The 288,358-nt window shown below is 40.2% G+C and overlaps 2 protein-coding genes across 6 annotated transcripts; both read right to left on the reverse strand.

The window, feature by feature from the left end:
- Positions 1-27,546: 27,546 nt before the first annotated feature.
- LOC124797887 (methylglutaconyl-CoA hydratase, mitochondrial) lies at positions 27,547-31,375 on the reverse strand. The gene has a single exon (XM_047260986.1). The coding sequence runs from the start codon at positions 31,192-31,194 to the stop codon at positions 30,307-30,309; it is 888 nt and encodes a 295-aa protein (XP_047116942.1). The 5' UTR covers positions 31,195-31,375; the 3' UTR covers positions 27,547-30,306.
- Positions 31,376-56,487: 25,112 nt separating this feature from the next.
- LOC124799239 (UPF0415 protein C7orf25 homolog) lies at positions 56,488-236,939 on the reverse strand. Of its 5 annotated transcripts, none has more exons than XM_047262780.1 (9): positions 236,856-236,895; positions 189,175-189,274; positions 180,551-180,788; positions 132,695-132,789; positions 115,438-115,655; positions 115,102-115,265; positions 108,039-108,304; positions 56,920-56,992; positions 56,489-56,751 (listed from the first exon to the last, which is right to left on the reverse strand). In XM_047262780.1, exons 3-9 carry the CDS (start codon positions 180,762-180,764, stop codon positions 56,738-56,740), a joined length of 1,044 nt encoding a protein of 347 aa, XP_047118736.1. In that variant the 5' UTR covers positions 180,765-180,788; positions 189,175-189,274; positions 236,856-236,895; the 3' UTR covers positions 56,489-56,737. The 5 variants fall into 5 exon arrangements, with proteins under 5 accessions (XP_047118740.1, XP_047118736.1, XP_047118737.1 ...); XM_047262781.1 differs by lacking the exon at positions 236,856-236,895 and adding an exon at positions 236,693-236,711; XM_047262784.1 differs by lacking the exons at positions 189,175-189,274; positions 236,856-236,895 and adding an exon at positions 205,200-205,221 and having other exon boundaries at positions 56,488-56,751.
- Positions 236,940-288,358: the final 51,419 nt, after the last annotated feature.

The raw sequence follows: 288,358 nt of genomic DNA on the forward strand, positions 1-288,358 counted from the left end.
CTCCGGACACTGCGAGAGGGCTGTACAAGCAATGATCACACGCACGGCACAGCGGACACACCAGGAACCGTGGTGTTGGCCGTCGAATGGCGCTAGCTGCGCAGCATTTCTGCACCGCCGCCGTCAGTGTCAGCCAGTTTGCCGTGGCATACGGAGCTCCATCGCAGTCTTTAACACTGGTAGCATGCCGCGACAGCGTGGACGTGAACCGTATGTGCAGTTGACGGACTTTGAGCGAGGGCGTATAGTGGGCATGCGGGAGGCCGGGTGGACGTACCGCCGAATTGCTCAACACGTGGGGCGTGAGGTCTCCACAGTACATCGATGTTGTCGCCAGTGGTCGGCCGAAGGTGCACGTGCCCGTCGACCTGGGACCGGACCGCAGCGACACACGGATGCACGCCAAGACCGTAGGATCCTACGCAGTGCCGTAGGGGACCTCACCGCCACTTCCCAGCAAATTAGGGACACTGTTGCTCCTGGGGTATCGGCGAGGACCATTCCCAACCGTCTCCATGAAGCTGGGCTACGGTCCCGCACACCGTTAGGCCGTCTTCCGCTCACGCCCCAACATCGTGCAGCCCGCCTCCAGTGGTGTCGCGACAGGCGTGAATGGAGGGACGAATGGAGACGTGTCGTCTTCAGCGATGAGAGTCGCTTCTGCCTTGGTGCCAATGATGGTCGTATGCGTGTTTGGCGCCGTGCAGGTGAGCACCACAATCAGGACTGCATACGACCGAGGCACACAGGGCCAACACCCGGCATCATAGTGTGGGGAGCGATCTCCTACACTGGCCGTACACCACTGGTGATCGTCGAGGGGACACTGAATAGTGCACGGTACATCCAAACCGTCATCGAACCCATCGTTCTACCATTCCTAGACCGGCAAGGGAACTTGCTGTTCCAACAGGACAATGGACGTCCGCATGTATCCCGTGCCACCCAACGTGCTCTAGAAGGTGTAAGTCAACTACCCTGGCCAGCAAGATCTCCGGATCTGTCCCCCATTGAGCATGTTTGGGACTGGATGAAGCGTCGTCTCACGCGGTCTGCACGTCCAGCATGAACGCTGGTCCAACTGAGGCGCCAGGTGGAAGTGGCATGGCAAGCCATTCCACAGGACTACATCCAGCATCTCTACGATCGTCTCCATGGGAGAATAGCAGCCTGCATTGCTGCGAAAGGTGGATATACACTGTACTAGTGCCGACATTGTGCATGCTCTGTTGCCTGTGTCTATGTGCCTGTGGTTCTGTCAGTGTGATCATGTGATGTATCTGACCCCAGGAATGTGTCAATAAAGTTTCCCCTTCCTGGGGCAATGAATTCAAGGTGTTCTTATTTCAATTTCCAGGAGTGTATCTTTCTGCTTGGTTTAGTTGTCTTTTGTACTTTGGTAATCATTGTTGCCACAACTGTGTCATGGTCACTGATGCCAGTTTTTATGTGGTCATCCTCGAAGTGGCATCATCGAAGTGGTCAGGTGAAGTACATGGTAGAGGGTACTTCCATTGTCTTAGTCATTAAGGGTTCCCCCCTTTCCATTCATGAATGGGGTGTGGAAAGGATGGTTGCTTAAACATCTCTGTGCATGCTCCAGTTAGCCTAATCTCCACTTCATGTTCCCTATATGGGGTGTCATAGTATATTCTGTGACGTGTCGTATTGTGTTTACATAGGGTATTGCATAGTAGTTTCAATCATCTTTCAGTATGTTTCAAATGCAAATGAAAGTTAAAGTTACTGTCACTAATCATTTCATTAAAACTGATATTATTTCCAGAAAACCACATTAATACTCAAACACAATTATGACACCAATAACATTCTGAAACAATGTTAATATTTTTAAGTATTTGTAGGGAGAAAGCACAAAAGATTTGCATAAATTACTTCTACATGTATCAGAGCAATAAATTTCAGTAGAGTATTAATCAATGAAGTTCACAAGGATTTCACTTAGAAATGAATTCATTTGTATGTAAAGGTGTTAACATTCACTTTGGAAACGCCCTGTTTTTTTTAATTAATGTTTCGTGATCGTTGTGGTGACGAATACGTTAAGTTGAACATACTCAGCATCATATGTCCAGTATGGCCATTGTTTTTACAAACAAGTAAAGAAATTTTGTCATTAAACCTTTACTTTAAGCCTTGGATAGAGGCTGAATGAATTTTTTCATAGTAAGTAGGCTTGAAGAGCCATACTTGACACAATAAGTTAGGCCAATAGCAATGGTGGAAACAACAGATGATTGAATCTACATAAAACTATCTTAAATATCTCAGATGAGGGCACTAAATTACAAATAAAAGAAGTTTTTTATAATTAACAAGTATTCTACTGAATTCTGAACACAGTTAAGTAAATAATTCACACAATTATTGTTAACAAACCTGTATTTTAATGAGAGCTATTACAATCATGTCCGTCTAAGCCGGTGGTAACCTTAAGAGATCGAGAGCCAGTTTTTTTGCTAAACAAAAGAAGGAAAGAATAGTAATTATTAATGGTTTTTGTACTCGGGACCAGAGATCACACAGTCATATGTAATTGTTCATCAGTGTCACTGATCACCTTCTATCACTTGCTTCACATGATTTCTTCCATTTTCTACAGTAAAAACTACTGTAAAGCTATTGTTAATTGTATATTTAATGTTCAGACCTATTCCGATGTAAGCGGTCAATTGTGAATAAACTCAATACTGAAAGTACTTACAGTTTATCACACAGAACAAAAATTATTCTATCGGTTTATCAGTAAATCCTAAACAGGAGGTAGTATAATTCCTAGATTCATCACGTAAAGCAGGTTCTTGAAATTTTGTAAGCAGAATTTCTTGGAATAGTTTCTATCTATATTCAAACATCTGCCAGTTAAGTTTTTTCAACATCACTGTGACTCATTAATATTGTGGGTGCAGGATACTACATTTTTGCACCTTAAAGTAAGTTGTCAATCTTTGTGCCAATTTGAAATTTTATCAAGATCCAACAATACGAGTAATAGTGCAAATTTTTTCAGACAGTACTTCATTACAGACATCTGCTTAATCTGTGAAAAGTCTGAGGTTTCTATTAATAGTGTCTGCTAGGTCATTAATATGGCCCAAACAGCAATGGTCCCAACATACTTTCTTGGTGCACACCTGAAATTACTTCTACATTGCCAATGATTCTCCACCGAGATAACATGCTGTACCTTTCCTAGCAAGAAATCTGCAATCCAGTTACAAATTTCACTTGATACCCTATACCAGGGTCAGCTACGACAAGCACAATGTGCTGCTCACATGTGGTCCAAAGCTCAGCCTATCTCAGTCATATTTGGTATGTCTTGGCTTTGCTTGGCCCTTCTTGGTATAACGTGACATTTCTTTTAGCAATACAGTGTGACATTTTCTTTCAGCATTTGGTGTGGCTTATTTTAGTTCGCACAACTTTCTTCAGTTCAGCAGAACTGTGATGTAAGCACTGTTCATTCTTTGCTATTTGTTTGAGGTAAAGGAAGTTTACAGGCCCAATGCCTGTTTGTGCAAAAAGAGACTGTCTGGCAGTCTATCATCACTGTCCTTTAAAAATGAATGAGAATCACAGAGGAGAAGGATGGGAACTCTCAACATCTATTATGAAGTCACATACTTGACAGGTACTACAAATTTGCTATGAAATGCCATTTCCACCCCATAGAGAAAGAATTTAAAAATTTAGTTGAGACAAAAGAGCTAAAAATTATAATGATCAGCATATGATCTGTATGGGATTCATTGCTCCATACATCAAGAAACACTTTGTATTAAATATGCAGGCATTTCCCAGATCTCATTGGCACTAAAGAAAACTTGAATTTTGAACAATCCATTGTGGTATTGAAAGAATTACAGGAATAGCTTTTCAAAAAGTCTGAGGACACTACCAATCTTACATCTGTCTTCGAGACTTTTTCCATTTCAGTTGAAAGTGCCTTTATGCATCTGCAGATGGAAATGGTCAATCTGCAAAGTAATGTACATTTAAGACAAATTATTTTACATTAAAACTGGCTGGGAGTTCTATGTTGTTATTCTTGGTAATAGTTTTCACGTTTCCCTAATGAGGCCACAGACATGATATCAATGTTTCGATCAACAAATGTGTATGAAAGGCTCTTTTTTCTTTTCTTTCCCCCCCCCCCCCCCCCCCTCCTTAATCTTCAAACTAAGTAAGTCATGATTATGTGGCAACCTGGGTGAAAGAAATCTGTGAATTGCCTGTGTCTGTTCATATGCTGATAGGGTGAGCCAGATATAAATTTTATGATGACTTCAGGGTGCCTAAAAAAGAAAAAAAACACTTAAAGTTTGTTTTGTTTGTGACCTATGTTGTTGAGAAATATGAAACAAAACTGAATGCTGCATTCAACACTTTCATAGTCCCCCCTTCTCCCCTCAGACAACATGGTGTGGTAAACGGGAAAGTGTGCACTCAGGCAAGAGAGACTGGCATGCATGCACAAGCACCGCATGCAAGCTGAATTCTTGGCCATCCCTGTCCCACATGATCGTGCTTTTGATAATAAGCATAGGTGTGGTTCTGAGTCAAACACTTTTTGGAAGTCAAGGAATACTGCATCTACCTGACTACCTTGATCCATGGCTTTCAGGACGTCATGTGAGAAAAGTACAAGCTGGGTTTCCCACATTTTTGGAATCCATGTTGGTTATTCTGTTTGAAGCAGCTCATTGCAATTGAGCTCAAGAATATGTTCTAAGACTGTACACTGTATGCATGTCAGAGATATTTGATAGTAGTTTTGTGCACTGCTTCTGCTAATGTCTTACACGTGGTACATCACTGACCTTTTAGTTATCATCCGTATGGCACACGACTAAGAAGGCGCAGCCTAGGTTGTCACAGAATCTTCAAAGTCTCTGGTTCAACCCTTCCACTCAGCTCAGAATCAGGTGCTGATGATCAATGCTGCAGACAATGGTCTAGATTGCTGAAACTCCATAAGCAAGGTTGGTCTTCTCAATCCTCTTTGCCATTCACTGGAAAGATACAGGTATGACTTTGGAGCCCAGATGACAGGTACTGTTCATTCCATGTGTGACATTCTGCACTTGGTTGCACCTCTTTCCATCATTAGCTGCTAGAATAGCCTATTCAACATGCTGAATGAGGCCTCCAGGCATACTCACAGAGTTCATGAGTGATCTCTCACATTCTTAAAAGATGCCATTACTTTTCATACGTTTGAACTGCTGACAATCAACCGACCCTACCCTTTTGTGTTTGCCTCCCTCCAACAATGGAAGCAGCAGGCTTCCCTATAGGTGAAGTGTGTTGCACTGCCAAACTGTATCTAGTCACCAGAAAAGCCATTTTACTCGAACATAATACATGTTCCAAAATTCTACAACTGATCAACGTTAGAGATATAGATCTATAGTTCTGCACATCTGTTCAACGTCCCTTCTTGAAAATGGGGATGACCTGTGACCTTTTCCAATCCTTTGGAATGCTATGATCTTCTAGAGACCTAAGGTACACCGCTACAAGAAGGGGGGCAAGTTCCTTCGCGTACTCTATCTAAAATCGGACTGAATCCCATCAGGTCCAGTGGCCTTTCCTCTTTTGAACAATTTTAATTGTTTTTCTATCCCTCTGTCATCTATTTCAATATCTAACATTTTGTCATCTGTGTGACAATCTAGAGAAGGAACTACAGTGCAGTCTTCCTCTGTGAAACAGCTTTGGAAAACGACATTTAGTATTTCGGCCTTTAGTCTGTCATCCTCTGTTTCAGTACCATTTTGGTCACAGAGTGTCCGGAAATTTTGTTTTGATCCACCTACTGCTTTGACATAAGACCAAAATTTCTTAGGATTTTCTGCCAAGTCAGTACATAGAACTTTACTTTCCAATTCATTAAACGCCTCTCGCATAGCCTTCCTCACACTACATTTCGCTTCGTGTAATTTTTGTTTGTCTGCAAGGCTTTGGCTAGTTTATGTTTGCTGTGAAGATCCCCACAGTCGTTTAATGAACAAAGTAAGAGCATATGGACTATCAGACCAATTGCGTGATTGGATTGAAGAGCTCCTAGATAACAGAACACAGCATGTCATTCTCAGTGGAGAAAGTCTTCCGAAGTAAGAGTGATTTTGGGCGTGCCGAAGGGGAGTGTCATAGGACCGTTGCTATTCACAATATACATTAATGACCTTATGGATAACATCAGAAGTTCACTGAGGCTTTCTGCGGATGATGCTGCAGTATATCGAGAGGTTGTAACAATGGAAAATTGTACTGAAATGCAGGAAGATCTGCAATGAATTGACGCATGGTGCAGGGAATGGCAATTGAATCTCAATGTAGACAAGTGTAATGTGCTGCGAATACACAGAAAGAAAGATCCTTTATCATCTAGCTACAATATAGCAGGGCAGCAACTGGAAGCAGTTAATTCCATAAATTATCTGGGAGTAGGCATTAGGAGTGATTTAAAGTGGAATGATCATATAAAGTTGATCGTCGGTAAAGCAGATGCCAGACTGAGATTCATTGGAAGAATCCTAAGGAAATGCAATCTGAAAACAAAGGAAGAAGGTTACAGTACACTTGTTAGCCCACTGCTTGAATACTGCTCACCAGTGTGAGATCCGTACCAGATAGGGTTGATGGAAGAGATAGAGAAGATCCAGCGGAGAGCAGCGTTCTTCATTACAGGATCATTTAGTAATCTCGAAAGCATTACAGAAATGATAGATAAACTCCAGTGGAAGACTCTGCAGGAGAGATGGTCAGTAGCTCGGAACGGGCTTTTGTTGAAGTTTCGAGAACATACCTTCACCGAGGAGTCAAGCAGTATATTGCTCCCTCCTACATATGTCTCGCGAAGAGCCCATGAGGATAAAATCAGAGAGATTAGAGCCCACACAGAGGCATACCGACAATCTTCCTTTCCATGAACAATACGAGACTGGAATAGAAGGGAGAATCGATAGAGGTACTCAAAGTACCCTCCGCCACACACTGTCAGGTGGCTTGCGGAGTATGGATGTAGATGTAGATGTAGAATGTAAATTTCAGTGGACGACAGTGCCACAGACCTGTTGGTTAGGTGGATGGGTGTAGTACCCTGAGTTCCCTGCCTCCACTGTACAGGGCTCCTAGACAAGTCATTCACAAGCTAGTTGGCAAATGGTGACTAGGCCTGTACTTCCTAGAGAGAAGACAGTTGTATACGGGACAGGAGAGTACCTGAGATGCATTTCATGTCTGCTATACATGGATTAATTTTACTGATTCTCTGAAGCCAACTTTGAAACAAAACTTCTGCTTTCAAGGTTATGGTCTCTAACAAACTTGAAAATAGAAGAAATTTGCAACAAATGCAGACAAATTATATTGACAAACTAAATGGAACATGACATCACAGTCATAATGTGTGCACAACACACTGTAACACCAAAGTAGTCAGCTTCATTAGGGCTATGTTTATGTTTTGATTATGAACTTCAAACTCTGACAAAGAACAAACTGGTCAACAAGCAGCTAAAAAAGTGGAAATATTTCATTAGTTACATAATTACCTACATTGCAATTAATGAGCAATGTTTCCCAAGTGAGATATTGCTGCTGAAATTAATAGGATGCAAAACAATAATGACTAACCATAAATTTACTACAATATATATACCATAAAGTGGGGTGACTTTGAACAGCAATGTTGTGTTTTTTAAAAATAAATGCTGCACTCTAGTGTGTAAATATGGAACTAAGGCCAGAGTCGTTAAATATTGCCAATAATTGATACATTCAGATGACATGACAGTCGATACGAAATAACATTGTATAACAACGCCAGAAAATAAAATAATTTTCTGGAAATGTAAGTTCCTCCACAACTGCAAAAACATTTGCCCATTATTAGAAGCATTTTTGAGTTTAGAATTTGAAACGAGTTTTTATGGGCAAGGTTAACACTTCAATGAACATTTACAGAAAGCATAAAATGTTAAATTTGTTCTTTGGTGACATAACAAAATAAAATATGAAGGTTTGTCTTTCAAGGAGTGTCTTTGAACAGCGCATTCCCTGTTCTTTGACACATCAGCTCCATGGAAAACATGTTTTAGTGAAGTTTCCTTCAAAGAAAAGTGTAAAATAGTGTTGGACATGTTGTCACTGATGATGAAATTACACTTCTGAGGAAATGGCATTCCAAGGTGGAATCAGATGAAGTTTTTTTTGTGTTGCCTAATGTTCCCGATATGTAAGATTTTGAGAAAGATGACATTTGTAGGATTCTACCTGATTCTTCATTTTGAGTTTAAATTTGATGTCTATGACATCTGCTAGAGTGGACACCCTTTCATGGCAACTTCCTTTCCTGTAGAGTGTTTACAGATGTAGTTCTTTAAAATGTGATAACTTTTTTCATTTCTTTTATTAAAGTCATACAGACTGTTTTGAAAAGATATGTTTTTAAATAAGTTATTTCATAACTAGTTCAGCACCCATTTCCATTATTAGCAAAATTAATCCATAATCATACAAACAGTTTCAGGTGAATAAATAAAACTCATAAAAAATACTCAATTTTTTCTAAATAAATGACTTTCAAAACTATATTTATATACAAAATAGCATGCTGTTTCATATGATAGGTGTGCCATTTAACAGTAATTGACATGACTCCTACAGAATAGGTAAATGTTTCCATGTTCAAAGTGACCACAACCCAGGGGGTGAAATTGAACAGTGAAAACTTTTTAAAAAATAAACTAGGCATGGGGGATAAAAATGTATAATCTGCTTCATCGTATTCAGCAACACCTCTTGCAAATTCCCAAAAAGTTTCATGTCAATATCTTCAGAAGTTTTGGTTTAAATTACAAAAATGAATTTAAAATGTTCAAAGTCACCCCACTTTACAGTATACAGTAGTAGTAGTTTATTCATCCAGAGACAATTTACATTGCATGGATTTCGTCAAAAAAATACATAGTATATATATACACACATATAGGGTGAACAATAATATACAAAATACAGATGTGCATAGTAGACTACGTAACATCAGACCACAATGAAATAGCATGTACAACTTTGATTGTTTACATTGATGTATGAGAAAGACTTTTTACATGGAATACACAGTTGATATTTAGATATAACACATACAATTCTAGCACTTTTGTACATATTTCCGAAAATTCTCAAAACTATAATTTTATTTACATAAATATACAATAAAATTAGAAGGAATGATTTCCATATGAAGATACTGGTTCAAAATTTGTTTGATGCACAAATGTAGATTAGCTACAAATGATGATATAGTATGAATTATTTGCAGCTGCCACAGTAGAAGTTTATTGTATCATAACATACAATTTGAAGCCATTGACTTAAAGTACAGGAGACTCATAAAAACACAAATACTGGTTTACAATTTTCCTTATGATACCTGACACTGGTTTGATGCAGCTCTCCATGCTACCCTATCCTGTGCAAGCTTCTTCATCTCCCAGTACCTACTGCAATCTACATCCTTCTGAATCTACTTAGTGTATTCATCTCTTGGTCTCCCTCTATGATTTTTACCCCCCATGCTGCCCTCCAATACAAAATTGGTGAGCCCTTGATGCCTCAGAACATGTCCTACCAACCAATCTCTTATTCTTGTCAACTTGTGCCACAAATTCCTCTTCTCCCCAATTCTATTCAATACTTCCTCATTAGCTATGTGATTTACCCATCTAATCTTCAGCATTGTTCTGTAGCACCACATTTCCAAAGCTTTTATACTCTTCTTGTCCAAACTATTTATTGTCCACGTTTCACTTCCATACATGGCTTCGCTCCATACAAATACTTTCAGAAACGACTTCCTGACACTTAAATCTATACTCGATGTTAACAAATTTCTCTTCTTCAGAAACGCTATCCTTGCCATTGACAGTCTACATCTTATATCCTCTCTACTTTGACCATCATCAGTTATTTTGCTCCCCAAATAGCAAAACTCCTTTACTACTTTAAGTGCCTCATTTCCTAATTTAATTCCCTCAGCATCACCCGACTTAATTCAACTACATTCCACTATCCTCATTTTGCTTTTGTTGATGTTCATCTTATATCCTCCTTTCAAGACACTGTCCATTCCGTTCAACTGCTCTTCCAAGTCCTTTGCTGTCTCTGACAGAATTACAATGTCATCGGCGAACCTCGAAGTTTTTATTTCTTCTCCAACGATTTTAATTCCTACTCTGAATTTTTCTTTTGTTTCCTTTACTGCTTGCTCAATATACAGATTGAATAACATCGGGGAGAGGCTACAGCCCTGTCTCACTTCCTTCCCAACCACTGCTTCCCTTTCATACCCCTCAACTCTTTATAACTGCCATCTGGTTTGTGTACAAATTGTAAATAGCCTTTCACTCCCTGTGTTTTACCCCTGCCACCTTCAGAATTTGAAAGATAGTGCTCCAGTCAACATTGTCAAAACCTTTCTCTAAGTATTCAAATGCTAGGAACATAGGTTTGCTTTTCCTTAATCTTTCTTCTAAGATAAGTCGTAAGGTCAGTATTGCCTCACGTGTTCCAATATTTCTACGGAATCCAAACTGATCTTCCCCGAGGTTGGCCACTACCAGTTTTTCCATTCGTCTGTAAAGAATTCGCGTTAGTATTTTGCAGCTGTGACTTATTAAACTGATTGCTTGGTAATTTTCACATCTGTCAACACCTGCTTTCTTTGGGATTGGAATTATTATATTCTTCTTGAAGTCTGAGGGTACTTCGCCTGCCTCATAGATCTTCCTCACCAGATGGTAGAGTTTTGTCAGGACTGGCTCTCCCAAGGCCGTCAGTAGTTCTAATGGAATGTTGTCTACTCCCAGGGCCTTGTTTCGGCTCAGGTCTTTCAGTGCTCTGTCATACTCTTCACGCAGTATCGTATCTCCCATTTCATCTTCATCTGCATTCTCTTCCATTTCTATAATATTGTCCTCAAGTACATCGCCCTTGTATAGACCCTGTATATACTCCTTCCACCTTTCTGCTTTCCCTTCTTTGCTTAGAACTGGGTTTTCATCAAAGCTCTTGATATTCATGCAAGTGGTTCTCCTTTCTCCAAAGGTCTCTTTAATTTTCCTGTAGGCAGTATCTATCTTACCCCTAGTGAGATAAGACTCTACATCCTTACATTTGTCCTCTAGCCATCCCTGCTTAGCCATTTTGCACTTCCTGCCAATATCATTTTTGAGTCGTTTGTATTCCTTTTTGCCTACTTCATTTACTGCATTTTTATATTTTCTCCTATCTTCAATTAAATTCAATATTTCTTCTGTTACCCAAGGGTTTCTACTAGCCCTCGTCTTTTTAACTATTTGATCCTCAGCTGCCTTCACTAGTTCATCCCTCAAAGCTACCCATTCTTCTTCTACTGTATTTCTTTCCCCCATTCCTGTCATGTGTTCCCTTATGCTCTCCCTGAAACTCTGTAAAACCTCTGGTTCTTTCAGTTTATTCAGGTTCCATCTCCTTAAATTCCCACCTTTTTGCAGTTTCTTCAGTTTTAGACTACAGTTCATAACCAATAGATTGTGGTCAGAGTCCACATTTGCCCCTGGAAATGTCTTACAATTTAAAACCTGGTTCCTAAATCTCTATCTCACCATTATATAATCTATCTGATAGCTTCTAATATATCCAGGCTGCTTCCATGTATACAACCTTCTTTTATGATTCTTGAACCAAGTGTTAACTATTATTAAGTTATGTTCTGTGCTAAATTCTACCAGGTGGCTTCCTCTTTCATTTCTTCCCTCAATCCATATTCACCTACTATGTTTCCTTCTCTCCATTTTCCTACTATCGAATTCCAGTCACCCATGACTATTAAATTTTCATCTGCCTTCACTATTGAATAATTTCTTTTATCTCATCATAGATTTCATCAATTTCTTCGTCATCTGTGGAGCTAGTTGGCATATAAACTTGTACTACTGTGGTAGGCGTGGGCTTCATATCTATCTTGGCCACAATAATACGTTCACTATGCTGTTTGCAGTAGCTTACCCACACTCCTATTTTTTTATTCATTATTAAACCTACTCCTGCATTACCCCTATTTGATTTTGTATTTATAACCCTGTATTCACCTGACCAAAGGTCTTGTTCCTCCTGCCACCGAACTTCACTAATTCCCACTATATCTAACTTTAACCTATCCATTTCCCTTTTTAAATTTTCTAACCTACCTGCCCAATTAAGGGATCTGACATTCCATGCTCCGATCCGTAGAACGACGGTTTTCTTTCTCCTGATAACGATGTCCTCCTGAGTAGTCCCCGCCCAGAGATCTGAATGTGGGACTATTTCACCTCCGGAATATTTTACCCAAGAGGACGCCATCATCATTTAATCATACAGTAAAGCTGCATGCCCTCGGGAAAAATTACGGCTGTAGTTTCCCCTTGCTTTCAGCCGTTCACAGTACCAGCACAGCAAGGCCGTTTTGGTTAGTCATACAAGGCCAGATCAGTCAATCATCCAGACTGTTTGCCCTGCAACTACTGAAAAGGCTGCTGCCCCTCTTCAGTAACCACACGTTTGTCTGGCCTCTCAACAGATACCCCTCCGTTGTGGTTGCACCTACGGTACGTCCATCTGTATCGCTGAGGCACGCAAGTCTCCCCACCAACAGCAAGGTCCATGGTTCATATACTAGTAATATAATAAATGATGATGATGATGTGGTCTCAAACTCCGAGGAGCGTAGGGGACGATGCAGGAGACCCGCACCGCCTACTAGGCAAGGTCCTAGTGGAGGTGGTTTGCCATTGCCCTCCTCCGACCAGAATGGTGATGAATGATGATGATGATGATGATGATGATGATGATGAAGAAGAAGACGACACCTAGTCATCTCGAGGCAGGGATAATCCCTGACCCCGCAGGAATCAAACCTGGGACTCCGTACGCGGGAAGTGAGAATGCAACCGCAAGACCACGAGCTGCGGGCAATGAAGAGTATTAATAGTATTAAATAATTACTTAATTAAGCAGTTAATAAGTTTTCTTCAAAAGTAGCAAATTTTTATGATTAATAGCCCTAAGTACTTGCTCTGTTCTTCTCAAATTTTCAGGTTGTCATTTATGAATGCCTCTACTGAATAGTAACATTTCTGCCCTGGTTTCTCATATACGGATTTATTCAGTGTTTCTAAATTTATGCTGAGCAGTTCTCTTCCTTTCATTTTGTTATAAATTTTCATACCCATATAATGTAGAGTTTGAGCATAAATTTTTAAATGGTGAGTGGGCAGCATAAAATTATTTTGATTCCTGGTGTTGTAATCATATTGAAAATGATTTGCTATAAATAAATCAGGGTTACTGAACAAAGATAATCAGGTGTTATATGTATAGTGAGGGATCACTTAATATTCTGACAAGGCGTGGGTGACAAGATTTTCTTCGCCCTACATTGTGCACATTTCTAATGATGGTTTTCTGAAATTTTAGTATTCGACACATATGGTTTGAGTTACCCCAGAATACAATTCCATACCTTATTACTGACTCGAAGTAGCGGTGATATACTACTTTTTTATGCCCATACTGGTAACATTGTACAATATTCTCATTGCAAATGCTAGGCGATTTAATTTATTTGCAAAGTACTGGATACGTGATCCTCATGATAGATTTTTATCTAGTATCATTCCTAGGAATTTCGCACAGCTGGCTTCCTGCAAATCCTGGTTTCTGTGACTGACCTGAGTATCATTTACTTTTGCTTGTTTTATTTTATACTGCACTAACTGAGTCTTTTCCATGTTTAATTTTAGCCCGTTTAAATCAAAGCAAGTATCTAATTTTTTTCTAAATTATTTAATACAGTTTGTGGAATTTGATCAGCACTGTTACTTTCAATGGTAAAAGATGTGTCATCTGCAAATAAGACTGAGTGACACTCAGTATTAAGTGGCAGATCATTTATGTCAAACAAAAACAGAATGGGGCCTAAGACAGAACCTTGGGGGTACTCCATGTGAAATGGTTTTCCATTTTGAAGTGTAAGTTCCTCTCTCTGATGTTATAACCACTCTTTGTCTTCGGTTGGTTAGATAGGACTTAAACTATTCTAATATCGTGCCCCTAATTCCATACTTGGCCAGTTTACAGAGTAGGAAGGAGTGATTCACACTATCAAAGGCATTTGATAGGTCACAAAAAATTCTTGTGGCATGCAGTGAGTTTTCTAGAGGTGAGCTAATTTTATCAACAAAATTATTTATAGCAGATACTGTGGTTTTGCCTTTTTGAAACCCATACTGATTTTTTGAGATTATTTTAAATTTTTCCATGAAATTTTGAATTTGTATGGTGACTACCTTTTCAAATATTTTTGATAGTGATGGAAGAAGAGAGACTGGGTGATAGTTTCCCATATGTTCTTGTGTGCCTTTTTTGAATAGTGGCTTAACTATTGTGTACTTCAGCGTGTCTGGGAAATAACCTTCTTCAAGGGACTTGTTAACTATTGTAGCTAGTGGCCGCACAATTATTTTAGAGACTGTTTCTAACACTTTCGTTGGTATCCCATCCCATCCTGCTGATGTTTTACTTTTCAGTGATAGTATCACATTTTCTACATCTTTTACAGTAGTTTCAGTAAATGTACTGAAAAATTCACCGTCAAATTGCTCACTGTTGAAGAAATTTACCTTGTCTGGGTACTCTGCAACACTGACGTTAGATTTGTTTACATTTATAAAGAAATATTAAATAAATCAGAAATTTGAGCAGGATTTACAATAGTTTTATCTTCTATCTTGATTTCAGAAATATCATGGCCTCTACCTGTGGTGCCTGTTTCAGCTTTGATCACTGACCATAATGCCTTTGATTTGTTTTCACTATCCAATATAAATCAATTATTTGCCAGTTGTTTGGCTGCCTTTACAACTTTTTTAAAAATATTTTTGTACTCTTTTACATAGGCAATAAAATCAGGACTTTTGTTGCATTTTAGTTCCCTATTAGCCATTTTTTTCTTGCACTCGAGATTTTTATTCCTTCAGTAATCCACTTTTCTTTATTTACTACTTTTTTATGATGTACAGTAAGGCGGAAAGTTTCATTAAAAACGTGTAGGAAGTTTTCCAAGAAAGTTGCAAAATATTTAGAGCATGAAATACTATGATCTATAGCCACTCCACCTTATTTAGTCTATGATAGAATAAGTTCATATTTTCTTTGCTGAACTGGCGTTAGTTGTAGATTTTTTTTAGTAAGGATCTATTGTTTTTGGTAACTCTATAAACAAAGCGCAATGATCAGAAAGTCCTAAATCTACACAAAACTTATTTGCCTCATTATAAGTGTAATTGGTTAAAATTTTATCTATACATGTTGCAGACATTTCTTTTACTTGAGTAAATTCAGTGGAATTTGTGCTGAAACCTGATACTTGAATCATATCAATGAATTTTGTTGAGTTATTGGCTTCACTGGCTAGATCTACGTTGAAATCAGCAGTTATTATGACTCTTTTCTTAGTTTCTTTTTGAAGTTTTTGCAATAGACACTGGAATTTCAACAAAAAATGTTTCGTTATTTCTGCGCCTGGAATTCTATGCACAGATAAAATTACAATATTTTGCCCTAACTCTACGCAGCAACTTTCAAACATACATTCTTCATTCAGGGAATCAAAATCAAGTCTAGCTCCGTATTCCATTGATCTTTCCCCAATTATGCACGATCCTCCTCGAGTTAAACTACTCCTACAAAAGCTGCTGGCAACATAAAAATGATCAAGGTTATTTAAGATTTTGAAAAGAAATGAAATGATTGTATGGCATTATTGGGTGGGAGGCCCCATTCGGGGGAGTTCAGCCTCCATTTTGCAAGTCCTTTTTAGTTGACGCCACTTTGGCGACTTGCGAGTCAATAATGATTAAGGACACACAACACCCAGTACCCTGCCAGGAACTGAACCCACACCCCCTGCGTGGTAGGCGGTAACGCTAAGGAGGCGGACTTAAGATTTTGATACTACCCTTTGTAAGCCGGTGTTTGAAAATACACAATGCTTGACTTTTAATACAGTCAGTAAATGAGTCTTGATAAAGCTGGTAAATGATAGTGGGGTAACACCACAAATAGCATAATTAAACAGCACATAAAATATTATATTCAAAAATTATTATTATATCTTGGTCAAAGTTAGAGTTTTTTACTTGTTAAGGAAACTTGGCTATATGTCAGACTCATTAAAGCTATACTTTGATTAAATCTGTGACTATTTAAATTTGTACTTCAAAAATTGGATGCACATTGTGATGTCTAGCTTAAACTTACATCAGCATGAAAGGCAATTAATCAGTTATATCACACCTGGATAACACCTCTGCAATTATAAATTTATCTACTAGTGTCAAGAATCATTTGCAGAGAATTAGTCTATACTGTTGTGCTCCACCTTTCCTCATATAAAGTATTAAAAGAACAACTAAAATTATTATTATTATTATTATTTAGCAGCTGGTTTACCCCCTGCCATTCTCCACACTCTAGGTATATTGAACTGTTCCAGTAATAACTCATTATAGTGCCAGGGCATGTCTAGCTAGAAACCAGGCAAGTTAGTATGGGGTACAGTCTGTCCCTATTATGAATATTTGGGATGGAATTTCCAGTTCCAGCATATACCTTAAAGTCAAGGGAGACTTCCCAAAAACCTTGATCAGAACCAAGAGATGGGAACAAATTTTAATTTAATTTAATTAGTATGTGTAATTATACTAATTTAAATGTAGACACAATAAATTCAGTTGCTTGTTCGACATGTGCAGTGTACCTAAGGCATTGCTGATTGCAGCAGACAATATTGACAAACTGCTATATTGTAGCACAGGCTACATGCAAACAGCTACAAAAACAAATGAAAATTTCTGAAATGCAACATTGAATTTACAGAATCATTCAAAACTGAATCCATGTGATGAATGTTTCTAACTGCACATGAGACAGAGAGGACCACATGCTACCCAGACCCAGGGAGGCAGCAGCCAAGAGCCGTTAAATGAGACAAAGAAGACATCTGCCATCACTGGGACCTTAGCATCTAGCAGCTGTTTGAAGTATATGTCTACATAGGCACTCAGTGAACCACAGTTGACTAATAGACAGAGGGTACTTAGCAATGTTACATATTAGTGTCTCTTCCCCATTCTAGTCACCTACGGAGCATGGGAAGAATGCCTGCTTAAATGCCAGTTGTAATTTGTCTAATTTTGTCTTCACAGTGCCTATGAGAGTGACATGTAGATGGCTCTTTATTCATCAATATCATAATTCTTGAAATTTTATAAGTCAGCCTTTGTGGGATAGTTTGAGTTTATTTTCAGTAGTCTGCCAATTTAAAATTTTTAAGATTCCTGTGACGTTCCCATGTGAGTCAAACAAACCTGTAACTATTTGTGATGTCCTTGTGTGTGTACATTCAGTATCCCCTGTTAGACCTATTTAGTATAGGCCCCCACATACCTGAGCAATATTCTAAGAAGAGACACGTGAACAGTTTGTTAGCAGTCTCGTTTGTATAGACTGCCTAAATTTTTTCCACCTGTCTTACCTATAACTGAGCCTATGTGATTATTCCCTTTCATATCCCTGCAAATTATTATATCCAGGTGTTGACTGATTCTAACAAGAAATAGTTTACATTGTAGTCATAGATAACTACACATTTTGGTTATTTTATGAATAAAATAATTTAAATATTTAATGGAAAATCTCATATAAAGATGTGAAACAAATACTAACAAAGAGAGAGAGGGGCTGGCCAGTACTTACCTCAGCTCAGTACAGCTGATAGATACACAAAACAGAACAGAAAATTTACGTTCCTAGCTTTTGGAACTTTGTTCCTTCATCAGGGAGGAGAGAGGGGAAAGAAAGGGAAGAAGGGAAAGTGGATTCAGTTACTCACAACCCACGTTATGAAACAACAGGGAAAGGAAAACAGGGAGGGTAGCAAGGATGGAGGCATGGTTGTCAGAGGGAAGCCAAAGATATTCTACTGTAAGTACTGTGCCAGCTTCAAACCAAAGAGGATGCATACAGAAGTAAAGAGGTATATAGTATAAACATAAACACAACTATGTTGGATGAAAAGATGCGTGAATGGCTAAAGAGGAAAGGGAAAGAGGAGAAGACTGAAGAGTAAATGGGAGTGAGTTTGTTTAACGTAGGTTCAGTCCAGGGGGATGGCGGGTTTGAAAGGATGTGTTGGAGTGCAAGTTCCCATCTCCGTAGGTCAGAGGGACTGGGTATGATCTGAATTTTCACCAACCGCAGGGCAGTCTTTTCATCTAAAGGATATCTGGTACATTATGATTAACAGAGAATATAGCTCAGTTGCAAATTCTGCACAGAATATTATGGTGATTCCATCAGGCATTATAACCTTGTTTAGTTTCAGCTGTTTATCAAAACTACTGCCACTAACGTCTGTATTACTCACATCTGCAGTGGTACAGCCCTCCTGGATTCTCCTTTGTAAATGATCATTTAAAAAAAGATTTCACTTCTTTTTCTTTGCAGCCCACAATTTCAGTTCCTGTGTCATCTATGTGTGGTTGGATTCTAAATTCGGTTTCCTTTACAACCTTCACATATGATCAGAATTTCTTTCAGTATTGCGAGAGGTCTTTTGATGATTTTGGTTGGTAGAATTTAAGACTTCACACATAGCCTCTCTAAAAGACAAACATATATTTATTTTTCTCTCTCTCTACCTATCTCAAGACCTATACTTGTTTTACACCTGTTTTTCAGTAGTAGTTGTTTCTTTATAGACTGTATACCTTGGATGGTGAAATAATCCATCTAATCCCTGCCCCCCCCCCCCCCCCGCCCCCCAAAAAAGAGAAGTGTTCTACTAGGTACTACGTATCTATTCAGTGCTCTGTCTATTCTTTTCCTAAACGTAAGCCACAGTTCTTCCAGATTTTCATTGCTAAAGCTAAAGGTTTTAAGTTCTTTCTTGAAATGTGATACTACTGGCTCTTTATCTACTTGACTGGACATGCTGACCTTTCTATTGGTTTTAGTTGCCCTTGTGCTTCGTTAATTAGTGTTACAACTAGCTCATGATCACTTTTAACATTTTCAATGAGGACATCCTCAATGGGCTTTGTTGCCATTAAATCAAATATATTTTCATCATTGTGATTTGTTCTGTGTATGTGTTAATAATAATAATAATAATAATAATAAATAATAATAATAATAATGCATATCCAGTACATGTGAAATTCAAAAACAGCTGCTCAGTGCTTACCTTCAGAAGCCACAACAGCTCAGTAACCCTAATAAAAACGCCCAAAGGTTCATCAGTGACCTTCCCATCTCACATCCACCACACAGGATGTTTCTTTTCTTGACAGTACCATTCAGAATTACAGGTTTCTCTTACATGGATGAGAATGAATGTTGTGGGTGGGTAGGAGTTGACAAAGGTCATTCAGAACCCAGCCTGATAAGAGTCAATTTAGAATGAAGAAAAACAGAGGAGAAAATGAAGGGGAAATGGCTGAATATTCGAGTTTGCCGGGAAATATGCCCTGTGTCGCTGACAATATATCTCGAGGGTGGTCCTATCGAGCCAGCCTAAAATTTAACATTCCACAAGTTATATTATGAACTACACACAAAATGCATTTCATTATTAAGCTGTTCAAATTTATGCAACTGTATAGTATGACATGGCTATTTTGGGAGGAGACTACAGTGATCTAACGAGAAACATGGAGATATGCATACATAATGTCAACATATGTGTGAAGTTCATCATCATCAGACTGGGATAACCACAATAACGACAAGACCTAATTATTTTTACAATCACTTCAGAAACATAATTTTTGAAACAAGTGCTGCTTGATGGTGAGCAGTCTGCCAGAGACTTGCATCTGCCTTGAGTTGTTTATTTGATTAACTTTAGTGCCTGCTGCCACTACCCAAGTAATCATTGAACTTGACAGCCAGTGATTTCAAAGTGTTATCATTTCTGCCAAAGCTGTTGTTCCAGACCCCAGTTTATTCATCACACTGTTTTCATTTGTTCCTTGTTTAATTAAGCTCTGGATTATTTAAGCATTACTCACAGTGTTTCATAGAACATCTCAAACACTGTTCATATGACAATGTATTTACAATGTGCAGTCATATATAGGAAGGGAGCCTACCTCATTTTGGAAAGAGCCAAAGAATATTATTACTGATCAATAACCAATGACGAAGAAATTGATGAAATGTATGATGAGATAAAAGAAATTATTCAGGTAGTGAAGGGAGACAAAAATTTAATAGTCATGGGTGACTGGAATTCAAGAGTAAGAAAAGGGAGAGAAGGAAACATAGTAAGTGAATATGGATTGGGGGAAGAAATGAAAGAGGAAGCAGTCTGGTAGAATTTTGCGCAGAGCATAACTTAATCATAGCTAACACTTGGTTCAAGAATCACGAAAGAAGGTTGTATACATGGAAGAACCCTGGAGATACTAAAAGGTATCAGATAGATTATATAATGGTAAGACAGAGATTTAGGAACCAAGTTTTAAATTGTAAGACATTTGCAGGGGCAGATGTGGACTCTGACCACAATCTATTGGTTATGAACTGTAGATTAAAACTGAAGAAACTGCAAAAAGGTGGGAATTTAAGGAGATGGGACCTGAATAAACTGAAAGAACCAGAGGTTGTACAGAGTTTCAGGGAGAGCATAAGGGAACACATGACAGGAATGGGGGAAAGAAATACAGTAGAAAAAGAATGGGTAGCTTTGTAGAAACCCTTGGGTAACAGAAGAAATATTGAATTTAATTGATGAAAGGAGAAAATATAAAAATGCAGTAAATGAAGTAGGCAAAAAGGAATACAAACAACTCAAAAATGATATTGACAGGAAGTGCAAAATGGCTAAGCAGGGATGGCTACAGGACAAATGCAAGGATGTAGAGGCTTATCTCACTAGGGGTAAGATAGATACTACCTACAGGAAAATTAGAGAGACCTTCGGAGAAAGGAGAACCACTTGCATGAAGATCAAGAGCTTTGATGGAAACCCAGTTCTAAGCAAAGAAGGGAAAGCAGAAAGGTGGAAGGAGTATATAGAGGGTCTATACAAGGGCGATGTACTTGAGAACAATATTATGGAAATGGAAGAGGATGTAGATGAAGATGAAATGGGAGATATGATATCGCGTGAAGAGTCTGACAGAGCACTGAAAGGCCTGAGCCGAAACAAGGCCTCCAGAGTAGACAACATTCCATTAGAACTACTGACAGCCTTGGGAGAGCCAGTCCTGACAAAACTCTACCATCTGGTGAGCAAGATGTATGACACACGCGAAATACCCTCACACTTCAAGAAGAATATAATAATCCCAATCCCAAAGGAAGCAGGTGTTGACAGATGTGAAAATTACCGAACTACCAGTTTAATAAGTCACAGCTGCAAAATACTAACGCGAATTCTTTACAGATGAATGGAAAAACTGATAGAAGCTGACCTCGGGGAAGTTCAGTTTGGATTCCGTAGAAATATTGGAACACGTGAGGCAATACTGACCCTACGACTTATCTTAGATGAAAGATTAAGGAAAGGCAAACCTATGTTTCTAGCATTTGTAGACTTACAGAAAGCTTTTGACAATGTTGATTGGAATACTGTCTTTCAAATTCTGAAGGTGGCAGGGGTAAAATACAGAGAGCAAAAGGCTATTTACAATTTGTACAGAAAGCAGATGGCAGTTATAAGAGTCCAGGGGTATGAAAGGGAAGCAGTGGTTGGGAAGGGAGTGAGACAGGGTTGTAGCCTATCCCCGATGTTATTCAACCTGTATATTGACCAAGCAATAAAGGAAACAAAAGGAAAGTTTGGAGTGGGTATTAAAATCCATGGAGAAGAAATAAAAACTTTGAGGTTCGCCGATGACATTGTAATTCTGTCAGGGACAGCAAAGGACTTGGAAGAGCGGTTGAACGGAATGGACAGTGTCTTGAAAGGAGGATATAAGATGAACATCAACAAAAGCAAAACGAGGATAATGGAATGTAGTCTAATTAAATCAGGTGATGCTGAGAGAGTTAGATTAGGAAATGAGACACTTAAAGTAGTAAAGGAGTTTTGCTATTTGGGGAGCAAAATAACTGATGATGGTCGAAGTAGAGAGGATATAAAATGTAGACTGGCAATGGCAATGAAAGCATTTCTGAAGAAGAGAAATTTGTTAACATCGAGTATAGAATTAAGTGTCAGGAAGTCGTTTCTGAAATTGTATGTATGGAGTGTAGCCATGTATGGAAGTGAAACATGGACGATAACTAGTTTGGACAAGAAGAGAATAGAAGCTTTCGAAATGTGGTGCTACAGAAGAATGCTGAAGATTAGATGGGTAGATCACATAAATAATGAGGAGGTAATGAATAGGATTGGGGAGAAGAGGAGTTTGTGGCACAGCTTGACTAGAAGAAGGGACCGGTTATTAGGACATGTTCTGAGGCATCAAGGGATCACCAATTTAGTATTGGAGGGCAGCGTGGAGGGTAAGAATCGTAGAGGGAGACCAAGAGATGAATACACTAAGCAGATTCAGAAGGATGTAGGCTGCAGTAGGTACTGGGAGATGATGAAGCTTGCACAGGATAGGGCAGCATGGAGAGCTGCATCAAACCAGTCTCAGGACTGAAGACCGCAACAACAACAACCAAAAGAATAAAATACCAACATCAATCAGTAGACAGAGTAGAATGTTGTTAAGTCTTTGTGTGGCATGTAGTCAGGAAAAAATGGATAAATCATATTTCAATTCACTGTTATAAAGTGATCATGTTTAGGCAGTTCTACCACAAAAATAATTATTACTTCTGGGCATATAATAATCAGAAAGTGAATGTATCTCACGATTTCTATCTCTTCTCATCAGATAGGTTACTATTTTCTGAGTAATTTGACCAATTCAATGTAAGGAGGAGAAAATAAATGCGAATTGACTTTGGGGTACCTACCTATGCACAACCTAGGGATTTGTTTCAAGCTCCACACAACATTAATCGTATGATTAAATCAATTATTAAAGAACAAGCAGTAAGAGAAAAACTGTAGCATTAACACACATGACTAGACTAGAAGGAAAACCTTTCTATAGAAATCAAAATAGTAATTTCTACCACAAAATCGAACTGTATAATAAAGCACACAAATAAATGAAACATAACTTAAGCCAACATAAAGGCAGTTAAATTTTACCTTTCAAATTAAACACACTACATGGTAAAGATTTACTTAAGCAACACACAGATGGTAGAAACGCTATTAAAAGTTTGTAAAAATTAAAAGATTTTTATCATTTCACAATACACACAGAGCATGGTGCATGTTACTGAAAAACTGTATGCCCAAAATGTTTTACAGAAAATTGTAACCACTTTTTATCTTCCTGAGTTCAACATTTTCATTGCAGAGGTATGCTGGCCCATTGTTTCAGACAGATAAATGGAAATGCACAAAGAATGCACTGAAGAGGCAAGGATGTCATGTTCCTTGTGACAGCAGACAGACCTATGGGTAGCAAGTCCAGTGCACACAGTGACTTATAATGAGAAGGAAATAGTGTGACACTACTTTTGGGATTATCTAGAACTGTATTTAATTATGTGTCAGCAATTTTGCAAACTTTTACTTGTGTTTTGTTATTGTATTAAGCTGACATATCTAATATCACCGTAAAATCCTGAATAAGAAACTGACTACATTTTTCAATACTACATGTACTGTTCCCTGCTAAAGAAAGCCAATAATTTTTTAATAATTCATCAATGGAAATTAGATACACTGTAGACACTAGTAATGTAAGAGTAGTTTGAAGTTCTCTCATCTCACCAATATCTCACATAAATTATTGTACCTACGCAATTACTGTGAAAATGGTACCTTTCACAAGTTTGTAATAAACATGATTAACATAAAAATATAACAAGCTGAAAGTGGCACTGAAAATTAAAATATTTTAATAATAGAAAAATATAAGAACCTGACAATCTCATTGCAGATAAAATGTTTTGAAATTGTGCAGAGGGTACAAAATTATGGATAAAGAGTTATCCTTATCTTCACTAGAGGAACAGTTGTTTCAGAGTTGTCTAAAAATATGGAAAATCTTCTGAACTATCTAAATAGTCAGGCAAAATACATAAATATAATGTTAATTTCAAAGACATCAGTAAAAAAGGGCAGAAACTTTTTAACCTACTAAAAACATACAATATGGACATGTATGTAAAAGATACCTCCAGATATGGCAGCAAAAGTGAAAATACTATTGACCAAATATTGATGACAAATCAAAATGTGGCCTAAAATCTGAGGTATTGTATACTGCTTTCTCTGACCATCAAGGGTTAAATTGACTCTACAGAAATCCCACGACCAAAGTGACAACAAGAGATATATAGAGAGAAGAGTAATTAATGATGACAGCATTGGGGTCTTTAATCTAATGTTAAAAAATATAAACTGGTACATGGAAAGCAATAGTTCTGTAGATATAAAATTCCACAAGTTCTTATCAAATTATAAATACTGCTATGATATTTCATTTCCTCTGAAGAGAATGAAAATGAACAAAAAATTAAATTCATGGATCACAAATGAAATCAAAGAGTCATCAGAAAGTCTCAAAATGCTATATATGCATGCAAAGCAAAATACTATCTTGAAACCAAACATAAAGTGTTATAGGAAAAAGCACAGGGAAGCTATAGCTGCTACAAAAAGGAAGCAAAATGATTCATATATCAGAAAGGGTAACAACAAAATGAAATCTATGTGGAACGTTATTAATAACCATACAGGCAAACATGAAAATGCAGTAATAAAATCACCATAAAACGCAGAAATGAAATTGTTGATGATCCAGTTCTAATAGCTAATATATTTAATGATCATTATATTAACATAGCCCACAACCTGATCACCACTAAATATAATATAAAGACAAAGGTAATATCTCCAAAAAATGAATGGACAATGTACCTATATCCCATAACACACAAAGAAGTACAAATGGCTACCAGCAAACTAAAGAGTAAAATGAGCTGTGGATTTGATGGTATCCCTGACAAAATTATTACATACAGTACTCATATTGTTGTCTCTCAACTTGCGGACATAATCAATGACACCTTTGAAACTGGTTTGTTTCCAAGTAAACTTAAGCAGACAACAGTAATACCAGTTTATAAAAGTGGTGACAAGTTTCACATTAAATATTTCAGATCACTATCATTGTTATCTGTATTTTCGAAAATAATTGAAAAAATAATGTATGACAGATTGCTAGGCTTCCAAAACAATGCACAGAAAGGTTTCAGAAAAAGGCAAATCTACACAAACGGCTCTCTTCAGTTTCCTAAAACTAGTTTAAAAAGCCACTGCGGACAAGGAACTGATCTGTGGGTTGTTTTTGGACCTTTTTGAAGAATTTGATGTTATAAATCTTAATCTATTGCTGTTAAAACTGTATAATTATGGTGTCCTATTTCCTATGAGTGGTTCAAGTCATATTTAACTGATAGGAAACAAAGAGTACAAATTTCTCAGGATGGAAATGTGTACCATTCTGAATATAGAGTGTTAATTATGGGATGCCCCAGGGCTTGGTATTGGGATCACTGTTATTCTTGATTTTTTATTAATGACCTATCACAACAGTTTTCAACAGCTGATACCATTTTATTTGCTGATGACACCAACTATATTATAAAAGGGAAGAATGATTAAGAAATGTGGCAAAAAATCAACAAAACAGCAGAAGTTGCAGAAAAATGGTTTAAAGATAACTGTCTAGTTGTCAATCACAAGAAAACTCTGTGGATGAATTTCAACTACATAAAGAACAAAAATAGGACCAATGTAAAATTCACATTGCCAAATAGCCAAATTCAGCAACAAAAAATTAAACAAGTACTGTTACATAAGAGGGGTTAAAGATTGCTGCAATACCGAAACAGTGTTAAGTTCATAGTCTACTGAAGTATGGTATAGTGTTCTGGAGAAATACCTCTTTTGCAAAGCAGTCTTTTAAGCTCCAAGGGAAAGCTGTAAGATTAATAAGTGATGTTGCTTACAGAGCACCATGTAGACGTACCTTTAAGGAATTAGAAATCATACCCTTACCATCTATATTTATATTTGAAAGCATCTGCTTCATTAAAAACCATCAAGTTTCAGCTTTGAATAGTGAGATCCTCAATGATCAAACAAGGAACAGGGATGATTATTATAGGGATGTGCACAGAAAATCAATATATCAGAACAGTGCTGTTTACAAACCAAAAATTCTGTACAGTGCATTTCCAGATTGCATAAAAAAAAACAAACATTAATACATTCAAAAAAGAACTGAAAAATTTACTAATAAACAACAGTTCTCAGGATTAATGAATAACAGGAATTTTGCTCCAATCTGTAGGTCTGCTTCGTAACTCTCAAAACAAAAATTCATAATTACCAACCATTCCTAGATAAAACCAAACTTCTTTCATCCATATATGTATCTAATTACGCATCTAGCTTTTGTGTCATATGTTATTATGCCTAGTTAACTAAAGCACTGGTACTAAATAGTTTCAGTAAAATCAACCAATGGGTTTTGCTAGTTTTTATTCTATCTGTATGTAAGTGTATAATTTTATAATCAAATTACACAGAATAATGTTTTTGTTATAAAGATGTGTTAATAGCAATGATAAGATTTTGTACACGATGTAAATATGTAATATTTTATACTGTTTTGTACTTTACAAGTCCAATATCATGAATGTGATAATACGGGCGATAAATAAATAAATAAACTAAATTGTATTGTGCGAGAAGAGCATCACTAGTCTGTATACCAATTCACAATATATAGCAATTTCACAGAAAAAAGCAACTTTAATGACCTGCTGTTCACCCTGTACGAGACCAACTGTAACAAGAGCCGAGCATGACAAATAGTCAAGTGAGGACACATGTATTCTGTTTTTTTTAATAAAACAGATTTAATGAAATGTTGCAAATTTCAAGAGTAGAATGTAACAGCTGAAACACAGTTACTCCTAAAAATGGTTTCTCACTTACCTACTTTTTAGGATTGTTGACTAGGGCATAAGATCAATTCTCCCCATTTCCCGCAAATTCTCTTCTGTGTGTATAGTTGCCTTGGATGCGAAGAATAATTTAATATTAATTCTATACACAATAATAACTAGCATCCTGTTGCTAACTATGCTCACCTCATGTCGGGACACTGGTGTAAAAACAAGGTGTCTTCATACATCTCAGTAAGAAACAGTTCCTGTAAATCATAACCTCACTGTTTGACAGAATGAGCTTGTTGGAAAATGGCATATAACATATGGTTTCATTTTTATTTATTAACCTTGAGTTTGATTTGACTAGGTATTCAAGAATAACAATTGCCATTGCTAAAAAAATAAATTTATTCAAAATTTAAAATAGGCTATACTGAACACAGTTTCGTATAAAAGATTAATATACATACATAGTTTCATGAAGCTTAAAAACCATTTAAATGCACCTCAGATCACCAACTGTGTTTTTACACACTTCGTACTTAACACAAACAATGAAAAAGTTTTACACTGATATGATTTTCAGCACTTAATTTTATATTTTATAATATAATTCACGTAATCACTACAAAAATTGGTTTATCAAACAAATGCAAAAAATAGATCATAACACTTCGTCAACAGTTTCCGAAGACCAGCAATTGCTACACCCTCATTGGTAATGCTCATTCACTTTGGATGTAATATTCGATGTGAAATATTTAACGAATTCCGTGAGCAAATGTCAACAGCCTCAGGCAATCAGCAATTACTATATTTTACAAAATGAAAACTGATACTAACTTTAGATACAAACAATTAGATGAAATGAGTGCCAGAAATTGGTAATGTTTATCAGACCATACTTAGCTTCTAGTTTTTAGTAAGTATGTACTAAATCCATGAATTATTGTTATTTTATCAATTCTGGATAATATTCTGTATTCTGACTTTTTCCTGTATTTTGTACTGGTACATTCTGATTGATTTGGTTATACCACCTCACTCTATAAATTGTATCCTTCAAAATAATTGCCAAGTTTTCACTAACTAAATAACAGTGAGAACTAATCAATCGATACAGTATTTAATTTCACATTAACAAACTGCACAGAGCAGCTAACTGTATTAAATATAAAACTATAAAAGTTGCTTTATTTTACAATATACAAAAATGAGCAGATAACCAGAAAATGGAAAGCAGTCTCCACTGTGTGCACTTCCTTGAAACAAAAAATACAAGTCAACTACACTGTCAAAGGAGACCCCTGACTGACAAAAAATATTCCAAACAGTGGCTTTTAAACAATTCCAAATAGACAGTTTTGCTATTTTTATTGACCTCACATTAACAGCCTGCAGCTCTCAGACTAAGTATTCAATACAAAATACTTTTAACCAAAAGTTCATGAAAAGTTTTAATATACCAAAAGTAGCACAATATGGATGTTACAACGAAGTTTACTACTCATTAATTGGTAGCCTCAATGGGTGACAATATGGCATATACAAATAAAGTTCTCCACTTATATGGTCACTTGGCGAAATGCGTGAAGTGTCAGCAGTGCGTGGAAATCCTGACACTGCACTGAGTCTCTGCTTCTCAAACCAAGGACAAGTGTGTGTGGCAATGTTTACAGTGGGTTTCAGTATTGGTTATTTAGTATGGTGGTGGTAGGGGGAGGGCGGGGGGGGGCTGGCTGGTATCATTGTTTTCCTTCGAGCTTTATAAGTCAAGTGAAATATTTGGTTCCAGATTTCTCGGACATTTTTGTCTGGTTTATTCTCGAGGTTTTCATATTTGTTGTTTTTCGGTATTGTTGTTTTGGAATATTGACATTATTATGGTATATTTACCTTGTCCCTGCCCAAGACCCTATACTTTCACTCCATTAGTTTCATTTTATTGTTGAAGTGAAATATTTCGCATGTTTATATCTTTGTTTGTGGGTGTATCTAGACTTTATGTTTGCCGTATTGTATATACTGGGACAAGGGGTGTCTGCCATCTTGACGACGTCATGGGTCAAAGCAGACAGGTGGAATCAGACACTTCTGTATTGGCTCTGTCTCCACTCAAGATTCAATAACAGCATCTCTAACAGCGATGTGGGGAAAAAACCTATCAAGTTGCACAACAGTTCACAGCCCATGTTAAACTGTAACTCTCCTATAACAGGGAGATAAGCCTGTTGAAAGATGACAGGAAAGCAAAGGCACGTCAACTCCATAGAACCGTCCCTAATATAGCACCACCATGCTCAAATCAACCTTCAGGTCAACACCAGATCCAGAATCTTTCATTAAAATGACAATATCCAATGAAGGCCCTAATGCCTGGCTCAACTACATAATTTGGACTAGTGGAATTATATCCCACTTAATAATGTACTACATCACAGTATATAAATAGCTGATGGTGGACTGTGTAAACTTACATAAATACTTTGTTTTAAATACATAAATACAAGAACTGATTGATATAAAATAAGGGACAGCAGCGTTCTTTCTGTTCAAAGTAATTACTTTCTTGTACCTAACATAAAAAAGGAAACTAGAATGAATTCTCGGAGTTATCAGTATGAGTAAATTACAATTTAAAGAAATATTAGTTGTGGAAGCGCATCTATGGCGTAAGCTAGATTGGAAATGCGAGTTTGTGAACTGGCAAAACCAATGTTTTTGAATAAAAAATAATTGTTTCTGAGAAAAGTGATTTGAAGGACTAAGAAAAGGAAGGCAAGTACACTGAGACAATGCTTATAGTGAGTACACTGAGACAATGCTTATAGTGAACACAGTGCACACTTCAGGATTTTTTTCTGTTACCTCACAAACAAGAATTCCAAATTAAAAAATGCAGTAACAATAACAGATTGTGATTAAAGGAACTACTAACAGCTTTACCCGAAAACCTGAAACCATTTTACACGAAGCTGTTTCAAACAAGCTTTACATATTTCATGAAATAGTTCTCATCTGCAGTCAGTCACTATGTAATTGTAACATGAAACTGAACTATGTCCTTTAATCTCCAAGTGGTTTGTAGTTCTTTTCGTTCTACAAATGACGAAGGGCTAAATAAGGATTTCTTCTTTCAATAATTCTATCTTAGCTGCCAGTAAATTTTGGAGGTCGTTTTTCTCTAAATGCTGCAAGTCCCTCAATTCTGTCTTTGGTTGATATAACCTGAGCATAGCAAGCTTCCTCAATGGTATAACCTGTGTTGATGTCTACGTCCATTGATTTATTAATTGCCTTTTTTGCCATCCTAATGCCAACCGGCGCATTAGGAAGTATACTTCTAGCAACTGCTAGTGACTTTTGATAGGCAGCATCGTTGTGTTCATTCTGTTCCACAACGTAGTTCACAATGCCTCTCTCATAAGCTTCAACACCACTGATAGTTCGGGCGGTGAAAATTAATTCCTTTGCAAAAGCAGGGCCAACGAGGCGAGGTAACTTCTGTGTTCCTCCTGCACCCGGAAGGATGCCAACTTTTGTCTCCACTAGCCCCATTTTGCACGTATTCGACGCAACTATAATGTCACAGCCTAAAGCCATCTCAAATCCTCCGCCAACAGCAAGACCATCAAGAGCTGCTATTACCGGCATCGGTAAACTTTCTGTAGATTTCACAATAAACCTAAGCCGATTAACAAATGGCAATACTTCATCTTCTTTCATTTCCAATCTTTCCTTAAGATCAGCACCAGCACAAAACACACCAGGCACCAAACTTCTTAATATTACTACACGAGCATCATCGAGATGTTTTAAATTCTCCAGTAAATCTGTTAGTTCCGAGACTATTGTCTTTCCTAACGCATTTCTTGCTTTCGGCCTGTTCAATCCAAGAACTATTATTCCGCTGTCATTTCCTTTTAATGAATCTACACAAACTTCACTTAATTTCGCTGATTTTAAAGCAGATGAATATGTTCTAACACTCAAGCTGCATTTAATCAAGTGTCTAATTAACGTTTTAGGTACAAGCATTGTAGCGTAGTTGTGGCTTTCACAGTGCACAACTTAAATCGCTAGCACGGCACACACACAACACACACTGTATGTTTCAGTGAGAACTGCGAACGCATTGATGAATAGGACCCTTCCTTTACAACGCGACGTAATCAGTAATTCAAGGACGTTAGAATAACCTCCTTGCACATAATCACACACAGTCGATATCAACAATCAAAAGATGAAAACATCCGTTTTGGTGCATGGCGGAGATGACGAAAGATGAATTGTGGCGGCACATTTAAATGTTCACCATGATCTTAGGTTTACAGGAACATTTAAAAAAAAAAAAAAACTTAGAGATGAGAAAATAAACAGATTTTGACACTCGGCCAGTTTCAAGAAACAATGATCGTCTTGCTTTTGTAAGGGGACTAGAAAAGTGGCTGGATGCATTGCAGTATAAGTTTTGGACCGACGTTGTTTTTCGTTTACATATTTACATTTTTTTACATATTGTCATTGTTGTTGCTGTGACTATTACTTTCATCAAAATCGTAAGTCAAACCGTCTTGAGTCACTAATTGTGATTTTATTACAATGCACGATGAATTTAGAGCCCTGGGGGCTTATCTGCAGGTGACTGACAGCAGTTTAAAACATTTATTTTTTAATACAATGGCGTAATAATAATAGTAGTAGTAGTAGTAGTAGTAGTAGCAACAGCAGCAGTAGTAGTGTAGTAATAGCAGTAGTAGAATTAGAAGAAGAAGAAGAAGAAGAGTGGAGATACTGGTATGTAGAAATTACATAGGATAGTAAATCGGCAGTAAAATATTTGACGGTTTTAGGATGCGTTATAACGCCAAAGAAATGTGAATAAGATTCAAGTTACAAAAAAAGACTCAGAATGAAGGCAGGGTTCTACCTTTCAAAGAGTTAGAATGCCATGTAATAGTAAAAGAAAGGTAACTAATTTGCCCAGTTTTCCTTCTAATATGCTTCCAATAAATTATAGAAAAATTTGTTCACAGGTTAGTTACAGATAAAAATGCAAATGCTTTACTCACCTTTGAGCATCTTTACAAGCAATCAGTCTCATCAAAATTAAAAAAATAGTAATAATAGTAATAACAATAACAGAAAAAAAATTGCAAATGTCATTAAGTACAAGAAAAATGAAAGATATATACACTGCATGTTTAAGTAAAAGGCACAAACAAATAATTACATAATAGAGCAATTACATGATAAATTTGTTACATAGTTAAGAGAATGGCAAGTATAATAAATAGTTAAACAAGTAAATGATGATAAGCATATAGGTCAGCGATGTAACGACCTCAGCAAACACAATGTACTATACAAAAACCAATTAGGCTTCCTCAGGTAATATCAAGTGAACATGCCATATCCTCATTTACCAACAAAATCTTAGAATCCATTAACATGTGATATGTCCAAAAACTTCAACCACATTCAGCTGTGTCAAGATGTTCTTGCTTGGCTAGTTTATCATTTTGCCTATAGATCATATTTTTGTATTTTGCTTTGTTATTCAGTAGGCCTAATGCGATTAAATAAAGCGATCACCAAGAATAAAAAGCATACGTTGCACAGTAACGGCAAAGAGCATATATAACAGCAAAAGCATAGATTCTCATTTCCAACATAGACATATCATTTGCCAGTTTTATATAGATAAACAAATTTATTAGAAATTTGTCACTGATATATACACACAACTTTTTGTAATAATAATGTTAACAGACAGTTAATAGCAATGCACTGTGATGATAAATGCTAATAACCTGCATTGATTTATGCAACACTTTTGCATACATAAGGAAAGTCTACAAATTATATGCTTTTGTCCTACTGCAGAAAATACTAATCATTTATACAAACTGAAAACTAATGTTTTAGATCATGTATGTTAGCCTTACTGCAGAAAATATTTAGACATTTATACATAGTGAAAATTTATGTTAATCATATTTGCACCAATACACTTAATCTATACATTCATTTCTGTATTTTCAGCACTACACTTTGTTTTTCTTTTTCCTTCTTGTGGGAAATTTGTTTCCACATGAAAAGTGGAATACTTAACTCCATTCCTAATTTTAAAATCACATAACTTGTGTTATGGATTTGTCTGCGACCAGATCCTGAGAGGAGGTGTTTCTTCAGTTTCCTTTTGAAGGCGCTAATTTCCTTTACACTCTTTGTGCTATGAGGCAGTCGTCATAAAATAGGCGTCATGCATTTGTAGGGTACCTATTAGTCACCCTCAATCTTTTCCTGCATATGTGGTAACGTCTCCAGTTCATGTTGTGGTCATAAAACTCTTTATATAGAAATGCTCAACAATTTACCATTAAAAGAAAAACTTAGTACAGATAATATTTTAAATTAATTGAATTTGTTTTTTGCACTATCCCTGTAGTATTAGTTTTGCTACACACCCGATGGCTTTCTTTCGAAGTTTTAAAATCCTCCGGAATGCGTACATCTGTTGCTTCTCTGCATATTGGTATACTGTACTATATGTGTGAAAAGGATAGTTGCTGCTCACCATATAGTGGAGATGCTGAGTCACAGACAGGCACAACAAAATGACTGTCGGAAAGTGAGAGTGCGCACAACCAGGTCTTTTGTCAAAAATAGACAAAAAACACACACACGAGACCACAGTCTCTGGCAACTGAAGACTGCGAGCAGCAGAGCACATGACGGGTGAGGCAACCATGTACTGAGGTAAGGAGAAGGCTGGAGAGGGAAGGGGGAGGGATAGCAGAGTAGGGGTTGAGGATCACAAAGTGCTGCTTGTGGGAGTGAACAGGTGGAGAGAGGATAGGGCAGCTAGGTACAGTCAGTTGGGTAGATGGTGGTCGGGGGGGGGGGGATTTCGGAAAAGGAGCGAAGTAAAAAAACTGGGTGCATTAGAGGAATAGAGGGCTGTGTAGTGCTGGAATGAGAACAGAGAAGGGGCTAGACTGTCACTCACTACTTCCCGAAGTCCCACCATCCCCTTGTCCATCCTTACCTCTCCTATTCACAACCCCTTGCCTCACGGTTCTTATGCCTGTAATAGCCTAGATGCAAGACCTGTCCCATACATCCCCCCACCACCACCTACTCTAGTCCAGTCATAAACATCATCAAAGGCAAGGCTAACTGTGAAACTAGTCATCTGATCTACAAGCTAAGCTGCAACCATTGTGCTGCATTCTATGTGAGTATGAAAACCAGTAAACTGTCTGTCCACATGAATGGCCACTGACAAACTGTGGCCAAGAAACAGTTGGACCACCCTATTGCTAAGCACACCACCCAACACGATGTTCTTCATTTCAGTAACTACTTCGCAGTGGCATCTGGATCTTTCCCACCAACACCAACTTTTCTAAATTGTGCAGGTTGCTCCTTGTCCCACCATGCCAACCACTATAAGTCAAGCAGCATTTATGTACCAAATAGTTTTGAGACTTCGGTTTTACATATCTTATGGAAAAGAATGACCATGAGAGCAGTTGTTTTCTATTTTTTGTGACAATGATTTATATCAGCTGGTCTACCTCATGTATCGTTATATCCAAGTGGTTTATAAATGTTAGTCTACATTCAGATCCGATGTTGGCACCTTTAGTGTATTGAAACCGGTTATCCAGTAAACAGTATTTAAGCGATCTTGGCTTTGGAATTATTTCTACAACAGAGTGATCGCCCCACTACACACAATGTGTTCATTGCTAGTTTGTAACCAGAACTTACAATCAAACTACATATGTGATCCTAAGAGTATTTACTGCTTTGTAACTAGACATTTGAAATTTGTACTGCATTGTTGTTATATTCAGTTCTTAAGCATACAGTCACATTTTTTGACAAATGAATATTATAATGAAACATGCAAGAAAAAGAAAGTTTTGAACCACCTTCATGGCTTCCATATTTCATGTGTTTTTTAAGATATTAGAAAACTTTCTATTGATAATTGTTTTCAACCACAGGAAATTGCTATGTACAACCACCGGAGTAACGGAGGTAAAAGTAAACCAGTACTGTTAAATAGCTTTGACTGTACTTTAAATAACCAATGCAGTTTGTTTGACTGTACTTTAAATAAACAATGCAGTTTGTGTACACAGTTATCTGGCAACATTCATTGAAAGAGTCATTTCAAGCAAGATCATCCTTGTACAGCCACTTATATAGTAGAAAAGGTTAGCACGGAAAGTTACCTGCCAAATTGGTGACCTCCACAGCAGCATAATTCATTTCTTCAGCCACTATAGTGAGATACAAAACACTGAAGATCAGCTTCTCAGCGGTCACTGGCTGCCAAAAACATCAGATGGTGACTACTATCTATAAATTACTGCTCACAGGTACGCCAAAGAGAATGCAATACAACTACACATTACCATTTTGGAGGCAACTGAGAAGGCTTTGTTGGCCCAGACAATAGCCAATGGTCTCCACATGATCAATTTAGCCTCTAGGAATGCATACAAACAACAGTACAATCCCTCCAGCTCCATGATGCACAGAGAGGGTAGGCAAATGAGCCTTGAATGTAATTGGATCAGTGGTATATGAAGTCTTCACGGGTTGTCAGCCAAGTAGCGTTGTCGTCTCGTAGCAACGTTTGAATGGAATGCGTCTCCATCATCTTCAGGCGAAGTGTCGGGATATCGTCAGTCGCAGGCTGATAGCTCTGCTCAACTGCTCTCTGCATCCCGCCGCCGACCAATCACATGCCTGTGGAATTGCCCGATGCGCCTGGAGTGGCCCGCGGTGGGGGAGGGAGGGGGGGCTGTTCATGTTCCGGGGTCCATCTCTGTCTGCTCCGTCTGTGGCCCTCAGTGGAACAGAACATTCTTCTCTGATTTTCCTGATTGCAGGTTCTCAGGCTGCGCTGAGATGGTAGCCACTGTCACGGATGATTAGGTTGTCGTGTAACCGTATTTCTATGGGCTCTTTCATTATTGTGTCCCAAAATCCGTTTGTACTGCATATTTTCTTTGTGTCCTCGAAATCAAAGTTGTGCTTCTCGTCAATACTATGTTCTGCTGAGGCAGATTTGTTGGCCTGACCCAAGCGTACATGCCTGATGTGTTCATTGAGGTGCTGTGAGATGCAACACTGCGTCTGTCCTACATATTGCATCCCACATTCGCATATGATCTTGTACACACCAGGTGCTGTCAGACCTAGTGGATCCTTGGTTGAACTGAGAAGGTCTTTGATTTTTCCCGCTGCGCGGGAAACAGTCTTCACTTCATGTCTCTAGATAATTCTCGCGATCTTGGCCATTGGAGGACCTGCATATGACAAGAACACACAACCCATTGCTTTGTCTTCATCCAGTCTCTCTTCTCTCGTCTTGTGGTCGGAATTCAGAGCTCTCCTTATTTGTGTCTCACTATATCCATTTTTCTTGAAGGTGTCCTTGAGGTGTTGCAGTTCTCCTGGCAAACTTGCCTTGTCGCAGATGGACCTGACACTGTGCACTAAGGTGTTGAGTACAGAATTGCGTTGCGCAGGGTGGTGGCAGCTGTTGGCATTAATATAGAGGTCCGTGTGTGTTTTCTTTCTGTACACTGTGTGCCCCAGCATGCCGTCCATGTTTCTTGATCAGGATATCCAGAAAGGGTAGGCTTCTGCCGTGTTGACCACAAGCGACATGCCTCTGGCTTCCTGGCCACTCCTCCACAACCACAGTGCTAGAACCCAGAAGATATTTATCATTCGTAATGGAGTCAGTGACTTCCCTCCACCCTACAAGGTGTCAGCTCACCTTGGAATGCTGCTGACCTGTGCCCTGTGGCCACATTACTAGCGCCAGAGCAGTGCCGCCATGCCCACATGTGTGGGAAGGGAGAAAAAGTGCCATGAATTTCAAATACAGCACACTTAATAAACAAAACAAGAACTAAAATTTGCCTCCACTGAGGCATCAATCAAAACAATTTACAGATAATACCACATCCAGAAAGAACTTTGGGGTTTGATGAAAATCATTTAAACGCATTAATTTCAAGAATTTTATTCACCATAGATCATTTTACAATGATATTGGCTTCGTAATACAAGATGTACTAGTACATACAGAATAACAAAATAAACTTCTGTCCATACATTATAAATACATTTGAAGCATGGCAGTGTACCAAATTACAAAGGATAGCTTTTAAAAGCTAACGCAACAAGCTATCTTATAATCTAATATAATAAGGTATTTTATTGTTTATAGTATAAACTTTGTAATTACACACGATTAACCACAGCACAAAATAATATGTTTAACTACAGACAACTTTTAAATGCTTATATTCTCCTCAGGCATCTCAAAGAATTCTTTAATGTCATAGAATGGATGATCTGACAGCCAGCTGTACCACTTAATTTTAAAAGAATTTGTATCCATAGACTGAACATGAATTGGCAGTTTATTGAACAATGACCCACGCCGGTGTACCTAAGAACTCGCAAATGTGATGAACTGTGATCATCCCAACATAATGCAACATTTTCATGCAATGAGAAAGGTTCAAAAATCAGGTATCTGAGAACCGCATGCTCTAAACCAAAACCACAAAAATGGATGGTCGTTTGTGCATTTGTTATCAGTTGGCTCATGAACAACATTAACCATTCCCTGAGTTCTTCATGTGCTACCAAGGGCATGTGATGACATCACCAGGTTAGTAACATTGCAACACCTAACCAAACATCCAATATGAGTAAATTTTCCCACACAAACATCAGTGTAGTATTGATTCAAATGCTTTAAAAAAATTAAGAAGCACTGAATCAATTTGGTTACCTCTGCACAAGGAGTGGAGGAGATTATTTAAGTTCATATGGTTTGTATTTTTTGAATCTGTGATAGGTATTCATGATAGAAGAGGGAGAAAGGAATGTTAGGGTTTGTGTCTAATTTACATAGATGTTGCCTTCATTCACCTGGAGAATGTGCCTTTGCCTGTTATACTTGCCTGTAGTGGCTTCGAGGAATCACAGAAAATGTAAATCAGAATTATATGATAGTAATTTGTATCCTACTGCTCCTGGAAAAATAGGCTTAGGAAGCACATTCGGTTTGGTGCAGACCATTATGTTTGAAGTCAGAATAAGTTTTAAAATTTTGTTACATTCAGTATTGAGTGAAGTAGAGCACTAGTTTTGTAAGTTAGTTTTACTGCCCTCTATTGTTGGTTGGTGTCACTTATTGCTTTCTTCAAATTATTGGGAAAAATTCTCTCATAGTGTGACTGCATTAAATTAAGTTTGAAAATGGGCCTACTTCACTTGTCAATTCCTTAAGAAGCTGGTTGGAATTCCCTGTGAGGTATTAGAGTTCTGTTTTGTAAGCTGTTTATCTACACCACAAGTACTGATATTTCATCTTTGGAGTGTACAAGAACTAATATACACTCCTGGAAATTGAAATAAGAACACCGTGAATTCATTGTCCCAGGAAGGGGAAACTTTATTGACACATTCCTGGGGTCAGATACATCACATGATCACACTGACAGAACCACAGGCACATAGACACAGGCAACAGAGCATGCACAATGTCGGCACTAGTACAGTGTATATCCACCTTTCGCAGCAATGCAGGCTGCTATTCTCCCATGGAGACGATCGTAGAGATGCTGGATGTAGTCCTGTGGAACGGCTTGCCATGCCATTTCCACCTGGCGCCTCAGTTGGACCAGCGTTCGTGCTGGACGTGCAGACCGCGTGAGACGACGCTTCATCCAGTCCCAAACATGCTCAATGGGGGACAGATCCGGAGATCTTGCTGGCCAGGGTAGTTGACTTACACCTTCTAGAGCACGTTGGGTGGCACGGGATACATGCGGACGTGCATTGTCCTGTTGGAACAGCAAGTTCCCTTGCCGGTCTAGGAATGGTAGAACGATGGGTTCGATGATGGTTTGGATGTACCGTGCACTATTCAGTGTCCCCTCAATGATCACCAGTGGTGTACGGCCAGTGTAGGAGATCGCTCCCCACACCATGACGCCGGGTGTTGGCCCTGTGTGCCTCGGTCGTATGCAGTCCTGATTGTGGCGCTCACCTGCACGGCGCCAAACACGCATACGACCATCATTGGCACCAAAGCAGAAGCGACTCTCATCGCTGAAGACGACACGTCTCCATTCGTCCCTCCATTCACGCCTGTTGCGACACCACTGGAGGCGGGCTGCACGATGTTGGGGCGTGAGTGGAAGACGGCCTAACGGTGTACGGTACCGTAGCCCAGCTTCATGGAGACGGTTGCGAATGGTCCTCGCCGATACGCCAGGAGCAACAGGGTCCCTAATTTGCTGGTAAGTGGCGGTGCGGTCCCCTACAGCACTGCGTAGGATCCTACGGTCTTGGCGTGCATCCGTGCGTCGCTGCGGTCCGGTCCCAGGTCGACGGGCATGTGCACCTTCCGCCGACCACTGGCGACAACATCGATGTACTGTGGAGACCTCACGCCCCACGTGTTGAGCAATTCGGCGGTACGTCCACCCGGCCTCCCGCATGCCCACTATACGCCCTCGCTCAAAGTCCGTCAACTGCACATATGGTTCACGTCCACGCTGTCGCGGCACGCTACCAGTGTTAAAGACTGCGATGGAGCTCCGTATGCCATGGCAAACTGGCTGACACTGACGGCGGTGGTGCACAAATGCTGCGCAGCTAGTGCCATTCGACGGCCAACACCGCGGTTCCTGGTGTGTCCGCTGTGCCGTGCGTGTGATCATTGCTTGTACAGCCCTCTCGCAGTGTCCGGAGCAAGTATGGTGGGTCTGACACACCGGTGTCAATGTGTTCTTTTTTCCATTTCCAGGAGTGTAGTTAAATTAAATCAGATGATCCAGAGGGAATTAGATTAGGAAATGAGGTACGAAGAATAGCAGACAAGGTTGGCTATTTTGGCAGCAAAATTATTGACAGTGGCCAAAGTACAGAGGATATAATGCACACTGGCAACAGCAATAAAAATGTTTCTCAAAAAGAGAAATATTTTAACAGTCAGCGTAAATTTAATTATTTTTCTCACAGGCTCGAATGTAGCCTTATGAGGAAGTGAAACATGGATGATAAAAAGTAAAGATAAGATTAGTAGCTTTTGAAATATGTCACAGTACAAGAAGGCTGAAAATTAGATGGGTAGATTGCACAACTAATGAATAAGTACTGAAATGAATCAACAAAAGAACTTGACTACAAGAAGGGATCAGTTGATAAATAGCATTGTGACGCATGGAAAAATAGTTAATCTGGTAACAGAGGGCAGTGCGGATAATAAAATTTGTAGAGAGAGTAGGTTTGGTTAGAGTAAGCAGGCTCGAGTTGATATAGGTTGTGATAGTTATGCAGAGCTAAAGAGGCTTAGTGTGGAGAGCTGCATCAAAGTAGTCTTTGGACTGAAGATCACAACAATAACAAAAAAAGGAACACTTGTAGATGGAATTCAGAAATTCATCTGTTATGTATTTCTTTCTGTGTGCAATCTACAACTGTCTGGATACTAAAATTTGCCCCACTGGTAGCCTTAACATACATAAAAAAACTTGTTGCAATGAGTAAATCCCGCATATTATTATGCTATACAGGCCATGGAATGCTTTGTGGGTTGCTCTTCAGATATCCAGAATTAATGTGTTTGCCTGAAATTATGTTGTTTCTTAGCACCTGTTGTCCAATACAACTTTGAATCAAATACAAACAATACTCTTGGCCCTGTGTGTGCATTATTGGCATGTTACAGTTCCCACTCCCAGTGTTGGGTGGGGATGTGTGTGTGTGTGTGTGTGTGTGTGTGTGTGTGTGTGTGTGTGTGTGTGTGTGTGTGTGGAGGGGGGGGGGGGGCAGCAGTTGAATGGGGTTGCTCACTTCTGCACTTCCGTCATTAGTCTTTATCATGATATCTGATAAAGAGTGCCTTATTGTCAGTTTTACAAAGTTCATGTTAACTTTGCTGTATTGAATTTTTCACATGTATTCCAACCAGTTTCAGTTTTCAATTAATATACAGCCAAACGCAAAGAATTCACAACTTTTACATTTCATATATCATACTACAGATGAATGCCATACTACAGGGCATATTATGATACAAATTAATAGTTATCAGTGAAATATTATAACTCATTCAGCGTAGATACGGATGTGTAATAAACGTGCAAAATTCAATATAGCAAAGGTAACATGCATTACCTAAAATATATTCATGCGGTAGTCTTTTGCCTAAAAAAGTTTGCATTATTATCAAATTTTATGCATGAGTTGGATTAAAAAGCCAGAATCCTCAGGAAATTGACTGAACAGTTCAAAGAAAAGACACTTTCAAGATCTCAATATTACTCAACTGATATTTGTCAAATGTGTTTCAATAAACAGTTGAGAAACACCGATGATGTGACTTACCGAACGAAAGTGCTGGCAGGTCGATAGACACACAAACATACACACAAAATTCAAGCTTTCGCAACAAACTGTTGCCTCATCAGGAAAGAGGGAAGGAGAGGGAAAGACGAAAGGATGTGAGTTTTAAGGGAGAGGGTAAGGAGTCATTCCAATCCCAGGAGTGGAAAGACTTACCTTAGGGGGAAAAAAGGAAAAAAGGACAGGTATACACTCACACACACACACATATCCATCCGCACATACACAGACACAAGCAGACATTTGTAAAGGCAAACTCTTTGCCTTTACAAATGTCTGCTTGTGTCTGTGTATGTGCGGATGGATATGTGTGTGTGTGCGAGTGTATACCTGTCCTTTTTTCCCCCCTAAGGTAAGTCTTTCCACTCCTGGGATTGGAATGACTCCTTACCCTCTCCCTTAAAACCCACATCCTTTCGTCTTTCCCTCTCCTTCCCTCTTTCCTGATGAGGCAACAGTTTGTTGCGAAAGCTTGAATTTTGTGTGTATGTTTGTGTTTGTTTGTGTGTCTATCGACCTGCCAGCACTTTCGTTTGGTAAGTCACATCATCTGTGTTTTTAGATTTATTTTTCCCACGTGGAATGTTTCCCTCTATTATATTCAATAAACAGTTGTTAATACAAGGACAAATCAGAATGTCTTTTCCCTTACATACAGGTAATTAGAAATACATTTACTATTTTACATACCTTACACTACACCGAGGTGACAGAATTCATGGAATAGCAATATGCACATATACAGGTGGTTGCAGTAACGCGTATACAAGGTATTAAAGGGCAGTGCATTGGTGAAGCTGTCGTCACACTCAGGTGATTCATGTGAAACAGTTTCTGACAAGATTATGGCAGCACAACGGGAATTAACAGACTTTGAATGTGGAATGGTAGTTAGAACTACATGCATGAGACTTTCTATTATGGAAAAATGTTAGGGAATTCAATATTCCAAGATCCAAAGTGTCAAGAATATGCCAGGAATACCAAATTTTAGGCAATACCTCTCACCAGACTGCAGTGGCCAATGGCCTTCACTTGACAACTGGAAAACCATGGCCTGCACAGATGAGTCCTGAATTCAGTTGGTAAGAGCTGATGGTAGGGGTTGAGTGTGGTACAGACATCGTGAAGCCATGGACCCAAGTTGTCAACAAGGCACTGTGAAAGCTGATGGTGGCTCTCCAAAATGGTGTGGGCTGTGTTTACATGGAATGGACTGTGTACTCTGGTTCAACTGAACTGATCATTGAGTAGAGATGTTTATGTTCAGCTACTGGGGACCATTGGCAGCCATCGATGAACTTCATGTTCCCAAAAAAAGATGAAATTTTTATGGATGACAATATCACCAGGCCACAATTGTTTGTGACTGGTTTGAAGAGAATTCTGGACAATTGGAGCGAATTATTTGGCCACCCAGTCCGCCCAGCATGAGAGGAAATAGAGGGGTCAGTTTGTGCATAAAATCCTACACCAGCAATACTTTCACAATTATTGGTGGCTATTCGCAGTTATGGATGGCTATGCAGGCGGCATGGCTCAATATTTCTGCAGGGGAATTCCAACGACTTGAGGAGTCTATGCCACATTTAGCTGCTGCACTACCCCTGGCAAAAGGAGGTCTGACACAATATTAGGAGGTATCCTATCACTTTTGTCATCTCACTGTATTTTTCCACATAGACCACACACCAGTTCAGATATTTGTCCCATTGCAGCACTAAATTTGTGATGCCTCTGTGGTAGAATTTGTCCAGCTGACTCTGGAACCACCATCAGATGACTGTCTTGGCTTCATCATTGCAAGTGGATCAATGTCTTGCAAATAAACTCTTCAATGGACCACAAATATGGAAATCATTAGTGCTAGGGTGCAGAGTGTATGTTGGGTGGCCTAGACTCTCTCGGAACTTGTTGATGGTTCTGACTGCCACATGTGGCATAGCATTGTTGCAGAGGATAGCCATATTGTCAACATTGAGAATCTCTCGGCATATCTTCCTGATGGCAGGCTGCTGATGTGACAGTGTGGAACAATAACTGTCAGCATTGACAGCTGCACCTAGTGGCATGAAATCCAGCAAGAGCGGCCCAAGGTGATCCCAGGAGACCGTTAACATCACTTTCCCAACAGTTGGCATTGAACAGAATTTTTGTTTGTCACATGTGAAAACTGGATGTTTCCTCAATGTGCACTGCTGCTTCGATGCAATGTGAAATCCAGCACCCATGTTTCACTGCCAATGACAGTGCAGTCCAGGAAACTGTCACCATCCTTGGAGTATCATTGCAGATGATGATTAATTGAAGCAGTCATTCACTTTCCTTTCATCATGTCAGCCAACAGCTTAGGCATCCACTGGCATGAAATCTTTTGGTATACTAAGTAACTGTGAACAGTGTCATAAACACTCCTGTACAAAATCCTGAGCTCCTGGGAAATGTTTTTGAGGTCCACGTGACACACTGTTTTCACCGTTTCTGATGTAAGGAAATATTATTATTATTATTATTTCTTTCACGTTATGTCTGGTTAAAAATGGAAAGTGATGCGGACCTTTATCAAGTGTGACTTCCTTTTAACTGTACAGTACATGTTACATTGCATTTAGGAACTTTCGGGTAATTGAACATGTATCAATAATTACAGATTTCTGTAGTTGTATATATATGTTTGGATGTAGCTGTTTTGTGTTGATGTACTGGTGGATATTGTGTGGTATGACTCCTGTAGTTGATAGTATGATTGGTATAATGTCAACTTTATCCTGATGCCACATGTCCTTGACTTCCTCAGCCAGTTGGATGTAGTTTTCAATTTTTTTGCCTGTTATCTTCTGTATATTTGTTGTATTGGGTATGGATATTTCGATTAGTTGTATTAATTTCTTCTTTTTATTGGTGAGTATGATGTCAGGTTTGTTATGTGATGTTGTTTTATCTGTTATAATGGTTCTGTTCCAGTATAATTTGTATTCATCATTCTGCAGTACATTTTGTGGTGCATACTTGTATGTATGTATGTATTATTATTATTATTAAGCATCAGATTGAGAAGGGGAAGCAACATATACTTGTGTGGCTCCCTTTCCTGTTTAGAAAGTGCCGCGTTCCATTGTGGAACAGCGAGGCTTTGTGCCAGCGATGTACAATATGAGAAGTGAAGTTTGCTAAGAAATTCCCGGAAGTCACTCGCACTGAAAATGTACCTAAGGTCCAGTTTACAACAGAGTTTAAAGAATATTACAAGGGGAGGGAATAAAATTAGTATGTTAACGTTGGCCTCGACTGTTCTGTCCATATAGTGACACGTCAGACACAGTTGGCTCTGTGAAAAAACCTTAGCATATAGAAAGTAAATGATTAAGGTTGTCCAGCAACTAAAGTAAACATAAATTTAGAGTAATTGACACTATAACTGCGAGCTGGGATTTGAACCACATACAACATGTTAACACTTACGTCAATAACAATGACAGAGCCTGAGTGGTTTGTTATGCCCATAAAAGTTTATAAATCACATAGAAATGTCCATTCACTAACCATTCTGTGTTTCTCACACATACTAGTCTCACATGCAACAAAATGCAACATGCAACAAAATAACAGTATTTCTCAATAGATTTAAAACAAATTACAAATCTTATAATGACACCTATATAAGTGATATCATGCGTTGCATCCATGCAGGAAATGTTGTCATCAGTCAGCAATGAACACAACCTTTCCGAATGGTCATTGTCATCCAAGTCTTCATGGTCTTTTGCAAACTCACAACACCACCACCACCACCTCACAGTTCTCAAAGTGATACACTTTTCTCCATACGTGGGCTGCAAATTTTGATGGATGTCCGTCCCTTGCTTAATGGAAAACACATCACACATTGTTGCTCATACACAGTGGATTTGTGAAGCACAACTACCATCTTCAACAACTGACAGCAGTGCCATGCCATGGAGCTACCAACAGTTAAGGCTGGGCCATTCCGGGAAAGGTCCACTGCTGGTAATGGATATTTTGACTTTGCATTTAAAGCCATAATTCAGCTACAGAAAAATAGGGGTAAAGACTACCTGATTCACCACTTCATTTACCTTTGAATAATTACACTGTGCTGTGAATTTGAAATTTGTGGCATCTTGTTCTTGCTTCCCAACCAACTGACTGTGACAGTGCTGCTCTGGCACTAGTAATGTGGCCAGAGGGCATGGTCAGTGGCATTTGAGACACAGGTAGTGCTGCTACAAAGTAGGCTGGTGCAGTGTGGGATGGAGGAAAGTCAGTCAGCTGCTCTACTCTGAATGACTGACATATCCTGGAGGCAAGTGCCATGGATGCAATGGTGCAGCAGGGAAGCCTAGGCACATCACTGGTAGTCAGTGCAGGGCACAGCTGAGCTCATAATGACAGTTGAGGTGGATGGTGGAAGAGGGCTGGGGATAGAGGTGTTAGACAGTGGAGTAAGAACTGCATCAACAAATACTAGAGCTTCCACCGAGCCTGTGGTACTAACAACTGATAAGTCTGAGGGCAGCACCAGGACTCATTTGGGTTGTCGGTTTGACTCATTATGGATGGCTGTCGCATCCTAAGGCATCACAGTGGTTCATGATTGGAGCTGCATCTACGTTATGGAGATGATGGAGAAAGAGAGGGTTGGTGGCCAGCAGCCAAGATGGAATCAGCTTTGAAAAATCAGCATTGATGCAGAGCTCAGCTGAGCAGTTGTGGACATGCTGTACATGTACAGTTTCATACTGTGAAAATACAACCTGTCTAGTAAGTAGGTGATAGGTCATTTGTACGTGGTAGCAGCAAATAAATAAATCCAATCAAGAGAGCGGTCAATGTCTTTCCCCAGTGTCGAGAGAGGATGGCAGCCCCACCAAGACAAGCTGAGGAGTATTTTTGTTAATACTGTAAATGAGAAGAAGTAGAAGTGTGCTTTAATGTCCTGCAGTGATTCCTAATTAGTCAACAAGTAGTCAAATTCAGAGTTGCATATGGTGAATACTGTGTATAGTGAAGTAGATTGTACATGCATTTTGAGTGAGGCAGTTCATTACAGTTACTATCTTACACAGCAAAGCTGTGAGGGCAGAATTGTCTGTTTTTATTGTGATTCTTTATATGCCATTGACATGTGTTAATGTTTGTCAAAATGAGAGTTCTGTGCATTATTTGTTTATTGCACTGAGGGCATAATTCACATTGTATCTACTAGGGTGGTCCATACGCTTGTAGCATTCTTCTATTAGTTTGGTACACACAATATATACACATAACAGAGACTTTAGTATTCTCTTTCCCTATTTACAGCAGTCTGAAAGTGCTGGGGTAACTTTTCAGTTCCACGACTGTAAAAATCATGTGGTTTTGAGGTGAAGAACTTGTACCATGTTGGGAGCATATTTTCATTGTGAATGGAAATTCCTTGAAGGTGGTTCAGTAGAGAGTGGAAAAGGTGAAAATCTGAGGGCACAAGATCAATCATGTGAATAAGGTGGGTGCAGATGACTTCCCAACACAATGCCTGTATAGTGTATTTTTTTTGTCAGTCTTGCAGAATGCAGGCAGGTGTCGTCATGGGGTAGCATCAATTCACGCAGTCTTCCTGGTCCTTGTTCTTGGACTGCATCTGCAAGACTTCTCACTTGTTGACAATAAATGTTAGTATTGATGGTTACATTTCTGGGAAGCAATTCGTAGCACACCATATCCTTACATTTTCCACCAGATGCATAACATTTATCTTTTATGAATGTGTGCAGTGTTTGTATGGGGATTTCTGCTTTGTTTGGGCACACCCATTTTGTTCTTTCCCTTATGTTAGTGTAAAGATATCATTTGTCATCACCAGTCATGATAAAGGACAGGAATGGTTAATGTTGTTCACGAGCCAATTGATAACGAGCAAGCAGAAATGTGCAAACGGCCATCCACTGATTTTTGTGGTTTTGGTTTAGAGTATGTGGTACTCAGATAGCTGATTTTTGAACCTTTCTCATTGCATGAAAATGTTGCATTATGTTGGGATGATCACAGTTCATCACATTTGCGAGTTCTTAGGTACACCGGTGTGGGTCATTGTTGATTAAAGCGTTTAAATGATCTTCATCAAACCCCAAAGTTCTTTCTGGATGTGGAGAGTCATTACTGTCAAAACAATCCTCCTTAAAATAAGAAAACAACTTTCTTGCCATTCTCTGTCCAGTGGCATCCAGAAAGTAGTTGCAGATAGGGCAATGCAAAAATTGGTTGATCTGCTCCCTGTTGTAAATAGCAAGTAAAGGAGCCATTTTAGGATTACGTTGACATGGTACACACTATTGCACATGCATTCTGTCTCCTGGAGACAGAAGCCAAAGTGGTAGTTAATATCATGGAGGGGTTGGAGCAATGTGATCATTTGCATGTGATGTTCACTCAGCCCCCTCGTACATTCAAAGACCTAGAGGAATTAGCATATCAAATTGAAGGACTCAAGTATGTGGACCATTGGTAGGGCAGTGAACAGCAAGTAAATATCCGAAATGGAGGAAATGTGTTGTGGGACCGAGTCACGAAACATCATGATTTTTTTCTGTGTTGCTGTATGACATTTAGGTGGGATTGCCCTACCCAAGGCAATAGAAGGAGCTAATAAAAATTGTGGGTTTTCTGGGGCCAAGTGTGCTAGAGTAGCATTTGCATATTCAGTGGGCCGCTATTCAGTGTTTTTGTGCCATTGTTGCATCAGCATGATTGCTTTAGGCTCTATAGTGTGTTTGTTGTGTGGGCATGGTTTGGCTGTATGGCTGGTTGTGGCACTAAGTTACAAGGGTGTGCCAGACACAACATCTTGCCTTTAGCACATATTATCTGTAAATTGTTTTGATTGATGCCTCAGTGGAGGCATATTTTACTTCTTGTTTTGTTTATGAAGTGTGCTGTATTTGAAATTCATGGCACTTTTTCTCCCTTCCCACACATGTGGGCATGGCGGCACTGCTCTGGCGCTAGTAGTTTGGCCACTGGGCATGGGTCAGTGGCATTTGAGCCGCTGTTAGCATCATTCCAAAGTGAGTTGATGCCATGTGGGGTGGAGGGAAGTCACTGACTCCATTACAAATGATAAATATCTTCTGGAGTCTAGCACTGTGGCTGTGGAGTGGTGGCCAGGAAGCCAGAGGCATGTTGCTGGTGGTCAACACGGTGCATGGACAAGCTGGCAGTGATGGCCGAGGTTGTTGATGGAAAATGGCAGGGCCTGGAGGTGTCGGATAGTGAATCAGGAAATTGAATGATGACTACTAGAGCATGGGTCAGGCCTGGGTGGGTCAGTGGTCTGATTAGTTTTGGATGGGAATGGCAAGCCTAAAGCATAGCAGCTGCTGGCCATGGTTGAAGCTATGAGGAGGGTGCATAGTGAATGGAGAGAGAGAGAGAGAGAGAGAGAGAGAGAGAGAGAGAGAGAGAGAGAGAGAAGGCTGGTGGCCAGCGGCCAAGACAGAGTCAGTCAGGACCTGGCATGCTGTGGAGCTGGGTAATTTTAAGAACAAACAGGTGCCACACATTGTAGCTGGATGTTTATGGACATCATCGATCAGGAGGGCAGATAATGTCTTATCCCAGTGGTAAAAGAGAACAGCAACCCCAGTGAGATACGCACAAGAGAAGCTTTGTTAATACCATAGTGGCAGAGCACTAGAAGTGTGCTTTAGTGGTTTGCAGTGATTCTTTATTAGTCAGCAAGTAGTCAAATTCAAATCTGTGTATAGCAAGTAAAATGAAAGAAGGAAGGAACATTAGGCTTTTAGTGTCCTGTCAACATTGATGTCATTACAGGCATAGCACAAGCTTGGAATGTTCAAGATTCAGGAAAGAAATTGGCTGTGCCCTTTTTTAAAGGAACGATACTGGCATTTGTATGGAGCAATTTAGGGAAATCATGGAAAACCTATATTTAGATGGCCAGACACAGATTCCAACCATCATCCTTTCGAATGGGAGTCCTGTGTGCTAAACTGCACCACTTTGTACAGTTGCAAGTACTGTGTTCAGTGAAGGAGGCTGTATTTGTGCTTTGATTGTGATAGTTCATTACTCCTACTATATTACACAGTAAAGCCACACAGAATACAGCCATACAGAATAGTCGGTCCTGTATGGTGTTTCTGTATACGCTGCTGGCATATGTTAACGTTTCTCAGAATGAGAGTTCTGTGCATAATTTGTTTGTCATGCTGAGGGTGTAATCCATATAGTATATACCTATAGGTGACAGAATTTCTAATGATTACTGTTGTTCGGAGATAGGTAGATGCGTAGCCTGGCTGATTGCATAGTGTTGACTATTTGGTGAAGCTGCTGGTTAGTGGACATAGATGTTATTCTGATTTTATTCGTTTATTCTACTATACTGAGCTGGTGGCCAACTGTAATGTCTACGAGCCGAGAGTGAGAATATTGTATTCTGTATTGGTTGTTCTTGTTTGGTGCCCCCTTTATGTCTCACTAGGGCTGTAACCAACATTGAGTCTTTTTATGATATTGTTTAAAGAGTCTTTACTTTATTCTGTGGTTATTTGATGCTCAATTAGTACAAGCATTACCTGTGGGCAATATACCATTGAGTTGTCATTATTGTTTTATATTCTGCTCTTGTAATTTGTTTGAGGGAGATATGTCAATTTTAATAAATGTTTCTAATCAAAACAAGCCCACTGGCACAACCTCCAGTCTTAACACCACTCCAATCAAACACTGTGCTACACATTGTATTTAAGAGAAAACAAGAGGATATACTTGTTAGCCACACAAAAGGAAACATGTAGATAGCTGAGAGACATGCTAGTGGAAAGCAGAAGCTGAATATATGACTTAAACATATTGAATAAAATGAATATTTTATATTTTATGAGTGTATTAAGCCATATGTGAGGAAAAAATACAGTGGAAACTCTAGAGATATTGTGTAATTTACCTTTGTACTCTTGGTACCATCCGTGTAATTATGTATTGCCTAATATTGTGTGTGTGTGTGTGTGTGTGTGTGTGTGTGTGTGTGTGTGTGTGTGTGTGTGTGAGAGAGAGAGAGAGAGAGAGAGAGAGAGAGAGAGAGAGAGAGAGAGAGAGAGAGGGGGGGGGCAGATTAGTTCTACAACAAAATTCAATCATAATGCCTTATTTAGAAACCACCTGCCATGGTATCAATGGAAAAATACAATTTCATCACCCAGATTCAGCCCACAAAAAACACAGCAAGTAACTGAACTCTGCCTGGAACAAATACAATCCAGAAGCCAAAGGAATTCTCGCCTGCCCCACAAAGAAAAAAAAAGCATCCTCTTCAAATGTTCCATAAAAACCTCACTTCTGGCACCACTCACCAGCTCTTTCCCCAAAATATCACCAAAACCTCAAATATAACCCAGATGAGCCCTGCGTTGTCTTTGATCTGCAGGCAGACTATGCCATCATCATCTTTTCTGAAACACAGAGCATGTAGTAACAGGACTCTGACACGTTTGTAAGCCACAATGTATAAAACTGTTCACAATGACCTCTTTTTTCTATCCATGTTGTTGTTGTTGTGGTCTTCAGTCCTGAGACTGGTTTGATGCAGCTCTCCATGCTACTCTATCCTGTGCAAGCTTTTTCATCTCCCAGTACCTACTGCAACCTACATCCTTCTGAATCTGCTTAGTGTATTCATCTCTTGGTCTCCCTCTACGATTTTTACCCTCCACGCTGCCCTCCAATACTAAATTGGTGATCCCTTGATGCCTCAGAACATGTCCTACCAACCGATCCCTTCTTCTGGTCAAGTTGTGCCACAAACTTCTCTTCTCCCCAATCCTATTCAATACTTCCTCATTAGTTATGTGATCTACCCATCTAATCTTCAGCATTCTTCTGTAGCACCACATTTCAAAAGCTTCTATTCTCTTCTTGTCCAAACTAGTTATCGTCCATGTTTCACTTCCATACATGGCGACACTCCATACGAATACTTTCAAAAATGACTTCCTGACACTTAAATCAATACTGGATGTTAACAAATTTCTCTTCTTCAGAAACGCTTTCCTTGCCATTACCAGCCTACATTTTATATCCTCTCTACTTCGACCATCATCAGTTATTTTGCTCCCCAAATAGCAAAACTCCTTTACTACTTTAAGTGCCTCATTTCCTAATCTAATTCCCTCAGCATCACCCGACTTAATTAGACTACATTCCATTATCCTTGTTTTGCTTTTGTTGATGTTCATCTTATATCCTCCTTTCAAGACACTGTCCATTCCATTCAACTGCTCTTCCAAGTCCTTTGCTGTCTCTGACAGAATTACAATGTCATCGGCGAACCTCAAAGTTTTTATTTCTTCTCCATGAATTTTAATACGTACTCCAAATTTTTCTTTTGTTTCCTTTACTGCTTGCTCAATATACAGATTGAACAACATCGGGGAGAGGCTACAACCCTGTCTTACTCCCTTCCCAACCACTGCTTCCCTTTCATGTCCCTCGACTCTTATAACTGCCATCTGGTTTCTGTACAAATTGTAAATAGCCTTTCGCTCCCTGTATTTTACCCCTGCCACCTTTAGAATTTGAAAGAGAGTATTCCAGTCAACATTGTCAAAAGCTTTCTCTAAGTCTACAAATGCTAGAAACGTAGGTTTGCCTTTCCTTAATCTTTCTTCTAAGATAAGTCGTAAGGTCAGTATTGCCTCATGTGTTCCAGTGTTTCTACGGAATCCAAACTGATCTTCCCCGAGGTTGGCTTCTACTAGTTTTTCCATTTGTCTGTAAAGAATTCATGTTAGTATTTTGCAGCTGTGACTTATTAAGCTGATAGTTCGGTAATTTTCACATCTGTCAACACCTGCTTTCTTTGGGATTGGGATTATTATATTCTTCTTGAAGTCTGAGGGTATTTCACCTGTTTCATACATCTTGCTCACCAGATGGTAGAGTTTTGTCAGGACTGGCTCTCCCACGGCCGTCAGTAGTTTCAAATGGAATATTGTCTACTCCGGGGGCCTTGTTTCGACTCAGGTCTTTCAGTGCTCTGTCAAACTCTTCACGCAGTATCATATCCCCCATTTTATCTTCATCTACATCCTCTTCCATTTCCATAATATTGTCCTCAAGTACATCACCCTTGTATAGACCCTCTATATACTCCTTCCACCTTTCTGCTTTCGCTTCTTTGCTTAGAACTGGGTTTCCATCTGAGCTCTTGATATTCATACAAGTCGTTCTCTTATCTCCAAAGGTCTCTTTAATTTTCCTGTAGGCGGTATCTATCTTACCCCTAGTGAGATAGGCCTCTACATCCTTACATTTGTCCTCTAGCCATCCCTGCTTAGCCATTTTGCACTTCCTGTCGATCTCATTTTTGAGACGTTTGTATTCCTTTTTGCCTGTTTCACTTACTGCATTTTTATATTTTCTCCTTTCATCAGTTAAATTCAATATTTCTTCTGTTACCCAAGGATTTCTACTAGCCCTCGTCTTTTTACCTATTTGATCCTCTGCTGCCTTCACTACTTCATCCCTCAAAGCTACCCATTCTTCTTCTACTGTATTTATTTCCCCCATTCCTGTCAATTGCTCCCTTATGCTCTCCCTGAATCTCTGTACAACCTCTGGTTCTTTTAGTTTATCCAGGTCCCATCTCCTTAAATTCCCACCTTTTTGCAGTGTCTTCAGTTTTAATCTACAGGTCATAACCAATAGATTGTGGTCAGAGTGCACATCTGCCCCTGGAAATGTCTTACAATTTATAACCTATCTGATACCTTTTAGTATCTCCAGGGTTCTTCCATGTATACAACCTTCTTTCATGATTCTTAAACCAAGTGTTAGTTATGATTATGTTGTGCTCTGTGCAAAATTCTACCAGACAGCTTCCTCTTTCATTTCTTTCCCCCAATCCATATTCACCTACTATGTTTCCTTCTCTCCCTTTTCCTACACTCGAATTCCAGTCACCCATGACTATTAAATTTTCGTCTCCCTTCACAATCTGAATAATTTCTTTTATTTCATCATACATTTCTTCAATTTCTTCGTCATGTGCAGAGCTAGTTGGCATATAAACTTGTACTACTGTAGTAGGTGTGGGCTTCATATCTATCTTGGCCACAATAATGTGTTCACTATGCTGTTTGTAGTAGCTTACCCGCATTCCTATTCATTATTAAACCTACTCCTGCATTACCCCTATTTGATTTTGTGTTTATAACCCTGTAGTCACCTGACCAGAAGTCTTGTTCCTCCTGCCACCGAACTTCACTAATTCCCACTATATCTAACTTCAACCTATCCATTTCCCTTTTTAAATTTTCTAACCTACCTGCCCGATTAAGGGATCTGACATTCCACGCTCCGATCCGTAGAACGCCAGTTTTCTTTCTCCTGATAACGACATCCTCTTGAGTAGTCCCCGCCCGGAGATCCGAATGGGGGACTATTTTACCTCCGGAATATTTTACCCAAGAGGACGCCATCATCATGTAATCATACAGTAAAGCTGCATGCCCTCGGGAAAAATTACGGCTGTAGTTTCCCCTTGCTTTCAGCCGTTCGCAGTACCAGCATAGCAAGGCCGTTTTGGTTATTGTTACAAGGCCAGATCAGTCAATCATCCAGACTGTTGCCCTTGCAACTACTGAAAAGGCTGCTGCCCCTCTTCAGGAACCACACGTTTGTCTGGCCTCTCAACAGATACCCCTCCGTTGTGGTTGCACCTACGGTACGGCTATCTGTATCGCTGAGGCACGCAAGCCTCCCCACCAACGGCACGGTCCATGGTTCATGGGGAGGGTCTATCCATGTAGAGCAGCAGAAAATCCATATATCGTTAGGCTCCTCACAAGTTCCCACAACTGGCTCTATAATACTTCTTACTCCTCATCCTACTACCTAAAAAAACACAAAGAAGTCATTCTGGAGGTCCCATTGTACAAGGTTTCCGAGTGCTAACGAATACATTTCACTTATCGGTTGTGGTGGACCAGCACTCCTGATTCGTCTTACATGTGTTACACAAATAACTTCATGGAACATTTTAAATCTTTCTGACCTCTCTCACGCCTGGAAACTTCCTTTTCACTATTGATGCAACTTTGCTCTCCACCAACATTCCACACTTATTTCAACACCAAATGGAAAGAAATCTGAAAACCACATTCATTGTTGCACTGGCAAACTTCATCTGTACCCAAAACTGCTTCACTTTCTAAGGCCAGAATTACAAACACATTATGGAAATGGCAATGGTAACCAAGATGGCAACATTTCACAGTTTCCATGGGTCACATGGTCTAGGCATTCCTTATTTGTCAGAAGCTGTACAAGGTTTCAGAGTGCTAACGAATACATTTCACTTATCGGTCATGGTGGACCAGCCCTCCTGATTCGTCTCGGTCTGGACTCATGGAGAAGAGTGACTCCTCTACTTCCTACAAAAGCTTAATTCATTTGCCTTAGTTTAATTAACCTGACCTTTCTCCAAAGCCAAAGCTAGCTTCCTATACACTGACCATCTTACTGAGACACACATCCAACCATAGCCTATACTGTCTAGGAGTGTAATTGTTATATCAGACAAGATGTTTCTGTTGTTGTTGTCTTCAGTCCTGAGACTGGTTTGATGCAGCTCTCCATGCTACTCTATCCTGTGCAAGCTTCTTCATCTCCCAGTACCTACTGCAACCTACATCCTTCTGAATCTGCTTAGTGTATTCATCTCTTGGTCTCCCTCTACGATTTTTACCCTCCACACTACCCTCCAATACTAAATTGGTGATCCCTTGATGCCTCAGAACATGTCCTACCAACTGATCCCTTCTTCTAGTCAAGTTGTGCCACAAACTCCTCTTCTCCCCAATTCTGTTCAATACCTCCTCATTAGTTATGTGATCTACCCATCTAATCTTCAGCATTATTCTGTAGCACCACATTTCGAAAGCTTCTATTCTCTTCTTGTCCAAACTATTTATCGTCCATGTTTCACTTCCATATGTGGCTACACTCGATAAAAATACTTTCAGAAACGACTTCCTGACACTTAATTCTATACTCGAAGTTAACAAATTTCTCTTCTTCAGAAACACTTTACTTGCCATTGCCAGTCTACATTTTATATCCTCTCTACTTTGACCATCATCAGTTATTTTGCTCTGCAGATAGCAAAACTCCTTTACTACTTTAAGTGTCTCATTTCCTAATCTAATTCCTAGTTTTGCTTTTGTTGATGTTCATCTTATATCCTCCTTTCCAGACACTGTCCATTCCGTTCAACTGCTCTTCCAAGTCCTTTGCTGTCTCTGACATAATTACAATGTCATCAGCGAACCTCAAAGTTTTTATTTCTTCTCTATGGATTTTAATACCAACTCCGAATTTTTCTTTTGTTTCCTTTACTGCTTGCTCAATATACAGATTGAATAACATCGGGGATAGGCTACAACCCTGTCTCACTCCCTTCCCAACCACTACTTCCCTTTCATGCCCCTCGACTCTTATAAATGCCATCGGGTTTCTGTACAAATTGTAAATAGCCTTTCGCTCCCTGTATTTTACCCCTGCCACCTTCAGAATTTGAAAGAGAGTATTCCAGTCATCGGACAAGATATAAGTTTGAAAGTTGAAATACATGTGTTGAATGTTATAAAACATACAAATGACTATCTTCTCTATGTGTGTAGAGTGCACAATAATTCACACGTGAGTCATTTATGTAGACCAAATAAATGGAATATTGAGATCATGTAAACATAAATCTACAATAAAGTAATGCACTGAGATGATAAACTTCCTCTTTTATTACATAGCAGACTAACAGAAAATACAACCCACTTTCAGAAGTGGGTGTTTTTGACAATCAGTAAACAACAGGTACAAGAAAAGTTCCTCAAAACATAAAAAAAAAAAAATGTTAATGCAGTGTAAATGCATATCACAGACGGAAATATACGCCAATCGTATATAGTTATAGCTCTAAGGCAATATTATTAAATATGAAAATACCAAAAAACTCTAACAACTGTCAAAAATAGACTGACATATTCAGTGAGGTCTCTTCACATACCAATTATCTTGCTTTCCTTTGTACGGAAGAAAATTAGGTCTTGCTGCCTGAAAGCAAAGGAAAGTATCAAAAATCAGCTTGTAATAAATAATAATCATTACTCCAAATTATCAGTTTTTATTCACAAACTTCAAATGAATGGAAACTGAATCTCTTTGCTCTTCTTGAATAGTCATGTTCAGCATTATATAAAAAGAAAATATCAGCTTACTTACGTGATATAATTTTTTTTTTCATATTTTCAGTTAGTGCCCTGGGTTGATGCAGAAACACAGCAAATCTAATACCCTGTAAGATATTTTAAAGAGTCATGTATCATCCTTTACAGTCTAATGGTAAACAGTATACAAGTGAGAACACATAAAGTTGGATTATAATAATTATTGACCAGTGAACTAAACAAATAAAGAATTTACAAACGCTGATCTACATGACGACCCCATTTGCAAAACAAGACATGGCGGCTCAAAAGGAACAGCAGAGAGAGCTTTAGTTTTGTATAATAATTATTTGTCAATTTCATAATAAACACACTGATTGAATCTGAAAATATAAACAGCCACAGTCCCACGGAAGTATTAGTTCTTTCCAAAGGCATTAACTTTTTCCCACTACCATATTCAGTCATGCTGGGGTTATTAAAGACCTCCTCTCCTTCAGCAAGTACTTATAGTGGAAACGTTTGGAAAACCACTAACCCTACCAATAAGATTCAATCAAAAACCAATATGAAAGCCTGCCTGATTTAATTTAGTGCTCCATCTAAGTATTATACACTCCACTGCCCCTCCAACTCACCTCTGTTAACTTTCCAGATTTCCTGACCTCAAATTTTGCCTCACCATCATTCTCCGAATCCTTCAACATGGAAACCAACCTCACATCTGCTGGTAGAACTGCGATCCACCACCTAAAAAAATTGCTCCAGACCTTATAAACATACCTGCTGACAAAGTCTCCACCACTATGATTATGAACAGTAGGCATTATTTGGCACCAGCTGTCAGATACAGCCACCTACAAGTCACACCACAGTGACCTCATTCCAGATATACAGCAAGATTTCCAGTCCCTCCTCAAATCCACAGGTCCAGCCAAGAAACCCTCCACTCACACACTCTCTCTCTCTCTCTCTCTCTCTCTTCACCCCTCTCTCTCTTTCCACCCCCCCCCCCTTTCTCCTCCTCACCACAACCACTCCCCACACTCCTACCTGTTCCCTAAAGTACATAAACATAACCACTGAGAATGCTCCATTGTGCTTGGTTACGGCACCTCGCCCCCTATCCCCCAGGGAGAATCTCTGCCCTTGTGGACCAACACCTTCATCCTATTACCATTAACCTACTCTCCTACATAAAAGAGATCAACCATTTCCTCTACCAGTTATCCACAATTCCTGTTCCTTTACCAACCAATGCCCTACCTGTCACTGTCAATATCAGCTCCCTCTACACTAACACCCCGTTGCCACTGTTGAACACCGACTTTTCCAATACCTGACTGACTCTAAACCTACAACCACCTTCCTGGTCACCATGAGCAACTATATGCCCAGCTACAGTTACTTCTCCTTTGAAGGCATCAACTACAAACAAATCTTAGGTACAACAATGGGTACCATTTTACGCTAACCAGTTCATGGGCCATGTCCAGGAATTTTTCCTCACAATGCGGTATCCCAAATCCCTCACCTGAATCAGATTAATTGATGACACCTATCTAATTCCTCCAGAATCTAAGCACCTTCTCCCCTTTCTCTTCAACTGGTCTTCCCCAGCCCAACAAGCCACCTTCGATATTGACCGCCATCTCAAGGATGGCCACATCAGTACCTCCACCTCCATCTACATCAAAGCTACCAATCACCAACAATACCTCCACTTTAAAAGTTGCTACCCATTTCACACCAAGAAGTCTCTTCCATAGAGCCTAGTCATCTGTAGTCAGTGCACCTGCAGTGATGAACTATTCCTCTCCATGTATGCTGAGGATCTCACTGAGTTTATCACAGTCCAAAATTGCCCTCCCCAACTTGTCCAGAAACAGAGTTCCCTTGCCTTGTCTCCCCTCTCATCTACCATTCCTCACATACCCACTATCCAGAGCCACAAAGGAGCACCTATCTTGTGACTTAGTACCATCCAGGGCTGGAGCAACTAAATCACATTCTCTGCCATAGTTTCTACTATCTCGCATTGTGCCCTGAAATGAGAAATATCCTCCTCACACCTCTCACAATGGTATTCAGTCACACAACCAACTTACACAGTATCCTTGTCTGTCCCTACTCCACACCTGCTTCCAACCCTTTGCCTTGTGGCACATATCCTTGTAATAGACCTGGATGCAAGACCTGTCCCATACATCCTCCCACTGCCTGCTACTACAGTCCTGGGGCCAGCTGTGAAAGTAGCCGTGTGATCTACGAAATTAGCTGCCTCCAACAGGGCACACTCTGTGTGTCTGCATGAATGGTCACTGCCAAACTGTGGCCAAGAGGCAACTGTATCATACAGTCACTGAGAATACACCAAATGCTATGTGCTTCACTTTCATGATTGCTTTATAGCCTGTGCCTTCTGGATTCTTCCCACCACCACCAGTTTCCCTGAACTGCATAGGTGCGAACATACTGTGCAACATATCCTTCGTTCTTGTAGCCCCCCTGGTCTCAGCTTTCACCCGTCTTTGACCTCCAACTCCCTATTGCCATCCTTTCTCCTACACTGCTACTACATTCACCTACTATCCCACCAACAAACCTGCATAGTCCTTTCCCTTCTCTGCTTCTCTTCTCTCTCCTTTTAAGGTGTTAACACACATAAGAAATCACACAATTTTGGAAACTTTAAAAATTAATAACTCAAATATGAAATGCACAAAAATTTTTAATTTTCAGTTCTACCTTAGTTTAAAGGGCAGACTAAAATGACAAAAAATTACATAATCCTGAATTCAAGGTTGAAATTTATTTTTTATTGGTTGATTTCACATGGAGTGACCCCCTGTAAATTACCTGAAAACACCAATATGCACAGATTGCTACTAAGATTTGAAAAGACTCAATAATATAATTCTTTACTTCCAACAGAACTCCACTGTTTACTCAAATAATCTGTTCAAACAATAGACTACAACAAGCAGATAGTGTTCAGTTATTGAGAATACACAGAGGCTACAATCTTGAATAGACTAATACATTAAGTGAAAGAAAAATCAAACCAAGAAAACCATAGATGCCACAAGAAATATAGAAACATACATGTAAAGAAAACTGGTTTAAGACAATAGAATAATTAATGCGAAGGAAAAAATTCACTGCTTCTCCTCCTACACTAATAAGCTTCTGTTTTTATCTATTAAATTATCATTTGAAGTGTTTATGCAACTTTCCTTATTTCAGAGACCACTATACCATTCTATATACTCAAACAGTTAAAAATATGATTAATATGAAAATTTAGTGTTCACTGGAATTTAATTCCAGAATCCAAATACTCTGAACAGTTACAGGAGGAGTCACTAACAATGTACATCATTGCTTTGTTTTTGAATGTCTGGGGATTTCCAATTTTCTGCCTGATGCCCAGCAACAACCTGTTACATACTTTTGCAGTAGAGTACAAAAGTCAATTCTGAACACTAAAAAGTGAAGCATAGTCTGAGTGGAAAATATTTTCACATGTAGGAATGTGGTTGTGAATTTCACAGTTCAGGGTACATTCACTCATATCTCAAATGTATTGATACATATATATAACAATCCAATGTCTTTGAAGAGATTTCTGCACAGTGTTTCACTATCAACTGCATGCAACATGCTTACTGCACAGTTCTGTAGAACATTATTTAGAACTTGATTGCATTGTCCCAGAAGATTTTATTACAGGAAATCCTCAAGTGAATGTATGCAAAGTATGCCAGCAATTCTATCTCAGGTCAACATCGAGAGGGACTTATGAGCACACAGCACACAGAACTGGGCTCTTTGGTTAACTTATCCACATGCTAATGCCACTTCAATTTATTATCCATCTGGGCGTCTAGGAATGTCACACACTTAGTTTCATCTAGTGTGTGCCCACTGACTTCTTCTTATGGTATCTATGGGTTCTGTTCTAGGCCCTCTGCTCTCCTTAGTTTTTATTAATGATTTTCCTAACCATCTAACAAGAGCAGAATCAGTACTTTTCGCAGATGATATGAGCCTTTTTATTAAGGCAGTTAGTGAAGCTGACCTATAAGAAAAAATAGCTTCAACTATGAATGAGGCAGCTGAATGGTTCAAGGACAATTACCTAATTATAAATGACAAAAAAACACTTGGATGAACTTTAGGCACATAAGGAACAAAGTAAAAAATAACATAAGAGTAGAGATTGGGAAATGTCTGATAGAACAAACTTCTTTTACAAAATTTTTAGGTGTATGGCTGGACAATAACTTGAGATTGGAAAAACATGTTGAACTATTGAATAAAAAAAACTTAGTAACTACTGTTATACATTAAGAAAACTGCAATTTTGAAACAGTACTATGTGCCTACTACTCTTACATCTAAGATATGGTATTATATTTTGGGGGAATACAGGTTTCGCAAAAAGTTGTTTTAAGCTCCAAAAGAGAGCTATTCGTATTCTGAAGGGTGTTACCTATAGAGATCCATGTAGAGGACCCTTTAAGGAGTTGAAAATTTTGACCCTCCCTAGTGTATTCATCTATGAATCAGTATGTTTCCTAAAGTCAAATCAAGAATTCTCTTCTCTAAACAGTGAAGTACACGACTATCAGACCAGAAACAGGCACGATTTTCCATAGAAACATACATTCAAAATCCCTGTACCAAAACAGTGTGATGTATCTACACAAAATAATGTTCAATGCCTTACCAAAAGAAATAAAAAGCATACAAAACTTACATGTATTTAAAAAAGAGTTAAAGAGGCTACTATTGGGTCAGAGTTTCTATAACGTTGATGAATTTCTTTGCTATCTAAACAGATAGTGCTCATCTTTTGATTTTTCTGCATAATCCTCCTTTTTTTCCAACTGGCATGTAAGTAGAAGACAAAATATGTGAAGTTTAATTTAGAAAAATATTAAAGTGTAATTGCGAAAATATTATTCCCCGTAATGGATTTTTCTTTGTACAAACCTTGTACATTTTTTTTTCTCATCTTTCATGTAAAAAGAAGACAAAATATGTAAAGTGCAACTAACAAAATGTTATTTCCCTTAATTGATAAAAATATAAATCATGCACACTCTCTCTCTCTCTCTCTCTCTCTCTCTCTCTTTCTTTCTTTCTATATGCCAATTCCTATATCATGTATATGATAAAATGGATGATAATAAATTGAATTGAAATGAATAATTTTTGTTTGGCATTGCTTAATATGAGTCATTGTAATATTATGGATTGAGATATTTTCATAAGTCCTTATGTAACCTGAGGATAAAATATGCAACATTCAGTTTGTGTAGTTGTGATCGGTATGGATGTGATTGTACCCTTTATTACTACACTTGGGTCATGAAAAACACAATTTTTGAAGAGTTCTTCTTTGTTTCAGAAAAATCATTTATGTTGATCAAGAAAAATCATGTATGTTGATGAAGAACAGAAGCAGGGTGTAATGGGAATCTGTGTCTCCAAATTCAATGGAAATTAGTATCAACAGGTTAAGTAGAGCATGGTGTCAATAAGCATTGTAAACACAATTAATCAAGCATTGTGGACTGGGAATTGTAAAGTCTCAACACACGATTGACAGCTGCAGAAGTGTGATAAAACTGTGCCACATTTGAACATACTAATAACCAGATTTATTTTTTCAAAAATAATAATTTACAAATTATGTCTATTAATATTAGGAATTTGATTTAAAATTCTGTTTATTGTTGTCTAAGGATGCTGGATTGTCATAATACATGTGGACACCAGTGTTATTATTGAAAAGTATAGTTGTGAGTTAGTTGGTAGAAAGCTGTAGTGGACAGTAGGTTAAACTGCAATGTGGTACTGAAATAATTTTAAGGAAAGTCGATGGTCAGTATTGCGGAAATACCCAGATCATGTAATATTAGCTGGGGGTGACTTTAACCTACTGCCTGAAACATCTACGGATTCAATGCAGGTGTTACGGACAGGCAGTCTTGTGAAGTACTTTCCAAAAGCTGTCTGGAACAACTGGCTACACAACCCACATGTAATGTAAATATTTTTGACCTTGTAGTTACGAAGAGGCCTGATGGTATCGACAGTGTCAGTATAGAAACATTACAAGTGATCATAATGTCATCATAGCAACAATGGTTACCAAGTTAATAAATACACCAAGATGGCTAAGAGTGTGTTTATGCTAGAAGAAGCAGAGAAGCAGTCGTTAGCATCCCACTTAGAGAATGAATGAACACCATTTAGCTCCAGTATGACAAACATAAAGGGATTATGGGTGAAGTTGAACTTGACTGTAAATCGTGCCATGGAGACATATGTGCCAAGTAAGGATGGCAAGTATCCTCCAGGGTTTAATAACAAAATTCAAAAAATGCTGCGGAAACCAAATTCGAAAAATGCTGAGGAATCAGATACTGTTGCACTCTCGATTCGAAAAAGAGTGCACAAATGTTGATAGGCAAAAGCTAGTAGAAATTCATGCATCCATAAGAAGAGCAATGCATGAAGCATACAGCAACTTCCACCTTTATATCTTAATGAAAGATCTTGCTGAGAACACAAGAAAATACTGATCATACATAAACTCAAACATAGTGTCATTTGACTGTCATAGACTCCTGCATGGAGGACGTAAAATTGGGATATATACACTCCTGGAAATTGAAATAAGAACACCGTGAATTCATTGTCCCAGGAAGGGGAAACTTTATTGACACATTCCTGAGGTCAGATACATCACATGATCACACTGACAGAACCACAGGCACATAGACACAGGCAACAGAGCATGCACAATTTCGGCACTAGTACAGTGTACATCCACCTTTCGCAGCAATGCAGGCTGCTATTCTCCCATGGAGACGATTGTAGAGATGCTGGATGTAGTCCTGTGGAACGGCTTGCCATGCCATTTCCACCTGGCACCTCAGTTGGACCAGCGTTCATGCTGGACGTGCAGACCGCGTGAGACGACGCTTCATCCAGTCCCAAACATGCTCAATGGGGGACAGATCCGGAGATCTTGCTGGCCAGGGTAGTTGACTTACACCTTCTAGAGCACGTTGGGTAGCACGGGATACATGCGGACGTGCATTGTCCTGTTGGAACAGCAAGTTCCCTTGCCGGTCTAGGAGTGGTAGAACGATGGGTTCGATGACGGTTTGGATGTACCGTGCACTATTCAGTGTCCTCTAGACGATCACCAGTGGTGTACGGCCAGTGTAGGAGATCGCTCCCCACACCATGATGCCGGGTTTGGCCCTGTGTGCCTCGGTCGTATGCAGTCCTGATTGTGGCGCTCACCTGCACGGCGCCAAACACGCATACGACCATCATTGGCACCAAGGCAGAAGCGACTCTCATCGCTGAAGACGACACGTCTCCATTCGTCCCTCCATTCATGCCTGTCGCGACACCACTGGAGGCGGGCTGCACGATGTTGGGGCGTGAGCGGAAGACGGCCTAACGGTGTGCGGGACCGTAGCCCAGCTTCATGGAGACGGTTGCGAATGGTCCTCGCCGATACCCCAGGAGCAACAGTGTCCCTAATTTGCTGGGAAGTGGCGGTGCGGTCCCCTACGGCACTGCGTAGGATCCTATGGTCTTGGCGTGCATCCGTGCGTCGCTGCGGTCCGGTCCCAGGTCGACGGGCACGTGCACCTTCCGCCGACCACTGGCGACAACATCGATGTACTGTGGAGACCTCACGCCCCACGTGTTGAGCAATTCGGCGGTACGTCCACCCGGCCTCCCGCATGCCCACTATACGCCCTCGCTCAAAGTCCGTCAACTGCACATACGGTTCACGTCCACGCTGTCGCGGCATGCTACCAGTGTTAAAGACTGCGATGGAGCTCCGTATGCCACGGCAAACTGGCTGACACTGACGGCGGCGGTGCACAAATGCTGCGCAGCTAGCGCCATTCGACGGCCAACACCGCTGTTCCTGGTGTGTCCGCTGTGCCGTGCGTGTGATCATTGCTTGTACAGCCCTCTCGCAGTGTCCGGAGCAAGTATGGTGGGTCTGACACACCGGTGTCAATGTGTTCTTTTTTCCATTTCCAGGAGTGTAACATGGAAAAGCAACTGAAGGAGTTGAAGTCAAGTAAGTCACCAGGTCCAGATGTAATCACAATTCGATTGTACGGGGAGTACTTTGCAGCATTGATCCCTTACTTAGCCTGCATTTATCACGACTGTCTCACCCAGTGAAATCTTCAAAGTAAAAAAAAAAAAAAAAAAAAAAAATTCATATGACTCATGTATATAAGAAAGGTAAAAGAATTGATCCACGTAATTACAGACCAAGACCCTAAACATCGGTTTGCTGCAGAATTCTTGAACAAATTCTGAGTTCCAATGTAATAAATTTCCCTTTGAGACAGAAAAACCTCTGCCTACAAATTAGGACAGATTTGGAAAGCATCACTCGTGTGACACTCAGCTTGCCATTTTCTCACGTGATATCTTCCAAACCATGGATGGAGGGCAACAGGCACATTCCGTATTTCTAGATTTCCAGAAAACATTTGACGTAGTTCCCCCATTGCAGATTGATGACGAAGGACCGAATATACGGCTTACCCCCCAGATATGGGATTGGTTTGAAGAATCTTTAAGTAATACACTCCTGGAAATGGAAAAAAGAACACATTGACACCGGTGTGTCAGACCCACCATACTTGCTCCGGACACTGCGGGAGGGCTGTACAAGCAATGATCACACGCACGGCACAGCGGACACACCAGGAACCGCGGTGTTGGCCGTCGAATGGCGCTAGCTGCGCAGCATTTGTGCACCGCCGCCGTTAGTGTCAGCCAGTTTGCCGTGGCATACGGAGCTCCATCGCAGTCTTTAACACTGGTAGCATGCCGCGACAACGTGGACGTGAACCGTATGTGCAGTTGACGGACTTTGAGCGAGGGCGTATAGTGGGCATGCGGGAGGCCAGGTGGACGTACCGCCGAATTGCTCAACACGTGGGGCGTGAGGTCTCCACAGTACATCGATGTTGTCGCCGGTGGTCGGCGGAAGGTGCACGTGCCCGTCGACCTGGGACCGGACCGCAGCGACGCACGGATGCGCGCCAAGACCGTAGGATCCTACGCAGTGCCGTAGGGGACCGCACCGCCACTTCCCAGCAAATTAGGGACACTGTTGCTCCTGGGGTATCGGCGAGGACCATTCGCAACCGTCTCCATGAAGCTGGGCAACGGTCCCGCACACCGTTAGGCCGTCTTCCGCTCACGCCCCCAACATCATGCAGCCCGCCTCCAGTGGTGTCGCGACAGGCGTGAATGGAGGGACGAATGGAGACGTGTCGTCTTCAGCGATGAGAGCCGCTTCTGCCTTGGTGCCAATGATGGTCGTATGCGTGTTTGGCGCCGTGCAGGTGAGCGCCACAATCAGGACTGCATAAGACCGAGGCACACAGGGCCAACACCCGGCATCATGGTGTGGGGAGCGATCTCCTACACTGGCCGTACACCACTGGTGATCGTCGAGGGGACACTGAATAGTGCACGGTACATCCAAACCGTCATCGAATCCATCGTTCTACCATTCCTAGACCGGCAAGGGAACGTGCTGTTCCAACAGGACAATGCACGTCCGCATGTATCCCGTGCCACCCAACGTGCTCTAGAAGGTGTAAGTCAACTACCGTGGCCAGCAAGATCTCCGGATCTGTCCCCCATTGAGCATGTTTGGGACTGGATGAAGCGTCGTCTCACGCGGTCTGCACGTCCAGCACGAACGCTGGTCCAACTGAGGCGCCAGGTGGAAATGGCATGGCAAGCCGTTCCACAGGACTACATCCAGCATCTCTACGATCGTCTCCATGGGAGAATAGCAGCCTGCATTGCTGCAAAAGGTGGATATACACTGTACTAGTGCCGACATTGTGCATGCTCTGTTGCCTGTGTCTATGTGCCTGTGGTTCTGTCAGTGTGATCATGTGATGTATCTGACCCCAGGAATGTGTCAATAAAGTTTCCCCTTCCTGGGACAATGAATTCACGGTGTTCTTATTTCAATTTCCAGGAGTGTAGAACTGAGAACAAGGTCCTCAATGGCGAGTGTTCATCAGAGGTAAGAGTATCATCAGGAGTGGCCCAGAAAGTGTAATAGGACCACTTTTATTCTCTATATACGTAAATGACCTTACAGACAGGGTGAGCAGCAGTTTACCCTAATGACGCTGTTGTGTATAGGAATTTGGTGTTGTTGAATGACTGGAATATACAAGATAACTTAGACAAAATTTCTAGTTGGTGTGATGAATGACAGCTTGCTCTAAGATTCAAATGTAGCATCAGTAGAGTGCAGCTTGGTACAGTCACTTTGATTAAATACTTAGGTGTAATGTTGCAAAGCAATACGAAATGGAATGAGCAAATCAGGTTGGTAGTAGGGAAGGCGACTGCTCAATTTCGTTTTATTGGGAGAATTCTGGGAAAGTGTATCTCATCCATAAAGGAGATGGCATATAGAACACTTGTGCAACTCATTCTTGAGCACAGTTCAAGTGTTTGGGATACCCACCAGGTCAGATTAATATCCAGAAACAGCTTGTAGGATGAGGGTAGAGCCAACAAATTAGGGTGAAGTGTTGAAAGTGATACAAAGCTTGAAACCCAAAATGTCAATTGGCATAGATGAGGTGCCTGTGTCAATCATAACAAGGACAGCACCACAAATTGCAAAGCCCTTTGCACACATAGCCAATTCAGTGAAGGAGCCTTTCCAGAAAGGCTGAAAATTTCAAAAGTGAAGCCATTATTTAAAAACGGCGACAAGTATAAGGTAGAAAACTATCGCCCAATATCTCTCCTCCTAGCATTTTCAAAAATATTAGAAAAACTGATGAAGCACCGAATCAACACATATCTAAATGACCACAATTTACTTAACAGAAATCAGAATGGCTTCCAAGCACGTAAAAATACCGAAACAGCAGTAATGTGCTACACTGAACAAATAATCAAAAATCTAGAAAAAGATTATAGTGTAGTAGGAGTAAATTCAGACCTCTCCAAAGCTTTTGACACTGTGAACCAGGACATTCTCTTAGAAAAATTGAAATCGTTATGTATACATGGGATAGGAAAAATCTGGTTTGAATCATACCTAAAAAACAGAACACAGGTTGTAGGACTGACATCAACTTACTCCAACCACAAAATAAATTCAGTATCAGAGGCAAAAAATGTAGAAATAGGAGTACCACAAGGCAGCATCCTAGGGCCCATATTGTTTCTTGTCTATATAAATGATTTTCACACCTCAGATGATGCAGCCAAAGCAATAATATTTGCAGATGATACTATTGTGATAATAAGTGCACCAAAGCAATTGCTACCAACAACTGCTGATAAAGTACTAAATTACATCCACTCTGGGCTCAATGCAAACAGGTTGACATTGAATGTAAATAAAACAAATTATATGCAGTTTGGAATAAGGTGTCAAAATGTAAATCTCGATCTGGTGTGGGGTGACAAAGCCTTAGACAGAGTGACATCCACAAAATTGCTGGGGATTCATGTGGATGAAAACTTAAATTTTAATGACCACGTAATAAAACTTGCACAGAAACTTAATTCAGCCTGTTTTGCTCTCAGAATTATTGCAAATGTTTGTACCTCAGAGGGTGCCAGAATGGCATATTTTGGCTATTTATCAATCTCTTGCCACATACGGAATAATATTTTGGGGTTCCACAACAGGGCGCCTAAAACAAATTTTTTTGTTGCAGAAGAGGGCCATCCGAATAATAACTCACAGTCATCCACAGACGCACTGCAAACCCATATTCAAAAAGCTTAGAATACTTACTATACCATCATTATACATATACAAATGTGTACTGTATGTCAGGAACCACATTGCAAATTTTCAGACAAATGCCGACTTTCATAACTACAATACCCGTAATAGTGCAGCACTCCATACTCAGCGAACAAAAAGAACGAACACACAAAGGCATGTGAGCCATATCGGTGCAAAACTGTACAACGCACTGCCAGTCAACATCAGGCAGTTAGAAGATGATAACAAATTTAAAACAGAATTTAAAAAATTTCTAGTAGAACAATGTTTTTATTGTGTAAATGACTATGTAGATCAATAAATTTTTTTCTGATGATATTTATAAGGGCAAAATGGAAAATACTCAATATGTACCTAATCATTCATAACCTAATCATTCATTACATTTACATACTTAAAGGACAGCTGTTGTGTGATGTAAATATATACTTAAGCAGTGTTGTGTATATAAGGACTTGCCGTTTAGGGAGGACAAAACTAAAGCCTTACGAAAAACAGACTATTCATTTAAAATAACAAGCAGGGATGTATATAGGCTATATTACTTTCATTGTATTATTATTAACCTCTTTGTATTATTTTGTTTTGTACTCTTTTACATATATATTGTTTGTGTCCATTTCTTTGAAATGGCTTGACAACATTCATACAATATTTATTGTCAACGGATGGATAAATAAAATAAAATAAAATTAGAAGAATACACTGAAGCAAGCCAGAGGCAGGCTGCTAGATTTCTTAGCAGCAAGTTCGATCAGCATGCATGTATTACAGAGATGCTTTGTGAACTCAAATGGGAATCCATAATGAAACTTTCACTCTGCAGCGGACTGTACACTAATGTGAAACTTCCTGGCAGATTAAAACTGTGTGCCAGACCAAGACTCGAACTCCGGAGCTTTGCCTTTTGCAGGCAAGTGCTCTACTATCTTAACTACCCAAGCACAACTCACAACCAGTCTTCACAGCTTCAATTCCACCAGTACCTCGTCTCCTACCTTCTAAACTTCACACAAGCTCTCCTCCTTGGGTAGCTCAGATGGTAGAGCACTTGCCCGCGAATGGCAAAGGTACCGAGTTCAAGTCTCGGTCTGGCACACAGTTTTTAATCTGCCAGGAAGTTTCAAATGGGTATCATTGGAGGGAAGATGTTGCTATTTCTGCAAGGCACTATTGCACAAATTTAGAGAACTGGGATTTTGCGGCCAACTGCACTATGACTCTACTACCACCAATGTGCATTTTGTGTAAAGACTATGAAGATGAGATGTGATGTGAGAAATTAGGTCTCATACGGAGGCTTTTCGACAGATATTTTTCCCTTGCTCTATTTGCAAGTGGAACAGGTGAGGAAACGACTAGTAGTGGTTCAAGGTACCCTCTGCCTCGCAATGTAAAGTGGTTGGTAGAATAAATTAGTCTGACTGGACAAAAAATACTGTAGACATGGGTACTAAAGACTGATGATGGAATATTTAATTGGTCTTATAAAATGAAGTAACTGAATGTTTAAAATCAGTGGAGACTGTGAAACTGTAACAATTACTTGCCATTTAAAAATACTGAACAGACATGTAGCAGCCAGTGTCTGCGGTTAAATATTCACTTGGGTGATGAAAAATCAAGCATGTGTTTCAGATATGTACAACTGAGTTTTCAATTGTTCTGTTTAGTTCCAGAACATTTTAAAGCTGGCCATTCTGATGTGCACTTTATTAACAATATGAGTTGTAGTTTAGTAGTTATTTATGATGCCTTATGTTCAAATGCATAGACTTTTGATTTAATTTTAAAAAATTGTATGATGCCATATGTTCAAATGCATAGACTTTTGATCTAATTTTAAAAAATTGTGTACAAAAATAATTTCATTTTATTACCTGATATAGTGAGGGTGAAGAGAGACAATCTCAATTACATTTTTATGTACAATTTTTTTGAATTATTTAAAGACTTTGGATATTCCTGAATGGAATAATACATAAAAATAAAGGAGAAACAATTCCTCACACATAGCTAACTGATTTGTGGCACGGTGAATAACACAACAGTAAACACAATTTACACTAGCTTTTGAGCTCTTGCTCTTTCTCTAGCAAAAGTACATATATTCACACTTCCGTGGCTGTCTCTCACCATGGCTTAGGGTGTGTACATTTGGGTGACTGTGTGGTAGTGTGTGTGAATTTGTGTATTTTTGCTAGGGAAAGAGCAAGAGCTCAAAAGCTAGTGTGAATACAGTTTTCTGTTGCATGTTTCTATGTTCCACATATCAGTCAGCTATAAAAAAGTGGTTGCATTTCCTTTATTTTATGTATTTAAAAACTTTTTTCTGTCTAGATCACAAGTAAATAACAATAATAAGACAACTAGATTTGATTGAAAAACCAACCATCTTCAGATCTGAAAAGAATAAGTAAACATGAAACTCAGTGAAAGCTTTTTACATTGATAGCTTTGATGGGAAATTTATCTAACTGTATGTGATAAAACACAGAATGTGGGTAACAGGGCGCATTCCCATAAAAAATATTAAAATGAACATTTGTGTACCATTGTGGAATCCCATAAACGATATATGTTCATTAAAAATGGATCATTTCAACAGAAGTAGAACAAAGTGCCTCTAAACATATAAAAGTAAGGAAACAAATTTGACATGACTTGGAACAAACTGAAGAGTGCAGTTGCATCCTGTGGGGTGAGTGGTGGTGGTGGTGGTGGTGGTGGTGGTGGTGGTGGTAGTGGTGACGGTCCATGAGCATAGTGGAAACAGTGCTGACAGTAAAGAATGCTCTATTCAACTTCGGTATGTGCTTTGCCATAGCTCAGTGAGGCAAAACACACCTCACTCTGTTGAATCTGGCTAGCACTGATGTATGGGGTGGCTTCTGCCCAGGTGAAAGAAGGTTGTGTAGGCACCCTGCATTGCCCATAGATGGCTAGTGGCCTCTGCAAAGACAGGGCCACGATGTCAGCAGCATGCTACTTCTCCATTGGCAATGGCACTTGGAGTGACCCCTCAGCCCCACATACATTCCCATGGTGGCAGGTAAAGACTGCAGTACATAGGATTTGAACTGCTGCCCTCTAGCAGGAGTTGGCCAGCAGCTGGTGCTGAGAGCTAAGTCCCATTGGGAACTCAGTACTGGCAGCAGCAGGCACAGCTGGCAGGTTGGTGGTACTGTGGCACTAAGTCCTGTGAGGAACTCCCCACTGGCAGCAACAGCCAGAACCTGGTCTCAAACTCATGGCCACTGCTAGTGATGCCCAATCGTGTTGCTGTCTAATGCAGCCCTGGCATCATGGTGGTGCTGCTGCAGTGAAGTGCTTCTCTCAAAACACAGGCATATTTATTTTGTTCCAAGGTACATTATTTCACTAAAACCTGGCACCTAGTCACTTTGCCCATAACAAGATACTTGCCTTGGTGTGGTAACATTGATCCAACTGCTACAGTTATTACCGCTATGTGGTGCAGTTTTCCACTGAGCATGGATAGACTCGTCTTGCAACCTTCTTCTGTACATGTTATTCTGACACCCAAGTCATTACGCTGCAGCAAATAGCCTACAGCTGCTAAAATGACACTTCATGGCATCTTTCTCACCACTTTCGCTAAAATACTTATTTACTTTACTTAGTACTTTGCTAAAAGCATGGATAGCAACACCACACTGCCACCTCCCACCCCACCCCCCCTCCTCCCCGCTCCACTGAGAAGCCTCAGACCCTTGCTTCAGCCCAGTTCCCTATTGAAATTACCTTCACCCTTAATCTGTACTAGATTGCATTTTTTTTTACTACTATACAATTACTTTACTAATCTTCAACTTCATAAATCTAGGATTCATCCCTTACTCATGGAATAAAGTCTACGGGAATCTGAATTACCCTGGATCGGATTTCTGCAGGACTCATCGTTTCAGATATACAAAAAGTAAGCAGAGTAAAATCAGAGTCACTATGGCACTATGAACTGCAACACTGAAGATCATGGTTACCTGATGTCTACGATCTACAATCTACATACTGTTCCACATGCTGCAACAACTGCTCTACAGTGGCTATTATTTTAGTGAATGTCCCAGGCCTGGTTTCCAGGTGTCATTTTGGAGAGTAAGTTTTGTCTGGATGACCTCTCTCGAGGTTCATCTTGCTAATGCAGTTTTAGGTGCATCACAATCATCAGAGTAACCTCAGTTATTGTAGCTGGTAAATGGAATGTGGGCTCCATGATATCAGAGGTAGCCCCGTTGATCAACAATCCACTGCCTTGAAATTCCAAAAATTTTGCTCCCATGAGTTTTCCTTGTTCACAGCAACCCGAAAATACCTCCTCCGACCTCCTTATCTTGTTCAGCAATTCCCAGATGTTAAATACTAAACCCAGTGACTATCTGTGGCTGGATAATACTGGAAAATAGAACTCCTTCATTCATCCAGGCTAACCTAAGTAGTCTTCTAAATTCATGGTGTAATACATCCTGGCACAACTAAGGCAAAGATTTTCAAACCACAATTTCCTGGCTTTGTGGGCACATAAAATCTGCTTATGTTCTGAAGGTGCAGTTCCAACAAAGCATTTCTAATTTCTCATTCAACATAACATATTCACTGACAGAGAAATGTTTCTTACATTTACTCACAAACTGGTAAAGAATGTCTCTAAATGGAGCCAATTTTTCTGCTACTTTTCTGGCTGCTCTAGTATCTTGGTCACCAAAATGATGACAAAGCAAAAATAACTGGAATGCTTGGAGGGACATAGTGGTCCAAAAAATCTTCATCCTAGTTCCATCAGATGCACCAAGGTGTTCCAAGTTCAGTCTTATTGCCTTGTATGTCCCTTCTAAAGACAGGAGCCCTATTACACCCATTATTTGGTGCTTCCTTGTAGGGTTTAGTACAAGCAAAACAATTTGCTCAATAATGTCAGGAAATATAAAGAGACTGAAATACTGTAATGGTGTAGCACTGTTTGGCATCACCAACAACACCTAGAAGATGGGTAATAATGTTGTGCAACTTCATTCAAACATTTGGTCATGGGAAATCCTTTCTCTGATTAGTATGTCCTCCTTTTTGCAGATAATAACAATCTCTGACCTCATCTTCATCGTTTCCTTCTTCTTCCTGCTCTGTCTGTGTGACACAATCACTGATGATAACATCATCCTTTTCACCCATCATCAGAATCAACTGGCAACAAATCAAGTATGTGATCAATCGATGCTTGCAGTTTGCCCCTTCTAGCTCATAACAATCCATGTATAACAATACTTGCTATTATATATAAAAACAAAGATGAGGTGACTTACCGAACGAAAGCGCTGGCAGGTCGATAGACACACAAACAAACACAAACATACACACAAAATTCAAGCTTTCGCAACAAACTGTTGCCTCATCAGGAAAGAGGGAAGGAGAGGGGAAGACGAAAGGAAGTGGGTTTTAAGGGAGAGGGTAAGGAGTCATTCCAATCCCGGGAGTGGAAAGACTTACCTTAGGGGGAAAAAGGACAGGTACACACTCGCACACACGCACGTATCCATCCACACATACAGACACAAGCAGACTGGAATGACTCCTTACCCTCTCCCTTAAAACCCACTTCCTTTCGTCTTCCCCTCTCCTTCCCTCTTTCCTGATGAGGCAACAGTTTGTTGCGAAAGCTTGAATTTTGTGTGTATGTTTGTGTTTGTTTGTGTGTCTATCGACCTGCCAGCGCTTTCGTTCGGTAAGTCACCTCATCTTTGTTTTTATATATAATTTTTCCCACGTGGAATGTTTCCCTCTATTATATTAATTCTTGCTATTAAGTATACAATCAAATATCATGTATATTATGCTAAGTATGCATAAAAATTCAATGAAATAAATATCTTGACTTTTCTTTCTTATGGGACAAGAGTAGTCTGTTGGGCTTTCACAAACCTCAGCATGCTTAAACTCGCTTCAACAGCATATCACAAGGTGCTATTCACATATAAAGTTACAAAAACACACTTGTACTACCCTTCTGACATCTGGTAGCAGCTACCTGGAACCACAAAACAGTGTGACATTCTATCTAGCAATTAACTATAGAAATTCATCATAAGGGGTATCTTCTGTTGATTTGATCTATTGTTTGTGAAGATATCCTGTTCATGAGATTCCACTGTGGTACACAAATGTTCATTTCATATATTTTTGATGGAATGCTTCCTAAAATTCAGATGTTGTGTTTTATCTGATTCACAAATGATTACACTAATTTCTCACTAAACTGGTTATATTCTATCTCTTTACTGAAACAATGTGATATAATTTTTTTGTAATACCATCAATGTAAAAAATACTTGTCATTTATAGCAATTTTCTGCTTGCTTACTCCTTTCAGATCTGAAGATGACTGACTATTTTTTTCCCCAGCCAAAACAGTTATCTTACTATTGTTATGTAATTGCAATGGAGGCTGTAAAAGTTTTTAAATAATTTCTAAATATTTTTATTTATATGAAATAGTTCCAAGTTTCTTGGGCGAAGGCATGACAGGCTGTGACTTTTTCTTTTTTTTTCCTTTTCCTTTATCACTCATTATCTCCATCATCTGTGAGTGTTCTGTGAATTGAAATTGTACCTAGAGGAGAAGAAGATGGTATCTGTACACCAAGTAAGGCATCTCCATAGTATCTATTTTGATAGAAAATGTAACAGTGACTGAAAATGATCTCACAGGACTGAAGCCAAAGATCATTATCTGTCATTACAGTGGGAGAACTATAGCAGACTTAATACAAACTCTAGAGACAATTAATCCTTCGATTTCGATTTTATTCACGTGTCCTCAAAACAGTGTCATGTACACTTACGAATTTTTTCTTTTCTATGGAACTGATTTCTCTAGTAAAAATTTGACTCGGGTATGATATTGTTTTAAAGTTCTCAGCTACACAAGCACATAATAAGTATAGTGTTTAATTTTGAGTTTTATAACTGTGTTATACGGGTATGATGGATACAAATGAATTTCACTGTTATCCTTTTTGTTTTTCGTAAAAGTGATAGACAGCCTGGCAGCATTATTTAGATATGCCATAATCTACAGCAATGAACATATCAATTTATGTGCCTCATGAAAATACTGGAGGTCACAGGGATTGTACAGAAACTGCTCCAGTTGCAAGGAATGCTTCTGGGAACAGTTGTGCAAGCAGTCTTTTACCAAAATATTCAGATGCAGACCATGTCCTCTGTGGTGAGACATTGGGGGGGGGGGGGGGGGGGCTGACACATCTTTCACACCCATGTGTGATAGCTCCATTCAATTGATTGTCCCCTGCAACTCAACATTTACACACCCAAAAGCAAATTTTATCCAAGGCTTCTTGCATCACTCAAAGAGCGACAATAACATTACCGTGTGGAGCAGCCTCTAAAATGTGCCCCATGTCATCTTCAATTATCTTTTATGCTAAGGTCTTTCCACAAATATCTTACATCACAGGTGTCTTTGCTGAGCAAGACACTTGAATTAAAGATACTAGTTACTTGGTATTCATGGCACAGAGATTTGTGCACTACATAGTCCTTATATTCCCCTCCACTGACTTATATCTAGCAGAAACCTCTTGCTGATCTTTTTAATTCCCTGACTACTTGCACTTTTTTCTCTTTCTCCTAAGCCTGTTCCTGAACTCCTAGACTAAAGACAGCAGATTTGCAACATCTCTTAAACCTCTTGCCTGAGCTGAAAGTATTGCCCACAATCCATTCATCTCATCTATCCTCAATCTTACTGCTGTCAATTGTAGCTTTCAACTGTTCTATTCCTGCCTGTACTAGTGACAGGTCAGCTTTGAATTTTAAGGTTAATAGTTCCTCCTCCAGAAGCATGGATCAACAGGCACATATACTACATGCATGCTATAAAACTCTCCAAGAATGAAGCAATAAATAAAACAGTGAGGTGAATTATACTGAATTCCTAGAAACTAGCTGTGCATGATACTTAAAAACAGTGCCATAAAGTTAAATAATTATTTCTTCACCCTGCAGCCAAAATTGTACCTGCTAATAAAGTGCCAGATGTAAGATGCATTAAATTTACTGTGGTAGCCATGGTTACTCCACCGATAGGCTTAGTTTCGAAACTCCTAATGAAATTTTTAAAAAGTAATTATATCCCTAAGAAGTGGCAGTTCTCCTGTATATGACAATATTTCTAACAGAGTATTAAAATTCTTTATTGACTTGCATGAGTATCCTTGAATTACCTTTTTAATCAATTAAAAGTTCAGGACACAGTTCCAGCAGACTAAAACAGAGATAACAGAAGCATCTACTTAAAGCATCTCACTTCTTCAAGCTCCTTTTCATTATTCATTATAAGGTGTCCTTCTATAAAGTATACACTCAACTTTAATATTGTAACTTGTCATTTGTTGTCCTTGCTTTTAAACAGGATTCTCTACAAAGGAAACACTGAAGTGCTGTCACAGCTAAACAAGGAAAACTATCCTGTTGGTATATTGTGTGACTTTGCCAACACCTTTAAGATTTTGGACCATAAAATTCTACTTGGAAAACTAAAACTTAATGGCATCTGTCATGCATGGGTTGATTCTTAACTTCATAACAGAAAACAAAATGTTATACTGACAAACTGCATGACAGGAACAAAACCAAACTCATAATAGAGGAACATAAAAATGCGGACACTCACAGTATTCATTGTTGGACACTCCTGTTCCTAACCTACACAAATGATGATTTAATGACTTCAAATGACTTATCACAAACTGTAACACTGGCTGAGGACACCAACATACTAATTAGGTCTGAAACTCAAACATACTTGAAGCATGTCAGATGATAGCTGTAAACACTGTATTCCTTATTATCCAGTTGGATGCCAAACTACGACAGAATCAACGGACAGAGGAACCAATCAAGAAAATAAATTTGGTATGTTTTTTTTTTTTTTTTTTTTTTTTTTTTTTTTTTTTTTTTTTTTTTTTTTTTTAAGTACCTCTGATTGTGTTGACTTGAAGACTTAGCTGCCAGCTTATTGTGAACACTTTCACTTCCTGCTGTCTTACAGAATTGTATTCTGGAGCAATACAGCTAAAGCGAATATAGCATCCATTCAGCAAATGCAAGTAGTAAGAATTTTAAGTAGGTAATTGCTTATCTTGCCAATGCCTCTTCCAAGCTCTTGGGCTTTTTAAATTTATTTCCCAGTACAATGATTCTTAGCAATAATACTAAACCTAGTTTCAGTTCAATTGTGGTTTACACAGTTTTAACACCAGAATGATCTAAGAGGACAAAATTATCAAATTTACACAGAACTGGAACTTCATAGACTTTTCAAAAACACATTTTGCCTAGACATGATTGTGAAAATTGTAGGCTTCCTGTATAGGCCTTATTGTGGATGCATAAGTTAATATTCTGCTTGCTATACCGGTTTCCCTACACTCTCTTTATTCTCTTCAAATAGAAAATGTGTAACAGTCTCTGTTTTAACAATATTCTTTGAATGGCACTGTTAAACTAAGTAGGATTTTATTGTCTTTTATGACCTTTCTTGGTTGGTATATTTATTTCTCTAAAGTACAATTCATGATGGGTTTACACTGTGACCCCAACTGTATGTTTGTCTGACCTGAGAAAAAAAGAAAGAAGATTAGTGTTTAACCTCTCATCAACAACAAGATCATTAATGGCAGAGTACAAACTCAGATTAGGGAAGGACGAGCAAGGAAATCAGCAACGCCATTTCAAAAGTGCCATTCTGGCTTTTGCCTTAAGCAATTTAGGGAAATCAAGGGAAACCTAAACCTGAATGGTCAGACATGCATTTGAGCTGCCCTCCAAATGTGAGTCCAGCCGGTGTGCTAACCACTGTACCAAGTCACTCTGTTTGTCCGATTTGAACCAAATGTTCTCAATTCATCATTAACATCTAATGTTAATGGTTGTCTACATCTTTTATCAAAAACAAATACTCTCTGTCTTGTAGATAAACTTATCACCTTGAGTAAACATCATCATTATAACAGCCCTGCAGCCAGGTGACTAGCACGAGTTTTGATGTTCTCGTAAAGATAAGTCATTTTAGACCATAACAACATTTAGTTTGTTAATCATTATATGGTAAGTGGGTGTATTAGTGTGCTTTTTAAGTGTACCGTTAAAAGTTTCATTTTTCTTATGTAATATATCAGAAAACACGAAAAGATCGTACAGTCGGGTTATAGTAATATTTTCTTTTTACATTTTGCCACAGCAGATATATAGAATTTTGTTTAATTGTTCTTTGCTCTCTCCAGCAATTTAACTGTAGCGTACCTCTTCATTATTTAACTCACATTTCCAGAAAGTAGTATAAAATTTAAGCTGCTGTTTCAGAATTTTTTTTTTACATACAGTTGTGTACAGGACAAATTTGTGGAATCATATTTTCATGTTTATCTGAATTTAACTGACTTATTCTTAATAAACTATTACGTTTATCATGAGTGAAAGTGCTTGACTTGCTGTTGAATTGTTAGGTCGGGGCTTTGGTGTGACGGGTGCTGTAGTTTTTTCCATGTGGGTAACTGTGGTGGCGTGGCAGTAGGGGAAGTAAATGAGACTTATCAGCAGTTTTGTAGGATATGTAGTAGAGATAGGAAGATACTAGAACAAGAGGGGAAAATTGCTGCCCTTCAGGCTGAGTTAGACAAGGCCACGGGAGATCTTGACGGATTAAGGAGGATAAGAGTAAAGAGAGGTGGGAAGTGGCAACAGACAACAGTATGAACAGGCCTAGAACTTTGTCCCGACCGTTTCGTGGTGAATGTGGAAAATAGATTTGAGCTGTTAGAAGCTGTGAGCCTCAAGCAGTTGCAGGTGTAGACAGGGCACAACAAACTTCCAGCAGCAAACTGAAAAGTAAGAATGTAGGGAAATCAGTAAAGAGAAAGGAAGAGGTGTTGGCCAACTTTTGCAGTATAAACTAGGATCAGAATACCAGGTCATCAATTTTTTTAAACCTCCTACTGGTCTGGAGCAGGTGACAGAGGATTTAGGATCACTTTGCAAAGATTTCACTAAGGAAGACACTGTGATTATAGTGGGTGGAGGTAATAGTATTGACAGAGATCCTGGGTACAGAGTGTGACGTTGCAAAGATTGCATCAGCATCAAAGCGTTCTAGTGTTGAGTTTGTATCTGTTGTTGGGTGCCATGACCAACCTCATTTGAACTCTTCTGCCAAGAGAGTTAATTTGGAGTTGGAACGGCTGCTTATGTTGGGTGTAGGGTCACACATTGGTGTGGTTCCTGTTGATTCTCTTAATAGGTGGGATTATACTAGGCACGGCCTTCACCTCAACTGGAAAGGGAAGGGTAAATTGGCTGGGAAAGTAGCAGGTAAGTTAAAGGGGGGAGGCACTGTCATAAGTGATAAAATACCAGTGGTTACAGGGTTCAGAAAAGACCCTTTTTTATGGTAGGGAGAACAGAAAGAGTAGTTGTCACTGTCATAAGTGATAAAATACCAGTGGTTACAGGGTTCAGAAAAGACCCTTTTTCATGGTAGGGAGAACAGAAAGAAACCAAGTTTTAAGAGAGGTTAGGATTGAGACAAACCTTCAGTTTGAGAAAGAAACCAAAAAACATAACTCTAGCTTATTACATCAGCATATACAGCTGTTGGTTAACAATTTTCAACAATCAGCAGAAATTTCAACTCTACCCAATTTTAACTCAGCCAAAGTGAAATGTCAACTATCTTTATTGCATCAAAATATTAGGACAGAGAAATAAAATTAATGAATTAATTATCTGCATAGATAAATTAGAGTCCTCAAACCCAGCTGACATAACCTGCCTCTCTGAACATCATGTGACCACTGTTATAGAACTTTTAACTGTTACAGGATTTAGGTTATCATCTCACTTTTGAAGAGCAGAAATGGAGAAATGAGGAGTTGCCGCATTCATCAGGAACTGTCATAAATTTAAGAACATACATATTCATAAATTTTGCCTAGAACAGCATATGGAAGCATGTACAACAGAAGAATAATTTCATAAAAAATCCTTCGTAATATGAAGTGTATATCGAACATCTGCAGATAACTTTAATCTGTCCATAAACCACCTCGAAGCTGTACTGGCCCAGTTAACAACAAAAAACAAAGAAATAGTAGTTGCTGGTGACTTCAATGTAGATTTCCTTAAAGACTCTCCCAATAAGAACTTATCTGACTTAAGAACACTATCATTCAACTTAATTCCCACTGTAAAGCTCCCAACTAGGGTAGCCAATTGCTCACAGCCAGCCATTGATAATATCTTGATAGAAAAGTCCAATGAGAAATATTATATTACAGAACCAAACAATGGAAAATCCAGGATGGAATGTAACAATACCAGAGAAAGAAAGTTGCTACTCACAATATAGTGGAGATGCTGAGTCGCGATAGGCACAACAAAAAGATTCACACAATTAAAGTCTTTGCCCATTAAGGTCTTTGTCAGCAGTACACACACACACACACACACACACACACACACGTAAACGCAACTTGCACACACACCTGCAGTCTCAGAGAGCTGAAACCACAATGCGAACAGCAGCACCAGTGCATGATGGGAGTGGCGACTGGGTGGGGATAAGGAGGAGGCTGTAGCAGGGAGGGAGAGGGATAGTATGGTGGATGCGACGGACAGTGAAGTGTTGCAGTTTAGACGGAGGGCAGGAGAGAAGGTGCAGAGAGGGGAGGGGGGAAGTAGCGGATAGGAGAGAAATAAAAGAAATAAAAATAAATTGAAAGACTGGGTGTGGCGGTGAAATGACGGCCGTGTAGTGCTGGAATGGGAACAGGGAGGAGGCTGGATGGGTGAGGACAGTGACTAACGAAGGTTGAGGCCAGGAGGGTTACGGGAACGTAGGATGTACTGCAGGGAAAGTTTTCACCTGCGCAATTCAGAAAAGCTGGTGTTGGTGGAAAGGATCCATGTGGCACAGGCTGTGAAGCAGTCATTGAGATGAGCAACAGGGTGGTCCACTTGTTTTTTGGCGACAGTATGTCGGTGGCCATTCATGCGGACAGACAGCTTGTTGGTTGTCATGCCTACATAGAACGCAGCACAGAGGTTGCAGCTTAGCTAGTAAATCACATGACTGTTTTCACAGGTAGCCCTGCCTTTGATGGGATAGGCATGATGTTAGTGACCGGACTGGAGTAGGTGGTGATAGGAGGATGTATGGGACAGGTCTTTCATCTAGGTCTCTAGCAGGAGTATGAGCCATGAGCTAAGGAATTGGGAGCAGGGGTTGTGTAAGGATGGTGGTGGTTGTTGGGATGTTTAAGGGGGACTAAACAGCGAAGGTCATCAGTCCCCCATTCCAAAATCAGGCGAGCCGAAAATCTACGGAGCAGATAAAAACCAAAGGGGGAGGAGACGTCCCCCCAGGCGCTAAAAGAACACAAATGCAGCAAGAAACACTACAGACAAGAACAGGACAGAGGAACACCAGACAGAAAGAAACAGAAGAAAGGAGGATGGCCGGAGACTGGTTGACTGACCATGAGAAAAAAAGGGAAAGAGTCAACCATCTGATGGCACACCAGAACAGCAACAGACACAAGGACAAAAGACACAGAAAGGGAAAGGCGCAGGACCTCCCAAAATCGAACCATAAAAACGACTACTACGGATAAAATGTAAAACATTGTCAGCCATGGAGGCATCGTCGGATAAAACCAAAGCCAAAGTGCCCGGGAGATTAAAAGATTGCCGGAGTGTGCACAGTCGAGGACACTCCAGCAAAATGTGGCCGACCGTCAGCCGGGACCCACACCGACACAAGGGGGGATCCTCCTGACGCAACAGATGGCCGTGTGTCAGGTATGTATGGCCGATGCGCAGCCGACACAGGACCACCGAGTCCCTGCGAGAAGCCCGCAGGGAGGAACGCCACACATCGGTCGTCCCCTTGACAGCCCGCAGTTTATTCGGGGCTGTCATGCCACGCCACTCAGCAGCCCACATCCCAATCAGCTTACGGTGCAACACCGTCTGCTGGTCGCGAGCTGTAAGGCCGACCTCCAAAGCCGGGGCGTCGATCGCCCCTTTGGCCAGCCTTTCTACACGTTCGTTCCCTGGGATGCCAACATGACCGGGCGTCCAAACCAAGACCACCGAACGACCAGAACGGGCAATGGCGGAAACAGTCTCCTGAATGGAGGACACCAGAGGAGAGGAGGGATAGCAGCGGTCGATGGCCTGAAGGCTGCTCAGGGAGTCACTGCAGATCACGACGGACCTACCTGAGCAGAAACGCATATGCTCAAGAGCGCGCAATATGGCCACCAGCTCTGCAGTAAAAATACTGCAGCCAGCCGGCAAGGAGCGCTGCTCAACATGAGCAGCATGAGCAAAAGAGTAGGCAGTGCGACCATCAACCAGGGAACCATCAGTGTAGACAGTCTCACAGTCCGAAAATGAGGCGAGGAGAGCAAGAAAACGGCGACGGAGGGCCACAGGCGGAACCGAGTCCTTGGGTCCCTGTGCCAAGTCCAGACGGACGGACGGCCGGGACAAACACCAGGGAGGCGTAGGTGCACGGACCCGGAAGGGAGGCGGAAGAGGGAATGAACCCAATTCCGACAGCAGGGACTGAACGCGGACAGCGACGGAAAGCCCAGACCTAGGTCGCCGTTCGGGCAGATGGAGGACCATGGCAGGGAAAAGCAGGCGACGATTGGGATGGCCTGGCGAGCAATGCACGTGGACAGCATAGTCGGCGAGCAGTCGATGGCGGCGAATCCGCAGCGGGGGAACCCCGGCCTCCACCAGTAGACTATCCACGGGGCTCGTACGAAAAGCGCCAGTTGCAAGCCGAACCCCACAGTGGTGTATGGGGTCTAACAACTTCAACACTGAGGGTGACGCAGACCCATAGGCCAGGCTCCCATAATCAAGCCGGGACTGCACAAGGGCTCTGTACAATCGCAGCAGCGTGCAGCGATCTGCACCCCAAGACGTGTGGCTAAGGCAGCGGAGGGCGTTGAGGTGCCGCCAGCATTTTTGCTTCAGCTGAGTAACATGAGGAACCCATGTGAGCCGAGCATCAAACACAAGTCCCAAGAAGCGGCAAGTGTCCACCACGTCAAGCAGGTGGCCGTCGAGGTAAAGTTCAGGATGAGGGTGGACCGTCCGACGCCTGCAGAAGTGCATAACTCGAGTCTTGGCTGCAGAGAACTGAAAACCGTGAGTCAGAGCCCATGATGCTGCCTTCCGAACGGCTACCTGCAGCCTGCGTTCGGCGACTCCCATAGTCGTGTAGCTAAATGAGATGCAGAAGTCGTCGGCATACAAAGAAGGAGACACCGACGACCCCACGGCTGCAGCCTGACCATTAATGGCCACTAGAAATAAGGACACACTCAACACCGAGCCCTGTGGGACCCCATTTTCCTGTGTATAAGAAGAACTAGAGGCGGCACCGACTTGCACCCGGAAAGAGCGGTGCAATAGAAAGGTTTGAAGAAAAGCCGGGAGCCGACCACGAAGACCCCACCCATACAACGTGGCGAGGATGTGATGCCACCATGTGGTGTCATACGCCTTCCGCATATCGAAAAATACAGCAACGAGATGCTGACGTCGGGCAAAAGCCGTACGGACAGCAGATTCCAGCCGCACCAAATTGTCCACTGCAGACCGGCCCCGACGGAAGCCACCCTGGGATGGAGCGAGGAGACCGCGCGACTCAAGGACCCAACACAAACGCCGCCCCACCATACGTTCGAGCAATTTGCACAAAACGTTGGTGAGGGTAATGGGACGATAGCTGTCCACCGCCAGTGGGTCCGCACCGGGCTTCAAGATGGGGACAATAACACCCTCTCGCCATTGCGACGGGAACACGCCTCCGCTCCAAATGCGGTTAAATACCGCGAGAATGTGTCTCTGGCAGTCCCTGGAGAGATGCTTCAGCATCTGCGCGTGGATGCAGTCTGGGCCTGGTGCTGTATCAGGGCAATCGGCGAGGGCAGCGAGGAATTCCCTCTCGCTGAAAGGAGCATTGTATTTTTCAGAATGACGCGTGTGGAATGAGAACGGCGTCCGCTCGGCTCGCTCCTTTAGAGAGCGAAAGGCGGGGGGATAGGATGCAGTCGCAGAGCTCTGAGCAAAGTGCGCGGCAAGCCGTTCAGCAATGGCGGCAGCGTCCGTGCAGACAGCGCCGTCCAAGGAGAGCCCAGGGACACCCATAGGGGTCTGGTATCCATAAATCCGCCGGATCCGGGACCACACGAGTGAGGGGGAGACATGGGAGCCCAAGGATGAGACATACCTCTCCCAGCACTCCTGCTTACGCCGTGCAATAAGACGACGGGCCAAGGCACGGAGCCTCTTAAAGGCGATGAGGGTCTCGAGAGACGGGTGCCGCCTATGCCGCTGGAGAGCCCGCCGACGGTCGCGAACAGCCTCAGCAATCTCCGGCGACCACCAGGGTACAGCCTTCCTCCGAGGGAGGCCAGAAGATCGGGGGATGGCAGCCTCGGCCGCTGAAATGATGGATGTGGTTAAAACACGGACCACCTCGTCAATGTCACCCTGTGGGGGAGACTCAATGGCAGCAGCAGAAGTAAAAGCCGGCCAGTCTGCCCTGTGGAGAGCCCAGCGGGGCAGGCGCCCAGAAGAACGACTCTGGGGTAGTGACAAATAGATGGGAAAATGGTCACTACCGCACAGGTCAGGGTGCACCCTCCAGTGGAGGGATGGGACAAGTCCGGGGCTGCAAAGAGAGAGATCGATGGCCGAGAACGAGCCATGGGCAACACTGAAATGCTTGGGAGCACCGGTGTTCAAGAGGCTAAGGTCGAGCTGAGCCAACAAATGCTCCACGGCCCGACCGCGGTCATCAGAGACAGTCCCACCCCATAGAGGGTTGTGGGCATTGAAATCGCCCAGAAGCAGCAACGGTGGCGGGAGTTGAGCCAGCAGCGCAGCCAAGACATGTCGGGGGAGCTCCCCATCCGGAGGAATGTAAACAGAGCAAATAGTAATAGCAGGCGAGAGCGCAACCCTGGCAGCAACTGCCTCTAAAGGCGTCTGAAGGAGTACTGGCGAGCTACAGACAGAGTGGTGAACAAAGAGGCAAACCCCACCTGACACTCGTTGACAGGCAGCACGGTTCTTATAGTATCCCCGATAACCACGAAGGGTGGGGGTCCGCAGCGCAGGAAACCAAGTTTCCTGCAGAGCAATGCAGAGAACAGGGGATCACGCAGAAGCATTCGGAGCTCAGGCAGGTGGCGGAAATAACCGCCGCAGTTCCATTGGAGAATGGAAGCAGGAAGGGACTGGGAGGGCGTGAATGCGACTAAGAGGCAGACAGCGCTTCAGAGCCAACTGCCGCCACCGGGGGAGAGTCAGCTGAGTCCATAGGAGAGGCCCCCAAGGGTTCCGTGAGGGCGAGATCCGCGGCAGAGGCGAGGATCTCCACCTCATCCACGGAGCCAGGACTATGGACAGCAGGCGGTGCTGAAACCGCCGGAACATCCTTCTTCTTGGACACATGCCGTTCCTTCTTCTCACGTCGGCCCTTAGGGTGAGAGGGCTGGGAGAGCTTCTCTGAAGGAGCGTCGGAGGCTGACGACGACGCAGAAGCCCTACGACCAGCAGGTGGCGGAATCTTCAGCCACTGGCTGACATCTGGCTGGGAAGGAGAAGAAACGGAGGAAGGGAGAGCCCCGAGGGACCCCTTCCGCGAGAGAGGAACCGGCGGAGGCAACGCCGCCAGAGAAGGAGGGGGAGGAATCGAGCCTCCCTGTTGTGGAGCAGATGTCACTTCCGAAGTAAGCTTGGGGGGAGCGACAGAAGAGGGTTTGCCCCCAACTGCTAAGGGGGCAATAGAGGAAGGCTTGCCCCCAGGCACGAAGGGGGCGGACAGAGATACATGGCCCCGAGGGCCCACTGAAGGCAGCACAGATGAAGCGACAACCGTCGCTCGCGTGGGCGACGATAACGTGGCTGCAGCATAAGATGTTCGAAGGGAAGCAGGATACAACCTTTCATATTTCTGTTTAGCCTCTCGATAAGTAAGCCGGTCCAGGGTCTTAAATTCCATTATCTTCCGCTCCTTATGAAGAACGGGGCAATCCGGCGAGCATGGAGAGTGGTGCTCCCCACAGTTGACACATACAGGCGGGGGCGCACATAGAGAATCGGGATGAGAGGGGCGTCCGCAATCTCGACATGTAGCGCTGGATGGGCAACGGGAGGACATATGCCCAAACTTCCAGCACTGGAAGCACCGCATTGGGGGAGGGACGTATGGCTTCACGTCGCAACGGTAAACCATTACCTTGACCTTCTCGGGCAAGACATCACCCTCGAAGGCCAAGATAAAGGCACCGGTGGCCACCCTGTTTGTCTTGGGTCCTCGATGGACACGACGGACAAAATGCACACCACGTCGTTCCAAGTCGGCTCTCAGCTCGTCATCGGATTGTAACAAGAGGTCACGATGGTAAATAATCCCCTGGACCATATTTAAGCTACTGTGGGGAGTGACGGTAACAGGGACGTCACCCAGCTTATCACACAAGAGCAACGCTCGTGACTGGGCTGGGGAGGACGTCTTGAGGAGGATGGACCCATTCCTCATTTTTGACAACCCTGCCACTTCCCCAAACTTATCCTCCAGGTGTTCCACAAAAAACATAGGCTTCGTCGGAAGAAAGGCGTCACCATCAGTCCTGCTGCAGACAAGGTATTGCGGTACATAAGGCTCCCGCTTGGCACTAGATCGGCGTCCCTCCCATGGCGCAGCCAACGAGGGGAATGTCTGAGGGTCATATTGCGCAGCATCGAAGTCGACTCTACCTCGCTTAGAGACGCTGGTGGCCGTGCGACCACCAGCTTGGTGTGATTTATTGCGCTTCATTGCGCCACATCCGCCCAGATGCCACCTACTCCGAACGAGGGCTCTCCCCAAGGGCGCCACCCAGCCAAAGCAACGGGTACCTGGCCGATATCCCGTTGCCCGGAGTCCCCGTGCCCCAGACAAGATGGGCACATACTCCTTGGCATGCATGGGGAGGAAACAGCTCTGGCATCTGTAGTGCGATCCCTGCGTGGTCAGGGGGCTACCACCAAGAGGGTACATGACGACGCCACCGCAACGGACTGGCTACCGTGCTGGATTTTAGGTGTTTAAAGGGTCCACAGTTGTCGTAGGCGCTAAGAAGAAGAGTGCGCACAAGGCGAGAAGGAGACAACCCAGAAGATGTTGGGCGTAGTCCCCTCCACACGACAATAGGTAACATGCAAGATGGTGGAGCATGATGGACCAATACAAAAACACCACGTAAGGTGTCCTTCCCCAAATGGCACGCACTGACGACGGAAATTTGGAAGAAAAAAGGAGGTCAAACCCAAGAGGGGACCATCACAGAAGGCCGAAACGTTTGAGACTCCTTTTAGTCGCCTCTTACGACAGGCAGGAATACCGCGGGCCTATTCTTACCCCCGAACCCGCAGGGGGGGTGTAAGGATGGGCGAGTATATTGTGTAGGTTCGGTGGACGGTGGAATATCACGGTAGGAGGGATGGGAAGGATAGTAGGCAGGACATTTCTCATTTCAGGGTACGATGAGAGGTAATTGAAACCCTGGCAGAGAATGTAATTCAGTTGCTCCAGTCCCGGATGGTACCGAGTTATGAGGGGAATGCTCCTTTGTGGCCGCACTGTGGGACTTTGGGAGGTGGTGGGAGACTGGGAAGATAAGGCACGGGAGATTTGTTTTTGTACAAGGATGGGAGGATAATTACGGTCAGTGAAGGCTTCAGTGAGACTCTTGGTATATTTTGAGAGGGACTGCTCGTCACTGCAGAAGCGACGACCTCAGGTGGCTAGGCTGTACAGAAGGGACTTCTTGGTATGGAATGGGTGGCAATTGTCAAAGTGGAGATATTGCTGGTGGTTATTAGGTTTGATATGGACAGAGGTACTGAGGTGAAGGTCAACATCTAGAAAGGTGCCTTGTTGGGTTGAGTAGGACCATGTGAAGAAAATGGGGGAGAAGTTGTTGAGGTTCTGGAGGAATGTGAATAAGGTGTCCTCGCCTTCAATCCAGATAGCAAAGATGTCATCAATGAATCTGAACCAGGTGAGGGGTCTAGGATTCTGGGTTTTTAAGAAGAATTCCTCTAGATGGCCCATGGATAGGTTAGCATAGGATGGTGCTATGTGGGTGCCCAAAGCCATACTGCGGGTTTGTTTGTAGGCAATGCCTTCAAAAAGGCCATTGGCATTAGGAATGTTAGTGTACAGGGAGGTGGCATCAATAGAAACGAGCAGGTCACCATGTGGTAAAGGGACAGGAACTGTGGAGAGTCAGTCGAGGAAATGGTTGGTATCTTTTATGTAGGAGTATAGGTTCCGGGTAATAGGTTGAAGGTGTTGGTCTACAAGAGCAGAGATTCTCTCAGTGGGGGCACAGCAACCGGCCACAATGGGGCGTCCTGGGTGGTTAGGTTTATGGACTTCAGGAAGGATGTGGAAGGTGGGAGTGCTGGTAGTGGTAGGGGTAAGTAGAGAGATGGACTCTGGGGACAGGTTCTGGGATGGGCCTAAGGATTTGAGTAGTGACTGGAGATCTTGCTGGATTACTGGAATGGGATCACTGTGGCATGGTTTGTAGGTGGAAGTATCTGACAGCTGACGGAGTCCTTCTACCACATAATCCTTGCGGTTCAAAACAACGGCGGTGGAGCTTTTGTCAGCAGGTAGGATTATAAGGTCGGGATCTGTTTTTAGATGGAGGAGTGCGGTTCTTTCTGCAGATGTAAGATTAGTTTGCATGTTGAGGGATTTGGGGAATGATGTTGAGGCACGGTTTGAGGTTAAAAAATTCTGGAAAGTTAACAGGGGGTGGTTTGCAGGCATTGGGGGTGGATCACAGTTGGGTGGAGGAGTGAACTGAGGTAGGCAAGGTTCAATATTGGTCTTTGGTTGAGTCTGATTGGTCGGGTTGGTGGTGAAAAAGTGTTTCCACTGTAGGGACCGGGAGAAGGTGAGAAGGTCTTTAACTAGTCCTGCATGGCTGAATTTAGGAGTGGGACAAAAGGTGAGGCCTTTGGAAAGGACTGATATTTCTGTGGGACTAAGGCTTCTGGTGGAAAGGTTCATAACTGTGTTGCAGGTCTGCTTAGGTTCTGGGTTCTGTGTGGTGGTGGAAGGGAGTTTTGGAGGGTGGGGTAAGTGTAGTAGGTTGGCGAGACAAGATTTGTCAGCTATGAGGGGGCATGGGGGAGGTTTGGAGGTTGTTTTAGAAGTGGTGGACAGTGGTACTCCGAGGCGGGAGTAGGAAGTGAGCAGGACGGAAAGCTTTTTGAGGTGGCGTTGTGCATGTTGCTCAAGTTTCTGCAGGGCAAGAGTTTCAGTGTGAGTTATGGGTTCCAGGAATTTGGGATTACAAAGCAGGAGAATTTTGCGGATGGAGAGTAGGTACTGCAAGGAGGATTGGGCTTGGTTGATATGGTTTTGCAGGACTATGTTGGTGAGGGCTAAGGATTGGTGGAATCTCAAACAGTTGGAGGTCACTGTGGAAGGAGGGGTGGCAACCAGAGATGGGTAATTTGATGGTAAAGCCATTAGGGGGGATTTCATGAGCCAAGCAACAACGCAGGAACAGTGTGTGGGACTGGGATCTGGCTAGGGATAAGGAAACTTTTCTGTATTGACGCAGGTGGAAGGAGCAAGGATCCATGTTGGTGCAAAAAATGTGAAAAATTATGTAAGAAAGTAGAATTATGTCCAAAAAAAGGTTACTCAAAATTACACCCAAATACGTGTGAAAAGTACAAAATGGATACACAAGGGTGGGGGGGGGGGGGGGGGGGAAGCCGAGATGAAATCTGAGGAAGACGACGATAGTGGAAGGCGAAAACTCACTAAAATTGGCGAGAAGTCACAAGGGTCAAAGTAGAGAATAACTAAACAATAATAAATATATGTACGTGTATATTACTGTGGGTAGCAGGTTTGAGGGTGGACAAGCGTAAGGGGGAGGGCAGATGTAACTGGATGAGGTGGATTTAGTGGGTGCGAACAGGCATAGAAAGGGTAAAGTATGGGGGGGGGGGGGGCGGAGGTTCGTAGTTAGAGATGTAATATCGTGTGGCACCGGAAAAGTGCGGGAGATAACACACAAAAATAGTGTGAACCTTTTTGTTGTGCCTATCACGACTCAGCATTTCCACTATATGGTGAGTAGCAACTTTCCTTCTCTGGTATTGTTATATTACAAAACCAATAGTCAATGACTTCTCAGACCATGACACGCAATTCCTTCCGTTAAATGTTAATACAGAACAGGATATAAAATCTGTTAAATCTGAACTCAAGAGGGTAATCAATAAGCCAAAAATTGATTTTTTAGGACATTCCTCAGAGACATTCACTGTTAGTGATGTTTACAGTGCCCATGGCATGAATGAAAAATATAAAACTTTTGCTAATAAAGTGTTAGCTTATTTGAACACTGTTTTCCACCAAAACTAACCAAGGTTAGAGCAAAGTCTACAAAGAAGACATGGATCACTCAAGGAATAGAGGTATCTTGTAAAACAGTTCTGATGTTGACGTTATAGCACATTATAAGAAATACTGCAAAACATTAAAGACTGTAATAAGGACATCAAAGCAAATATATTACAAGGAAAAGATAGTCATACCAGATAACAAAATAAAGATAATATGGGATATAGTGAAAGAAGAGACTGGTAGAACCAGACACGAGGAGGGGCAAATAGCATTAAGAGTAAATGATACATTGGTGACAGATGTGTATAGTGTTGCAGAACTTTCTAACAAACATTTTATAACTGTTACTGAAAAGATGGTGTTGTCAGGTTCTGTAGATGGTGCCATGGGATACATCAGACCAGACATTTCAAGTAACTTTCACAATATGAATTTGACCCTCACTACCCCAGCAGAAGTAATGTCCATCATAAAATCTTCAAATCAAAAACATCTAGTGGGTATGATGAAATATCAAAGTTAATTAAAGAATGTGATTCTGAGTTAAGTAACATATTAAGCTATCTGTGTAACCAGTCATTTATCAGTGGAATATTTCCTAAATGGTTGAAATATGCTGAAGTTAAGCCACTGTTTAAGAAGGGAGATAAAGAAATAGCATCAAATTTCTGTCCAATTTCATTTTGCCAACATTCTCAAAAATTTTAGAAAAGGTAACGTACAATCGGCTTTATAACAATCTTATCACAAATAACATACTGTCAAAGTTGCAGTTCAGATTTCTAAAGGGTTCTGATATTGAGAAGGCTATCTACATTGTACTTAATTCATTAGACAAAAATATTGCAGGCAACTGGTATATTTTGTGATCTGTCAAAGTCATTTGAATGTGTAAATCACAATATCCTTTTAAGTAAATTACAATAATATGCTGTAATAGGAAATGCTGCAAAATTGTTCAAATCTTATATCTCTGGAAGGAAACAAAGGGTGTTGTTAGAGAAGAGACATGTATTAAGCTATCAGGCATCATCCAACTGGGAACTAATTACATGTGGGGTCCCACAAGGTTCCAATAGCAAATCAAATCAAGTGTAGTCTTAGAAAGATCAGCTAATGAAATATTTGTGGACATTAATCACTGGTTCCTAGCCAATTCTTTGTCACTGTTCACAGCTTGAAAGGGGTGTCCCATGAGGATCTGCCCAACATATGATGACAAGCAGATAGAAGAAGTGGACAGTGTTAAATTCTTGGGATTACAGCTTGATAATAAATTCAGCTGGGAGGAGTGCACCACAGAACTACTGAAGCGTCTAAACAAATTTCTATTCGCAATGCAAATTCTGTCAGACATAGTGGGTATAAAAATGACAAAGCTGGCATACACTGCTTACTTTCACTCCATAATGTCATATGGGATTATATTTTTGGGTAATTCATCAAGCCTAGCTGAAGTTTTCCAGGCACAAAAACGTACAATAAGAGTTATATGTGGCATGAACTCAAGAACATCCTGCAGAGGCCTGTTTAGGGAAGTACGGATACTAACTACTGCTTCCCGATATATTTATTCCTTAATGAAATTTGCCATTTAAAATATATCACTTTTCAAACCAACACCTCTGTTCATGGAATCAATACTGGAAATAAAAAAAATCTTCACAAGGATTTAAAGTCACTTACTCTTGTACAAAAAGGTGTGCATTATTCAGGAACACACATTTTCAATAACCTGTCAGCAGCCATAAAAAGCTTAACAACTAATGAAATTCAGTTTAAGAGAAGCATAAAGGATTTATTAGTGGCCAACTCCATTGATAAATTTCTCAGTAGAACCAACTGATTTTTGTGTGTGTGTGTGTGTGTGTGTGTGTGTGTGTGTGTGTGTGTGTGTGTAAAGTACAATCTAAGTTCTGCACCATTTCAGTGCAGTAATGTGTTCATTGTATTGTAGAAGTTCTATCATATGTTTATTAGCTTATAAATAAAAAAAACTTTTTTTAAAATTTAAATTCAGTGCATTAATGTGATCTTAGTAAATGAGTGTTGTAAAATGATCTTTTCATTTAGGATTCATTTAAAGAAAATGACGATCATTCCATTTGGGACCTGTGGAAGGTACATTAGCTTATTTGTTTTAGTTGTAAATATTTGTCATGTATTATTGTTTTTCTGACATGTTCTACATCCTGGAGGACCTCCTCACTACAGATCAATTGGAATGAAAGTTAATCTAATCTGATTTAATGTAACAGCATGGTGCTCTCACCATGTAGCGGAGATGCTGAGTCACAGATAGCCACAACAAAAAGACTATCAAACAAGGCTTCCAGGCAAACAGAATTATGCAGTCTTTTTGTTGTGACTATCTGTGACTCTGCTATGTGGTGAGTAGCAACTATTTTTTCATAATATTGTCATTATTCCATCCTGGAGTTTCCATTGTTTGATGGTGCTATTAGTAAGACAAGGTCTGTTTACGGTAGGTGTTCTAAAATATCTCTCTTGTGCATAAGCTATTGGATTAATTGTGTAATAACTATCAGATAATACATTGAGTATTATTTCACAAGACTGTTTTTCTCTGGTAGTGTGTGCATTACAGTAAGTTGATACTGGGGAAATTAAGGTATTTCCATGCTACTGAATTTAGGTTGTCTCTGAATGGCTCTTCGGCTGATATGTCTGAACTTGTTGGGTGACAGAAGCACCTTACTGTTCCTCAGTCTCAGTAGCGTGACACCAACAGTTAATTGGCGGTACAGCAAACATGGCTTCTTACTCAAAAAATTTACATTAACTGATTGACAATATTCCATGTATGCCTTGAATTAACTCCAAATTTACCCAAGCAGTGACAGAATCCTCAGAGAACAGCACATTTAGAGGTGACCAAAAAGAGTATACATCATGGTGAGACCATGAACCTAAGTATTTATTGGATGACTTCAAAAAGTTATGAAGTGGAGAGACCACCACAAAACTCAATAATTCTTGTAGGGAGTACGGAAAGAAAAGTAGGGAAAAAGCTCAAAAGATTTAGATCTTATCAACATGTATACTCTGTGAGTGACTGTACGGTGCACCACAGAGTATACTCCATATCAATATTGTTGATTTTTTTAAAATTTTATTTCCTCTTCCATTAACTTGTTGAACGTGGGAAAAATGACTGCCTATGTGCCTCTGTACATGGCAAAATCTCTCTTATCTTATTTTAATGATCACTATGCAAGATATACTCTGGTGGGTGCAAATGTTCACAAAGTCATCTACAAATACAGGTTCTCTAAATGTACCGAATGTGGTTTTGCAAAAATAACCATCTTTCTTATGAAAATATCCATTTAGGTACACCAGTGATTTCTGTTAAATCTAAGTCTGCCATTCATCTACCCTTATTCTGATTTTATAGGACTGTTCCATTTCATATCACTTCTTAGTATTACCCTTAAAAACTTGCACAATGCAATGGGTGCACGAAGTCCATCACTAATCTTGGCCGGCCGCGGTGGTCTAGCGGTTCTAGGCACGCAGTCCGGAACCGCGCGACTGCTACGGTCGCAGGTTCGAATCCTGCCTCGGGCATGGATGTGTGTGATGCCCTTAGGTTAGTTAGGTTTAAGTAGTTCTAAGTTCTAGGGGACTGATGACCTCAGATGTTAAGTCCCATAGTGCTCAGAGCCAACTAATCTTGTAATCAGATATTAGCAAGTTCTCTCTTTTCATTATAAGTATTATTTTACATTTATCCATATTGAAAGTGGGATGCCATTTATTACACCAAGTGGAAATTTTGTCCAACTCTTTCTGCACCTCCTTACCATTCCTTAATGATAGTGCTTTCATGTACACAATGACATAGTCATTGAACCGTTTTGTAGCCCAATATATGGGTCTCAGGTCTGCCCCCAGATCATATATTGTAACTTCCATAATATGTCTTGGCATCATCAAGTGGCATCATGTGGTGGCTGCTGATTACTGCTAGTAAGTAGCAACTGCCAATGTCCACATTGCCATGGTCTTCTTATGGATGTCTCCTTCGAAAGCTACATGTTATAAGCTTTCCCCCATAATTCTAACTAAACTGACTGGGTTCCTAAGGATTTGTTATCAGACTTTTAAGGCAGAGACTTACATCAGACCATGACCGATAATGGAAAGTAAACTGCAGAGATCTGTGTGAGTTGTGTCTGTAATTATCTACCATAATATTAACCAAAACTGATGGTTGGTTTCTTAGAGGTGATGTTCTTTCACATGGAAACATGCCTAACTTCACTCTAAAAAGCCACAGACTGTTTTAAGTTCTTATTTCAGTTAGCTACATCCCTCAATGTCCTATTAAATACTTTCCACTTTAATGTTGCATGTTCCTGTTTCGCAGCTCTTTCAATAGATGTACGCCCGACCGACTCCACCTCGCTACTGCCGACATGTGCACGCTACTGACTTGCATTGCCGGCATGATACAACAACGTTCTGTCCACCAGAAAAGGTGTAAAATGACAAAGTTCTAGAGGCTAAGGTTCACCAACTAGTGCTTGCTGGTAAGTCGCTCGTTGGCACTGAAATCTATCACAGTATCCTTGCATCCACATCCTTAAGTGTTTTGCAAAATGCAAATTTTGATAAAAAAAATAGAAACCCCATGAAACTTTCAAATGCTTCATCTAGATCAAAGAACAACACTAAACAACAAAACAATCTACCAATGCCTGTGGCTTTTCTACATTTTTCAATAAGACAACACTCCAACTCAATCACACCCTAAAGGGGTAAAGGAATTTACAAATTTGACTTCGAATGATTTAGATTACTTATATTCTTATGTGAACACAAGTATCAAAATGGTTTCATAAAGAAGAAAGAATCAAGCAATTTTGAAGCACAGATATCACAAAAACTGTACACATGGCTAATGTATAAAATAGTGTAACATTCTGTAAAACTCAGAAAATGTCTAGCAGCATGTAAAGAAAATAAAGAAAATGTGTGTTTGTGTATTTATTTTCAATTACATATGTTCATCATTTGAAAGTATAAATTGTGCTAAGAATTTTCTGTACAGACACACACACTTGCAGTACGTCAAGTTTAAATAGGAAAAGTTTTGTAAAGTATTGTTCCTCATCAGATCTAAAGTTTGTGTGTTGCCACCTCCAGTCCTCTCAATTTTCTTCATATATTACTTCCTATACCCCTGGCTGCATCTGCTGTTTAGGTGGGCAAAAGCCTGCTCTGAAGCTGTTATTGCATCTGTTGTGAGCCCTGCCACAACCTTGGAAATTTTCCCATTGGTAACTGTACCTGTCTTGTTGCTGTCCATTATGCCACTCTTTGTTCTGTCTATTGTTGCCGCACCACTGCTATGCTGATCATTCACCTCTGTATTCATGATTTGGGTATCTCCGGTCCTCGTTATTTTTGTTACAATTGTGATTTTCCCATTGCACTGTTCCTTTCTGTAGAATTTACTCTACAAAAGTATCTATGTTGTTATTGTTAGAGCAACTGTATTTACTAATGTTTATAGCTCCATCTTGACCTCAGCACTATCTGCTTCATTGTTCTCACTATCTTTGGTTGTTCTTTCTTTTATGATTTTTACCTCTTTATTTCTATTAAGAAGCTTCGACTTTTCTTCTCATTGTCTGTCACTTCATTTCACTTATTTTTGCATCTGTCAATCTATTCTCCATATCCTATCCCAGTTTGAGGTTCTAAGATCAGCTCCTGCATGATTTCTTTCATCTCATTCTTCAAGTTGTTTATTTCTTTCAAGCCTGAGGTCAAATTACCCATTGGTTGCGTAGTGTTTTCCTCCATCATTCTCGTTAGTGTCACTAAGAGTGTCTTCACATTTTTCAGCTACAGTACCCTATGTATTGGTGTGGGTATCTGTTCTGTATTATTGTTTTCCACTCCTACTGTGTCGCACATTACACAAGACTCAGTTTTCCAGGTTCCTGACTTTTTCACAATTCCTAAATTTGCAATCTCTTTTTCCGTGAGTACAATTATTTCTATTCCCAGTTTTTATAACTTCAAATTCCTTTCATTACCTGTCTCAATATTTTTCTTTATGACTTCTGCTACTGTAACATCATTACACTGTTTCTCACGTCCCGAGATAGTGCATTTGTTTTTCACAACACAAGTGCAAAATACACCTCAACTTTAGTTCAGCAATGCTTACAACAGCAATGCCATATGCAACAAACTATGCCAGTAAAGCTTTTGGGACACACACACATTTTTCTGCTTGAGGACACAGATCACTGCACTGACATCGACTATGTATTGTCATGTACCACTGTAATCCATCTTTTTTCTAAACGATGATGATGTTTGCTGTTTCATTTACATGATGCTTCTCCCTCACATATCAGAAACCACTGTTGCATGTGGACATGGTATGTTCTCTACTGTTGCCTTTCATAGTTCAGTACACTTACTTTTCATAGTTATTGAACCCAAAGACTGCTTCATGGCAGAATACGCATGTGGAAGCTCTCCCTGAGCAATATTAAATGAAAATACTGTGGATCCTAAGGATTTTGGCTATCGGATTTTTTAAGGCAGAGACCTAAGAACAGATAATGGAAACTAAATTGCAACCTATCTGTGTATGTCATGTCTTTAAATATCTACCATAATATTAATTATAAATGATGGCTAGGTTCTTCTGGAATAAAAGATGACATTCTTTCATGCAGATTATTAAACTTCCAACAACAGAATCATGCTGAACACCTTTTCACTCATTCATGTTGAGGAAGCTGACAAATCCAAAAAATTGTTCACTCAGAAAAGTCGCAAATTGCTTTATGTTCTTATTTAAGTTAACTATGTCCCTCCATACCTTATTACACACTTCCCATTTTAATTTCACATATTCCTTTTCCTGGTTCTTTCAATAGATATTCACAAGACCAACTCCACGTGGATACTGCTAATATGTGTTCACTACTGATTAGCATTGTAAAAACAACATGATAATGTCCTGTATAAATGGCAGAATCATTCATAAAGATTGAAATCCTTTATTTTACAGATCAGTTTCGGTCACTGTGTGACCATCTTCAGTGCAAACTATTTGAACCTTGTAGGCCCACTGTATGTTGGATTGGCAACTGCAAAAAAAGAATATATACAGGGACTGGAAAAAAAAATAAGGAAACACCACAAGAAATGAATGCTCAAATAAATACAGATGCCAACCAATCCTGCAGTTTGTAGTGTTGTATTTGACTAGGAAAGGCACCTGTGCAATGCCCTTAATATGTTGCCAGTGACAGTCATGGTCAGAACAATGTTTCTCTCTCTCTCTCTCTCTCTCTCTCTCTCTCTCTCTCTCTCTCTCTCTCCCACATTCATATCAGTATCCTCACAGATCCCTGACCTAAGTAATTCTCAGGTGCATAACAATACCTTGTACAGAGCACACCTGAAAAAAACTGAGTTGCGCATGCACCGTTTTCAGAGGAGGCCTCCATAAGACATTACCAGCAGTAACCAACGACCTGACAGTGTCAAGCAGTTATCTCAAAGAAATTACATGAGATTTACAAAATGTGATCTGCTGATGGACTGAGAGCCATTTAATGAAAAAAATACACTGATTTATGTATACAAAAAACATTACATGTCATACTCTGCTGTCTTTGGGGGCACACCTGATATTGCTTTCAATTCTGCACAATATTTGGTGTCCACTATTGTGTAGTATTTCTCAAGCCAATCACTATTTGTCAAGATAATCCATATGATCACATCTTCATTAGTAGGTGACACTGTGGTACAGTACCAAACACCTTTCGAAAAATGCCGAAGATGGTATCTGGTTGTTGACCTGCCATTTATTGTCTGCAAGATGTCATGTATGAATAAAACAAGCTGCCTCCCACATGAATGGTTTTTCCTGAATCCAAGCAGATTCTTTGAGAACAGCTTGTTTTCCTGCAGAGACATCAGAATGTTTGAACTAAAAATATGCTCTAGAATCCTGCAACCACCGGAAATCAGAGATATTGGTCCATAAATCAGTACATCTGATCTTTTACCCTTTTTGTATACAGAAGTGACATGCATTCATTTCTACTTACAAGAGACTATTTGCTCTGGAAATTCTCACTAAATATGAGTTAAGAAGCAAGCTAATTCCATGTACAATGTAACTGCCTTATTTGTTTTAGGTAGTCTTAGTTTCGATACCTGATGTACTAATATCAGTATCTCTCTTTTGTCACTCTAAGCAGTGATCAAACATTGGTAATCTCCTGTTGTGTGAATATACATGGTCTGGACAAAAATAATGAAACACAGCAAGACAAAAGTGACATGCATTTATTTCTAGATACAAGGGATTGTTTGCTCTGCAAGCTCTGAATAAATAAGAGTTAAGAAATGAGCTAATTGCATGTACAATCTAACTGCTTTATTTGTTTTAAGTAGTCTTAGCTGTTTTTCAATACCTGGTGTACTAATATCAGTATCTCTTTTTTGTCAGTCTGTGCAATAGTCAAAACATTGGTAGTATGCTGTTGCTTGAATATACAGGGGCTGGAGAAAAATAAGGAAACAACACAAGAAATGAATGCTGAAATAAATACAGATGCTAACCAATCCTGCAGTTTGCAGTGTTGTATTTGACTACAAAAGGCACCTGTGCAATGCCCATAATATGCTGCAAGTGACAGTCATGGTCAGAACAATGTTTTGTATCGTTATAAGTGCATTATGTTGGAGCTAAGTAATGCATATGTGATGAATTGTTGGTGCTCATATGGTGAGTGCTTCTGTAACAGAGGTAGTCAAAGTGTTTGGCGTTTCAAGAGGCACGGTGTCGAGGATTTATACTCCAAACAGGAAAAGCAGAAAAACATCATCCACTAATGCACAACTTAGATGAAAGTGTATGCTGTGTGGTCATAATAAACAGACATTGAAGAGGAGTGTGATGAAATATATGAGGGAAACAATGAGTCCAGTGTATTTTACTCCCTTCAAGTAAGATAAATGTATTCTTTGCCATGTTAAAGACTATCTCCAAGAGCCAGGTGTATCACATTCCACAAAATTGTGGTATGTCTTACAGGGGGCACAGTTGAGCAAAGGCGCTAGGAACATCAGTGCCACACTTGACTAAAACAACCAAATCAGCTGTGATCAAACACTGCCTTGAATATAACCATGAAATGAAATAATTAAGGAATCTATCAAAATAAAGATGTAAGAAAATCTACTAAACAGGGACAGAGGCTTCAATTTAAAAACACTTGGGGTCTGGCATTTAAATTTATTTATTTTTGTTTTTAAATCTCGCCGGCCATCACATCCACAACAGATGAAAAACACTGACAAAATTTATTTCATAGAATATCAGTGCAAACTCTGAAAAATAAAAGAGCATCAAAGGGCATAGTGGATGTCAGGAATTGAACTCATCTATAAATAACAGTACAAAACAAAACAATATTTCACAGTCTGGTTGGGGTCCAAACAACACGTATCTAGAACAGCAAAACTTGTAGCACCTGAAGAAGATGGCTGGATCAGTCATCAAGATATTGTGCGTAAAATGAAAACAACTCGGTAGAACACCTGAAAGCAAACCATTAATGTATTGGTCCAAGAAATCTTGAGAGATCACATTTTCTTCATCAGTTTCCTTTTAGTCTCTTTTGTAGTGTTAATCTAGTAATCTCACTCAGTATTTGCAACATCCTCCAAATGGTACCATTAGATTAGGGTGGGTCTTCGCTTGCTTTTACTACTTAACTGGAAATGTCCTTATGCACATTCAAGTAGGAAGGCTCGGACATTTAGACTTTTTACTTCTTGTGATGCTACTGCTCACAACTAATTGAGAGCCTCTAAAGATCTTGCAAATAAGATCTCTACACATCTAATAAAGCAGGCATTATTTCAAGCCAAGAAAAGTAATGTTAAGTTCTTAGACCTACTCAGTACCTTTGTCCTAAACACAGAACCCAGCAAAAAAAAAATAAAAAAAATCTGCAGGTTTCATATAAACTTGCCTGAGTTCCTAGTACATAACAACACAGCAACACAGAAACTAATTTTAGCTTTTTTAATGTAGACTTGTATACAGGAAAACTTCTGTTAAAATTCTCAAAAGCATCAAGTCAGCTGTAATTACAAAGGCAGACTGTAGCATCATAACATCATCACCCAATATCCCAAGAGAGTACCAGACTGTAAACAGCTGGAACACGCAATTTTTTTATGGATCCAGGACATCACAAATAGTTTGACGTCATCAGCACAAGCTGTGTTTTGACCTAACAGAAGTTTCTGGGACTGGGCACTGCTGCTAACCATGCATATATAAAGAGGATCTGAAAACTGTTGTTGCTCAATCTATTTGTGGGACCTATTCTTGAGATGTCAAGTAACAATTTTCAATGTGCATACAGTCCTGCAATATCATACCAGAGCAGAAATTTCAAGAAGTGTGTAAGTGAATTAATGAATAGTCTAACCAAATTCTAAGAACATTTAACCACACTCAAAACTCAGTCCCAACATTGTTAGAACAGAAATGTGCTGTTTTCATCTATCAAATTATTTGGCAGCTCATCAGATGAGGCCAAGTTTTGTGCCAGTTGGAGCAATTAGATTCCAAAGTACATCAAAGTCAGATAAACAACTAACAACAACCAGTCATTATTTAACATTTATTTATATGTATTTGCCTAAAAATAAGTTTTCTGCTACCAGTCAAGATTTTCCTTTATTTATATTTTTGTTGACACATTTTGGTAAATGATTCCCATTTTCAGGTATATTTTCCATGTGGTTTTCCATTTATTCATGATTTTTCAGTGTGTGGTGTGCTGCACAGTTGCACTGCGTTTAAGTTTTATTGTGGTCCACTTGTGAAGAAGCTCACACATTTTAAATATCACACACAGTTTTCTGTGCACAGTACACACTGAAACGTTTGTTATTTTCAGTGTGTACTGTGCAAAGAAAATTGTGTGTGTTGTTTAATGTGTGTGAGCTTCTGTGCAAGTGAACTACAGGAATACTTCAATACAACAGAAAAATGCAGTACCTCACACTTTGAAGACATGATGAATATATGGCCTAGCAGGCCGAAAACACACTTGAAAGTGGGAATCATTTCCTTAGACACATCACGCAAAATGCAAAAAAAAGAAAATCATTACTAGTAGCAGAAAAGTTATTTATAAATAAACCCATTGTTATATGGTCATAGTCTTTCAAAAACCATTTCTAATGGATCAAAACAGCCTGTGATAAATAGTGACTGAAATTATGGTGGTTCTTTGATACAGTAAATCATGAAAAAATCATTAAGAAAATAGCATATATAATCTAATTAACTTTTCATACTTATATAACACTTATATAACACTGCTGTTGCAAGTTAAGCTCATCATAAAGCTTGGAATAATATCTTGTACTTAGAATAGCTTCCCTTGCTCTTGTTCTCTTTGCTACAGAATGCTATGCACTAGTACAGCTGTGAAGTGTTCATAACAGCCACAGTGAAGTGCAACAAAATGCTACAAGGAGCGCAATCACTGGGATTATTCAGTGTCGCATCAGGTGGCTTTGGAAACAAACATTCACAGCCCTGACAGGCCCATTGATACCAACCGACTGTCATGTCATCCTCTACCAATGGCGTCATTGGATTCAGTATAGAGGGGTGTGCGGTCAGGACACTGCTCTCCCGGCCGTTATCAGTTTTTGTGATCTGGAGCCACTACTGCTTGGACAAGTAGCTCTTCAATTGGCCTCACTAGACTGCGTGCACCCTGTTCCACTCCTCTCACCGAAGAAAAATCCACACTAGTACCAGGAATCAAACATGGATCTTTCATATGGCACTCAACCGTGCTGAGCATTCAACTACAGAGGTGGATATCAAGTGGCTTCCGGTGCAGTAAAATTCTGATGTTGAATGAGTTTCAGGGCATGCACAACAAATTTATCCATCCTTGGGTAGAACTTCAAGTCCCACAACCAAAGTAGCTGAAGCCAGTAGGACTAGTAAATGAGGAAGTTGTATGATTGTTACAAGATGGTTTTCAGCACAAGGAGGACTGAGACAAAAGCTCAGTATTGGTCCTCACAATTAGTGACTGAGGAAATTGTGAACCCATGTGGGCCTCTGCTGCACTGTCTATGAATGGTAAATGTGCATCAAGCACAAATATGGCCTCCAAGAGAAGCATCTGTAGGACTAGAGCTGTGCAGACAAGGAACTATTTTGTGGAGAACTACCTAAAAAGAAAAATCTTCAATGGTCTTCAAACATTCTATGCAGATCGTGATCCTGCATTTCTCTGGATCAAATCCTGTAACAGCTCCTAATAATTGAAGGCAGTGGTTGTTGTCTTAGGTCTGACAGTATGTAATTTTGTGATTTAGCACCACTGTCAGATGACACTTGCACATGTAATGAGTACAATGACGATGACAACAATGATTATGATGATGATGAAACTGTCATGTCCTGATGCTGCCTTTACCACTTTTATATCAGAGTGCTCTTGACATGTTCTTTCTACCACTACATCCCATGAAGAGCTCAGTTGAAAACTGCTATCCCAGTTGACAAGATCATCATTCACCCGTACCTCCACTACCTCTTTGATGATCAAGTACCAAAACCCATTCAATTGGCTTACGCTTGTGTCCATATCACCTTCATTGAGGCTGTACTTTGCCACTCCAGATTTGTCCATTTGGCTGAAGTGAATGCGTCTCACATGTTCTAAGCTGTGCTGTGAAACATGCCATTGTGTTTAGCAGATATACTGCTTGCCATATTCGCAAGTGATGCTGTAGACTCGAGGTGTCCATGGTCTTAGCTTGTCTTTCATTGAGCCAAGTATATTTTTTATTTTAGCCAAAGAGCAGAAAATGATTTTAATGTTGTTCTCTAGTATCCTGGCAATATTGGCCATGGAAAACCTAGCATATGGAAGGAACACCAGATGCCTTATGTCTTCATCCAGATTGTATTCTTTCCTATTCTTCTTGCTCAGCTGGAAAGCGCATCTCATCTGTGTCTCCGAGTAGTCATTCTTGCCGAAGGTTTCCCTTAGATGCTGTAACTTGCCAAACACTTCCCTTAGATGCCACAACTCAGTGGGTAGATTCTCCATGTCACAAGTTTCTCATGCTCTATGCATCATGGTGGTGAGCACAAATTTGTGTTCTGCTGGATGGTGGTGGCTGTTGGCATTTGGATACAGGTCCATGTGTGTCTTTTTTCTAGTCACAGAATGTCCTAGCACACCATAAGTTTTCTTGCTTATCAGAATGTCAGGCAAAGGCAGGCATCTGTTTTCTTCTGTCTCCCTCATGAAATTTATATTGTGTATGCTGTTGAGGTTGTCAACAAACTTGTGCAGGGTTTCTCTGCCATGCAATCACACCATGAATGTTTTGTCCGTGTATCAAAGGAATGCCTTTGGTTTCAGACACATGGCTTTGAGAGCCATTTCCTCAAAGTGTTCGTGTAGAGGTTTGCAATGCCTGGTGGAACAGGGGATCCCATAGGGACTCTGTCTCACTGCTGGTAGAACTTTCCACCACATTGGAAGTAAGTGTTAGTGAGCTCACAGTGCAGAACAGTTCCACACTTTCCAGAATGAAATATCACTCTGCTGATGAGTGTGCACTGATATGAAACTTCCTAGCAGATCAAAACTGTGTACTGAATCGAGACTCAAATTTGGGATCTTAGCCTTTCAAGAGCAAGTGCTCTACCATGTGAGCAACCCAAGCATGACTCACGACATGTTGTCATAGCTGTACTTCCGCCAGCACCTCATCTCCTACCTTGCGAACTTCACAGAAGCTCTCCTGCAAAAGTTGGACTAGCACATCTGGAAGAAAGGACAGTGCCCTTGCCCATGAAAGGCAAAGATCTCGAGTTCAAGCCACAGAGTGGCACACAGTTTTCATCTGCCAGGAAGTTTCAGTTCCACAGTGTCTTCCTCAACATGGCCCCCTCGTAACATCAGGGAATCCTCTAGCAGTACCTGTGTGAAGAGAGACATGATGCTGAAACTGACCAGGAGGTCACCATTGTCCAGATGTACCCCTGAAGCACCTTTACAAACTAAATTGAATATTTTGATAGGGTGTGTGCAATGAGTCACAAGAGGCTTTAGTAATTGTGGCAGGTGTTTAGCTATTCCATAGGCTGGTAAATGCAGTGTGTCCACTTATGGACACAATGGAACTCCCTTCTTGTGCATCTTTGGTAGGCCTTACAGCTGTGGTGGTAGCACTGCTTGGGGTACAGCCTTTTGACCGTATCCTTGTCCGCTCCAGAGTTGTTCAGGGGTAAGATGGTCTTCCTAGTCACAGCTGGTGCAGGATCCTTTCCTACTGACTTGTAAGCAAGGTCTTGTAATAGCATCTTCATCTCCTGCCCATAGTCAACTGAACATAGCAGCACTGTCGCATTTCCTTTGTCAGCTCCTCTTCATCTTCTCAGAGGTTGTGTATTGCCCTGAGTTATGCCAAGGAGATGTTAGTTTTTGGAATTTTTGTTTTGTCAGGGACCCTTAGGTCTCCCCTATCACTTCTTCAATGATCTCAGAGGGAAGAGCCTGAATGGTTTGCTCGACATTGCTGAGGATCTCCTGTTTAGGTAAAGTGCTTGAAACCGGTGAAAAATTTAATCCTTTTGATAGCAAGGACATGGTCACCTTTTCCAGTTCTTTTCCAGCAAACTGATGATGGTCCTCAAATCCTTGGTGTCAATATTCTGCATGTGTGCCCCTGGAAGTCAATGGAACTTCTTGTGTTGTTTCAAGGTAGCTTTGAACTTGCAGAGTTCATTGGATGCAAAGGTCTTACTATCTACCTACCCCCACATGCAGGGCAGGAGACTGGATGCCAGTCACAAGTGGTATGGGATTAAAGTACGTCCAATTTCACCAACATATGGGATAGGTAAACACCTGGCACAGTTACTAAAATCTCTCCTGTGTCACTGCACACATCATGTCAAAAACTCAACTGAGGGTGTGAAAGTGCTTCAGGGGATACGTCTGGACAAGAGTGACCTGCTGGTAAGTTTCCACATCACATCTCTCTTCACATGGGTACCACTAGAGGATTCCTTGACATTACTAGGGAGCCACTTTGACAAAGACACTGTGGAGTTCCACCACACACCCACCACCACCTACTTCCAGTTAGACACAGTGACTATGGTCTCACCCTTGTGCCAGGCATTGCAAACCTGTATATGGAACACTTCAAGAAAATGGCTCCCAAAACCATGTGTCTGAAACCAAAGGCATTGTACTGACACGTGGATGACACATTCGTGATGCGGCCACATGGTGAAGAAAACCTGCAGGCATTTCTTGATCATCTCAACAGCATACATGACAGTATGGAGCTCACAATTAACGTAGAAGAAATATCCTAATAAGGAAGAAAGCTGATGGCATGCTGGGACATTCTGTTCATAGAAATAAGACACACATGGACCTGTACCTAAATGCCAGTAGCTGCCACCATCCAGCACATTGCAAATCTGTGCTCACCGTCCTGGTGCACAGAGAATGAAAGATATGTGACAAGGAGAGTCTACCCATCAAGTTGCAGCATCTGAGTGAAACCTTTCACAAGAATGGCTACTTGGAGAACAGACATGATACACCCTCCAGCTGAGCAAGAAGAATAAGATGATCCAGAAGAAGACATTGAGCGGCTGGTGTTCCTTCTGTATGCTGGGCTGCCCACAGCCAAGATTTCCAAGATACTGGAGAAGAACAGCATTAAAACCATTTTCTAATCTTTGGCCAAAATAAAAATGTGAAATAGCTTGACTCAATGTTAGACAACTAGGACCATGGGCACTTGGAGTCTACAGCATGAGTTGTGAATATGGCAACGAATATATTGGCCAGACACAACGGTGTATTTCACAGTGCCACTCAGAACATGTGGAAGCATTCACCTCGCCCAAACTGATTAATCTGTAGTGGCAGAGCACAGCCTCAAGGAAGGTCATATATTTGAACAGACAGATGTATTGTGCTGATTGAACAGGTTCTGGGACTTGATTATCAAAGAAGCAGTGGAGATACGGGTCCATAATGACCTTGTCAACTGGGATGGTGGTTTACAGCTGAGCTCTGCATGTGATGTAGTGCTAGCAAGCATGTGATTGGCTCAGGTATTACAGATGAGGCAGAGGAGCCTATGGTCCAGGGTCTACAAAGACGCAAACTGATCATGAATCTGACACTTTGCCTGAAGAGGATGAGTTGGAAACTTGTTGAAACATTCCTACAAAATGAAGCTTTGACCTGGCTATAACCCACGAAGACTTCACCATTGAAATTTTTTTGTAAAGACCTTCTTTCCCATATTTAATGAAAACATCAAAGGTGGAGCCATCAGTGACGTAGAACACTCAGTACTGAAAGAACATTTATTACTGACACCAGCGAGCAACAAGAACAGAACTGACTTCTGGGACAGATTAACACAGCTATTTACACAAACATAAAATATTGCAGAATGCTGGTTTTTATATAAACATTGAGTATTCCACAATATACAAACATAAGATATTTCAAGAACATTCCAATAATTTTGGCTTTGACATGGCAATAGGCAGCACTGCAACCAGTGATGCTAACCACTATGCCTCATTTTGTGCAGCAAAGCTCATAGCAATATGATACATTAGTTGTTCACAGGCACTAAGATTAGTAATATAATTAATCACCTTATTGAGTGATGCTCTACAAAATCCTTCATTTGCTGTTACTGTTACTGATCTCATAGCATGCCCTGTTGCAAAAACTATAAGTGATCGTTTCTTAATTTTTCCACCTAATTTAATATTTTCAAATTCTTGTGAAAGTATATCATTAACAACCAAAACCATCTCCATGAACTGTGATGCAGATTTCTTCTCACTTTCACCACCAACTGTATCAATGATGGATGAGAAGCTTTCATATGCACTTTGACAGCATATCAACTGTTTCCCTGGAACCACAAATGACCAATAATGAGGAAAATGCAAGAAAAAAAGAAAGATTGACAAATCAAAATTTTGCAGACAAGATTGTGCAATGCACACATGTCATAAGAATGGAATCTAATTATTCTCTATAACACCAACTGGTTAAATCAGTAAAGCTCCAAATCTGTAAGAAACACATTGACACATTATCTTCCAAATATTGTGGCCAAGATAGACACGAAGCCCACACCTACTACAATAGTACAAGTTTATATGCCAACTAGCTCTGCAGATGATGAAGAAATTGATGAAATGTATGATGAGATAAAAGAAATTATTCAGGTAGTGAAGGGAGACGAAAATTTAATAGTCATGGGTGACTGGAATTCAAGAGTACGAAAAGGAAGAGAAGGAAACGTAGTAGGTGAATATGGATTGGGGGAAAGAAATGAAAGAGGAAGCTGTCTGGTAGAATTTTGCACAGAGCATAACTTAATCATAGCTAACACTTGGTTCAAGAATCAAAAAAGAAGGTTGTACACATGGAAGAATCCTGGAGATACTAGAAGGTATCAGATAGATTATATAATGGTAAAACAGAGATTTAGGAACCAGGCATTAAATTGTAAGACATTTCCAGGGGCAGATGTGGACTCTGACCACAATCTATTGGTTATGAACTGTAGATTAAAACTGAAGAAACTGCAAAAAGGTGGGAATTTAAGGAGATGGGATCTGGATAAACTGAAAGAACCAGAGGTTGTACAGAGTTTCAGGGAGAGAATAAGGGAACAATTGTCATGAATGGAGGAATGAAATACAGTAGAAGAAGAATAGGTAGCTCTGAGGGATGAAGTAGTGAAGGCAGCAGAGGATCAAGTAGGTAAAAAGACAAGGGCCAGTAGAAATCCTTGAGTAACATAAGAAATATTGAATTTAATTGATGAAAGGAGGAAATATAAAAATACAGTAAATGAAGCAGGCAAAAAGGAATACAAACATCTCAAAAATGAGATCGACAGGAAGTGCAAAATGGCTAAGCAGGGATGGCTAGAGGACAAATGTAAGGATGTAGAGTCTTATCTCACTAGGGCTAAGATAGATACTGCCTACAGGAAAATTGAAGAGACCTTTGGAGAAAAGAGAACCACTTGTATGAATATCAAGAGCTCAGATGGAAACCCAGTTCTAAGCAAAGAAGGGAAAGCAGAAAGATGGAAGGAGTATATAGAGGGTCTATACAAGGGCGATGTACTTGAGGACAATATTCTGGAACTGGAAGAGGTTGTAGGTGAAGATGAAATGGGAGATACGACACTGTGTGAACAGTTTGACAGAGCACTGAAAGACCTGAGTTGAAACCAGACCCCGGACATAGACAACATTCCATTAGAACTACTGACGGCCTTAGGAGAACCAGTCCTGACAGAACTCTACCATCTGGTGAGCAAGATGTATGAGACAGTCGAAATACCCTCAGACTTCAAGAAGAATATATTAATTCCAATCCCAAAGAAAACAGGTGTTGACAGATGTGAAAATTACCGAACTATCTGTTTAATAAGTCACATTCTTTACAGATGAATGGAAAAACTGGTAGAAGCCGACCTCGGAAAAGATCAGTTTGGATTCCGTAGAAATATTGGAACATGTGAGACAATATTGACTCTACGACTTATCTTAGAAGAAACATTAAGGAAAGGAAAACCTTAGACTTAGAGATAGCTTTTGACGATGTTGACTGGAATACGCTCTTTCAAATTCTAAAGGTAGCAGGGGTAAAATACAGGGAGTGAAAGGTTATTTATAATTTGTAGAGATAGCAGATGGCAGTTATAAGAGTCGAGGGACATGAAAGAGAAGCAGCGGTTGGGAAGGGAGTGAGACAGGGTTGTAGCCTCTCCCTGATGCTATTCAATCTGTATATTGAGCAAGCAGTAAAGGAAACAAAAGAAAAATTCAGAGTAGGTATTAAAATCCATGGAGAAGAAATAAAAACTTTGAGGTTCGCCGATGACATTGTAATTCTATCAGAGACAGCAAAGGTCTTGGAAGAGCAGTTGAACGGAATGGACAGTGCCTCTTGAAAGGAGGATATAAGATGAACATCAACAAAAGCAAAACGAGGATAATGGAATGTAGTCGAATTAAATCGGGTGATGCTGAGGGAGTTAGATTACGAAATGAGACACTTAAAGTAGTAAAGGAGTTTTGCTATTTGGGGAGCAAAATAACTGTGATGGTCGAAGTAGAGAGGATATAAAATGTAGACTGGCAATGGCAAGAAAAGTGTTTCTGAAGAAGAAAAATTTGTTAAGATCGAGTATAGATTTAAGTGTCAGGAAGTCATTTTTGAAAGTATTTGTATGGAGTGTAGCCATGTATGGAAGTGAAACATGGACGATAAATAGTTTGGACAAGAAAAGAATAGTAGCTTTCGAAATGTGGTGCTACAGAAGAATGCTGAAGATTAGATGGGTAGATCACATAACTAATGAGGAGGTATTGAATAGAATTGGGGAGAAGAGGAGTTTGTGGCACAACTTGACTAGAAGAAGGGACCAGTTGGTAGGACATGTTCTGAGGCATCAAGGGATCACAAATTTAGCATTGGAGGGCAGTATGGAGGGTAAAAATCGTACAGGGAGACCAAGAGATGAATACACTAAGCAGATTCAGAAGGACGTAGGTTGCAGTAAGACTGGGAGATGAAGAAGCTTGCACGGGATAGGTAGCATGGAGAGCTGCAACAAACCAGTCTCAGGACTGAAGACCACAACAGCAACACAATCTTCCAAATGTCTTAAAGTATATGTCTGGGGTGAAGAATTGTATTAAAGAAAAACAAGGACAATAAAAGATACATACAAGCAGGAAACAGAAGTTTTCAAAATGGGCTGTTACAGAAGAACACCAAAAATTGTGTGTGTATATATGATAACTAATGAAGAGGTAATGAATCAAATGGGAGAAGAAGACATTTATGAATTATGGGCCAACTGCACTAAAATAAGGAATAAGTTGATAGAATACATCGTTAGGCACCAAGGAATAGTAACTTTTGTAATAGAGGGAAGTGTGGGGAGTAAAAACCAGAGAAGTGGACCGAGGCTTAACTACAGTAAACAGATCCGAGTAAATGTAGGCTGCAGAAGTTATGCGGTGGTTAAAAGGCTTACTAGTGTGGATAACTGCATCAAACCAGTCTTCAGTCTGAAAGCTACAAAAATAACATTTTCCAAATGACACACTTGTGGCGGTTATCGACCGCAAGAGTCGACCGCCTCATCTTCGAGAATGAACTTCATTGAAAACTGTTGATCTCAGTGTGTTACGAACTCTGTATTCGAGTGGATGTGTTTGTACCGACATGATTAAAATAAAGTTAATTCATTATAAACGAGTGAATACTTAATGTTGGGTTCGATATAACCGTATGTAACATCTCAATCCTCATACTGGTGACCCCGACGCTCACGAACGCTGCTTACGATGCCAGAAATGTGTACTGGAACATCGCCATGGACAAACAATGCAGCAACCCTTTGTCGGATTTCTACGTCCATCGATTTCGTATCGCGCTGCATCTGGATGCAGTGTACAGGAAGTGTAAATGGTGTGTAAATTCCCAACTCTTGTGTGAATCGTGCTTTTTGGTAACTTTCGTCACCTTCTCACACATCAACAATGCGACTGAGGCGCACACGTCATCCGTCGAAACCCACTCAACGTGTCGGTAATTTCACTTCCGGACAGTGCAGTGCTCCTTTGCCGATTAATTTGGACAATTTTGACTTGCTTTTGTGTAATGAATTAACTTTGTGCAGTGCTTCGACATCGGACAATCATGCCAAACAATGGACTGCAACAAACGGGGACTATGTTGCAAATCCCAGTTTGCACGAACTCTGAGCTACGGCTAAATCGCATGCCTGGTCAAATTCACAAACGCCCGTCACAGCTACCGTGTCTTCCGCGTCGCATGCAAATTCGTTCGACCCAGTTTCCGCACAGCCCGTCTTCCAGAGTTTGAATGTTCGCGCCAACTTTTCTGCCGCTTCTCCGCACTTGTCCCTCATTTGTAGCATTCAACTACCAGCATTACTCTCGGACCAACTTCCAATGTGGTTCATGGCCACGGAGTATATATTCTCCTCTTACGGCATCACCGACGAAAGTGAAAAATACCTCATACTCTTCAGGCACCTAAAGGACTATCATTATATAATTATGGACATTACCTGTGACAATTTGAGTGACAAGTACACCAGAGCGAAAGCCGCTTTAATTCAGCGCCTGTCACCAACATCACAGGAACAATTTCATCAAGGGCATCCTACCGATCAATGACAATGCACCAATTACATCGATGACAATGCCGGCTGTTTCTCAGTTCAACATTGCACGTGCCATGCCTCCCTCTACACAGCACCCGAGCTGCACCAACTCTGCTCGACCGCTACCGACAGCGACGTCACGGCCGCCGCCTGCTGGCTCACTGACCTTGACACAGTCAAAACAAACAGCTGCGCGACATACGATTCCGCCACAGCTTCCGCACCTACATCTTGTCAACAACTCGCTGACACTACGCATGCTTACTGCCCGGCCGTTCACTACTCGATCGCACCCGCAACTTGTTCACCCACCCCAGAAGACGATTTCAGTCGTATCAATGCTTCATACAGCAGTGAACGTGTTCTCACTCTGCCGCCGCTAGGTACTGAGTTTCACATTCGCGATCGCACACACGATCTCTCCTACTCAAACTGTTACGTCACTACTGTGCTGCTGACCTTGTCTTGTATACCAGGTTACCCTTTGCTAGAGACAGATTCTGATTTCGACTGTATCTTACTCAGTGATACACAGCAGACTGCTTCATGACAAACATTTTCACCTGAACAACTGCGACAGCTATGGGAGCAAATTGCGACATACAACTTGTTGGTACAAGATCAGTTACACATGCTGCAGCCGACACCGACCGAGCACGACATGCAATGAGATGCATTTTCGCCTGAACGTTTGCGACAGCTACGTGAGCAAATTGCGACATACAACTTGTTGGTGCAAGATCAGTTACACATGCTGCAGCCGACACCGACCGAGCACGACATGCAACGAGATGCTCCTGTCATTGTTCCGCCTCCGACTGCTGACAATCGTTCGCCGTTACTACCAGCTACAACTAGAACCCTGACAATCATGCTACGTGGATCTATGTCCCAGATGTCACAACTGTCATAACCACACCGCCTCAAGTGGAAATTCTACGTTACTGATGTGATACAAGCAACTTATTTACGCCGCTGCCACCTTTCCTTGGTAGTTCCAGACACTTCGTTTCTGTACCTCCGCAATGTACGACCAACACATCTGCCATTTCTGCTTCGACGAGTGAGCATCTTTCTGCTCCAACACATGACTGTGCAGCAGTTTCGCGCGAGTAGCTTGCAGCCTTACGACTCGACCGCAGTGCTGACAGCGACAGCACACACGCAGCTCCAGTTCCATTGAACTGTGTCCGCCTTTCCGCCATGGACCAGTAGTTCATCCGCCGATTCGACTTCTTTATGTTCACATTACGTCTCATCACCTTCCTTCTCCGACCATGGTTTCGCTGACCACGTCCGCCTTCCACCATCTCTCACCGTCGTCATGCCTCATGCACATGGCTCATGGCCACGCCCCCCAACCTTCGATCACGGCTGTTTCGCACATCAAAACACTGACACTGTCAACTCCGCTTGGAACATCCTGCCATCTACTGCTGTAACACACTCACTGTCCACGGACTCCGAGGTGACGCTTCCGTCTACACCGAAGTCATCCACCGCCAAGGTCAGTCATGTGTAGCTTGCTGTTTTCTCCTCTGCTGCAACATCAAGCACCTCTATAACTCTATCATTACTGCGAGTGTTCCTCATCCGGCATCTCTTACGCAACCTGTTAAGCCACAGCATGCTTGCTCCTTTATGTCATACGGCCAATATTAAACTGTTACCGGACACGCTGCAATTACCGCGGCACTCACCGGCAAATACTTTGGCAATACATCGCATCACATCTTCGACGCACTCTGCGCCTTTGATCGGATCAAAACCCCACTGCCCCGCATGGCCTTAGCACGACGATGTTCTCCCCACCGACACGCCGCTGCCTTCTGCTTCCACCGTGCCATCACCAGCATGGCACGGTCAAACTGTGGATGCCTTCCGCGCCTCCTTCCCTCCACTGGTCGTGCCTACCAAGACATCGAGGAACGGTCCGATCGCACCTTGCACTAGCACCTGCCACGACACGATCGGTCACGTGCACCTGCTTCATCGGCCGGGTGCACACACACCTCTCATCATCTTTACCGTGCTCCGCACTACCGATGGGGGCTCTGTGGCAGTTATCGACTGCAAGAGTCGACTGTCTCATCTTTGAGAACAAACTTCTTTGAAAACTGTTGATCTCGGTGTGTTCCGAACTCTGTATTCGAGCGGATGTGTTCATATCGACATGATCAAAGTAAAGTTAATTCATTACGAACGAGCGAATACTTAATGTTGGGTTCGATATTACCGTACGTAACATCTCGATTCCCATACACTAAATATTTTCATTATTCCTTAACTTAATACTAAAAGGTTAATATATGTTGTGGTGGTGATCAAAAGTGTATGCCTACAATGAGAGTAAAATAAAAACTGAAGAAGTAAATACGCAGCATAAAGCATGACGCAGAATGTCATATCATAGCAGTTACATTAAAAATACATGTATCCATACATTCAACTACTACACATTAGTATACAATAATAGCACTCACCAACAAACAGTTTGTCCAGAAGAGGTTTCAATGGTTCTTTCCTTTCCTGCTCAGCTTGATAATTAATACAAGGATCATCAAAATCAAAGTAACATCCTCCATTGGTTAAATCAGACACATAAGCAAGTAAAGTTGTTACATCAAGATTCAGGCACTGAATATCACTGAAATAAAAACAGTTTTTGAGTCCATGAAACAGAAACAACTTGCATGTCCCTAATTTTTATAATGTAATATAATAATGCAATGCAACAGAAATTGTATGTGTAGGAAATGACAGCCTATTAGCAACAACTGCTATGCGTAGTTAATTCATTTCATTTTTGTTTAATATACCTGACATGTGCTAGCAAACCATTTTTGTTTTCCTTTAATGAACTGCAGCTGAAAACTGTTGTGTTATGCTGATTCTGATTTTCTAGAGTTCCTTTAGATTCATCTTTATTTTTTTCAGACCAGTCAGATTCATTTCCTATACTCCTAACTGTAACACCAAGGTCAGTAAGGCACTTCACAGTTTCTTCATCCACACCACGTGTAAACACAAAAACAACCTGTAAATATGTCCATCATTATTCATTTGATTTTTTTAAAAATAGGCTTAATAACATGGTAAGAAGCACAACTATAAATATTTTGTTTAAATGTGGAGATGTGTGGAATATTCATTTTGCCAAATTAATTCTTGCAAATAAACCTACAATATAAAAAGGTTCTACTTCTCGTGTAGCAGTATGCATACACTTTAACACGATGTAACCTTTAACATGATGTAACTAGAATAGTTGCATTTGTAATCAGCTGTTCCTTTGTCTTGTGAGCTTCTAGTTCCACTATGTTCTTCCTTGTCTTTCCTGAAAGTTCTCACATCTGAGGTCTCCAGCCCTTGTTAGCTGTCATTTCTCAGTTAATTTTTCTCCTGTGCTGTCCTGTTGTGTCCCCTTGGCACATCATCGAGGGTAAATTTTCTATCTAATTTTTGGATTAATTGTTGAATAGCTCTTTTTTCTACAAATTATCACCCTTTAAAAAGATTAAGAACCATCAAGTTTCAAAAGTCTGCACAATTTATGTTTTCCCTTTCGTTCAAGAACATAGTTTCTGCTCTCAGGTAAGTCACTTTCTTTTATATATATAACTGTTTTTAATGACTGTAACCTTGACCAACACTTTAATGGCCACACTACTCAAATATCACCACTCTATCATGCAGGAATAAACAATAAAATAATGACCTCATTGACTGAATCATCTTAACACACAGGATATGATGTGGAAACTCCAAGTCAGAATGACAACAATATAAGGAAAAAATAGACCGCTACTTACTATAAAGATGACGCATTAAGTTGCAGCCTCTGCACACATGACCTGTACATGACGTGAACTTGCTTGTCTGAATGAAAGTGTATGCATTTCCTTTTGTGAAAAAGGCTTTGGCCAAACGCTACTGTGTTAGTGTCTTTTCATTGTGCCTGTTTGCAACTTCATCTATCGATAATAGAGAATACTTAAGAGTGTTTAAAGTTTACATGGAATTTTTACCAGACACGCATCGTTATGAAGATTTCTGAGGTGTGAAGCCAGGTGATAATGACTTATTGGTGCTATGTTTCAGCAACATACCTCATCACCAACATCAGGTACATCCTAATTGTAGATTGAACCTTTCATCTTTAAATGTGTTGTCTTCTCTCTTCCTTACACATGGCACAATACTGACACTGTTTCCATGTCTTTTGTGTGGTACACTTACTGGTACAATGTTGCAGGTGCTCTGTGCATAACAGGGATGGCGGTTACACTTGAAACAACTGGTTTCCAGTAATATTAATTTTTTCCACACCAGTTTAACCTGACTGTTAAAACTGCTCAAAATAACTGGTTTGTGAAATAATCAATTTCCAGTTTTTTATTCCCATTGTTTCCTATAATAAATGTAGAAATCTTGAACGAAGATTGAAAAATTTTTACTCTCAGTTTCAAGATACTACCAAAAAATCACCAATATTCTCCTATTGATTCTAATTTTTTGAAACTCTGCTGAAAAATGATGTAATCGGGGGTCATACCACCATTTGCGCATCATGAGTAGTCAAAACTGAGCAATGAAAACTGAGGTTGAAGAACTTGTATTTTTCGTGTTAATTTTTCCATTTTCAAGGGCTACAAGCAGAAAAAGGCATATTATGTAGTCACAGGCAGCGGATCAGCTACTTTCTGTTTTTATTGTATACTAATAATGAATTGAAGCAAGTTTTTAATTTATTGCTGTCACCACGGCTGAAATGATCCTGGCAGTGGGAGAGAAATTTGCAGAAAGAGTACACTGACTGATATGGGCAATATGGAGCATAGAAGAACTGCCCGAAAAATGGAAAACAGCTCTGATTTGTCCAATACATAAGAAGGGCGACAAACTGAAATGTGCCAACTATTGAGGAATCCCCCTGCTTAATGTCTACTAAAGATCCTGCCCAATTGCCTCATACATAGAATTCAGCCAGTGGCAGAATCAGTGATTGGAGAGTACCGGGGAGATTTCTGGCCAAGGCGATCAACAGTAGATCACATCTTCAGTCTCCAGCATCTCACTGAGAAACTGTGTGATATGGTAAATATTTGCATATTTTATTCATTAATTTTAAGAGGGTCTGTGATTGTATATATTGCAAGAGCATGCTCAGCTGTTTGAGGGAGTTTGGCATGGCAGAGAAACTCATCAATCTGATAAAGATCTGTCTGGATGAAACACGTGCAAAGGTGCAGATGGGAAATCGCGTAACTGAGAAATTTGAAATTGTGACAGGACTCAGGCAAGGAGATGGTTTGTCCCCTATCCTGTTCAACTTCGCCCTCAAGAAGATTGTATGCGAGGCCTTTCAAGAGAACAAAGGGATTGGAATTGAAGGAAAGAGACTAGCATACTTAGCCTATGCAGATGACATCTGTTTAATCTCTAGGTCTGAAGAGGAGTTGGAGACAATGACCAGCACACTAAAGAAGGCTGCCAGCAATTTTGGGCTAAACATAAATGAAGCCAAGCAGAGTACCTCGCTATGATGCATTGTCAGACTGCTGGTCATCTACAATCACTGCAGGTGGGAGACCTGTGCTACAAAAGAGTGCATGAATTTAAATACCTAAGGGCACTTTTCAGTGAGAACTTGTCATGTGAAGCAGAGATCAATGTGAGAATACAAGCAGGAAAGCGATCTTACCACAGCCTAGCACAACTGCTTCGGTGCAGGTCTCTCTCCAGACAGTTCAAGATTCGACTATACAAAACCCTGATCCAACCTGTTGTTCTATATGGCTGGGAGACATGGGGTATCCAGAAACAGGACTTCCATAAGCTCCTCAATATTGAGAGAAAAGTGCTTCGGAAGATCTTTGGTCCGGTTCTGGATGCAGACACAGGGGAATGGGGGATCAGACACAACCAAGAGCTTGAGGAACTATACCAGCAGCCCAACATAGCAGGAACTGTCAAAGCCAAACGAATGCAGTGGCCCGGCCATGTGGCTTGGATGGAAGATCACAGATAGCCTCAGAAGCTCCTGGCTTTCACACCTACAGGAAAGAGACCACCAGGGAGATCCAAGAAGCATTGGAGGGATGGCCTCCACAAAGATTTAAACCATGCATCAATAGATGTGGACAGATGGCAGATAGCAGCAATGGACAGAATACAATGGGGGAGGAAACTTGTAGTAGCTTTCGGTCCACTGGGCCTGCTCAAGAAGAAGAAGAAAAGAAGACTAATTTATTTTCTCTTTTATTATTTCATACAAGTGACAGACAAAGCTTTAATCTTTTAAAGCATATGAAGCACTGTACATCACTTTGAAAAGATATATCCAGACTAGGATTAGTGTCATCCTGCAATACAATGGATGTCCAGCAGGGCCAAGTCTTGTGCACTGCACATACATGCTTACCTTAAGCTACAACACACAACAAAGTGATAATATTTCTTCATCAATCCTGTACCATTTCTTATGCCATGTGTTTGTTGCTTGTTTCTGTCAGCATTGTTATTAAAATAGCACCGATCGCTTTTCCCATTTTCTATAACAACACAATATTTCAAACCAATCCTAATTTTATGTTTAAAAATTACTCCTTTTTTTATAAAAGTTTTATTTTAGAACTGCTGCTATGGCTAATCACTATTTTGGTTTGTTACTCAGTTATACTTAAAAAAAATAAAAGATAACTACTATAAATGAGACCAAAACCCCCGAGTATCAGTTATTCAGAACTAAACTACCAGGATCAGTTTTAATGTTCAGTTTTTCTCGTCCCTAGTATGTAACCTGCTCCTGCTTGAGTTACTATGTATGCAATATATTTCACTTTTCCTCCCATCCATTAAGTGCCATAGTTGATGTTATCTTTTAAGTTAGTTTGTATTCCATGACCACCAGTTTTTTGTTCACAGTCCACTCGCTGTTGAGAGTGTTAAGAGAACAGGTTTAATGTGGTCCACTTAATATCCATTGCTTGGACATGACAGCAGTAACTGATGCTCCGAACAGAGAGGTTTCATCAGGTATGTATAAGTTAGGGAAAAAGAGCTTCACCGAGGTTTTCCTACATGTAAATCAACTCACATATCAACAACACAAATTATGTGAAACAGAACTTCTCCATCTGTTTGAAATGTGGAAAAAGCTTCATTCTTTCAGGAAATTGCTCTCTGTATCTTCCTGGATATCAAAGGAGATTTTAACAACACAACCTAGAGCTGCAGAATAGCACAGCATTGCAATCATCATATGCAAATGGATTAAGACCATTTTAAGCAGAAGAATGGTACAAGCCACCATGATGAATGATGATAATAGTGATCAACACCACACGGGGGTGTCTGCAAGGAGAGGTTTTGTCCCCACTACCGTGGAACCTAGTGGTGAATTAACCCACTAAAATTAAATACTATCCAAAGGTCAGTTGTAAGAAAACTGTTGTGCTGCCATTTATGATGAAGGCGATCCAGTTCACATACTGGAATCTCAAGCTCCTAGACGGAAGTCTACTAGTATAGTGGATAGCGAAGTATGTAGGGATAAATCCAGATGTGAAACTATTATGAAACCCTCACGTAAAGAATATATGTTGCAAGGTGAAAGATAACTAAAGAGGTAATGAACAAATAATGAAAAGATCATGAATTTGATCCTCTGAAAATCTGTACACACACTGGATTGAAGCTGTTGAAAGTTGTGATCTTGATTTGTTCATTTCCTCTAGCTATGACCTCTCAAAAATATGTGTGGTACAATGACAAACCCTTTCCTTACGAATCTGAAAGCTGGTTGACTTAGTTTCAGAGAGCCAACCAGGAAGCGTTTCTCAAATGTTGTTCACGTTTCTAAGATGGCGGCATTAGGTGTTGCTATTAATGTTGCTCACGAATAAAATGCAACAGTACTTGTAAACAAAAAGAATTTGTAAAGAAAATGAGTGGAAGATAATGAAAGGAAGAGGTTAAGAAACAATGGAAAAGAATATAAATCCCAAAAAAATAAGATTGTGCCCGAGAAAGTATTTCGTAGTGCCAGTGATCCATAGTGCAAAACTAGTTTCTACAAATATTCAACATTGAATGAAGAACAGAATGAGGGATATATATTGAGTTTTATTGTTTGGGAGATTATAATAAGCAAAATGCTTATTTATTTGAATTAGTGTGGCCTAACAAGTGCAAAAAAGTGTATCCAAAGAAGAGGAAGGTTCCAATAGTAAGTCAGAGGAATGTTTCTTTCAGGTATTTCATTCATGACACTCCAGTTGCTGAAGCTGAAGTGTGTAGGACTGCATTTTTAGCTGTTCATGTCATTTCTATTAAACGTTTGAAGATTGTCTGTAGCAATGAAGAAAGTGACGAGAGTGTCATGAATCTACAGCACATGTATCTGTACATACATGTAGACGGGACAGAAGAGGCAAGCATTCTAACAGACCTCTTGCCATTGATAACAAGAGAAAAAATAAGGTTAAAAATCACATTGAAATGTTTCCAAGGTACACATCACATTATAGTAGAACACAGAATCCGAACAAGTCCTACATAACCTCTGCTCACTCGATTGCTGGAATGTATCATTTGTACTGTGAAGATCTTAAAAATACAGATGAAGTCCCAGCGAAACAACATGTGTATGAAACCATTTTCAACGCACAATATAATATTGGTTTTAAACTGCCATCAAGTGATACATGTCGTATTTGTGATTCTGCTGGAGTACCTAATAACATCAAATCCACAGACATCAAACTACACCTTGAGAAAGCTGAAGCTGCATATAGTGCCCTGAATAGCGACTCAAGTGAGTCAAAACAGGATGGTGCATGGACTTACAACAAGCGTTGCCAACACCACATATTTTGACAGAATCAGTTTTTTATAAGAGATAACTTTGGACATATAATTTATGTATTCACCATTGTAGTGATGAGAAGGCAGTGATGTGCGTCTGGTCCAAGAATGATGCATCTAAAGGGGCCGATGAAGTAGCTAGCTGCATTTTAAATGCTTTAGACTAGGTGGAGGAAGAACGTCATCAAAGGCTCATCATTTATTCTGATTTGTGTGTTGGACAAAATAAAAACTATATTATCCTAGGTCTGTGGTTGTGGTTTTGATGTTGTTGAGCACAAATTTCTCCTCCCTGGTCACATGTTCCTGCCATATAACAAGGATTTTGGAGTTATTGAGAAGCTGAAAAGAAAGACACAGGCTGTGTACACTATAGAAAAATGGGTTGAACTTATGAGAAAGAGCAAGCAAACGAACCCATGCATTGTGGTTGATGAAGAAACACAACTTCGTGTCTTTGTTGTCTATAATGAACAGTATCATCAAATGTAACGTTACTGCTGACAAAAAGCCTGCAGACATCAGAAACGCAATGGCGTTTAGATTAGTGAGTGGTGAACATTCTGTATATATCAAATATTCACACAATCAAACTGAGAAACCTGTGCGAGTTAGTTTACAGAAGTGTCATGGACAATTTATGAAGCTTGCAGACTGCCAGTTAGTTCCTAAGTATCCAAATGGACGTCAAATTAAGGTAGCAAAGTTCAAGGGCCTTCAAAGTTTACTGCAATTTGTGCCTCCAATATATGCAAGTTTTTTCAGTCATTGATAAATGATGGTAGTGACGATACAATAGAACAGCAAAACACTGATGAGGAGTTTGACTATTAATGACATGCTATGTAATGTGTCTACATGTCAAGGATTTCATTTTCTGTACTTTAAACTGTAATAAAGTGGCTTAATATTTAATAGTATTTGCAGAACACCATCTAGTTACTGTAACAACTGTTGGTATCACAGCAGGAGTTCACATTACCATACAAAATCATATTTCCTTGATTCCCATTTCCTGACATGACATATTTTGGTGCCAAGTGCCCCTTTTCCACTGGGCCCCTCATTTTTGTGCTCTTTTATTTCATGAACTGTTCTTGTTTTAAGATTGGCCACTTCATTTTCATCAGATTTCCTCTTTTTAAGATTTCTACTCTTTTTGATGAAGCATTCTTCACAGCTAGTGTCACTGATTGATTTTGCAATGTCCACCCTCAGCTGCTTCTCACTATTAAGTAAACGACTGTAACAACTGTATAGCACTGTAAAAAATTCTTTCTGCAACAGCTGTATCTTCTTCTAATTTTTGAACTAAAATTGCTTTATTAACACAAACGCCTCTTCCATCTGCAGCATTTCCATGAAACATGCATCGAAGCTTCTTCATGAACTTGATGAAGTCATGGTTCACACTTAGCAGTAAATTCATCAGGAAGTGATCAAGTTTTTCCTCCTTAGGATTGAATTGTTCAGTTTTTTGAATATTCACAAAATTTAAAGTATTCTCTCTTCACAATGTCAGCTGTTGATGGAGTCATATGTATTTTGACACAAATTTTTCCAGTGCACTTGCCACTCAAGAATTTCTCAAAATGATGCTCTGCTTAACTTTGGATGATAAACATAAGCCACCTTTGACTACCTTTAATTTCAAAGGACTCTGCTTTGCAATTTTCAGATACAGATTTTGAAAAATACCTTTGCACCTATTTCTGAAAATAAGATTAACTTTTCCACGTAGTTCTTGCTAGCAGCAGTGACACCAAATTGAATCTCTACATAATGACTTGTTTTACAGCTACATAATTTAGTAACATCAATAGCAAGTAATTTGCTAGAATTTTTCATAACAGTTTTCTTTTTGAACTGAGAAGCAATGCTATACATTAAACTGAACAAATCTTTGTACAAAAACGGGATGATAGAGTCATTTGACTGATATTTAGTTACAAACCCCTCAAGGTCAACTGATAATGATACAATAAATTGAAGTTCTGCACAAAGAAATTTATCTTCTTACTGATGTTTAATATTTTCAAAGTTTCTACTTTCAGGTGGTCTTTTATGTACTTCAGCAACTACTTCTTCAAATGTGGAATAAGTTCAAGTGCTTTCTTCATGTATTCAATATTTCTTGTCCATCTTATAGAACATATTTGATTGGAAATTTGGAAACCCCAGTGATATCTGAGAAGGTTCCCCTCTTTGAGGGAAAATCCTTCAATAAGTACCAGATAATCTAAGAAATTCATGAAAATTCCAACCACTTTTATTATGAGCAATTTTAAAAGCTCCGTTCACTACATGAAGTGAGCAAATGCCATAATGAAACATTTGTGGTTGATTACTTTTTTCATTGATTAGAAGCCTTGCAGATAATGTAACATCTTCAAGTTCACATTTGGCCCATGCATTGAAATTTCAATTATAGGTATGTTCTTAGGTGACAAATTCAAACTATTCAGACACTCCAGGAAACTTGACTGAAAATCAGAATATGTGGCAGATTTCAAAAATATAAATGTTAAATATCTTCTAGAAGTAGACTGCTTTTATTCATCCCAGAAACAAATCATCAAATCTGTCTGTTCCTTTTGGACAACTTAGTTTAAACTCTCATCATATGACACACAGAAGAACCCAACTTCCCTGGCTATGTTAGCTAGGAGATTCTGGAAATAAGGGCCAAGTCCATAAGTAATTATATATGACAACTTACCCTTGCATAACTATATTTCTTTGGCAATCACACTATCAGGAAACATAATTTGTAATTTGCCCAGTGCAGTCTAACACACGGCTTTCTGGGTGGGAAGGAGCGCCTGGTCCCCGGCACGAATTTGCCTGGCGGATTTGTGTCGAGGTCCAGTGAACCGGCCACTCTGTGGATGGTTTTTAGGTGGTTTTCCATCTGCCTCGGTGAATGCAGGCTGGTTCCCCTTATTCTGCGTCAGTTATACTATGTCGGCGATTGCTGCGCAAACAAGTTCTCCACGTACGCATACACCACCATTATTCTACCACGCAAACATAGGGGTTACACTCGTCTGGTGTGAGACCTTCCCTGGGGGGGTCCACTGGGGGCCAAACTGCACAATAACCCTGGGTTTGGTGTGGGGCGGCGGGGTGGTGAAGTGGACTGCGATAGTCGTCTTGGGGTTGTGGACCACTGCGGCTGCGGCGGGGGACGGAGCCTCTCCATCGTTTCTAGGTCCCCGGCTAACATACAATACAATACAATACTGTCTTATCATCAACTAAAAAATATTTCATTGAGTTTGTTTTATAACTCTCTTCAGCTGAAGTTCTAGCAATTGTAGCAGGAGCAAGTGATTGTAATTCATTACTGCTATTCAAATTCTGTTCAGAAGAAACTTGCGACTGTGCTGGCACTGTTTTTACTACACCAAAAAACAACTTGTTTTGTTGCCTTGAAACTAGTGAATGAACCACTGCTGGATGTCTCTTTCATGTGCTCATACACATGAAATGCCACTGGTTCTAATTTCAAAGTCAGATTTGCACAAAATGCTCGACAGAGGTAGGTATAGTTCATGAGTAATACTAATATGATGTGGGAAACGTTTTGGCTAGCGAGTAATAAATTTTACTGTGATTGTCCTTTACACCATTAAAAGGAGATTAAATTACAATAATTTTATGTTAACTATTAAAAAATTTTAAGGAAATGTCTTTCCAAAAAAATGCAGATTTAAGAGATTTAAACTGCAATGGGAGTGGACAAATTAAAAAAACAGCTGTTCTAACTGATAATCCTCCAGCAATACATGAGATGGCAGCACTTTCATGGGCAGAGCTATAATTTGTAAGTCATTTCCACTATGTGTATACACCACACATAGCTCAACAAAGTCACACCTCCAAATTTCTCAATTTCCCCTCAAGGTTGCAAACCGCAGTAGCAGAGGCTTTGCTGACATGGCTTGCACAGATGGACACTTAAGTCCTCTACACATAACAAAGACTTTTAATAAGTTCTGATGAATCCTTATATATATATTTTTTTTTATTAAATGGACTGCTGGATACAACATTTTTTGAGGTAGCTCTAACTTGCTACACCCTTCTAGAACCACACCTGACTGACATACAAAACGAAATTCATGACCATCAACTGAATTTCTTTACCTTTTCATTACTTTCATGACCACTTGACCATTTTCATTACTTTTTCATGACCTGTAGACACCATGCAATAAGCCAGCCGATGTGGTCGAGCAGTTCTAGGCGCTTCAGTCTGGAACCACGCAACCGCTATGGTCGCAGGTTCGAATCCTGCCTCGGGCATGGATGTGTGTGACGTCCTTAGGTTAGTTAGGTTTGAGTAGTTCTAAGTTCTAGGGGACTAATGACCTCAGATGTTAAGTCCCATAGTGCTCACAGCCATTTGAACACCATGCAATAAACCTTTCAGAGTAACAATTGGAAGAAGGAAGCAGCTGCATCATTCAGGAGACATAGTCTGGTTTACTGATGGGTAGAAAACAGATGAAGGTGCTGGGTCCAGAGTATATGGGCTGCAGCCTAGACTGGAGAGGGAAATCTCTCTAGGGAAGCTGGCCACAGTACTTCAGGCAGAAATATCTGCTATGAAACGTGCCCATGGGAGAATTTGCATACATGCTACAACATTTATTCACACAGCCAAGCAGCTCTAAAACCTCTATCAACCCCTGCAATGAGATCAAAGATTGTTGCAGAATATCATGAAGCCCTAGTGAGACTCGCAGAAAGCAATGGGGTAAACCTGCTGTGGGTCCCTGAACACACAGGAATTAGTGACAAAAAACTGGATCTATGATCCAAAAACAAAACACAGTAAGCTAACGATGCCTGAGCCTTGTTTCAAGATAAGTTCTGTAATTCTGGAACTCAGCAGGAGACAAATGAAGAACATGGTGGGACTTATGAGTGGTCATGGGAACTTTAAGAAAACACCTACAAACAGTGGGTATAGAGGAAGAAGTCCATAAGTGTAGACTATGAGGTGAGGTGGAAGAAACCACACCACACTTAATCTCCCAATGTGAAGCAATGGAGGAAATGAGAAACACAATATTCAGATCATTATGTCCTGAAGAAATCATGTCTAATAAGGAAATAGTAAACTGTCTCATACTGCTTTTTGAGGGCACTGGCTTTACTAGGATCATAGGGAGCAAAACCCCACAATAAACTCATTTTAGGTGTGGGCAGCAGTGGGCTAAGACCAATGTTGATTTTGTTTCCATGTGTTAGTTAGATCAAATCAGATCTAGGCTTTTGATATTGTTGATTCTACTGAATAATCTAGAATCTTTAGGAATGAGAAGCATAGTTACTGACTTGTTCGAATCATAATTAGGAGAGAGAGTATGAAGACTTAACACAAACCTCAAATAATGCTAAAGTTTTAGTGAAGCAGCTAACATAACCAAAATGTATTTATACAGGATTTCACCAAGGTAGCATACTAGGACTAACATTTCCCAATAGTAAAAACACACAATGGAACACTCAGCATGGAATAACAACAATATGGGAAGGATAGACTCCTATTCACCACATAGGGGAGGCATTGAGTCACATACAGGCATAATGAAAGAGAAAATATTCAGCTATCAGACTAACCCCTTCATCAGGCGTAGAAAACTCACTTCACACATGCACAGTTCCCACAAACATGGCCACTGTCATCTTCAGGCACTAAGGCTGACTGCGACTGTATCTGAGGTAAGCAGCAATCTTTGCTGGAGTGGGTAGTGGGCAATCTTTGCTGGAGTGGGTAGTGGGGGTATAGGGGAAGAACAAAAGATTAGACTGTACTGTTCCATCAACATCAAGGTCATTAGGGATGGAGCACAAGCTCCTTTTCTTGTCAAGGATTGGGGAGGAAAATGGCCATGCCCTTTCAAACAAACCATTCCATCATTTGCCTGGAGTGATTTCAGAAACCATGAAAAATGTAAATCTGGATGGCCGAACACAGAGTTGAACTGTCGTCTTCCCAAATGTGAGTCCAATGTGCCAACCACTTTGTCACTTTGTTCAGTCCAGATATAGAAAAGGAATGGGGTAGGGAGGGAGAGCACAGTAGAGATGGTGAAAAGTGTTAGTGCAGCCTGTGAAAGCATGAAGTACATGGTGGAGACACGGTAGGGCTGCTAGTGCAGCATCAGGACACCATGCTGGGGGGGAGGAGGGGGGGGGGGGAGTAGAGAAGGGAAAAGGACTATGCAGGTCCATTAGTGGGATAGAAATTGTGGGTAGTACTGGAGTGGGAGCAGATAAGAGGATATGCAGGTGGAGGATAGGCACTAGTGAAGGCTGAGGCAAGCGTGTTAAGGGAATGAAGGGTATGTTGGAACAGAATGCCAACTTCAGAAAAGGCGGTGGTGGTAAGAATCCAGACATCACAGGCTGTGAAATAGTCATTCAAGTCATAGCTGTGAAATAGTCATTAAAGTCATATGTGTGGGAGAGCAGTCTCAGCAACTGGCTGCTTCAGCTGTCTCCTGGCCACAGTTTGGTGGTATTCATTCATGTGAACAGACGGCATGTTAGTTGTCATGTCCACATAGACTGTGGCACAGTGGCTGCAGCTAAGTTGGTAGATCACATCCTTGGTTGCTTTCACAGGTGGCCCTACCTTCGATGGGTTAGGAGATGTGTGACAGAGATGGAGTAGGCAATAATGGGAAGATGGATGCATCTACGGTCTACTGCAAGGATATGAGCCATGAGACCAGGGGGTGGGAGCAGGTGTGGAATAAGGATAGACAACACTATTGCACAGGTTGGGGTGGGCAGCAGAATGCCACTCTGGAGGGGGGGGGGGGGGGTAGTGAGGGGGATACTTCTCATTTCAGGACATGGTGAGAGGCAGTCAAAATCCTGGTGGAGAAAGTGATTCAGTTGTTACAGTCCTGTGCATGAGGCCACTGAATATATCTGGTGATGAATAGGAACATCATGCAGATGAGGCAGAGAAATGTCCTGGTAAGGCTGTCAGGAGCTTTGAACACCATGTCAGTGTAATAACTCTGCATGGTGCTTTTAACCTTCTGTATCAACATAACCATTTGGTTTTGGGCTGCAGTGTACTGGCTAAGGAGGGTGAGGCAGGATAAGGTAATCGAGATCACTGGACAGAACATCACCGAGAAGCACCAAGTCATTAAATGGCAGGTGGATACCTGGCAAATGGAATGGGAGCTAACCTATAAGGGCCATAGGGCTTATCATTTCTTCCCGGTCATCAGGAAACATCTGAGACTGAGTCACATCACTCCCAGTCAGGGTATGGTTCACTTTCTGACAGGTCACAGCCCTTACCATGCGCACTTACTCCATGTATGCTATAGCCAGAGTGCTGCTTATACATGTGGGGAACATGGATCCCCAGAACACACATTTTTTCACTGTCACCAATACAGAGCAGCACACCTGACACCAACGCCAGTACAACAATGACATTATATGGGGAATAAGGGACAAAGACAAATGAGAGATAATAAATAAAATCGCTGATGATGCCTCAAGGACATTACATGACGAATACAGACAGACAGAACACAGCAACATGCACAAAGGACTTAAGATAGTATTTCCAATTTTTACACCAACACAGACAGCACACACTCATTCAAACAGCAATCACTTTCACCAACAAGTATAGCAGATAATCTTACAAAACATCTAGAATTATTAAAGTGAGAATAATGAAACAATTTTTACCCCATGAGGAACACTTATCGTAAACTTGTATTGTACTATTTGCAGTGCAAGTTTTAAAAGTTGGTGACCTTACCCAATGGACATGAAACTTTTCTGTTTGCTCTGCATCATGCTCATGAATATTAAAATTTTTAATTATGTTTTTTATTTCTCTCCATCACATTGACAAGTTTCTAATATACACAGGAAAAAGCGAGGATTGGTCACAGTTTAAAGACTTTCTGTTTGTTGAGCCTGTCGCATCACTTACAATTCCTTTCTGAGTTAAGAAAAATGACTGAACTAGGTGGCATATTAGTGCTGAATATAATTCCAGACAGCAGGATGCTGTGCAAAGTGGGGAGAAGAGTACATTTGGAAAGATGATGTCGATTTTGATCCCATGGTGGCATATGCCACCTGGGGTATAGCAGATAATACTGATAATGTCTTCAACATCATGTGCCAACAGATAGCACAGTGGCATAGCTACCAGAGTACCATCTGCGTCTACCTTTTAATAGGGAATGCTCACAGCCAGAAGGCTCACTGTGGTGCAAACATGTGAAGCTGCATTCATGCTTCCTACAACGGGTGTCAACGAGGTCAAATTGTGGCTGCCCACATGGCAGGTGGTCCTTTTGCAAAATTGCTGCATCAGTTGTGCAATGATGCTGGTGTCAGTGGTCACAAGAACATTTCCACACCTCCATGCAGCACAGATGTCTGCCAGGATTGTTGTACTGTAAGGGCAGCAATGGCAGATCACACAGTTACCACAGCACAAATAAGAGCACTTGTGAGGCAAGACGTGTCACACAAGCTGTGGAAAACTGGTTATTAGCAGTGGGACTACGCACATGCACACTTCTAGCCAGTCTTCCACTCATGCTGTGGCATCGACATACATGGCTTGACTGGTGCCATCAGAGGATCACTTGGAAGATGGAATGGCAAGGCACGGTCTTCAGTGATGAAAACGGACTCTGCCTGCATACAAGTGATAGTCGTTTGCACATATGGTGTAGACCAGGTGAGTGTTGTCTCGTGGAATGCATTCATTCAGAACACACTGGCCTCACCTCACACCTTGTGGTCTATGGTGTGATAAGCTGGAACTCTTGTTTACCTTTGGTGTTTCTGGAGGGGGTGTTAACCAGCACTTGGTATCTGCAGAATGTTATTAGACCAGTTCTTTTGCCATTCTTGTAACAGGAAGGCGATGTATTGTTCCAACAGGATAATGCTCTACTGTCCATAAAACTCGACATTTCTTCAAGACATGCAGCAACTTCCCTGACCAGCACAATCTATCAAGCATGTGTGGGACATCCTGGACAAGAAATGACTTGTGCCACACATCAATCAACAACACTTACAGAACTAAATGAACATGTCGAGTAGGCATGGAATTACGTATCTCAGGACAGTATTCACCATCCATACAATTATCTGGATGCCAGAGTCAGTGCCTGATGCCAGAGTCATCATCTGCATTGCCAGCCGTGGAGGCTACACCACATACTGATAAGGGTGTTTCAGTATGGGTCGACACCTGGTACCTCAGAAGTGCCTTTGCTACTGATCTGTAATTTTAATCATTTCATGTACTTCTTATGGGCTGTTGCAACAATTAAATCTTGAGTGAATTGGAAACCTCTAAAAGGGTGTACTATTTTTTTTCTGGCAGTGTATTTTATTTAGTGTTCCATTGGTACTAAACACAGTGAAAAATCATGTGCTCTGTGATAATAGAGGTGTCATTGCACTGAGTCAAAACAGGGTGCATCACACTTGAACTAAACATATTGACGTGAGGCACCACTATAGTCATGAATTAATGAATGGAGGAAGTTCAGTTTCAAGTTATCAGTACCGACAAGCAGCAAGTCAATTTGTTGATGAATGTACTGACAAGTATTAAGCATCAGAGATGCTGTGAACCACATGGAACTTGCAGTTTACGAATTAACATCCTGAGCTGAAAACTTGTTGGGGGGTGAGGGGGGAGAGACAACTGACATCTTGCTGTGGTTCATTCTTTTCATCTTTGGTCTCTCTTGTAATTATAACAGTACAAATATTTAAGTCAGATTCTGAATAACTACGGAAGGGATCAACAGGTTAACTAATTAAACACTTATAATTTGCCAACATTACAAGAAACAATAAGATATGGACAGGGAATCAAAAACAATAAGATATGGACAGGGAATCAAAAACAACAGTTGTCCAGATATTCAACTCAGAACAAATATTTGATTATGACATTGAAATGACAGACATCAGCTTTTCAGAACACAATACAATTTTTTTTCTTTTTTTTGCAAATCCATAATAGTTTCATGTTGCATCCAGAGACAATGAGAAGTATATATTTTATGAATAAAAGCCAGTTGTCTGGTTGACAGTCTGTATTTCAGTTTTTTAGGCTTCATTTCTGAAATACATATCAAAGTGAAAGCTCCATCATCAGGGAGTGCACACAAACAAAACATCATCTTTAGAATGGATAATAATCACTACAGGAGTACCACAGGGACTGATATTGGGATCACTCTTGTTCTTGTTTTTATATATGACCTACCACCATAAATTTAAAAAGCCAGTTCCCTCTGCTGACAATGCAAGTATTAGAATCAAGTCTGACCATACCAATGGACATAATGTACGAGTGTAAATCAATAAACAAAACACAGCATTCTGCATCAGGGGTACCCAACCTGCAGCCTACTTGCAACCTATAGCAAGTATCAAAGTGGTCCAAGTAGTAAGCATCCACCCCAAGACTGGCAAAAAAGAAACTTTCCAAAAAATTCTATTTATGTGAAATTATGATAAATTGAATATTTTCAATATGAAAATCCCGCTACATGATGCCTTTCTCTCATCAGTACATCTCAATTTTTTTTCTTTAAGTATATTATATGTGGCCCAAAATATTCATTTTCTTCCAGTTGGCCCAGATAAGATAAAAGGTTCAACATCCCTGTTCTACATTTTTAGGTGTTCACACTGATAATAACATGAACTGGAAAACACATGCTTGTTGATTTTTGTTACATGGGCATTAGGTCATGATCTAAGGCATGTTTTGTGTCCAACATATTATCACCTAATGTTGGAGACATTGCTGGAGACTATAAAGAATCAGATGGCTAGATGATAATCTGTAATCATTTTGATCCATTTGAATGAGTTACAGTTACCATAATACAGCCCATCCGACACTCGTATTTTCCAGTTCTTTTTACTAAGTTTTTTTTTTTTTTTTTTTTTTCCTCCAGTCACTTCAACAACAGGTGAGCTATCATACACTAATATCTAAATTCTGCTTGAACTACGTTTTGGCAGCATTATACTGAACACATAGATGGACATAACAGCAGAAGTTTACCACCTTCTCCCACACTAAACACCTAAACACACACACACACACACACACACACACACACACACACACACACACACACAACATGACACTACACCTACCTTAGGTGTTTTGAAATAAAGGGCATGTTTCTCTGCACACAGAAGTATATCTTTTGCTTGATCAATGTAGGTTCGTTTCCCATAACTGCAATCACCTATGGAAGAAGGGAAGAGATGTATAATAATCATTACACACTAACTTTGTTTGTTTCGGGTTTTATTTAGGTGAACACACACTAAGAGACTTTAGAATGTATAGTGCTCAGATTTTAGATCTTCTTGAAGTTTATAAGCCTCTATAACACAGTAACAGTACAAATTCAAACAAGTGTTTTTTTTTTGAGAAGCCACAGTAAGAGCATCAAATAGACAAATTTAATTTAAAAGTCTTTATTAAATTCGTAAACCATCATTTTATCAGTCTCATCACATTCAAAAACACAGTATCGAAACACTGCGGATTCCACATTTTGAGAAAACACTCTAAAATAAACAACTAACACAAAAATAAATTAAAATAAAAAGGTTCCTCCAAACAAAAATAAAAAAATGAAGCTTAATAATATTTACCAAGGACATGCAGCTTTACTGTATGGTTAAATGATGGTGGCGTCCTCTTGGATAAAATATTCCGGAGGTAAAATAGTCCCCCATTCGGATCTGCGGGTGGGGACTACTCAAGAGGACGTCGTTATCAGGAGAAAGAAAACTGGCGTTCTACAGATCAGAGTGTGGAATGTCAGATACCTTAATCGGGCAGGTAGGTTAGAAAATTTAAAAAGGGAAATGGATAGGTTAAAGTTAGATATAGTGGGAATTAGTGAAGCTCAGTGGCAGGAAAAACAAGACTTTTGGTCAGGTGAATATACGGTTATAAATACAAAATCAAATAGGGATAATGCAGGAGTAAGTTTAATAATGAATTAAAAAAAAAAAATAGGAGTGCGGGTAAGCTACTACAAACAGCATAGTGAACACATTATTGTGGCCAAGATAGACATGAAGCCCACACCTACTACAGTAATACAAGTTTATATGCCAACTAGCTCTGCAGATGATGAAGAAATGTATGATGAGATAAAAGAAATTATTCAGGTAGTGAAGGGAGACAAAAATTTAATAGTCATGGGTGACTGAAATTCAAGAGTAGGAAAAGGGAGAGAAGGAAACATAGTAGGTGAGTATGGATTAGGGGTAAGAAATGAAATTTTGCACAGAGCATATCTTAATCATAGCTAACACTTGGTTCAAGAATCATAAAAGAAGGTTGTATACATGGAAGAATCCTGGAGATACTAGAAGGTATCAGATAGATTATATAATGGTAAAACAGAGATTTAGGAACCAGGCATTAAATTGTAAGACATTTCCAGGGGCAGATGTGGACTCTGACCACAATCTATTGGTTATGAACTGTAGATTAAAACTGAAGAAACTGCAAAAAGGTGGGAATTTAAGGAGATGGGATCTGGATAAACTGAAAGAACCAGAGGTTGTACAGAGTTTCAGGGAGAGAATAAGGGAACAATTGTCATGAATGGAGGAATGAAATACAGTAGAAGAAGAATGGGTAGCTCTGAGGGATGAAGTAGTGAAGGCAGCAGAGGATCAAGCAGGTAAAAAGACAAGGGCCAGTAGAAATCCTTGAGTAACATAAGAAATATTGAATTTAATTGATGAAAGGAGGAAATATAAAAATACAGTAAATGAAGCAGGCAAAAAGGAATACAAACATCTCAAAAATGAGATCGACAGGAAGTGCAAAATGGCTAAGCAGGGATGGCTAGAGGACAAATGTAAGGATGTAGAGTCTTATCTCACTAGGGCTAAGATAGATACTGCCTACAGGAAAACTGAAGAGACCTTTGGAGAAAAGAAAACCACTTGTATGAATATCAAGAGCTCAGATGGAAACCCAGTTCTAAGCAAAGAAGGGAAAGCAGAAAGGTGGAAGGAGTATGTAGAGGGTCTATACAAGGGCGATGTACTTGAGGACAATATTCTGGAACTGGAAGAGGTTGTAGGTGAAGATGAAATGGGAGATACGATACTGTGTGAACAGTTTGACAGATCACTGAAAGACCTGAGTCGAAACAAGACCCCGGACGTAGACAACATTCCATTAGAACTACTGATGGCCTTAGGAGAGCCAGTCCTGACAAAACTATACCATCTGGTGAGCAAGATGTATGAGACAGTCGAAATACCCTCAGACCTCAAGAAGAATATATTAATTCCAATCCCAAAGAAAACAGGTGTTGACAGAAAATTACCGAACTATCTGTTTAGTAAGTCACAGCTGCAAAATACTAACACGAATTCTTTACAGATGAATGGAAAAACTGGTAGAAGCCGACCTCGGAAAAGATCAGTTTGGATTCCGTAGAAATATTGGAACATGTGAGACCATATTGACTCTACGACTTATCTTAGAAGAAACATTAAGGAAAGGAAAACCTACATTGCTAGCATTTGTAGACTTAGAGATAGCTTTTGACGATGTTGACTGGAATACTCTCTTTCAAATTCTGAAGGTGGCAGGGGTAAAATACAGGGAGCAAAAGGCTATTTACAATTTGTACAGAAACCAGATGGCAGTTATAAGAGTCGAGGGACACGAAAGGGAAGCAGCGGTTGGGAAGGGAGTGAGACAGGGTTGTAGCCTCTCCCTGATGCTATTCAATCTGTATATTGAGCAAGCAGTAAAGGAAACAAAAGAAAAATTCAGAGTAGGTATTAAAATCCATGGAGAAGAAATAAAAACTTTGAGGTTCGCCGATGACATTGTAATTCTGTCAGAGACAGCAAAGGACTTGGAAGACGAGTTGAATGGAATGGACAGTGTCTTGAAAGGAGGATATAAGATGAACATCAACAAAAGCAAAACGAGGATAATGGAATGTAGTCTAATTAAGTCGGGTGATGCTGAGGGAGTTAGATTACGAAATGAGACACTTAAAGTAGTAAAGGAGTTTTGCTATTTGGGGAGCAAAATAACTGATGATGGTGAAAGTAGAGAGGATATTAAATGTAGACTGGCAATGGCAAGGAAAGCGTTTCTGAAGAAGAGAAATTTGTTAAGATCGAGTATAGATTTAAGTGTCAGGAAGTCGTTTCTGAAAGTATTTGTATGGAGTGTAGCCATGTATGGAAGTGAAACATGGATGATAAATAGTTTAGACAAGAAGAGAATAGAAGCTTTCAAAATGTGGTGCTACAGAAGAATGCTGAAGATTAGATGGGTAGATCACATAACTAATGAGGAGGTATTGAATATAATTGGGGAGAAGAGGAGTTTGTGGCATAACTTGACAAGAAGAAGGGACCGGTTGGTAGGACATGTTCTGAGGCATCAAGGGATCACAAATTATCATTGGAGGGTAAACATTGTAGAGGGAGACCAAGAGATTAATACACTAAGGAGATTCAGAAGGATGTAGGTTGCAGTAAGTACTGGGAGATGAAGAAGCTTGCACAGGATAGAGTAGCGTGGAGGGCTGCATCAAACCAGTCTCAGGACTGAAGACCACAACAACAACAACATGTAAAAAGATGGAGACAATAGTATTGGGAGACTGGAATGTTATGCTATGTGGGCAAGATGAAAAGTTCTCTGCATGGCAGTGAATGATTATATGATTCTTAGATTATAAATACAATTATTTTTTTCGACATATTCTGATTTTAGGTAAATACAATGTGTCAAATGTTTCTCCCATACATAGATTCCTCACTGAAGTGGGATAATGGAAGGTCTATGTTATATTGCTCAATATAAACAGCAATATAACTGCAGAATTGATGAAGGCTGACCAGTTGATATGGGTTTTGCCACATTACATGCATCACTATATCATATCAGTTGAACTACTCATGATCATCTGACCATGACGTGCACAGCATGAGCTGATCTCAGAAGTTGGTAGTATTATTGTCTACAGCAGTGGTGAGCAATAGTTTTGGCTTGGGGAGGGCCACTCTGTGGAAGCAGAGGCTAGCAGAGGGCAACACCATTTAAAATAATTGCAGGCATTAGTTAACTTTGAAATTCAGAAAAGGTATAAATTGTTACATAAAAATTATGATTGTCTTGGCAGGCCATACAAAAACCATTCGCGGGCCACATGCAGCCTCCAGGCTGCTATTTGCCCACATCTGGTCTACAGCACTCTCACTGTTACAATTATAAGGTTTTCTTAAGGTAATACCTGCACGAATTGGACTATGATGGTAGGCATTCTACGGAGCTATTTTGAATATTCACATCAAGAACAACCCCCTGACAATATATTCCCACTGTTGAAGACAATGCTGGCCATCATGTGCAGCAGAATCAGCCTCGGCTTGCTTGCTTCCTTCCACGCAGTAGCTGAGACTGACCATCTTTGCCCAATCACTTCCAACTCTGATTTCACTGCCCCTGGCATGATCGACAATCTTTGTGCAACAACAAAAGCTCACCTCCCTGTGACCCGCTCTGTGCTCACACCTGCACGGAACATCAGCATCTGTGTCATGCCCGGGCTTGTGTAGGATTCCACTGAGCATGCTGCTCTCGCACCTGCGCAAACCATCCCCAACTGCATCACACGCAGGCCTGTGCAGAATGCCACCGAGTACACCGCGCCTACACCTGCACAGACCATTCCCATCCTCATCATGCCCAGACCTGCAAGGCCACCACCTATGCTGCATTCTCACCTGTACAGAACATTACCAACCACAATGTGCCCACACAGCAGTTCTATGTGATCGACTGCATTGCACCTGGGCAAATTGCTTTGGCCAGCACTTCATGCCATGCCACCACACCCCTGCCATATCCATACGGGAGCAGTTCCCTGACACACTTCACAACTGCCGCCCCCCCCCCCCCCCCCCCATCTTGCGACAACTTGATATTGTTCACAACAAGTTCATCCAATCAGTTAGACTGTCCTGGTCGGCTCTATATGCCGCACAGCAGTGAATCTTTTCTCACCCTCTAACAATGACTGCTACTGGATATCACATCTTCGATTGCATGCATGAATATCGTCTCCTCACCGACTCGGATTCTGACAACTGTTCTGTGAGGCTTCCACCTTCACCCCGTCCCACTTCCAACAAATCATTTTCTGGCAGACTTCAGCTCTGATATCAACTCACTACTGCTTGATGGTTCATCGACAATGGACAAACCTACAGCACTGCAATAGCACGATGCTGTAGGCCCATCAATCACAGTTCATGGATCCATGACCCAGACTTTGCAAGTGTCATCATCTCGCTGACTCATATGGACACTCTCTCATAAGGACATCACAAAAATGGACCTAGCATTGGACCTTTTATACCAATTCCAACTCTCCTTGTCTGTACACCACAATGCACTCCTGCACTTTGGCATGGGCTGCTGCATTCCAGGACCTTTCGCCCTGGCACCTGTGCTCATATATGTTACATTGCTCATTCAAGACAAACAGCAGGAAGACAATCGTATAGCTGTTAACACACTTAAGCAGTGTGACTCCTCATAAGACGAGTTCTTCGTGATTCACCATCACTATAATGACTGCCGTGCATTATCAGACACACTTCATATGGGGACCGCATTACTCCCACAACATAATAACGACATCCACTGCTCTCACCATCTCACCACAGCACGAGAGCAGCTCATGATCAGCACACAGTCATCATGACAATGAGTGTGGCTGTCCATGCGTGACCCCAGAACCACCAACTGGTCATGCCTACCTGATATACTACCATGCCCATTCCCCATTCTACCCAGCATCTGCATGGTCACCGATCCTGGACATGCAACAAAACACACATGACAGTATACCAAGTTTCTCCTCACCAAGTGGCTTCTCCGCACTGGCATCTTTGGGCATGCCCCTCTGACTGGACAGTACACTGTCGCCATCTCTTCTGCCGTGATTCACCAGAACGTAGCTCAATCACCATCTGCTGCTGATCTTCATACTTCATTACTGACTCCACTGATTATGTTTGCCTGGTTCCACATTCAATTACTGCACACCTACCACAATGCCACATTCGGTACACATTGGAGGAATCAAACACAACATGACACCGTATGACCACTGTTAGCTGCACATTTCACCTCCTACTGTCCTACTGTCGCTGACAACTACAACTCCTCTTCCTGAGATGAGTTCAACACAAAAATGCCAGACTCTACAACTGCATCTCCACCTACACCAGTTTCAACTACAACTCAAAACGGATCAGTACCCAGCATTCCTGCCTCCTCTTGGCCTCCAGCCCATCAAGGCCAGTCATTGCACAGGCTACACCCATTAAAGTTAATAAATTAGCAACTCACATCAACAGTACTGCCTTCCCAGTATACACTGTCACATTGATCAGATCAGAGTCCCTTTGGTATATGTGGCCTCCACATCCCAACATCCTCACCACCAACACCCCATCACCCCCTCTTTTTGGTCACACCACCAGAGTTTCATGTGGAAATTAGACATTCCCCACGTCAACAACTGATACTGTTCAGTATTTGTATGACACACACTGCAACGTTGAGAAAAGGCCAACTCATGTCTAGAAGGTGCCCACCATGGCACATCTGGTCACACATATCTGTGCCTCATCGCCTATCATAAATGGTTCAGCCATGCCTAGTTCCTACCCAGCCATGACATGGTTGGTTCAGCCATGCCTAGTTCCTACCCCAGCCATGACATGGTTGGTCAGAAGAGATTCACACCTGTGAGAAATGGCCCAGCCACTCCCCCTCCCCTTCACGGCCAATCACAGTGTGGCTGGTCAGGCAAACTTCCCACACACGATGCCTGATGCTGACTGACTGCCACATCGCCTCAACAACCTCAGTGCCACTCCTTCATTTCCCTCATACTCTGCACTGGTGGGAGGGGAAGGGGTATGGTGTCCACCCCCTTCCTGAAGGGTATGCTGAACCCCCCCCCCCCTGCTGCTGCTCACCATTAATTATTAATTTATCAGGCACTTCTTGATGCCACCTTCCTCCTCACACCTGGAATTCTTAGGGAATTTTTTTCCAAATAAGTAGCCACCCTGGAAATGGCTGAAACAGTTAAAATCAAACAAATCTCCAGAGCCCAATGGAATCTCTATCAGATTCTATACGGAATTTGCAGTTGAGTTAGTTCCTCTTCTAACTACAATCTATTGTAGATCCCTTGAACAAAAACCCCTGTCCCAGGTCTTGGAAGAAAGCACAGGTCACAAGTGTTTACAAGAAGGGTGGTCTAAGTGAGCCACAAAACCACTGTCCAATATCATTGGTATTAATTTGTTGTAGAACCTTAGAACATGTTGAGAGTCCAAAGCTAATGAGTTAGCTCTTAACAGAATGACCTCCTCTATGTTATCCAGCATGGATTCAGAAAATATGAGTAATGTGAAACCCAACTCCCACTTTTCTCACATGACATACTGACATCCTTGGATCAAGGCAGTCAGGTAGATGCAATATTTCTTGATTTCCTAAGAGCATTTGACTAAGTACCACACCTATACTTATTGCCAAAAGATCAATCATACGGGTATCAAGTGAAATTTGTGACTGGATTAAGGCTCTTTTGATGGGTAGGACACAGCATGTTATCAGGGATGGAGTGTCATCGTCAGATGTAGGAGTAACTTTGGGTTCGCTCCACGGAAGTGTGTTGGAACCCTTGCTGTTCTATACTGAATTTGCAGTTGAGTTAGTCCCTCTTCTAACTACAATCTATTGTAGATCCCTTGAATCAAAACCCCCGTCCCAGGTCTTGGAAGAAAGCACAGGTCACAAGTGTCTACAATGCAGACAATATTAATAGTAACCACAGACTTTTTGCAGATGATGCAATTATCTAAAATGAAGTACTGTCTGAAAGAAGGTGCATAAATATTCAGTCAGATATTGATAAGATTTCAAAGTGGTGCAAACACTGGCAACTTACCTGAAATGTTCAGAAATGTAAATTTCTGCACTTCAAAGAACAAAATAAAAACATAGTATCCTATGAATGTAATAAAATGAGTCACTGCTGGAATTGGCCAAGTCATATAAATATCTGGGTGTAACACTTTGCAGGAATATGAAATGAAATGAACACAAAGGCTCCATCATGGGTAAAGCAGCTGGTAGACTTCGGTTTACTGGTAGAATACTGGGGAAGTGTAATCAGTCTACAAAGGAGATTGCTTACAAATCTCTTGTGTGACCCATCCTAGAATATTGCTCCAGTGTGTGGGACCAGTACCAAAGAGGACTAACAGAGGATATTGAACATGTAAAGAGAAAGATCAGCACAAATTGTTACAGGCTTGTTTGGCCTGGGGGAGACTGTCACAGAGATGCCGGAGAAACTGAACTTGCAGATTTTTGAAGATAGACATAAACCATTCCATGAAAGCCAAAGTTTCAAGAACCGTGTTTAAATGATGACCCTAGGAATAAACCACAAACCCCTATGTATCACTCACATATGGATCATGAGGACAAGATTGGATTAATAACAGCATGCACAGAGGCATTTAAATAATCATTCTTCCTGCGCTCCATATGTGAATGGAATGGGAAGACGTCCTAATAACTGGCAAAATGGGACATACTCTCTGCCATGCACTTCACAGTGATTTGCAGATTCCTAATATAGATATAAAAACTCTAAAACATCAACAAGGCATAGCAGCAATTTCATGTCTCATCACTGTGGTGATCCGCTTATTCTGTGGAGTCACAGCTTGGCAGTGCCCTTGGAACTCAAGGGGCACTGGCAACAATAACCACATCCAGAAACAGAAGAAGGGACAATCTGTCGTCTGTTGACTGTTCCGTCATAACATATATGAATGAGAGCCTAACTACATGATGGCGATAGCATTGTGATCTGTGTACCCACAATTGTATGTGTTTTATGAAAGAAGAAGAATACACAAGAGTTTGTTAAAAGTGGACACACAATTTCATAGTGAGTTGGAGTAGTCACAGTGGAGTAGTCACAGGTCCACTGCATCAAGAAACTACACAAAGGTTACTGTCAAGACTAGAAGGTAACATTTTTTATGAGTAGCATCAGGATGATAGAATGAAAGTAAAGTTGGCTGGCACAGTTCTACTACAAGAATGCTCTTTTATTTCACTTCAGTATTCAGAAATATGATCTCTCAGGTTTCCTCAGGGTGACTGATTAATAGTGTGCCACTGGGTGTTCTGCTGAGTTGTTGTTTCCATTTTATGTTTCATCATCAAAATATTGTGCATAAAATGGAAAGAAAAACTCAATAGAACACCCAGAAGCTATTAATACTCAATAACACTTTCTTGTATCTTGGTCAGGGTGGTACTTTTTGCTTGTTAAAGAAACTCACCACTGTAGTGGACTCATTAGCACTATTCTTTGATGAAATTTGTGACTGATTAAGTGTACGTTTCAATAACAAGACTCTCACTGTTAGTTTCAGATTAAATTTCCACCAGTATAAATGCCAATATAGTTAATCATATCACAGATGAATGAGAGATCTCAACAGATTAAGCTGTAAGTGTAGATTTGTCTGCCTAAATGTTGGTAATTGTATGAAGAGGAATTAATTCATCCATATGAGGAGGTAATGAAAGAGGCAGTAACAATTATCTGAATTATTTTTAGCAGGTGTCTACAAACTGATCAGTTGTTTAAAATAGCAAAGGATACATATGACAGCTGCAAGAACAAAGAAAATTCCCTAAATGCAACATCTCACATCTGCTCCCTACCCTGGCCTGTCTTAAGCACAACAGCATTACCTCCCTTGTATCAAGCTGTGGCAGCAATCAAGCAGCAAATAACTCAACTAGCTCCACATTTCTGCCCAAATGTAAGCACATCATTTTAACATCATTACATTTGCGGTAAATGCCAGCAGTCTTCTTAACTGCAATCTCATGATCACAGTTTACAGTTGCATGATTGGCCACTACGTTCATTTCATGAGGCTGATGTAACTATTGTAAAAAATATGGCCATAAAACTTCTGTGCATCAAAGCAAAAGTAAAATACAAACTCACCGTTCTGAATACATTTGATTATCAGTTTGCATCAATCAAATTTTTTTCCAGGCTCTCAAATACTATTTTTAACAATTACATGAGGGATGTAGATTCACTCCTTCTCAAACTAAAATATTTGTATTTGCGTGCCTGCAGAAGTCCATTTGTAACATAGAGCTTCTGTAGTTAAAAAACAGACGGACAATCAAATTTCAAGTGATAGATACTACAAACTATCTTGCTGTGACATCGTCTGAATGTAGTCTACATATTTTGAAGTAGAAGGCAATGTTACAAGTTTAATCTAATCACAGAAACTAAACCTGTAGTAACCAATTTTGGGTCTCATGATGGTACTTCTGGGAAAACAGTCCAGTGTTTACTGCTTTTCTCAGTAAATAAAATTGTCAAATTTACTACAAATCAACTATTAAACATGCAAACACAAATGCACTTTTCCATTTGCAAATGTTGAACTTTGTTAAACAAGTTATTGTTTATATTGTATGTGCTCAACTTGACATGGACTTCAGCTCGGTAGTGGAAGGTTTACCAATACGAAACCACTGCCACCTAAGCTATGAAACAAGACCCTTTACTAATGCAAATAATGGCATTTATGTGGAAAACACTGCCAGAAAGAACCCAGCCAGCGCGCACGTGTGCGCGCATGCATGCACACACACACACACACACACACACACACACACACACACACACACACACAGACAAATTACATGTCTATCTTCTTCCTACTTTCAAAGTAATTTTTTTAATATTTATTAATTACAAGTCTGTTTAATGCTGGAATTAGTTGGGGAGACAGTTTATTCTGTGGATTTGTGTACTTATGTAATGTACTGTGGAGACATGAGAAGCTTCAACACATACATAATTTCTCTCATTTCATACTCTTAACTTGTTTCAGTTCAAAAATGCTGTTTTGCAAATACTTCATATAGTAACTGTTAGCAGCTTTGCCACTACATGCCTCTTTTGTAAAGCAGCAGAACACAAACTGCACTGGCTCTGTAAATATTATTTAGCTGTTGATATGTGAAAGGAATTTGCTTTAGATGAAAGTAGGATGCCAGGGAATTATTATAGACTGTGCCACATCATTGCTTAACATCATCTGCACAGAGAGCAGCAATGATACTGAAAGAGATGTCATTGTACTCAGATATGTCTGTCGTCACCTCATCCAAGCCATGACCCAGATGCACTGGTGACAAGCTTACATGTATCTTGCACACATTATAACTGCCTATGCATATAACAAAGGAGGAGTGAAGACAACTACTGCTGTAGATGAACAACGAGACTGGTATCACTCTGCTTGCTGTATGGAAGTACGAGTAATATGGCTATAGATTAGCCAAGAACCTTAGATCTCAAGTTTGAGGCTCTCCTTTCAGTTGGCTAAATTACCACATTCTTGGGGATGTGGATCATCTAATGCACCTAAATGAAAGGTTGTACATATTATGGCTTAGATGTTTTGCTTCTTTTTATTTGTGAAGTATCTGCAGTGGTCTGTTATACACCGATCAGTCAGAACATTATGACCTTGTATCTGACAGCCAGTGTGTCCACATTTGGCATGGATAACAGTGACATTGCTTCGTGGCATGGAAGCAATGAGGCCTTTGTACATCACTGGAGGGAGCTGGCACCACATCTGCACACACTGGTCACCTAATTCCTCCAAATTTCAGGGAGGAGGACAATGAGCTCTGACACCACAGTCAGTCACATCACAGAAGTGTTCGATTAAGTTAAGATCTGGTCGAGTCTGGGGACCAGCACATCAACTGGAACTTGCCACTGTGTTCCTTGAACCACTCCATCACACTCCTGGCCTTGAGACATGGTGCATTATCTTGTCAAAAAATGCCACTGACATCGAAAAACACGATCGCTGGGAACGGGTTACATGGTCTGCAATCAGGATATGATACTCCTAGGCTTTTCGAGCTCCACTGGACCCACAGATGGCCACATGAATGTTCCCCAGAGCATAGTTGAAATGTCACCAGCTAGTCTCCTTCCTATAGTACAGATGTCAAGGAGCTGTTCCACTGGAAGATGACAGATTCATGCCCTCCCATTGGCACGATGAAGAAGGTATCGGGATTCATCAAACTGTGCAACACTCTGCCACTGCACCAATGTCCAGTTCTGATAGCCACATGACCATTTCAGTCATAGTTGCCAATGTCATGGTGTTAACATTGTCACACGCATGGGTCGTTGGCTGGAGGCCCATCGTTAGGAGTGTTCGGTGCACTGTGTGTTCAGATACACTTACACTCTGCCCAGCATTAAAATCTCATGTTAGTCCAACCACAGTTCGCCACCTGTCCTGTTTTCTCAGTCTACCCTTATCCGTAATAAAGGTGGCCGCAGAACCCCATGACATCTCGACGTGATTTCATCTTGATTTCACCACATGTTGAAGACAGTCACCACAGTGCTCCTCGAACACCCGAAAACTTGTGTAGTTTCCGAAATGCTCATGCCAAACCTCTGGGCCACCAAAATCTGCCCTCAGTCAAACTCAGACAGATTGGGCGCCTTCTCCACTCTACACAAAGATGGCATATTCACTGATACTACAGGCACCATACATGTGTCTGACTAGCAGTCATTCCTTGCCAGGAGACACTGCTATCGGCTGAATGGGTTTATATCAATAGCAGGTCGCTGGTCATATTGTTCTGGCTGATCAATGTACTTTTTTGTTTTTGTACACAATAACTGCATCATATAATAATTACAAATTTGTTACTAAATTAGTTTGTTTGTTATCCTACTGTTAGGTGAGATACAATTTTCATGAGGTTAAATAACATTTTGTTTCTACTTATGATCTGTGATCTTGTTAGTGCATATATGATGTCCTGGAGTTGTAATTAGTCAGCCCGTTTCCTCAGAACATCTGCTTTTTGGTATTTTCAAACATATATCAACTTAACATGTTACATTCACTGTCCACAATTTTTTGGTTTAGTGTGTCTGAAAAATGATAAAAACTGGACAACATATGTATGCAGACCAACTAAGTACTTCAGGACAGGACATGTTGTTGTTGTTGTTGTTGTTGTTGTTGTTGTTGTCTTCAGTCCTGAGACTGGTTTGATGCAACTCTCCATGCTACTCTATCCTGTGCAAGCTTCTTCACCTCCCAGTCCCTACTGCAACCTACATCCTTCTGAATCTGTTTAGTGCATTCATCTCTTGGTCTCCCTCTACAATTTTTACCCTCCACGCAGCCCTCCAATACTAAATTGGTGATCCCTCGATGTCTCAGAACATGTCCTACCAACCGATCCCTTCTTCTAGTCAAGTTGTGCCACAAGCTCCTCTTCTCCTCAATTCTATTCAATACCTCCTCATTAGATATGTGATCTACCCATCAAATCTTCAGCATTCTTCTGTAGCACCACATTTCAAAAGCTTCTATTCTCTTCTTGTCTACGCTATTTATCATCCACGTTTCACTTCCATACATGGCTACATTCCATACAAATACTTTGAGAAACAACTTCCTGACGCTTAAATCAATACTCGATGTTAACAAATTTCTCTTCTTCAGAAACGCTTTCCTTGCCATTGCCAGTCTACATTTTGTATCCTCTCTACTTCGACCATCATCAGTTATTTTGCTCCCCAAATAGCAAAACTCCTTTACTACTTTAAGTGTGTCATTTCCTAATCTAATTCCCTCAGCATCACCCGACTTAATTCAACTACATTCCATTATCCTCGTTTTGCTTTTGTTGATGTTCATCTTATACCCTCCTTTCAAGACACTGTCCATTCCGTTCAACTGCTCTTCCAAGTCCTTTGCTGTCTCTGACAGAATTACAATGTCATCAGCGAACCTCAAAGTTTTTATTTCTTCTTCATGGATTTTAATACCTACTCCGAACTTTTCTTTCGTTTCCTTTATTGCTTGCTCAATTTACAGATTGAATAACATCGGGGATAGGCTACAACCCTGTCTCACTCCCTTCAGAACCATTGCTTCCCTTTCATACCCCTCGACTCTTATAACTGTCATTTGCTTTCTGTACAAATTGTAAATAGCCTTGCACACTCTGTATTTTATCGCTGCCACCTTCAGAATTTGAAAGAGAGTATTCCAGTCAACATTGTCAAAAGCTTTCTCTAAGTCTACAAATGCTAGAAATGTACGTTTGCCTTTCCTTAATCTTTCTTCTAAGATAAGTCATAGGGTTAGTATTGCCTCACATGTTCCAATGTTTCTACGGAATCCAAAATGATCTTCTCCGAGGTTGGCTTCTATCATTTTTTCCATTCGTCTGTAAACAATTCGCGTTAGTATTTTGCAGCTGTGACTTATTAAACTGATAGTTCAGTAATTTCCACATCTGTCAACACCTGTTTTCTTTGGGATTGGAATTATTATATTCTTCTTGAAGTCGGAGGGTATTTCGACTGTCTCATACATCTTGCTCAGCAGATGGTAGAGTTTTGTCAGGACTGGCTCTCCCAAGGTTGTCGGTAGTTCCAATGGAATGTTGTCTACTCCGGGGGCCTTGTTTTGACTCAGGTCTTTCAGTGCTCTGTCAAACTCTTTACGCAATATCATATCTCCCATTTCATTTTCATCTACATCCTCTTCCATTTCGATAATATTGTCCTCAAGTACATCGCCCTTGTATAGACCCTCTGTATACTCCTTCCACCTTTCTGCTTTCCCTTCTTTGCTTAGAACTGGGTTTCCATCTGAGCTCTTGATATTCATACAAGTGGTTCTCTTTTCTCCAAAGGTCTCTTCAGTTTTCCTGTAGGCAGTATCTATCTTAGCCCTAGTGAGATAAGACTCTACATCCTTACATTTGTCCTCTAGCCATCCCTGCTTAGCCATTTTGCACTTCCTGTCGATCTCATTTTTGAGACGTTTGTATTCCTTTTTGCCTGCTTCATTTACTGTATTTTTATATTTCCTCCTTTCATCAATTAAATTCAATATTTCTTCTGTTACCCAAGGGTTTCTACTAGCCCTTGTCTTTTTATCTATTTGATCCTATGCTGCCTTCACTATTTCATCCCTCAAAGCTACCCATTCTTCTTCTACTGTATTTCTTTCCCCCATTCCTGTCAATTGTTCCCTTATGCTCTCCCTGAAACTCTGTACAATCTCTGGTTTAGTCAGTTTATCTAGGTTCCCACCTTTTTGCAGTTTCTTCAGTTTTAATCTACAGTTCATAACCAATAGATTGTGGTCAGACTCCAGATCTGCCACTGAAAATGTCTTACAATTTAAAACCTGGTTCCTAAATCTCTGTCTTACCATTATACAATCTATCTGATACATTTTAGTATCTCCAGGGTTCTTCAATGCATACAACCTTCTTTGATGATTCTGAAACCAAGTATTAGCTATGATTAAGTTATGCTCTGCGCAAAATTCTACCAGGCGGCTTCCTCTTTCATTTCTTAGCCCCAATCCATATTCACCTACTATGTTTCCTTCTCTCCCTTTTCCTACTGACGAATTCCAGTCACCCATGACTATTAAATTTTTGTCTCCCTTCACTACCTGAATAATTTCTTTTATCTCATCATACATTTCATCAATTTCTTCATCATCTGCAGAGCTAGTGGGCATATAAACTTGTACTACTGTAGTAGGTGTGGGCTTCATGTCTATCTTGGCCACAATAATGCGTTCACTATGCTGTTTGTAATAGCTTACTCGTACCCCTATTTTTTTATTCATTATTAAACCTACTCCTGCATTACCCCTATTTGATTTTGTATTTATAACCTTGTATTCACCTGACCAAAAGTCTTGTTCCTCCTGCCACCGAACTTCACAAATTCCCGCTATATCTAACTTTAACCTATCCATTTCCCTTTTTAAATTTTCTAACCTACCTGGCCAATTAAGGGATCTGACATTCCATGCTCCGATCCGTAGAACACCAGTTTTCTTTCTCCTGATAACAAAATCCTCTTGAGTAGCCCCCGCCCAGAGATCTGAATGGGGGACTATTTTAGCTTCGGAATATTTTACCCAAGAGGACGCCATCATCATTTAATCATACAGTAAAGCTGCATGCTCTCGGGAAAAATTACGGCTGTAGTTTCCCCTTGCTTTCAGCCGTTCACAGTACCAGAACAGTAAGGCCATTTTGGTTAGTGTTGAAATATTACTGTATCTCATTGCTACCGATCAGAACCCCTAGGAGAGCATTAAAGATAAATACCAGTCCTAAATGCCCACTTGTAAAGTGACCTGTTTCCAAATTACATACAAAAATAACCACAATTTCAGTATACATACAATTCGAAAATGATGCTTTGCTGATTAACATTGTTCTTATGTGAAAAACACAATATAAATGTGAAATTAATACTGTAACTAATCGAAAGAAATGTAGCACATGGTCAGGATGTACCAGTAAACCTATCATTATAAAATTACTACAGCAAATTAAATAGAACATAGAAATAAAGCATGTTAATTGAATCTCCGATATATGTTAGCACTAAAATTCAGGCATTAGCTGATTTGTTATAAACAAATTTAGAAATGTAATTGTTACCTGTAACATATTTAGTCAGAAAATGTTATATTAACTCATAACTAAGTTGAAAATAGGTTCACCTTGTTCAGCACTGAGATTGTAAATTTTTTTTTTTTTTTTTTTTTCGGTTTAACTTTTAATTGTGATTTTACATAAAATTGTAATTTTGATTGTAATTGTTAACAAAAGTATAAATAGAGGTCACGCAGGCACCTTGGGGCACTCGTTTTTTAGATCGGTTTGCCAGCAAATGTATTGTAGGCTAGTCGTTTGTTGATTGTTGTGAACTCTGTGTCGATTGATGTCAACTTTGGGTACATGTGATGTAACCGGTACAGTTCACCAAGCTCGGACACCAGAGTCCTGGAAATATATTGGTGTTAAAACTGCACTGTACTTTGGAATTTATTTGGGAGTCTTCCGCAATCCTTTTCATAGGCTGCATAGCGACGAGACGAATCCAGGAATTTTACAACACCCTGAGAACCAAACAACTCTCACTGTTGGTAGAATTGACGTGAAAACAACAGCACATCAACTGGGCATTTCACTCAAAAGTCAAAACATTTGCAACACGGAGGTGGGAAAATACAAACATCTCAACGTGGTGGAGAAGCTGGGATCAAGTGGAAGACTGTGCAGAGGACAACTCGCAAGAATTCCATGTACAAGAGGCAGGAACCATAATCTTGTACGTTGCAGACTGCGCCACGGACGTCGCCAGGAGCATAAGTGATATTCTGGAATGACGCTGCGAATGAATCAGATAAGTACCCCTTTTAATTGTGTCCTACAATTTTCTGTTTTTGTTTCATTGAGTGCGTGTGACAATTTCACCTGATAGGCAGGAAAGTGTTTTGTCTAGTGTCTAGCCACTTTGATCAAAATGAGCAAAAGTCAGTTAAATCAAATAGGCATGACCACGCGGTCAGGCCGTCAATTTCATGCTTCAACTCCAAATGTACACTTAAACAGTGAAGCAAATTCCGCGAGCAGTAGTTGTTCGCCTTTTCATGGTTTTTCGGAAGCGAATCAACAACCGAATTTAATTGATCAGATATCTCAATTGTTGAATAATAAACTGTAGAACAATTAGTAACTCAAAATAACCAATTAGGTAGCAACATTAAAGAGATCACAGAAAAGCTGGACCAAAATTTAAAATCATCGAGAGAAGAAATCAATGCAACAAAGTACAAATTGTTGCATGTGACATAGAAAGGGTAGAAACCAAAGTTGACTGTTTGGAGGCTTTCACAATCTCCGAATTTAAAGAAACAAATAAACGCATTGAATTAGTTAACGAACGTGTCAAAAACACGGAAGTGGTCGTTTTAAATGAATTAGTGAACCGAAAAGATGAGTTAAAAATGTTGCTGAAACTCATTGTTTCAGGAAAAGAATTGGTAGGGGAAAGATTGAAATTAAATTCTTAAGTTGTTTCTGATAAGATATCTCGTATTGACGAGAAAGCAGAAAGTGTAACAATAGAACTGCAAACAGTCAGCTCTGAAGTTTCAAAACTGCAAGATAATATAATGTCCAATTTTGATTCAAACCAGATGTTTGTGCATAGTTGTAACAATGTTAGTTTAAAATGTTACCCAGGTGATACGAAATTGCATCCGGTTGACTTTGTGCATCAGTGCAAAGACAGTTTCCAACCTAACATGCCAGAGTCTGCTAAAGCTAAATTTGCGAAACGTTTTTTGGATGGTGAAGCCCTTACATGGGCGAACCGAAACATTGATACAAATACTACGTCTTTTGCCGATTTTGAACGCCAATTCTTGGCAAAGTTTTGGTCGGAAAACAAACAGGCAAGAATAAAATCTGAATTTCTTAACAGTAGCAAATATCACACAAGTCTTGCAATTAGCATGCGAGAATTTTGTGAAAAACAATTAGGGGCATTGTCACATTTGAGCAAACCACTGGACGAACTGATACAGATTGACGCACTGAAACGGCGCCTACAGGGTGTATACGGGGACAAGGAAAAAAATTCCCGGATATCCCGTTTAAAAAATATGCTTTTTCCCGGGTGAAAATACACTTTTTCTGTTCTAAGTGACAGTAGGTTTTCCGTAGATTTTCCCTTGGAACTGTAAACCTTATCAATCCTTTGAATGGTTAACGTTTTATACAATCGCATAGAACTTCCCGGGAAAAAAAGAAAAGACGGGGCAAAGAAGTTTTGGAGAGACCTTTGATTTGCAGCAAAATATACGTTGCATATTTTCGTATTACGAAAGTATAAATGCGAATTGCACCAAACACAGGGCGTTAGTTTCCGGAGCGTTGAAACCGATGTTGCGATGTTCTTTTGTAAGCGAGTCATGTCTCAAGCCACGAGATCTCGTCAGCCGATGACAGCAGTTATTCAGAGCATAGGACACGTGTTATAGTCAGCCAATAGCAAGATCACTGGTTACATAGCGCGAACACGCAAGAGGAAAAGTTAACGGTTTACATTAATGTACACAGTAGCGTATATCTACAAGAAAAGCTAAGCTTTCACATGTAATATTGATTTTTTTTTTGCGTGTGTTATACTTTAAGCCACATCACACAAATGTGCCAGAAAAATTTAAAATTATGACATAAATGTCTCGGCTCCAAATTCTTGTAAGCGGCTGGTCCTCTAAACTGTTCAGTTTCGAACGCTCTGTGATTTAGATTTCCATCCCACTTTCTCACACGTAACACAATTCATCTTGCGTGAAAAGAAATTTACTTAGAAAGTAACGCTTTTCTAACTACCGTTCTTAATACTATCCGGAGACTGTTATAAATAGGTTCGATTTACCAGTTGCCAGATGTTATAAATAGGTTCGATTTACCAGTTGCCAGAGAGCGCCAGAAAACGCATTATTGTGCGTGTGCAACTGCAGTGGTGTAGGAAGCCCGTATGTTCGTGTGTATAAAGCACTAAGAGAGCTTACATTACACCATAAAAGAAACAGTGCATCAGAGGATACTCCAAAGAGCATCGGAATTTCGTAAACCATACTAAAATGCATAATTTGGCTTGAAGTGCAAATTGGCTTTTTCCAGATTTACAATGAAGTAGGTCGCATCTGATATTAAGCTTTTCAGTGTGGTTTTTGGGATGTAAATTTTCTTTGAGTACCAGTACTCTACGATCACATTTTTGGTTCTTTATTACGGCATAATGCCATATATGGCAGAAGATGATAACGTGCACTTGAAATTGCACTTTAAATTCAGCGAACAGTTGGAACTGGCCAATACTGTAGAATGAAACACTTCGTTTCAAATAAAATGATTGCCTCGGCGGAAAGATTAATAAAGCCAAATTTCTTTAGCAAACTTGCAAAAATAACTTCACTGTTCTGCAAATGCTTGACTGCTACTAACTTGGAAACAAAATAAAATCAGAAAACTGAAATTAATAATATATTTTTGCCCTCCGTAATTATGTGAATTTATTTTAATTCGCTTGATAGCTCCCGGCCACAGATATCTGTTTTGTTTTCATTTGACATGGGAGCTGTACACGAAGAGAAGCAGCGAAATCACTTAACGTTAACACGGCTAACGTGGAGGTTAACCCCCTCCCCACTACAACTCAGACAACTCTGTGCAAGCGTGAATCTGGCAGCTAGGATGTTTGCATTTGGCTGCTTGCTGCTACTACCGATACAGCTAACAGCCAAACTTCAAGTAGCGGGGGAAGATACTGCTTAATACGCGAGTCAAATGCGCATGCGCAACAGACCGCTGGCAATTGGTCAAAAGAACCTAATGTGAACAGTTGTGACCACATGCTCATAGCAAGTAGTTTATTGTTACGAAGAATTACAATCTGCGCCCTACGGCATTTGACATATTTTTGCTATTTGCAGACGCTTGTGCATGCACGGTTTTTTGTTGTTGTAAATTGCACATTTCCTTTGCCACTACAGTTTTATTTTTTTCCCTCTCGTTTATATTTTATTGTTGCAGTATCATTCTCCAGTAGCAGGATATAATAACATTCTTTGCTAGAGAATCTATTCTGCAGTCAAAATTACAAAAATTTAACTGAAAGCTAAAACAATGAGAAATTCCCGGAATTCCGAAAAATTCCCGGGTTTTTCCCAGATTTCCCGGTTGTCCCGGGTCGTATACACTCTGGCCTACCACACCGTTTTCAGTGGGGACTTGTATATGGACCAGATGACAGTGTTGACGAATTTTTACGTCATGTAGACAAAATTGACCGTGCATGGCAGAATGATGACAGTACAATCAAAACCTCAGAAACACTCACCAATACGAATGGGGGGTCACAACAATATAATGGACACAGAAATAATAACTGGCGTGGTAACCAAAACAGTAGTTACAACAGGCACAAAAACCATCAAGAACAGAGAAACAGTAACCAGCTTCACAACAGAAATTCCAACCAGGGAAACAGGTAACCACCTCGTTGGGAGCCTGTCAATTTGAGGCGAATAGTTATGGCACAAACCAGGCAAATAGGAGGTTAAAGAGACAGAAACGTAAAAGCAATCATAAATGTAAATAGGGACTACTACTTAGATGATACTAGTTATAAGCATATCTTTTGGGATCACATGTTTAGTGAATTGAATAATGCACATACTCAAGCAGGACCACAGTTTGAACTTAATGAACATGACTTAGCATTAATTGATGACACATTAACACCTGATGTAGACAGAACTTATGATATGTATGGTATCACTAGCTTGTTTTCTGATGAAGGTAAGGATAATGAGGTTTCTATATTAGGAGAAATTGGTAGCCAAAATGAGGAAATAACACCTGACTTTGATAATGAAACAGGTAGCGATTTCAGTAGTGTAACTTCAGATGTTGAACACTTAGTAGTAAGGCAGATGTGCATGCAGAGGCATCACCCACAGATTATTTTGATGATGATTTTGGTAAAGATAGTGCTGTGAAGGATGATGTATTTGATGATATATGTACACAAGAGGAATTATATGGCATTATTTATGTTGACGTTATTGATAATGGTGTTGCAGCTGAAAGTAACTCTGAATGCGAAATTGGTTCATGTGAAGAGATTAAGAGTGCAAACAATGTATTGGTACCAACTTGTATAAAAGAAATCTTAAGTAAATCTACTAATAAGAAGGCACAAGCTAAGTTGATAGGTGAGAAGATTTTGGAATTTATTATCAGTGAAAATGAAGTTTGTTTAGAAAATAATAAGGAAAGTGAAGTCATCAAATCAGATCCATCCATGAAAGATAATTTTAAGTCTAGTGAAAGTAAGGTATCTCTTTTCATGTGTATTTGATTCCAGTCATATGTAACAACATCGATACAACTGAATTAGAAAGTGACTTGTTGGCAGAGAATGTGAATAGTGACCCAAATATTACCTTAGGTAGCCCTTACGTATAAATAAGCATTAACAATTGGTCAGGTCTTTGTTTGATTGACACTGGCAGTCCCATTAGCAGTATCTCAGACAAGTTGAGGAACAGGATAAAAGACACTGAAAATTACATCGAATTTCCAATCATAGATGTACGGATTAAAGGCGCCACTGGCAAGTTTAGTAAGTTAATAAATAAACAAGCTTTAATTACATTTTCTGTTGGCAACATTAATTTGGAACATGGTTGTTTAGTTATTCCAGATCTCAATGAGCAAATGATTTTAGAGATGGACTGGATAGTTAAAGCAAAGGTGAGTTTTGATTGGCAAAATTCAGAATTACTGTTCACTGAACCAAAGACCAGTATTCAAGGAAAAGTAGTGATCCAGTTAAATTCAAGTACAAACAGTAGTAACCATATTAGGGAAATAATTTATCCAGAGTGTAGCCATTACATGGAGGAAGAGGAAAATAGGAATCACAATAACCAGAATTTGGTTGATGATAGTTACTCCTTAAACATATCAGAAAAGGTAAAAGAAGCAAATGACTTGAATGAGTCTGAAAAGCAGGAATTAGAAAATTTTCTCTGGGAAAACTGTAACATTTTTTGTGATCAACCTGGTAGGGTCAAAGATTATGAATGTCATTTGAAGTTAAAGCCACACAAACACTTTTTCATTATGCCTTATGGGGTACCCATCTGTAAAAGGAAAGAAGTGGAGAGGGAACTCCAGAAAATGCAAAAATGGAGAATAATAGAGAGAAGTCACAGTCTATATAACAGCCCGATAGTCTGTATTTCAAAAAAGGATGGTGGTGTTAGGCTGGTATTGGATTCACATCACCTGAATAAGTTTATAGAAAGAGAAACAGATCATCCTGAATCCATGGAGGAACTCCTATACAAATTCAATGACACAAAATATTTTTATAGCCTGGATTTGACCTCAGGTTTTCATCAAATCACATTAACACAGGATTCAAGGCAGTACACAGCCTTTTTATATAATGGTAAATGTTTTCAGTATTGTGTAGTTCCGTTTGGGCTGAATGTGTCTGTAGTTGAGTTTATTCGAGCTTTGGATCATGTTATTGGAAGTGAACTACTATCTAAACTAATTATTTACGTGGATGATATATTAATAACCAGCAAAACTTGGGAGGAACACCTTGATACTTTGTACCAATTAGCCAATAAGTTCAGGCAAGGCGGTATGACCCTTAAATTAAGTAAATGCAAATTTGGAGTATCAGACTTGAAGTTTTTAGGCCATACAATTAACAGAGAAGGCATTCTACCTGACAGTGATAAAATTTCTGCAATTGTCCAGTTTCCATGTCCAAAGAACAAGAAACAGCTGAGGTCATTTTATGGTCTATGTAATTTTTATCGTATGTCAGCACCCAAGCTTTAAATGCACCATGTTTGAGAGACCTATTAAAAAAGAACACCATATGGGAATGGACAGATCAGTGTCAAGCAGCATTCGATGAGATCAAACAACAACTAAATAACAGTCAATTACTCATCAGACCTGACCTTTCACTACCATTTTGCCTAATGACAGATAGTTCAGATTACGGATTTGGTGTACATTTGTTTCAACTGAAGGAAATTGACGGAAAAATAGAACATCTTTCTATCAGTTTTGCCAGCCGAGGTCTGCAGAAACATGAACGTAATTACACAGTGACTGAGAAGGAACTACTTGCCATTGTATGGGGTTTCACTAAATACAGGAACTATCTAGCAGGCCATAAAGTCATAGTTTTCAAGGATCACAAAGCTCTATGTTATATTCAAGACTGTACACTTTTCAATAGTAGATTAACCAGGTGGGCCATATTTTTACAAAAATTTGATTATAGCATTCAGTATATAAAAGGGGATCAGAATGTAATTGCTGATGCTTTGTCTCGATTACCTGTGGGGGGTGGTCAGGAAGAAGAACTATTGGATAACAAAGTGTTTAAAATAATGTACATGAGAGGGATTAAGGGTGAAAAGGAAATTACTAACATTTGCAGTCAGCTTAGGAGATACCAGAACCAGGATGATGATCTGAAACTTGTGAAAAGCCTTATTGGTAAAAAGGGTTATGAAAAGGTTGGCATGTATTATCAAAACTTTAAAGGTATTTTATTCAGGAAACATAACACTGACTCTGACATCTGGAAGGTTTGTTGGCCTAGCCAATGTGTTGACATTTTAATTAAGTACACACATGAGAGCTATGGACACTGTGTAATCATGAAATGCGCTGACAAACTTAAGGAAAATGTCTATTTTAATAATATGTTTAGAAAAGTAAGACAGATTATACAAAAATGTGATAGGTGTCAAAGAGTAAAAGTCACAAATCAGAAATACCAAGGTTATTTACAAAGTATTGTGCCAAAAGGCATTGGAACTGATAGGAATTGATTTGTTTGGCCAATTGCCGAGAACTAAAGAGGGTTATACTTATTTGTTTGTAATTGTTGACTTATTCACAAAACTAGTAAAATTGTATCGACTAAAGAAGGCAACAAGCAGGAAAATTTTAAACTGTTTCTGCAATGATTACTTCACACAGATTGGAAAACCAAAAGCCATTCTTTCAGACAATGGGAGCCAATTTACATCTAACATTTGGAAAGATTTCATGAAAGATGAAGACATTAAGCACATCCTTATTTCTGTTTATTCTCCATCTTGTAACCCAACTGAGCACTATATGCTTGAAATAGGCAGGCTTTGTAGAAATTACTGCTCTAAAGATCATACAAATTGGTCAAGTTACATATGTGATTTTGAAGATGTTTTGAACACCTTACAACATATAACAACTGGCTTTATGCCTTATGAAGTCCATTTTAACAAACACCCACCAAACATTTTGTATGAATTGATTAATTTCCCTGTCTGTAATGAGTTAACACCGGACGAGAGAATGGAAATAGTAAAGAAAAATATTGAAACACACTTTGCCAAGAGAAAGCTTAAACATGATTCAAAGGGAAAGATTACACAGTACAATGTAGGTGATTTAGTCTTAACCAAAAGTTATGAGAAATCCAAGGCAATCAATAGAGAGATCAAGAAATTTTTCGATATTTACATTGGTCCATTTGAAGTTTATGAAAAACCACATCCAAACGCCTACCGACTTATCTATCCCAAATCAAAAAAGCTATTTGGTTTAAGAAATGTCACTCAGTTGAAACCTTATGTGCAATAATTGCAATCCCTCAGGGGGGTACACAATCTTTGAGTACTATGCGTGTGGCTTATGCAAGGTGCCCCAGCTAATGTGACATTTTTTTTCTCTAAAACACTGATGCCACATTCTACGATACCTTTCTGACACACAAACTTCCGACAATACATACGTTAATTTTTTGTACCTATGTTTGCTTAAATTTGTTATGCAAGATATTTTCATGTGATTTAATTTGTAGTATAAGATACATTTTGTTTTGATTGAGTAATCTGCATCATCAGAGGTATTGATAATTTGACATTTACGTCCTACCGATTGTGACTATTACTGATATGTGAGGACTATGATTTGCCAGGAAAAACCAATATGTATTTTCTAGTGAGGAACAGTTACACATCTTTACAGGCAACAGACCATACTGTATTTATATCAGCTTATGCAGAAATGAAAGGTACATTGTGTGTAGATACACTAAGTTTATTAATACATACTTAAAGATTTTATGGTACATTTGTGCAGTTAAAAAGAACTATATACATCTTTTCACTGTTTTTATCTTATATAGGTTATCCACAAGGAAGGAATTACTATGTTCTGCTTCTCATACCGTTATACGATTGACAACTGAATTAATGTGTTACTATATATAAGACCACATGAGATGTTGAAAGACCTTATGATTTATGAAAGGGTTGAAGTGATTTATGCTGTTAAGAAGGGATTATCACCATGATATACTATATACATGTTTCACTCAGTTATGTACACACGAGAGAGATGTTGAAATTGCTATGAATTGTTGAGGATTGTCTTGAAATAAGGTAAGTGATATTGTGATTTGCATTTGTATTAAGGATTTGAGGTTGCAGACTTATTCCTGTTTCTGATTCACATGAATTGATGTTTACGGTTTATTGATGGAAGATGGTTTGATTTGACATTGCATTTCCGTAGGGGTATTTGGATGATGATGATGATGATGATGATGATGATAGGTTTAGGTTATATGATACGCAATGCTGCTGAGGTGGTTCGGTGGTATTCAATCTTCATTTATTAATAGTTTTGATAATTAGTTTAATTGAGAGGATTATGACGATGATGATACGGTTGCAGTCACACACAACAGAACTTATGAATGATTTGAATCACATGAAATAGAACTCTTATACATTTTGATTGAAGGAAATGCTGATGTGAAATTGCAATTGAGAGTTATTTTTGAACAACTATGACAACACACAGCACACAAATCACATTGAAAGACTTATTATTTTACACTACTCACATCTCACAAGACACAAATCTGGAGACTAGTTTGGTATTGAGGGGTAGGAAATGACAACTTTAATAGACAGACTGAGGACTTTGACGAAATGAAATATAAGATGCTATGTGACAAGGTTCTGGATTGTTTTTACAGAATCTCCTTACTGCTAGATTGCTAACTATAGCATAATTACATTTTCACTTGCTTAAGTGTATCTTGCCACTTTCAGGAATTTTATTGACGTAATACTTATTTTGTCACAATTTATAAAATCTTAAAGCTGTTTCTCAGTGTTAATTTGATCTGATTTTTTGGATGTCTGGTAAACATTTTGAAATGTTATTGCAAGCCAAGAAATATTGTGACTATACGTAGTATATTCAGGTACTTGTGACAACAACCCGGATAGGATATAAATGAACAGTTTCTATACTATCACAATATAAATATACACATATAATTCTGAATGTTCGTGTTTGACAAGATTTGTAGAATATTTTATGGTACTGCAAACTGTTAGGATAAATTTTATTTTTCTGTCTTTTATATGATAATACAGGGTGATTCAAAAAGAATACCACAACTTTAGGAATTTAAAACTCTGCAACGACAAAAGGCAGAATAAGGCGAATTAAGGGAGCTATAAAGTTTCATTTAGTTGTACATTTGTTCGTTTGAGGCGCTGTTGACTAGGCGTCAGTGTCACCTTTCTTCGAAGGTGCTACTGTAACTGGACTACAGTATCTGGAGATGTTAGAGAATTGACTGTTCCCTCAGCTCGAACAAGAAGCACAACAATTCATATTTCAGCAGGATGGAGCGCCACCACATTGGCACCTATCTGTCCGTAACTACCTGAACGTCAACTACCCGAGGCGATGGATCGGCCGCCAGGCAGCCCGTGACAGAGCACTTCATCACTGGCCTCCAAGAAGCCCTGATCTTACCCCCTGCGATTTTTTCTTATGGGGGTATGTTAAGGATATGGTGTTTCGGCCACCTCTCCCAGCCACCATTGATGATTTGAAATGAGAAATAACAGCAGCTATCCAAACTGTTACGCCTGATATGCTACAGAGAGTGTGGAACGAGTTGGAGTATCGGGTTGATATTGCTCGAGTGTCTGGAGGGGGCCATATTGAACATCTCTGAACTTGTTTTTGAGTGAAAAAAACCTTTTTAAATACTCTTTGTAATTATGTATAACAGAAGGTTATATTATGTTTCTTTCATTAAATACACATTTTTAAAGTTGTGGTATTCTTTTTGAATCACCCTGTATTATTCTAGAACACGTCATATGGACACTTTAAAAGTGCAATGTAATCAATCGAATCAAATTTGTGATTTGTTAGCTTAGTTGTGTTTGAGTGTTTGAAGGAGGGAAAATTAATGGACGCTCTAGAAGTGACAAAAACAAGAACGCTCTAGAAGTGATAGTTTCGGAAAAACATTCATTGAGAAAATTTGATGTAAATATTGATTTTGTAAAAGTTTGGAAATTTCTTTGTAATCTCATATTTCCAATTCTTGTTTTCTTGATGTATATGTTTGTAGCTATTTGGAAAATTAATCTGTATGTAAAGTTTCATGATTCAATTTTGTACCTTTTAAAATATATGCAGTTTGTGTTATTTTGTCCAACTAGAAGTGTATCACATCAATCACACTAATATTTCTGAGAGGAGAGTTTCGTCTATCAGGCTAGGCAATACTCCTCAGGGGGTATTGAAATATTACTGTATCTCATTGCTACCAATCAGAACCCCTAGGAGAGCATTAAAGATAAACACCAGTCCCAAATGCCCACTTGTAAAGTGACCTGTTTCCAAATTACATACAAAAATAACCACAATTTCAGTATACATATAATTCGAAAATGATGCTTTGCTGATTAATATTGTTCTTATGTGAAAAACACAATATAAATGTGAAATTAATACTGTAACTAATCGAAAGAAATGTAGCACATGGTCAGGATGTACCAGTAAACCTATCATTATAAAATTACTACAGCAAATTAAATAGAACATATAAATAAAGCATGTTAATTGAATCTCCGATATATGTTAGCACTAAAATTCAGGCATTAGCTGATTTGTTATAAACAAATTTAGAAATGTAATTGTTACCTGTAACATATTTAGTCAGAAAATGTTATATTAATTCGTAACTAAGTTGAAAATAGGTTCACCTTGTTCAGCACTGAGATTGTAATTTTTTTTTGCAATGTGTATCTCATATTCGGTTTAACTTTTAATTGTGATTTTACATAAAATTGTAATTTTGATTGTCTGTAATTGTTAACAAAAGTATAAATAGAGGTCACGCAGGTGCTTTGGGGCACTCGTTTTTTGGATAGGGTTGCGAGCAAATGTATTGTAGGCTCAGTCGTTTATTGATTGTTGTGAACTCTGTGTTGATTGATGTCAACTTTGGGTACATGTGATGTAACGGGTACAGTTCACCAGGCTCGGGCACCAATCCTTTTCATAGGCTGCACAGCGACGAGACGAATCCAGGAATTTTACAACACCCCGAGAACTAAACAACTCTCACTGTTGGTAGAATTGACGTGAAAACAACAGCACATCGACTGGGCATTTCACTCAAAAGTCAAAACATTTGCAACGCGGAGGTGGGAAAATACAAACATCTCAGTGTTACAAGGCCAGATCAGTCAATCATCCAGACTGTTGCCCCTGCAACTACTGAAAAGGCTGCTGCCCCTCTTCAGGAACCACACGTTTGTCTGGCCTCTCAACAGATACCCCTCCGTTGTGGTTGCACCTACAGTACGGCTATCTGTATCATTGAGGCATGCAAGCCTCCCCACCAACGGCAAGATCCATGGTTCATGGGGGTGGGGGACAGGTCATATGCACTAATAAGATCATATATCCTACATATAAACAAATAACAATTTAACCCCATGAAATTGTGCTACAAAAAGCAGTTTCTCATCATACAACAAAAGAATAACAAAAAACTGTGGTGTGGTAATAAATCTGTAAGTGTTAGACAAAACAATTATTTTATACAAAAATTAATGTGTTACAAGCCACTGAAAATACTTTGCAAAAAAAGAGGAGGCAAAACATTTACAGCACAATACAAACAGCCTTTTATTTAGTTGTGTTGGACAAACCACATCTCATCAAATGTAGAAGCAACTGCAGAATAAACAAAAACATAAATAACTTTCCTAGTATTGTGTGCTTATGTAGCTACTTTTCCTGGCCTTAAATGAGTAGAAATGATCACTACCAATTTGCTGTTTGTATCTGTCAGTTCAAAGAATTAGATTCACTCAACTAAGCCAGTTTCTTTCTGGCTAGTCCCATTTTCAAGTGTTGTAGTGCACTCGTGCAGCTTTTCTTTCTGAATTGTTTAGTCTGCTTTCCATCTTGCATAAGAACTTTGATACAATCGGTAGCATGCACTTGTGATTACCTTTTTCAGGTTTTTTCCATTGTCTTTTTGTATGAGACTATATACCGCTATCAGCAGAGTGATTCAATATAGTTTTTGTTTGTTGTCCAATAGCTGTTGTTGCTAGTTAATGACTATTAGCAAATGTGGTGCTGAACGTATTTACATGTTTTATGCCAAACATTACATTATGACAATACTTCAGACTCTTTTGTTTATAATATTCAAATTTATATAATGCAGATATGAATTTCATTATGTGCATTACAAGATAAGCAGTTTAACTCACTGAAGTCTGATTAGACCAACAATAATCTAAGTTAAAGTGCAGTTTTGTGGTACAGAATTCATTTAGGTAGTGCATAATGTAAATCACACTGTTAACTGTAGATATTAAAATGCATAAGATATCACAGTGTGTTGTTATACACCTGCCTTCATAGATGAGATCACTAATGCATGTTTTATGTGGTGGCATTTGATTTGGAGGTAGATGGTTCAAAGCCAATGGGTGAAAAAGAAATTATTTTACAATTTGGCCAGCAAAGTAAGAAGAAGCGGCAGCATTAAGTTCCTGATCAGCATATTTTACACCAATATATTGGATTACCTTACAAAACCTGTCCACTGTGCCTTCGTGTCTCATGCAATGAGAGGTGTGACAACTACTGATGATGATCCGTCCACAGTATGAGGATCATCATCAGCACCACAACAACAACAACACTGCAAGAGTAAGGAATTTTTGCTGAATTAAATTTTGGATTTTTCCCATAAATGTTAGAAGTTGAAAGTTTTTTGTACCCTTGTCAAGTATGTTAAACATTACACTGTTTAAATAGTACTCCTGGGTGACATGCGATGGGTGAAGTTCATCAGCAGATGCCCTTTAGTCACAAGAAGTGTGGCATGGAGCTATCAACACCACACAGACTGTGTAAAGGGGGTTCTCAGAATAGTAAACAACATGAGCTGTTAAAGAACATGCAAGACAATAATGACTAATGTTGATATTGAAAAATTTTGAATAATCTGAATTAGTGTGAGTTGGACTCCTCTCAGAGCAGATGTTTGTAGTGGAATCCTCAATAAATGTTCAGAGTTACTTTAAATTATTGAAAACCATTCTGAAAATGTATAAACAGAAGAATAATTATTAAGTAATATTTTAAGAAGAATTCCATATCAAAGATCTTTACTGTTTTGCAACTTGGAACCCTTTCATGTGGTGACCGTTGTGAAAAATGAATCTGCAGTGAAGTAATTCACTTTGTAAATTTTTTTTAAGAAGATTGAAATATTATAAAAAAAGGGAGAAATAATTTACTGAAGAATACTTTACTTAGTAGTGCAGATAATATAACTACGTATGTGAGCACTGCCATACAGTGAGAAAAGCTAGGCATCTGCATGACATAAAAGGGACTAAAAGCTTTGTGATTCCATTGAATGTGATATAAAATTGAAGAGTGGATTTTATGTTTCACCTCTAAAGTGAATTAAGACATCATTTTAAAGCAATGGTGAAGTATTGTTATTACACGGTGTGAAATACGTACATACAACATTTACACCACTAAGGAATTAACGTTAACCAGAAGAGACATAAAAGAATATTTAATACATTACGATATTTTTAAATGCCACATATTTTGAACTTGAATTGATTTTAAAATATTCAATATGAATTTTTTTTTAAAAGTACTGATATACATTATTCAGCAACATTTAACAATCAATATCAAATAAAAATGTTCTGAAAACTATTTCATTTTGACTATTCTTAAACACTTGAAAGTAAAATGCTGATCATCAAAGCTACATACAGAGTTTTGGCCTGCACTAATTCTGTGACATGGTTGTCCATCAGTCTACAAGAAGAATAGTTTGAGAAAATGGTGACAGAGAGCACAGTGAACATCCTCCCCCACCTCAGTGGTAATTGGCAACCTGCACTTCACAGTTAGCAGTCAAACACTGCGGCCAGGAGGTGCAGTCAGCAACCAACTATGACAGGTGGGTGTGCAAGGCAGTTGCAGATGAGACACAGATGCATTCTGCAGCATCTACAAACTCTTTAAGTGGGGCTTGCTATATACAACCCAGTGGATAGTGTTTCTTTGTGATGTGTAAGATACTAACAGTAAATGATCTTTACTTGCTTTGTCTGCATTATTAACTAATTAATGAAATACCACAAATAACTTCACTGTTTATGTAGAACACTGTCTAAATAAATCAACTGCATATCTAGATATTCAACTGACAAGGTCAGTCTCATAATTGCAACTAAGAATTCATTGCACAGTAACCACTTAACAGTGAAGTTGTTTATGGAATTTCATTAATTAGTTAATGATGCAGAAAAGGAAGTAAGTATCATTCACTGTTAATATCTTTTTTATTTAATTTCAATACCAATTCTGTGACTTACAAATTAATAGTTGTAAGGAGGCCAACAGTCATCACTCTCAAAGAGGGAAATGTAACTTTAGAAAAAATTTTGCGTGATTTCATTGCAGTCAACACAGATGAATGAAATGTATAATAAATTTAAGCAGGTGATTTTAAATCAATCAATAGAAATAAAAGCAGAAATGAACAAAAACTTTTGTCAAATAGATGAAAGGTTTTCTAGCAAAATAGGTAGTAGATTTGCTCAGATGAATAACACACTGTTTGAGATGTATCATTTACATGGAAGGATGGACAAGCTAGAAAGGAGGTTGTAATTAGGATTGTAACAAGGAAAGGAAGTATATGGTGGTCTAAAACAGTCTGAAAAGCTTCTAAGATTGTTGCAGGGGAGGCTGTGCTGAGAAATAATTGATAAGAAAAAAATTGGATATGATGCTCCATTTCTTAGATACTTATTGTTCAAATGGTCATTACTAGTTAAAATGTGCCCTTTTTTGGAAGTGTTAAATTTAAGCTAGGTAAACAAAAGCTATGCTTGTTCAGTTTGAGGAAAACTGTTTGGAAATAATGTCTCCAGAAGGCTGCTTGAATTTGCATCTGCGATGACATGATTGGTTAAGTTCAATGATAAATAACGCAGAAACGGCACAATGTATTGAATTCCCCCCCCCCCCCCCCCTTTAACAGTTATTTCTCAGCACAACCTCCCGTTCAACACCCTTGCAAGCTTTTCAGACTGTATATGACCACCCAGTCTGTATATGAACCTCTAGAATTAATGGAAGGAAGATTGGAAAATAAAGTAGGATATTTCCACATAATTAAATCTGTACAGAATATTTTAGTGAATAGGAACAATTAGGTGGAAAGTTAATTTAGAAAGCATCTCAAAGAAGAAAGTTGAAATACTTTCTGTAATTAGAAATGAGATGGAAGAATGGCTAGAGAAAGTAGAAGCTAGTATGTAATCCTCTGATAATGAAAGAAATTATTATAATAATCATTTATTAGGTAAGTTACTAACTTCTGTGCAAGGGTTATTTCACATAATAGTCACATAGTAAAACAGCTTCCAGTAAGGACTTTGGGTAGAAAGCACGTGCAGCCTGGTCTCAAAGCCATGGTTGCAGCTGGCAGAGCCCAGTTGCCTCACTTTCTGGTGTTGTAATGCTATTTCTGGCTTCCAGTGATAACGAGTGATCCCTACCTTAAAATTCAGACTTGTTTATATGACTCCGGCGCCCATTTATTTCACTGAAACATAGCACCTAGTCATGCTGCCATAACAAGAGACTCATGTGTATGAGTTCACACTTTTCATTATTCAGAGTCAATTGCCACTTTTTGCACCATACAGATATGTTGTCTAACTCAATTTGCAATTGATTTTGATCATCTGATGACTTTACAAGACGATAAGTGACTGCATCATCTGCAAACAATCTAAGAGGGTGGCTCAGATTACCTCCTACGTCGTTTATGTAGATCAGGATCAGCAGAGGGCCTGTAACATTTCCTTGGGGAATACCAGATAATACTTCTGTTTTACTCTATGACTTTCTGTTAGTTAGTACAAACCGTAACCTTTCTGATAGAAGATCGTGAATCGAGTCACACAACTGAGGTGATACTCCATAGCCAGAAGATTTGACTAGAGGACGCTTGTGAGGACCAATATCAAAAGCGTTCTGGAAATTTAAAAATATAGTCCATTACAATTATCCGGGCTGTTATGCCGTGGTCGGTTGATGAATTCTGTGTCAATTCCCAACGTTTCATCCCCGTCTGCGGAGCCAGTGGGTGTGTTGGACCTTCCATCGAGCTACAGACCCCCTTGAAGATGTCCTCTGCAGACGGGGACGAAACGTTGGAAATTGACACAAAATTCATCAACCGACCACGGCATAACAGCCCGAATAATTATAATGGACATGACATTTCTGGCCGTGAAAGTCAACATTTTAGTAATATGGAATCAATTTGTCATTGCTTATGAATATCAGTCATTACTTTGTGAGACTAAACAGCTAGCTATGTTTCACTAGAATGGTATTTTCTGAATCCATACTGGTATTTGTCAATAAATTGTTTTCTTTAAGGTAATTCATAATGCTCAAACACAGTATATGTTTCAAAATCCTACTGCAATTTAGTGATACGGATCTGCAATTCAGTGGATTACTCCATTTCCTTTCTTGGGCAACTTCCCAGTTGTTAGATAATAATCTTTCAAAGAAAAAGCAGTTGTACATAATTGCTAAGTATGGAACTACTGTATCAGCATGATCTGGAAGGAACCTATCTGGTATACAGTCTGGGTTGGAGGCCTTGCCTTTGTCAAGTGATTTAAGCTGCTTCACTACACCAAGGAAATCTACCTCTCCACTCAAGCTGGCGACTGTTCTAGATTCGAACTGTGGGATATTTATTTTGACTTCTTTAGTGAAGGAGTTTTGGAAAAACATTTTTAGTAACTCTGCTTTAGTGGCACTGTCATCAGTAACATCACCACTGTTTTAGCACAGAGAAGGTATTGCTTGTGTCTTGCTGCTGGTGTACTTTACATATGACTCGAATATCTTTGATTTTTCTGCCAGATTTAAAGACAGAGTTTCATTGTGGAAACTATTAAAAGCATCTCACTTTGAAGTTCGGGCTCAATTTCAAGCTTCTGTAAACTTTACTAATCTTGGGGATTTTGCACTCTCTTAAATTTGGCCTTTTTTTCATTGCTTTTGCAACAGTGGACCCATTTTGCATACCAGAGCGATCAGTACCATCTCTCATTAATTTACATGGCATAGACCTCTCAATTGCATCAATACTATTTCTCTTAATTGAAACCACAGCTGGTCTACACCTACATAGTCAGATCAGAAGGAGTGGAAACTGTCTCTTAGAAAGGCATCAAGAGAATTTTTATCTGCTTTTTTAAATAGATGTACTTTGCTTTTACTAGGTATTCAGTCTTGCTACAACTGCCTTGTGATTGCTAATCCCTGTATCCATCATGATGCTCCATGTTTGCTCAGAATTATTTGTTGCTAATAGGTCAAGTATGTTTTCCCAGCCATTTACACTTTGAATGGGTTCATGAACTGTAGGTCTGAAATAATTTTCTGAGAATGCATTCAGTTCAATTTCGGATGACATTTTATGCCTACCACCAGCTTTTAACATGTATTTTCACCAACATATCAAGGGTAGATTGAAGTCACCAACACCTGTAATTGTATGAGTAGGGGTATCATCAACTATATTTAATCTACCCTTTCTGAACACTCTTAGGTTCTCTGAAAAAATTTTGGTTGAACTGACTTCCAGCTTTAGCCAGTTTTCCGTACCTATAACGATTTGAACTTCAGTGCTTTCTATGACAGTTTACAGCCACAATACTGATTGTTGCTAGGTCTACCTTCCTGTGTTTACCCTGCGCCCTTTTAGACTGATGCCCTTTCTGTAGTTTCCTGAGACCTTCTAATCTAAAAGCAAAACTGCCCAATCCCCTCCACATTGCCCCTGCTACCCATGTAGCTACTTCCTGTATGTAGTGGATCCCTGCCCTATTACACGCAACTTAGACACTCACCACCCAATGGTGCAAATCAAGAAATCTGCAACCTACATGGTCACAGAACTGCATAAGCATCTGATTCAAATGCTCCACTCAGCTCTGTACCAAAGATCCACTGTCAGTTCTGTCAACGATGCTGCAGAAGGTGAGCTCTGCCTTCATCTTGTAAGCAAGACTGGCTGTCTTTACCATTTCAGCTAGCCGCTCAAAACCAGACAATATCTCTTCCGATCCAAAGTGATACACACTGTTGGTACCGACATGAGCTACGGACTACAGTTGGCTGTACCCTGTGCTCTTCACAGTATCCAGCAGCATCATTTCCACATCTGGAATGACTCTTCCTGGTATGTACACAGAGTGCACAGTGGTTTCCTTCTCCTCTTTGGCAGCCATATCCCTAACGGGCCATATTACACACCTAATGTTGGAGCTCCAACTACCAGTAAGCCTGCCTTCTGTGAATGCCCAGACTTTGTAGGCTGAGAGGCTTCCTCTAGAACAGGGTGAGCAACTGCATCTGGCTCGGGGATTTCGACAGTAACAGGTAGTGCCCAAAACCAGTTCATCAGATGAACTGGGGAGTCTCTTCAATAGCCCCTCAGACAATCTTTCACTGCCTGCCACACCTTGGAATGATGTCCCACTCGACCACAAGTGAGGGGTCATCCTCAACAGGCAGTACCTCCTCCAGTCACTGTAGTCAAGCGATCAGGAACACACGAGATGTGCTGGACAACCGTTGGATCCCCACGACCAGCCCCCCACAGTGATGCCCACTAACAGAAGCTTCAAGCTGTGTGACTGAAGCCAACACTGCCTGGAGCTGTGAGTGAAGGGTCACCAACTCAGCCTGCATCTGAACATAGTAACCACAGTTCCTATCCATACTAAAGATGGCAAAAATATACTCTAGACAGCCAATAAACATGGCACTGTGCCTGATAAATGAGCACACACAAAACTAAAGAACACAGAAGAAATTTAAAGTAAGTAGCTTCTTACGAGAAAATATACCAAACTCACAAAATGAAACACTGTCCTCTGATGTGCTGCTGCAGTCACAAAAACTGTACTAGACAGTTTACAGGGTTTCTATAGGAAAAACATGTAACAATATTAGGAGAAAAAAAGTTGCTACTCACCATATTGCGGAGATCTGAGTCACAGATGGGTACAAAAAAAGGCTCTCACAATTAAAGCTTTCGGCCACTAAGGCCTTCATCAACAATAGACACACATACACATACCCACACAAAGGCAACTCTCACACACGACTGCAACTCATACACACAATTGCAGTCTCAGGCAACTGAAACCACACTGTGAGCAGCAGCACCAGTGCATGATGGGAGTGGTGACTGGGTGGGGATAAGGAGACGGCTGGAGCAAAGAGGGGGAGGGACAGTATGGAGGGCCTGACAAACAATGAAGTGCTGCAGGTCAGACGGAGAGGAGGGGGAGGGGGGGGGGGGGAGGAGTAGCAGAAAAGGAGTGTTTACCACCACAAAAATGCAAATGAACTTCTCCTTCTTCATGACAACACAAGGCGTCACACAAGTCGCACACCTGAGAGGAGCTCACAAAACTACATTGGGCTGTTCGTCCTCAGCTACAAGCCCGGATCTCGCACCTTTCAACTGCTATCTGTTTGGCACTGCTTGGGAAGCAGTATGTGAATGATGAGAGGTTATTGATGCAGCCAGACACTGACTCTGACATCAACCAGTGGAGTTAGCATTCAGGCCCTTCCAGTAAGGTGGCAAAGTCATCACACTGTACAGAGATTATGTTAAAAAATAGGGTATTGTAGACCAAAGAGTGGGGAATAATATGATGTATTGGAATCATGACTAAAACTGACTTGCTTTCAGAAAAAAATGTTTTGCATTACTTATTGAACTCCCCTCATATAAGTGACCTACCACTCCTTACCACTAAACTGAGCAAGTTCACCCTCTTTGCAGATGCAACTTGTCTCCTAGTGGATAAAACAACAGGGAAAAACTTGCAAACCTCTGCTAACAGCATATTTCATGATAACCTCAACTGATTTACTTATAATGGGCTCTCTCTGAGTGTCAAAGAAAGTCATTATGTACAATCTCATGTGACACAGAAAGAACAAGACGACATAAATATAATGCAATGAACAACAGTGAAGTCTGGTGGTCTAGCAGTGAAGTGCATGACTGGAAATCAAGATATTATGGGTTTGAATCCTGGGCAGGCCTTTGATCTTTCAGTCTGTATTTTTTTTTATTTAACCTCCATCTCTCAACGATGTGAGGAGTCACCAGGAATGACACATTGTTTAGATTCCATGTTAAACTGTAGGTCCTCTTTCCCTGGTTGGATAACTGGAGTAGCTTAGGCACACAATTTGCTGCAGATTATTATTATTATTTTGACAACAAATACAGCAAGTGAGCCCTGCTAAGTTCTTGGATGTGTACAATGAAGCACATTAGACTTATCTACCATGTCATAGATCTGGCAAGAGACTTCATTCTGCAGCTTCTTGCTTCTGCCTTACACATAAATGGATCATCTACATATAAGGATGCCAACAAAGATATCTATTTTGGATATTTCCAAGTGTTGCTGTATTACAGCGTAATCTTTCAGGGTATTCAGCCACAGGCAAAAAATAAATAAATAAATTTGGTGCTCAGAAAGGAGTTACATGCATTATATTGTAGTTCATCCAAGATATTGTGTATTAAATTGGGGACCTAGAAACAACAGAGAGGCTTCATCCCGCTGTAGTCCTCAGTGTTTCACAAGCCACAGCAGTCTACCCACCCCACCGCTGCCCCACACTGAACCCAGGGTTATTGTGCAGTTCGGCCCCCAGTGGACCCGCTCCGGGTACGTCTCATACCAGACAAGTGTATCCCCAAATGTCTGTGTGTAATTATGGTGTACATGTACGTGGAGACAGTGTTGTCAGCAATCGCTGACATAGAGTAACTGAGGTGGAATAAGGGTAACCAGCCCGCATTCACTGAGGCAAATGGAAAACCGCCTTGAAAACCATCCACCGGCTGGCTGGCACACCGGACCCTGACATTAATCCACTGGGCAGATTTGTGCCATGGACTGACATGCCTTCCTGCTCGGGAAGCAGCGCGTTAGACCGTGTGGCTAGCTGGGTGGGCTATCCACGATATATTTGCATTAACCTGTTCTGGAAACTAAAGATTTTTACAATAACATCTCAGTATATCTTCCACCTGTATATTTCATCAACAAAATCCATTCTCTTTCCAAAATGAATAGTGCCTATCATGGGCATAACATGGGGTCAAAACAGGGCTTACGTAGTAACCAGGCAAATTTTGGCCTTGTGCAGAAATGAGTTCATAACTCAGGCATGAAAGTTTTCGATGCTCTATGTAACTTGCCCTTGGAAACCAGAAGTCAAGAGCAAATTGGAAGAATACCTACTGCAAAATTCATTCAACTCAATTAGTGAATTTTTGAGCATAAATGAGCATTTTCATGTGTAGTTATTGTATAAATGAGGTGCACCATTAAGTGCAAACATAAATATAAATTATTTTTTGTCATAAAAATATTCATCCAAGGTTTAGTTTAGTTTTGAAAGCAGTACATATTTGCTCAGCTGCTGTCTTGCTACACCTAACACAGGTGAGGATTTTCTTTCATGGCTTACTCCCTTAGCTTTGAAGGTTGCTCTTTTCCACAAGGCAGTGGTGTCCTCTTCTAATTATCCCTAGGGAGGATGGGTTGCCTCATCTGCTATCTCTGCCATTCTGAAGGTCTCCTTCTCTGCCGAAAGGTGCTGTTAAGGTCTTTGCCCATAACCCTGGGCATGGGTTCCTTTTCTGTGTGTGAAACATCTTAGCCATAAAGAACGTTTGGTATCAGAAGAAGGAAACTCATAAAGTTATGAGATACAGCTGGTATGGTAAGCTTAGGATTATGATAGACTTCATCATCACTGATAGAAAAGCTGGTCAGTATGTTAAAGTCATACCCAGTGAGTGCCTAATAGCGACCACCGGCTATTAACTGCTGACCTAAAAGATGTTCAAGTGCCAAAATTTAAACAAAAGAGAACACCAAATATTAAGACTTGGTTGTTCAAGGATGTGGAAAAGAATAGAAAGTGTAAAGCACGAACAGCAGCCAAATTACCCAAAACTGAGAAAGAGGGAGTAGAAGAAGAATGGTCTGTATTCAAAGAAACCTTTGTTAGAGAAGCTACTACTCACCATATAGTGGAGATGCTGAGTTGCAGATAGGCACAATAAAAAGACACTCATAGTATAGTACAACCCATCCTGGATTTCCCATTGTTTGATTTGTTACAGACGCCATGGACATCTGTGGAAAAACAAGTGCCACACCAGAAGAGAAGGGAACACCTAGGTGGAATGATTGGAAGAAAAGGAAAAGTGCTGTGAATGCAAGGTTAAAGGAAGGCTGTCAGGGAAGTGGGAAATTACTATAAAAAGTACTAAAGAGCAAACAAAATGAATATGTAAATATCCTTGCCCTGGAAATGGATGACAGTAACTTAATACGAACAGAGAAAGGGATCAGGGATGAAATGAAAAAGTACTTCAACATACTGTTAAATGGAGATGGGGACAACACAACCATCAACAACTGTAGAGAAATTAACAAAGTCCAAACTAACGGACACCCATTAACATGGCGTGAGGTATAAACAGCATTAAAGAGCATGCAGAATGGAAAGTTGACAGGCTTTGATGATCTCAGCTCAGACATGATAAAGGCAGCTGGTATATTAGGCTTAAATTGGCTATATAGAGTGTTATCAGTGGTTTGGAAAGAAAACAAAATCCCAGAGGACTGGAGTAACGGAGTCCTCTTACATCTGTTCAAAAAGGGCAAACGACGAAAATTTGGAAATTACATAGGCGTCACTCTGCTGTCACACATCTTTAAGCTGCTAGAAAAGATCATAGAAATGAGAATTAGAAAGGTAGCAGAACCTTCACTTGAAGAACGACAACATGGATTCAGGGAATACCAAGATACTATGGATCTTATTTTTGCAGTATGAATGTCGACAGGAAAGTATTGGGAATATGGAAGAAATCTCATGATTGTACTTTCCATTGAAAAAGTGTATGGTTTGGTTGGTTGGTTTGGGGAAGGAGACCAGACAGCGTGGTCATCGGTCTCATCGGATTTGGGAAGGATGGGGAAGGAAGTCGGCCGTGCCCTTTCAGAGGAACCATCCCGGCATTTGCCTGGAGTGATTTAGGGAAATCACGGAAAACCTAAATCGGGATGGCCGGACGCGGGATTGAACCGTCGTCCTTCCGAATGCGAGTCCAGTGTCTAACCACTGCGCCACCTCACTCGGTGAAAAAGTGTACGACAGTGTTCCTCAAAACAAGATAAGGGAATGTTTGGATGTCCTAAAGGTGCCAAAGTACCTTATTGACAAAGACAAGATGCTATACCAAAAGTGATACAGTTGTGTCCAGACAGGTTTCAAACAAAGAGAAGTGTCCAACATGGAAGTGCCCTATCACCACTCATGTTTGTAATTCCAATGGACAAGATCATAAAATCTGTCAAGAAAGTTGACATGAAACTGAATGCCCAGTTTTTTGATGATGATTTGATAGTATGGGGAGAGATAAAAGCTGAAGCACAGAATAAATTTAATGATTGGAACAACACATTCAAAAATTTTGGACTGAAAACAAGTAAAACAAAGACAGTAGAAATGACTATCATCAGGCAATGAATAACCTCAAATATATTTCTAGAAGGAGCCAAAGTAGAATCTGTTTCACATTTCAAGTACCTAGGAAGCATGACCTCAAAAGACAATACCGTTAAGCAGGAAATATTTAGCAGGACACATAAAGCATCGAATGTTTACAGCCAAATCAGAACTCTTCTCTGGGATGATAAAATTCCATGAAAATCAAAAGAGACCGTGCACAACATCTATTATGTACCAGTCCTAACATATGGTTTACAAACATGGACCCTACTAAACAAAGAATTCAGGCAACAGAAATAAGATTCATTAGAACTATGAATCAAACAACTAGAAAGGATAAAATCAGGAATGAAGTGAACAGAAAAGTAGCTGGTATTTACATTCCTGTTACCAGTGTCATAAAGAAATGCAGGCTTCAGAGGTATGGGCACATAATGAGAATGAACAGCCAAAGACGTGCCAAAAGGTATTTCAAGCCGAGCCTCGTTAGGAAGAAGAACACAGGAAAGACCAAGAAAATGCTGGATAGAGACAGTAAGGTCAGATGTGGAGAGTAAAGGACACAAAGGGGGTGGTGTCCTGGAACAGAAGATCTGTGAAGACAGAGCGAGATGGCAAGCGCTTGTACACCACACCCAGGAAACTGGAGTTGGAAAATGATGATGACGAAAAATACTCAGCATAGAGGAGATGCTGAGTTGCAGACAACAAAAAGACTGATTAAAACTGTGTGCCCGACCGAGACTCGAACTCGGGACCTTTGCCTTTCGCGGGCAAGTGCTCTACCAGGAAGTTTCATATCAGCGCACACTCCGCTGCAGAGTGAAAATCTCATTCTAGAAACATCCCCCAGGCTGTGGCTAAGCCATGTCTCTGCTATATCCTTTCTTTCAGGAGTGCTAGTTCTGCAAGGTTCGCAGGAGAGCTTCTGTAAAGTTTCGAAGGTAGGAGACGAGGTACTGGCAGAAGTAAAGCTGTGAGTACCGGGCGTGAGTTGTGCTTCGGTAGCTCAGATGGTAGAGCACTTGCCCGCGAAAGGCAAAGATCCCGGGTTCGAGTCTCGGTCGGGCACACAGTTTTAATCTACCAGGAAGTTTCATATCAGCGCACACTACACAGCAGAGTGAAAATCTCATTCTGGGAACAAAAAGACTGTCACAATATAAGCTTTCGCCCAACAAGGTCTTTGTTGAAAATAGAAACACACACACACACACATATGCAAATGCGACTCACGCACACAAGACTGCAGCCTCTGGCAGCTGAAGCCAGACTTAATAATGTTGTTACATTCCATCCTGGATTTTCCATTGTTTGATTTTTGTCGTAAAAGATATACTGAGTTTCAAATATTACATACGGTCAGATTTTTTATACTTTGATGACAAACAATTTTGTGGTGGTTAACACTGTTTGACATCTTAAGGTATCAATTACAGTGATGATATGAAGATGGTTGTTGGTCAGTCAGACTGGTTACCTAAACACAGGTTGATGTGTTGTTTACCTGAAAATGTAAATTTCTGCAAACATTCTCTATAAGGCTGTCAAAGGGAGGAAGGTCAAAAGTTTATGATCTTATCAGTATTAAAGTTATTAAAGAGAAATAACCTGCTAAGCAGGAGGAGGCTGGGAGAAAGCAGCTGTGGTATGTTCAAGTAATTGATTTATGCAAATCACAGGAAACATAAATCGAGATAAGCAATTGGACATCTTTCCCTTAAATGAGACGTGTTCCAACCACTGGACCAATTCCGTACCCTAGACAATCGTGGTGAGGGTGTATTGATAGAAACTCTGCTAACTCAATTCCCATGTGCTGACAAATAATTATAAGAAGTAGATGTTATGATATATTTTCTCTTTAATCCGTACTGTGCCGATTTAAATTGCCCTGTGTTAAAAGAACAACTAGTTTCACTTCTTTCCCTACCCCCCTGGTAAGTCACATCATCTTTGTTTTTAGATATATTTTTCCCACGTGGAATGTTTCTCTCTATTATATCCATATCATTAATTTGAACCCAACAATTACGTTTGTTATTGTCACTGTTGCATTTCGAAATCTTTTCTGTTGTCTTATTTTCTCCCTCTGTTTTTGCCACTAGTTTCACTTTGTATTCACCTTCTCCTTTTTACCGTAATCTACTATACAATTTTATCCCGCCTATATATACTCAATAATACGTAACCCACTTCCAAACCATAAGCAAAAAAAAAAAAATTATTTTTTTTTCCGCTTTCAACACTACCGCTGCTATAAAATCCACCGTTTCTAGTTCACAAACAGTTCCTTTCACCTATTAAACAACCATTTTGGCTGGTTCTAATAACTTTCGCTTTATTTCCATTTCCGTTTTTCCCACATCACTGATCATTTTTAGCCGCTTCCCACAGGTTTTAACGTCATTATTTCTTCATCAAACAATTGTTAGCCTCATTTTCATAATCTGGCACCACAAATCCTTTTAATACATTTACACGCAGTTTTTTTTCGAAATTTTCCTGAATTTCTCCACCTTTTAACGTGTTTTGGCGGCAACACAACCACCTAACCTTTGTGCACATCATTGTCTACCAACCCAAGTTCACCAAAGGATCAACATAGCCCAGCTTTAACCAACACTTTTTCGCCTTTTTTGACACCAGATCTCCAGTTGCTTTCTAGTTCACCTGTATCTCTCCCCATATTTTTTATTTTCATTTTCATTTCAGCCTCATGTTACACTTTCCACCTTCTAATACCATGTCACCCTCACAACACCCCCACAACAACCCCCGACCCCATTAAGTTGTACTTACATTCCCTCCGCAAACATGCCTTCGCCCTAGCCAGGTTACGCTCCCATATTTTATTTTCTCAGGCTTGTCTGACATTTGGCATTACCCCCAAAGGCCTCACACTTAAAGTTCCCATCTCTGGCTGCAACCCTTCTTTCCATCAGTCCCTATACTAATTCCAAACTGAACAATCCATTGCCCTCACCCACCTAATCCTTCACCTACACATTAACTCAGCCAATGAACAGACCCGTCAACTCCTATCCTTAATAAAAGTCCTCAGTCTTTCCTCTCACACATCCACAACGGCTGTTCAGAGCATCCTCCTACAGGCCAACCGCAAATTAGAACGGCATGACACCCTCCACCTCAAAAAACTATCCAATCTCCTGGTTTCCCACCTCTGGAAAGGCAATTCACTCACCCTTCACAACCTTTCCAACAAACCTCAACCTCCTCTCATTGCACACCAACCCAGTCTCTCCCATCTACTCAATCTCCCACTTCCAGCTCCACTCCCTCCAAAACCTCAAAATTCCAATCAACGCAATCTGGAACCACAACACCCCAATTCAGTAGTTAACCTTTCCTCCAAACCTCTCTCCCAATCCGAAACCTCTGTCCTATCCAAAGGCCTCACCTTCAGCCCCACTCCCAGATTCAACCAAACAGCCCTTGTCAAAGATTTACTGTCCTACACTCGTACTCTCTGCTGGAAATATCACTTTGTCATGAAGAAAAATGATCCTAATCCTACTCCTAATGATCCAAATCCCCAAGACACTATCCAAATTGAACCCTGCCTGGAACAGTTCCGTCCTCCGTCACAGTGGGACCCACCTCCTCTTCCTCAAAATCACCCTCTCCAAACCTTCCAGGAATTTCCGACTTCCAGCCTTGCCTCTCAATCCTTCTTAAAAAACCTTAATCCTACTTCCAACATCACCACTGCTGAAGCCCAGGCTATCCGTGATCTGAAGGCTGACCGATCCATTGTCATTCTTCCGGCGGACAAGGGTTCCACGACCGTGGTACTTGATCGTCGGGAGAATGTGGCTGAGGGACTACGTCAGCTTTCAGACAACACCACATACAAAGTTTGCCAAGGTAATCCCATTCCTGATGTCCAGGCAGAGCTTCAAGGAATCCTCAGAACCTTAGGCCCCCTACAAAACCTTTCACTTGACTCCATCAACCTCCTGACCACACCGACACCCTGCACCCCTACCTTCTACTTTCTTCCTAAAATTCACAAACCCAATCATCCCAGCCGCCCCATTGTAGCTGGTTACCAAGCCCCCACAGAACGTATCTCTGCCTACGTAGATCAACACCTTCAACCCATTACATGCAGTCTCCCATCCTTCATCAAAGACACCAACCACTTTCTCGAACACCTGGAATCCTTACCCAATCTTTTACCCCTGGAAACCATCCTTGTAACCATTGATACCACTTCCTTATACACAAATATTCCGCACGTCTAGGGCCTCGCTGCGATGGAGCACTTCCTTTCACGCTGATCACCTGCCACCCTACCTAAAACCTCTTTCCTCATTACCTTAGCCAGCTTCATCCTTACCCACAACTTTTTCACTTTTGAAGGCCGGGACATACCAACAATTAAAGGGAACAGTCATGGGTACCAGGATGGCCCCCTCGTACGCCAACCTATTCATGGGTCTCTTAGAGGAAGCCTTCTTGGTTACCCAGGCCTGCCAACCCAAAGTTTGGCACAGATTTATTGATGACATCTTCATGATCTGGACTCACAGTGAAGAAGAACTCCAGAATTTCCTCTCCAACCTCAACTCCTTTGGTTCCATCAGATTCACCTGGTCCTACTCCAAATCCCATGCCACTTTCCTTGACGTTGACCTCCATCTGTCCAATGGCCAGCTTCACACGTCCGTCCACATCAAACCCACCAACAAGCAACAGTACCTCCATTATGATAGCTGCCACCCATTCCACATCAAACGGTCCCTTCCCTACAGCCTAGGTCTTCGTGGCAAACAAATCTGTTCCAGTCCGGAATCCCTGAACCATTACACCAACAATCTGAAAACAGCTTTCGCATCCCGCAACTACCCTCCCAACCTGGTACAGAAGCAAATAACCAGAGCCACTTCCTCATCCCCTCAAGCCCAGAACCTCCCACAGAACAACCACAGAAGTGCCCCACTTGTGACAGGATACTTTCCGGGACTGGATCAGACTCTGAATGTGGCTCTCCAGCAGGGATACGACTTCCTCAAATCCTGCCCTGAAACGAGATCCATCCTTCATGAAATCCTCCCCACTCCTCCAAGAGCGTCTTTCCGCCATCCACCTAACCTTCGTAACCTCTTAGTTCATCCCTATGAAATCCCCAAACCACCTTCTCTACCCTCTGGCTCCTATCCTTGTAACCGCCCCCGGTGTAAAACCTGTCCCATGCACCCTCCCACCACCACCTACTCCAGTCCTGTAACCCGGAAGGTGTACATGATCAAAGGCAGAGCCACGTGTGAAAGCACCCACGTGATTTACCAACTGACCTGCCTACACTGTGAAGCTTTCTATGTGGGAATGACCAGCAACAAACTGTCCATTCGCATGAATGGACACAGGCAGACAGTGTTTGTTGGTAATGAGGATCACCCTGTGGCTAAATATGCCTTGGTGCACGGCCAGCACATCTTGGCACAGTGTTACACTGTCCGGGTTATCTGGATACTTCCCACTAACACCATCCTGTCAGAACTCCGGAGATGGGAACTTGCCCTTCAGTATATCCTCTCTTCTCGTTATCCGCCAGGCCTCAACCTCCGCTAATTTCAAGTTGCTGCCGCTCATACCTCACTTGTCTTTCAACAACATCTTTGCCTCTGTACTTCTGCCTCGACTGACATCTCTGCCAAAACTCTTTGCCTTTACAAATGTCTGCTTGTGTCTGTGTATGTGCGGTTGGATACGGGTGTGTGTGCGAGTGTACACCTGTCCTTTTTCCCCCTAAGGTAAGTCTTTCCGCTCCCGGGATTGGAATGACTCCTTACCCTCTCCCTTAAAACCCATATCCTTTCGTCTTTCCCTCTCCTTCCCTCTTTCCTGATGAAGCAACCATTGGTTGCGACAGCTTGAATTTTGTGTGTATGTTTGTGTTTGTTTGTGTGTCTATCAACCTGCGAGCACTTTCGTTTGGTAAGTCACATCATCTTTGTTTATATATATATATATATATATCTAAAAACAAAGATGATGTGACTTACCAAACGAAAGTGCTGGCAGGTCAATAGACACACAAACAAACACAAAAATACACACAACAACAAACGGTTGCTTCATCAGGAAAGAGGGAAGGACGAAAGGATGTGGTGTGTGTGTGTGTGTGTGTGTGTGTGTGTGTGTGTGTGTGTGTGTGTGTGTGCGTGCGCGTGAGAGAGAGAGAATATATCTTGACTTAACATTGGAAGAATTCAGCCATATTTCTTGAAACATAATCTCTTTTTCCCAGTACTTCATGAAAAAAAGATGTTACTTACCCTCCAAGGAACTTACGACATTTCTTGCATTCTTTGCTATGACTTTTATCCACTCATAACCATGTTTAACAACAATATCAATGGACAGTTTTTTAGTGCCTGTTTCAAGTTCCACTGAAAATGCTTCAAGAACTGCAGTAATATCATCATGAAGTTTCATCACAGATATTAATGCCTCATACCAAGTAATGTTGGATGTCAGAGCATGCTCCATTTTTGCATGCCCTGAATTCAAAACCTGGAACATTTTGACAGCTTCATAATAAAAATATAAAAAGAATAATTTGTTAGACAACTAATAAGCTCATTATTGTAAATTAAGTTTTACACCATGTATTGCTTAATCTTTGTTAGACTTGAATATCAGCCTTTTCACCACAAATATTGCATTAATACAGTATAGAGATTAAGCTTCTATGATCTGCTTGTCTTTTGTAAGTGAAATATTTTTTAAACCCAGTACACATGAAGTAAATAGCCGTTACAATACAGCTTCAAGTATCTTTACATATTCCTCTGTTGGTGATTATTATTATTTTTTAATGACATTCATTCACCAGGTATTGTGATTGAATTATCATACTGTAATGTAGAAGGTATACTGTGGGGATTTTCTGTAACTTTGGTAAAGCTTTTCACAGTGTAAAACTTAACACATTAGCACAAAAACTCACTCCCACATGACATCAAAAACAAACCACTACATTGGCCTGGATTTCACTTAAATAACAGGAAACAAAGAGTTGCCTTAACAGGTGCCGGTGAAAGAACAAAATCAGAATGCTGTACTGTTATGTATGGCATTCGCTGGGGCTGGATTGCTGGACCACTGATCTTCATGGTGTACATTAATGATCTACCAGCATCAGCTAATAACAAAGCAAATACAATGTTGGCTGCTGCTGATACAAATTACAACTGAAATAATAACACAGCAAGTACACAAAGCAGGTCAAAGCCAATAGTCTATCATTAAACCTTTCAAAAACAACTCTAATGCAGTGTCCAACAGCAAACACACTACCTGTTCTTGAAATAAATATTTTTGAGGAAAAAACTTAAAAACTCGACATATAATTTCTAGGCATATAAATAGATAATTGGTTATGATGGAATGAATATATTAAGCACCTGCTCAAGAAACTAATATCAGTAGTGTTTTGCACTAAGAAATGTTTTACCCCATATTGAGAGAGAAATAATAATTGAGTCATATTTTGGAGATTTACTCTATCTTTCCTCTAATGTATAATATTCCGGGTAAATGCTGCAAAATTGAAACTCATTTTTAGACTACAAAAAAGAGCTGTGAGGTTGATCTGTGAAGTTACAAATTGGACAGCTACTTACTGATGACATTTGCAATCAACAGTAAAACATTTTTCCAAACTAACTGTGACATTCACAAACAAAAGACAATGCAGATGCAAAGCCTTCACAAAGACTCAATAACTAAAAATGTTTTACAAAGAGATGACCAGTTTCTGTGGCTTAAATAACAAATTTGTGTAAAAATAGCTACTGGCTTACTTTTTAAAAAAATTTAACATACCACAGATGATGCAGTGGTGTTGTATACTGTGAGTGCATTTATAATACTACATGCCCTATATTAATTCTTTATATTTTTTTAAAAAAGGAAGGTAATAGAAATTTTTACATTACTTTGTTACTTAAGGTAATTTTTTTTGTTCTCAGACCCGAAGGTAGTAGTTAAGCTACTGAGACTGGTCATCACTTTGTAAAAAACTTTTAATGTAAAATGTGACTGAGATAATATATAGAAAATTTTTGATTGTATTAAAAAGTTTTACTGGAAGTTTTTGAAATTTCTATATTTTACATTTGATTATCTGCTTATGATTGCTTTCTCCTATTCTGTCAATGTCAGATATATTCAGACTCGCTAATTCTCAATATAGTATGAAAAGCAGTTATCTAGTCTGGAATATGGATTTACAATAAACTTCCACTGAACACAAACATGGACACTGACAACCCTTATATGATTAACAGCAAGCTGAAACAATTCCTCAAGCTATATGATATGTAAAACATATATCATATTATAACTGATATTCTAATATTGCTTGTTGTGATGTATATAATACTGCGTGCCTTATACGTACAAATTGGGCAAAATAAAATGGGTCCAAAAGTGTTAATGGTAACTGGTATGTCCAGAAACCGGTTAATCCATATGTGGATCAACTCACAGAAGATAAATGACTGTATGGATATTTTCAGCAAAATATAGCAACAGCATGTACCACCTTGGCAACCTAGTAAAGAGTGCAGGAGGTGTTTTTGGTGAACGGAATACAATCAAAAGAGACAATGAAGTCTCCTGCCCATCTCAATCACCTGACCTCTCCCCCTGTGATTTATACATGTGGTGCAAAACTTAAGGGTCAGGTTCACTCACGTAATCCTCACATACTGCAAGAGCTACAGCAGAACACTGAAAATGATACTGCTCCTATCCCCCAGGCAGACCTGTTATGTGTGTGTCACAGTTTGATAAATCAAGTACAGTACTCTGTCAGTATTATCAATGACTATTTCCAGGTTCTTCTGTGATATTTATTAATGAGGGTCAGTCCTGCATCAGTTTTATTGCAAATATTTTCTGGACCAGTTTATTTTGACCACCTTGTTGTAGAAGCCCTGGGTGGATGGCCTCAACAGTGACAGGGTCGAGTTAAGGTGGTGGGTTGATATCAGGGTGTTGTCTGGTGGTGACTCAGGAGACCACCATAAACAGTCACCAGTTTTATTAGAAAACAAGCTCAGCACTTGTAGTGTCCTTCCACAGTAGCAAACTGCCTCGGTGCATGTGGACAGTAGTGCGGAGGCAACAAGAAGCAGCCAGCAGTCAGATGGTGGCCAGGTCAGAATGCTGGCATGAGACGGCTGTGGCAGCACACACACCATCCCATCACAGATCTGCAGCTTGGGGCAAGGTGCACCTGCAGACACAAAATCCCACTATGATTCTTGCAAAGGAAGATAGCCAAGCCACTGGTGATGGTATCTGTCCTTGTGGGTGGTGCCTTATGGTGTCAGTTTGCTAGCACAAGTACAGGCAGCTGCACTGCTCCATTCATGAAATGAATGGCTGCCCTCCTAGGTAGAAGTCCAGTTGTAGCTGAAGTGCGCCCTGAGGTGGCCAAACAGGCAGAAGGCACCAAGTCCAATGGAGTGGACTTTAAACCAGAAGTCAACTTTTCGGTCATGGAACCCAGGGCTCATGATTTACATCTACATCTACATAAATACTCTGCAAGCCAACCTGCAAAGCGTGGCACAGGGTACCCTGTCCTATTACTTGTCATTTCCTTTATTGTTCCACTTGCAAATAGAGTGAGGGAAAAATGACTATCTGTATGTCTCTGTATGAGCCGAAAATTCTCGCATCTTAGCTTCGTGGTCCTTAGGTGGAATGCATGCTGGTGGCAGTAGAATTGTTCGGCAGTCACAAATGCTGGTTCTCTAAATTTTCTCAACAGTGTTTCTCTGAAAGAACATCACCTTCCCTCCAGGGATACCCATTTCAGTTCTGGGTGCATCTCAGCTTACATGTTGTTCAAACCCACCAGTAGCAAATGTAGCAGTCTGCTTGTGTGTTGCTTCAATATCTTCCTTAAATCTGACCTGGTACAGATCCCAAACACTCGAGCAGTACTCAAGAATAGGTTGCATCAGCATCCTACATGCAGTCTCCTTTACAGGTGAACCACATTTTCCTAAAATTATTCCGATACACCGAAGTCAACCATTCACCTTCCCTACCAATCCTGTGGTTGGCACTGAGAGACTGTAATCCCTTTGCTAAAAATTATGGATATTTATACAGGTCCACTGCCCACTAGTTGTGCCAACACATTGCTTCCAACCAAATACATGGAAACAAGGTGAGAAGGTGTGTCAACTCGCTTGTTATTGGCATGGTTGGTTTGTCTTTCTGTTGCATCACTGGTACTGTGAGTGCTGGCCCCTGGTCCACAATATGGAAACAGGCTGGTGATATTGCTGCATCTCCTGCTATGGTGTTTGTCTCATTCTGCACCTACTGGCATCTGTGGTCCATTAGTGGTAGCTGTAGCAGTGCTGCTATTTTACTTAGTAGTGCCAAAAAATAACAGCACCACTACATTACATCCCTCCTCTAGCAGACCCAGTCCCTGAATCTTAGCTCAGGGTAGTTATGTAAAGACTCAGCATATACTTCCACAGTGGTGTACAATGCATTTTTCTTATGTCCATTCTGTTTGAACCACAAGGTTAAGCCTATAGCATCAGCCCACTGGCTTTGTATTTACATGATCTACAATTTTCTTAAGTAATAATTTACCAACTAAAAGAATAATGCTACCAAAATCCTCTCTTCCGTTGGATATCCCTTAACAGTCCTTAGTACAATCTTCCATTTATTTAACTGGATAACCTTAATTACGAATGCACATAACACTATCACTAGCTGCAATAAATACAAATCAAACTAAAAGTAACACTGTTAGACTCTTCCACTCTTACAAATTCTCATAACATTTCGTTTCTCATTTAATCATATTCTGCACCCAACAGGTTGTCCATTTTACTAGTATCTGGTGTATGGGAATCACATTGGTGAATGGCTCTCCACCTAAGGTAGATGAAGAGTACAGAGAACTGAGTAAGGTGCTGGATATGGTGATGCTCATTGCCACAACTGAATGATGGTTGCCTTGGTATTGCTGTATGTGCTGCAGCATCTGATTCGCAGAAATACGCCTCTCCTGGGATGGAGGTGGTTCATGGAGAGAATGAGGTTAGGTTCCAGAGAACTATGCAGGTAAGTCAGGTTCTGCACTAGGAGTACCCTTAATGGTTAATTCAGCCAGTACAACAGTGGCCAAGTTATGTTCATCCTGGTGATTGGCCAGATGCTGGAGAGTCACTCCCACTATATCACAAGTTGTCCTGTTGATCAGCAACCTACTGCTGTGCAGCTCCAATCACATTGCCCCTCCCAGTCTCCCTTCCGTGTAGCAAATTGCTACTGCTACCATGGCATCATACACTGAGTATATCCGATGTAGCCCCACTAGTTAACATAGGGTTGTGGCTCCAGGACATCCCAGGAGCACCCCTGGCTGTCCATCTCACCTAAGAACAACTAAACCTCCTATGTGCCCATGCCAGTCTGGATCACTCTGGTAAATTCCATAACTGTCAGAGAGAACAAGTGACCAAATTCATGACCAGGTCAACACCGGCCCTGGTAAGCAGTTCGCCAACCATCTACAGGGAGCAGCATGTCACAGCCATTATGTCATCTGTCCATTTCCTGCAGGCAGGGCTACCTGTGAAAGCAGTCATGTGATTCACAAACTAAGCTGCAACCACTGTGCTGCTTTCTACATGGGCATGAGAACGAACATGCTGTTCCTTTGGACATGCAAGCACATCATAAGGAACACTGCACCGTACTTCTGAACAACACAGGCACTTCAATAGCATATTTACTCACTGACACCAGAAAGGCAACCTTCAATTACAATGTCTCATCCCCTGGGAATATACATAATGAATGTTTGCATTAAGATTGTAGACAAACAGTTGATGACATGGAGCTTTTTGATCTGCCCTTGGAGCATGCTAGGGTAGTCAAATGTTAAGGTGACTGCTTGTGGTAAGTGGGAAATCTGGGTTTGACTTCTGGTCTGACACATATTTTCAATGTCATCAATCCTTCATACAGCTGATGGTTGTCCATAATCCTCTAGAGATGATAGTTGTCCATAATCCACTTAAAGTATGCAAACATGCTGTATATCTGCATGAATGGCCATAAACATACCACCTGCCGAATACAATGTGCTCAATTCAATGACAGTCTGTGTCACCTGGATCCTTCCTACCAACACAAGCTTTTCTGAATTCTGCAGGTGGGGACTCACCCTGCAATATACCCTACGTTTCCATAAACCCTCTGACATCAACCTTCACTATTCCCTTTCCATTACTCACCTACCACCTTCCTTACTCCCAACTCCAGCACTACATAGCCTTCCATTCCACCAATGCTCTGGGCTTATTCTAGTCTGTGCATTGTACACTGTCGGCTATGTATAGCTTGACTATCACTTGGTATCATGATCTCATCTGCAGCCGGCCCTTTTGTCTTGTGGCTTCACCAGTTTCTCACTTGGGTACTGACGCATACAGTGATATCTCGCTACTCGTACATATGGCAATCTTTTTAAGCCACTTATTATTTTCTGCTGCTTGGGCAGATCCTTATACCAAACTTCCTATTCCAAAGTCACTAAGGTATGAGTTAACAGAAGCACAAAGGCATCCAGTGAAGCAGTGATTGCAGTGTAAGCAGTAATGTCTCTTCACAGTCAGAATAATTATGCAAACAGATAATTTTTCAGTCTTTGCCAGCATTGTTATACAAAGAAATTTCTATTTTTTCCCCTATTTTAAAGACAAGGTGAAGTTAAAGTTTCACATTACAAATTTCACACACTATTGTCTCAAAACCTTTAAGTAAAAGTATTTAGGTGGAATAAAGATGCTGAAAAATATCTGTCTTAAATACAGGGTGAGTCACATAAGATGTAACACCCCTTTTATTTCAGGAATTGTTCGAGATATTGAAACAAGGTTTTCAGCAAATGATAGTACACTAAGGGGCTTGTACTTCAGTATGTGATAAAAAGTCCATTAAAAAGACAAGTGCAGTGATATAATGCTAGCTAATTTGAGGCTGAAAATGTTCGCAAAAGAATCTGAGGAACATCCTAAAGTTGAAAGGCAAGTCAGCCAGAATCATCCGCTATTTGTGTTGCACACACGCTACATTGTTGTATCAAGCCTTTCAACTGCTTACTTCTCTTTACTGCAGAACTGGCAGGAAGTATGTTGTCAATCGGCAGGTCATTTTCACTTTGACATTTCTTGCATGCAGAGATGTACATCAGTGAGGAGAAGTTAGACATGCTACTTCTACACAGTAATTGGTGCCATGAGACGTATTGCCAACAAATGTGGGAGCAGCTAGGAGAGTGTCATCTACATCTTGCATCAACATAAATTCCACCCTTATCATCTGTCACTACATCAGGCTCTTGGCAGATGTGATTTTGAAAGTTTTTTGTTGGTTTGCTCTGCATCACTTGGGATATTATACTTTGTTTTTCCCAAATTGTGTGCTCTTTACTGACATTGTAATGCTTATGAAGAACAGTAATGTAAATTTACATGACCTGCACTACCTGGGTAGCTGAAAATGCATCCTGGTTTTGTCAGGTACAACAACTACAATCATGAAGCATAAACCTGTGGTGCAACATCATGGAAAATTCCATTGTGGTACCATATTTCATTCCAGGGATGTTAAATGCAAATACATATGCACATTTTCATATGAACATTCTATCTGTTGTCCCAGAAGTAGTTCCAAGCAATAGTATATGTGGTTCAAACACGATGGCTGCCCAGCATACACTTCCCATGTTGAAATTCAAGTGATGAATGAAAAGTTTCCTGACTGGTGGATAGGACAGAATGCTACAGTACAATGGCTGGCAAGGTCTTTTTATTTGACTCTTCCTGATTTTTTTTTCTATGTGGAGCACTGAAAAATGTAGTTTATCATGAATCTCCAACTACACCAGACAATATGTGCCATCAAATTGCCTCAGCATGCACTGGCCTATCATCCAATGTTTTTCGTCTGTTCACCTATCTTTTGAAAGTGATTGCAAATGTGCACTGCAGTCAACGGTAAGCAATTTGAGCACACACTTAAGTAAAGTGTAACACTATGTTTAGTTGAAAAATGTACTTATTTTGTTGGTGATGTATTCTCACTCATTCTCAATAAACTGTTTAGTTTATTTAAAGCGTATTCCATTCAATTATAATTTCATGTAATATCTGCAGACACATTTGTCTGACAGCAGTTGGTTTACTTTCAGAAGTGTTCTGGTGTCTGCAGATAAAGACCAGACAGACATCATTCTTTCTTTCTTTCCTTCTCCCCCCCCCCCCCTCCCTCCACCCACCACCACCACCAAAATAATAATAATAATCTACTGAAGTTAATATAGTAGTTTCCCTTTCCCATTGAACAGAAGTGTTTATTATTATGGAGTATGAGTGACCGACATTTCTGTTTTGCCCTTGACAAGTAAACACCAGTGGGGAGGGTTAAATGGAAAATAGCATGTCTAAACTCTAGTTTCCACAAAAACCTGGAAATGTACACACATATGAAATAGTTTTTCTAAGCCCCTATTTGATGCACTACAAAATAGCATATGCCGTAGTTCCATATACAAAAATCATGACTGACCCTGTATCTACTTCATATAGGAAATGAGATTGGCATTGACCTGTCATGCTGCATATAACAACAGAGCCTTGCATGAGAGATCTGCTTGGCAGTGTTTACATCACAACAGCTGACTTTGGCCACATTGCTTTCCAATTTTAGAACGTTTCTTGGATTCTTTTGCAAAGAGTTTCAACCTCAGCGTTAACAAGCACTATATCACTGTACTCATCTTTTGAAGCACTTTCGGATGTCACTATAAAAAGTATAACATTCTATTTTAAAAAATCATACTTACTTCAATATCTTGATCAATACAAGAGTTAAGGCACTGTATCACATATAAAAGTACATGCCTCTCAGTGTACTGTCATTTGCCAAAAACCTCGTATCAATACCTGGAACCATTCACAAAATAAAAGCGGTATTACATATTACATGACTCACACTGTATATCATAGAATGCACATAATTCAAGGTACAGAGCAACATTTCTGAAAACAGAATAGACAACATAACTAAATTTGAAAGAAGCCTTACCTTCAGCAATCCATCATGTTACTCTATTTCAATAGCTAATGCCATCAAAAGATATAAATGAAACTTTTTTTCTTTTTCACATGCTACAAGTGAAACATTGACACAAAGACTGTAGGTCTATTGCTTACATGTGTAAAAAAGATGATAAGTCTCTCTCTCTCTCTCTCTCTCTCTCTCTCTCTCTCATCACTTGCCTTCTATGCTTGTGTAACAACTATTTGTAAGAATGGAGTTATATACTGTGTTTTGTCAAAGTTTAATGAGAGCCCATTTGCAGAGAATCATTTAATGATTTTCTGAAAAACATTGTTTGCAATTTCACCAGTTAATTCTTGTCTGTTGAGTGTGATAGCTCTACTTGTATCATCGGCAAAAAGTACCAGCTTTACATCTTTGTGAATATAGAATGGCAAGTCATTAATATACATTAAGAACAGCAGAGGACCAAAGACCGAACCTTGCGGTACCCCATTCTCGATTGTTCCCCAGTTTGAGAAATCACCAGTTTTTGCATATTATGTGAACTGCTTATTTCAACTTTCTGCGCTCTTCCAGTTAGGTATGATTTAAACCATTTGCGCACTGTCCCATTCATCCCACAGTACTTGAGCTTATCTAGAAGTATTCCATGATTTACACAATCAAAAGCCTTTGAGAGATCACAAAAAATCCCAATGAGTGACTTCCGGTTACTCAGAGCATTTAATATTTCATGAGTGAAAGTATATATAGCATTTTCCGTTGAAAAACCTTTCTGGAAACCAAACTGACATTTTGTTAAAACTTTATTTTTACAAAGGTGTGAAGCTACTCTATAATACATTACTTTTTCAAGAATTTTGGATAAGGCAGTCAGAAGAGAGATTGCGCAGTAGTTGTTGACATCAGACATATCCCCTTTTTTATGCAGTGGTTTGACAATGGCATACTACAGTCTATCTAGGAAAATACCCAGCTTCAGAGAGCTATCACATATGTGGCTAAGAATCCCACTTATCTCTTGGGAACAAGCTTTTATTATCCTTCTGGAAATGCCATCAATTCCATGTGAGTTTTTATTCTTGAGAGAGTTTATTATCTTCCTAATTTCAGAAGGAGAGGTGGGTGGAATTTCAATTGTATCAAATTGTGTGGGTAAGGCCTCTTCCATTAACTGCCTTGCTTCTTCTTTTTCGACTTCCAGCTTGTTGTTTGTCAAGTTTCCATTCATTTTGATGGTAGTGCCGTCATCCTGTACTCTTGGTTGCCCTCTCTCCCTTGCAATAATATTCCAAATTGTTTTGATTTTGTTGTCAGAGGTATTAATCTCAGACGTGATGCACATGCTTCTGGACTTTTTAATAACCTTTCTTAATGTAGCACAGTAGTTTTTATAATATTTGGCTGTTTCTGGGTCATTACTCTTTCTTGTTGTTAGATACAGCTCCCTTTTGTGGTTACACTTTTATTCCTTTAGTGAGCCAAGGTTTTTTGCATGGTTTCTTACAATTAGATTTAACTACTTTCTAGGGGAAACAGTTTTCAAATTCTCTTACAAGTGTATCATGAAATAAGTTATATTTTAAATTAGCATCCGGTTCCTTGTACATCTCATCCCAGTCTAACTGCTGAAGATTTTCCCTGAAATTTCTAATTGTTAAGTCATTAATTGAACGCACAACTTTGGAGGGTAGTTTTGAATTACTGAATGGAGCTACGTCATATACTGTAACTAGCTGAGCACCATGATCAGAAAGGCCATTCTCAAAAGGACAAGAATTTATGTTATTAAACTTATCTTGGTGTATAAAAGTGTTATCTATCAATGTGCTGCTGTCCTTTACTACCCAAGTAGGAAAATTAATGACAGATGTCAAGCTGAAAGAACCAAGCAAGACTTCCAGGTCATTCTTCCTATTACACTCTTCCAGTGAAACAACATTGAAGTCCCCCACAAATAATAATTTGCTTTCCCCTGTGTGACAGATAGCACAACAAGGCCTCCAAGTTTTCCAAGAAAAAATGAAAGTTTCCAGAAGGGGGCCTATATACTGTTACAATTATAAAAGTGCCCTCCTTGAGTTTAAGTTGACAGTCGCGTGTTTCTATATGTTGCTCTAGAGAAAACTAAAATCTGGCGAGTGATCATGTAAATGGCACTGTCAGTAGAGCAACCCTTCTGAAACCCTAACTGTGGTTTGCTGAGGATATTACTGTTGCTAATGTGAGCTACTGACCCAGGATACATCAAATTCTTAAAAATTTTTGAAAATGATGTCAGCAGTGAAACAGGGCAGTAGTTATTGGCATCTCTTTTATCAAATTTCTTAGAGTGGGGTTTGACAACAGTATATTTCAGTCTCTCTGGAAAAAGACTGAGTTAATAATGCATTACATATTTCAGATAAGACTGGGCTTATTATATGGGGACAAATCTTTAGTACTCTATTGGAAACATCGTCAAAACCAGATGGGCTTTTATTTTTGAGAGAAAGTATAATTTTCTTAACTTCAGAAGCAGAAGTTGGTGATATACTCATTTGGTTGGATTTTATGGAAGTTACTTTTCAAAACATCTGCTGTGACTGTTCTCTTGAAATATTTCTCTCTATGCTTTCTACTACATTTAACAAATGATTATTAAATACATTTGCTACCTGTGAATTGTCATTTATAACCCTTCCATTTAGTTCAGTAGTGATGATGTGTTGTTCTGTGGATGGTAGTCCTGTCTCTCATTTCACTACATTCCATATACTCTTATGTCTGGTGTCACATTTACTGATTTCTGACATGTTCATGTTCCTTGATTTTATATAACCTTTCTTAGTAATTTTGAGTAGTTTTTGTAGAGTGCAACTACTGCAGGATCCCTACTTGTTCTTGCCAAAACTTACACATCCCTTTTCCTTTCACAAGATACTTTTAATGCCTCTAGTGAGCCACAGATTTTTAAATGACCGTTTAGTGTCCATTCTGATTAGCTTATTCGGAAAGCTATTTGCAGATAATGGTAATGTCGACTGGGGTTACTTTGGTCCAACACACACACACACACACACACACACACACACACACACACACACACACACACACACAAAAGATTTAAATTTTTGTGCTGAAGAAACAAAACAAGATATATTGGTATTTTTGGGATTAAAATATATTTTATACCCTGCTTGAGATTATTTCAGTAGTTTTGGGTAATTTAAAATTTTTACCTTTGGCAACACTGGAGTTTTTGTAAATCTTTGTTATGATGTATGATTCGTTTACCTCCAAACTTTTCATCATGGAAGAATTCAGTAACAAGATAAAAATAAGGTAAGTGTCAAAATACCATCTTTCGTATTCTTTTACTAATGTGGAGATAAATGTTTTTCCTTATTCTTTTTTTAAACAGTACATGCTCAACTTTTTGAAAATTTCACCTAAAAGCTAGTTTTTTGGGGCTACTTTGTACCAGGCCATATTTGGACTAAAGTAGCCCAATCAATTTACAAATATGTTTTTTACTTCCAAACTAAAACAAAAATATTTTACTGACATTGTTGTATACGTTACTGTTGTGCAATATTATTTTGGTTGTTTTTATTCCAGTTTCTGCTCGCAGAATGACGAGAATCTACAAGAGAAAGCCAGATTCAAGAAAGTACACTGATTATAATGCTAAGATCATGGAAGCTTGGAGTAAGGACACAACGAAGTTCAAGTCAATATTACAATGAACCTAGAAGCACAGTAATAAATAAGCTTAAAACCTATGGTTTACTGGTACTGGCAGGCCTACGTACAAAAAAACATGGCCATCCTACAGTTTTAAATCAAGAAGAAGAACAAGCCTTTGAGGCTCATTAGCTACACTTGGGTTTCCTATCACTGATCTTGATCTAAGATACACCATAAAATACTATCTTGACAACAGGGGCATACAGTAAAGAGTTTTAAAAACATCTTTCCAGGTCCCCATCAGGCAGCGTCATTTAGAAAACATCACCATAAGTTAATGGTGCATACAGCAAGCAACATTAAATGAGTAAGGGCTGAGAACATATGGAATTATGACAAGATGAGAGGAACCTGCAAGATGACCCTGGAGCAAGCAAGATCATATTGTAAAAGGGGGCAGAAAAATGTTGAACACATAATGGAGTCAACAAAGTCTTGTATTTCTTTAATGGTTTGTGGAAGTGGCTGTGGAGAGATGTTACCACCCTACATAGTGTATAAGTCTGAGCATTTATGGTCAACATGGACTGAAGGTGGTCCTGCAGGATGCAGGTACAAAAGAACAAAGAGTGGGTGGTTTGATTTGGGGACATTAAATAATTGTTTTTTGATACTTTGTATTGTCATTTCATCACCTGATGGTTGTGTAAGGGCTTACAATAGCCTGGTTGTGTAAGGGGTTACAATAGCCCAACATGTGATTTGTATTCAATTTGCATTAAAATAAGTGAGTGGTCCAAAGTAGGCCCGAGCAGGGATTACTTTGTTCCAACATTTAAAAAATAGTGAAAAAATTTAAACGATAATTTCTTTTAAAAAATTTGACACTGTTTACTTCTTTATGCTTTCTTAATTACCTTACTTCCTCGGTTGAAAAAGCTGCCTGGTGTCAAGGTTGTGATTGGGGACAAGTTAAGTTCCCATATCAACTTTGCTTGTGAAGATAACAATGTAAAGTTTGTGTGTTTGCCATCGAACTTGACACATATCACCCAACCATTGGCCCTATGAAAAGGAAGTAAGATATTGACATCGTGGAAGGAAAAAAACAAGTCAATGACAGGCTTGCCCAAGGATTAATTTCCTAAACTGCTAAAACAGCTGGTTAGATGATTGTATGTAGAAAAGAAGGAAAATATGATACGTGGTTTTAAAAAAACAGGTACGATACCTTTTGACTGGAGTGCTTGCCTCAACATAACTTCAACTGAACTATGAAAAGTTGAATTGGAGAAAGTTTCATGCAACACTTGCAGAAAAAAGGAAATGTGACAAAAAGTACTAGGCCAACTCAGAAACATAAGAAGTTAGATGTTCCAGCTGGAAAAAGTTCTTGTTCAAATTGTTCGATGAGTTGAGTGAAAATGAAATGGACTTTGAAGGTGCATCAACTTCTACACCTAAGCTGAAAAAAGGGGCCCGACGTAGAAAGCAAGAACCAGCAAGTGAATCAGATAACTCTAGTTCTTACAGTCTTTATGATCACAGTGCTTCTGATGATGGCTCACACCTTTCTGTAACTGAAAGTGAATCTGAAGATTTCTATGAAGAAGTTGGTACCATCGAGCCTATCAAGGAAACACCACTGGCACTGGACCTAGAATCATTAAATCATAACTTGAAAGATGTTGGCTTTGTTATTGTCATGTATGAAGGAAAGTACTAGCCAGGTTTGATAACAAAAGTGCATAATGGGGGAGAGTTCAGCATTACAGTAGACTGTATGAGCAAGACCAAAAAGTCCTGGAAGTGGACCAGCAAAAAGGACATTCTTGTTCACGAGTGGACTGACATGAAGAAAAAAATCAACCCTCCCAAGCACATGAAACGAGGACACTTTAATGTTCCTGAGATGGCTGATTTTGAATTGGTATAAGAAATTAGTATTAAAAACAAAAAAAAATGTTTTTCATGTTTTTAAAATCAAATCTAAAATTTTATTTTCTTTACATGTATTTAAATGAGTAAATAATTGCTTTTTGATACTTTGTCCATGAACCATGGACCTTGCCATTGGTGGAGAGGCTTGCGTGCCTCAGCGATACAGATGGCCGTACCGTAGGTGCAACCACAACGGAGGGGTATCTGTTGAGAGGCCAGACAAACGTATGGTTCCTGAAGAGGGGCAGCAGCCTTTTCAGTAGTTGCAGGGGCAACAGTCTGGATGATTGACTGATCTGGCCTTGCAACACTAACCAAAACGGCCTTGCTGTGCTGGTACTGCGAACAGCTGAAAGCAAGGGGAAACTACAGCAGTAATTTTTCCCAAGGGCATGCAGCTTTACTGTATGGTTAAATGATGATGGCGTCCTCTTGGGTAAAATATTCCGGAGGTAAAATAGTCCCCCATTCGGATCTCCGGGCGGGGACTACTCAAGAGGATGTCGTTATCAGGAGAAAGAAAACTGGCGTTCTACGGATCGGAGCGTGGAATGTCAGATCTCTTAATCGGGCAGGTAGGTTAGAAAATTTAAAAAGGGAAATGGATAGGTTGAAGTTAGATATAGTGGGAATTAGTGATGTTCGATGGCAGGAGGAACAAGACTTTTGGTCAGGTGAATACAGGGTTATAAATACAAAATATAATACGGGTAATGCAGGAGTAGGTTTAATAATGAATAAAAAAATTGGAGTGCAGGTAAGCTACTACCAACACCATAGTGAACGCATTATTGTGGCCAAAATAGACACGAAGCCCATGCCTACTACAGTAGTACAAGTTTATATGCCAACTAGCTCTGCAGATGATGAAGAAATTGATGAAACGTATGATGAGATAAAAGAAATTATTCAGGTAGTGAAGGGAGACGAAAATTTAATAATCATGGGTGACTGGAATTCAAGAGTAGGAAAAGGGAGAGAAGGAAACATAGTAGGTGAATATGGATTAGGGGTAATAAATGAAATTTTGCACAGAGCATATATTAATCATAGCTAACACTTGGTTCAAGAATCATAAAAGAAGGTTGTATACATGGAAGAATCCGGGAAATACTAGAAGGTATCAGATAGATTATATAATGGTAAGACAGAGATTTAGGAACCAGGTTTTAAATTTTAAGACATTTCCAGAGGCAGATGTGGACTCTGACCACAATCTATTGGTTATGAACTGTAGATTAAAACTGAATAAACTGCAAAAAGGTGGGAATTTAAGGAGATGGGACCTTGACAAACTGATTAAATCAGAGGTTGTACAGAGTTTCAGGCAGAGTATAAGGGAACAATTGACAGGAATGGGCAGAAGAAATACAGTAGAAGAAGAATGGGTAGCTCTGAGGGATGAAGTAGTAAAGGCAGCAGAGAATCAAGTAGGTAAAAAGATGAGGGCTAGTAGAAATCCTTGGGTAACAGAAGAAATATTGAATTTAATTGATGAAAGGAGAAAATATAAAAACACAGTAAATGAAGCAGGCAAAAGGGAATACAAACGTCTCAAAAATGAGATCGACAGGGAGTGCAAAATGGCTAAGCATGGATGGCTACAGGACAAATGTAAGGATGTAGAGGCTTATCTCACTAGGGGTAAGATAGATACTGCCTCCAGGAAAATTAAAGAGACCTTTGGAGAAAAGAGAGCCACTTGTATGAATATCAAGAGCTCAGATGGAAACCAAGAAAAGCAAAGAAGGGAAAGCAGAAAGGTGGAAGGAGTATATTGAGGGTCTATACAAGGGCGATATTATGGAAATGGAAGAGGATGTAGATGAAGATGAAATGGAAGATACAATACTGCGTGAAGAGTTTGACAGAGCACTGAAAGACCAGAGTTGAAACAAGGCCCTGGGAGTAGACAACATTCCATTGGAACTACTGACGGCCTTGGGAGAGCCAGTCCTGACAATACTCTACCATCTAGTGAGCAAAATGTATGAGACAGGCGAAATACCCTCAGACTTCAAGAAAAATATAATAATGCCAATCCCAAAGAAAGCAGGTGTTGACAGATGTGAAAATTACCAAACTATCAGTTTAATAAGTCACAGCTGCAAAATACTAAAGCGAATTATTTACAGACGAAAGGAAAAGCTGGTAGAAGCTGACCTCGGCGAAAATCAGTTTGGGTTCCGTAGAAATACTGGAACACGTGAGGCAACACTGACCCTACGACTTATCTTAGACGCTAGATTAAGGAAAGGCAAACCTACGTTTCTAGCATTTGTAGACTTAGAGAAAGCTTTTGACAATGTTGACTGGAATACTCTCTTTCAAATTCTAAAGGTAGCAGGGGTAAAATACAGGGAGTGAAAGGCTATTTACAATTTGTACAGAAACCAGATGGCAGTTATAAGAGTCGAGGGAATGAAATGGAAGCAGTGGTTGGGAAGGGAGTGAGACAGGGTTGTAGCCTCTCCCGGATGTTATTCAATCTGTATATTGAGCAAGCAGTGAAGGAAACAAAAGAAAAATTCGGAATAGGTATTAAAGTCCATGGAGAAAAATAAAAACATTGAGGTTTGCCAATGACATTGTAATTCTGTCAGAGACAGCAAAGGACTTGGAAGAGCAGTTGAACGGAATGGACAGTGTCTTGAAAGGAGGATATAAGATGAACATCAACACAAGCAAAATGAGGATATTGGAATGTAGTTGAATTAAGTCGGGTGATGCTGAGGGAATTAGATTGGGAAATGAGACACTTAAAGTAGTAAAGAAGTTTTGCTATTTGGGGAGCAAAATAACTGATGATGGTCAAAGTAGAGAGGATATAAAATGTAGACTGGCAATGGCAAGGAAGGCGTTTCTGAAGAAGAGAAATTTGTTAACATTGAGAATTGATATAAGAGTCAGGAAGTCATTTCTGAAAGTATTTGTATGGAGTGTAGCCATGTATGGAAGTGAAACATGGAAGATAAACAGTTTGGACAAGAAGAGAATAGAAGCTTTCGAAATGTGGTGCTACAGAAGAATGCTGAAGATTAGATGGGTAGGTCACATAACTAATGAGGAGGTATTGAATAGAATTGGGGAGAAGAGGAGTTTGTGGCACAATTTGACTAGAAGAAGGGACCAGTTGGTAGGACATGTTCTGAGGCATCAAGGGATCACAAATTTAGCATTGGAGGGCAGCGTGGAGGGTAAAAATCGTAGAGGGAGACCAAGAGATAAATACACTAAGCAGATTCAGAAGGATGTAGGTTGCAGTAAGTACTGGGAGACGAAGAAGCTTGCACAGGATAGAGCAGCATGGAGAGCTGCATCAAACCAGTCTCAGGACTGAAGATCACAACCAATCCCATGACTACAATATTAATGAGCCACATGGGAATTAGGCAACACCTAAAACTATCTGGATGTAACAATTTTTGGGAATATGAAATGGTATGATTATATACATTAAATGATAAGCAAAACCGTTGCCATATTTTGGTTCATGGGTAGAGCAACCTGAGATAGCAGCCGGCTAGTGGGAATGTGTATGTGTATGTGTGTGTGTGTGTGTGTGTGTGTGTGTGTGTGTGTGTTTTCTTTTCTGTAGAAGGCTATGGCTGAGAACTCTATGTGCAATAGTCTTTTTTTTTGTGACTATCTGCAATTCAACATCTCATCTTTGCAGTGAGTAGCAAACTATCCTTTTCAAAACAGTCACAAATTCATTAGATTGTTGAGAGCCCGACATAGATATGGCGAAAACTCTGAATTGGCAGATGCTCAAAGACACATGCTAATTATTCTCCTACCTAACTCAGTATGAGAGGTCATTAACACACTCCAGTGTGGTGGCATCCAACTAGGAATTAAGACAGTTAAAATGCTGGTGAAATTTTCACCTCGAAACTTCTACTATCTGGGAGAAGAGATAGTGGCGTAACATTACTGATCACCAGACTTTGCACCAATGTCCTGCGTTAAATTCAAAGCCTCTCCACAGAAAGTAATTCCAATCCCGAAGAAAGCAGGTGTTGAAAGGTGTGAAAATTCCAGAATTATCAGTTTAATAAGTCATGGCTGCAAAATACTAACACGAATAGTTTACAGACGAATGGAAAGACTGGTTGAAGCCGACCTCGGAGAAGATCAGTTTGGATTCCGTAGAAATGTTGGAACATCTGAGGCAATACTAATCCTATGACTTATCTTAGAAGATAGATCAAATGAAAAATTTGGAGTAGGAATTAAAATCCATGGAGTTTTGAAGTTTGCCAATGACATTGTAATTAGGACTTGGAAAAGCAGTTGAATGGAATGGACAATGTCCTAAAAGGAGGCTATAAGATGAACATCAACAAAAGCAAAACGAGGATTATGGACTGTAATCAAATTAAATCAGGTGATGCTGAGGAAATTAGATTAAGAAATGAGACACTTAAAGTAGTAAAGGAGTTTTGCTATTTGGGGAGCAAAATAACTGTGATGGTCAAAGTAGAGAGGATATAAAATGTAGACTGGCAATGGCAAGAAAAGCGTTTCTGAAGAAGAAAAATTTGTTAAGATCGAGTATAGATTTAAGTGTCAGAAAGTCGTTTCTGAAAGTATTTGTATGGAGTGTAGCCATGTATGGAAGTGAAACATGGATGATAAATAGTTTAGACAAGAAGAGAATAGAAGCTTTCGAAATGTGGTGCTACAGAAGAATGCTGAAGATTAGATGGGTAGATCACATAACTAATGAGGAGGTATTGAATATCATTGGGGAGAAGAGGAGTTTGCAGCATAACTTGACAAGAAGAAGGAACCGGTTGGTAGGACATGTTCTAAGGCATCAAGGGATCACAAATTTAGCATTGGAGGGTAAAAATTGTAGAGGGAGACCAAGGGATGAATACACTAAGGAGATTCAGAAGGATGTAGGTTGCAGTAGTTACTCGGAGATGAAGAAGCTTGCACAGAATAGAGTAGCTTGGAGAGCTGCATCAAACCAGACTCGGGGCTGAAGACCACAACAACTTGAACTGTTTAAATATATTTAAATTGTGTAATTAGCTGTTTAGCACTGAGATGGAAACAAAAATTAAGAATTGGTAGCAGCGAGAATCAAACTCAGGGAGCCAATGAACTGACATTCGGAGTGTCTGACCACTGGGCTACGGGTCCCATTTGCAAACTGCCACTCAAACATAGTTCACACTCTACATGTAAATTTTTTGAGAACTTATGCACTCCTGGGATATTTATGGGTCCAACCCTCTCGCTGCTGAGGATGAGTTCTTGGTGAATAAAAAAAGTTTCAAGTACAGGGTGTTTCAAAATGAATATACAAGTTTTAAGGCTTTGTAGCACATACTACATTCACCTTACAATTATACATAATACGCCAAATGAAAGATCAACTCAAACAGTTTTTCTTACAATTATTCAGTGTGAACACCAATCACACATCGAGTGGGTAGGTGAGTTGTTCTGAAACCTTGATCAATGTGTCAGGAGTAACTGTTGCAACAACACTGTTTCTAAAGTCGGATAAATCAGCTGGTTTTGGAGGCACATACACATGATCATGTCATATCGTGTGTGAATGTGAAGGTCATGCATAAAATGCTGTGTCAACCGGTCCCTTGGGCCAAATCCATCGGGCGGATACAATATCGTTCAACCAGTCACGTACCAAGTTATGCCAGTGAGGCAGCGCACCATCTTGCTCCCAAATAAAGATGTGTTGTTCAGCTTCTTTCCATAGATGCACAGGCCATAGCTATAGCACATCAAGATGCAAAACATCAGTGACAGTTGATTCACCAAAAAGAAAGGCCCGTAAACTTTCCATGGGGATATTTCTTGGGGTTAAGTGTGAACGACTCGCACTCGTTCAACATGTTTTGCAGTCACTCTTTGTCATTCCATACTCTTCCCATTGTGCACAGGTACACAAACAAAACTGTTTGAGTTTATCTTTTGGTGTATTATTTACAACTGTAAGTTGAATATAATAAATGCTATAATGCCTTAAAACTGGTATGTTCATTCTGAAACATACTGTATTTATCACATAATATTCACACCTTTTTGCATGCTATCATTTGAAAAAAAAACACTCCTTTTGATACCTTAAGCCTTTTATGAAATGTGATGATTGTTACGAACACGTGATTACCAATGCACAGTGATGGAAATGTTGTCCATGACCATCCATCAGATATAAAAACCAACAACTCGAGAATGAAATATCATTCTGTTCTCAGTTCTAAATGAAATTTCAGTATCTTATTTACATTTCACACAGAACAATATGTAAGTTGTATGCTGTACTGAATGCAGAAGAGGTGTAAGGAGACAGAGATAGCTAAGAAGAAGGACTGAAATATGTGAGCAATGACAGTTTTCCCAAGTGCAAGCACAGAAAGTGGGGCATCATACAAAGGAAGGAAGGGAGTGAGGGAGGGCAGATGGAAGGAAGGAAAAAAGAGAAAGGGAGATGGAGAAAAAATCAGAAACCAAAGAGAAAACTGTGGAAGATGTTAAAGGACATATCAGGAGAGAGAAGATTTAAGAAGGGTGTCATAAAGACAGTGAGAAGTAGGAAGAGGAAGTACTAAATACTCAGGTCAGAAGGATGAAGATGTGTTGTAGTGAAGGACCAGTTGAAGGTCACAGTTTGTAGTAATTGACTGGAAATCATCTAACATACCCGAGGTGATGCCTGAAGTTCACAAAGGAAGTATTACAGGTCATCTGCTGTTCTTAAACTATATAAACAGATAAGGAAACAATATGAGCAATCATCTTAGTCTGTTTGCAGATGATCCTGTAATTCACTGTCTAGTAAAGTCATCAGAAGATAAAAACAAATTGCAAGTTGATTTAGACAAGATACACATATTATACAGAAAGTAGCCTTGATGCTAAACAGTTAAAAAAAAGTTAGGTCCTCCACATGAATACTAAAAAAATCCATTAAATAACACAAATTTAAAGGCTGTAGACTCAGTAAAATACTGAGGGATTACAATTACAAACAACTTAAATTGGAATCATCACACAGCAAATTTCAGAGGTAGCTAAATCAAAGAGTGTATTTTAATGACAGAACACTTCAAAGATGCAACATATCTACTAAAGGAAATGCTTGAACTATGTTTGTACATCCTCTTCTGGAGTATTGAAGTGTGGTAAGGGATCCTTACCTCAAAACACTGATCAAGAACATTGAAAAAAATTCAAAGAGGAGCTTGTTTAATATTATCACAAAATAGAGCCAAGATGGCGGCAAATAGTAATGGTAAAGTTCTTAGCTTATATAAAAACTCGTGTTTCGACAGGGAAAAGTGCAAAAAATACAGAAAAACCGGAATCACGTGCAAGGAATGTAATAACTCGTATCATTTTCAATGTGCAAAAGTGGACTCATCTGTGAAAGAAAATAATGAATTTATAACATGCTGGAACTGTAGTCAGTGCTGCGTTCAGAACTCAGATAACTATCATAAACCAAAAATTTGCGGCTTAGGTGTGAATTATCTGTACTAGTCGGTGATATGGTAAGTGAAATCCAGAGCCTAAAGGCTGAAGTTACTCTCTTAAATAAAAAGGTGTGTGAATTTGAACAACAGCGCCTGATGAACGACTGTAGGCCCAAACTAAAAACCAAGGAAAGCTTTCCTGCCATCATTACTCAAAACAAGTTTCAAATTCTCGACAAAATAGTGAAACAAGAACAAGTTCAGTGCGTGCAAACTAGAATTAATCCTTCACGCAGCAAAAAAAACTGTCAGTGATAAGATCAGAAAACACCAAGTCCCAAACTCGTGTGCAAAATGTGAAATTGAATGTAAACAAACCGTCCAAGGAAATGGAATCTGCGAAATTACATGCAAGAAATCGTCCCTAGAGAAAAACAGAAGAAACGACGACAATCAGAAACACAAGCAGGGCCGGATTCTATTATATGGAGACAGCCATGGACGTGCAATAGCACAAAACATCGCAAATATGCAAGACAACTTTGCAACTGTAGGCCACATCCAGCCTGGAGCCCCTCTTTCTGTTGTGGTGAAGCCGTGCATGCAGGATTGTAACTCCTTCTCATCCAATGACTGTGTCGTTATTATGGGAGGTTCATATGATGTAGCAAGAAATCAAGCAAATGATGCAATTAGACATATGAAAATGGTACTGGGTAAGTTAAATGACACTAAAACAATTGTCGTCAACATTCCACAGAGGCATGATCTTATGAAACAGTCTATTGTGAACCGGGAAGTTCATAAAACAAATGACAGGATTAAAGCTCTATGTAGTAAATTTCAGAATGTGTCTCTAGTAGATGTCAGCTATCTAGAAAGGGAGCTGCACACATCTCGTGGTCTGCACATGAACAAAAGAGTCAAAAAGATTGTCAGTAGCAAAATTATTGAGGAAGTCAGGCGACATTGTTCACAAAGTTATGAAAAGAAGCCCATTGCCATGGGGTGGTACAACGCACCTCAACGAAATCTGCCACAACACCAGCCACCGCTGGCAAGCCAGGGAAACTTGTAAAGCCTGCTGGCCTCATTGCTAGTCCAAAATAATCCTCTAAGGTCCAGCAGGTAAAACTCAGCCTTAAAATCATACACCAAAATCTTGGTAGTCTTAGAAATAAGCATAATAATGATCTAGATGTAATTTCACGGATTGACAAACCTGATATAATAGTTGTAACTGAACATTGGTACAATGAAGCTCTGATTAGCATTAGTCAACCACTGTGTATGAAATTCTGCACAGCCTTCAGTAGAAAAGACAAGACTGGAAGATATGTAGCAATTTTCACTGTAAATGAAAGTAATTTTAATGTTATTGATGTCAGTGCTTTCTGCTTGGAAGGAGTCTCAGAATTTGCTGCAATAAACCTATAATGGGATAGAGATAACATAACAGTTATCGGTGTTTACAGGCCAACTGCAGCAAATACAGATACCTTTTTTGTAAACCTTTCTGACTTGCTTGTATATATAGACACAACATTTTCTGGACCAAATGGTCACGTAAATATTATAGTTTCAGGGGATATACATATAGATTTATTAACAAATGATGTCAGCACCAAAAAGTTACATCGTCTGTGTGATGAATTTAACCTGACCCCACTCATTTGGGAACCCACTAGAGAAATTGGCAATAGTAAAACATGTCTTGACAACATAATAACAAACATGACCCACCTATCCCCACAGCGCATCAGTTTTGAAACTAGCCATCTCAGATCACCATGCAGTACAGTTTAAATTGGAGCTCCATAAGGCCCCCACTGTCACCACAAAGTAACAGTTTGTAACTAAAAGAATAACATATAATGACAACATAAATAGACTAAACTGCATGCTACCACAAATAAAATGGTTTGAAAATAATAGCTTTTCATATGATAGCTTTGCTGCTGACTTCTATTACTGCTTTGATACCACATGCCCAGTTGTAATCACAAAAATGAAACAAACAAAAAATATAAACAAAGATGATGTGACTTACCATACGAAAGCGCTGGCAGGTCGATAGAAACACAAACAGACACATACATACACACAAAATTCAAGCTTTCGCAACAAACTGTTGCCTCATCAGGAAAGAGGGAAGGAGAGGGAAAGACGAAAGGAAGTGGGTTTTAAGGGAGAGGGTAAGGAGTCATTCCAATCCCGGGAGCGGAAAGACTTACCTTAGGGGGAAAAAAGGACGGGTATACACTCTCTCTCTCTCGCGCGCACACACACACACACACACACACACACACACACACACACACACACATATAGTATGTGGTGTGTGTGTGTGTGTGTGTATATACCCGTCCTTTTTTCCCCCTAAGGTAAGTCTTTCCGCTCCCGGGATTGGAATGACTCCTTACTCTCTCCCTTAAAACCCACTTCCTTTCGTCTTTCCCTCTCCTTCCCTCTTTCCTGATGAGGCAACAGTTTGTTGCGAAAGCTTGAATTTTGTGTGTATGTATGTGTCTGTTTGTGTTTCTATCGACCTGCCAGCACTTTCGTATGGTAAGTCACATCATCTTTGTTTTTAAATATATTTTTCCCGTGTGGAATGTTTCCCTCTATTATATAAAAAATATAAACAAAAATATTTGGGTAAATAGCAATGTCACTGAAGCGAGGGAAAAATTAAAACTACTCCACATCAAGCACACTACTATAAGGACTTACTCACACAGACCAGGAGCAACTATGTTGCAAATAAGCTTCAAAACTCACACAGCGTAACTGCTGGCATCTGGGCAGTCATAAACAGTTTTAGAACCTGCAATGACAAATCCTGTATGGACTTTACTATTAATCACAATGGCATGCTCATAAAAGACCAACTGGAAATCGCAAATATTTTTAATGAATATTTTTCTTCCGTAGGGGAAGCCATAAATGACAAACATAAAAACATGCACTACAGTTTTAAAGGTAATACATGTGACCATAGTATATATCTAGCCCCCACAAACTGTGCAGAAATAATGGGCATCATTAGCTCTCTAAAACCCTCTAATTCAGCTGGGCATGATGGCCTAAATACTAATGTTTTAAAAGCCTGTAGCCAAAATGTCTATGTACCTCTGTCTGCAGCAGTCAACAATATAATAGAATCAGGCACCTTTCCAGACAGACTAAAAATAGCACAGGCAACACCCATTTTTAAGAAAGGTGACAACAACAAAATAGAAAACTACAGACCAGTCTTAATCCTTCCCGTCTTTTCCAAAATAGTTGAGAAAGATATATACAACAGGATTATAAACTTTCTTAACAAACACAACTTGATGTTCGAAAATCAAAATGGATTCCTAAAAGGTAAATCAACTAGCACTGCAGCTGCTCAACTAACTGAAGAGGTGTTAGGGGGTATCAAAAGCAAGGAACATGTGGCCGGTGTATACCTAGACCTGGAAAAAGCCTTTGATTGTGTGAACGTTGACATCCTATTAGACAAGCTATGGAACAAGGGAATTAGAGGCACTGCTTACGACCTAATAAAGTGTTATATGAGCAATAGAAAACAGTTTTTTCTACTTAAAAATGAAAGTGGTGTCTACAAATCAGAGATCACTTGCATAAAATATGGCGTGCCCCAGGGCTCGGTGTTGGGCCCCCTTCTGTTCTTGATCTATGTAAATGATATTAAATACTGTACTATAAATTACAAAATTGTTCTGTATGCCAATGACACGTCCATTGTATGTAAAAAGGAGTCATGTAATGAACTAGAGGCCGAGTGCAATAATGTGACAAAAGAAATGGTTCAGTTTTTTAATGAAAGCCACTTAAATGTAAGCACCAGTAAAACATGTTTGATGGAGTTTAACAAAAGTAGTTTGAATAATGAAATTAAATTATACATGGGCAACGAATTGGTAAAGAAAGAGTGTAGTGTAAAATTGCTTGGCATTACAATCCAAAGCAACCTGAAATGGGACACACATATTGACTCCCTAGCAACCAAGTTGTCAAAAAATATATTTGCAATCAGTACTATTAGCAAGTTCTGTAGAGACACCGTAGTCCTAAAGACTGCATACCATGCTCTTTTCTCCTCTCACTTGAACTACGGTATTGAAATCTGGGGAGGGGGGGGGGGGGGGGGCAACAACCAAAGCTAATCTAGATAAGCTACTCATTCTTCAAAAAAGGGGTGTGAGAATAATTTGTGGAGCAAAATATAGGGAATCTTGTCGCAACTTGTTCCCAAAAATTGAGGTGTTAACTGTTATAAACACATACATTCTAAAAGTCATATTGCTTGTGAAAAGACTGCACCCAAGCACTTATTCAGATTTCCACCAGTACAACACTAGAAATAAAGATAGATTTTACACTGGCAGCCACAGAACAGCACTTTACGAAAAGGGGCCTCAGTACGCAGGTATAAAATTAGCTAATGCACTGCCTAGTGCAGTCATGGCCCTTCCTACAGTTAAACTGAAACATCAGCTTAAGAAATTTTTAGTAAAACACCCTTTCTACACGTTAGACGAGTACTGCACTTATATAAAGAACAACAAATGCTTTGTGAAATTATGTAAATAGAAATCAGTAAACATCTTATTGTAATCTTGTTGTAAATTAATGATGTATTCAGAATAATGTGTCTTGTGTATTGTACAAATAACTGTAATCATTACTGTTTCTTTGTACATGTGCAGAGTACCATTCGATGTTGAATAAAGCTATTATTATTATTATTATTATTATTATTATTATTATTATTGTCACAGTGATGATAAGCAAGTTAAGGTGGCAGTCAATAAAATAAAGATTTTTTCACTGAGGTAAGATCTTTCATGAAATTTCAATCACTGACTTTTTCCTCTGAATATCAAAATGTTTTATTGACTCTCACCTACACAGGAAGAAATTATCATCATTATAAAATATGAGACATCAGAACTCGCATGGAAAATTTAAGTGTTCATTTTTCCCATACACTATTCAAGAGTGGACCAGTCAAACAATAGATTTAAGTGCTTCTAAACTCGCTCTCTTCACTAATGATATTCTCAGTGCTGTGGATTTAGGAAATACAAACTGATTTGGTGTTTCTAGTCTTTCAAAAACTGTTTGATTCAGCAGCATATCAACTTCCTCTCAAGAAAACATTCTTATACAATATCTAACATGGTTTGCTAATGGACTGACAGGTGGGACACACTACCTTACCCTGAAAGCAAGAGATTAGAGTTTAACATCCCAAAAACAGTGCTGTCATTAGAGACAAAGCCCAAGCTTGGATTACAAAAGGTTGGGGAAGGAAATTTGCCATGCCATTTTCAAAGGAGCCACCCCACTATTTACCTGGAGCAATTTAGGTAAATCATGGGAAACATAAATCTGGATGGATGGTTGGGAATTTAAACCACGTCCTCTCTTATCCTGGATGAAGACTCATGTACAAACACTGAAGTGAAACTGATGGGTCTCAAAGAAGTGTAATAGGATCTTAATAATGAAAAATTCAAAACTGTGCTCTCACGACCTTTAAAAATGTGATATAATTGACCACATGTTTAATAAGTCAAAACTAGAGCCAGTCATGTCACACAAAGATTTACACTTAACAATGCATATAGAGATGAACTGGAAATGACCACATATGCTCAGCTGCACGGATTCCCTGGCAGGGCACTAGAAAACTGCATTTAGCCTACAAAAGAGACTGCAAACAAATCCTACGTGATCCATACTTCAATACTGCTGAAGTGTATAGTATGGTGGACCAACAGGATACATCAAGGATATACAAAGAAGGATGGTCCAGATATCACAGGCTTGGATGACTGGGCAGAAAGTGTAACAAACTGTCAAAACATCTTAACTTGCTGACACTCTGAGAATACATCATACATCTCATGAGGACCTGTTTACAATAATTCAAAAACTTACTTTCAGGGCAGAAACTATGATTATTCTTCAGCTTCAAAAAAATCGGAGCAATAACAAGTCACACAGATGTGTCTAATAATTTTCCCTATGTTTCATTGATAAACTGAATGGGAAGAAACTAATATGCGATACAATAAAAAGTATCCTCGCCCCAAACTTCACAGTGACCTGCAGAAAACAGATACTGATGTTTCAAACTTGTGTGCACAAATACACAGAATAACCTGATTCTGTTCAACTACTCTTTCAGAGATTACAGTGATTGATCATTTACAACTTTTACAACTGGGTATCTATCTGGTGTGATTTAATTTACAAAAAATTACATAAAGCTAGTTATGTTGGAGGCAGATACCAAACCATGATTCCAAGAAAATTTAACTGCTCTATAGAGCAGGCAGCTACAAAATATCACTATGACTGGTGTTTAAATATGGTTCATCGGTTCAATTAAGACACAGGAGACACGAAGAAAAACTGTGGGTTTCACTGTAGGTTTGTGTGGTCAAAGTGATAAAACCAAGGAATGTTTTAATGAATTCAATGGAACTTCAATAAGAAAGAAGTTGTGTATCACAAGAAAACATACCCTCACTGTACAGGCATTTCACACTGAGACTACAAAAATATTACTTCATTCCATACAAAAATGTAATGACTATGAGAGAAAAACAATACTAGAAAGTTGTCACAAAAGTAGAGAGAGTTTCACTGGAGTTTCTTAGAAACCTTAATCATAGACTGGGAGACTCAAACGTTTATAACGGGTGGCACGGACAAAGAATCCAGTGAAATTTTTTTAAGTGCATTATCTGAAACCTACCTTGAGCAGTTAAACAGAGAACCAACTCATGGCGATAACATATTAGACCTTCTGGTGACAAACAGACCCAAACTATTTGAAACAGTTAATGCAGAACAGGAAATCAGCGATCATAAAGCAGTTACTGCATCGATAATTTCAGCCGTAAATAGAAATATTAAAAAATGTAGGAAGATTTTTCTGTTTAGCAAAAGTGACAAAAAGCAGATTTCAGAGTACTTGATGGCTCAACACAAAAGTTTTGTCTCAAGTACAGATAGTGCTGACGATCAGTGGACAAAGTTCAAAACCATCGTACAATATGCATTAGTTGAGTATGTGCCAAGCAAGATCGTAAGAGACGGAAAAGAGCCACCGTGGTACAACAACCGAGTTAGAAAACTGCAGCAAAAGCAAAGGGAACTTCACAGCAAACATAAATAAAGCCAAAGCCTTGCAGACAAACAAAAATTACACGAAGCGAAATGTAGTGTGAGGAGAGCTATGCGAGAGGCGTTCAATGAATTCGAAAGTAAAGTTCTATGTACTGACTTGGCAGAAAATCCTAAGAAATTTTGGTCTTATGCAAAGCGGTAGGTGGATCAAAACAAAATGTCCAGACACTGTGTGACCAAAATGGTACTGAAACAGAGGACGACAGACTAAAGGCCGAAATACTAAATGTCTTTCTCCAAAGCTGTTTCACAGAGGAAGACTGCACTGTAGTTCCTTCTCTAGATTGTCGCACAGATGACAGAATGTTAGATATCAAAATAAACAACAGAGGGATAGAGAAACAATTAAAATCGCTCAAAATAGGAAAGGCTGCTGGATCTGATGGGATACCAGTTCGATTTTACACAGAGTACACGAAGGAACTTGGCCCCCCTTCTTGTAGCAGTGTACTGTAGGTCTCTAGAAGAGCGTAGCGTTCCAAAGGACTGGAAAAGGGCACAGGTCATCCCCATTTTCAACAAGGGATGTCGAACAGATGTGCAGAAATATAGACAATATCTCTAACGTTGATCAGTTGTAGAATTTTGGAACACGTATTATGTTAGAGTATAATGACTTTTCTGGAGACTAGAAATCTACTCTGTAGGAATCAGCATGGGTTTCGAAAAAGATGATCGTATGAAACCCAGCTCGTGCTATTCGTCCACGAGACCCAGAGGGCCATAGACACGGGTTCCCAGATACACGCCGTGTTTCTTGACTTCCGCAAGGCGTTTGATACAGTTCCCCACTGTATATAATGAACAAAGTAAGAGCTTATGGACTATCAGACCAATTGTGTGATTGGATTGAAGAGTTCCTAGATAACAGAATGCAGCATGTCATTCTCAATGGAGAGAAGTCTTCTGAAGTAAGAGTGATTTCAGGTGTGCCGCAGGGGAGTGTCGTAGGACCGTTGCTATTCACAATATACATAAATGACCTTGTGGATAACATCGGAAGATCACTGAGGCTTTTTATGGATGATGCTGTGGTATATCGAGAGATCGTAACAATGGAAAATTGTACTGAAATGCAGGAGGATCTGCAACGAATTGACGCATGGTGCAGGGAATGGCAACTGAATCTCAATGTAGACAAGTTTAATGTGCTGTGAATGCATAGAAAGAAAGATCCCTTACCATTTAACTACAATATAGCAGGTCAGCAACTGGAAGCAGTTAATTCCATAAATTATCTGGGAGTAGGCATTAGGAGTGATTTAAAATGGAATGATCATATAAAGTTGATCGTCGGTAAAGCAGATGCCAGACTGAGATTTATTGGAAGAATCCTAAGGAAATGCAATCCGAAAACAAAGGAAGTAGGTTACAGTACACTTGTTCGCCCACTGCTTGAATACTGCTCACCAGTGTGGTATCTGTACCAGATAGGGTTGATAGAAGAGATAGATCCAACAGAGAGCAGCACACTTCGTTACAGGATCATTTAGTAATCGCGAAAGCATTACGGAAATGATAGATAAACTCCAGTGGATGACTGCAAGAGAGACGCTCAGTAGCTCGGTACGGGCTTTTGTTGAAGTTTCGAGAACATACCTTCACTGAGGAGTCAAGCAGTATATTGCTTCCTCCTACGTATATCTCATGAAGAGACCATGAGGATAAAATGAGAGAGATTAGAGCCCACACAGAGGCATACCGACAATCTTTCTTTCCACGAACAATACGAGACTGTAATAGAAGGGAGAACCGATAGAGGTACTCAAGGTACCCTCCGCCACACACTGTCAGGTGGCTTGCGGAGTATGGATGTAGACGTAGATTAACGATAAACAAAAGCTGGCTAGAGCAAAACATGTACTTAAATATGGTACGGAAAGTTCTGGCAGAATGTAATTTAGAAGGCAAGGTAAGAAGTCACCAAATAGCAGGGGCACTGAGTTGTCGAATGGGGTGAGAAATTGTGTTGAGTGGAATGGGAAAGGGGAGATAGGAAGCAAGGAGCAGCGCAGAGGATTGGAGAACGTTAGCTGATGGCTTGGAGGGAGGTAGCAGGTGTACGAACAGAAATGCAGGTGGGAGAGGTATCAGGGGCATTGGATAGGGAAGCAATACACAGCTGCCAGCACTGCTGATTTCAGTAGCTGCTTCAGAATTTTTGCCATCTGGTTCCTACCCCCCACCACTAACTACATAGAAGGGAGATGTTCTTGCAACAAACAGTTGTTCCTGCAATCCTCCTGGCCTCAACTTCCACTAACCCCCTGGCCCATGTCCAGCTCCAGAACCTTCGCTACACTCAACCTGCATCCACACAATCTTCCTCTCAAACTCTCTTCCTTTGTCACTCACTCTCAATTACTCCTCTGCGTCATCATCATCGTACACTATACAAACTCGATGGTGCCAGTATTGGTGTCTCACATTTTTACCCCTCTTATTGTTGTGCAAGTTGACTAAGTCTGCGCATGAGATTGCTAGACTGAAGTTATGTTTTGGCACCTATGGACTGGTATGCTTTTCCATTCAAGCAAAAAAAATATTGTCAAGGTTCCCACCACTGTGTCAAGCAAACTGACCTTGCAGAAGTTTCTACCAATGTCTATCAATTTTGCCAGACCTGTGTACTTGCTTGTATTCAGTTTAACCAATGTGCACAGTGAATTAGTTATGTGATTTTTTTCAATTTTCTTGTGGTTCAGGACAATTATTTTAATGTAAACTTACTGACTTTTGTTTCATGGTGCAAAGTGAGAACGTGTGCTGAAAAGTAATGCCTCCTAATTTTTTACGTGAAATCTCAGACAGGTTTTTAAATAAAACAAAAGTTATTAACATTCTACATCTTTATCCATAAAGTCTAAATTTTTATTTCTCGTCATAGTCACCCTGGCTACAAATATATTTCTCCCAGGAGACAAGTTTGTTGGTACCATCACTGTCGAATGCTTTGACTTTGTTGACAGAGTCAGAACCTCACTTCTGCTTGCGCCAGTTCGTCATTCTCTAAGTGAAGTCCTTGAAGGTATTAAGTTTTGGAAACAGATGAATACCTGACGGGACCAAGTTGGGCTGTGCGGAAGATAATCAATGACAGTGAACCCAAGGCATCAGATTATTACAGGTGTCACAGCACTCATGTGTGGTTTGCCATTGTCATGCTGAAGGAGAGGATGCTCCACATGTGTATGGACTCTTTGAATTCAAAGCTCGATTACAGCACAATGTTTCTCATGCACCAACATAGTAACGTTACACACCTCCATGTTAAACGCTACAATTCGGAGCACTCTAGTGTAAGAGGGCTGCAAATATGTACATGAAGACTAAAGATGTAGAATGTTAGCAACATTTGTTTTCTTTAAAAAGTTTTAAAAGTTTTCATATAAAAAATTGGAGGTATTACTTTTCACCACACTCTTGTACTTACATATGTGTTATAAATAACTGCTGACACAGAAGAGCAAGCCACAAAATTAACTGTACAAGAATTTCTGTGCCAAATTTGGAAATTCCTTCTAATAATGATTACTTACCAAATGAATATTACTGGTTGACTTAAACATTTCCTTTCACTCTCAACTGGTACTTATATATGTAGGCAAATTACTTAGGATCTCATTTGACTGTCTGCATGCTGTTTCACAAAGTAGTTACACTGCTGTTGATGTTAACACTACAGATGTTACACACACATGATATTCTAAGCATTATGACTGATTTGGCAGGTCTGTTGTCTGATCTATTCCTACTGTCACTACTGAAATCTGTAACAACAGATTTTTGTGGCATAAAATCATTGGACAACTGTAAAGCAATAATTTTATTGGGTATGAGGATGCATGTAAGTTTTAACAAACTGCCCTCAAAAAAATAATATAGACGTATGGAAACATTCAGAAGCTTAAAATAATAATTTTGCTGTACTTTTATTACTGGATTCAAGATTTGAAATGATTTTTCCTTTGATTTGAAGCCTAAACATACACTTTCCCTTTCCCTGATCCCTCAATAATAGAAAACTCAAAAACCCAATGGGCTTGATATTCAACATTGCTTTTAATGTTGTCTATTTTGTTGTTAGGTCTCCTTTCTGCAGTTGCATTTATACAAGTAATAAATGTCAGATACCACCTTTTGTGACTAAAAAAATCTTATCTAGACTACATTAATTTATTTTTATTTCACAGTATCTTAAAAGGTCAGATTTTCTGTTTCTACTTCTTTACTTCTACATATTAGTGTTCAATTTTAGTACACTGCACTTCACTGACAATGACTATATTTTCCTTTTATGCTGTGCAGGATTACTTTCTACCACAAGGTGCAAATGGATCTACACAATATGAAAATATATTCAGTGTCAGTGAAGTGCAGTGTACTAAAATCAAAACCTATGTGTAGAAAAAAAAATCACAAAAATATTATAAACAATGCTACAAACTGTGGCATTTTTATTATTTTTTTATTATTATTATTTGTCCACGTTTATTCATATTGGATTAAAATCAGAGATGACATTCATTGCTCAACATTAAGGTTGTCTTCAGCACAAAAGGGTTTGTACAATGCTGCAACAAAAATTTTTGATCACTTACCCAGTGATACAAAATGTATGACAGACAGCAAATTAAAATTTGAAAATGTACTGAGAAAGTTTCTCCTTGACGACTCCTTTTATTCTGTTGAAGAATTTCTATTACTATAATGCGTAAAAGATGGCGGTTAGGAATTGCTAACACACATCTGTGCATCTTCTCTTTTTGTAATAAAGAAATAAGTAAAAATAGAAAAACTTAGAAATGTTCTTAATATAACCATACATACAAATTAATTTGTGATGTGAATGTAAAATGAGTTGTGGTGGTTGTTGTTGGTGGTTGTTGGGATGTTTAATGAGTTGTCCACATCATTATGATCTATCATGCAAAATGATCCATGGAACATGTAAGTCACTAACTAAAGGTGCCCTAAAAGTTTGAAATTTACAGTGGTGTCACTGAGAATGTTCTCCTACTTGAGAACCACTGTACCATGCAAGAGTTACCAAGGAATAACACATCTACAGCTGTCCACGAGAACAAAATTTAAACTAGAGAAAGTACCGTAATATGGTTCTAATCACTTTTCTCCACCTGCAGACAATTTTACGTCCCTGACTAGACTACCAAATGGCTTCATCAGTATCTATTTCATTGGAGTCCTAGTCACGTGCAAATAAAAATGTGGGTGTGTGAAGTTTTTTGCAAACAGTGAGACAGAGAATATTTTCCAGTGCTGCCAGTGTACACTCTGTCCCTGTCCAACAACACAGGCTCCAGCCACTGGCCACCCTGGTAACTGGTAACAATGGGATAATGCCGTGTTGGGCCACTATTTCTATTTCTGACTCTCCCCAGAAATATTCATAAGCTCAGTTAATTAAAGTTGTCATTTCTTAACACATTTCTTGTTGCAAGTGCTTTATGCCGCCCATAATAAACCCTATAATAGCTAAGTAACTTCACCATATCTAAACTAATGTGAAAATCAAAACTAAAGGTTCTATGCACATCTGGATGTATATGTTACAGGCAGACAAGGCAGAATGGTGCTACTGGATGGAGCATGACATCACAAGATGTTCCTTGCCACTACACATCACCCCATCACCCACCTTCATACGCCCACTTGACAATTTGTTAATCTAAGGTCAAGGCAATGAAATTCACTATTTTTCTGAATCAAATTTTATCAATTTATTTTCTAACCAAATGAAATTGGTGGTTGCTCTCAGTTTTTCAGTTAATGAGTAAATGTCTACAATATGTGTAGGTCTATTTGTGCATCTCATATACTTAAAGGAAGTAAATGATGATAGACACATCCTGTAGCTTCAATTAATAGTTAATTTATTAATGTAGTGGTGATGGAGGGGGGATTTGGGGTATAAATTGTAGAGGGAGAGCCAGGTTTCAGTACAGCACACAAGTTCAAATGGTTGCAGTAGTCATGCTGAGTTGAAGAGACTTGGTAGTTAGTTACAAGTTCCCTGCATCGTTTGAACAATTCTTTTATAGAAATGATGTGAAATGACTCGGTTTACAGGATGTGTACACATGACTGGTGTTAACATTAATGAGCACATTATTTTCTTAGTCCTACTCATGAAAATAGACTTTGAATAAGATTTTTTTGACTGGCTATCATCTTTTTAAATATAAATTTGTCAACAGAATAAAAGAAGTTGCCCAGGAGAAATGATTTTAATTTAGATTTAAAAGATTGCTTTGCTACCTGTCAGACATGTTATGGTATTAGGCAAATGATCAAAAAAATTTTTTGCTGCACAATGAACTCCTTTCTGGGCCACTAACAGCTTCAGCAGTGGGCAATAAAGGTCATTTTCCCCCTCTAGTTTTGTAGGCATGGACATCACTGTTCTTCTCAAATTAAGATTAATTCTTTATGATGAATTTCATTGGCAAATATATGTATTGTGACAGTGCAGTTAAACTGTCCAGTTCCTTAAAGAGGTATCCACACGACATCTGTAGATATGCACCACACATTATTCCAACTGCTCACTTTTGTATAATCAATACTTTCCTTCTACGTGATGAGTTATTCCAGAAAATTATTCCATAAGACATTAGTAAGTGGAAATATGCAAAATACATCAGAAGCTTAATTCACTAGTTTCCAAGATTATCAGTTATACAAAGAGCAAATGTAGCTGAACTTTGTTTGAGAAGCTCAGTAATGTGCTTCTTCCAGTTCAAGTTTTCATCAGTACATATGCTCAAAAATTTGCAGCATTCTAAATTTTTTACTGACTGCTGCTCATTTGCTATATCAACTGTTGGTATGAGTGTATTTGTTGCAGAGAACTGAATATAGAGTTTTTCAAAATTTAGGGAGTCAGTTTTATAAGGACCAATTTATAATTATATGGAAAATATTGTTTACAATCTCTTCTGTTGTTTTCTCTCTGACCAAATTTATTATAGCACTAGTGTTGCCTGCAGAAAGGACCAATTCTGTTTGTAAAGAATGATCGAAACCAGCTGTGCGGTAAAACCATCAATTCCATAAAACATGAGTTTTCTAAGATCGTAACATGATCTATACAATCAAATGCCTTGGAAAGATCACAAAAAATTCCAACAAGTGATATTTCATTATTTAAGGTTTGTACTATTTGATGATTGAAAGAATAAATAGCATTCTCAGTTGATCAATTATTCTGGAATCCAAACTGTGATAAGTAAATTGTTTCTATTCAAGTGTGAGACTACTCTTAAATTCATGACCATTTTTAATATTATGGAAATAGATGTCTGTAAGAAAATTGGACAATAATTGTTTATTTCTGTCTTATCACCTTTCTTGTGAAGAGGTTTAACAACTGCATATTTTAACCTGTGCCAATGATGCATTAGATATGCCACTAGGACCTTACTTATTCAGATGGAACAACTTTTCAGAATTTTGTTTGAAATTGCAGTGAAGGATGTTGGTTCTACTTCTAGTTGCTATAAGTTTTGTGGAATGACATTTTTAATCTAGTCTCTTGCTTCTTCAGTTGAAAAATTTAATCCTATTTTTCCTGCTACATTTAGAAAGTGATTGTGAAAAGTACTCGCAGTGTATGAGTTATCAGTCACAACATTGTCATTTAGTTTAATCGTTAGAATATCTTGTACACTGACTGGCTGCCCTGCCTCCAGCTTAACAATATTCCATATAGTCCTTATCTTGTTACCTGTATTATTTATTTCCATTAGGACATGCATACTTCTGAATGACTTTCCTTAACATGGATTACAACAGCTATTAGAATCTCCTGTGCAGAGAAAAGAAGATTACACAATATAGCGAAGACCCAGAATGTGCCTCATTAATTTCATTTGTACCTGAAGAATTACAAATTAAAATTACAAATTAACCTGACCATAATGCTCTATTGGAGAAGCTTGACCAATTAGCAATCAGAGGTATATCCAATGAGTGGCTCAGGACATACCTATGTGGTCGCAAAAACGTGGTTGAAGTACAATATACTGACCATAACAAAATCAGCTACTACTATTCAGGCTATGAAAATGTAAAATATGGCATCCCTCAAGGATCAGTATTAGGACCAATTCTGTTTCTCCTCTATGTCAATGATCTTATGTACAACAAGTATTGCCAAACTACCCTCCAATTTGCAGACGATACAAGCTTCCTTATTAGTGGTAAAACAGAAGAAAAACTAAAAGACTCCACTAGCCAAACAATGAACAGTGTAGAACAGTGGTTCAGCTATAACAAGCTAAACAAAGAAAAGACAGTAGCACTGAACTTCTATAATCTAAAAGGAAGACACCACCCAAACATACAAATAGAACTTAGGGACAGAGTTCTTGAAAGTGTTGACAGGACAAAATTTCTGGGACTCTGGCTCCAGAACAACACAAAATGGGAGGTACACATTGAATATTTGCAAAGAAAACTAAGCAAAACCTGCTACATGACAAGGATCTTAAAAATTTGTTGCAGCAAAGCCAGCCTGTTAAATGTATACTACTCCTATGTGCATTCTGTAATTAAATATGGCTTAATCTTCTGGGGCAATGAAATACCAAATATTAAACTTTTCAGGATGCAAAAAGGATATTAAGAATTATTGAAGGGGTAAACAATATGAAATCATGCAGACTCATATTCAAAAAACTGTCAGTTCTTCCTGTTCCTTGCATTTTTATCTATGAAACATCAGTTTTCATCAAACAATATATTGATAGACACCCTGATATCTTATTAAAAAATGACGATATACATGCATACAATACAAGGCAAAAATCTAACCTTCATATGAAACAGGTGAGATCATCATTGTGCCAAAAAGGCACACTACATACTGGGATAAAGATTTACAATAATCTGCCTAACCATATTAAATCAGTTAGCAAACTCAGTAGTTTTAAGGCTGAACTAAAGGCATATTTAATTGATCATTGCTTTTACAGTTTGACAGAGTGCCTAGAAGCCAAACAACAAAAATAAAGATGCATTATGAATATTCTACTTTGTATGTTGCCTCTAATGTTTGTTGTATGTATGATTCTTTGCTAAATTGCTTCAATATCTAGTCCTTAGGAATGCAATGCAAACTGTATCTTATCTTGTAAATACCTAACCATGTCCAATATCCTTGTATATATTCTATACATGTAGGATTTGAAGGGCTAAATAAATAAAGTCTTGATTATTTTTTGTAGTATGCAAGTAATGTCAGATCTCAATATACTCTGGCCTTTATATAAATTTCCCTCTTACTCTTACATCAGATTTTAATTCCCTTAGTCATCCATGGCTTTTTTTATTTATCTTGTGGATAACATTTTAGGAAAGCAACTTTCAAAGAATGACACAAAATTACTATGGAATAAATTTAATTTGATATTAGCATCTCTTCTTTCTATATATGCCTTATCCCGTACAATCTCTTTTAACTTAGTCTTAAAACATCGTATCCTGTACTCATTAATAAGCCTCACTGCTTTGTATGAACCTGCCTCAGAGGGCTGCAATGTGTCATATTTTTTATTTCCACTAATTGTGCAACATAACAGGATAGTCCCTTAAGTCTTGCACAGGACAGATCAGCATGGACAGCTGTATCAAACAAGTTTTAGACTGAAGCCCACTACCACCACCACAACAATAACAACATCATACAGAATTTTAATGAACTGTTTCTGGGCAGTAAATAATTGGGTGTTACTGGATTTCTGGTTCATTATGATTCTTTTTTTTATTATTTTTTTTATGATGTATTAGGCAACATTGTATTATTTTTTGAGTTGTCATCACCATGTCAAATGAATATATATATACTGAATAATTCTAAATATAGTATATAATTGAAACAAAGATGCAAAAATGCCTTTCCTGTATCAAACAATTTTTCAGACTGAAGCCCACTACCACCACCACAACAATAACAACATCATACAGAATTTTAATGAACTGTTTCTGGGCAATAAATAATTGGTTCTCTTTGGCTCACCTGTAGTCAAACAACTTTTAAAGATTACTTGTAATATATATCCTAAAGGGGTCTTGCCTTCATTTGCAGTAACCAGCCGGTTACTACACTTAATGGCCACAGCAAACATAAGTCGGGCCACTACGGCAAGCATTGTGCACACTGACATTCAAACTGTGCACATGCAACTACATGAGGCAGCTGCCAGGGGCATCACCTGGTCCAATGTGCACGTGCAGCACTACGTCAGCGACACCAGATGGGGACAGCATCTTTATAAGGATAGGCACAGTCCTCCAGGCCCTCAGTCATTAATGTTTGAGATGTGTAACTATCACCATTCCACAACACCTACGCACTACTCTTGTTGCTGTCATTCTGTGACCCAATAAATTATATCTCTTTTATGGTCATGTATTTCGTTGCATTTCTAGTTACAACACAAATGGTGACATGAGAGGTTTAAATTTTCCTGCGTTTCAGATACTGTGGTTTTTCTGCCATTTGGTTCTTTGATAGAGGCTTTTCTCAAGTCACTTTTGCACCATCATCAGGCTTATATGGCCATATCGCAACAGGTGTTGGCTATAGCGACTCAGGTGTGAACTTTTCATGGCATTCCGAGTGGTCAACAAGGAGGTCTGTAAAGCTCTTTTCTTATCATGGGTATCCCCTTGTATGCATCACTTACGCTGCCAGTTAGCTCCTATGCAGGAACTAGCATCACTTTCTTTTGATAGTATATGTAGTTCACTGTGCTACTATCACCAAAAGCAGACTTATGTGATCACTGCAAGTTTTGAATTCTACCAATGTTGCAAACAGCCACAGAAATCATACTGCACTTGGAAAGCCAAGATTCACAGCTTCAGTAATGACAGTCCAACACAGCTAAGTCTCAGGAGTCTTATGGGGTTAACAAGGTCAGGGACGCAATCATTCTATTGGCCCCAGGCAAGTAGCTGCATCAACCTTCAGCTTGAGGATCCTACACTGGAAACAGTTTTGACTACTGCACAGTCATTCCCTAGTCACAGGCTACCAGCTAGAGGCTTAGAGCCCTTTGTTGACAGCATGCAGCCCCAGGGCATGTAGCCTGGCACACTGACGAAAGAGGAGGTAATCGCAGTACAAACCAGCCAACCAGGCCAATGCAGACCCCCCACCCCTATCCCCCACATACACTCCTGGAAATGGAAAAAAGAACACATTGACACCGGTGTGTCAGACCCACCATACTTGCTCCGGACACTGCGAGAGGGCTGTACAAGCAATGATCACACGCACGGCACAGCGGACACACCAGGAACCGCGGTGTTGGCCGTCGAATGGCGCTGGCTGCGCAGCATTTGTGCACCGCCGCCGTCAGTGTCAGCCAGTTTGCCGTGGCATACGGAGCTCCATCGCAGTCTTCAACACTGGTAGCATGCCGCGACAGCGTGGACGTGAACCGTATGTGCAGTTGACGGACTTTGAGCGAGGGCGTATAGTGGGCATGCGGGAGGCCGGGTGGACGTACCGCCGAATTGCTCAACACGTGGGGCATGAGGCCTCCACAGTACATCGATGTTGTCGCCAGTGGTCGGCGGAAGGTGCACGTGCCCGTCGACCTGGGACCGGACCGCAGCGACGCACGGATGCACGCCAAGACCGTAGGATCCTACGCAGTGCCGTAGGGGACCGCACCGCCACTTCCCAGCAAATTAGGGACACTGTTGCTCCTGGGGTATCGACGAGGACCATTCGCAACCGTCTCCATGCAGCTGGGCTACGGTCCCGCACACCGTTAGGCCGTCTTCCGCTCACGCCCCAACATCGTGCAGCCCGCCTCCAGTGGTGTCGCGACAGGCGTGAATGGAGGGACGAATGGAGACGTGTCGTCTTCAGCGATGAGAGTCGCTTCTGCCTTGGTGCCAATGATGGTCGTATGCGTGTTTGGCGCCGTGCAGGTGAGCGCCACAATCAGGACTGCATACGACCGAGGCACACAGGGCCAACATCCGGCATCATGGTGTGGGGAGCGATCTCCTACACTGGCCGTACACCACTGGTGGTCGTCGAGGGGACACTGAATAGTGCACGGTACATCCAAACCGTCATCGAACCCATCGTTCTACCATTCCTAGACCGGCAAGGGAAATTGCTGTTCCAACAGGACAATGCACGTCCTCATGTATCCCGTGCCACCCAACGTGCTCTAGAAGGTGTAAGTCAACTACCCTGGCCAGCAAGATCTCCGGATCTGTCCCCCATTGAGCATGTTTGGGACTGGATGAAGCGTCGTCTCACGCGGTCTGCACGTCCAGCACGAACGCTGGTCCAACTGAGGCGCCAGGTGGAAATGGCATGGCGAGCCGTTCCACAGGACTACATCCAGCGTCTCTACGATCGTCTCCATGGGAGAATAGCAGCCTGCATTGCTGCGAAAGGTGGATATACACTGTACTAGTGCCGACATTGTGCATGCTCTGTTGCCTGTGTCTATGTGCCTGTGGTTCTGTCAGTGTGATCATGTGATGTATCTGACCCCAGGAATGTGTCAATAAAGTTTCCCCTTCCTGGGACAATGATTTCACGGTGTTCTTATTTCAATTTCCAGGAGTGTAGTTATGGCAAGAATTCATGGACGTCGACATTTCTACTGTTCCGCCGTCATGTTCACCATTATCTGCAGGCCACAACAAATTTTTTATTGAAGTGCAGGTAATGGATTATCCGTTATTCCTACAAGTTGACACAGGATCCACTGTGTCCCTACTCAACTCAATGCTAGGCTCGAGTCCCCACTGTCGGCATGCATCAAGAGTTGATTGGTAAGCTGCAACAAATAGCAGATTCCTATTCTCGGCCAATTCAAAGGTGACACAGATTACAACTCAGTTGTCCACTGCATTATGTAGTTGGTGGTTACGAGAACAAGTATTAAAAAGACATTTCGGTTAGACGCCTTCACTGCTTTTGGTTTTTCTATTATGGATGCAATGTATCTGGTGTCAGATCGCAAATTGTATTCTTTGTGTTACGAATTTTCAGGTCTGTTTGCCCCAGGGTTAGCTTGTGAAAAAATTTCATGGCACACATCACACTCAAACCCTCCGCCCACCATCGTTTTCTTTTGGAAGCAGCCAGTTCCTGTGGCTTTGTGTAACCAGGTTAAGTCAGAGACGAATCGCTTAATGCCACTGGGAGTGATTAGACCCATTTCTTCCGCCCTTAGTGACCGTTAAGAAACCTTGCTGTCAGCTTCAGCTCTGTGGTAACTTGAGGTCACTATCAATGTCATCAATCAGTAATAGATACTTATCCCCTGCTTCATCTGGAAGAGTTGCTCACAAAACTGGCTGGGCATCAATTCTTTTCAAAAACAGACATGGCAGAAGCCTACTTTCGGATTTCATTGGATGAGGCCTCAAAACAGTTTATTGTGGTTATTATGCTTTTCGACCTTTATCAGTATCACTGGCTAATTTTAGAGGTCCCTCATGTGCCTGATCTCTTTCAATGTTTTTTAGAACAGACTATAACAGTTCTTCCTCACTGCATTAACTATCTTGATGATATCAGTGTGACAGGTGCTACCACAGAGGATCACCTATATAACCTCCATTATTTGTTTACCGTTCTACAGGCAGTGGATCTCAAATGTATTCTCACTAAGTCTCAGTTTTTCCAGCCCTCCATTGTGTATTTGGATCATGAAATTTCTGGGCAAGGCATGCGCCCCACGGACAACATGTTACCACCATTACGGCTTTGCCCCATCTGTCTACTCTATGAGAAATTCAGGCATTGCTCAGCAAAGTGGCTTACTATCACAAATTTATTCCCAGAGTGACTACTATTACCCAAACTTGCATCTGCTGTTTCAGAAACATGCTTCTTTTGTTTGGTCTGCAGCTTCTGAGTGCACTTTTGTGCTGTTTAAGAATAGTCTTTGCTCCGCACCATGTCTTGCAACATTTCAACCTGGCAATCACCTGATCCTGGCCATGGATATGTCCAATTATGGGGTGGGGACAGTTTTGGCCCATCCCTATTCAGACATCTCCAAATAGCCTATTGCCTGTGCATTGAAATCACTCAACTTGGTTCAGCAACATTATTCTCAGGTGCAAAAAAAAAAGCTCTTGCTATTGTATATGCCTTTTAAAAAAATTCAAGTTCTCTTGTATTCTGCAAAATGTCATTTAATTATCAACCATAAGACCTTAATTTTCCTGTGTAGCCCTTCAGCTTCCTTACTGGACAAAGCCGCTCATTTTCTTCAGCATTGGGCTTTGTTCTTCTCCCAGTAGAGTTATGAGATCCGTTTTCATTCAACGTCATAACATGTGAATGTGGCTGCTCTGTCCTGGCTCCCCATGGATCCTGACACCCTCACCTGTCCAGGAGGAAATGCTTTGCTTATAACTGGATACGGAGGTGAGGCACACAATGGATGGCTTCCCCATCACTATTCCCATGTTGCCTCTGATGTGGTATCAGATCCGGTGCTCCAGCAGGTTATATGTGCCATGTCGTCTGAACAAGACACAACCAGGGAAAACCACCAGAGGCACAAAGATGTGAACTGGTGCCAGTACCACAGAGACTTGCCACCTGCGCAAGTTCCACCAATGCCACTGGCAGCATTGAGGATCAACTTTGCTTCAGCCAATTGCCGGCCAAGTACAATCCGCCAATGACCGAACAACAACGAACAGAAGCCTGCTCGGAAGGTAGACAAGCAGCTCTCACCCCCTTGGTTATAGATCATTGTCTAGCGCTGACTTAAACAGGAAATGTTGTATAGCGAACTCTTAGAAGTGAACAGACAGTTGTTGTAAATTGCATTTTCTATGCACTGTGAAGTTTACCTACATTTATTTGCACTTAGCCACTCAGGGCCTTTTTTGTGTTTGTTGGTTGGTTTTGGGGGAGGGGCCCAAAGAGCGATGTCATCGGTCCCATCAGATTATAGAAGGATGAGGAAGGAAATCGGATGTGCCCTTTCAAAGGAATCATCCCAGGATTTGCCTGGAGTGATTTAGGAAAATCACGAAAACCTAAATCAAGATGGCCAGACACGGGTGCGAACTGTCGTCCTCCCGAATGCAAGTCCAGTGTTCTAACCACTGTGCCACCTCGTTTGGTCTTTTTCTGCATTATAATACATGCATTACCGCAGACCTCATTGTTCAAGAAGTCACAGTGATAAGTAAACCTTTTTAACTCATTTGTGTGACTTTGTTACTAATTTGTTGGAGTGTTGTAGAACCTTCGTTCTCATATCCTGTTATGTCATCTTGGGGCATAGCTGTGTAATAGTGGCAGGGAGTAACTGTCTTAGCGGTTTACTGCACCAGAAGCCATTTCACAAACTCACACACTTGGCCTACCGTAACAACAGTGGTGACTCGGCCTTCAAAGCAGTAGCGATGAGGACTTTACAAAACTGGCAATGAGGGTTTATAAAAATATGCATTATACAAAATGGGCTGGGTATTAGAACCGCTTTGGAATTTTTATGTGTTGCACCTTTGCCTCTCCCTCTTGGATGGTGTTATTCTGTAGATGGAAGGGCTCACTCTCCTGGGTTGTGGTTCCAGTGGCTCTGCAGTGGGAGATCCTCCGCTTATTACATTAGGAGCACTGAGAGAGCTCCTGCACAAAACTGTATGCATACTGCCATGTGTTTTGGCTAGACATCAATCCAGAGGTGGAACACCTTGTTGTGGCCAGCCACAAGAGTTCCAGTCAGTGGCGAAGTGCATCTTTTTTGCCGTTGCTGACCTTCCACAGCCTTGGGAAAGAGTCCATATCAATTTCACTGATCTTTTCAGACACTTTTCGGTTATTAGCAATTTATACTTTTCCTCATTTTCCTTATGTCATTTGTTCACCATTCATGACAGCAGATGTGACTGTCAAGAGCATGTCAAAGATATTTTCCACAGAAGGCTTGTCTTGTACCCGTGTTTCAGACAATGGTTCTCAGTTTGTCGCACAATCATTAAGGACTTTTGTACACATAATGGTATTTGCCATGTCATGGCACCTCTCTTCCATTCGCATTTGAATGGCAAGTTGCAATGCCCTGTCCAAACATTTAAGATGCAGGTGTTCAAGTATATAGAAGACTTCACAGCCAGGGAAACACCCCACTCCCCCCCCCCCCCCCCCCCCTACAGAACAACGCCCATTGGGTCCAAGAGCCCTACAAAACTCACGCACAGCCATCAGATGTGGACGCTGCTTATTCTCTTGCTGCCGGGCAGACGTTTCTCAGGGGCACCGGTTGCTTCAATGTTTGCATCTAACACACCAATCTCGGCCACAGTGTCTGGACAGTACCCACACTGGATTCCAGCCATCATACACAGTCGGCATGGTTCCTACAGATTCATGGTTCGCACTGAAGATCGATTCATGGCACATCACCAGAACCAACTGCGTCCCAAATGGGCACAGGCCCCCTCCTTGGGCCGTAGGCCCAACACTTTGTCCTTTGTCAGCACTGGCCACACCGGGTGTCATGCACGCCATGTGGCGCCTACTTATTGTGGCAGTTGGAGCTTTGTCAGCACTGACAGTGTGTTTGCTTCCTGTGGTAGGCCTGGTCTGTGTCACCAGAGCCTCTCCTCTCCAGTCCGCTGGTGTTGCCTGCCCAAGCCAGTGCCCCTTGTTGTAGACTCCGACATCGAGATGGCTCCCATCCCCATCACTGGTCCTCCTATCCACCAATTACCCTGAGGCCCGGGACAGCAGGGATGTCCTCATCCCACTCACTTTCACCTGTATGCTCTGGTCTGTGGTGATCAGGAACTTCTAGTGCCTTTGGCTGCCGCCACAGTCACAGATGCCATAGACGTCTCTTAGGTCAAAGCATCATGAACAGCAATGCTTGACCTCTCCTCCTCCTCCCCCATAAAGGAGGAAGAATGTAATAACTCACCAGTTACTACACCTACAACCCACAGCTAATGTAAGTTGAGCCACTATGGCAAGTGTAGGGCATGCTGACATCCAAATGGTGCCCTCTGCAAGTGAACCATCAGGGGCAGCCCAGTCACCAACCAACATCACCTTGTCCACTGTGCATGCATGCATAGCATTTCCAATATTTTGTGACTGATCAGATTGCATGTAAGCAGTGCAACAAATTAAAATACCCCATGGCTGGTAGAAAATAGTTCATATTTTTTAAGTAGCTGCTTTGGAGATAAATTTACAGAGTGGTAAGGATTTGATATTACCTCTGTACCCATCACCAAGCTCTCAAACTGTTTTCTAGAATAACTAGAAGTGCTTACAGATTAGGCCATAATGTTGATCGAAATATTGATACATTACAAGATAGCACTCATACAAAAGTTCCTGTGATCTTATCACTACCTACAATCTCAATGTATGTGTAAATGGGTAAACAAGAGCTCACAGGTATTGATAAATCATGCAATTCCTCAGTGTACGCAAATTGTGCAAATAATGAATACTGAAATCTCAGATAATTATGGGAAATTAGTTGAAATATCAAGAATCAATGTTCACTGGAAAAATAATATTATTGGTAGCAATCAGGCAGCTGACGCTGGAAAATCTTCTACAGATATTACTAAAGGGAGAAGGCTGGAGGTAAATACACTGACCTAGTAAGACAGAGGTGAAATGGGAATATGTCTGTTCAATATTAGTTCACTACATAAAAACTGCATGTCCCGATGTATTCAAAAATCTAAATATGAATAATAGTAAAAGATTTGTCTCAGAAGACCAAGGGAAGAAACTAAAAATTGAATATAAAAATTGCCACATAAAACTACAGCCAGCACTGTCATAATAAGACAGTTTATGGCAGGCTACTAAAACAAACAAAATCCAGTGTTTATCAACATGAAATTTCAGGTTCCAGCAACATTTATAAGACTGAATGCCCTTACATAAATGAATCATAAGAGAGAAGTAGACAAAGAAGGAATGGAGAAAACCAAATGATATCAGCAATATTTTTAATCAACATTAAGCTGACAGTGGAAAATTCATAAAAGATATCAGTGCCTCCCACAAACCAAAAACTGCAAATAATAGCTTCAGTGTTCTGCTGCCAACAAATGAATCAGAGATAGCTAAATAATATGAGGCATTCAACGAGTAATGCACCAATTTTTTTTCTCAATGAATTTTGATTAAAAAACTGTAATTTTGTTTGCAATGTCCTTAAACATTCCTATGTCACACCATATATTTCCAGTCTTCAAATTGTGTCTGCAACAGAGGTGTGTTCCAGTAAAGAGCAGTTACTGAAATTCTTCTGGCAAGAAATCAGGTCACCTCAAATATTCACAAGCCTTTACTGAATGTCTATGGACACTGGGCAGTGGATAAAGGCATGGTAATTCACTGGGCCAACCACCTGTTAATAGGGCAAGGAGAAGAAAATCTGTCTGCTCTCCCACATGCAACATGATCACACACAGCTGTGATGCCTGCAATGGTGCAACATGCAGACACTCTTACTGGAGGTAATCAAGGAATAACAAGCAAGCAACTCTGTGCTCAACTTGTCATCTCTATTGGTAGTGCTGACTTGTCCACCAGTTAGTATATTCAAAAGTTTGTGCCTGGAGAGTTCCTCAGAGACATGTGGCATGACAACCTGGTGCAAGTCTTTTAACTGTATTTAGCCACTCACGTGACTTGTGTGTCCTTGAAACCAACAGCAGCTGACCTTCTGCGGACAGTCACCCATCCAAGAATTAGCTGGGCTCAATGTTGCTGAACTTCGGTTATTGGGCAGGAACCGGTGATACCGACGTGACAAAGCCTAACTGAATAGCATAATGAGGAAATAAAGAATATCTGTATCAAACTGCTTGTTTGTTGTGAGGCAATTTCTTGTTGAACATTGCCACAGAAAATGAAACATGGGTTCACCATATTAAGTCTGAAATATAATGGCAATCCATGGAGCGGTGCCACACAAGGTCTCCTTTGCTACAAAAGTTCAAAACATCACCCTCATTTGGTAAAGTCAAGGCTACAGGCTTCTAGGACTCTTGAAGGGGTTATTCTGTTCATTATTCTCCCTAATGGTCAAACTATCAAGTCTGAAGTCTATTATGAGAGTATTAGGGAACAGAAGAAATGATTACAGGATGTTTGTGGCCACAAAAAGGTACAAAAACTTTCATTTATTTAACCTGATCAAATTAGAGCCTCCAGGCCCTCTCTTACTTCAGACCAGGGTTTCACAATACAATATTTTTTACATTATAATTACCTAAAAATAACAATAATTTTAATATGACAAATAACAACAAAATGATTTGAGTGTAAGTAGAGACAATGTGAATAAACAGTACTGACTAAGCAGTTAATACTTGCTGGCTGATACAAAAAGTATTTATATGTATATGTGTACAAAATTGATACTATCTGGTGTAACAAGTTCTGAGGAAGCAAATTTAAGTAGACTGCACCAGATAAGAGCACTGGGAAATGAGGCAGATCTGGTTGGAAAGAAAAATGTAATGGGGTAACAAGTGCATATGGAAATGATGTTGGACGTTATTGTTGCTTCAGTAGATCATCATTGGTCTTTTGAAACTGGTTGTGTTACTCGGTTCCCTGATATAGTGAGGGAAGTTATACCAGAGCCATGTTTCTGTTGCTGAAAGGAATTTTGAGAAAGCAACTGAGTGATGCAATGGGATAGACAGAATTTTGGGGTCACCAGAAGCATCTGATTCCACCAATCCACTTCGACCTGTGATATAAGCCTGGTGTTGTTGTGTGTGACGTCATTTTAGTGCAGAGTTTTGAGTTGTTTGTATCTGTAGATGCTGGTGCCCTCTGGTGGTGGAAGTGGACATGCTGAGTTTAACATGTAGTATTGGGTTCATTTGGGCTTTGGTGTTGACAGTGTAAAGTCACTTGCACTGTTAGCAGTTGGGGAAGTATCATGTGACAGAGCTTCATTGCGGGGCGAGATAGGGGAGGATATCTTGTCGGATATTAAGTTCCTTCAGTTGTTTGGGCTTATCGCAGTATTTGTGATATGCAGCGTTTATGGCGAGAATATGAGGCTGAAAGAGTTCCCGCATCTCGCACCAGAGATGCGTATATATGGTGGTATCAGCATGCTAACATCTGGTGCTCCATTAAACACAGCAAATGGTTCAAGAAATCTAAGTTGGCCATGAGAGAGATTGTTTTGTTAATGTATTATTTCTATTATAGGTCCTCAATTAGTTTTTGCGCGCATGAGGCTGAAGTGAGTGAGAGAATGGTGTTAGTTTGGTTTTCTTTCTGTAGGGAAGTTTGTTCTGATATATATGAAGTATAGGGGTAAGTTGGGTGGGTTGGGGGTGGTGGTTGAGATGACGAGTCGTAGTTTGGGAAAAGGAAGTATGGGAAGGGTGGTTCTCGGGTTGGTTTGCAGGTGTAGGGAGTTGTCATTTTGGGAGGTGGGTATGGTGACTGTATTTTCAGGGTTTTGGAGAGGTGTACTAAGAGGAAATTGGTAGGATTGAAAGAAGAATATGTTGAGGAGGGGTGTACTGTTGTATCAGATGCTTTTTCATCATATACAGGTTTGGGGAACAGAGGTTATGATCATTTAGTTGTCAGCCACAGTCTTCAGTTAAATTATAAAATTGGGGCATGCACCAATACAATGTAGGGGTTTTGGGGACTAGTTAAATCAGTTATAGGAAGGGGGAAGGGGCGGTCTTCTAACCTGCAATCTCATTTAAATGAGCATTGCTGGCAGAAGGGCACGCCTCGGTATTATTGTATTTTCTGTGGGGTTTTGAGGGCTGTGGATACGATGCAGAGGTTGAGGGTGATTAGTTGAAGGGATTGGGTATGTGCAAGTGTTGGGGTGGGGGGGAGGTGTTTTTTATTTGTTGGCCTGTTTTGATTTTTTGTTGGGGGGGGGGGGGGTTAGGTCGGTAGTTTGAGGTTGGTTTGGGAGTTCTGTCTGTTTGATATGTACGAGGTGCTATCCAAATTTTTTGGGACAGGTGCTGCCATCTGTTGAAAACCTTACCTTTGGACTAATGGACACTCCGGGATGATGATGGCATTGAAACAGAGGATGACACGCGTAAAGCTGAAATACTAAACACCTTTTTCCAAAGCTGTTTCACAGAGGAAGACCGCACTGCAGTTCCTTCTCTAAATCCTCGCACAAACGAAAAAATGGCTGACATCGAAATAAGTGTCCAAGGAATAGAAAAGCAACTGGAATCACTCAACAGAGGAAAGTCCACTGGACCTGGCGGGATACCAATTCGATTCTACACAGAGTACGCGAAAGAACTTGCCCCCCTTCTAACAGTCGTGTACCGCAAGTCTCTAGAGGAACGGAAGGTTCCAAATGATTGGAAAAGAGCACAGGTAGTCCCAGTCTTCAAGAAGGGTCGTCGAGCAGATGCACAAAACTATAGACCTATATCTCTGACGTCGATCTGTTGTAGAATTTTAGAACATGTTTTTTGCTCGAGTATCATGTCGTTTTTGGAAACCCAGAATCTACTATGTAGGAATCAACATGGATTCCGGAAACAGCGATCGTGTGAGACCCAACTCACTTTATTTGTTCATGAGACCCAGAAAATATTAGATACAGGCTCCCAGGTAGATGCTATTTTTCTTGACTTCCGGAAGGTGTTCGATACAGTTCCGCACTGTCGCCTGATAAACAAAGTAAGAGCCTACGGAATATCGGACCAGCTGTGTGGCTGGATTGAAGAGTTTTTAGCAAACAGAACACAGCATGTTGTTATCAATGGAGAGACGTTTACAGACATTAAAGGAACCTCTGGCGTGCCACAGGGGAGTGTTATGGGACCATTGCTTTTCACAATATATATAAATGACCTAGTAGATAGTGTCGGAAGTCCCATGCGGCTTTTCGCGGACGATGCTGTAGTATACAGAGAAGTTGCAGCATTAGAAAATTGTAGCGAAATGCAGGAAGATCTGCAGCGGATAGGCACTTGGTGCAGGGAGTGGCAACTGACCCTTAACACAGACAAATGTAATGTATTGCGAATACATAGAAAGAAGGATCCTTTATTGTATGATTATATGATAGCGGAACAAACACTGGTAGCAGTTACTTCTGTAAAATATCTGGGAGTACGCGTGCGGAACGATTTGAAGTGGAACGATCATATAAAATTAATTGTTGGTAAAGCGGGGTACCAGGTTGAGATTCATTGGGAGAGTCCTTAGAAAATGTAGTCCATCAACAAAGGAGGTGGCTTACAAAACACTCGTCCGACCTATACTTGAGTATTGCTCATCAGTGTGGGATCCGTACCAGATCGGGTTGACGGAGGAGATAGAGAAGATCCAAAGAAGAGCAGCGCGTTTCATCACAGGGTTATCTGGTAACCTTGATAGCATTACGGAGATGTTTAGCAAACTCAAGTGGCAGACTCTTCAAGAGAGGCGCTCTGCATCGCGGTGTAGCTTGCTCGCCAGGTTTCGAGAGAGTGCGTTTCTGGATGAGGTATCGAATATATTGCTTCCCCCTACTTATACCTCCCGAAGAGATCACGAATGTAAAATTGGCGAGATTAGAGTGCGCACGGAGGCTTTCAGACAGTCGTTCTTCCCGCGAACCATACGCGACTGGAACAGGAAAGGGAGGTAATGACAGTGGCACATAAAGTGCCTTCCGCCACACACCGTTGGGTGGCATCCGGAGTATAAATGTAGATGTAGTAGATGTAGATCATCCTCGAAGTAGTTCCCATCCGCACGTACACACCAGTCCCAGCACTTCTGCCACAGGTCAAATGTTTTCTAGAAGTCCTGTTCTTCGAGGGTGTTTATCACTGCCAGCGATGCTTCTTGAATCCTCTCTGGAGTGTCAAACTGATGGCCTTTCAACTTGAGTTTCAGTTTTGGGAATAGCACGAAGTCATGAGGTGCCAAATCTGGTGAATATGGTGGGTTGGGTAATCCGCCATGTTGTTTTTTGCAGAAAGGTTCTAGTGAACAAGGACGTGTGACAGGGCGCATTGTCGTGATGCAGCAGCCAGTTCCCTAGATGCCAAAGTTCGGGCCGTCGTCACCATACGTTTTCACAGAGCCATCGCAAAATGTCACAGTAGTATGCAGAATTCACTGTTTGGCTGGGTGGGACGAATTCTTTGTGCACAATTTTTTTTGTATCAAAGAAAATGATGATCATGCTCTTCAGTTTGCTCTTCACCTATCTCGCTCTCACTTTTTTGGGTCTTGAAGAGCCCGAGCTCACATTGGAACAACCGAAATAAAATGTTCAAATGTACCTACGTTCTGTATTTTAACTTAAAAAACCTACCTGTTATCAATTGTTCATCTAAAATTGTGAGCCATATGTTTGTGACTATTACAGTGCCATCTATCACAAAGCAAAAAAAGTGGTCCAACTAAAACATTCATATTTCTTTACGTACTACACAAATATGTAATAAAAAATGGGGGTTCCTATTTTTAAAAAACGCAGTTGATATCTGTTTGACCTATGGCAGCACCACCTAGAGGGCCAACCATAGCACCATCTGGTTTCCCCCTTCAAGCTAGATATGTTCCGTTTTTTTGTAGATTTTTCGTTTGACGCTTATTTCGTGAGATATTTGGCCCGGTCACGATCAATGGACCACCCTGTATAAGGGAAAGTTACATTGAAAAGACACTTGTCTGCACTCAGCTAGGATAATCGTGCATATAATCAAAGAGTTGAACATCACAGATAAAACAAACACAAGCATTCATAACTAGTACCAGGTACTATGAGCTTTCCTGAAAGAGACTTGCATGGTAACATCACTGTAATCAATAATAGGAAGTATAATCATTTGTATAAGCTCCTTATTCAGTTCAAAAGGGTAGAGTTTTTTGTATTTTTGTAGGGCATAGACACATGCTGATACCTTCTTGCACATTCAGCTGTGTGCTCAGTCCAATTTAAATTTTCATCTTTTATTACTCCTGGAATCCTTTCTTAGGGAGAGAAGTTTATATTTGTCCAATAAAGGATTAAAGATAGTAATATTTCCTGATATTTAGGCTAATGAGACTGGGATGACTAACGAGTACAGCTTGAGTTTTGGATGGGCTGAGCTTTAATACTACATTCTGTGCCCATTTTGATAATGGCCGAAGGTCATTACTGAAATTCTTCAGGTTTATTGGTTTTATAATTTAATAAAACTGGAGGTCATCAGCATACATGCAGTTTTTGCAGCAGGGGAAAACTGATGACACATCATTGACATACAACAAAAGAGTATAGGATTATGAAATCTCAGGTGATGATCCGAGGGGTGGTGGTGTCTGGTTGCAATGTCCTTTGCTTGAAGATGATGGGTATAAAACTCATCAAAACATTGTGACAAGACAATCCCACCACTCAGCTGATCACTCAAGGAAAAAGGTTTCATCATAGGAATATGCCGATAAAACCTGCAATCACGACAGTACAGGACCTAATAGTGAACTGCGGAGGGTGCCAGATACTTCTTGTCTCCATTGTAACTTAACAGTGCTTGACACGATGCATTGCTGGTGAGACATCAAGTATAAGAGAAACGATTCCACTTCATTGGTGAGAAATTTAGGCTGCTAAGTTTGGCAAGTAAAATGTCAAAGTCAAAAATAACATTCAATGAGCCACAGTACTGGTTTATAAAATGTATGTCTACAACCACAACCTCAGCTAATTTTGTAGCTGATGTAATTGAAGCATTAGATGAGCTTATACATCTGTGGAGTTTTCCTTGATCTTCCAAATGCACTCATTTGTGTGTTTGTCACAACATAGTAATACACAAAATAAATTGTCATGGCTTCAGGTGTAAAGCAGCTGACATTATAGGGCCTAAAATCTGTTGTGGGAAACACACAGCAGTTCGTGAAAGTAAAGCATAAAACAGTGGTAATAATTTTGAGCCGATAAAGTTACGCATACCTTGAAGTTCAGATCTGTAATCCCTTCTTTTCATTTAACTCTATGTAAACGATATACCATCACTGGCAGGTGACCATGTAATAATGTTTGCAGATGAGACATCACACAGCAGTGACTCAGTAAAAGTACTGAAGTCAGAAGCTTCTCTAAATTTGAAGCAGACTAACAAATATTTCAGTGAGAACAACTTGTCTGTAAACACAAATATGGCAACACACTTACAAAGACAAACAAATAAAACTGTAGACTAAGGATATCTGGCTTGCACTAGACGATTCAGCTATTAAAGTAGTATGAAGACATGTCTGAAAGTACAGATACCATTGGTGAACTTGCAGCTCTCAAAGAATGAAATTACAATGAAATCCAGACCATAAGCTGCTTACAGACATTGATAAATATAAACTGGGACAGCTGAAAATGTGTGCCCTGACCGGGATCTCCTGTTTACATGGCAGACGCTCCATCCAACTACTCACTCAGTCGGGTAAAGTATCTGCCATGTAAGCAGGAGATCCTGGGTTCGAGTCCGGATCGGGGCACATATTTCAACTATCCTTCTTGATATTTATCAATGCCTGTAAGCAGCTAATGGTCTGGATCCCATAGCAATTTTATAAAAGTAGTATGAAATCACAAGCTGCTTGTTGCTGTAGTTGCTACACACTTCACGTGGGAGGACAATATGAACAAAGTATGCTCAAAAATAAGCACATGCATATCATACATCTTAGTGTGGGGGCTCCAAAATAAGCACTATCGTATCACACAGGATTACGGGATGGAAAAAGTGCCACACATGCATGTAAAGATGGTAGTGAAACTTCAAAAGAAAACTTTTAAAAGAACTGCAAGTCTGACTACAAGACAAGACTTTTAAAAGAACTGCAAGTCTGACTACAAAACAATCACAAAAAATACACCGAACTTCATATCATGACTGCCCCTTCAGGTATATATTTGTAACAAGTGCTTGAAAAATTGTACTGTTTAATTAATTACAGACATACATGAACACAATATGATACACAGAAATGATTATTAGGGCAGTCCAGATATGAAGTTCTGTGATTTTTTTTCCCTTGCAGTCAGATTTCCAGTTCTTTTTATGCCATACACACCATATAGCATAACATACGTTTAAAAGAAATGTGTATTTATTAATAAATTTAAGTTCTCAGTCTCATCTCTCCTACATATCCTAAAAGAATACCTACAAGATAGACAATAAAGAGGATGTATTCAAGCAAGATCTTCGCATGTTCATAAACCAGGAATCATTTTATACACTGTTGGACCTACATACTTTCCCTTTATATGAGTGATGCTGTTGCTGCTCGTTCTTTATGTTCCATTTACCTTGGACAAACAAGGTGCTGTATAGGTGACACTGCCAAAGGGTACAATAGTGAAGATTCGTGAGTGTATTGATGTAGTGTGCAGAAGCAGAAACATCAAAGTGAATAAATGTTAAGATCGTGGTGTGGATTTGTGGGGGCACAAAGGTGGAAATCGATCATCTTTTTATATTTTTTTGCTTATGCTAGAGTATTCTCGGTTTGGGTTTCCATATAGGCCCTATATCTACAGACATTTTAATAAGGTTTTAACTGAATTAACTGTATCAATGTAACAGAAATAGTGTCTGTTTTGAGCACATCCATACAATCACAGTTGTCTAATGCCTCCCACAAATAAAAAAAATAAAAAATAAATAAAAAAAATAAATAAAAAAAAGAAACCGATGGAACTGTTCTGTACTAAAAAAAAAAAAAATACTATTGTTTTGTACTATGAACTTCCAAGGAAATTCGCCAAGGATGTTATCCAGATACGTTTCCCCGTCGTGTATAACTACGTAATGACAATTTAAAAACCATGATGAATTTTAAGTTTCTTAAAAACGTTTCTGCAAGTGAACTATTACTTAATGCATGTTACAGCACTTAAACCGGCCACAATAAACAAAGCGAAAATAACCTAATGAAAAGTCATCTAACATTCATTTGTTAATAAAATACTAAATCTGTAGACTACTTTCTTATTCTCGTACCTTCGTGAGAAAACAAACTTCTACATTAATTTTTTTCTTTAATTTCGCAATGCCTCTAACACTATCATGTTTTGTCAAATAAGCCAGTAGTTCCTGTCCCACATGAATCTTTTCATCAAAAACTTTCTTAAGCTCTTCCGATGACATTACTAATATCACCTACGTCAGCAAATTGTCAACACGTGCTTCTATTCTGTTGTTGTTGTTGCTGTTGTTCTATCCGTACAGCAAAAAAGTATCACTCTGTAATAATCTAATCTCTTTGTCGTAATCATTACTGCTACAATACAATCTTTGATTTGATGACCTTACTTTCGAGTTTCAAAACCAGTTGTGAGCTTTGAAATAGATTTAAGCTGATAGAATAGGAATTTATATGGTTGAGCAATTATTTTAGATTTAAAATCAATGCCTGTGAACCACAAAATCTGGTCACGATAAACTTGATCCTTCGCACGGCTGCTATAGGGAATGGCAGGAAATGTGCCTTGCTCTCGCATTAGGACTGCCGTGGAGAGAGGTATAGTGAGAAGACTCCTTCACGCAGTACTGGCACCATTACCTGTGTTTTGTGGTGGCAGAAATATTTCTCGCTAAAGGTGGGTTTAGACTAGCAAGTCGCTTGCAGAAGTTATTGCTGCAAGTTATTGCTAGCCGCTTGCAGCTGTGTTTACACAGCAGCTCAAGAATTAAGCAAGATTCTTCCGCAAGTTCTTTGGCAAGTAACTTGCGTCAATAACTTGCTGATACTGTTTACATATGCTTTCAGTACCACTACGAGTGTCAGCCAAAGTGTAAAATGACAAGTAGGCGGGTGAGATATGCTGCAGCTCTTGTAATTGTAATGCAAAACGTGAAAAAGAAAAAGAGAAGTATTTGGGTTAGAGAGTAGATAATGAGAAGATCGCAAAATGATGCCTGTAATAACCTTTTGCAAGAACTGAGTATCGAGAACATGGATACTTTTGAAAACTTTTGCAGAATGTCCTCAAATGATCTGGAGTATTTGTTGGTGTTAATAGTGCCCGTCATATAAAACTTCGGTAATGCTATTTCAGCAAAGGAACGTTTGCTACTCACTCTATGATTTATAGCCACCGGTGAGCTACGAATAAAATAGGCATTTCATTTATTTATGTGAAACACACAGCCAAAAAAAGTTTGAATTTTGAAACCTTTTCTTTGTAGGAGACTCATACAAGTCCCTAATGTACTTGTTTCATACTCCCGTCAGCACGATTTTTCTGATCGTACCCGATGTATGTAGAGCCACTTTTAACGTTTTGAAAAGGGAAAATTATTTGAAGGTATGTGAAAACACAACAATGAAATTAAATTTTTATTGAAATAAACTGAATTTTACAGAATGATATGCTTATAAAATTGTTTTTTTTCCCTAATGCTCATAAAATGGAAAGTGACAAGCTAAGTAAATAGAACATATAATGATTACACATCATCTTTTTCTAGACTCCTAAAACAACAAGCGAGTGGATGCAGGTGGCAAAGGGGTTGTGTCTTCAAGTTATGCTACTTTCTAAGTACTTCTTTTATAGATGTGTCGAATATCGACGAGATTTCATTTAATGCGCTCATCTTCTTCACTCTATCCTTAAAGTCTCGGTTATGCACGTTCTGTATTTCGGGGTAGCTCTCCACGGCGTCAGTAAAATGTTCTGCATCCTGCTTCATCCATTCCCGTTTCTCCTCCATTTCTGAAATTTGTTTGCATATAATACGTAAGATGGTTGCATAAAATTAAGTCACCGCAGTAAGTAAAATGTTAAATATGAGTGTTATGCAGACGACATACATACTCTAACTTGCGCTTCCTACTTGCAGGAAATAGAAATAAATCCTAAAAGCTGCAAGTTACTTGCAGATACTTCTTGCGTGGCGTTCACACTGGAAGTGGAAAACGTACAGCAAGTCACTTCTGCAATAAATTGCTACGGTCGCAAGTCGACTTGGCGATATGTTTACACTCGCAAATCGCGCGGCGAGTTCCTCCGCGCACGTAAATTGCTGCAATAACTTGCTAGTGTAAACCGAGCATAAAGCCCGGTCCACACGCAACGATCTGTCTGCGCAGACATCGGCGCAGATGTCTGTACATGCAAAAGATCGTTGCAAATGTGATGTGTTCACACGACACAAACCCCAATCTATTACTCGCCCGCTATCTGTCGGTGTAGAAAAGAAATATCAGTGGCAAGCGACTACGCTCCCCGTAAACGTCAAAAATTTAATTCCGTTATTTTGAAATATAGAAATGGAGGAAGTTCTGTCGTGGTCTGTGTTCGCAACTTGTGTTGTAAAAAACATTCAGACCAACCGCAGGAAACAGAGAAAGTGGTCAAAAGGTATAGACAGTGGCTGCTAAAGCGAAAGCAGTTTTCTCACGTAAATTTACTGCGAGAGTTGCAGGGCGAACCTAACGACTGGCGAAATTATTTGCTTATGAGAAAAAATACTAGTATAGAGAAGGGCAATTTCTCCTCATGAACGCCTGGCGGTAACATTAAGATTCCTAGCAACAGGAAGGAGCTACAAGGATTTGGAATTTTCAACTGCAATATCGAAACAAGAGTTCAGTGATATAATACCCGCAATTTTTCAATTAGAGCACTGTATGCTGTTGTCTTTTTGTCTCAGTCACTATATTCTTTCTTTAATCTTCCACAGACATGGGTGGTTTCTACACTCCTGGAAATGGAAAAAAGAACACATTGACACCGGTGTGTCAGACCCACCATACTTGCTCCGGACACTGCGAGAGGGCTGTACAAGCAATGATCTCACGCACGGCACAGCGGACACACCAGGAACCGCGGTGTTGGCCGTCGAATGGCGCTAGCTGCGCAGCATTTGTGCACCGCCGCCGTCAGTGTCAGCCAGTTTGCCGTGGCATACGGAGCTCCATCGCAGTCTTTAACACTGGTAGCATGCCGCGACAGCGTGGACGTGAACCGTATGTGCAGTTGACGGACTTTGAGCGAGGGCGTATAGTGGGCATGCGGGAGGCCGGGTGGACGTACCGCCAAATTGCTCAACACGTGGGGCGTGAGGTCTCCACAGTACATCGATGTTGTCGCCAGTGGTCGGCGGAAGGTGCACGTGCCCGTCGACCTGGGACCGGACCGCAGCGACGCACGGATGCACGCCAAGACCGTAGGATCCTACGCAGTGCCGTAGGGGACCGCACCGCCACTTCCCAGCAAATTAGGGACACTGTTGCTCCTGGGGTATCGGCGAGGACCATACGCAACCGTCTCCATGAAGCTGGGCTACGGTCCCGCACACCGTTAGGCCGTCTTCCGCTCACGCCCCAACATCATGCAGCCCGCCTCCAGTGGTGTCGCGACAGGCGTGAATGGAGGGACGAATGGAGACGTGTCGTCTTCAGCGATGAGAGTCGCTTCTGTCTTGGTGCCAATGATGGTCGTATGCGTGTTTGGCGCCGTTCAGGTGAGCGCCACAATCAGGACTGCATACGACCAAGGCACACAGGGCCAACACCCGGCATCATGGTGTGGGGAGCGATCTCCTACACTGGCCGTACACCACTGGTGATCGTCGAGGGGGACACTGAATAGTGCACGGTACATCCAAACCGTCATCGAACCCATCATTCTACCATTCCTAGACCGGCAAGGGAACTTGCTGTTCCAACAGGACAATGCACGTCCGCATGTATCCCGTGCCACCCAACGTGCTCTAGAAGGTGTAAGTCAACTACCCTGGCCAGCAAGATCTCCGGATCTGTCCCCCATTGAGCATGTTTGGGACTGGATGAAGCGTCGTCTCACGCGGTCTGCACGTCCAGCACGAACGCTGGTCCAACTGAGGCGCCAGGTGGAAATGGCATGGCAAGCCGTTCCACAGGACTACATCCAGCATCTCTACGATCGTCTCCATGGGAGAATAGCAGCCTGCATTGCTGCGAAAGGTGGATATACACTGTACTAGTGCCGACATTGTGCATGCTCTGTTGCCTGTGTCTATGTGCCTGTGGTTCTGTCAGTGTGATCATGTGATGTATCTGACCCCAGGAATGTGTCAATAAAGTTTCCCCTTCCTGGGACAATGAATTCACGGTGTTCTTATTTCAATTTCCAGGAGTGTATATATTTCAATGAATTCACTTACAGACTCCCGAGAAGACTGACGAGTATCAGCCATTTTAATGCCCTGTGCGCACAAATACAAACACTAGACTGAGCAAACAGCTGTTTCGCGCCAGATTTGCGGCGATCTCCTGTCCACACGCTCCAACTTGTCTGCGCAGATGTGGTTTGAACCCACAGATTTGAGAGGTTTCGCTCAAACCTCCAACTCCAACTTCCAGGTTTGCACACACCTGAGGTTGGTGCAAATCTTCTGTCCACACGCAACGATCTGTCTGCGCAGATGTGATGTGCGCAGACATTTGCGCAGACAGATCGTTGCGTGTGGACGGGCCTTAATGGTACATGTTCAACCACGATAGTTTTACTAACAAATTATGTATTTTTTTTATCAAAAATAATGTAAAATGAAAATAGCTGAATGTAAAACTTACGACACAATAAACCGAAGGTCAAAAACTTATTTTTTTTTAATTTGTTGAAACACTGAATTTATTCAGCACAACATACTACTAACAATTAATATAAGTAATTACATAAGACTGAAAGATTGCTTCCAATAATGATCACTCAAAATCACTGTTGCAGTTCGTCTTGGAGTCTAGATCATTATGATCATGTCACTTTAGACTGTGGTATTGATGAAAACTTCATCAATGGCAATTTCTATTACGATGGCAGACGATTTGCTCCAGCTGCTGCTCTTTATTACAGTAACCTTTACAGTACTGCACATTAAGTGAAAGAAAAGCACCATCAACGATATTCAAGGCCTCTCCTTGGACAAGTCACCTGTAACATTGTTCTCCTTAAAATAGTATTTCATTTTAACCCTTATCAAATCTAAAGGGTATGGTGGTTCATTCATATAGCAGAAGCATCTTGATCGTCAAAAACTTCGAAGCAGACTACATATTGCACATTTTTATTGAGGCACCTAGGGGGAACAGGAATAATACTGCACAACATTATCGTGAAGTAACAGTAATACTTAGCGTCTTGCGGCAGTTTAACGTTGGTACCACCTGACGACAAATGAATATCTCTCAAGCAGTGTTGATTTTCTCTACTGATGGCAGCACCAATAAAATCGATAAACTTGTCGTGAACAAACTGTTCAGTGAGTTCTACTGTGGCTGTGCCCTCTTGTAATGTTTTTTGGTTCCTGGCTGGATGAGGAAAGTATGTATGACAAGTGGGTGGCCAGTTTCCTATGATTACAACACAAGATGCACACGTGTTGTAATGCACTTTATTACAGGAACCAATTGAGTATTTAACTTCAATGATGTCCAATCTGAAGTTCTATGGTTGACAGCAATCAATGAACATGTACTAGTTCTTGGATCTTGTCCGTGTCCATATCACAACTATATAGATAATGGCTAACGTTCCCTCACAGCTAGCTAAGGTGCGAGGCGACGACTATTACTTTGGAAGGCTAGAGCACAGTGCGACGTATTGAGACGCAATGCGAACTGAGTCCCAATGGGACGTACTGAGATTGCGAGATTGAGACAGCTCGGTGGGCGATGGTAGGCTATATGCACGCTGCCCAGGAAGCATTATCAGCGCGTAGTCTGGGGGCGTGGCTTGGTGTTTTCTTGTCATAGGCGTGCCTAGTTCAGAGCCTGATGTACAATATTTCCTAGTGCCGATTGGTGTGCTGCCGAAGGCGTACGCCAGCATAAGTTCTACCCAAGGAGGTTAGGATTCTAACCTCCTTGGCCCTATGTAAACTGGATAACGAACTGCAGCTTTTGAGTGTGGTGTGGGTGCTTATTTCACGAAAGTTCGAGCATAGTTCGGACGCTGATAGGCTGATCTGAAAATTAATTCTTCTTCATTTTCAATTTTGTTTTACTCTTTCATTGCAGTATTGTGGGAAATAACGTCATGTGGTACAGTTGAAATAAATAAATTAGATAATATATCAGGTAAATACTAAAGTACCAGTATGTCTTCTTAGCGAGACGAGTCGTACCGAACTATGGTGATGCTTCTTGAGCAAAGTTGATGTCATTTTCTTAGATATGCCGCTACCAACGATAAAAATTTCGAACCAACTACATGAGTATTCCTTAACCGGAAACTGATATTAACATGTGGAAGATTACCTACTTCTCAATATAAAGCGAAATACATTTTTATATACTTTGTACTGGAAAGCATGAATTACCTACCAGCAACAGTGTTCCCACTAGGTGCAGGAATGTAAGAAACGTATACTGCAAGTGTGATAATGTATTTTCCACAACAGAACAGTAAATTTCGAGGTTTCGGGAAATAATCTACACATATGGGTACTTTATTTTCGACAACAGAGAGACTTGTAAAATGAGGGAAGCAATGGCTTTTTCGAATTGTGTTGGAAATACTTGTCAATTTCCTGCAGAATATACTCAGTAAATGCCCTTTCCTGATGAAATTTAATAAGCAGTCGTAACGTTCTGTCTGTATTTGTGGGGACAAAACTGTAAGATCAAATGTAAAATATTTAGCTTGTGTTAATGAAAGAATTATTCTGTGTATCTGACTTTCTTCTAGTAAAGTATGTCAATCTTTTGCTACTCTTACAGTTCCTTGTTTCAAACGCTGCTACTGTCAATGGCATAACAAGTAATAAGTAAATAATCCTTAATCACATTCAGTCCAATCAAGACATTTTACCCAACCACAAAATGGTAGATGACAAAGACAACAAGAATCTGCAGCACACTGAGGTTTCATGCTACAGCACCAGAATTCTGCATTAAAGAAGTATAGAAAAGTCGGCAGATATAAAGTATAAAGTGAGCAGTACCATTACAAATGCCTATTCGATTTTTTAATTTGTCAAATACGGTGTGTCTAAAGGATCAGTGTTTGGTCCCTCATTTTTTATTTTATATGTAAATTAGATGGCCAAAATAGCAGGTGGAAATGCTAACATGAATGCGAATGACACTTAATTGTTACCAGTAGTGTTTCAGCAGATGATTTGCACAAGAAAGCTTCACTAAATAAGGATTTGCAAGACATGGTCTCATAGAAATTCAATGGCTTAGCCAAACATTTTTGCACTGAAATCGACGAAAAATTGCATGATATGCAAAACCAGTAAAGCTGAGGTACTTTCTGAAGTTAACAGTAACATTACAGAGCTAAAACAGAAGGAAGATTCTTTTAATGGCCATTGTGATCTAGTGGAGCAACAGATAAAGAAAATCACAGATGCAAACAGAATATTGAAGCTACAGAAAACCAGTGGTTTTCGACAGTAACAAAGGTAACCACTGTCGTTAACAAACCAAATAAAGACTATGAAGGTGTACCTCTAGCGGTAGAAGAGATTACTTTAACGGTAGCAACATTAGAAGTTGACTTGGCATATGCTAAGAAGGAGAGAGACAGAAGATCCATGAAAATCTGAGTAATATCATTAGTCAAGCTGAACCAGATACGTTAGATAAGGGTAATACCATTGCAGAGAAGTTAGGAACAGATTGTAAGTTATACACAGGTGTAGTAGAAAAGGTTATTCGGAAAAAACAAAATGAAATAGTGAACAAAGTAAACAATAACCTATAAGCCACACAAAATAGGAAAAAATGTTTTAAAAGAAATTGTTACCGGATCTTGAAATATGCATGTAAATAATACACAGGCTGCATTGAACAAACCCTGTCAGTATTTATTCACAAATTGTCATGAGTCCCACAGCAGGTACCAGGGGCAGTTGTAAGGGTGCAAAATGTAAACATACCCATAACTCCGATACCTGAACATTTACCAACCGGAATTACAAATAACTACAATAACAACAGAAATGCGACCGAACATGCCAAGTCTCTATCAACTACTATTGCAGACGAAGGTTTGCTGGGACATCGACAGTTTCCATATTCACTACTGAAGGTAAAAGAATGATTCCAGTAGTACTCATCGGTGCTTTTCGTCATATATTTCCATGCAACTAGACGGAAGCATGGTAAATTAGATTTGTCGTGGGACATACGCAAGGTGACGTTCTTTTATGAGCAACTGAAGTGGCCGAACGTTGCACCACTTATATTCAATTTGAACGAGCTTTCCTCGACAACTACTTGTGTGAGGCAGTGCAAGAAAGATTTAGACCCGAGGCTCTCAACCCCAAACAATTCAATGGCAAATATGGTAGTCTACGTGGATACTTTGAAAAATACCTGAACAAGACACGCTATTGGACGAACCCAATATCATAGGTGTTTTTGTTGTGGTCTTCTGTCCTGAGACTGGTTTGATACAGCTCTCCATGCTACTCTATCCTGTGCAAGCTTCTTCATCTCCCAGTACTTACTGCAACCCACATCCTTCTGAATCTGCTTAGTGTATTCATCTTTTGGTCTCTCTCTACGATTCTTACCCTCCACGCTGCCCTCCAATACTAAATTTGTGATCCCTTGATGCCGCAGAAAATGTCGTACCAACCATTCCCTTCTTCTTGTCAAGTTGTGCCACAAACTCCTCTTCTCCCCAATTCTATCCAATACCTCCTCATTAGTTATGTGATCTACCCATCTAATCTTCAGCATTCTTCTGGAGCACCACATTTCGAAAGCTTCTATTCTCTTCTTGTCCAAACTGTTTATCTTCCATGTTTCACTTCCATACATGGCTACACTCCATACAAATACTTTCAGAAACGAATTCCTGACACTTAAATCTATATTCGATGTTATCAAATTTTTCTTCTTCAGAAACGCTTTCCTTGCCATAGTCACTCTACATTTTATATCCTCTCTACTTCGACTATCATCAGTTATTTTGCTCCCCAATAGCAAAAATCCTTTACTACTTTAAGTGTCTCATTTCCTAATCTAATTCCCTCAGCATCACCCGACTTAATTCGACTACATTCCATCACCCTCGTTTTGCTTGTGTTGATGTTCATCTTATATCCTCCTTTCAAGACACTGTCCATTCCATTCAACTGCTCTTCCAAGTCCTTTGCTGTCTCTGACAGAATTACAATGTCATCGGCAAACCTCAATGTTTTTATTTCTTCTCCATGGATTTTAATACCTACTCCGAATTTTTCTTTTGTTTCCTTTACTGCTTGCTCAATATACAGATTGGATAACATCGGGGAGAGGCTACAACCATTTCTCACTCCCTACCCAACCACTGCTTCCCTTTCATGCCCCTCGACTCTTACAACTGCCATCTTATTTCTGTACAAATTGTAAATATCCTTTCGCTCCCTGCATTTTACCCCTGCCACCTTTAGAATTTGAAAGAGAGTATTCCAGTCAACATTATCAAAAGCTTTCTCTAAGTCTGCAATTGCTAGCAATGTAGGTTTGCCTTTCCTTAATATTTCTTCTAAGATAAGTCGTAAGGTCAGTTTTGCCTCACGTGTTCCAACATTTCTACGGAATCCAAACTGATCTTCCCTGAGGTCGGCTACTACCAGTTTTTCCATTCATCTGTAAAGAATTCGCGTTAGTATTTTGCAGCTGTAACTTATTAAACGGATAGTTCGGTAATTTTCACATCTGTCAACACCTGCTTTCTTTGGGATTGGAATTATTATATTCTTCTTGAAGTCTGAGGGTATTCCGCCTGTCTCATAGATCTTGCTCATCAGATGGTAGAGTTTTGTCAGGACTGGCTCTCCCAAGGCCGTCAGTAGTTCTAATGGAATGTTGTCTACTCCCAGGGCCTTGTTTCAACTCATGTCTTTCAGTGCTCTGTCAAACTCTTCACACAGTATTGTATCTCCCAGTTCATCTTCATCTACATCCTCTTCCATTTCCATAATATTGTCCTCAACTACATCGCCCTTGTATAGACCCTCAATATACTCCTTCCACTTTCTGCTTTCCCTTCTTTGCTTAGAACTGGGTTTCTATCTGAGCTCTTGATATTCATACAAGTGGTTCTCTTTTCTCCAAAGGTCTCTTTAATTTTCCTGTAGGCAGTATCTATCTGACTCCTAGTGAGATAAGCCTCTACATCCTTACACTTGTCCTCTAGCCATCCGTGTTTAGCCATTTTGCACTTACTGTCGGTCTCATTTTTGGGACGTTTGTATTCCTTTTTGCCTGCTTCATTTATTGCATTTTTATATTTTCTCCTTTCATCAATTAAATTCAATATTTATTGTGTTACCCAAGGATTTCTACTAGCCCTCGTCTTTTTACCTACTTGATCCTCTGCTGCCTTCACTACTTCATCCCTCAAAGCCACCCATTCTTCTTCTACTGTATTTCTTTCCTCCATTCCTGTCAATTGTTCCCTTATGCTCTCCCTGAAACTCTGTACAACCTTTGGTTCTTTCAGTTTATCCAGGTCTCATCTCCTTAAATTCCCACCTTTTTGCAGTTTCTTCAGTTTTAATCTACAGTTCATAACCAATAGATTATGGTTAGAGTCCACATCTGCCCCTGGAAATGTCATACAATTTGTAACCTGGTTCCTAAATCTCTGTCTTAACATTATATAATCTATCTGATACCTTCTAGTATCTCCAGGATTCTTCCATGTATACAACCTTCTTTTATGATTCTTGAACCAAGTGTTAGCTATTATTAAGTTATGCTCTGTGCATAATTCTACCAGACGGCTTCCTCTTTCATTTCTTACCCCCAATCCATATTCACCTACTATGTTTCCTTCTCTCCCTTTTCCTACTCTCGAATTCCACCCATGACTATTAAATTTTCATCTGCCTTTACTACGTGAATAATTTCATCAATTTCTTCATCTGCAGAGCTAGTTGGCATATAAACGTGCACTACTGTAGCAGGTATGGGCTTGGTGTTTATCATGGCAACAATAATGCGTTCACTATGCTTTTTGTAGTAGCTTACCTGCACTCCTATTTTTTTATTCATTATTAATCCTACTCCTGCATTACCCCTATTTGATTTTGTGTTTATAACCCTGTATTCACCTGAAAAATATCATAGGTAGACATGTTAAAAATTTTGAAAAATCTTTTACCATCGCACATTAGAGAAAAATTAGTAGCAATGCCAGAGCACGATACTGAATATTTTCTGTCAGTGCTTGATTCTATCGACTTAATTTATGAGGAAGGACCTGTACCCAAGGAAGCAACAGAAAATCAGGCACAACAGCAACATAGTTATGTAAATTAGTCAGTAAAAACGTGATCTAAACACACAGCAAGAATGGTACACATAACCGCAACTTTACATACACAGAGGTAACGAGTACAGTAACGGGAACAGAAGAAACAAATGATTTAAAAGAAATTTTCAAAACAACAGGAGTAATTTCAATGCACGAGCGAATTACAATCCACCATCACAAGGCCTTATGCCGAACATAAACAGAAACATATATGAAGATGGTATCTGTTCTTTGAGACATGTCCGATCTTGCAGCACTTGAATGAAATTACAATGAAATCCAGACCTTTATCAGCTTACAGGCATTGTTAAATATCAACGAGTTGAAAACGTGCGCCCCACCCAGGACTCCAACCCGGGATCTTCTGCTTACATGGCACACACTCTGTTCATCTGAGTCACCTGGAACACAGTGGATAGTGCGACTGCAGGGACTTATCTCTGGCATGCGCCCTGTGAGACCCACATTTTCAGCTTACTGTCCACACTCTACATTTGTAGTGCTCCTGCCCACTATACTCATTAATCGCAGTAGTCAATCTACTGATTCCCATAAGAGTTTGGGCAATGTGAGTGCATCTGCAATGAAGAAGATCATTGGCCAGTAATCCTTATCTATATGAAGATACCATTGGTGATCTGCAGCTGTCACAGAATGAAATTACAATGAAATGCAGACCTTTAACTGCGTACAGGCGTTGATAAATATCAACGGGGACAATTGAAAATGTGTGCCCTGACTGGGACTCGAACCCAGCATCTCCTGCTTACATGGCAGACGCTCTATCCGCCGATCCGATCAGTTGGATAGAGTGTTTGCCATGTAAGCAGGAGATTCCGGGTTCGTGTCCCAGTTAGGGCACACATTTTCAACTGTCCCCATTGATATTTATCAACGCCTGTAAGTAGCTAAAGCTCTGGACTGCACTGTAATTTCAATGAACAGAAACAGTCAGCCGCATCAGTGACGGACGCGCGGCAACGATGCCATGCCTTATGCTGTACCGCAGCTGACCTTTGGGCAGCAAAATAACTGCACAACAGCGAACGACAAAATTGGCGAAGTACCCACACAGTGCAACTAACTTAAATTACTCCAGGTAATGAATTAAGTCACACTACATCGTCAGAAAACTCCAACCGGTCTTAATTCAGCCCCAGGCTATTAACCTCTCTGGGAGTGGGGACACAGCAAAACTACAAACATGTTTCATAAGGTTTGACTAACGAAGTAACATCAAGGATGATCTGTATCAGCATGATTTAAATACAACAAATAATATACAGGAAGAACAAATACAAGCAATCATTAAGGTGAAAATATTTAATATTGACACACAATTAATTTTAGATACAGGTTCAACTACCATTTTGTATCCCGCCTGGAAGGCGGCGCGTGGGTAGGAGCAGGAAAAGGTGAAAATCTCTCGGTACTGGAAATTGAATTCAAATCATCTTTACTTTAGCAACAATAATAATACATAACTTTGCCCTGAGGTGCGAAGCTGAAGTGAAGTGTCCCGGCTGTCTGCTCTTGATCAAATGGGCTGAAACTGGAGCGGAGCTCGTGGAGCTCTCCCGCTCCAGCTAGAGTGCACTGTCGTCAGTGTCTCATAGTGCCAACTTATGAAACTATGCCGTGGCATCGTTGCTATCGATACCACATACCAACCTAATGTCAAATACATTTTTGTGTGAACTGAAGAAGAGAGGCAAATTCCCAACGTTTTCTCTCCAAAATTGCAAGGTGCAAACTGCTACAGGCAGTCAGACTAAATTGGTTAAACATCAGGCATTTATTCCATTACAAACTGAACATTTTACCGTGAAGTGCAACTTTCTTGTAATTGTCAAACTTATAGTTAATTATCTTATTGGCATGGACACATTTAGAGCATACGAAACATAGATTGATGTAGGTAATAGTAAATACCACTTTTATGTAACGGATCAGATTTTTTCCATTGATTTAGTCAAAACACCTGACAAAAGTAACAAACACAAACCAGAGTTAAATTTAATAGTACAATCTTCCTTTTCAGCTGTATTTTTGACAAACAAATTTGATACTGAACAAGAAGCAAACACTGAGGTTAGTTATGAAATGGTAGAGCAGAAACTAAGTCAATCACAGATACTAAATGATATCCAACGACAAGAACTTTCTAACTTGTTGTTCAAGTATGCAGATGTTTTCAGTAAGGAGCCAGGAGTAATCAAATACTATGAATAAAAATTTGAAGTCTATCCACATGAAGCATTTTGTGTAATGTCATATCCTATTCTGTGGGCAAAACGAGAGGCATTAAGGGAAGAGATCAATCATATGATTAAATGGGCAATTATGCAACCTTCATTTTCACCCTGTTGTAGTCCTAAATTACCAGTAAGTAAACCAGATACCAGTAAGTAAACCAGACAGATCTGTAACAGTAGATGTATCAACAAGATTTTAGTAGTCTACCAGTACACATAAGACCAGACGACTTGGATGAACAGCTTCTTAAGTTTTACAGTACATAATATTTCAGTATACTCGACCTCAAGATGTCCTATTGGCAAATCAAGCTCCATGACAAAACCACATATTAGTAAGTTTTTTTCATCTAGAAGCAAGCTCAGTAGAACGAGTCTTTAAGGAGTTTAACTGGTTTATTGTGACATACACCCCTCAAAAACACACCCATGGGTAGAATAAGTAACTCCTTCCTCCAAGTTCTCAATAACTTTCCACATTCTTCAACTGGTTTCACACCTAACGATTTGATGTTCCATACAAAACAATCGAATTAGTGAGAGTCGCCCATACCAAAAGTACCCACTACAGAAATGACACTACAAGACAAAATCAAACAAGCCATTGTTACACTAGAAAACAGGGACGAGTAGAGAAAGAAAATTTATAATAAGAAACTAAAACGTGTTACACAAGTTTTTGAAGGGCAACGAGTCCTCTTACAGACACACCCTAAATCGACAAAATTTGGCAAACTGAATAAGAAGTAGCAATTAATCTATTCAGGACCATATATTATTTCCAAAATACCCTACCCCAGGACATGCAGATCAGCCCATGAGAAAACAGGGAGAGAGAAGGGTGTCCACCCACACAAAGACATAAAAGCTTTTATAGAATGATGAGGCTAGGTAGCATTTTTACTTTCCATCACAAGATAATTGTACATAGTGTACATAACTCTAAGTGTAATTTTTCTTCTGGAGTGTATTTTAAGACAAAGTAATGTGCATAGGTATAAGCAATCCTTTTGATTTCTACACATCAGCATAAAATTAACAGCAATGAAAAGTAATACACCGCCTCATGCAAAGCGAAAGTATAAACAAAATTAGCTATCACTCAGCTGTTCACACTCAACAGTATGCACTGATGTCAGTAGTAGGAGAGGAGGCATTGACCTGTGTGCATGCGCGATAGTCTGGCAGAAGGTGCAACCAAATAGGAATGCGATATGTACAGGTACTTAACTTAAATACAAAGGAAACGGAAATACTAAGCAATTGCATCTACTATCTAAGAAGTAAGAAACCTATTGATATACGGTATGTACACAGAGATTAAATTAAACACTAAGCTATGTACAACATATTTACAAGCAAAAGGAAGCATTATGAAAAATTATATGATAATGTAAGCTAAGGAAAAACGACCAACTACCGTAAGTAATGTAAAATAATTTTCTTTGCAGCGTAAATGATCATAAAGGATAAAAAAATAAACAAATGTCTGTGATCGAACAGTCCACGGGTGTACTGGCGGTCCATAGTGTCCAACGGGCACAGTATTTCGGCGATCAGACATGTCTCCATGTTCAGATGCGCTGACGAACTGAGCTTCTGAGGGCAGGCGACCGTCCTAAATACCCTTCCCCCATGAGGCGTTCTCTCCGCGGTCCGCGCGGGCGGCCGAGCGTCGGCGGTCGCTGAGAGGCTGGCGTCGGCGTCTGTGGTGGCGTCGGTGGAACTGCCCCGTCCGCTCTGATCGCTCTTTCGTTTTCTTTGCTGAGCCTCTTTTTAATTATACTCAGTGATGGTTCCCATGACTTGCTGATGTTATAGCCGCAATCTCTGTTGATGAGTCTGTCCCTGGTACGAATTTCGATAGCCTCTCTAACGACGCTGCCCCAGTATTTAGATGACCCGTGGACTGTTCGAGCAAGAAATACGCCAGGAGAAGTTGAAGAATCACAAATGTCTATAAATTTAAACAAAATATGTAATTTTTTTTAGTTTTAATGAGAATTGCGTCGGGAGTAGCAGGTACCAAATGAAGAAATGGGCCGCACCTCGAGTAAACAATTTACTTATAAGGATATTTATACAAAGGTCATAAGGCTTATGGAAAATGAAATGTGCATCGTCGCAACATATCTACGTGATATTTATCAGTACCGATTCGCTGCAGAGTACACATAAACATTTAAGTATGTGATTTAACAAAAACCCATTAATTTTATTCATGTCACATGAAGGCTTGAATAATGACATTTCCAGGTATTTGAGAAAGATAAGTATATGATTGTTAAAACGTCATATTTCACACTAAGCTACAAGTGAATTAAAGTAAACAGCACTAGCACATGAAGAAACAGCATGATACTACATGAATGATTAGTCAGTACACATTATTTCCATGAAATAAAAGTTCCTTGGCAACTAATCCACGACTGTACAAGTAACTTTTTCTCTTAAATCCTTGAACCAGCAGATGAGTATTTCCTTTCTTCTCTCCCAAACAAAGGAAGTGGCGTCAAGCATAGTTAGACGAGCGATGTGTAATGTTTTAATCCTATTTCCAATGTTTTTCTCCCTCCTCTACCTAAGGAAGCAATAAGATCCCATAAGTGATAAAAGTCTATCTACAAAATGAAGTGTAAATGTACCATATTCTTGTATTGTATCATAATAATGTGTATTTAATTAATTTGTACATGTGATGTGAATGAAGATAAGTTAAAACTAATTAACAAACTGTGGTAACAGAACCCAGTTTTCCTAGGGAAGAAATGAGCTCCCGTAAGTGAGAAAAGCCTGTCTATAAAATGAAGTATAAATGTATCATGTGCTTGTATTGTATCATAATAATGTGTTATGTAATTATTTTGTATATATGATGTGAAGCAGGATAAGTTAAAAACTAATAAACAAACTGCAGTAACAGAACCCAGTTAACGAAAATTTTATGACGTTTATGACGTTTATGACCAGATCGGTCTGACGGAGGAGATAGAGAAGATCCAAAGAAGAGCAGCGCGTTTCGTCACAGGGTTATTTGGTAACCGTGATAGCGTTACGGAGATGTTTAATAAACTCAAGTGGCAGACTCTGCAAGAGAGGCGCTCTGCATCGCGGTGTAGCTTGCTCGCCAGGTTTCGAAAGGGTGCGTTTCTGGATGAGGTATCGAATATATTGCTTCCCCCTACTTATACCTCCCGAGGAGATCACGAATGTAAAATTAGAGAGATTAGAGCGCGCACGGAGGCTTTCAGACAGTCATTTTTCCCGCGAACCATACGCGACTGGAACAGGAAAGGGAGGTAATGACAGTGGCACGTAAAGTGCCCTCCGCCACACACCGTTGGGTGGCTTGCGGAGTATCAATGTAGATGTAGATGTAGATGTAGAAATGTATGTTCATAGTATAAGTGATGGATGGAATGTCATTCACAGGTATAAGCTATCATGTTATATATACTGTTGTAAATCAATCCTTGTATGAATCTGCATTGGAAACCAAACTCCATGTGAAGAAATGAACTTTAAAGACAAGAAATTTATACAATATTTTGGACAGTTTTATGTGTCTTTCAACAAGTGGATGGTCAAGTTTGGTGGCATTAAAATGCGTGTGCAACGAAGTAATTTCTGAGTATTGTGGCTCATAACATTTGATACATTAATAAGTGAACTATAGTTGTTCGAGCCAGCACTTACCTCGTTCATGGACGCTGTTGGCCAGGGTTCTCTCCACTGAAAATGCGAGTACGACGGGTAATAATTCCACCAGAGCCGTGAAAATGGAGATCTTTTGCCACAGCGGCGCATTTTTGAACAATAAGCACACATCCCCTGCACTCAGAATGAAGACAAACGCCACGGCAATTCTTCAGTATGTGATTCTCAGGTAGAAGTGTGACACTAAATGTGAAATCAACACTAAGAAAACGAGTGCACACACGTGCGACAGTAGCATCTAGCCTAGATAGAAGCTCGGTTACATATATGGGAAACAATAGTGGTCCTAAGACTGAGGCTTATGAAAACCCATAAGTAATTTCTTCGCAGTGAGAAGAATCTCCCCTGCTTCAATTGGCAGAGTTATGAAGTATAACTTTCTGCATTCTTTTGCTTCGATGTTATCCATTGGTTGACTATCCTATCAATTCCAAAATCACTATTTATGCAAGAAAATATTGTGTTTCACACAGTCAAATATCTGAGACACATCACACACAGAAAATGCAAACTGTCGCTGTTTTGTACTTAGTGACTGTAAAATTTGGTGAGTGACTGTATAAATGGCGTTCTCAGCTAAGCAAGTGTTCTTAAATCCAAACTGCGATTTACCGAGGATATTATCTTGGTTTGGATGGAATACTATTCCAGAATACATCACCTTCTCAAAAATTTTGGTAAACGATGTCAGTAGTGAAATGAGTTGGAAGTTATTGACATTTCTCCTATCACATTTCTTATTTTGGGATTCAACAATGGCATATTTCAATCTCTCTAAAAAAATACCCTGAGGTGGTGATTTATTACACATTTTAGAGGAGACAGTGCTTATGACATGGGAACAAGTCTTTAGCACTGTGTTGGAAACACCATTAAATGCAGATGAGCTCTTATATTTAAGAGAATATATAATTTTCTTAATTTTAGAATGAGCAGAGGTTGAGAATCCATACAACTGAATCTTATGTAAGTTGATTGTTCAACATACTCTGTTAGATTTTCTCTTGAACTGTTCATCCCTATATTTTCTACCACATTTAAGAAATAATCATTAAACATATCCACTACTTGTGACTATCCATATAAATTAATAGTGATGTTGTCCTGTCTCTTGTTTTATTATATTCCATGTAATTTCAAGTATGTTGTCATAATTACTGATTTCTGACATAATGTACATGCTCTGTGATGCTTAAATAACTTACTCAGTAATTTTGAATAGTTTTGTAGTGAGCAGCTACTGCAGCATATTTATTGGTTCTTGCTAACAAATGCATTTCCCTTTTCATTTCACACAACACTTTAATCCTCTAATGATCCATGATATTTTACGTGGCTGTTTAATCTCCTTTCTGATTAGCTAATGTGGAAAACTGTTTTCAAATAATGATATGATTTTACTCTGGAATAGATTACTTTTCATGTCAGTATTTGGTTTATTATGAATTTCATCCCATATCATCTCTTGTGCACAGTTCATTAAACAATAACTGGTTTCAGGTGAGGAGTACCTGTACTGTTGACACTATTTTATTTAACCTAACTAGATCTACATTTTGATCAGAGAGAGCATTTGTTGTTGGGTATACAGTTATTTTTTTGCTTTGAGCTTCAGCAAAGAAATCATTATCAATTAGGATCCTATTTCCTTTGTCCATCCATGTTGTACAGTTAATTACTAAGATCAAACTGTAGTATCCAATTCACCATATTACAATACTTCAGAAAGTCTGCAGCTCATGGTCTTGTGGTTAACACTGATGACCTTCAATCACACGATCTAGGGTTTGATTCCCAGCTTGGCCACTGATATTCTCTGCTCAGGACTGGATGCATGTGTTGTCCTCATCATCATTTCATCATCATTGATGTGCAAGTCACCAAGGTGGTTTTGAATGGATAGATTTCCACCAGGTATCCGGAAAAACCTGAATAAGATCTCATGGCCACTAAAACCATATGCATGATTCATTTCTTTACTTTAGAAAAACTATATTCGAACCACCAGAGACTATTAACTGCTTGTTGCTGTCTGACAGCATAATAATGAATCCACATGCCTCATACACAGTTAAAAATTTTGCATTGTTCGTCCATAGACAGGTAAAATTAGAACTGAAACTATTTTTCAAAACCGATTCACGAACACACTCTACTATGGGCTGCTTACTACAAAATTTAGTTGTTTCATTGTTTTTGAACTTATTTTCTTTCTCAATACATGTAGCAATTCCTCCTTTTCCACTGTCAGTTCTACACAAATAAGATGCTAGAGTGTAACCTTTGTATTTAACTGCTCTGATCCTGTGTTCATGTGGTGCTCACATAGGTTCGGGATGTCTATCTTTTCAGATCTCTGTCAATTTTCCAAACAGAAAAAAAGATCTTTTACATTATTTCTGATGAAATTAGCTAATCTTACTTTTGTGTGCAGCCTTAAGCATTTTCAGGGGCTCATAACAAGATGCCTGGTTCCTGCTTCTAACCAAAAAGGTACCTCTCTGACGCCAGTAATCCCAGAGATCTTGATTTGTGTGACTGTGCCATCTCCACCCTCCATAATTTTCTGGAAGAAGTTCAGCCAATCTTTCTTTCACCTGTTACTCAGACATAAGCTGTGTTTAGTATATCCCTATCTCCTCATTGTAGCAACAGACGTTGCACTCATAAGAGATTTCATTTCAGTCGGCAGCAACCTGCTCATCTCTGTATTAACCCAGCAGTCTTACTCTAGGGATGGTCACGGGCTGCAGGACCTCCACAGAATTCACAGTTGTATGTGAAATTTCTACTCTTATTCAATCCAGGTCACCCATAATGCTGTAATTTCTGCTTTTACCTAAGCTGTTTCCTGCTGTATCTAACGTTCTTCATCAAAATTTTTTCCTCTGTTAACCAGCTAAGGCTAGTACTTGGTTTCACTTTACTTATGATCTAGCACGCCATGCCTAATTTGTCCTGCACCATCTGCCTACATCCCTGATGTAGCTACTACCTATCAGTAATACTCCATTCTTACCAATCTCTTTCGTTACCAACCAACACTTAGTTTATTTGGCTGGATCAGGCTCTTCTCATTCTACGTCAAGTAACAGTTCAAATTTATTAGAGACTTTAAGCTCAAGTGTAGTTGAAGAAGTTGAAGAGTTGTCCAGCTTTTGCCCATTACTTGTTACCTATACCCAGTTCCCGCAGTCTTCTTCCCCCTTCAATCTATCTAGTTCAGATTTCGTGTAATCTAATACAGCATGAAGAGCACAAATTTTTATTTCCTGTTCAGCGACTCTTGTCTTCTTTGCGGAGCCTATAGTTTCATGGGATGTCCTCAGTGAGTTCGCCATTCATTGCTCCACTGCAATAGCCCCAGTGGAATTCTGACTAGCCTACAGAAAAGTTCTCCGCACTTATAATGCATTTCTACTTAGAATGAACACATAAAACAGAAGTAAATCATTGAAAACACATTACACTAGACGAGTTTTCATTATTTATGGGTCACAAGAATTAGGTTTACAGATGATGACATATTAAGTTTTTCGTTTCCTCCTGAAACAGGAACTGAGTACTCACACTCAATTGTAGACCGAGTTAATTAACTTATTCACAATAAAATGTAAATTTTATTTACTACTTATATTCTGATCATCATCGGGCCGAGACACACTTGATGGACAGGAAAGGAATGTCACATCAAAAATTCTACAATGCATTTCAAATGGTTGCATTCACATTGGTCATTAACTGGGTGGAACAGGATGTAATAGAAACAATATTGCCTTCAAGATTGCAGACTTAAATGTAAAAGGGACAAAGCTGTAAATATCTGGGTGTGGTGATAGACAGATACTTGACGTGGGAGAATCACATAAATAATATCTGTGTAAAAGTGTTGATGACAATAAACACTGCCAACAATGCACAGTCGGCTAGTACATTAACAGCTATAATATATATGTGATCCGTGTAAATGCACAAATTTACTGCCAAAGAGCCTATAAATGCAGGATGCTTTCTAAACAACAGTTGGTTAACAGTAAGATCACAACACATGAGGCAAATGTAACGTCACATGCTGTATTAAAGAGAACAAGAGCTGGTCATCGACTTCTGTGATAACTTGGGAGATACAGTGTTGGATTTCATCCTTCTTATTTTAATATTGTATTTGGTGGGTTTCATGATGCAACTTCCTTCCTATGACGATATGCTGTTTCAAAACACCAGCTCAATGGGAATCTCTCGAAAATGCTTCGGTATTTTCACAATTAGTTGTAAGAAAAAGTCATATTAATAGTTAAACAATCTAAGGATTTGTTGATTTCACATCATATTTAACTTGTTATGAAAGTATGCCACTTCAAGGCGTCAGCTCACTGAAGATTTATCAAAAACATGCCATTCTTGTTAAAGAATATTATTATCAAATGTCAGGTAAAGTGATACCAGTATTAAGTTATAGGTTTTAGGAGGTCTAAGATAATACAATTCTTCACTGCCACCTAATGAACAAAATACAAGTGTACGTACTATTAGGATAATTGTGTGATTGGACTGAAGAGTTTCTAGCAAACAGAACTCAGCAGGTCTCTCTGAATGGGGAGAAATCTTCAGACAAAACTAACAACAGGTGTGTCCCAAGGGAGGGTTAAAGGACCATTTCCAAAATAAATATAAATGAGCTAGTGATAACGTCAGAAGTTCCATGAGGATTTTCGTGGATGATGCTGTTGAATATAAAAAAGTTATAATAAAATAAAAGTGTAGCGAAATGCAGAAAGACCTGCAGAGTATCGCTGCTTGGTTAAGTGAGTGTGTAACATCCCAGGAGGAAGCTTTTCTTCTGTTATTTTTTACTTTTCCAAAAAAATTTATTTTTTTCGAAATATCTTCAATAGTCTTATTCTTATGGTTTGTACATGTTGCCCAAATCTTGAATATTAACTCAGGTCTTATTGTTAGACATCTTAACTTTATTATTCATTAAAGTTTTAGTTAATTGGAACTCATAGGTATAATTAGATTACGTAGAAACTATGCTAATTGCAAAATACCAGTAATATTGTCACGTCGAAGAAAGTGTAATTACATGAATGACGAACACTAACTTCACTTAAGGAAGGTTTATTCAGAAAATGCACATACAAGAGCGCGGAGCGAACTGCCTCTGACCAGAACACATACAGTATATATACAGCTACAGAACATTTCAGTACAATGATGTTTGGCATTTGTGGATACTTCTAGCATGCACTCGAACCGCATAAAGAAATTAAAAGTGTACAGTGCAGTTGAGTTTTGAACTCATGACCCTCCATGCGACGGTTTAAACACCACAGTGCTACTCAACTGTTGCTGCGACAGTGCTCCCTCCTTACGTGAACAGCGTCACGTTGTTACGTCGTCCTAGTCTGGGAACGAGTGGTCGACCCTGCATATTCTGACTCCTGATGACTGCTGCTCGCCCTGGCGGTGATCTTCTTAGAACTTCTTTTGCCGCTACGCTCTTCGTCACCTTTCTGCTTGTTGCCTGTCACTGGAGCTTCGAATGTACCCTGGGTTGCAGGACCCTTGTAGGGCTTTATTTGAAAGACGTGGACGGTATCTCTGATCTTTTGTCGTCTTGTGTCGGGGTCGAAATCTTCAATTTCATAAGTAACATCAGACAACTGACTTACAACGTTATAACGTCCAAAGTAGCGTCTGAGGAACTTCTCAGAGAGAACAATCTTCCGAACGGGAGTGAAGATCCAGACGAGGTCACCAGGCAGGTAAACAACAGGGCACTGGCTCGCGTCATACCTTCGGCGATCGTTTTCTTGAGCCTACAGCGTGCGGAGTCGGGCAATCTGCCGAGCTTCCTCAGCTCTGGTTAACACCTGGCCGATTTAGTCGTCGTGCACGTCATCATGATGTAACGGAAACAGTGTTCATCGTCGTAGTCACCTCACTACCATGCACCAGGAAAAATGGCATAAATCCTGTGGTGTCTTGTTTGGCGGTGTTGTAGGCAAACATCACGAAAGGTAGCACCTCACCCCATTGCTCTGCTCAACAGTGACGAACATTGATAGCACGTCGGCCAAGGTCTTATTAAGGCGCTCAGTAAGCCCGTTAGTTTGCGGATGGTAGGTAGTCGTCATGTGATGAGGAATGTTGCACCGACGGTTTATCTCTGTCACAATATTCGATTGAAAAACTTTCCCTCGACCCGTAATTAACGACCTTGGGGCATCGTGTTTTAATACAATGTCTTCCACGATGAATTTGGGTACCAATGATGCTTCGGCTGTTTTCGGGGCTTTTGTAATGGCATAGCGTGTCAAATAATCTGTGCAAACAATAATCCACCTATTGCCACTAGCAGACGTCGGAAATCGTCCGGGGAGGTAAACCCCAAATGCTGGAAAGGCGTTTCGGCTGGTGAAATTGGTGTAAGTCGGTCAGGTGCTTTCTGAGGGACTGCCTGTCTCCTCTGGCACTCTCGACAGTACGACACATAGTGACGGACACTCCTAAATAAACCTGGCCAGGGAAACCTTTTGCGGATTCTATCGTAAGTCTTAATAAATCCTAAATGTCCGGCCTCAGGTAATTCATGGAATTTCTGTAGAACATCTAAGCGCATGTGTTTAGGAATCACTGGTAGCCACCACTTTCCAAACGGATCAAAGTTTTTCTAGCAAAGTAATCCATTCACTATTTTAAATTGTCCTTTCACATCCTCTGGCTGATTTAAGGCATGCATAATTTGAGATATCTTGGCGTCCTTCTTTTGCTCAGCAGAGAGATCCTGGAGTGCAGCTATACAGTCACTATCTTCATCAAAGTCTTGTTGATCTATACAGGGCTTCTTGAGATACAGTCAGCATCTTGGTGTTTTCTTCCACTTTTGTACACTGTGGTAATGTAATACTCCTGAAGACGTTGATGGTCTGTAACAACTGTGAATGGCCTTCCATAGAGATACTGTCAAAATTTGCACATGCCCACATCACAGCGAGACATTCTGTTTCTGTAGTTCTCTTTTCTATCCGAAATTTGCACCAGAACAGCACCAATCCCATACTCACTGGAATCTGTATGTAGTTCTGTAGGTGCTCTCTCATCAATCATACAGACCAAGTACAGGTTCAGCCGCCAGAGCTTTACGCAGCACATCGAAAGAATCTTGTTGAGCACCACCCCAGATAAATTTAGCATCAGCTTTTAACAACTCTTGGAGTGGGCTGGCTTTGATACAAAAGCCTTTGATAAAACGGCAGTAATAAGAACATAATCCGAGGAAGCTTCTCACATCTCTAATACTTTTAGGGATAGGAAATTCCGTTATAGATCTCACCTTTTCTGGGTCTGGCCGCACACCTTCGTTTGACACAAGGTGTCCAAGTATTTTGTTCTCTTTTGCCCCAGAAAGACATTTTCTTGGATTAAGTTTCAGTCCGCCTTGTTGGAGACACTTAAGAACGGTCCTCAGTCTTTTTAAATGTTCATAAAACGTCTCTGAGAAAACTATAATGTCATCTAAATAACAAAGACACATCGTCCACTTCAGGTGACGTAGATTATCCATCATCCGTTCAAAAGTTGCTGGTGCATTACATAAACCAAACAGCATTACCTTAAACTCGTACAGGCCCTCAGGGATGAAGAATGCAGTTTTCTCACGATCAGCCTTATCTACTTCGATTTGCCAGTATCCTGAATACATATCCGTGGTTGAGAAAAACTTAGCCCCCTTCAGACAATCTAATGTATCGTCAGTTCGTGGAAGAGGGTAAACGCCCTATTAAGTTATCTTATTAAGCTTCCTGTAATCAACACAAAAGCGCCAACTGCCTTCCTTCTTCCTGACGAGGACCACTGGTGACGACCATGGGCTCTGCGAAGGCTGAATGATGTCATTCTTCATCATTTTCTCTACCTCGTCGCGAATTATTCGACGTTCCGTTGCTGACACTGGTATGCTCTCTGACTTATTGGTTGATGGTCTCCAGTGCTAATCCGCTGCTTCACCATCGATTTGTCTAATTTGCTCTTCACCTGTGGATTGAAGCATTCAGAGAACTCTTGAAGAATGGCAAGTAGCTTCTTCTGTTGTTCCTTAGTGAGACCAGGTGATAGTCGAGCTAGAAGATCTTGTCCCGTAGTGGTAGCGCTAATTTCGCCCACATACTCGGCATGGGAGGTTTCTATAACACTCAGCTGTTCTTCAATTAACGACTCAGCATTTGCCACACACATGCGTCTTGGAAGGATCTGCGGTTCTCGGCGACGGTTAACTATCCGCAAACCATCGAATCCGTTCTTAAACGAGACGGCAGAGGCTGGGATGACAAAGTTATCCTTCAGTGGTATGCTTCTCTTACATTCCACTACAAGATCCATGGGTTGATGCATGGCATGACTCGTGGCAGTTATCTTTCTAGACGTTGACGATATACACGACGACGAGGCATAATGCTTCAATGCTCTTGCAGATAAAGCTCACAGCGGAATGGCTCCGCTGCCATGCACTGCCCGCTTATATAGAGAACGGGTGACCTTGATTACGTCAGATGCTGATAAGGGACTTAGACTCTGCACTCACCAGCCGGAGACGTTATCCTGTACGCACGCTGTAGTAGCTCTAGCACCGCGCTCCGCTGGTGCATCCGTGCCATGTGGTGCCGAGCCAAGTCGGGCGGGTTGCGTCACCGACTCGCTAGGCGTTCAGCGGGCAGTGCGACACTATGATTTGGAATATTTTCGAACTGTTGCATCCTTGAGCCCCCGGTTCGCGATGTACAACTAGCGGTTACAAAGGTCAAGGATCACACTTTATTAATAATTATAGCAGAAAGTAATATCTCCAGTTACAGTTACATTTTCAGCAAGTACACCAAGTCCTTTCATCCATACATGAAGTTTTTCATCGTTACTAACTTTTCTACAGGAGCGGGTATACAATGTAAATGGCTGGGAAAATAGCATGAAAGTTAAAGGGGGGAGGCACTGTCATGAGTGATAAAATACCAGTGGTTATAGGGTTCAGAAAAGACCCTTTTTAGGGTAGTGAGGACAGAAAGAAACCAAATTTTAAGAGAGGTTAGAATTGAGACAAACCTTCAGTTTGAAAAAGAAACCAAAAAACATAATTCTAGCTTATTACATCAGCATAAACAGCCATTTGTTAAGAATTTTCAACATTCAGCAGATATTTTAACTCTACCCAATTTTAACTCAGTCAATGTGAAAGTCAGCTATCTTTATTGCATCAAAATATTCGAGTACTGAGAAATAAAATTAATGAATTAATTATCTGCATAGATGAATTAGAGTCTTCAAACCCAACTGACATAATCTACCTCTCTGAACATCATGTGACCACTGGTATAGAACTTTTAAGTGTTACGGGGTTTAGGTTAGCATCTCCCTTTTGTATATCAGAAATGGAGAAAGGAGGAGTTGCCACATTCATCAGGAACTGTCATAAATTTAAGAATATATGTGGTGTCTGGCGGTGACACCACAATATACACATTCATAAATTTTGCCTAGAACAGCATTTGGAAGCATGTGCAACAGAAGTAGACTTTCACAAAAAATCCTTCATAATATTAAGTGTAATCTGTTTGTAAATCACCTTGAAGCTGTACTGGCCCATTTAACAACCAAAAACAAGGAAATAGTGGTTGCTGGTGATTTCAATCTAGATTTCCTTAAAGACTCTCCCAATAAGAACTTGAGTTAGTAACACTATCATTCAACTTAATTCCCACTGTAAAGTTCCCCACTAGGGTAGCCAATTGCTCACAAACAGCCATTGATAATATCTTTATAGAAAAGTCCAATGAACAAAATTATATTACAAAACCAATAGTCAATGGCCTCTCAGATCATCACATGCAGTTCCTTTTGTTAAATGTTAGCACTGAACAGGATATAAAATCTGTTAAATCTGAGCTCAAGAGGGTAATCAATAAGCCAACAATTGATTATTTTAGGACACTCCTCAGAGACATTCATTGGTGTGATGTTTACAGTGCTCAGGGCATGAATGAAAAATATAACACTTTTGCTAATAAAGTGCTTACCTTATTTGGACACTGTTTTCCCAAAAAACTTACCAAGGTTAGAGCTAAGTCTACAAAGAAGCCATGGATTACTCAAGGAATAGGGGTATCTTATAAAACAAAAAGAAAACTTTATCTGTCAATCTGAAACAGTTCCAATGTTGATGCTATAGCACATTACAAGAAATACTGCAAAATATTAAAGACTGTAATACGGACATCAAAGCAAATATATTACAAGGAAAAGATAGTCATATCAGATAACAAAGTAAAGACAATATGGGATATAGTGAAGGAGGAGACCAGTAGAACCAGACATGAAGAGGGACAAATAGCATTAAGAGTAAATGATACATTGGTGACAGATGTGTATAGTGATGCAGAAATTTTTAACAAACATTTCATAATTGTTACTGAAAAGATGGAGTTGTCAGGTTCTATAGATGCTGCTATGGAATACCTGAGACCAGACATTTCAAGTAACTTCCATAGTATGAATTTGACCCTCACTACCCCTGCAGAAATAATGTCCATCACAAAATCTTTAAAATCAAAAACATCTAGTGGGTATGATGAAATATCATCAAAGCTAATTAAAGAATGTGATTCTGAGTTAAGTAACATATTAAGCTATCTGTGTAACCAGTCGTTTATCAGTGGAATATTTCCTGAATGGTTAAAATATGCTGAAGTTAAGCCACTGTTTAAGAAGGGACATAAAGAAATAGCATCAAATTTCCATCCAATTTAACTTTTGCCTGCATTCTCAAAAAATTTAGAAAAAGTTATGTACAATCAGCTTTATAACCATCTTATCTCAAATAACATACTGTCAAAGTCACAGTTCGGATTTCTAAAGGGTTCTGATATTGAGAAGGCTATCTACACTTACAGTGAAAATGTGCTTAATTCATTAGATAAAAAATTGCAGGCAACTGGTGTATTTTGTGATCTGTCAAAGGCATTTGACTGTGTAGATCACAATATACTTTTAAGTAAATTAGAATATTATAGTGTAACAGGAAATGCTGCAAAATGGTTCAAATCTTATATTTCTGGCAGGAAACAGAGGGTATTATTAGGAAAGAGACATTTGTCAAGTTATCAGGCATCATCCAACTGGGAACTTATTACATGTGGGGTCCCACAAGGTTCTTGTGTATATCAATGACCTTTCATCAGTAATATTACCAGATGCCAAGTTCGTTTTGTTTGCCAATGATACAAACATTGCAATAAGTAGCAAATCAAGTGTTGTCTTAGAAAGATCAGTTAATAAAATATTTGTGGACATCAATCGCTGGTTCCTAGCCAATTCCTTGTCACTAAACTTTGAAAAAACACACTACATGCAGTTCAGAACTTGTAAGGGGTGTCCTACGAGTATATGCCTAACATATGATGACAAGCAGATAGAAGAAGTGGAGAGTGTTAAATTCTTTGGATTACAGATTGATAATAAATTCAACTGGGAAAAGCACACCACAGAACTGCTGAAGTGTCTTAACAAATCTCTATTTGCAATGCGAATTATGTCAGAGATAGGGGATATTAAAATGACAAAGCTGGCATACTATGCTTACTTTCATTCCATAATGTCATATGGGATTTTTTTTTTTGGGGTAATTCATCAAACCAAGCTAAAGTTTTCTGGGAACAAAAACGTGCAGTAAGAGTTATGTGTGGTGTGAACTCAAGAACATCCTGCAGAAGCCTGTTTATGGAACTAGGGATACTAACTACTGCTTCCAAATATATTTATTCTTTAATGAAATTTGTCATTAAAAATATATCACTTCTTCAAACCAACAGCTCAATTCATGGAATCATTACTAGAAATAAGAATAATCTTTACAAGGATTTAAAGTCTTTTAGTCTTGTACAAAAAGGTGTGCATTATTCAGGAGCACACATTTTCAATAACTTGCCAGCAGCCATAAAAAGCTTAACAACCAATGAAATTCAGTTTAAGAGAAGCCTAAAGGATTTATTGGTGGCCAACTCCTTCTACTCCATTGATGAATTTCTCAGTAGAACCAATTAATTTGTGTGTATATATATACAAGTACAGTATAACTTCTGCACAATTTCAGTGCAGTAAAGTGTTCATTGTAAATAAGTATTATAGTAGTTGTATTACACGTTTATTACCTTATAAATAAATAAATAAAACTTTTTTTATTTTAAATTCAGTGCATTAGTATTTGTAAAATGATTCTTTCGTATAGTGTTCATTAAAAAATGACGCTCATTCCACTTGGGACCTGTGCAATGGTACATTAGCTTATTTGTTTGAGTTGTAAATATTTGTCATGTATTGTTGTTTTTCTGACGTGTTCTACATCCTGGAGGAGCTCCTCACTATAGATTAATTGGAATGAAAGTAAACCTAATCTAATCTAATCTAGTGCTGACTGCAGGAACGAACACTTCATCCAGCACACATAGTCTCCACACACTCAGATGCGCATCTTCCAGTCCACAGTATCTCATCTCATCTAGCATAATCTTCGAGTGACCACAATCTATAATTGCCTGAGAAGCTTTCAAAAAATCCCAACCGAGAATGACGTCATGACTACACTCTTGTAAGACGATGAATTCTAAGGGCTGTGTATGGCCACTTACACCCACGCAAATAGTACATCTTCCTGTAGGTTTTACGTATTTCCCATTAGCCACCTGCAGCAGAGTTGTTTTGCTGTCGACAATTCCGTTTTCTGCAACTGGCGATGGTACTTCTCCGAAATGAATGAATATGATGCTCCAGAGTCCACAAGAGCTCGGGCTGGTCGGCCATCCATGAGGATATCGACGTAGTTTCCTATCATTTTTGTAGTGATCGACGGCGGAGAATTTTTCTCTTCGGCGGCTTCACCTCCAAGGAAGGTCGTACCCTTTAGTTTTCCAGGTTGCGGCGGCTAGGTGATCGGCTGGAGCTTCTAAACGGCGATGGAGACCTTGATCGGCGTGTTGGGGAGCGTAGTCTCCTGAGGCTAGCTTGCAGCGATAGTGACCTACGTCGTCCTGCACCCACATCTTCTTGTTCATCTTCGTCGTCCTGGAGTTGGCGTCGGCTAAGATCGGTCTGCTGTCTTCTGGTGTGGGCGTCATCAAATATCCGCCGCCTTTCTCGACAATAGCGCACCACATGTCCCAGTCGTCCGCAGTGGAAACACACTGGTTGGTTATCTTGGGTCTTCCAGATGTCAGTGTTCCTTGGTGCTCAAACAGGTTCCTTATGCGGCATTGTAGGAACGTAACTTCGCCTGGGTCTCTACTTTTTCACCGTTTTAAAGGGAAATGAAGGACGAAAGGTTGGGTTCATTGTCTGTTCCACTTCCTCCCTTATGAACTCATGTAGCGTCTCGGTCTTTTGCTCGCCGCGCAATCCAGATGCCTCCTGACCTTTTTTCTCTCGCTATCTGACGAAGAACACTTGTGGAATCAGTTGCTTCCTCCATCACAGACATCGATGCGACGTTTGGAAGCGGTTCAAACTTCTTGCGTGTAATTCTTTTTTGATGCATTTTCTTGATATACTGGCACCATTTTATGAAGTCGTCCGCTGTGGAAACTTCCTTCAGAAGTAGGGCTTGCTACATGTCCTCAGCAACACCCTTCACGAGATGAGCAACCTTGTCTTCCTCCTTCATACTAGGAGACACTATTTTACACAGCTCCAAGATGTCTTGAATGTAGGATGCTGTAGTTTCTCCTGGACGCTGTGCGCTGCACTTTAATCTATTTCAGCTTTGCACTTCTCTCGTTGTGTGTCGCCGAAATACTTGCGCAGTTCCACCTGGTATACTTCCCAGCTTGTGAACTTCTCCTCGTCGTTCTCATGCCATTGCTTGGCAGTGCCCTCCAAGGAGAAAAATACGTTAGCCAAACACACGGTGTCATCCCGTTTGTTAAATTTGGCTATACGCTCATATACCTTCTGCCACTTGTTTGGATCTTGGCCATCGTCACCAAAGAACCCAGAAGGATGTCTCATGTGGTGGCACACCGTTGCTGTCATCGTAATGTCCTCTTCTTCTGTCTCCGGTATGTTGCGATCTGTTTAATATGGCTCGAACTCCGCTTTCTCGCCACGTAAACGGCGGCTCTGTCGTGGCCTGATAGGAGCCACTGTGTCGTCGATAAGAAGTTCCAATACCCAGCGGTTCCACCAGTATAGAAGAAGGTGAATTAGATGAATGACGAACACTAATTTCACTTAACGAAGGTTTATTCAGCACTTGCACATACAAGAGCACAGAGCGAGCTGCCTCTGGCCAGAACACATACGGTATATATACAGCTACAGAACATTCCAGTACAATGATACTTGACATTTGTGGATACTTCTATAATGTACTCGAACCGACTAAGGAAATTAAAATTGTACAGTCTAGGTGACTTTTGAACTCATGACCCTCCATGTAACAGTTTAGTATCATAACCACTAAACCACGGTGCTCCTCAGCTTATTCTGCGACAATATAAAACATTTTATCAGTGCTACTATTTAAACTTGCACCAAACTGCTTACTTCCAGATAAAGTAGATAAGAAGTATATGTAAATAAATGATGTGTCTACACAGCTAATTCTGGTAATACACTAGCAGCTTTTTAGCACTCATTTAGTTTCGGTGTAATTAGCATTCTGACCTAAAATATTGTTATTGAAGTAGAGTCCCATATTTTGGCAAACTAGACAGCATAATCCAATAGCAATTATTGTTTCACCCAAAAGTCCTCAGTCAAACAAATCTTATTCAACTATTCAGCTATTCTAAAATAGAAATTACAACTCTGATTTGTAAAAAGACAGGAAACAATGACAGCTGAATGTATTGCTAATTACTGTAATGTTATAAAAGAGAGGCTGCTGGGAGCCATTTCAGACAGTACTGCAGATGAATTAGCACAAATTACAACTCGTACACTGTGCCGAGTTTCATCTAAATTTCGCATCCACGTGGTCTTTATGTAATCCAGTGATGTGCCCGTTTTTCAGTGATTGACTGTGAACTTGTAGTTAGTTTCATGAAACGTGTTAATCATGAATATTGCTTACTGTGATAATAAGATCAATTGTGTTCTGTGTTATTTCCAAATGATATTTGCTGTGCACATCGTTACCATTTTGATATGGCTAACTATTTGGAACAAAAATGCAATTACGGTCTGTGTTAATGATTTACTTGCCATACATGAACTTCTGGGTAACTTCAATGTTAAACTGCTGCACTCGAACAATGACAATATTAGACATCAATAGACTGTAATATACCCTTTATCTTTGCATAAATTATAGTTAAAAAAGTTTGATATGGCCACAAACAGTAGGTTACTTAACGTTAAAGAGCAATTAAATTGTTTTGGGCCGTAATCCTGGTGTGGACATCATCATTTGAAATAGCCAGTTACTTTTCAGCCAGATTCGACAGAGGTGCAGCTACTGGAAGCATATTAGCACAGGCAAATAGGGTAAAGTTACAAGTTGAAGCTGACCCTCAGCAGAAAGAAATGTTACGATTTACAGAAAGAAAGTTCAGTTATTGTATGAATATACGATTGCTAATTGCTTCCATAAATTATCTAGGAGTATGTGTACAGAGTAATTTGAAGTGGAATGAACACATACAATTAATTGGACTGAGATTCATCGAAAGAATCCTTGGAAAATGTAGTTGATCAACCAAGAAGTTGTAACCTCCCCACACGATAATGATGTTTAATAATTATGCAAAATGGAACCATGCTTAAACTCCCCACAAAAAGTAAGGAATGGAAATTGACCAAAAATCACACAATAATATTAATTAGATAATGAACCATGAACTGAATGTAACCTCCTAACAGAAATAATTAAACCTGATAAATTTTATAAGGACAACAGCGCTGATCTTCAGCCCTGTGAAATAATTAAACCTGATAAATTTTATAAGGACAGCAGCGCTGACCTTTGGCCCTGTATTCTGAATAACAAAAGCAAAATTCTTACCTCAATAAAAACTGCATATATATCTGCTCTTATTTATCGACACAGCTTCGTGCAATGCTGGCGTATATTTAATTTTGATTCTTGGAGGAAATGCATAGGAAATATTCTTTAAATTGAAATAATTACTTTTCTTTAAAAGATTTACTTTATAAAAAAATTATTATTGGGGCATTTTTCTGAACAAATTAATTGCAATTAACATACATTACTAGATGTGCGCAATGCTGCTTCATTACCTTCTACAACAATACTCATCGTCCACCACAAACCTGACCAGAGTCGCAAGAAGAGCACGCCGCCGACGCATGCCGACTTCTGCTCAGTATTCGACTGACTACTACTTCAGACTCGCCACACACTAGCACTGTTCCTGCCGACTCGCTACACGCAACTGTTCCTGCCGACTCGCTACATGCTACTGCCTAGTACTGTCGTCTCGCGCGGTCAAGCGCAGACTAGCAACGATAAATAACTCTCTGGTCAGAGACTCTGTCATGCCTCGCCATCGCTGGTAATGAATACATACGTGTTTCAATGTAGCTTACAAAACACTCGTCCGAGTCGGCAGTTGCGCTTCCTCCTACCATGGACCCTAATCGTGAAACAGAGGTAGATATGATGATGGAGGAAGCTACGTCACAAGAGATGGAAGGAGTGGATGCACCCCAGCGCTATTGAAGGCGCCCTTGATTCCAAAATGGTGACAACTGCCACTAATTGAGGCGTCACAGTCCTTGGCGAATCAAGTAGTGCAATCTGGCTGTAGGTAATGACAGTGCCATCTTCACCGTTGCAGGTTCCTTTCACCATTGTGAACGCAAAATGTAATGTAAAGACTGACATAGCAAGCATATGAAAGGCAAAAGGTAAAGGAAGGGATACAGGTTACATCTGTCAACCAATGAGAAAAAAATTCACGCCACGATTTCCAGAGCACACAAGGAAGCCGAACAACTAAAGTCTGACCTCCTGGAAATGGTCGTGTCCATTAAGGGAGCTGCAACCACTTCGGAATGTACACTGCTGGCTCTGTAGCTATGGAAGTAGGCCAACCGACACCGCCCGAATCATCGCCCTGGTGGGTGGAAGTCGAGACGGGGATGCAACCTCACGCTGCAGTGTAGCTACAACCCCTTGATGCAGTGCCAAACTTATGATGCTCTGTAACGTGCACTTGCAGACTTTCTGTACAGAACTGCGGTCGATATTGCTTTTCAGGATGCTCCCACGACCAATATTACTATTGCAGGTCGTTGTTGTTGTTGTGGTCTTCAGTCCAGAGACTCGTTTGATGCAGCTCTCCACGCTACTCTATCCTGTGCAAGCTTCTTCAACTCCCAGTACCTACTGCAACCTACATCCATCTGAATCTGCTTAGTGTATTCATCTCTTGGTCTCCCTCTACGATTTTTACCCTCCGCGCTGCCCTCCAATACTAAATTGGTGATCCCTTGATACCTCAGAATATGTCCTACCAATCGATCCCTTCTTCAAGTCAAGTTGTGCCACAAATTTCTCTTCTCCCCAATTCTATTCAGTACCTCCTCATTAGTTATGTGATCTACCCATCTAATCTTCAGCATCCTTCTGTAGCACCACATTTCGAAAGCTTCTATTCTCTTCTTGTCCAAACTAGCTATCGTCCATGTTTCAGTTCCGTAGATGGCTACGCTCCATACAAATACTTTCAGAAACGACTTCCTGACACTTAAATCTATACTCGATGTTAACAAATTTCTCTTCTTCAGAAACGCTTTTTTTGCCATAGTCACTCTACATTTTATATCCTCTCTACTTCGACCATCATTAGTTATTTTGCTCCCCAAATAGCAAAACTCATTTACTACTTTAAGCGTCTCATTTCCTAATCTAATACCCTCAGCATCATCCGATTTAATTCGACTACATTCCATTATCCTCGTTTTGCTTTTACTGATGTTCATCTTATATCCTCCTTTCAAGACACTGTCCATTCCGTTCAGCTGCTCTTCCAGGTCCTTTGCTGTCTCTGACAGGATTACAATGTCATCATTGCAGGTTATATTACCATATTTAATGTAGGTAGTGAAAGTTCTACTGGTACTGCAGTCCTAATGCATGACGGCATTCCATCCACTATTACCTAGCATTTTCTGAAGTTCGAGGCATCTCATGTACCATTAACAGAACACAGATAATAAACCTCTATGTTCCATCAGGCTCAAACAAACGACTCTAGCATCCCCTGTTTCTTTAAAGAAGACTACCCAGAAGTATCGGTACCAACATCGATCCGCTAAGACTGCTACTGACTTAAATTGCTTCCTCCATGTTAAGGATCAGACGCCAAATTTCAATATGTGCCTAGAATTGGAAGCAATGGTCACCAATGTTCACCTTGTTGACAGTTGGGAACAGTTACACAGCCCCTGCGTTGCATTTACTTTGTCTATCCCATTGGGCAGCACGCAGAGTAGATGGGACTTACGTCTCTCCCGCGCTAACACCGCGTTTCACGAGCGATGACGTAGCGTCAGTCAGTTTTTCTGACCATTATGCCTATGCTTGTTTTATAAATCTTCAACACCAACAGATCTCTCGGGGGTTTTGCTACTGAAATTTGAATACTAGCCTACTGTTGAACCTGAGCTTAACACTGAAACAAGGCTCGAATAGGAGCAAATTCTTTTACAGGGGCACCACTATCCTGACGCTCTGACATGGCGGATTCGGTACCAAAGCGCAGGCTTCAGTCCATAATGAAACAGTAGATCCGGAAAAACACTTCTGGCAAAAATCGAACATAGAGTGATAGTGATATCAATGCATCGGTGACGTGTTACAGAGAACTACTGTCCCAGACACTTTTCATAAACAAAGCTCAAGTATTTTAAACTAAAATTACGGAATTATGGCGAAAGAGCTCTCTGGAGTCTTTTTTACAGTCTTGACTAAAAGACGTAGTGGCCAAGGAAAGGGTATCACTGTTTTATGTTTTGTGCACGCCGTGCCGACGAAAAGCTCAACTAATTACTGAATTTATGAATGACACTAGCCAGTCAGTAGGTACCCAGATGGGGACAATGGACTGTGTCCACCCATATTAAACATGGTCCAATCACATTTATGTAAGTAACACCTATGTTCGACATCAAAGTGCAATAACCACTTACTGACGGCAGGTGGCATCACTAGCAGTGTAGAGTGTAAAAGATGTGTTGGGAAGATGCGGAAAACAGTGCTGTCGTTGTCATAATTTGGAAATAGAGTGATTTACCTGAAATCCAAACCGTCATGACCATTGGCTTTTGGGCCGATGGTGCAAGCATTACCTATGTTCGCCTGCCATTGTGTTTAAAGTATACCCTGCATGGCAAAACGGTGCTGTCCAAAACTGGCACTGAGGCAACTGTGGTGCATGATAGGGGTGAATGACAGATGTGAAGATATGTACAAAAGAACAGACGAGCAACTGTTGAGTAACTGACCGCCCAGATTAACCAAGGGGCTACCAGCAGTGCCTCTTCAATGACCATTCAGCGAACTTTGTTGCGTATGGGCCTCCACATCAGGCGTCTGGTTCATGCACCCATGCTGACTGCTGTTTATCGGCGGTGAAGGGTGGAATTTGCACGCCAGTACCACAACTTGAACCTGCACTGAATGGTAACAGATCGCCTTTTCAGACGAGTCACCTTTTATGCTCCATCGAACAGGTGGAAAACACCTTGCAACAACTTTCGGAAGGGTCCAGGTCAGAGGAGGGAGCTTTATAGTCTAGAGATTGTTGTTATGGAATTCCCTGGGTGACCTAGTCATTCTGGAAGGCACAATGAATCAACACAAGTATGAATCTATCCTCTGGGACCACGTCAATTACAGGCAGTTTGTTTTTCCTCAGCGCGATGGCATCTACCAACAGGACAATGCAATATGTCACACAGCTCACAGTGTACGTGCGTCGTACCAAGAGCACCAGAATGAGGTGATCATACTCTTCTGGTCATCGAACTCCCCGGATTTAGACCAAGTCAAGAATATGTGGAACCACCTCGATCAGGCTGTTCAAACCACAGATCCTCAACCAAGAAACCTAGTGCAGCTGGCCGTGGCACTGGAACTGATATGACTCCATACGCTTGTTGGTACCACCCAGAACCTCACTGGTTCTCCTCCTGCACGTCTGCGCTGCAAAGGGTGGTTATTAAGGCTCTTGACAGTTGGGCACATTAACGTAACTGGACTGTGGAGTACTCTGTAAGACAGACAAGACGTCTACGATCAGTTTCGTCACACAGTATTCAGCAATACCCAGGAACACATGGAAGAGGTGGACAGATTCACTCTGGAAGCTCGAATCACGATGGACAAGACTGAAGAAGCAAGCTCCTATGCAGCTAAGGGAAAGTAGCCCTGGCCTGGTGGCTTCCGGGCATAATTCTATTAGCGCTTTTGAGACATCTTCAGAGACTCCCTCCAAGCTGTTGCTAATGACGTGTGGTGAGAGACAGTGTTACCCAACCATCTGAAAGATGGGAAAGTTGTTCTCGTGAAAACTGGTCCGTGAACACATGTATGCAGCCACCGTCCTCTGACACTGCTTAACACAGATTTCAAAATCATTACATGTGCAGTCAAGATCTGTATGGAATCACTCTTGGAGAAACCTTTAGGTTGCTATCAACATTGTGCAGTCTCTCGTGGAAAATCTTTTTACAGCATGTGGACTAGGGGCCACGATAAATTCTGCAGCAGCGCCGGAGTTGAAGGAGCAATTGTGTTTTTAGACTTTTCGAAAGCACTTGACCATGTGAACCATGAGTTTTTAATAAAAGCAATGAAACGCTGGGATGTGGAGATCGTATTACAAGTCTTCCATGGCACACTATTAAATGCTTCCTGTCGGAATTTTAATTAATGATCACCTCACAAAATAGCTCCGTACTGGTCGTTCTGTACGCAAAGATGCATGTTATCAAAAGTTCATGTATTCATGACAAACAAAACGCCAATTATACTATAGCCCCTGAATCACTACTGCGTCTCACTGAAAGCGGAATTTGAGAGTTAGTGGTTTAGAACCCATAAATCCGCTGTACTGCGTACGCAGACGATGTATCTGTTGTTGTATCTTCCCAGCAGGACCTGGCCTCCCTGTAAGATATAATTAAAATATACTTGAAGGCGTCTGTCAATCAGATCAAGAGCAGGAAGATGGCCATACTTACCCTTTGCAGGGTCTTTGGCAAAACGCCTGAAGTGACAGCCTGAGCAACAGCCCACGTACTGTTGTCTGGGCATCTACTGGGAGGCCACAATTGGACGCATGATTACTAAGAACTGGACAAACCTCTGGAAACGTTTAAGGACTACTCTGTATCTGCACCCTGACAGGCAGCTAAACCTCCAGCAAAAGGTGCAAAAAGTTCACGTATTCATGACAAACAAAACGCACTATGTTGCCCAAGTACATCCGTACACCAAAGCTTTGGCAGTGAATGTTCACCATGTATTCAGCTGGTTTCTTCTTTGTGGTAATACCTTTAAGGGACATTTCACAGCACTCACCCTGCTTTCCTCACTAGGTGGCGTTGGGTGATTGGCATTCGACAGCAATGTGGGGCACTCCTTATCAACCAAAATGAGAAACAAATACAGCAGCAGGTGCATGACACAAGTGAGGCTAGCCCCGTAAACATACTTCATTATGATTCCTCCAGAATACCAGCACATCAGGAAATATTTTCTTAAATTTAACTATGTGCACAGCAAACATTCCAAAGGCCTTGCAGCTTCTTAACAAGTAGATATAAAGAATCGTGATAAAGTCCACATCAGGAAATCCCATTGAAGAAAGGGACCACAGGTGAAATGGACAGTACTGTGACGAAATATTCACCGAGTATTCTTGCCTGCACTAATTCGCTCATGATGGTATCTGATTGTCAATAACAAAATGCCAACAAAACGAAAAACGGCACAGAATCCACCTCATTGCAACAGCAGCCTGCAACAAATGTGGAAATATTGACTCGCTCAGGCATAGATTTGTTTGTGGAGAAGTGCAGGACATACGTAATTTTCTCAGTCACTGACTAGCCCTCACTGACAGGTTGAACACACACTATCTGAACGTCTAAAACTGATGCCATCTGATTGCTCGCGATACTGAATCACTAAACAAAATTAAGCTCTAAGGATGATCAGGTGTATGGCTCCCTGGTTCCCAACGTTGTACTTCCAGGAGTGTGCCGAAGTTAGGGCCCACCCTGGCGCCTCGGTGCTTTTGCAGCAGACAGCAGGTCCTGTGTTCTGGCTCAGGCATCTGCGTCTGCGTCATTGGAATGACGTGGAATAGCACATGCTTGTATCACATTATTGCCCAGATGTTGGACAATGAAGAGTTTGTTTAGCAGGTTTATACATTGGTTCTCTGTGTTGATTTCACAGGAACATCGGCATTAGTGGGTCGCACAGAATCTTCTGGGCTGGAGGCAACGACACAGTTTCATAATCAGGCTTCAATACCTCACAGAAGGCTCGGCCAGCATCGGCATGAGGCAACCGTCAGGCAGTTTCGAAGCTACTGACCACACAGTCTACTAGCTAGCACCAGATTTTATCATGGCCTACTTCCACTTTGGCATTGCACTGCTGATTCTAAGTCTAGTTTGTAACTTTATCCTTTTACATTGCCTCCCGCCCACGAAGAAAATCGCCCTCGAATTTTGTTGAAATGTAGGCACTATTTGCTATTTGCACTTCTCCTCGATGTCATGGTATCACTTTACCCTTTGCACTGTTTACAGTATCTGTCTGATTTCACTATCGCTTAACCCAATGCCGAGATCTTTGTTCATGGTTCACGTTGTCCCTCATTGAACTACTTTTGGTTGGTGCAATTGTGACTCATTTTGTGGGGTCCCGCCCACTCATCTCTTACAGGGTGCCTAAAGGATGCTACATTCGCGGATAGCCAGACAACAATTCAAGCAAATCACATTAATAGTTTTTATTACAATAAAGAAGGTTGACAATACTTAACTTTGTATGACAACAACATGTCGCAAGCGATGGGCGACATGCAAACAGTGTGTATCTCGCTATAGACAATGTCCATACAAGCAGTTAATGGATCACTTATAACTGCTATCGTAGCACTCTCATAGCGTCCATCTTCTAACTGTCCATGTCTGCTAGTCCTGGTCTAGTGCTGTGCGGCTCAGGCTGGCAGGAGCAGTGCTTATATTCTCTTCTTGTAGAGGCTGCTCCTGCCGTGGTGCAGTCCTTGTCAGTGGGCTACTGGCTGACGTCGTCCCACAGCCTTATCTGCTCTTGTGTTCTTCATCTTCGTACCGGCACTTGTCGATAAGCTGGAACAAATTTGAACCCCTAGGATTTGGGCTACTAGCTGCTTGAATTTGTAGTGTATGATTCCCACTACTACTCAAAATAATACAAGCAGCTGAGGCTGATGATCCTGTAACTACTAGTCTTTGGAAGAAGCAGCTGACAGTGGATGCACAACCTCTATGGTTCCCTTAAAAGGATGAATTCGACTGACGTGAACTATCATGGTGCGAGATGGAAGTTGCAGTTTGACGTTAACAGGTGATGTCATTTTTGTCACTTGAAAGGGGCTCAGATAAAGTGTCACAGACTTCTTACAAGGGAACCTCCCCATCGCACCCGCCTCAGATTTAGTTATAAACTGACACAGTGGGTAGGCCTTGAAAAACTGAACACAGATCAATCGAGAAAACAGGATGAAGTTGTGTGGAACTATGAAAAAATAAGCAAAATATACAAACTGAGTAGTCCATGCGCAAGATAGGCAACATCAAGGACAGTGTAAGCGGATGAGTGCCGTAGTCCTGTGGTTAGAGTGAGCAGATTCCACTGCAGACAGCAATCGCCAGAGTCCTCCCCAGCATGTGACCCTCAGCACCACCACCAGCCACCTCACCACACTCACCACAAGAATAACGTGTGCAGCGATAGTGAACAAGTGCAACACAAAAGATAAAGAGCTTTCTCTTCTCGCATCAAATAGTGAAGTATAGTAGTATAAAGTGTTTCTTCCTAGTGGAATCAGTGACACAAAGTGCTCCCTAGTGGAAAGTGCCAACTACTCATTATTATTAGATATTTTGATTTCCTTTACTTTGTGCCTATAAAATTCTATTGATTACTCACACTATCCTTTCTGCTTCTCTTATGTAATATGACAAAATTTTCTCTCTTCTTCAATTAGGTATGTTCTGTAGTAAATGTAAAAAAAAAAAAAAAAAAAAAAAAAGTTTCTTCCACTTCTGCTCCACCTATCATGGTGACGTTCCTTCATACTGTCCCACTAAACAGTGTAACTAGAGGAAGAGATCAAACCAGAATACACAATGTGCCTGTGTCATCACAAGTGCATCACATACAGAAACATAAACTCAAATCAATGCAACGATGCCAAATATAAACTGTTATGCCTGTCCTGCAATGTCTACCCCCCTCAAAAAAAAAAGACGACAAATGGCCATGTAAAAGGGTTTAAGGAACAAACAATAAGAGAAAAACGAAAAAGGAAAATATAAAAACGAAAACATATAAAATGACAATAATATTAACCATCACTAGGATAATAGATTAATAGAATAAAATGTCTTTTTTTAAAATGTATCGTTGTTAAAATATTTAAATAAATATATATGGTTACAAAAAAAAAAAGAGTCTGCCCTCGAGTGAAAATTTTACTTTCTTTATTTTCGCAAAGTTACGATCTGTCCGTTCATTCATTGACGTCTCTGTTCACTGTAATAAGTTTAGTGTCTGTGTTTTGCGACCGCACTGCAAAACCGTGCGATTAGTAGACGAAAGGACGTGCCTCTCTAATAGGAACCGAAAACATTTGATCGCAACGTCACAGGTCAACCGATTCCTCCACAGGAAAACACGTCTGATATATTCTATACGACACTGGTAATGGCATGTGCGTCACATGACACGAATATGTTGTCGACCCACCAGACTTGCACACTTCGCGAATGGGTAAAAAGATTCTTCTACCTTGCCCGATTTAGGTTTTCTTGTGGATGTGATAATCACTCCCAAAAAAGTGATGAAAACATAAGAGTTTGTCACATAAACTGCAACAAATGAATGCAACAGTTTCACAGTCGCGCAGTTTTCCCTGTGCTCTGTCAAAACATATGTTTTTTACGTTTTCAAATGTTTCCGTGTGTAGACCCTCAAAACCTGCATATGTCCAAGCAAATCTGAACATGTCCTCGAATTTTGGAGAGCGAAGTTGATTATGTGTGAGTGCCTGAACTTTGATAATTGTCTGAAAATAAAAAATTAAACTTTTCGCTCGAGAGAAGACTTGAACCACGGACCTCTCGTTCTGCAGCTGCTCACGCTAACCAACAGACCACGGCACTCGTAAGCTCACACTCTCCTTGATGTTGCCGACCTTGCGCATGGACTACTCAGTTTGTATATTTTGCTTATTTTTTTCATAGTTCCACACAACTTCTTCCTGTTTTCTCCATTGATCTGTGTTCAGTTTTTCAATGCCGATCCCTGTGCCAACTTGTAACTAAATCTGAGGCGGGTGCGATGGGGAGGTTCCCTTGTTAGTTTTTCCTTTTGGTGCATAGGGATTCGTCATCGTAGCCCATTGACGTATGTGATATTTAGGAAACACTGATTTCTTATTGTGGGTTCTGTCTTGTTCGAAAGTTTTGGTGTTCATTTTTTCATCTGTGGTTAAATTGTTTCTAACCTCTTAGCGAAGTTTTTGACAGCCAGAATACCACTTCGTTTGGAGATTTACCAAAGAAGACAGCATCTTCTGACCAAAAATTATTTCACACATTGTTGCTTGTCTGTTAGCGCTGACAACTCTACGCAAACGCCTCTGCTCTCGGTCGTTAGGTGACGACCGTATTCTCGGCACACTTTTGACGCTGTCGATCTCGAAATATTGAATTCCCTGACGATTTCCGAGATGGAATGACTCATACGTCTTTCTCCAACTACCATTCCGCGTTAAAAGTCTGTTAATTCCCGTTGTGCGGCCGTCGTGAACTCGAAAACCTTTTCACATGAATCACCTGAACGTAAATAACAGTTCCGCCAGTGCACTGCACTTTTATACCTTGTGTACACGATATTACCCCCGTCTGTATATGTAGATATTGCTATCCCATTACTTTTGTCACGTCATTGTATTTCATGTTCGAGTGAATGGGCACACTCCTTTCTTTTAATTGAAGATCTTGTCCAGTCATAATTACGTTTTTATCATATCAATAAGAGATGAGTAAATTGACTGTTTGTACTTATCTTGAGCCAATAGTGAGCAACTAAAGCAATTTCGTTCATTTAATCGAACTGTTTTTGTAGAGTACATCGCTCAACAGTAGCTTCCTTGTTTGTACTCGCAGTAATTGTTTTCCTTTACGGTACTTTTTAGACTCCATGTGTTACGAACCAATTAGGGCAATACCAGTGTAAAGATCTTTTCTCGCTTATGTTATGTCAGCGAGCAAGAATGATCACCACTTAACTATTGTCATAATAAGTAATTGTTACATGTGTATATCGCTAGAGGAGTACAGATCGTGGCAGATTCCAGTTCGCTACATGCCATAGGCAGCCACGTCCACACTGTTGCTTTTGACGGGGATGGAGGTTGTCGCAGGGCGCGGTTCCGGCCTGTGCACTAGAGTTGGGCAACACGATTCTTTTTCCCGATTCGATTCCTACGATTCAATCTCACATTGTGAATCGATTCCTACGATTCGTTCACGATTCTTTCACGATTCATTCTAGACTGCGATGGCACGATTCTTACAAAATGCAAAAAGTTATACATCTTACTCACAGATGGCAGGACATGTCTGAATTGTCAATGGGGTTAGAATGGAACTGTCATGATAAGATATGCCAGAAATAGTTTAATTATGAGTAAACATGCGTATGACGTTACAAGTGCGATTCTCGATTTATACGTGTAATGCCTTAATTGATGAAAGGTCACGTTTGATTTGATTGCATCTATTGTCTTGTTTCAGTATGCCAGGAAAGAGGAGTCGATTTGTGCGAAAGGTTGTGCAAAATTACGTGGTATGCCAGTTTGGTTGTGTGGCTTGAACGTATCTAACTACAGACATCTTTTTTATAGTAACAAAATCACTGCTAGTGAGGCAGACGTGGTTTGGCTCATATCATCCTGTTTTTCTCTGCTAAGATGTCTTTCCAAGTCCACATCTCCCTTGTAATTCGTAACGCAGCTGACAGCCCTCCCACACAGCAAATTTAGCTTAACTTTCATTTCTTCTAAAAGCCTTAACTACATTCAATACGTACTAACAAAGTTTTACAAGATGGCGCTGAAAACATGTGAAATAGCGTTTTATAATATAAAATTGCGTTTTTACGAATGGAACTATGTAGGATATATATATTGTAAAATTGACTTTTTACGAAAGAATGGAACTATGTAGGTGAACTCAAAAAGCAGTAACCAGTCTATATACAAAATTTCATCCAAATCGTTAGGGCCGTTTTGCTCGTGTGTAAAGAAGGTGTGTGTGTTTTGCATTGCTTCTGCTACAAATAAGAGGTATTTATTCATCATACTTGGATTTCTTCATTTTAAACGTGTGTATTGGGAGCTGTGTACTCGCTGTATATCGTTTGTCATCACTAGTTCGTGTATTACTCGCGCAAACTAAGCTGACGTTAGCGCGGTGGCTGATGGTGCGAGGTGCTGGGGCTAGCAGTGTATTTAACACTAAATTCTTCTAGAATCTTCATATGTAAATGATGCTCTAAGCCCCCCTATTCTAACTCCGACTTTTGCTGTTGCACATGGATTAAGAAGAAACGCGAACTGACTGTAATCGACCCTGCAAGTGGAGTAGAAAAGAGTTTGGCACCTGCAATAATTTAATTTGATAGACATTACTTAAATAAAGGAAAGTTTCAGTAATGTAGTGAGAAATGGAAGGGTTGCCCTACCGATTAACAGAATGAAACTTCTGTCCTAAATAACAATTTGATTTATTATGACGAAACTCAACATCATAAACAAAACACATGAAACATTTACAATACATCGAATTGGCTCAAACTGGATACTCAAATAAATGCTGTGAAGGTGAAGTTGTCCCTAAACTAGATTGTGACTTTTATGACGAAGTGGTATGTGGAACCAATTCCTTGCAACTCAAATCTTAAGAGAAACACACAGCCAACCCAACATTAATTGCTGCTACAGTAGTGAGAACTCAGACAATGAACGCCCAAGACAGAACAAAGTTAGAAAAAGACGAACAGGCGCGCTCTCTGAGCTCTGATTATCACCTAGGAAGATCCCTATCTGCCGGTGCTGCAGACATACATTACCAAACTGTCTTCTTAACTGCAAGAACACGATCTGGCGTACCGGAGGCGATGGCTGGTTGCTTCGACGTCCCGTCGTGGTGATGATAATGTCGCGAGTATAGCCCGAAACAAATTATCCTGGTCTGGTTGTTCCAGACTAAAGACTTCCTAGCAATACAAATGCGCATCTGAGAGAGATGAAGAAGGCTCCCCACACAATCACTGATGGTACAGTGATTGATTTTAACAAGCGAAGTCACACAGTAACTCCGATATAGTCAACTTTAGCCAAAACTGCTCAAGACAGACAACATAGGCCGCTTGTATGCAGAACGCTCAATTGCCAACTGTACTCGGAAAGTTACGTTGAAGTCGAAACTTCAGCAACTTCGTCAAACAGTTACAATTAAATGAAAGTATATTAGACAGCCAACGGAAGGCAGGCTGTCCAGGGCAGCGAGAGCTCAGTCTTGTAACCTACTCCGACCGAAAGGCCGACTACTTTCAAGAGCACCCGTACAAACCGAACACAGAACATTCCCGCCCCCACGACAGTGGCCGTGGTTAAACGTTCCAATCAGCAACTCGAAAGCCGGCGGAAAATTCCACTCTATTGCCGAAGCACTACCATTCCACCAATGGAGATTCTTGGCGCCAATTTCTGCGCCGATTTTGCTACGTCACGGAGCTATGCCCTGAGCAAACCAATCACAGTTACGATTTTGCAGAAAACGCGGGAATTTGCCCGCCAAGACTGTCTGGGAACACAAGTCATTCCCACGCTTCGCTGGTAGCCCGCCATAAACGGTTTTCACTAAGTTTCTGCGAAGTAACGGAATCTCTAGCCCAGCTGCCCCTTCCGGCGCATCTGGGCGTGTCGCTCCCGCTCTTATGACAATGTCGGCTTCTGGAAAGCATCCACTCGACTTCCTCACACCCGTCGGCTTAACCCCTTCAAAGTCAGCGGAACTCGCCTGTCACCGGACCACCCGGGTGACGAGAGACGATGCGTGGGAAGTCCGCGTGTGAAGGAATAGCAACTTTTCACCGCATGCAATTAGAGAGGAAAATCGAATTACTCAGAGTAAGATAGAAATATGAGAGGGGGCTTCTGCCACCTCTCATAGCCCCTACGCCATTTTAGATTGTAATTGGTGAGCGTTTGGCTCACTTATGAGCAAGGTAGTGAGTCAATCGCCCAAGAACAATCTTGCAAACTGACTCCACATGTCGCACTCTATAAAAAAAAAAAATCATTGCAACTGAAAAATGCAGCTCATAGAGGGAGGATTGTTCATGATGTAGCCAACTTTACCTTCTTAATATCGAACTCTAACACTCACATCACACATCCATAGCCAGGGAGCCCCTTCCAAACACCGATTCACACAGACATTCACGCTCTAAATATGGCTCGGGCATGTGAGTAAAATATGGAGCACTCTATTCTTTACAATCAGAGTTGAAGTGCTCCGCAATTAAATGCCCAAGATGTTACAACAATTTCAATCATTAAACAAACCTGCACTCAATCACAGATGATAATATTTAAGTTAACAATCTTTTTGTGAGCTTTCAAAATGGTTCAAATGGCTCTGAGCACTATGGGACTTAACATCTATGGTCATCAGTCCCCTAGAACTCAGAACTACTTAAACCTAACTAACCTAAGGACATCACACAACACCCAGCCATCACGAGGCAGAGAAAATCCCTGACCCTGCCGGGAATAGAACCCGGGAACCCGGGCGTGGGAAGCGAGAACGCTACCGCACGACCACGAGATGCGGGCTGTGAGCTTTCAGAATCTAATTTCAACCTCCGATTCATTCTGTCTCCCTGCAGCAAGAATAACCTTTACAAAATGTTCCCTGAACTGATGGTCCATTCACAATGACGGTGGTGGTATCTGCTTCAGTTTATGGGGACTTCAGGCACACTGTTTGCATATATACAACAAAAAATACAGAATACAAAAAAACATGGTGTAGAGAACAATACAGTAATTTGTAATTTGTGCGCCCTACTTTATCACTTACATAAGAATTACAGTGCAAATTCACTAACACATACAAAATATAACATAAATTACAAAAACAACACTAGAGAAAGAAATTTAAGAAAAAAAACAAGGTTCATGGGGTGTCAAGTTGTGCTTGCACATTGCACAATGTTCACGACTGTGCTGAGAATGAGGCACTAAATCACATTGTTAGAAATATTCGAAGCACTTCACAAATTCGTTAGTTTCTCTGAGGGGGTTGGTATGCTGAGTCATGTGCATTGATGCACGTGGTTCCATGTCTTGAGCATCAGAGGGGGGCTTTTGGGATGGGGCCACAGTACTGACATCACATAGGCTAAACATTGGATGTTGTTGCTACGTTCTTGCAACAGCAATAGGGTGTGCTGGAGCATCTGCAGTACGCTGTTGAGATTGCAGCAAGACCCACGCATATGATCATGGCAGTACAGTAGGAAGACATAGTGATAGGGTCTCCTCATGTCGATTAAATGTCTCTGAGGTCTACAGGTTGGGATGCATCACTAGTCCATATATCTTCTCTCCCTGGACAGTACTTTACGTTTCCCAATATTGAAGTTCGACGAGGGATGATGGCACGTGGAGTGACTCCACAAGTGTGTGAGGTCATCCAGACAGGATCGAACTAGGAGCGACGATTGCTACAACTGCTCTCTAATAGAGAGGAGATGTTAGAAATGAGACAATTCATTTGTTAGAGTTTGTGGCACGATACTGCTTTGTGTATGCAGATCGGCCAATGCTAGTGAGATGTAAAAACCCAAACAGGTGAGTATATAGCGTCCCTTTCTGTCCTGAGGCACATGAGGCGCAGGTTCTGACACCATACGTGATCTTCTTCGTGTACTCGCGACAACGTGGTCTGCCGCAGGGAATCCCTCTAAACGGCTGCCGCGTCCGGAGAGCTAGCTGGCTGATGCATGTGGGTTGCATGTCAGTGTCAACGGCCAGCCTCACTTTCGCATGTGGCCCGGCGAGGATCCCACCTAATCCCTCAGGTATACGGCCCGGTGACTGTCAGCTTGTAGGACCAGACGCTCCCGCACCCTTCTCGTTAGGTGGCGCACTGACGCTCCCCTTCTTGCAGGTAACCGAAGACCTCTTGTTTTTGCTCCGGCTGGCCTCTGCATTGCCACGATACCCGTCATCTGCACAATTCTGACAAAAATCTTATGCCTAACTTTTTCCCATGACCTTCTATGCTATAATAAATTTACATAATCATACATTGATGGTCTGTCATCTCAGACACTCTTATTTTAATTTTATAGTTATTAATCTATGGCTATGATTATAACAAAATGTTGGTGTATCTAATCTAGACATGGAAATAATTTATCTTGATTTTTGTGTAAAGAACGATCTCACTACTGTACATGATGCGTGACAACTGATGCTATGTATTGGATGAACAACAAAATGTGCGGGCCCGCACTAATATTACTATTACTTATATAGATTGACAGTAGACATGCTCAAGAATTAACTACCATATGCCAACGATCTACATTCTATGTCTTTTGTATAAATTATGTTATTATGCACGTTGAAGTTTTACTGAGCTATAAAGAACATGCAACTATTCTACGTTCGCTCGTCGGTCGTCCCTCCATCTCGGGTCTGTGATTTGGTGACCTGAAAAATAGTATCCCAACAGGCGCGCGCCGAACACTTGTGGTAGAAAACCCCCACAATATTAAGGATCTAGTTATTGTTAAATCCTAAAGTTTAACTTATCCTACTATATGGTACTCTCTCCCTCTCTTTTTTTTTTTACCTTATACAATATTCTCACATAATTCCTGTTACGCTGAGATGTCTCGCTGCTCGCCACTATTGACTACAGTGGTGTGCACACCGTACGACATGGCCTCCGAGTTCTCACTACGCCTCACTGAAACTCCAGAGACTGGGTTATCCATGGCTATACAAGACAATAAATTTATAGTTACAACTTCCTTTTCTATGTGATGCGGTCTTCGCGATCAAAGCACACCTTTCCAGAGGCAATGTAATATGGCCAAGCCAGGACTGGCTCCTGTTGAAGATTCAGTCGCCCACCGCACGCCAGCTACACAGTATGTCACGAGTCTCCAAGTATAATTCCTTGGTTATTCATCTGTGAGAGTCACGAGCAGCACGTTAAATCCGCAACCAGCACATTGGCATGGTAGGCTTTATGCCCGCATTTCTACCATCTAGGGCACCACTGGAGTAAAACGCTCACTGGTTCACCCCGACTTGCAAGACAACGATGCTGGTGCACCACTGTAAAAACAATACTGCCCATATTCATCCTCGAAATCACGCAATATACCACAATCTTGCAGTGCACTGACGCGTGCTTGCAAGCATTGTTATGAACGTCTCGCGAACTGGTTGTGGCCGCTATGGAGCGTATCACGACTTCCCAGAACGCTTCGCGGAGCACGTTCTTGTATGCGCCCGTTTGTGCGACATCTCCTCACTCATCATTATCCCTCAACATGGACACCAGACAGGAAAGGACAAAAACATTGCTCATGGAATGGTAGTGCCTCCTACTCCATCAACATTGTAAGTCACGAACATAAAGCAAAAAGGAAAGCAGCAGTAAATTCTTATGTGAGACAACACAGCGTGTTAATAGTTTAACAATCTTAATCTATTAATGCAACGATTATTGTTCCCCGAAGAAAGGTTCATATATTTGCCTATTCTACTATGTACACCACTTAAACTACTATTCTTCCACGAACTTCTTTGTGTGAGAGATGTGGTGGAGTCCTATGGACTAGCGCCAATCCCTTGTTAGACTCCCCCTCCTCTAACGTGCATTAGGATTAGCAGGTCTAATTTCAATCTCCTGGTTCTCCTGTTGTCCTTGATTTCGCTCTCTCCAATTACGGTCGCTTTGCCGTTCGTTATTCCTCCTGTCCCAGATTCCTTGTCTAGATTGGCCCTGTTCCCCGACGTTCTGGTTTCCGTGTCTCTGGTTTCCATAACCTTGAATAGCGTAACCTTGATTTCCGTAAATCTGGTTTCCTAACTGACCAGCGCGATGATGCGATCTGTTGTCGTCCTCCCTTGCTGGCCCGTGGTATTTGTTATTTTGCGCCTTCTTCCTGTCCTTTGCGTCTTGTTTATCGAAGACTATTTCAAGTTCGCGCAATAGACTCTTGAATGCTTCTATGTCAGATCCACACTTGCTGACAAGTGTCTGTTGATACCTAACTGGAAATTTGGAAAAGCAAAATTTAATGATTTCTCCGTTGCTATATGGACTATCTAAAAACTGATTCTTCTTGAGTAAATCATCAAAAAATTTGGTTGCGCTCCTATGCCTGGACACTTCCAGTTCAGGACAAAATATTATTTCCTCTTTAATCCTGTCTTGCGTTTCCTTTGACCAGTAGGTTCGCGGGAATGCACCAACAAATTCCTGATAAGTCCGACACGTCGCTGCCACACCCCGCATCTTTCCTGCGGCTTGGCCTTCGATGTGTCCACACATGAATTCTAATTTTGCCTGGGTTGGCCATGACGACGGTAATGAATTTGTAAACTGCATCACCCAGCTCTTCGGATGCATCGACCCTCCATTATCTTTGAATTTCTGGAATTTTAGTATCGACAGGAAGTGATTCTGATCAAACTCCTGTCCGATCCTCGCACTGGTGTTGTCACTCGTTTCCGATACTTGCACGTCTGCTGAGTGTCCTGATCTATCTTGCTGATAACTGTGATGTGCTACCTCTGTATCACAGTGGGAGTGGCATTCAGCATTCACTCTTCTAAGTGGGCTGCAATTATTGGAGCTATTACTCGCTGTTTCTGCGTGTGCATTGTTAGTTCCGCACTCTGTCACTGGGCTAGAGCACGGCGGGCTTTTCCTCGGAGACAAAATTCTGTGTACTCCATCATTGGTATCCGAACGCGCAGTGTTCGTGCGCCCGCTTCGCTCTAGTTTTGCTATCCGACTCTCTACTTCTTTCATTCGTTTCGTGATGTTCA

The sequence above is a fragment of the Schistocerca piceifrons genome, chromosome 5 (genome assembly GCF_021461385.2).
Source record: "Schistocerca piceifrons isolate TAMUIC-IGC-003096 chromosome 5, iqSchPice1.1, whole genome shotgun sequence".
Lineage (NCBI taxonomy): Eukaryota > Metazoa > Arthropoda > Insecta > Orthoptera > Acrididae > Schistocerca > Schistocerca piceifrons.

Bases quoted from the DNA above. Each gene is read 5' to 3' on its own strand.
- LOC124797887 (XM_047260986.1), bottom strand. From the start codon at position 31,194: ATGCTTGTACCTAAAACGTTAATTAGACACTTGATTAAATGCAGCTTG.
- LOC124799239 (XM_047262779.1), bottom strand. From the start codon at position 236,839: ATGTCATCGGAAGAGCTTAAGAAAGTTTTTGATGAAAAGATTCATGTG. The intron at 115,656-132,694 runs GTAGGTGTAGTG...ACATATTTACAG, and splicing joins TTTATTTCAAAACACCTAAG to GTTGTTTTTGTGTTTACACG. The intron at 56,993-108,038 runs GTGATTAATTAT...AATATCTTACAG, and splicing joins GTAGAGCATCACTCAATAAG to GGTATTAGATTTGCTGTGTT.